General features: G+C 34.5%; 20 protein-coding genes and 4 long non-coding RNA genes across 29 annotated transcripts; 14 read left to right on the top strand and 10 right to left on the bottom strand.

Annotated features, from left to right (window-relative positions):
* The first annotated feature begins 795 nt into the window (after positions 1-795).
* Positions 796-2,442, top strand: LOC120333695 (actin, muscle). Its single transcript, XM_039401027.2, has 3 exons — positions 796-1,318; positions 1,548-1,901; positions 1,986-2,442. The coding sequence occupies exons 1-3, from the start codon at positions 862-864 to the stop codon at positions 2,309-2,311; spliced, it is 1,137 nt and encodes a 378-aa protein (XP_039256961.1). The 5' UTR covers positions 796-861; the 3' UTR covers positions 2,312-2,442.
* A 682-nt stretch (positions 2,443-3,124) lies between these two features.
* LOC120333694 (beta-1,4-galactosyltransferase 2-like) lies at positions 3,125-10,688 on the bottom strand. Its single transcript, XM_039401025.2, has 6 exons — positions 8,803-10,688; positions 6,688-6,861; positions 6,260-6,383; positions 5,063-5,175; positions 4,596-4,679; positions 3,125-4,511 (listed from the first exon to the last, which is right to left on the bottom strand). The coding sequence occupies exons 1-6, from the start codon at positions 9,402-9,404 to the stop codon at positions 4,409-4,411; spliced, it is 1,200 nt and encodes a 399-aa protein (XP_039256959.2). The 5' UTR covers positions 9,405-10,688; the 3' UTR covers positions 3,125-4,408.
* Positions 10,689-23,194: 12,506 nt separating this feature from the next.
* On the top strand, positions 23,195-25,555 carry LOC120334667 (uncharacterized). Of its 2 annotated transcripts, none has more exons than XM_039402171.2 (3): positions 23,195-23,484; positions 24,197-24,342; positions 25,079-25,555. In XM_039402171.2, exons 1-3 carry the CDS (start codon positions 23,334-23,336, stop codon positions 25,295-25,297), a joined length of 516 nt encoding a protein of 171 aa, XP_039258105.2. In that variant the 5' UTR covers positions 23,195-23,333; the 3' UTR covers positions 25,298-25,555. The 2 variants fall into 2 exon arrangements, with proteins under 2 accessions (XP_039258105.2, XP_077965733.1); XM_078109607.1 differs by having other exon boundaries at positions 24,197-24,379; positions 25,079-25,209.
* Positions 25,556-28,813: 3,258 nt separating this feature from the next.
* Positions 28,814-34,324, top strand: LOC120334646 (uncharacterized). The gene is made up of 7 exons (XM_039402152.2): positions 28,814-28,957; positions 31,219-31,365; positions 31,771-31,886; positions 32,458-32,581; positions 32,997-33,140; positions 33,343-33,458; positions 33,531-34,324. Exons 1-7 carry the CDS (start codon positions 28,909-28,911, stop codon positions 34,104-34,106), a joined length of 1,272 nt encoding a protein of 423 aa, XP_039258086.2. The 5' UTR covers positions 28,814-28,908; the 3' UTR covers positions 34,107-34,324.
* Positions 34,325-36,202: 1,878 nt separating this feature from the next.
* On the top strand, positions 36,203-45,699 carry LOC120334153 (intraflagellar transport protein 52 homolog). Of its 2 annotated transcripts, XM_078120585.1 has the most exons (14): positions 36,203-36,352; positions 36,767-36,891; positions 37,239-37,326; positions 37,801-37,930; positions 38,349-38,505; positions 38,795-38,921; positions 39,367-39,450; positions 39,589-39,704; positions 39,987-40,094; positions 40,198-40,285; positions 40,468-40,576; positions 40,866-40,895; positions 43,633-43,778; positions 44,068-45,699. In XM_078120585.1, exons 1-14 carry the CDS (start codon positions 36,338-36,340, stop codon positions 44,101-44,103), a joined length of 1,359 nt encoding a protein of 452 aa, XP_077976711.1. In that variant the 5' UTR covers positions 36,203-36,337; the 3' UTR covers positions 44,104-45,699. The 2 variants fall into 2 exon arrangements, with proteins under 2 accessions (XP_077976711.1, XP_077976712.1); XM_078120586.1 differs by lacking the exon at positions 40,866-40,895 and having other exon boundaries at positions 44,068-45,695.
* A 1,761-nt stretch (positions 45,700-47,460) lies between these two features.
* LOC120334633 (uncharacterized) lies at positions 47,461-50,645 on the top strand. Of its 2 annotated transcripts, XR_005568520.2 has the most exons (7): positions 47,461-47,541; positions 47,963-48,033; positions 48,363-48,460; positions 48,540-49,372; positions 49,795-49,862; positions 50,106-50,206; positions 50,488-50,645. It is a non-coding gene; the product is annotated as an uncharacterized LOC120334633 (long non-coding RNA). The 2 variants fall into 2 exon arrangements; XR_005568422.2 differs by lacking the exons at positions 47,461-47,541; positions 47,963-48,033; positions 48,363-48,460 and having other exon boundaries at positions 49,281-49,372.
* A 3,755-nt stretch (positions 50,646-54,400) lies between these two features.
* LOC144411778 (uncharacterized) lies at positions 54,401-56,688 on the bottom strand. The gene is made up of 3 exons (XR_013468888.1): positions 55,747-56,688; positions 55,155-55,226; positions 54,401-55,066 (listed from the first exon to the last, which is right to left on the bottom strand). It is a non-coding gene; the product is annotated as an uncharacterized LOC144411778 (long non-coding RNA).
* A 2,259-nt stretch (positions 56,689-58,947) lies between these two features.
* Positions 58,948-101,134, top strand: LOC120334181 (homeobox protein cut-like 1). The gene is made up of 24 exons (XM_039401634.2): positions 58,948-59,160; positions 68,087-68,197; positions 68,697-68,823; positions 71,398-71,535; positions 71,989-72,112; positions 72,777-72,853; positions 73,456-73,522; positions 73,646-73,796; positions 74,300-74,365; positions 74,484-74,606; positions 77,471-77,696; positions 78,420-79,234; positions 79,311-79,536; positions 87,188-87,297; positions 89,007-90,113; positions 90,426-90,555; positions 90,953-91,092; positions 91,815-91,989; positions 92,277-92,435; positions 93,717-93,814; positions 95,147-95,525; positions 96,041-96,241; positions 96,582-96,792; positions 97,367-101,134. The coding sequence occupies exons 1-24, from the start codon at positions 59,098-59,100 to the stop codon at positions 98,652-98,654; spliced, it is 6,312 nt and encodes a 2,103-aa protein (XP_039257568.2). The 5' UTR covers positions 58,948-59,097; the 3' UTR covers positions 98,655-101,134.
* An 807-nt stretch (positions 101,135-101,941) lies between these two features.
* Positions 101,942-106,832, top strand: LOC120334510 (protein CASP-like). The gene is made up of 8 exons (XM_039402019.2): positions 101,942-102,008; positions 102,314-102,453; positions 103,184-103,250; positions 103,906-104,003; positions 104,910-105,029; positions 105,425-105,553; positions 106,096-106,256; positions 106,754-106,832. Exons 1-8 carry the CDS (start codon positions 101,942-101,944, stop codon positions 106,830-106,832), a joined length of 861 nt encoding a protein of 286 aa, XP_039257953.2.
* A 4,830-nt stretch (positions 106,833-111,662) lies between these two features.
* Positions 111,663-117,972, top strand: LOC120334082 (uncharacterized). Its single transcript, XM_039401534.2, has 7 exons — positions 111,663-112,796; positions 113,279-113,745; positions 113,904-114,440; positions 114,717-114,895; positions 115,398-115,690; positions 116,022-116,580; positions 116,840-117,972. Exons 1-7 carry the CDS (start codon positions 112,765-112,767, stop codon positions 117,317-117,319), a joined length of 2,547 nt encoding a protein of 848 aa, XP_039257468.2. The 5' UTR covers positions 111,663-112,764; the 3' UTR covers positions 117,320-117,972.
* A 2,066-nt stretch (positions 117,973-120,038) lies between these two features.
* Positions 120,039-124,037, top strand: LOC120334511 (uncharacterized). Its single transcript, XM_078120589.1, has 5 exons — positions 120,039-120,226; positions 121,243-121,398; positions 121,686-121,822; positions 122,575-122,723; positions 123,588-124,037. The coding sequence occupies exons 1-5, from the start codon at positions 120,045-120,047 to the stop codon at positions 123,684-123,686; spliced, it is 723 nt and encodes a 240-aa protein (XP_077976715.1). The 5' UTR covers positions 120,039-120,044; the 3' UTR covers positions 123,687-124,037.
* Positions 124,038-129,168: 5,131 nt separating this feature from the next.
* Positions 129,169-136,583, top strand: LOC120334118 (uncharacterized). The gene is made up of 12 exons (XM_039401572.2): positions 129,169-129,382; positions 129,960-130,134; positions 130,574-130,729; positions 130,986-131,122; positions 131,553-131,701; positions 132,217-132,405; positions 132,513-132,602; positions 133,133-133,222; positions 133,304-133,426; positions 135,096-135,230; positions 135,304-135,420; positions 135,626-136,583. Exons 1-12 carry the CDS (start codon positions 129,325-129,327, stop codon positions 135,734-135,736), a joined length of 1,530 nt encoding a protein of 509 aa, XP_039257506.2. The 5' UTR covers positions 129,169-129,324; the 3' UTR covers positions 135,737-136,583.
* Positions 136,584-144,929: 8,346 nt separating this feature from the next.
* LOC120334143 (glutathione S-transferase 1-like) lies at positions 144,930-147,207 on the top strand. Its single transcript, XM_039401598.2, has 4 exons — positions 144,930-145,452; positions 145,974-146,121; positions 146,393-146,531; positions 146,724-147,207. The coding sequence occupies exons 1-4, from the start codon at positions 145,253-145,255 to the stop codon at positions 146,939-146,941; spliced, it is 705 nt and encodes a 234-aa protein (XP_039257532.2). The 5' UTR covers positions 144,930-145,252; the 3' UTR covers positions 146,942-147,207.
* Positions 147,208-147,293: 86 nt separating this feature from the next.
* Positions 147,294-152,757, bottom strand: LOC120334145 (uncharacterized). The gene is made up of 5 exons (XM_039401599.2): positions 152,610-152,757; positions 151,614-151,744; positions 150,716-150,789; positions 148,835-148,909; positions 147,294-148,190 (listed from the first exon to the last, which is right to left on the bottom strand). The coding sequence occupies exons 1-5, from the start codon at positions 152,706-152,708 to the stop codon at positions 148,036-148,038; spliced, it is 534 nt and encodes a 177-aa protein (XP_039257533.2). The 5' UTR covers positions 152,709-152,757; the 3' UTR covers positions 147,294-148,035.
* Positions 152,758-155,162: 2,405 nt separating this feature from the next.
* Positions 155,163-157,730, bottom strand: LOC144411784 (uncharacterized). Its single transcript, XM_078109365.1, has 6 exons — positions 157,551-157,730; positions 157,254-157,387; positions 156,959-157,032; positions 156,809-156,877; positions 156,043-156,123; positions 155,163-155,896 (listed from the first exon to the last, which is right to left on the bottom strand). The coding sequence occupies exons 1-6, from the start codon at positions 157,719-157,721 to the stop codon at positions 155,763-155,765; spliced, it is 663 nt and encodes a 220-aa protein (XP_077965491.1). The 5' UTR covers positions 157,722-157,730; the 3' UTR covers positions 155,163-155,762.
* Positions 157,731-159,036: 1,306 nt separating this feature from the next.
* Positions 159,037-199,987, top strand: LOC144411888 (uncharacterized). Of its 2 annotated transcripts, XR_013468984.1 has the most exons (3): positions 159,037-159,269; positions 192,153-192,259; positions 198,708-199,987. It is a non-coding gene; the product is annotated as an uncharacterized LOC144411888 (long non-coding RNA). The 2 variants fall into 2 exon arrangements; XR_013468985.1 differs by lacking the exons at positions 159,037-159,269; positions 198,708-199,987 and adding an exon at positions 173,826-173,997 and having other exon boundaries at positions 192,153-192,458.
* On the bottom strand, positions 162,294-167,453 carry LOC120334513 (uncharacterized). Its single transcript, XM_039402022.2, has 6 exons — positions 167,232-167,453; positions 164,355-164,488; positions 164,051-164,124; positions 163,904-163,972; positions 163,136-163,216; positions 162,294-162,989 (listed from the first exon to the last, which is right to left on the bottom strand). The coding sequence occupies exons 1-6, from the start codon at positions 167,421-167,423 to the stop codon at positions 162,856-162,858; spliced, it is 684 nt and encodes a 227-aa protein (XP_039257956.2). The 5' UTR covers positions 167,424-167,453; the 3' UTR covers positions 162,294-162,855.
* LOC120334444 (uncharacterized) lies at positions 169,688-172,351 on the bottom strand. The gene is made up of 6 exons (XM_039401954.2): positions 172,115-172,351; positions 171,818-171,951; positions 171,518-171,591; positions 171,353-171,421; positions 170,597-170,677; positions 169,688-170,483 (listed from the first exon to the last, which is right to left on the bottom strand). The coding sequence occupies exons 1-6, from the start codon at positions 172,286-172,288 to the stop codon at positions 170,350-170,352; spliced, it is 666 nt and encodes a 221-aa protein (XP_039257888.1). The 5' UTR covers positions 172,289-172,351; the 3' UTR covers positions 169,688-170,349.
* LOC120334347 (uncharacterized) lies at positions 177,685-179,106 on the bottom strand. Its single transcript, XM_039401836.2, has 5 exons — positions 178,899-179,106; positions 178,503-178,633; positions 178,337-178,410; positions 178,177-178,248; positions 177,685-178,094 (listed from the first exon to the last, which is right to left on the bottom strand). The coding sequence occupies exons 1-5, from the start codon at positions 179,004-179,006 to the stop codon at positions 177,943-177,945; spliced, it is 537 nt and encodes a 178-aa protein (XP_039257770.2). The 5' UTR covers positions 179,007-179,106; the 3' UTR covers positions 177,685-177,942.
* LOC120334346 (uncharacterized) lies at positions 185,946-187,536 on the bottom strand. Its single transcript, XM_039401835.2, has 5 exons — positions 187,333-187,536; positions 186,758-186,888; positions 186,599-186,672; positions 186,423-186,494; positions 185,946-186,339 (listed from the first exon to the last, which is right to left on the bottom strand). The coding sequence occupies exons 1-5, from the start codon at positions 187,444-187,446 to the stop codon at positions 186,185-186,187; spliced, it is 546 nt and encodes a 181-aa protein (XP_039257769.1). The 5' UTR covers positions 187,447-187,536; the 3' UTR covers positions 185,946-186,184.
* A 19-nt stretch (positions 199,988-200,006) lies between the features above and the next one.
* Positions 200,007-203,020, top strand: LOC120334345 (uncharacterized). The gene is made up of 5 exons (XM_039401834.2): positions 200,007-201,641; positions 201,992-202,122; positions 202,200-202,273; positions 202,381-202,452; positions 202,611-203,020. The coding sequence occupies exons 1-5, from the start codon at positions 201,528-201,530 to the stop codon at positions 202,763-202,765; spliced, it is 546 nt and encodes a 181-aa protein (XP_039257768.1). The 5' UTR covers positions 200,007-201,527; the 3' UTR covers positions 202,766-203,020.
* An 8,801-nt stretch (positions 203,021-211,821) lies between these two features.
* LOC120334191 (uncharacterized) lies at positions 211,822-213,608 on the bottom strand. 2 transcript variants are annotated; one of them, XM_078120590.1, is made up of 4 exons: positions 213,322-213,608; positions 212,861-212,991; positions 212,620-212,777; positions 211,822-212,359 (listed from the first exon to the last, which is right to left on the bottom strand). In XM_078120590.1, the coding sequence occupies exons 1-4, from the start codon at positions 213,421-213,423 to the stop codon at positions 212,208-212,210; spliced, it is 543 nt and encodes a 180-aa protein (XP_077976716.1). In that variant the 5' UTR covers positions 213,424-213,608; the 3' UTR covers positions 211,822-212,207. The 2 variants fall into 2 exon arrangements, with proteins under 2 accessions (XP_077976716.1, XP_039257586.1); XM_039401652.2 differs by having other exon boundaries at positions 211,827-212,359; positions 212,626-212,777; positions 213,322-213,502.
* A 3,804-nt stretch (positions 213,609-217,412) lies between these two features.
* LOC120334198 (uncharacterized) lies at positions 217,413-219,212 on the bottom strand. Its single transcript, XM_039401662.2, has 5 exons — positions 219,052-219,212; positions 218,669-218,799; positions 218,341-218,435; positions 217,947-218,021; positions 217,413-217,762 (listed from the first exon to the last, which is right to left on the bottom strand). The coding sequence occupies exons 1-5, from the start codon at positions 219,151-219,153 to the stop codon at positions 217,605-217,607; spliced, it is 561 nt and encodes a 186-aa protein (XP_039257596.2). The 5' UTR covers positions 219,154-219,212; the 3' UTR covers positions 217,413-217,604.
* A 5,172-nt stretch (positions 219,213-224,384) lies between these two features.
* LOC144432450 (uncharacterized) lies at positions 224,385-228,194 on the top strand. The gene is made up of 5 exons (XR_013480687.1): positions 224,385-224,538; positions 224,611-224,722; positions 224,803-224,910; positions 225,006-225,093; positions 227,504-228,194. It is a non-coding gene; the product is annotated as an uncharacterized LOC144432450 (long non-coding RNA).
* Positions 228,195-241,070: the final 12,876 nt, after the last annotated feature.

The raw sequence follows: 241,070 nt of genomic DNA, 5'->3' as shown, positions 1-241,070 counted from the left end.
TCGTTTTAAATCTTGGTGTTGCAGATTCGTGATGACCGGTTCTGATCATTCGTGACTTCCTGAATTTTGGTATTCTAATTTATAATAATTTGTGTGAAATGTTTGTGATTGCTTGCACGATGAAATAAAATTATTGTCTATTGTCATGTCATGTCAAAAACTTTCCTCACGGTTCTTGATTGTTTAAATCACTCTTGTTATAAATATTGAGTTGGCTCTAAAAAAGTCTCCTCCGTCGATCCATTTCTATCACTAAAAAGCCACTGATGTGTAAGGGGCATGTTTAATTTTTAGAAAAACAAAAAACCTTACAACGGCTAGAAGTCCCATAACATGATCATTTTTTGACTATAAATATAAACTATTTTCAACCTTGTTTACGCGTGCTTACGAAGTGTCTCACATAAATGCGATCCAACTTTCGCTTTAAGCTTATTTTTTTTAAATCCAGTTACGAGCGGAAGTTTAACTAATAATCTTCGTTAAAATTCCATGTGATTTTTTCGACGGAATTCCTAAAATAACCTCAGTTTAATAAAAAAAAGAATGTGGATGTTTGAAATGTATTTTTGAAGATATGAAGCATACACTACGTCTAGTAATGTACTTTCGAATTAGGATTTTATTGAAACATATGTATCGAATAATACTTTAAAGATGACAGCATGTGGTAACACGTTCGAACTGCGAAATGTCGCGGGGCGAATTTTTACACGACGGAGCTCACATCTGCTATTTCAACTCACTCCCTCATTTAGAAATGCAATATAAAAGAGTCGACATGTATCGTTGTTTCATTCAGAGTTCAATTGCCCTCGCCTGCTTTAGTATTAAAAAACTACACTATATATAAAGAGAAACATGTCTGACGGAGAAGAAGATCAAACCGCCATCGTCTGCGACAACGGATCTGGATTGGTTAAATCCGGTTTTGCTGGTGATGACGCCCCAAGAGCGGTATTCCCTTCTATTGTCGGGAGACCGAGACATCAAGGTGTAATGGTAGGAATGGGACAAAAAGACAGTTACGTCGGAGATGAAGCACAAAGCAAGAGAGGTATCCTGACTCTCAAGTACCCGATTGAACACGGAATTATCACTAACTGGGATGACATGGAAAAGATCTGGCATCACACGATGTACAATGAACTTCGCGTCGCTCCTGAAGAGCATCCAACTCTTCTCACGGAAGCTCCACTCAATCCCAAAGCCAACAGAGAAAAGATGACACAAATTATGTTCGAAACTTTCAATGTACCAGCAATGTACGTTGCAATCCAAGCTGTACTGTCACTCTATGCATCCGGCAGAACCACTGGTAAGTTCAATTTCACTTAGTAATTTCGATTAGATATGCTATGCGATATATATATAAATATACAATAATGACTACTTTTGAGACACAAACTATTTTATAATTAATCTTATCCGTTTCTCAGTCGCATTTGAGATTGGCAAGTAGGATTTTACCGACATATAATAGCCATGAAATTTGAATATTGGCTTCTTATATCATACACTAATGCTAATGAATTTTCTTTTTGCAGGTATTGTTATGGACGCTGGGGATGGTGTCTCTCACAATGTACCAATCTACGAGGGATACGCTCTCCCACACGCAATTGCCAGGTTGGATTTGGCAGGTCGCGACCTCACCGACTACTTGATGAAGATTTTAACCGAGAGAGGATACTCCTTCGTTACAACCGCCGAACGTGAAATTGTTCGAGATATCAAAGAAAAGCTATGCTACGTTGCTCTCGACTTTGAACAAGAAATGGCCACCGCAGCCTCATCTACATCTCTCGAGAAGAGCTACGAGCTTCCAGACGGACAAGTTATTACCATAGGAAATGAGAGATTCCGTTGCCCTGAAACTCTTTTCCAACCTTCATTTATCGGTGAGTAATAAACACCATTTATAATAAGGTATCGTATACAGTACTAGATCGTTCTTGAAATCATTTATCATATTTTTTCTTCAGGAATGGAATCCGCTGGTATTCACGAAACAACCTATAACTCTATTATGAAGTGTGATATCGATATTCGTAAGGACTTATACGCCAATAACGTTCTCTCCGGAGGAACCACAATGTACCCCGGTATTGCGGATCGTATGCAAAAAGAAATAACCGCACTTGCACCAAGCACAATGAAAATCAAGATCATCGCTCCTCCAGAAAGAAAATATTCTGTATGGATCGGAGGATCAATTCTAGCATCACTCTCAACCTTCCAGCAAATGTGGATTTCGAAACAGGAATACGACGAAGCTGGCCCTTCAATCGTCCACAGAAAATGCTTCTAATTCAACAATATTTATATCAAATCAAACTTTACCAGAATTAGAAACAAACAAATAATTTGAAAATAAATTCATGAGAACTAGTTCAATAACATTGAAATTCATTCGTTGACAATATATATTTCCAACATCAAGTTTTTTAATCATTTCATTTGACTTCACATGTGAGCCATACGTGGTCGCTTGTGTGGGTTGGTTTTGTAGGAAAGCCTTCTCCTAACTGACCTTAACAGGTAACTAACTGAACGATACGCTGCGGTTCGCAATTATGATTAAAAGCAATCTGCCATTTCCTCCCAGCTGAAAAATAGAAAAATCTTGCCTCGTTACAAAACGGCGCCAGTAATAAAGCCCGGTCAGACTCTAAATAAGAAACGGATATTTCGCGAGTGTAGACTCCAGTGTAACATCTTTTGTATACATTCTGACAGACATCGGAATCGCATGAATATCCCTAAACATTAGAAAACTGTAGGAAAACTATTAATCCACTATGCCATGAAATGCATCCATCTATAAGTTAGATTACTAGCCACAAAATAGCCAGAGGTGTGAGTCATTGTTCAAAATGTTGGACATACCTCAAAAATGGGTTAAATAAATAAACAAAGAGTAAGACGAAGACGGAAGCAAGTTTAAACTTGTTGTAACGAGAGTCGACAACAGGAAAACATCCGGTTTTTTAAAAATTTCCATTCGGTTATCGATTCGGGGAAATCCTCCTAAATATGACCACTCCCGTACAGCCAGCAGCCGCGTGTGAAACTTACCGTGTCCACCGACCCAGGTTTGGTGCGCCCATGAAAACTCGACCAGTGCTTGCAAGATTGTATTAGTTATACGGTTATACCGGTACAGAATACACACATTCAGAGAAATATTACGAATGTTTTTGTATTTCTACAATCTATTGAATGCAATCAGTGGATAAGAATATTCCAAGAAATATGCAAAAGATGAGTACATGGAACTCTATGACGTAGAGTCTACGTTATACATGCTGAATAGTGGACTTTGCTTTTTAACATACATCCACAATAATGGTGCAGTTTGTGGTCGTGTTTAAATAAAACTGAAGATTTTTTAGATTCGTTGCAGATTGAATAAATAATATTGCATAGTAAAACAGAAACGTTGAAAAGCCTAAATTTTTGCCAGTGAGTGCTCAGTGAACAGAGCACGTCGGTTCACCGCACAAAGTTCGTCAGCAGTTCACATCTACATGTATACATAGGAACATTGCTCTTTTGTTGGATTTAATATTAACAATAAAAGCGGGCTGATAGAGCAGCAGTGGATGGTGTTAAATGATTGGGAACAATTTAGCAAACAAGAAATGATTTCACCAGCGCACAGACAAGAAAACTGTTAAAGCAATTCAATTCGGAATAAAAAAAAATGAAGCTTAAATACCATAATCAAAACACTGTGGAAGCAAACATTTACAAAGACATCCGCTATGGTATCCTTGATCGTCTAGGACCAAATAGTAAAATCTTTGCGTGAGTCATTAGTAACTTTTCTAAAAAAAGTGCATATTATCTAGCTAACTCTTGGCTGTATGAGAAAATAGTATTTTCTCCTAGTATCGATTTTCATGTTTATGTTCGTAGCAATGACCAATCAGCAATAAATGATAGGTGATATTCGTGCATGCTGGTACCTCAATTTTGCGTATTATTCGTCAGCTTTTAGTTGTGAGTTAAAAAATTAGTTGTAAATCAAAAATTTCATTGTCATTATGCCGAAGAGCTTTAGTTTAGCTGCAACAATCAAAACTTCGTCCCGAAAAGCTGCGAAAGACAAGACTTAAATTAGCTATCAGTACCTTGTAAGCGGCACGTGGTCAAACATTTTCATAACAATGGTGGTTTTGCACATGTAAGCGCCAACTCCCCAAAACACCCTCAAAAAAGTATCGAATAATTTCTAATAGCAAAGTATAGGAAAAAATTTTCTGCGATCGGGCAGACATCCATAGTCTGCTTAAACACATGATCACAGAGGTAGTTCATTAGTTTGTCATCATTTCGCTTCCAGAGGCTTGCTGTCCTACCGGCTACTCAATATGCGATTCAGTCATTTTTAAAGCCGAAACTATCAAGACTGATTCCCAACATCAATATTCAAGTTAATGAATAACGGATAACGATGTATTGACGTAATTTTTGTATCGAGACTCGATAATCCGTCCTTTGTCAACCTGCAATAATCATATGTTTCGTTATTTGTGTTATCAATACTAAATAGAGATAAAATCTTATTCTCATTTCTAATAATTTCATACCTTTCGTTTGAATTTTGCAAGAGTTTCATTCTCATCTCATTGTTAGGATTACCACCGTCACGTTTATGTTTTACCATTGTGTACCTGATGAAATTTTATAAAAATGGAAATGTGAGTAACTGTCCCGTTGATTGATTGAAAATGATAAGTAAAAATTGTGGAATGAAAGGAAATTGAACATTCACGAAATCGGTTGTTTTATTCTGTTTGAATGAATTTGATACGGAGTTTTAGCAACTATAGTTAGACGAAAAGAACGAAACATGGCCATTATGACAAATTTTTTAACTCAAAGTGACCAAGGGGAGAATTGTGAGAAAAGCTTGATCGATAACTCTTAATTTAAGCTGGATTCAGCTGGCTAAATAAACCTAGAGCAGAATGTAAAGCCATGGGCAAAAAGTATCGGCACTTATCGCAAAAAATGTGGTAAGAATCTTTTTTTTATTACAAAGGAAAACTCTTACCTCCCTTTTGTAGAATCTGGTCTTGCTATATTCAAATTTCTGTTTGATATTCTGTTTGCCATGTCGTCATCTTCGCCTCCCCAACCCCAGAATTCATTTGAATAACCATTTACCTTAAAAACAAGTAGTCAATATATATATTGGAACCATTTTAATAAACATACGAACAAGGGAGCGATGCTCAAACATATGGACATAAGAGCAAAAACGAAGTATGCAATTTGTCACAGTGGACTACCGTTACAGCACTGTTCACGACCAATGCGATCGCGGAACCGCCACAGGGTGCGCAATTTTTTATGACGTCATCGCACACAAAAAACGAATCCCATTGAGCTCACATACATATTTGGAATAAATGAAATTAATAGCCATCTAGTGGAAAATACCAATCTTCAATCACTAAAGCAATTTGTCCAGTAGTTAATGAGAAAAGCGATTTTTCATAATGGTAAGGAGAAAAATACTAACAAGAACAACATAATAACATAACTGTGTCCATATGTGGACTTCGTGTACAACAAGAGCCCAATTCAATTTATTACTTAGTTACACACAAAACAATAAATAATTTGGTAACTTAAGCGACAACAAATATAGTTACAGAAAATTATGAGTCACTATTAATAGTCTCAGATGAATACATAATTTAATTAAGTTTCTACTGATGTGATATTATATTTTAGGCTCTGTGATACAGTACATTGCGCATGAATTCGCATAACTTCGAAGAATGCCTAATAATGGCCAGCATGCCTGTTCCGATTATGCAGTCTAGTAGAAATTATTATTCACATGTGGACTACAATCGAGATGTCATCAGTCAATAGAATATTGAATTATGGTTGAGAGAACTCAGCGTCAAGTTTTGGAATAAAAACAAAAGAGTAATGCTCATATATATATGGACACGAAAGCCAACCTAAGTAGTCTTCTGCAGTACAGGTAGTCTGACCACTAAATCACCAAGATGTGATCGCGGGACCACGGCCGAATTCCAAAGCCATAGGGCACACAGATGTTTTGAAATAAATAAGAGTAATAGCCTACAACACCAAGCGACAACACCCAGCTTTAACCACTGAAAATTTCAAAGCAATTCGCCAAGTAGTTGAAAAGGCGATTTTTTTCCACAATAAAGACACAATAACAAAACGATCCATAGGTCCATTACGTGTACAAGAAATAGTAAATTACTTTTTTATATTGTTTCTGTGTGAACGCAAGCACTCCACCGACAGTCATTCCACAGCATCTTTCTTTGTATCCAAACTTATCAATAGCAGTCGAAAAATGATTTACAGCATCTCCACCGGTGCACCTAAGTATAAAATCCATCTTATTTCCACGAATGGGAATTTTCACACACGTGACAAATGTTCGCAAATTTCACACATAAATGCAATGCGTTTAGGATGCCGTACGCATAGCACAAAACCTAGGATAACATGACTGAAAGCTCTTTGGATCAGCAAAATCCATGGCGGTTAGATATTTGATAACTGTTCTAGAATGTAAGAAAATGTGAACGCCTATTGCGGTACCAAAGAAACAATCGATTTTTGAGAAAAAAGTATTTAAAGTCCGCCTTATGGTATGTAAAATACGGTATTGAAATTGAATACCTGTAAAACAAAGTATCGTATTCTGCTAACAGATCCACATCATGGAATACAAAGCAATCAAAAGGGCGACCTTCTGTATTTCCTGCTTCTATAGCATATTGAAATGCAGTATTCATTATTCTTCCTTTGTTAAATGTTCCGTTACCTTGTTGCGTGGCAACAAAAACACCGAATCTGTGCAAAACAAAAGTTCAAGGTTTATTTTTCATTACTTCCGAAGTATGTGAACCAAGATGGCGGACACCGGAACGTAGATGTCCACCAGGTTAGGGTTAGGCTATAATTTCATGTACAAATACTACGTAAGTCACTTGGCTCGTCCCCGAACTCGTAATAGAAGTATAATTGGAAAAAAATTATGACCTAACCCCAACCCGGTACACATACTACGTTCCAGTGTCCGCCATCTTCACATACTTCTGGAGTACCTAATTTTCAATATCGGTGTTGAATGAATCTTCTAGTTATTTCTGTCCCATGGCTTTTTTGATAGGCGATTTGCCAAGCCTTTATAAAAAACATTCACGCCCAACGCCGTAGGCTTGATTTCATTTGAAATATTCATAAAAATTATTTTTTACTAATTTGTCAAGTATGAGACATATTTGATAGACGAATCGAATTTCTCCTGCGTATTGTCCAGAAACAGTTTGTTTTGGCTACAAATTACGCCGAGTATTATAGGACCATTTCACCTTTTGTAATGAAGCCAATCGTTCATTACAATTTGGTGAGGTGGGGCCATTTCACCTTTTGTAATGAAGTCAATCGTTTAGTACAATTTATTGAGGTGGGGAGAGACGTGGCCAAGTTGCGATGAATAGCGATGGAAATGACGCTGCAACGACAAATCACCAGTCGGGCATCGAAAATCAAATTTGCTATTTTAAAAAACATTCGCATCGTTGCGATTTTTGTTCAGCGTATAAGAACTAATTATTCCATCTATAGAAATATGAAACATTGTATCGAGGAATTAAACGTCATTGCGGTCGACGACCAGCCAGCTATGGAAAAGCAAATTTGCGTTTCTTATTTTCCAACAATGTCGACTCTAATAATCAAATATTCAAAAACATTCCAATCGTTTTAACTTTGGTTCGAGATGTAAATATCAATTCTTTTGATCGCTAAAAAGAAGTTGCGTACAAGCGAGGTATCAAACAAATTCATACAGGAAATTGCCGATATTCGTACGCGGCCTTGTTCCAGCCAAGTAAGATACAAACATCCATGTATTTTTCTTCATCAAAACACTCTCAGTTGACGACCGTTTCCGGCAATAAGAAATGCTTAAACCGGCATCGTTTGCGGACTACATTATTTGATTACAATGTATGTCGGATATGGGCTGTAGTCAGTGGTGGGATTCAAATCTTTTGTTAGCCGGTTCCATCACAAAAGTCATATTTTACAGAAGGTTCTCTTACACAAAGTCATGTTTTTGTTTAGTGCTAACCGGTTCGCTGATCTCATAAATTTCCGTGAGACGGTTCTATAGAACCAGTGCAAACCGGCTGAATCCCACCACTGGTTATAGCACTTCCATACGTTATTGCTGAACAGACAGGATATACAAAACTATTTTCCATTCAGAGTTCCCACTCATTTCCCAAATAGATTATGAGCCTAACCTCGCGTCTGGAACGTTAAATAGAGGAAGTCTCACCACAAAACGTATGGCATTGTTACCTCTGATCACTCGCGAAAACATTGATTTTCAGTGAATACAATTAAATTCACATACATTTATTTACTGCGCTACCGAGACACTCGGTTGCAGCGAGTTATTCTTCGAGGTTACACTCACAGGAAGGCTGCTGGACACTCGGTTGCTGCGAGTTATTGTTCGAGGTTACACTCGCAGGAAAGCTAACCAACTTTTGAGTGAACAAGCTCACTATTGTTGCCGCGTTGAGTGCGGTAAGGTATTTGTTAAGGTAAGGTGAAAGAAAAATAAGTCATTACATAGCACATCGAATTGATTACAGTTCCGAATCCGCGCGTGCTATTTTTCCATGTAGACGAACGGCCGAGTCACTTCCTAAAAGCGTGGTTACATCCTGCTGCTGATTTCCATCAAATCGGGTAATTGTAATCATTTTTGACACCTACCTGAGCAATTGTCTTTGTAGTACTGGCATAAGATGTCCCAATAAAATACGTAAATGTTCTTCTCGATTGCGAAACGGAATTATTATAGCCACTGAATGCACTGCATTACATGCCCCTGGCTCGAATACCACCGAAATTCGTTTGTTTTCGTCACTTTCTTCTAAAAATTGTCCCAAATATTTTTCATCATTTGTTAGAGCTGTGTTGTTTTGCGATATATTCAACATCGTAAGAAAATAGTCTTTGGATGCTTTAAAATCGATGGCCATTTTTCCAACAAGCAATTTATCCTCTTCTGGGGGACAATCCGGAATATATCGCGGATAGTAAAAATTCTTCAATTTTAAATCCGGCAATGGAGTTGTCGTGTGTTCGGGGATCGTGGTATCTAATTCTACCGTCACTGAACCGGTTGTCGCAACTTCTTTATCCTTCCCGATATCAGTCGCAATTTTAGTTTGCCGGAACACGGTTATAACACGTTCACGATTACCAGAATAAAGCCGCAGTACCGCAAGTACCATGCAAACATTCAAGGTTAGCAAAACAACAATCGAATTTCGTCTAGTACATCCAAACAGAAGGCGTCTATTGATAGCCATTGTTATATAAGATATGAATTCTAGTGAAAAAAATGTATAATCGAAGCGAGTATACCTGTTTATTACGCCTTACCTAGACCTTCGGAACACGAATTTAAAACCTCCCAGTCGTTATCTCACTCTATGGAAATTTTTTATTCATACAAACACAAGCTGGCTAAGTTCAATAATCTGTCTACCAAAGACCTCGCAAAAACAACACGAATTAGTTAGTCATCAATACTATGTACGATCATCGATGGACGTCTTATAGTATTACCATACTCTCAATGCTTTGTTAATATAGATTAATATAATCCACATAAAAACACAGTAAGGCCAACCATCTGACTTGCTGACTTTTTCCAATCTTTTTGAAATTTTAAATCCCAATTTCATTAAATTAAGTAATAATACAAATCTCTTACATTACAAAACGAAAAGTTCGAACAGAGTTTAAATAAGAAATCGTGAAATTTCAAATCTACATTGATCAAAGGTAAGGCATTCATAAGCGAAGACCCGCAAATGACCTAATATTTGGAAATTCCTAATAAACGCGTCAACAATCTGGCCCATTTCGACTGTCTTTCAGAAACATTTTTGACAACGACTCAATATATTTTTCCACTCATTTCTTCTAAACCTCTCTCGTATACAAAGGGCGCGGCCGTCCACAGCTTTCGAAATCGTTTGAGCGAACCTTCGCGTTTTTAGGGGGCTCGTGTGAGACACGAAACTAGATTTTCGAAACGCTTTGTTTAAATTGGCTAACAAAATACGGAAAATTACGCTCTCGTAGTAGACACGCAGATACAGTTTAATACTCATTTACTATAGTTACACCCGAGCACTCGTTGCATAATTATACTGACGCTTGTGATCATGAAATACAATACTGACTAATCGGACAAAATGAACACCGGCTCAAAACAAAAAATAGCTCAAAAATGTGATGCCCACCCACGATTGTCGGTGTACTACGTGCCTGATGCAGACTTATAATAAGACGTCATATGAAATAGCGTGAAAATGCAGACGGAAATAATGGCTACAATTCAGCTTTCAATTCTTACGTTGTGACGCAAGATAACAATATATATTATGTCATCCGAATGAATAAAAATCTCTTTTTAAAATCGTGCAAAAGGGTACTCTCGAAGTATGTGAACCAAGATGGTGGACACCGGAACGTAGTATGTGTACCAGGTTAGGGTTAGGTCAGGTACATAATTTCAGGTACAAATACTACGGGAGTTACTTGGCTCGTGCCCGGACTCGTAATAGAACTAAAATAAGGAAAATTGGAATAAAATTATGGCCTAACCCTAACCTGGTACACATACTACGTTCCCGTGTCCGCCATCTTAGTTCACATACTTGGGGAGTACCCCAAAAAGCGCTAACACGAACCAGTATGCCTCCCAGCTATTCAGTTTAGATGGGGGTCTAAATTGAGAGGGGGGTGGATACATTACGATTAGCGATAAAACTATTGTAAATTATATAAATGTTTTACGTGTTTGACTTGGCCCTCTGTGGAGGTGTACATACGCCACTTTCTGGATATTCAAGTACAATTACATTTCAGTTTGAAATTTTAGGGAAATCACTAGCCCTTTTTTTTACTCTCTAATAAAATTGACCCTATCCATATAGGCGGATTAGTACAATACTTCTTATGAGTTATGAAGACATGGAGGCAAGTGAAATTGGAAAAATGAGACGTTTTACATATATTTCCAGAGATTGCGTCAATAAGAATATACAAGACTGAGAAAACTGCGCGAATTGGATGTAAATTGTAAAGAAACTACCACACACTCATTCACTATTGTTCGCTATTGCAAATATCAAATTCAGAAATAATTGGCTAAAACAAAACAATAGGAGCGTTGGTGAATACTTCTTTCTCATAGAAACAATAAACGACATATAAAATATTCTTCCTGTATTTTCGATACATGAAGATTAAAGTGACTATTCACGATAAAATATATTATTGATAAACCGCCATCCGCCATGTTCTGTTATGTTTTTAGAAAAATCGAAATCAAATTTAGCTAAAGTGTGGACATTTGACAGTTGTTTTTGACTAATGCAGGAACACGGAATTCCGGAGAAAAGTTATATCTGTCGTTCTGTATGTCCGAAGTGCGTATGTCCGCACGTTCAGTAAATATTTTCGAGTTTTCATCCAAAACCAATAATGTTTGACATTATTTTTTTTTTCAGTTTGCAGGAGATAAATAAATTATGATTTATTTCCGATTATCATTGGAGTTTAAAAAAAAAACTACGATCATGAAAATATAATCGGACAGGAAGGAAGGAAAAGAAAATTCATATTTGAATAAGTCACTCTGTCACAGGCAAACATTATTCACAATATTCAAACATTCAATTTGGCTGATAATAGAGGGTTACCCAATTAAGTACAACACAACACAGATTCAAAAGCAATTATATACCTTGGGCATTATCATACATTGTATTTCCAAGATACTTCTATTAACTTTAATTAAAAATATATATATCTTATAGTCAACATACCCTGTTAATAAGCTTCTTATCAGAAATTCAATATTTATTTATCAAGAAATAATAAAAAAAGGATTAAAATTGCTTCTGGACAAAGAGTATAGGTCACATGTAAATACTGAACGTTCAGATTTGGCAAAATAAAAGAAATATTTGATTCATATTTTTATTTGTTATTTCATAATAAATTTCTCGTTTCTGCAATAGAATTTGTGATTTTATTTTGAATTTCAACTTTTCTATTTCATTTCCTTGTGTAAAGTTTTTGTTTGTAGTTAAGGAAGCAAGACGATTGCTTAAAATAATTTGTGAATATTATTCTTTCTTTTTTCTTAGTTAAAAATTCAAACAGGATCACCACAGAGAATATAAGCTTTAAAACATCAGTTATAATGTGTAATATTATTGTCATATAGGATAAACACTCAAAGTGGCCAAATTTATTAACCCAAACTCAAATCACGCGGACTTATGGACAGGGGCGCAGCTAAGAAAGGGCGGGATATTTTTAGACCCGCATGACTTACACCAGACCCCCCCCCCCCCCCCTTGAAAATTCTGGCTAGAACCCCGCGGGGGCCGCAAAAGTTGCAGTGAACTTAGGCCGACCCTGTAAATAAGTATCCCCAGTTACAGCATCCTCTCGATACAGATTGTTTGATTTTGACTTTTCCGTTATTCTTTTCCGATGAGTAATCACTAAGGTTGGTAAACATAATTCACAAATCTGCTGTTGAGTGATGGATAAACGACAATTCTGGAAATAACCACAGTTGAGAAATTGCTACCAAGCTGGTAGTTAATATTTAACAAAAAAAAAATTGTAACGATAAAATATTTGCGCTATTATATTACAACAAAGTAATTCTCCGAATTGGTTTTAATTTCAACGCATTATCAATCCGTAAATACGAAAATGAATATTTTAAAAGGTTTATGATGTAAAGTTTTATATCTTGTACTTGCGCCACATCATAAGCGTGATAAATCTTTTAAAATTACATCGAAAGTCAAGGCCAAATACAGGCTGGAAATATATTATATATTGAAAGCTATAAATTCAACACAATGATTTCGGTATTTCATCATCGAGTGCGCATAGCGGCATGATTAATACAATTGTATTCTTGCACCTGATAAAATTTTACGCAACTTGAAGTTCAATGACGCCCTCGCTACGAACAATTATTTACATTGTAGCAATATACATTTGTTTTTACTTGGTAAGTGGATAACCGTGCTATAGATATTGCTTCACACTCATATCGTATCATGAAACGGTTAACCCGGAAGTCACAAACGTTAACGTTATAAAATGTGCCTTTAAAGTAGCTTTACGAGGAAGTAAAGGTGACGTCCAGTTTCTAAGTTAATCAGCAGAGTTATTTTTCACATATGCACAAGCGTAATTCTACCATATTTTGTCCTACCGATTCCTTTTAGTTTCCAAAAACTCAATCGTAGTCACAAACACTGTAAATACAAAGAGGATGGTTGACTTTCCATTTTTTGATTTGTATTATTAAAACGCTCTCTGGTGGAAAACATCTGTTTAATGCCCTCTCCGCGTTGTTCGAAACACATTACAGCCAGTGAAATACCAAACTAGCGGCATACCAATTGGTTTCAATTGGGTTTCCGAGGAACTCGGGGTTCTTTCAGCATAGACCAGAGATTCCACAAGTGACCATTCAAATCAGTGCGTCTATTTTATTATTTTTGCAATTTAATCGAATATTTATTAGGTCACTATTATTAAACTATTTACACTTTTAAAGATACTTTTGTTTTGCCAGTAATAGTTTTTTTTCAAATACATATTTATAGTGTGGACAATTCACCAAATACAATGGAACAGTGGCCCAGGGGTGCTCCGAGCCTCTGAAATGTTTATTAGGATAATACTCCACCAAAAAGATGTTGGGGCTTTTACAAATTCTTATTTACGGCTGAGACAAGTGTAGGTCCATCGGCCGCGAACAATTTTCAATCAAAATTATATTATTCATCCATTTCACAAAGAAAATTCTCAGTATTCTACAGAAATATTGCAACAAAACATGGACGAAAGGAAAATTTTACACCACATGGTTTTTATTGCTTACGACTAATTTTAGGGTTATTTTGTAATTTATAATTAAATTTTAACCGTAATATTCAGACACAATTAGGAACAAAATGGCATAAATGAAATTGTACAGTTCTTTTCAAAACGGACTGTAACGATGTGTCACGTGTGAGTCGCGGATTTTTTGGTAGCAAGTTCAGCATTTTGTTAGCATATGGTAAAATTGTCACAAATACCGCTCGTCGAATATCATAATATAATGATATTTATTTAATTTACCTACTTGTGCTGATTCAAGTACTGTATTAGAAAAATAAGTTGTGAACTTGTGAATCAAAACTATTAATCTCAATCAAATCTTTAAAAATAAGCAACTCTCTGTTCAGGCGCTTACTTTTGTAATCAGAATTAGAGGTAAGATCGGGCCCGAAAATTCCAGCGCTGCCCCACCCGGGCCCGTGTGTATTAAACCCGACCAGACCCGAGTCCGACTAATTAACTGATTAACTAATTAATTAACTAACTAATTAATTCGGCCCGAGCCCGAAGCAAACCCGGAATTTCATATTTTATTTAGGAGTTCTTTGAACTCCACGCATAGTTTTAGTATATATTTCTTATAAACATATATTTATTAAAAAAAGAGCAGCGATAGAGAAGCCCGACCCGACCGTAATGATTGACATTTTAGGCCCGACTTGGCCCGAATTTCGCGTCGGGTCGGGCTTCATATCAGATCAGAATACCACACGCTACAATTCAGTTTTAGCACCAAACTTTAATCCACTACTACTATTACAAATTGATCACTATTCTTCTGATAATGTCCTCAATAAGATAAAACAAAAAGAATCAACTATTTCACATTAAAGTGGGCACATCTCACATAAATGCTCAAAAATTATGAAAAATAACCAACTATTCCACAATATGCGCACAACTGACATTCCGAGCCGAATCTATCGAATCCACGTGTTTTTGTGGTTCCAGGAGCACAGTCGGGATATTTATATACTAGTTGGTTCATTCAAAGGAGTACTGTTTGCTCATACTCTGCGGCCCATTCAGTCATTTTCGTAATTAAATTGGAGAAGTCATTTCGTTATAAATACAACTTTGGCGAGATACGTTATCTTTCGTTTCACCACAACGACCCAAACTAGACGATACAAGTAGATTTCTGAAAATTTAAGGTAAACTGTAAAGGTACTGTAAACCAAAATTTGATTTTATTGCATACTCTTCAACATCTCATAATATACATTCCAACCCTAAATTACAAAACATAATATAGCGTACTTTCTCGCGACTTGTGCTTGTCTGAATCACAAAATAAACGAAGCTAAAATGCATTGAGACTCCTATTTAATTAAAATAACAATACGACTAATCATTGCATTACATTCCCTCGAAACGCCGCAGCAACTGTGTTACACTATAAGGCGATACATACACTGTCAACAACGCCTGTCCTGAATGTTAAAAACCTAAAATACGATCACCATTCCAATAAGCCACCAGAACCGCGCAATTTTCGGTGATCTCCAATTTCATCAATTGTTTCCGGAACCTTATTCTCGTTGTGATAAAGCAAAGCCCTACAAAATCCTATTATCCATGCCTAACGCGCTGAAAACGAGCTCGCAGTAGCAAGGATACCAGCGCACCGAAAACAACGATCACATTTGCTTCCGCGCGAATTTGGAATCATGCTCAGGCGATAATTACTTTGTTGACAAGTTTGATCAAATCAACTTGTGTAGAATGATTCCTTTAATTTGACACTGCGGCTGGCATGGAACGAGTTTCATTCGCCTCCATTAAAAATGGCATGCACAGCAAAAATCGCCTTTTTCACCGGCGCTAAATTAATTTGAATATATGGATACAACATACGAGTTAGCTGAAAATACTGCATTTTCATACGCATTTGAAGGTATGATACAATGATATCAGGACCATTCCCACCACGTTTAATGTTTAGCTAGTTATCAGTTGATCGACACGTGTCTAAGAAAGTATGCTTTTATTACGGCGTGAACTCACATGGGCAATGGTTGGCCCATCTTAGAATTACACTTTGTGCATGCTTCTGTTTGAGACTCTCTTACCGTAAATATAGCGATTGCCAAATTCCGCCGGGATTTTCCTTATTACAACACACTTAAGAATGCCTGTCTGGCTTTCTTCAAAAGCGAGGTATTAATCTTTGGAAGGACCGAATTTGTAGTCTTATGTAAAGACCTCTGGGCACACATGAATAAAAACAATGGAAACCTGTGAACCCAGAAACGAACTAATAAAATCAGAAGCACAAGGTATTTGCCTACACGCAATCACGCAACCAATTGGGTAGGTAGATCTGTCAGGTTCTGTTTTGTTTTCTGATGCCGGTGACAAATATCTCGGCGATTACCAATCATTTCCTATCGAAATTTATATGACAATTACAGTTTAGTAAAGATCGCATGTTTACTTTTGTATTGGTATTTTCAACGTGGTATATTTCGAAGTACTTTAACTCAACGTATAGGACGAAATAGCGTAACGTTCCTCTTTACGAGCGATGCAAATCAATGACACAAAACCTTGCCATTTTAGTCACACGCGCAGGAAGCTGGCTATGCAAATTTGAATATCGTATTTAACTTAATTCTGGCGTGGGTATTGTTCCAAATAGTGTGTCTAAAAATGAAAATTTTAACTATAATTCACCATTTGTTATATGCTAGTTTCCCACATTAGTGTGTTTACAAATCATTCATAATGCGATATTAACAGAGGCGATCTGTGCTGTCATTGTACTTTATTAGACCACCTGCGACTGTTTTACAAAATCTATAACATGTCTAATAAAAAGCTCATTACAAAATTTTATTAGACTCACTGACTTTACTTTTTCAAATCACGAAAAGTCGGTATCATTATGCTAGCAATGAATCAACCGTATGATTTGAATACCTAACGTGTTATTATAACTCAAATTAATAACAGTGTAGTGGTGCAACAATGAAAAACCGAGAGTAATATTACGTATTTGACAACATAATATTATATTATTTTATTCGAGTAATCTCAATTCCTGGATTACATTGTTATTTCTAATAGAGTTGATTATACTAACTGTAGAAATTTTGGTACTCCTGGAGTATGCGAACCAAGATGGCGGACACCGGAACGTAGTATTTGTACCAGTTCGGGTTAGGCCATAATTTTATTCCATTTTTCCCTTTTTTAGTTCTATTACGAGTTCGGGGACTAGCCAAGCGACTCCCGTATTATTTGTACATGAAATTATGGCCTACCCCTAACCTAGTACACATACAACGTTACGGTGTCCGCCATCTTGGTTCACATACTACACAAGTACCGAAATTTTATATAATGGCGTAATGTCTTACTGTTAGAAATTGTTAAATTAATTTTAGAAAATATAAAAGTGAGCAATGCTCAAATATATGGACACGAAAGCCAAAAATAAATAGCCTCAAATCTTCCACAGTAGGCTACCGGTAGTCTGACCAACAGATCGATAAAATGTGATCAGGGAACCACGCCACGAAACGTAATTTTCAATTTTGATGACGTCATCACACAAAACTTCGAAGTGAAAAACAAATCCATAGGGCCGAAAGACATTTTTGAATCGCCTGCTAGTGAAAACAACAAACTTGTGAGCTCAAATCATGATTAAATCCCTAGTTTTGATTTGTTGGAGCCTATCCAAAAAACAACGTGTTTGATCGTCTCCGCTACGCTTGTCCGCCAGTCATCCAGTAAGGCAAACTCGGTACTCCAATAAGTCATTACCGTTACCGATGCTTTGCGACGTTATGGCACGTATGTGAATCAATGCGCCGTTGCGACTTGATTTACATATGGATATAAAGCTCTCGAATTATCAAATACCGAATTATCAATATAATTCGTATAAGTACTGCAGTTAGTCATTGGTTCGTTGTGTTAATATAACTGAGAATTGCTCTCTTGTAATTATGTTTTAACATATAATCGGTTATATACTGATCATATAGAATAGATTATCGGTATACAAAAATAGGAATGGAAATTTTTCTCTATACAATGTAAATTTTGAGAAATACTTCCGAATAAAACGAATGATGAAGCATTATATTCTGGTGTTACAATTACTTAATGAAGAGCTAATGATATAGCAATTATGTCTTTTTTTATAACACTACGCCATTTTTATACAAACCCGAAGCTTTGAAAGTTGGTATGTGAAAATGCTATTGGCTAGGATCATTAAACATTGGTTATTTACAGTATTATTATTAGTTTTCAATATTTTCACAAGCTGCTATCATGTATAGTTTCCTGGGTACTCCCGTAGTATATATATGTAGGCTACCAGGGCAAACACGGATTAGGGTTAGGCCATAATTTTATTCCGGTTTTCCTCAAGCTTTCCGGTTGAACTAAGAATATTTTAGTTCTATTATGAGTTCGTGGACTAGTGTTAGCCAAGTGAATTTACCCAGTGGGGAGATTCAAATTTTTTGTGAGCCGGTTCCATCACAAAAGTCATATTTTTTCAGCCGGTTCTGTTACAAAAAGTCATGTTTTTTTAGTAATGTAACCGGTTCGCTGATTTCGTAAAATTCCGTGAGACGGTTCTATAGAACCGGTGCGAACCGGCTGAATCCTGCCACTGAATATACCCCCTGCTCATAGGTTTCAGCCCCTTTAAACAACTTGATGTAAAGTAGGCGAACAAAATCAGTTACCTCCATATTGGTACATATTCTTATTGAGCGCCATATTCTGTACTTGGCAGAGAAAATGGGTGTCGCACTGTTTTTTTAATCAAATTTTGCCAGTGCTTGTTTTTACGTGGCTCACTACCACCTGTTGGTTTGGCGCATTTTCACAAAATTGACATAAGTTGCAATATTTTGAGGCTGTCCTGCATACTATTTAAAATATTAAACATTTTGGCATATAACCGAGATATTGAGAATTAAAAATTGATTTATTTTTTCTCGAAATGTCTCGTATATCATGACTTTTCCTCTATAAGAGCGCTTTGTGCTTTCACATTTTGAAGAAAAGGTTCCAAGGTGGGACAAAAACTTGTGTGTCCCGTCTACTTAGCTGAAACGGGCAGAGCTGCCTGCAACGGCGAATTGGTTCGTCACACTTGATATTTATTAAACTACCCAATAGTTCTATCCTGCGTTAGATATATATGCCTTTTACATTCTCTTCAGAAACTTAGTCTTGAGAATTATATGTTTGGTCTTGATGCTTTCAAAAAGATATTTTTTTTATCTAGTTTATATCTTAACAGAAATTACAGATAAAACAAATTCACAAACTGCGATAAAACTCTCTCATCAATGTATAATACTGCCCGATACTCCCGTAGTGTGTGTACCAGGTTAGGCCATAATTTTATCCCGATTCTCCTTATTTTAGTTCTATTACGAGTTCGGGGACTGTCTATGTTAGCCAAGTGAATATACCTCCTGCCCGTAGGTTTCAGTCCCTTTACACTTGATGAAAGAAGGCGAACAAAATTAGTTACCTCCATATTGGTACACACACTTCCGGAGTGCTTCCAACTAACCATGGCATTACTGCATTGTATATCGATCAGCCAAATCACAAGTACACAGTGGATACGTAGGATATGCAAATTCTTTCCGGCTTTTGATTATCTAATTACAATTTTTAAACAAAGTACTCCCACAACTGTTATGTTACGTACAACGTCGTTCGTGTGTATGAACATACTGTTAGTTTTTCGATCATCAAATTACAAAAGAATTTAACACCTATATGTGAAATTTACCGTCAGCTTGTACTTTCTTTTCTTTTCAGAAATAAATAAAGGTTGTAGGACTCAAGATATATATATATATCGATATATTTCCATCAATACTGAACCATAATCCATGCAATACAATACTGCAATAAAACTCAAACTTAAAGTAGTGTAATACAATACTGCCTGATATCTCTGGAATGAGGTATTCCAGCCGACAACACGAACTTTCTCAAAAATCTGACACTCAGCAAACACTTTACGTTATCAAAATTCAATTAGTTCCCATTGTCTTGTTAATTATACCACACCACATATCTCTTTATTATATATACACATATATACACATAGAGAGGGGTTACACATTTGCGATGATCAACGAAGTAATTTCAAAATGAACATTCTCGTTTGTATCTTTGTAAACCATGCTCAAGTTTGTCAGTGGCTGTGTTTAATCTAAATAAATATTTAAGATATATAAGTATTATCAGACAATTTACATGAAACCAGAGAATGATGCTCAAATATTTGGGCACGAACTTCAAAACGAAATTGCACGGATATTTAATCTGCGGCACTAGACTACCGGGATTGCAGTCTTCACGAATACGCGGGGCCACCACAATTCACGCGAACGCGGAACTACTACAAGGTGCGCAATTTAAATTTTAACGTCATCTCACAGTAATTTTGAAAAAATGAAATCACTAGCCTTCTAGCGAAAAATACAATCTCCAACCACTTAAAATTTCAAAACAATTGGTTAATGAGAAAGGCGATTTTTTCACAACAACAACAAGATGATCAACAACGGATGACAAAAGGTTCCATATGTACGTTTCGTATCCCATAAGATATTGATTCTGAGTGATGCTATTAGTCCATGACTTGTGTCGATGGTTTTCATATCAACTGGGACAGATACAATAAGCCTTGTTCTGTGTTATATATCAGTATTGAGTATTGAACAAGACATTTTTACAAAAATTGTCAACTACACAATATCCATCGCTTTGGACACAAAATGAACCTATGAATCGTTTTGTCATTGTGTTTTTGTTCTTGTTGGTATTTTTCCGTCTTGTTGTTACCACCGTATCAAAAAATCGCCTTCCTCATTATATACTGGATCAATTGCTTTAACATTTTCAGTGGTTATAGATTGTATTTTTCGCAAGAAGGATGGTATTTTACTTGTTTCAAAACTTTCTGTGGGCTCTTGATTCGTTGTGCACTTCGAAATTTTGTGTTATCACCTCTTGAAGATAAATACAAATTATTTGTAGCGGTACTTCGGCCTCTCTCGTGTTACTCTTCCGCTAGGCTAAAGTCGTAAGTATATCGACGGTTCCTGTTGTATTCTTAAATCCCTTTATATTTGCAAGAAATATACACGTTGTATTGACTTCCTTTATTGACCAACTCAAACCAACGACTTGCCAGCTCCAAAACTCCGGCCAAGGACAAAACGTGTTAAGTAGTCATACGATTTATGACGTAATAAATACATCACAGTACCGGTAGTGTAAAAGGTAAGGTAGAGTGTACCCTACTGATTCACTTTGGTCTTCGTGTCCTTATATTTGAGCATCGCCTTTTTGTACATTATTATTCATTTGGGAGCAACTGAACCAGTGGAAGTCTAAAATAAGTGGAAATAATTGGAATGTTTTCTAGGCGACTTTCGAAATATCTTTAGTCAGACGAACAATTGTATTTTGCTTGCTGGTCGCTATTATTTATATAAATGTAAAATAGGTGAAAGAAAGACGGTGCCTAAATGCTTCTCAAAGATTAGTAGCATTGTTAAAGGGAATGGATGTTATATTATAGATTTAATGATATGTGAAGTCTGTCAAACTGAACTAACGTCCGCCCAGCCTTTGCTCAGACTGTACCCGAAATCAGAGAAAATGAATCTTTTACCATTATTTTTTTTATATCAAATCAATGGACGACAATCTAGAGAGGTATGAAAATAAAGAATATTTTTTTGGCTGTGGCAGACATACAAATGAAGGTCGCAGGAGATCAACATTATAACCACAATTCAGAACCCAAAATAAAAACTGCGTCTCAAAATAGACGCATTTAACATAGACAAATACCCGGTTCAAATGTGGACCGTGCTCAATTATACAGTTTATCCAAATATCATATTTGGTAAGGCAAAATAACATGGCAGTATAATTTTACAATTTCGTCTCGGGTCGCAGCTTATTTGTAAATGTAACACATGTACTTCTTTCATACTGATACGATACATTTCCAAAACACAATTCGAGTCAAAGGATAGTATTTTTGTTCGTAAAAAATTCTTTTTGTAAGGGTATTGGATACTGTTTATGACGGAGTCATGTTACACATAAGTCAGTTTACTGACTAGTGTTTGGAATCGGCTACAGAATCTTTAGACTAATGAGAGAACGCTTTTATCAGTGCTTTTACCATGTTTAGTTCAGGGCTCTGAACCTTGCTTTGATTAAAATTGTATAGTATCAGAGAAACAGAAAAGTCGTATGCTTTACCGTCAGCCCAAAAATCTAACATTCAGTAACTCCGTCTGAGAGTTTCGAAGTTAAACCTTTTAATTATTCAAAAATATTTGAGGTGGTGTTTTCATTGCAGTAAGTAACGTTGTATTGTAGTGCAGAAGAACATAAGGATTTTGCTCTTTGAAGTTAGAGTGGAATCAGGTGGAGGTGCACGGTAAACATTGACGTGAAGAATAATTTCTTGATCGTTTTTCAAAAATTTTCACTGACAAATTTATTGATTTGTTGTCGTTTTGTAAATACTGGGATGTGCACCATAATGAACAGAAGCATTTTGCTTTCCTCGAATATAATTAAAAATATTATTCCGCTATGTCGTTCCAATTTATTTCGAAAGTCAAGTAAACTATATAGTACACAAGAAAAGAGAGTTAAATTAATCTTATGTAAAGCATTGGTAACAAGTTCATTTTGTTCTCAGTGGGAGATTTTGTTACAAATCTACAATAAGTACTATATGTATATATATAATTCGATATGCACGTAATTAGATGTTTTAGGTAAAGTTATATTAAAAGAAAAGCAGTAGAATAGTTTTCACCGTCTTATTAATCGCACATCCATTACCAAACGTTGTATAATGTATGTTGATAAAAAAATTAGAGCGGCATCATATGAACATTGGTTGTTAATCTTAGTCGTGCTAGCTAAAAAAACAATCTCTGCCTTGAAATAAAAGAAAAACTAAAAAGCTTATAGTACTCGGTATTTTACTAGTAGGCCTGCTCTACTTTTAAGTTTTGTTTGTAAGGCTTTACTTGCATTGTGCTTATTTTTCATAAAACATTAAATTAAATATTCATTTATTTGTTTGGTTTCATTAAATTATTAATACTGTAATATGTCGTATTTTAGACCCCAGGGGACTTGCAATTTACCAAATTGTGGAAAGCAAAGCTCAAAAAATCTTCAAATCAAAGTATATATTCAAATATTAAACGTAATAAACATAGACAAAACTAAGGGGAAAAATTCCCTAAACTTTTTATGAAGGCTATATGACAAAGATGCAGAGTCAAAATAGAGCACATAAACTGAACTTGGGAATCTTACAAGCCCATGAAGGTAATTTGATTCAAATAGATAAAGATAGAAGGAAACGACTGCAGAGTGTCGACCAAGAGCTGCTGGAAGCATATAAGTTTTTAGGTAGGTAAACTAAATCATGTTATTACAATTAAACTGCAGCTTAAATTAAAAGTGCGCATAAATAGTTTTCCGGTATGTTATGGAACAAATTTTTTTTCCTCAATAACAACCCTTATTATGTGAGTATATTCACTAATTATATCATTATTTATTTGGGATGTAACTATGTTACCGAGGCTATTTTTTCTGCGCGATTTTCTCGTGCTAGTTTGTGGTGTGGGGTTGAATTTACACCCGACTCCAAACTCAGATCCATTTTATAAACGACACTGGTTCCCAACACCGGCTTGACAAAAATTTTACTGCGACTTCAGCTCCGGACTTAGGTTGAAGAAAATTTTGTCAAACGTTTTTCGAGGTAATTTTGACCTCGACTATTAAATTTTGAAATTGCGACTGAGAATTCAAAATTTGACTCCGTTCCGACTCCAGAGATTTCAAAAGTACGACCACGGCTCCGACCCCTATACCAATGAAAGCATGCCAAATTCCTACGTCAGCTATACAGTTCTATGCCAGAATGTGACGCGTAAGATAAACTTATTTTCCAAAACAAAATATTAGTTATTTAAAGAAGATAAGTCATAACTTCATAATAAGACAAATTAAAAAAAGGAATTTAGATTGGATTATGATTGGGCAAAAATCCTTAATGAAATGAATAAAAAAACTTTCTTGTAATTCTATTCAAAATAAACTTTTCAAATTTTAGAACAAGTGCAACAAACTACTGGTAACGCAGTAAAATATGAAGAAGCGTATGGAGATGAAATAAAAAAAGAAATTAGAAAATTCAGTTTAATGGAACAAAAATCAGAAACCCATAAACCTAGTAAATCTGCTTTGATGAGAATGGAGGTATCTGTCTTGTTAGACACATTTGTATCGGGTAGAGGTAGAAATCGTTTTGTTTGCTTGATTTATAGATATACTTGAAAAAGCTATTTCTCTCATTTGAAATCGGAATTAGGATTCCTAAATATTAATTCTGCTGAACTGGATTTCCTTGTCCATAAGTTTTTATTACAACAAGCACTCTTCCAAATGGGAATCGGTTTTGTTTAAGTTAGACAATGTCATTCTTGAATGTTTCCGGTAATTCATAAAAGGGTCTTTATACGTGGCAGTGAAACGGGTTACATTCACAAAATATATGCCATACTCAAGTTAGTTTATCGTGCACGAAGTGTACTTATGGATTGTTTTTATCAGTTGTTTTTGTTGTGGTCCTAATGAAAGTGTCGTCTTTTTACGTAACCAATGGACCATCGACTTCAAATATTCACTACTTGAAGGTGAAATAGAAGGCCAATACTTTCATTATCTACTCACCCTGATACTTTTTCAGCTGAAAATTGCACGTAAATTTCGATTCGTTGCTACAGCAACGATGTAAAAATGTGGCAAGATAGCTGCAGGGTGGGTGCATAAATCACACGTGGAACGAATTCAGTAGCGTCATTATGTAATGTAAAGGATTATTCAAAATAATGTGTTATTGAGTCCGACTTCCACCGACCTAATATATTCCGCGGTAGTTATGACTTTTTGTCTCCCCTATATAAATTTGAGCATTATTCTTGTTTTAATTTAGGTTGATTTACGGAAAGCTTTGTCCGAAACAAATTTTAAAGTTAAGAGCCGTTTATTTTTGGAAAAATGGAACAATGTATTTAAAATGAATCTTGGTCTCGATTCTTGGGGAGAAGAAAGTGACACGGATGATACGAAAACAGCAGACTGGATGCAATTGCCCACTACAGTATCTAAAGGATTTATCGCTAATTCGTATGATAAATTGAAAGCGGAATAAACAAAATTGTGCGGAAGATCATCAAATTATAATTCAATTGCGTTGAAGAAATAATCCACAAATATGATCTCTTTCTGAACAACAAAGTCAAGGTTGTTATTGTTCGAGATAGTTTCTCTAAGGATATAGAAATTTTACTTAATTGAGTAAACTAAGCGGTAATTACTTACAATATTGTTACATTCATGCGAAAGGTTATTTATGCTTTAATGTAAATATTTTAATATTACTTAGAATCTTAGATTAATAAATAAGATTTTGTATGAACGATAATTTATATACGATAATAAATATAAGACTAATTATCGTTGTTCTGTGCTTTGTAATTGATGCAATGACAGGGACCATGAATAATAACCGATGTGACCAATTTTTCACAAATTCTACGATATTCGTGTTGATTAATTCTTTTCGAAAGTTCTTTCCTACTTGAAACGACAAACTGCTAACTAACTTCAATGTATTCTGTTATCAATTATCGTCCCTTGCAACATTTGGTAACCCGTCGGAGGACAACAAGAATCTCCAATCTAAAGCATAGAACTTGATGCGCCTCATAAAAAATAAGTGATAAGTAAATAAGTAAGAAGTACTTCGCCAGCAACAGTGCAGTTAGGACAAACTATTAACTATACTTAGCCAATACGCTTGTGCCAGAATAATTATTATGGCGTTAGTAGATCGATTTTTAGGTACTCCCGTAGTGTGTGTACGAGGTTAAGGTTAGGCCATAATTCCATTCTGATTTTCCTTATTTTAGTTCTATTACGGGTTCGGGGACTGTCTATGTAAGCCAAATGAATACCCCCTGCCCATAGGTTTCAGTTCCTTTACACAACTTGATGTAAAATAGGCAAACAAAATTAGTTACGTCCACATTGGAAGACACACTTGTGTTGCGCCGATTTTTATATAGTCTACATTCTCAATTGTCCGAATAGCAGATTCTATATGAATTTTAAAATACTGAAAAACTATTGATAAAAAGAATATCATGTTACTTGGAAAGGGAACTTTCAAATATTAAATAGGGAAATGTGGAACATTACGAGGTGATTTTGTGTTGAATACAATTATGTGTTACGAAACAAAAATATTGACTTTATGAGAACATATACAACATGTAAAATCATGCATTGGAATCCCAGAGTACTACCAACAAGCCACATTTATCGTCGAATTTGTCGAAATGGAACAATCATTTAATTTTGCTGCCGTTATAGAATTGGTTTAAATTAGCAAGTTAAGTAAAAGATCGTTTTTCTGAAGATTTTTCAGTAAACAAATTCAGGTTCAAGCTGGTCCGTAGTGCGACAAAGGTTGTCGACTCCTGTTTAGAAAAACATCATAAACGACTATAAAACCGTTGTAACTATGTTCCTAACCCTAACCCTAACCCTACACAATAATTGTAGAAATCAATCCACTTCAATCATTTTTTTGTGGTTCTTTTGCGCGGTATAGTGGTAAAAATCTCGATCAGTAAGTATCAACATTCATTAGAAGACTATAGACAAATACATTTATATCATTTAGATTATCTTTGCATTTATACAATACTTGACAGACTTTGAATTTGACATGACCCAAATGCACGTTATTACCGCCGTTGTACCATACGTGTATTATTACTGCAAGAAGTTGTAGATATAATTTTTTAGGGGTTAATAAATTAATATATATAAAGGAATGTTTTAAATAATGTAACTGCTATCATACATTCATTGCCCACATCAAAAGATTTATAGCCAGGCTGTCAAATAGCCATAATTAGTGACAAAATGTCATGAATGACAAAGGTCGGGTGACACCCGAAACATTCATTTTATTATACATAAAATAGATTTATTATGATAATAACTATTCTTTTATCGCACGAACGTGGAGCAGTTTTCAAAGTTCAAGGAAACAAAATTTTTATTTCAGTTTACATGATATACCCGAATCCATCTTGTATATATATGCCTTATTCAATTCGTTCAAAAAGGGTGCAAAACATACGATTACATTTTCGAATCATTCTGTTACAAATTAAGCATTTCAACGCTGACAAGACAAACAATCAGACTTGGGGGACAGACATATAACTCGCAAGTAACATATCAATCTACTTTAGGCGGCAGCCTAATCTGTCATTGCCCTTCCCATCATTTTTTTACCTGTTTCCTCTAATCCTGTTTATTTTGGGTTAGAGAAAGTTATAAGTCGCGGGTTAAGTTGTGGGTTAATAACATCTTCCATTCTATATATTTCATGTTGACATCACCGGGTCGCTTGTTCATGGTAGACTATAGTTATCTTCGATAGCGCTTTTATCTTTGCCGTATTAGTTAGCATAGAAGGTGGGGCTTATCCAAATCAAATCAAAAACACATATAAGAGTTGAATTGCCACAATAGCATATCGTCGAACAGGTACTTGTGATATGTAAACAAAATGGCGAAATCCGGGTATTGTATTTGTATTGGCCTGATAGTGGATTTGATAATTTCGTTTGAGCGCCAATATTTGATGATTGTCGAGGTTTTATATGACAATACATCAAGCAGACAGCGAATTAAATTAATGTATTTTGATTGATTAAATTGAACATTTTTAATCCATTCACGGTATAATATAACAGGTAAATGAGTCCCTCTTTGAGGATAATTTTGGTAAATAGTGATAATACATCAGCATATCGGAGCCGCATGTAAAATGATTATCAAATATCGCCAAAAATCTTAATTAATTTTTAGAGAATAAAGGGATGTTATACTGATACATGAATTGTTATACAACAGGATCAAATCAAAACATTTGCTTAGTTCTTGAAGAATAATAAATTGCAGTCACATGCTTCAATAATGCCACCCGGGATTAGTTGAAATATGTAATTCTATCGAAGTCAATTTGACAGCTAGATAAAATCTCAAGAGCGACACATGACGATTCTCTCGAATAGAATCATGAACGGGTGATTTATGGTGTCGATGATTTACCATTGAATTTTTGATTTCAGTTTTATTGTACGTGAAAATAAAGAAAAAAATGAACTTGTGGCAAAGAGAGGATCAAATTGTTTTCCTACATATATAAAGACGAATGAGAACTTTCGCCCACATGCCGAGAGTGAGTCCTATTGAACCATAGACGAGGGATTGTTCTATGCAGAGAATAATTATGTGCCAAAAAATAGGATTTCGAGGGGAATATTGTGAGTAATTTCACAATTTTATCTATTTGCGATGTAGTCTCTGATTCGATGAATCAAATTTGTCAAAATTTATTTCAGTATGTTTACGCAGTATGCTACACAATAGGGCAATGATGAATTCAACCACTCGTGGTATTATAGGTTTCAAGCATTGTTTCGGCAAACAGCTAAACAATACGAAAACTACTCGGTATAACCATATTTCCTAGATGTGGTATTGACGAATCGATAGTCTGCGATAGACGATTCTTCATCTTCAAGATATATGTTGATTAAGTGCAAATTTTGGCGGAAATTTTACGTTCTCTTCCGAGCGTAGTTTTATAGCATAGGATATAATCATTTTTTTGGTTTACATTGAAATTTCAGTGTTTTTAAGATACATTTTATGTCAGAGTACAGGTAGATATAAAATATGTATACCAGACTTGGAATATTCCTAATCGGACTGATGATTAATATTGGTAAGTATATTTTATTTTCAATCAACATTAGTAAAATAAGAAAGAACAATACCTAAATGTATGGACACGAAAATCAAATGACTACCGCGATGGGAGCCAGGTGTCATAAAAGGAAGTGTAACAAATGTCATAAAACTGAATAAATTATTTCAAATAAAAATGCATAAAAAATATTGTGTGAAATATCTGTTGGGATTCCGCAATCTTTGTGAGATCCCGGAAAAAATAAAAGTAAAGAGTTCAAGTACTTGGAATTTTTAAAACACAAATTTTTGGGGAAAAATGATTTTTCCCGATTGACTAGAACGGTCCTTGTGTCACTTAGTATACAACAATTGCGGACGCATGGATAATTTCAGATGTTAGAATATCTAGAGAAGACCATCTTTTATCAAAAAGTATATCTTGATTCGACAACATTCAATTGCTTGATATCTGTTGTAGAAATCCCCTCCGCCACCAACCCACAAATGCGAGATTTGAGAAAAAAATCCCCGCCACGTTTTAGTACTGCAGAATGCGCTCGCCATGTTTTACATGAGTTTTAGGAGTTAGATCGCTGAATTCCATCAATGCATACAAATTCATGACTGAATAATTACTAAATTTTGATTTTGAGCGGTGGCGGGGCTTTCTGCAAAAGATCCTAGAATTGTATATAAATCTGATTTTATTTCACTGTACAAAACACATGATAAACCAAATGGCTTCAAAATCAAACAGTATATTTAGCGGGGTGTCCCGAAAGTATAACCTAGATCAATTGGAACATGTTCTAGAGAGAAATAAATTTTTGTGCAAAGCGTCCAAGATTACTGAAACACTGCGTACAATCATACACAAACAAAAGTTCAAGGGTTAAATAAATTTTTTTCATTTGCGTAGAAGTAACGTGCGTCACGTGTTCTGTTTTTTGTGGGAATCGTCTTGTTTTTGTGTAATGTACAGTACTTTACTTACTTTCATGAAAATCATTGAGAGTGACTGGTTTTCTAAGACCTACCTTTACAATCTTGTAAAAATGTATATGAACTATTGTTCGGAGGTTCATTTTATGTATATGCAATTTGTGTATATATCTATGTTAATACAAAATTTTAGAAATCTAGAGTTTTAATACTAGTCCATCATATCGCATAGAATTGAAAAGAAATGACTTAAGTTACTGCGCATAAAATTTCGTTGGGAGAAAACGGACAAAATATTTCATAAAATTTTTATAATTAATTTTTGGTGACGTGTACATGTACTGAAACGAAAATCTACATATGAGAAGCAAATCGTGCCTTCTTTGGTAGAACGAAATAGAACGATCAAAGTAATGTTGTCAAAATACAAGAATTAAAATGTATTGAAATGGTAGCTAAGTAAGCACCGCCCTTTCAAACAAAACTCGCAATACCCGGATTTTCAAATATTTGCGCTTAACTAATGTTCTTCATTGAAGAATTCCTGACGAGAGAAACGCACACGTATTGTTGGCGACATTGTATTATACTGATAACATCTTGACTCCCGGGGGCTTATCAAAGTTAAGGGCGTTGACACAGATTTTATTTATAAATGCAAACAAGCTTCTATGTTCAGGGCAACGTCAATAGAGCTTTAGAAGTAAGTGGGAAACTGGGTGGAAAAAAAAAACTTTCTGTTCAACTTGACACGAATCACGATGACGCTTATTGTAGTCGATTCCTTCATACTTTGCGTAAGGAATTTACTGCAGTAACATAGTATTGAACACGTAAAATCCCACTTGCAACACCTTCTGTAAAAAAATGTATTAAAAATAGTTAATATTATTCCCTTCTGTATAAGTTAGTATCCTTAACAGTCGATTTCCTAATTTTGCAATGCTGAGAATACGATACAATTTCGATCATGCTTGAATTTGAAATCCCGCCCAGTTCCAATGCGGATTTGTATGCCGCCTTTCGGATGTGCTTGATATTTTATTCAGTTTTGAACAAATGAATTCAAATAGTTTTACATTCAATTTTGTAGAATAGATAGATCATCATGATAATATACTTCTTTACACGGAGCTACTATTGTCGACTCCGGTTGGGATATAGTGCTCGTGCCCACTCAGAACTTTTCCTAATGGGGGACATGTGTTTACAGTTATGCTATCATCTGTTCAATCATGCTGTTCAATTTAATCAATAACATATTCAAGTTTATACTACATATTTTAGCAAAAAATTTTAATAATCTGAACTTGAAAACAATATCTTATATATATTTATACTTCTCATATTCAGAATTCGTAGCAGGAATTGATTGTTTTCACTGTGCGTATATAGCAGCGATGAATTCAACTTCTCCGGAATGTATCAGTCACAATACTACAGCTATAAGTGCATGTTCTGATTCAATGGGATGTATTCAGCTTTCATATCAATATCCAGGTAAAACGACAGCAAGACACAATAAAGTGTCATATACATGAATTTACAATGTATACAATCATAAATTACCAAGACTGTTTTATTATAAATACTACTAAAAAAATGTTAATATATATATATATATATATATATATATATATATATATATAACTAGACTCGAGAAAAGCTGTCTTCTCAAATTGTTCACATTATGAAGTGGTAATCACATTACTCCGGGTATCAGTGTCGGATCATGGCATTTAGAGGCTCTAAGCGAACTCTAATTATTTCATTAAGCACTGAAGATTTCTGTATTGCCATAAGCTCATGCCTATTCTGCTTAATGATTAATCCAGCCCTCCCTGGTATCATCTGGGAGCAAACAACGAAAAATAATTTGATTAATTAAAACATTTTACCTTGCAGAAACGAATGAATACGCATCCTATTTTCTTGGATGTGGAACAACCGAATGCAATGAAACCAACTCAGATGGAGTAGAAACTGTTCAGTACAACTTAACCGACCAGAACTACACTTTGGTATGATCAAGACACAAATAGATGAAGATAGCCGTTTCATTTTAAATGATTCATTTTTATGAGTGTCCGCACACCGAATTGGCCGCCATGGTTTTGCGTTTGTTTGTATATTAAACCACTTATCACCTTTTCCGCAATGCCCAATCTAGCAATCAGTGTAGTTTTTCATGGCTTGGTTTTTCTTAAAGCTTTCATGGCTTCATGAGTATGACTATCGTCGCAAATTTATTACATTCCACTCCCCACATTATCTTTGCATGAGGTTGTAGGTATTGGTCATTATCAACGTAATTGTTGAAAGAGAGTACAACAGCCCGAAAGTTTATTACTATCGTGTATTTTGTTTTTTAAGTTTGGCCCAAGCCTCATTTAATTGGGCTTGTGTTTTTGTGTGCGTGCTGGTGGGCAGGCACATGAGATACTTCATGTTTTAAACTTTTTTGTAGGTTTTGCTTGCCCTCCAGAATTCTCCATTTTAAATTTAGGTTTGTTATGGAGTTTTCGAAATAAACTATCTATCTATCTATCTATCTATGTTTTATTTATTTTTTTCACTTTTTTCCTTTTCAAGAGAAAAACATGCTGTAAAGGTGATTACTGCAATTGCAATTCAGCGACTTGCAACATGTCGGCTGAAGCTCATAAAATTGCTTTGGAGAACGAAGAAACAACTCCATCCTATGACTATGTTACAGGTATTTGAAAACTTGTCAATAAAAATTTATCCTGTGCAAAAATATTAGCTTGACGAAAATTGCATGATGAACTAGATAGAAGTTGATAAAACATTCAGAATCGCACCGCTTGTTAGCTTGCGTGGGTCCGAATCTCATATGTAATAACTATGCGCAAAAGCTATTCTCATTAATTAATGACTGCGTAGGTAATTTCAGCCTCCTATGATCTGTGGCTGTAACGATCAACTATCAAGTTACAAATTGTGGATAGTCTGCATTTCAAGGTATAACTAGACAGTTTTACCGGCTTCACTCTCAAACAGAATTATGCAAATCTTGTTCCATCAAGTTTGCCACTCGTATCCCCAAACACAATAGAGTTAAATTCGATAAATAACGCATTACATTAGTGTTAAAATATGACTTTTTGTAGATTCTGAAATGGTGGACTGTTTCCATTGTGTACACAACTCACTAGCAAACGTTACTAACTCAAACTGCACTGAAGATAAAACAACTTCCCGACTGCAATGTCCTGGAAATTTGTGCATGAAATACACGCTTCAGTATAACAATGGTAAATATGGTGATATTTCAAGCTTACAGTGATTAAACATAAATGATTACATTGGTTATAAAGTGGCTTTCTTTTTTAAAGCCAATGATAGAAAAGAGACTAAACGATTCCAGAAAAAAGTTTGACTCTACGGTGGCTTTTATTGCATGTTTCCACAACGAAATGCACGTACTTATTAACTCATATTTGCGTATTGCATCAGGTTCGACGGACTATATCCTGTATACTTTGGATTGTGCCTCAAATAGGTTGTGCAATCAGTCGGTAGCTGATGGTGTTGAAAGAAGTAACGTTAGTCCCGGATCGAACATTTTGGAGGTAATAAACGTATCCTGGCGTAGTCTGATGTCATGCGACTAAGCATAATTTAACAAAATCTATTTTTCGCAGAAAGTGACATGTTGCGAGGGTGACCACTGCAATTGTAATTCTCCAACTTGTCTAGAAGCGGGTGGAATTACGACTACTACCGGTAGTGATGTAATTACGTCAACAATTGATACAACATATGAATATGAAACAACGGTTACCCCGGAACCTATGTTTACTACTGTATCTACATTCAGTACGAGCAATGGTTTGTCTAGATCGACTTCAATGGGAAACCCTTCTACTTCATTCAGATCTACTTCGACAGAGGCAACCACCGCCGCAATCTCTCCGCAGCCAGTTTCTGAATCGGTGTCAGGTGCACCTCTTAACAGTAACAATACAGCTGCAATATCGGCAACAGTAAAATCGGATTCAGAGGAATCCACTTCTGTGGAAGCAACTGTTACCTCCACTGCCCCTGTACAACCAGATTCAACATCGGCCCCACCAACAGCGGTTTCCAGTATATCCGCAATAGCTCCAACTACCACAATTAGCACAACAACGACGAGTTTTGGATTTAGTATACACAGCGGCATAATGCTTAAAATCTATTTATCAATTTTCTGTGCATTTATTCTTTTGCAAAAATAACTACACAACACGATCGATGTCTTATAACACCATTCCATCGAATTCATCGTTTTTAGTAGTGAGCCTCGCAAAAAGGTCGATTTTTGCTGAAACTCTGTAAATTAGTAGATTATGTTTTTATAACAACTGTTGGATTACAGAATAATACGTCTTACAATACTATCATTTACTGTTTGCTTCTATTACAAATCGCAATATATAACATCGTACCAATGCAATTCATTTTACAATGTTCATTATTTGAGAGATTTTGGTTTCATATGTGAAGAGATATTTTCAGTATACTGTATTTGAGTGTTGGTTAAAATGTTAGCTCAATGTTATTCCATGTACACGGTGAGATATTCGATGATAGAAAGAAAAATTTGGTACGCCTGAAGTATGCGCACCAAGATGTCGCATAACCTGAACCCAACCTGGTACACAACCTGAGTTCAGGTTGTGCGCCATCTTGGTGCGCATACTTCAGGAGGTCCCAAAATTTGTTATCTGACAAATCTCACGCATTTTCTGATTTTACAATTTTTTAAAGATTTAAATCTACCAGAAAATCATAAAAGTACTGCTATGCTTAAGTATACTTGACAATTAATACCAGAAAAATCAATCGTTTTGGGGCCGTAATCAAATCTATCAAAATACACCATCCTAATAGTTGCATATGCCAGCTCTGTTGGCATGTGAGTGAAATTGAAATAACATCTAAGAAAGAAATATCTGAACGTAACAGGGAGTAACAATGATAAGTCAGGTTAATTACACCCGTTTATTTATTGTAACAAAATGAATAAACAGCGTTGGATGAGAGCGGTATCTCGTCCGGTTAACATTCCATGTCGGGTGTGAGATTAGTTAGCCAGTTATGTGTTTCAGACTTGATGGCGGAGAAATCCATAACCTACCATGAAAAGTTCAGGTCAAGATAGGACCACACAGGATAGGACCGGTTGTGGACGGGTATCTTTTTTTTCAAAATTAGTAACTAGTCCTGTAGCAACTTGCTAAGTATTAATCACCCTATCGGTGCATCAGTAACATCATGGTTCCTATTTTCCTAATTATAGGGGACCCAAGATTTCGACTGAAACGTTGCTGTTTGCTTCGAACAAAAAATTACAACACCCCACGAAACATTTCAAACAAACACCCAACGATCGTTTAAGCTGGCAAAAAACAGCAACACTTCTCGCAGACCGGAATTGCATTGGTCAATTATTTTTAATCCTCATCTGATCTTGGTCAATAAGAGTATAGCTATTGTCATGTGACAGCACAATAAGAATATATGCTCATTGGACAGCAATAAACTATGCAAGAAAGTATAATCGACTTATAATATTCAACCGTAGTACTAGTAGTATATATTTACGATTCAACTAACCGTTCCTTACTAATGTTCCGGTTTCAACAAAAATTATATGAGATGCTAGGAGTCTGAGGCCGACTGAAATGTATTTTAATTAATTGAGCTAGTTTAATGATGAACACGAAAAATAATATTTGTAAATCCTATTTGTTTTTTATTTTTAAATATAAAATATGAGTATGGCCTACAAAGTGGCAAAAGTTGTCCGTTAAGAATAATATTTTCATCTCCGACCACAACCGCATTCTATGGAATGATATGTTGTTTATGATTGTCGTTATGCTTGTAAAGCTATATCGACTTCAGGAATAGATCGTTTGCTATGGCTATATTTTAGTATATTTCACAGTCCGGTACTGATATGGAGTGTTTACTGGTGATGGAGAATGTGTGGTCGGATAAACGAAAATTAAAAAATTGAATAATTAAAAATGAAGTCTCAAATTGACAAGGAAATACCGTAAAAACTGTAAAATACTGAATTATAGGCCCCAACTGGCATTTTTGAAAATAACTTAAAGCGGTAAAATATATTCAGATATTTTCAAAGATTGGTACTGGTATACAGGTATAGTTTAACATTGGCGCTTCTTGAACTTCACCCTTACTTACCAACCTTATTTCATGTTCTGTTTATATTACAGTATTATGGTATCCTTCTCTTGCCTCTAAATTAGAGTCTAATAAATATCTGTATAGGCGAGATAAAATTTTACTCACATGTCAGCATGTACATTATATTTTTTGATAGATGATAAATTGATTTTAAGCAGATAAGTTTAAAATATACAACTCCATTATACAGTTATAGCTTTGCCTCAGTTTACGCCAAATAATTTGGCTCATCATCTGAACAACTATTGAAATGCCACCACATACAGTAAGTTTTTATTCTATCTGTAATATTTGAAAGCAAAGATTACGGTATCGTCAGTATTTCTACTTGACTCAATTTACAGATTTAGCAATGGTCTGCCCATTGTGATAAGAATTATCAACCTATTCAGCTCATCACTTCATTACTGCATTATGTATTAAATTAGGAGGGAAATTGCAGAATAATTATCATGTTTAAAGTCCAGCAGTTCTAGGGTCCAGATTTTACAAGATTTCAGTGGTATTGAAGCCTACATATACGTTTTTGCTCTCAAAATTACCCTCCAATTACTCAGAGTAAAAATTTGTCAAAAGTCAAAATTTGAGCCTGAGCAGGAGTCATTTTTTAAAGCTTGTAGTCAAGTCAGGAAATTATTTCAAATTACCATCTCTGAATTATGCCTCATTCTTGTTATAGGATATGGCTGAAAAAGTTAGTGGAAACACTATATTATTCAATCAAACTAAAAGGGAATTATTTTCATTGGGAAATGGATTCAAAGTTTGGAACAGAAGGCTGAGGAATAATTGGAAAGTTGCTCCGTAAGTGGAATTATGTTCTAATATACTTTTTGTCAGCTTTATCTTTTCACTCCTACTACTACCGTACTACTAAACTTTCCATCTTTTTAAACAGCAGCAGTAACATGACTGAATACCTTCATACTTTGAAGATAGATGTTAATATTAAAATCCAATATTAAAGATAATCATGTAATCTGTAAAGATGCAGAGAAATTTAGGATATAACCTACAAATTTGGATTATTCAAAATTTGAAAAAACTTATTTTGAAGAGGCTTTGAGTTCTGATTATCATGTATATTCGAACAACGAGTTGTGACCTTTTATTTTATTGATCAAATATAATTTTTTTTTCTGTTATTTAAGCCTCAAAGATGAAATATCAAGCGATAGCCTCAATGGTGCAAGACTTTATATAATGCCAGGTTGTCGAGAAAAATTCACAGTTACAGAGGTACAATATTAATTTGAATTTTAATAATAATGCTATTCTGAATGTTATGTTATATTGAAGAGAAAACTTGAATTTGCAGTAGGCGACTTTGGGCAAAAAAGGCAGCAAAAAAATTTGGTCTCCTAACTAGCTCATATTTTCCATTGTTCATTGAATATGATTAAGAAAACTATTTATCATGCCTATTGATATTTCAAATTATAATTTATAATTAGAATTTACTTTGTGTAATTTTATTTTTTCAGGTTTTTCTAACTAATGGGTGCTCATTTATTTTATTCGCTTTTGAAATAGATTTCAATAGGGAATTCTCGAGTATTTATCCATTCGGTTATGAAAATTTATATAGGGCCTATATAGGTAAGATATATGCATAGAGATAGTCAAAGGAGGCGACGACCGTAATCCTGACCCCCAAGCCGACGATACTCGTATATTTTATTCTTACTATGCATTTTTCTTTTAAATTTACAGTTCGATCAAATTAAGCAATACATATCAGATGGAGGAAGTGTTCTTGTTATGCTTGGAGAAGGCGGTGAAACTCATTTCAATACAAATCTAAATTATTTATTGGAAGACTTTGGTATCATGGTTAATAGTGGTATGTTCCTGTTTTTTTTATACTATTGTGCTTTAGGGTTATAGTTTTATATATATTTTTTTTTCAAGACTGTTTGAAGATATGTCCTCCCATTTTAGTTGACTCTTTTAGTGGTTATCCCTCTATGCTGTAGTAACATAATTACTATATTTTTTAATGAAAACTGTAGTGTTGCTGAACGCTCTACAGTTCAATGATGTGCGAAAAATTGTTTTCTACCTAGGCGGTTGACGTATTCAAGGTGGTTGTGTTGATACCAAACTGAAGGAAATGATTAATCTGTTTTATCGATTTTATTCTCTCACAGTATATGTCATTTCATATTTCTGTGTCTCCTAAATTACCAAAGCGAAAATTTTATTAAAAAAGGTTTCTTTGAATTGTGAATAAATGTGTTTTGTTGATTCTTCCATCACAGATGCAGTTGTAAGGAGTGAATATTTCAAATATTTTCATCCAAAAGAAGCACTTGTAAGCAACGGTGTTCTCAATCGGGCTATCAGTCATGCGGCAGGAAAATACATTCCCGGACTTGACGATTCAAGTGAAAAAGATGAAATTAATTCAGTATCACAGTGAGTGTTTTGGCACATTTCATGCTTTTAGGATTTTAATATAATTCCCTTTTACAGATGATAATTTTTGTTCTAAAGTGCATGGCAACATTTTGATCACCTATAGGTGTGATACAACATACGTCTTTTAAAAAACTTTGTGAAAATAAATATCTGTTCGACAAATTTTCTGTTTTTCCTCTGACCACCCTGTATATAGGATTTTCATATTTATCCCAGGGGCAAGGAAGGACTTATTTTTTCATTAATACTAACTGAATTGAAATAAGAAAATTCTTTTTCTATTCAGAACTTTACAATTTGTATATCCATACGGAGCGACTTTAAATGTTGCCAAACCAGCAACATCAGTACTTTCAACAGGATCGGCATGCATTCCAGTCAACAGACCGATTCTTGCTATGCATCAGTCTAAGGTAGGTGCTTTGTAGCAAAGTTGTATGTTCTTGTTCACAATTACCAATGATGGTCATTGGTCACTAACCTATATTATGTTGTTGTTGTTGTTCTTGGGGTGTTGTTATTGTTGTTTGCTAAATTGTTGTTGTTGTGTGTTTTTCTCCACAAATTATGGACCAACTGATTTCAAATTTTTAATACTTGAATGATAGGATAATTCTCGAGAAGGCTATTTTTTATATCATTCGGTAATTTTTTTAGTTATTTTTTAATGGGAATATTGCTATGACATCTGGTGCTATTCGTTTACAGTTTTGCTGAAATTTTGAATTTGTGATTCATTTTACTGTTGTGTCCAAATCTTTATTAGTAAGCATTTCCCCTTTGTGAGTTTCAGCCTTTTTTTCCATGAAAAGGTAGAAATGAAAATTTTAAATATTATTCTGTACATTTATGTTTCAGGGTGGAGGAAAATTAGCTGTTCTGGGTTCAGTTCACATTTTTTCTGATCAATATCTCGACAAAGAAGAAAACAGCCGAGTCATGGTAATATTACTCATCATTATTTTTTTCATTTTAGCATATATTGGATCATGTTTGGTCAAGTTCATGAATCTAATCTTGCTGTGCCTGATTATATACAGCCCAAGCCTAATCTAAGCTTAATTAATTTTTTTTTTTCAGGAAGTATTGGTGCAATGGCTAACAACTGATGAAATACAACTCAATGCTATTGACGCAGAAGATCCAGAAATATCAGATTATAATATGTTGCCACATACCCAGATATTGGCAGAAAGGTACTTTTGTTGATAATTTGAGACATTGTCTTAGAATTTACCAGCATATTGACAGTGATGTCCAAAACAATATTATGGTTAATGTGCTTTATCATTTCAATTTTTATATTCTCTTTTGTTTAAAATAAATTTTACATTTCATATGTACATTTAACACATTGACATGGATAAGATAATAAAAATGAAATAGCAAAATTGATATTATATAAATATTATTCACTTTTAATGGAGGAGATATTATTTGTCAATTTAAAGTAAAATTTGATTCAATTGTTTTCTCAGATTGAAGGCTTGCTTGCAAGAAGGCGAAGAAGTTCCGAGTGACTTCACACAACTGTTTGATAGAAAGTTATACAAAATGGACAATTCTATTTTACCGAAAGTATTATCGTAAGTTTGTTTGCAACAAGCTCAATTCATTGGAAGGTTGTAAACACGATATTATCCATATGCATTGTTAATGAGAAATCTATATATTTAACCTATTTTTCAGAGCGTTTGATGACCTCAAGATAAAACATGAACCCCTGACGTTAATTGCACCAAATTTTGACACCCCGTTGCCGCCATTACAACCAGCGGTGAGCAATTACTTTAAAATTTTATGTTAAATTTGCATCATTTTAAATCTCTTTTCATATAGTTATTGTATTTAGAATGACATAGTAATATCTTCAAATTTTTTGTTAAAAGGGAACACAACATTTTTGTGTATGGGAAGTTTAATATGTTGTTCTGCTCTGATAATTCTTTTCAAATTCAGGTTTTCCCACCGGAATTTAATGATCTTCCTCCACCATCTCTTGATTTATTCGATTTGGATGAGTGTTATTCATCTGAGAAAGTGAGACTCGCACAAATCACGAACAAGTGTAAGTATTAGGATTTGACATTAGCAATCGATTTATAAGTAATAACAGAATATTGGAAAATGATTTTTAAACGTTTTACGACTCTGGAGGTCAGCTGAAGTTTCACTTACTGTATATTAGACCCGTAGACCAATACTTATGGATATAAGATTTGAGGCAATTACAGTCTGCCCAAGTATGATCTATCTTAATGTAATAAAGGAGTGTCGCAATGAACTAGTCAACATGTAACGCCCACGGTCATTCTTGGGCTTCTGGGCAGTTTCAATATTATTTTATAAAACTTTAGACATAGCTGAAGTGGGAACTCCAAGAAAAGGTATACTGCATCGTGCAATCATGTTGAAAAATACATAAAATAAAATTATTTCATAGTTAATTTTTTCACCAAATTTGATTCACTCCATGTAAATAATAACTAGCAATTTTTCTATTGTGCACTTTCATCCATTTGATCTTTCGAGGAATTCTAATATAATATTTTCGCAACTATTCTTCGTGTGGATAAATAATTAGTTTAACGTTGCACTGTGTGATGTAGAAATGTATGATATTATATCATTCATTGACTCTAATCATTTAGATCTGGGGTTCAAGGTAAAATTGCGAGGCCTGCGGAGATGTGCCAATTTTGAATGGTTGGGCCACAAAACGAGTTTATAATGTAGTTTAATCCAGTGTGAGCGAGTAACTCAATCCATTTGCATTGAAATCCTATACCTGAGCTTGTGCGAAGCGAACAACGCATGTCATAACATCAATAACCAAAATTTTCAAGCCTGCATTTAGTAGAAAGTTTATGTTAAATAAAGGTGCGTCCCTTGGTTCCACTGAGTTATTTGTATCGGCATATGCAATGTCATGACTCATCTCTGACTCTAATATCAATAAAAACATGCTCCGACACTGTTCCTTTTTTAGTATGGATCACTTCATAAATACATAGTTCAAATATATTGCCAAGACCATGTTGAGTTACATTAACTAAGTAGGTATATTGACATTTTAAAGACAGTATCACATTGGTTACAATCAAAATATCTACAAGTATAATACTCTACTCGGTAGGACGTTAATTTCTTCATGGTCTGTTGTTAACCCTTTCCATGCGATTATTTTTTTTTTATCAAATAATCGTATTTGCTACGCCGATTTTATGCATTTGTACCCCCACAACTAATCGATTGACTAACGAAAAACTAATGATCCTCTGCTGCCCACTGACGGCTCGTTGGAAAGCTTATTTAAAGAGCTTGCAATTGGCGATTGAAAAAAGGTTTTTTAAAAGTGGTGGTCTGAGTCACAAACCGGATAGAAAAAAAGGCATTTTTTTTTTTGGGAGGAAACTTCAAACCCTGATAAAAAATAGAAATATTCGCTAAATCCTTTACTGTTACAGCTTCGTGGTTGGCAAACTATAGCATAATATTGCTGTAGCAATTTCGTGATCTAACTCAAAATACTTTGGTAGATGGAAGGGATAATATGTCTTCTATTACCACCCGAAAAACACCGAAATTTGCATAAATTTCAGAAACACTCCCTCGTTCCGCCGCAAATAAATTTCCCGTTGTAAATAAAAGCGATATTCACCGTCGCTTATGTTAATCTAGAATAAGACTTCTTATCAATAAACTAAAACCCGGCAAAACTAAACCAACAGTTTGCGACCGATTGCTAAATGAAACAGTGGAGTACATCAACGTACCCGCCGCAATCTAGCGACTTTTGTCGTTGGTACGTATACGTGCCCACCGCACGGAAAGGGTTAAAACTATTGTTATGTAATAATTCAATGCTAATTTCCTATTTTCAGCAATCTCAATTTTTGCCTGCAACTCTTGCAATGACTTATCTGCTTCGATTTGAGCATGGATAAATTTACATTGGCACTTCTTTTTTGTAAATGCATTTTTCAAAATCTAAAACTCTCTTTCTTTTCAACTCTGCTACGTTTTTTTGGTTGCTTTTGACACTGTTAATGCAATTGCAAATTAATGCAAAGTAATCGCATTTTACCTTTAATACGACATCTTGCTTAGATTCGGGTTTTTGTTTATACATAAGGCTGTAAGACGCAATCTGAACTGGTACTGGTTTTGAGTGTAGGAAATAAAGCATAACTGGCTTTTTAGGCACAAAATCTATTTCTGAGAAAAAAGATTTTGAAGTGCGCCTTATGGTCTTTGAATTGATGTATGTGGAAGCTTATACAATGCCTTGTTCCTAGTGAAAAGCACCGTATGTTAAAAAATAGCGTCATGTAGCAACTTGGTTCTTTATACAATCTTAAAATGTCTACTTCACACATACTCCGGAATTGCATATTTAAAATAATTTAAATTTTTACATACATAATTACTGCCAGTAATTTTACTCTAAATTTTCCAAATCTCGAATCTACAGCAAAAAATGACAAGTTTTGCATAAAAAGGCAATCATTTCAGTATATAAATTCTTAAAATAAACTTTATTTATACAATTACTTTTACATTTTATTTTACTTCATTGTATTATCAATCATGAAGGCCACGTTTTCAACTTTTAATATAACAATGGTTAATCATAACTAGCAGAAAACCACTGCCTGAGCTGAGGTATCTATTTTCCTGTCTGAGAAGAAAGAAGCTTTAACTCATTCTTGCTTGATTCAAATCTCTTTAGCAATTATTGGTTGATTTCAGCCCTGAATATTGCAAGGATAAACCTTTGTATAACTATTTTTTGCATGTCATTAGTCGATTGTAACTCTTGTATCACCACACTTTCTGTTGAGGCCTTAAATGAACAAGTGGAGTAATACAAAATACCACTATCGAGACAACGATATAAGCAAGACCTGATGTACCTTCTAACTCTGACTAGTTTATATATCCCAAATATATGGGACTTGAGTATTATAGAGTATGTCCTTGCCTTAGTCTCTATTTCAAACAAAAAAAAATAGGAATGTACACACTCACTGCAGCTCTATCTGTAAGTCTTCATCATAGATGTATGGAAAGTCCTTTACATTTTACCCAAAATGTCATTCAATTTACTTTTCTTTTTTGCAGGCAATGAGGATGATCTTGAGTATTATGTTCGTGAATGTGGAGAAATACTCGGTGTCACGTCTAAACTACCAAAAGGGGCACAGAGTGCGAAACATGTTCTTGAATATATTTTCAACGAAGTTGTCGAGTACAAGAAACTAAATCGAGTGAGTAGGAGACATGAATATTTGAGCATTATATTCACATGAAAAGATATAGAGCATAGTTTTTTTCAGCTACTCGAAAAAAAATTCTTTGACTTCAAAATTTTCAACCCGTCTTGTTGAAATATTAATGTTGGCAAATTGAAATAGAATGATAAGGAGTTTATCATATGACCTACGGTAAATATTGTATTACCGGGTTGTGGCCGCCTGTTGCACCATCTTGATTTAAACCTACCATTTTTAGAAATTCATTTTCTCCACATATATCTCATATTTTTTATATTTTCAGGAAAGAGAGTACGAAACACCCGACGGTATTGAGTAAGATGGTTTAGTACTGCTGATATTGCTATCTTTTTGACTCGTCCGGTTATAGTTGCAAATCATTTTTTGCCAGACAACACACATTATGAAGTGTAAAACTCAATAATACATTTTCCCTCACGCTGCTTCTACATGTAATTCTCTCTCTGTATTATCAAACTGTGATGAAAAATGTCTCAAAATTGTTTGTACTTTTTTGTTGATATATTGCGATGTAATTCATATACATATTCCTGAAGATTGAGAAATTGCATGATATCCAAACAAAAAGATTTTAAATGAATTTCTTGAGTGGCATATAGGTTTTGCATAACACATTCACAAATTTTATTTTGCGGCGTTTCGTCTGACTCAAGTTTGACTTCCCCCAACAAGCATTTCACAACAGTAATTTTATTTAAATTGCTAGAATCGTCAGACAAAAACATACCACTCCACGCAAACAAACATATATTATTTCGTTTAAGTAGTGACATTAATAAACGCCAGATATGAATTTCATGATATACATATATAATATTAACCTAATTTTCATCATCAAAATTTACTCAATATACTGGGAAAGTCTCTAAATCCCAACAATTTCAGACTTCTGCTTATCAGATCTCGTATTTCCCGGCAAATAAGCACAGGTGTACAGTAAACACTGGTTGTGCTTTTTTTATCTTCGACATGAATATATCTGGTGGCAATAATGACGATCACAGTGTTGAAATTCCAGATTCACAGCGCAGAACAGAACGCAGATTTATTTGATTTTGGGGATGCTATCGCCCAAGGTATTTTAGGGTCGGAATTGAATAATAAGCTGACCCGAAAATATTAGGCCAAAAATTTGGGTCTAGAAAAGCGACTTATTCGCCAGGAAATACGGTAATTCTGTTATTGAATTTTCTGAATTGATCCATTTTGAAGCCAAAATGAAGCAGCAAAATTTCTAGAGAAAAATTTGAATGTATTCGATCCATCTGCACTTTCTAATAATACCTCTTTGAATCGATTATTACTTATCGATCTTAAGATCGGTAAGTATGTTGATAGGTATTTGTCTGTTAGATACACATGATATCTCACGAAAGCGAGGTTGAATCTGCTCCAAATTTTGCATATGCATTCATCATAACTCGGAACAGAAGCCTATTGATTTTCGATGAATTATATTGTATAATTAGCGAGTTATTAATTAATTAGTGATGGGACACACAGTGTCACAGTATGGAGTAAGAGCGCTGTTCTGGGGGATCCCCTAACCTCCGATCGATAGGTCTTCGGTCTCCGACCAATATTCTCGTTCTCATATTATTAAGAAGTCCCAGCAACGGCTTTCTTGGGTTTTGACTATTTGATATTCAATTTATCAATTTAGGGCTATTATAATGCATTTCTTTTCTTGTAATGGAATTTCCAAATGAATACAGCTGTACAGTCATTCAAGTGATTCTGCATTTTTAGAAATACTCCATGTATATTTTTTATAGCAGGCATTTTCTGTATAAAAGCACACATTTGTATGTAATTAGGATTTAATTTGTAGCCTTTCTTAAAATTTTGTCAATGACTGTATATTTTTTTGTTTATTTGTAATGGTAGTTCATAGTATTCTTAGATAATAAAAGTTATTTTTGTATATTTGTTGTGTGTTTGATTCCGGGTATTGCTGGTTCCCTACCTTTTTCAAGCGACCCAAATTGTTTGAAAAATAAATTTTCTAAAATCTCACAACCCAAGGATATGCTCAAATACTAAACGGCGTATAGTGCTTCTATAACCTCGAAATTGAATTACCAATAACAAAAACCAATTTTTTACATATTATTTATTTCCTTATTATTTACTCCGCTGTGGGTCACTAGCCATAAGTTGGAAAACACTGACCTTGGGCACTTTCCTCATGACCGAAATAGCAACGCCCAAACCTGGAAATGTAGTGACTTTGGACGAGACTCTCAACTTAGCTGTTAGTGACGTGTACCCAACAGTGAAGTTTGCCGATATTAGTTACTGTGTTCACAAATGGATTAATTGACATAAATATAAATCAAACTCTGAACAAATACCATCCAATTTCGAACTGCTCTGGGCCTCCATTATCCATGAAAAATTGTTTGGTCCGAGGATTTTAGCATTGTCTGCCAGTGCCACCTTTGCAAGTTTGATTTGAGTTTAGGAAGTTCAAGACAAAACATTTGAAGAGAAAATCGGACAAACTTTGTAGAAAGAAAATATTTTAGACGCAAACACGCAGAAAACAACACATGACGTAAATTAAAAATAACCCTCAAATTGTGTCCTCGTTCGATGACATGACGCACGCTTCCGTCGTGTTACCGACTGGTACATTATTCTTGCTCTGGTAACCCTACGTGCAACCTTTTTAAACAATGGGTGCCTTGGAATGGATAATTAAAAATTTGGTGTGTTTATGACTAAGTCATCGTCTTGTGACCACTCACCATTGTTTGACTAAACTAAAGCTTCTTTGCACCTATTGTTCTATAATATTGCCTATTGTGGCGTTTGCAAAATTACAATAACCGGATGTTTGACGGGTTCTAACGGTACAACACATTGAACATATGTTTATACATGGAATGCCGAGGCAAGACATTGGAAGGATTCGCGCTCATACAAAGAGAGTACTTATACAAAGAGCCTCAAGTGTATACAATATTTAGAGTGAATCTGCAAAGACTACAAAAGAAAAAATAACCAAACATAACATATGGACACTAAAAATGTGAAAAAAAGCAAGTATATACGTGTTAAGTGAAAGCGTTAATGTTGATCGCACCGAACTACCGTGTTTTCCCGAAAATAAGACCTAACCTGAAAATAAGACCTAGCTTGAATTTTAAAAATGATTTTGATATAAGCCCTCCTCTTGACCTAGTCAATAACGCGAGATTTTTTTATCCCTCATACACGTTTTAAATGATTGATAATCTATGTTTTGCAGTTGTTTTAAATAAGAACGTGTTATTTATAAGTAAATGGCTATCGGTTTTCATAGTTTGTATATTTGAAAATCTCGTAATTCTTTACTTTTGTTTTCAATAAATAAAAATATAAGACATCCCCCGCAAATAAGCCCTAGTGTTATTTTTCGAAAGAAAATTGAAATAAGACCCAGTCTTATTTTCGGGGAAACACTGTAGTACGTTTTCAATACACGGTTGTCGTGATTCTTGTTCTCGATTGTTTCTCTCGCTCATCCTGGTGTTCCATTGTTACTCTCATTTATCCCGATGTTTCATTGTTTCTTTCACTTATCCTGGTGTTCCATTGTCTATGCAAGTTGTCCCAAAATTGTTTCTGGAAGTGATTCAGACTTAATGATTGTATTTTCTTCCCGTGGTTTATTCTTGAATATATAACGAGCATACTCAAAGCTCTTCCCTGTTAATTAGAGGCCAGCGTTAAACTTATCGGACTAATCAAGGTGAGGCATAAACACATAAATCTAATAGGGCACATGTGCATAGATACTTGTTATTACCTAAATATTTCTACCTACCTTTTCCGGGTGAGATGAGTAATGTAAGTGAATATGTTTGGCGTTTTGTCCTCAAAGTAAAACAGTCAAGCATTAGTATGTCCATATTTTAGTTAATACATGTCCGAGCATTGGGTATTTTTACTCATTTTTCAATACAAGAGGCGATACATTCGCAGGCATAGCTAAGACAAATCACCACAAACTTTCTCTCTTTCAAAATGAATATGAAAATGAGAATAATTCGTGAGAATTGTCACTTAATGCCTGTCATAATATTGACTGAGTAAGGTTGGGCCAAATGCTGCTTACTTCACTAAATACGAAATCTCTCAATGTTTAATATTGCGATTGCATTTTGTTTCAGATGAAACAATCAATGATCGTCCTGCTCGTGATTGGACTCTCTTTGTTTGCCCTCACCGACATCTTCATAACGTAACTCAAGTTTTTATTGTGGTCGATGGTACTTATAATATTTGAAAATAATTATATGGATAAATAATGAAATAGAAAATATGCATTATATCACTTAATTCGCTAGTAGAAGTTTGCTCAATTAGGATTCTAGTCATTTCCCGTGGAACATAGAAGCGATTATATCAAATTGAAAATACAGTTTATGCATTTTACTTGGTTTTCCTGTTTAACTTTCATTTTAAATTGGGTGAAAAATACTTTGAATCTCAATAAAATATCATCATCAATTTCAATTATCATGCATTTTCGCGGTGAGAAAGAAAATATAAGAATTAATTGTTTTTCAGTCCAACAATGTCAACTGCACATGATGAACGGTATCGCCGAAGACTCGCATATGATGAAGTAGACGTAGAACAGAAACAAGCAGATGATACGGCCCCGGGTACGACATATAGAGTGTGATAAGTTATTTACTTCATGTGATAAATATTATTTACACAATATTTATTGCTATTTTACAGATTACGTCTTGGAAATGGAGTCATTATTCGACGAATAGCTGTATACGGTATAAATGAAAAGAAGAATATTATTCAAGACTAAATTCGAATTTTTAGTTAATATATATATATATATATATATATATATATATTGACGAGAATAAATGTAAATGGACAAAAACATGGAACTATTCGTGTATGAACACATATGAAATTTTTTAAATTGTTGTAAATTGCAAGCGTGCAACACAAAATAGTCGAAAAACATTGAATATATATATATTTATATCATCAGTGGCAATATACTTGGTAAAAATAACAAAGTTCTTGTCTATATTGAAACACATAGGGCAGAGTGGTGCTGGTATGGAAGGCATATTAGGAATCGGATCTTTTGTAAAACGCCACCGCCACTAATGCAAAAATGTGAGATTTGAAAAAAATCTCCTCGTCTCGTTAATAATTGAAATAACAAATTTGTAATTATCCAGTTCGAGTTCAGGTTAGGAATGATCGTAAGAATAAGAAAACTGATATGAACACTATGAGATCATTTCTCTATGTAATGATTGTCGAACATTATTATTCTTTGACAATGAAATCTTCAACGTAAAATCTTATTTATATCGGCAAAAGGTACAAAAATCACCAAATATGAAAAAATAAATAAGAAAACTAGAGTACCTCTCCCATATGGTTGCAGCTTTTGCACCGCATCTCTGCGAGGAACATACACATATCACGATAATGCTTTCCTTCCGCTCCGTTCTACAGAATATTCTTAGGTTAAAAGCAAGTCTCGCACTGTTTCTAGTACGATATCTTGAGAGAACGCTAACAGCAATCAATTCAAGGTGGGTCATTACTTAAAAGAAATTTTGCCCGTAGTTTGGAGTAATGAAAGGAAGGGTAGTTTAACTGGCAATCTGCTCGAACTCGAATTTTTAAAGATGCTGTTCTAGAAACCTATTTTCCTGTAGACAATATAATTATAGTTTATATATATATACAAAAAGAAATTTCGAAATGTATTTTGTACATCTTCAAAACTTCCGACGGCGGCAAAAGTAGGTCGTGATTATCGTATACACGTATTATTGTATTCTCACCCAGAATATAAGTCTTTTATACTGAGTTGATAGGTGTGTTATATACTTAGTTTTTGTTTTATTTTGAATTCACCCCATTGGCATTACAGACGAGCCTCATTCCTCTAATTTTCCGTATTTTTATTCATAAGATACCTATGACCTATTACATTATGTCTCTTTTTTAGATGCAGAAAGCAGTTTTACTCCTGTTGATTATTGGATTTGCTCTCATGACCACTGATGCTGTGGTCAGGTAGTACCTACTACTTTTGTTATATTTTAATAACAAATTCTGTATAATATATATATATATATTACGTATTAAAGAACTCTTTAGCGTTCATGTTTCTTAATTCTTCTATCCTCTATACAAACAAATTCAAGCTATTTCACAACAAGTAGGCCTACCCTTTTCATTCAGTTTGAAATTATAGAATACCTGAATATATTTATTTCTGGCCTTGTTTAATATACTTTTTATCGTTTTATATTGCAGACCTCGAGGGGGGTACTATCGCAATGGGTGGATTTGGGGAAAATACAGGAAACATCGCGTAATTGTAAACGTTCGGGGTGAGGAACAAGTAGAAACTCCGGGTGAGTAAAGTTCAAATGAAAAATAGATTGCTAACACTGCCAGTGCTAATAACGAGCCATTATGACACATTTCATACGCATAGGCAATATATGACAGATATTGATCGTCCTTGACCTAACTGTCGCTAAGTGTCACTTGTTGCAGATAGCCTATATTTAAAAAGTTTTTCTACAAATTTTTGACTATTGTAGAGAAACATAAACTTCAATGATATTTTTTTTAAATTGTGTCATCTTGTTTAAATACTCTGCCACTCTATAATTACCTATTCTTTTATTAGATGAAAGCGAAAAAGCAGACCAGGATGAAAACTTGATGTTTAATTACTGAAAAGGGAATCTATCGGAATTCAACCAAAAATATACACAAGAATACATTTTACACGCTTTTGGGTTGGGTTTAACTGCATAGTGTCAAATATACATGGCTGCGTAAAAATTGTGTAATTTATATATTAGGCTACTGCAGAGGGCCCCAACCTTTTTTTCGGGCAACCCAATTTTTTTCAAAAAGTAAACTCAAGGATATGCCCACATACTAAAAGGCATTTAGTGATTTTATGGCCGCAAAATTAAATGACTAATATAATATATATAAAACAATAAATTTCATGTGACATTTGTTTCCCAGAAACTACCGCAATGTGAGCATGCTGCGCATGTTTGCAATCAGAGAGTTTTCGAAATCGTGGCGTGGGTTCGCTTGAGCAAAATAGATGCTGTCAAGTTTTTATGCTATGATTCTCACCACATATACAATCTAATATTAAGCAACACTTCAATACCAAATATAAAATAAAATATACTAGCAAATAAAATCGGCAACTTTTGAGTTTTTGTTGAAAACACAAGCGACCGAAGATGATCTTCAGGCGTCCCAGTTTTGGGTTGCGACCCATAGGTTCGGAAAAACTAGTATAAAGCATCCTAAAAAGCAATTATGGTGTGCATTGGAATGAAGGGAATTAGAATTATTGAATTTGTCGCATTAGCTTCAGCACATATTATAGATTGAAGATATATATAGATATTGCCTATACCTAGATGCTTATAAGCCCAGTTGCAATTAGTCTAGAAATATTATATTTGTATACGGGTATGTACCGTACCTATCCCTGTGGTGCTGCTTTTCCCATCCATGTTCGTCAAGTTGTGTGCTCGCTGTGTACTGTTCTTGTTTTAATATTTTCCGCCCAACCTATATGCCACGAATACTGCAGAACCCATAATTATTCTGCACTACTCTAATAGCCACTAACAATCGCTTTCAACATAAAAATCCGTTAAATACGGTATTGATTCTCGCAGCCAGAAGCCCGTTGCTGGGCACGCCATATTGGTTTACTGTGTATGCTTAGTCAGCATTATTTCGCAATTCTTTGTTGTCATTGAGGCATATCCTTCTTACAGATGTCGCTGTTAAGTCATATAATACGATGTGATCATTGTAGTATCTCGGTGTTTATTTCGATTTTATTTTGTTCTTACTCTGTATGATCGAGTTTAATTAGGTAAATATCTAATACTCCATAGTTATTATGACATCCTGTATTTTATTTTTCAAACTTTGTTGTTCCTTTTTGTGATTGAGGCTAATTAAGTGAATGTTTAGGTAACTCTTCGTGGTCATTGTGGCATTCTTTTTGTTGTCCCTTTTATATATATGATTGTGTCGAATTTAGTGACTATTTAATATTGAGTTGTTCGGTTGCTATATTTGCTGCTTCAATGCAGCTACAAGGTGTCGCTGACTGGATGACTCTTTGAGTCTTTCGCGATCCCTCGTCTATTGCAACAAGCCGATATCTGTCTTCGTAATTTGTTATATGTCTTTTTTTATTTTTTCATATCGTATATTGGTTTTGCATGACGAAAATAAAATCTGAATCTGAATTGCTCACAGGGTAGGTTGGGGTTGGTACGAGTGTTTCAATAGGGTGGTTCACGTAATCGCTGGTCGGTTACGGCTTCCTACATCACCAAGTCCATGCTTCCGAAAAGAAAAAACTGGCTAACTAAACCCATACCCGGCCCGAACTGGTAACCGGACGAGCGGCCGTGGTTCGCCATGTGATTAAGTCGTCCTATTGGTTTTACTCTCCCCCGGAATAAATATGTGAATCCTATCCTATCATAACAGAACCTGGTGTTTCAGTTGGTATTGGTGACTTTGCTCTGAAGTGAGTTTTCTCCGTGAGTAAGCCCTTGCTTTGAGCTGAACCTCATAGCAACAACAATCTTCAAGACCTTAACCACTGCAAATGTCAAAGCAATTGGTACAGCGTTTTCCACAATGACAACAAGAAGAAAAATAACAACCAGGACAAAAACAAAATTATATATAACAACAATGACAAAACAACTCATAGTTCAAATTAGTGGAAACAATTTATACATAAAACACTTCTGGTCATGTACGATAATAATGATGGGTAGTACTAATGACATTAAACAACATGATAGGCAACTCTGACGTCACTCCATAAGGCTACGAGCGAAAGATTGTATTTCATGATACGCTCCAATGCACATATTTCTCGTCGCCTTTCGCGACCGTTTTCCGCTCGCTTTTGATACTCGGCGTCTTCTTTACGTGTAGTACCTGCCTTTTTGCACCTGTAACGAAAGAAAATAATCCCTATATCTAAAAAGTTTTGCTAGCTTGGAAAGCTGGAATGGCGGACAAGCTGTAAAGAGCAATTTTGGACACCATAGACGTTTTTTTTTTATCAGAGAAGATTACAAACGCGATAGCGGAAGGATTTGTGTGGAACATTTTGCAGATAATGACAAAGTTCAAAATTAGTAATTTTGATGTTTGCGCTTAAACATTGAAATTTCATTTAAAGAGGGTGTCATACAAAACAGCAAAACTGTTCGTCCTCCCCCTAACGGTGCTGTGATACAATTCCATAACACAAAGTTTGCACCTATCGAACTTGCTTTAATAGGTGAATTTATTAGACATATTACATATTCAGGTAATCGTAGGTCACATCGATGGAACATAATGCTTCGTAGATAGGTTTGTTTAAATTTAGGAATTTAGCTCATAGCCCACTAATTAATATTATCTTCTATGCAATAGTTTAACAGGGCTGAATTCAACTTGCAGCCTTACCGATCACCTGAAGATGCTCATTTAGTTTGGCTCGAGTAAGTCTTCTTGAAAGACTTGTGTGGATGGAAACTACCTATATATGTTTTGCCTTCCTCCGATTTAAGAAGACAAATTTATTCTGGGGGATTTTGCATATAATTCTCATTGATTGTTGGCTGTTTATAATTCCTATTAATTGTGAATTTTGATTATAACAAAGAGTTAAGAAAAATTTTACGTAATTTACTGGCACCTTTTTCTTGTCAATACTCCAAGCTGAGGTAATAAACAAGACAATACATTTATGTCATCTGGAAGCAAAAAGTGCACACTAATTGATAGTTTGACACATTGAGATAAAACATCATGACAGAAAATACAAGTTAAAGATATGTATGACCATCACATGGTAATTAAAATTAAAAAAAACTAAGAGGGGCTGTGGAGTATGAAAAGTTCAAAACAAAGAAAAGAACAAAAGTTCATAGCTCATGAACTCTCAATTTTGCCTCCATTGCTTTGTGAAGGCCAATATATTCCAGTGGCTGAATTGGTTTACCTTTATGAGAGCAACGATTTTGTATTTAATACAGTGAGATTTTTTTCAATTTAATTGAAGTGATATTATTCCCCAAAGCAATGCTTGAATCGTCTGAAATAGATCAGTGGTGTCAAACTCATGGGTTTTTGAGAGCCGGATTGCATTTTGGAAATTGTAAAAAGGGCCTCAAACAGTTTTTGATAATGTATATTTGAAAGATATTTTTAAGATAGTTTTATTGTGATGACACTAAACAGTTGGATTAAGTTTTATTATTTTCTTTAATTTCAAATGCAATTACATATTAATATTTGCATTCCACTGTTATTGCAAGTTACTGTATTTATTATAAAAAATCATAAAATTCTATGTACAACGCTCGAAATCATTTTTGAACAAGCTTTGGATAAGAAAAGAATAATACATACACTAAAAATGACTTACGGTAATCTAAATATATTGACCTAACAATGTGCTTGAGAATTTTGTAAAATGCAGAAATATTGCAACTCCCATTTTCTTCGAAAATGCCACCTTCTTCATGTACTTTGCGTTTAATTTAATCACTCAAGTATTCTTTTGCTAGCTTGATGTGTATTCTTAATTGGGCCAAAATGTGAACAAAAAATAAATTAATTTTCCAAAACGACTTTCAGTAAATTGTTTTCTGTGTGAATAATCAATTTCACTTTGAAAGGTTTAAAAAATCTAATACATTTAGATAAAAAAAAAACTTCCAAAATACTATTACAGTTATTGTTAAGCGTTCGAGGGCCGCAGTGGAAGTTCTCTGGGGCCGCGAGTTTGACATCCCTGGTCTAGATTGAAGTTGTCTAAAATATATATAACAGTATTTTATCATGAATCACGATTATACCCTTTCCTGAATTTCTTCCATAGTACTACCAAAAGTTGATGAACCAAAGAACCATTTTCCAAAGCTGTTTTAAATATGTCTGGCGTGTTTTGTGTCTTTTTACAAATAAGATCGCTTATGCAATCTTACGCTTTGGAATTTTTAGTTATTTTCTTCAAGCCCTTCAGGATGTGGGGGCCATACACAACTCTACCGGAGGGTCAAATGTCTTTGCATGCCTCCATAGGTTGTTCTTCTATCTATTGCAAACATTTATTGAGCACTCTAATTATATTTCTTGGAATCACACTGTCACTGATATGTCGCCAGACTTCTGATATCTCCCATTCTGCTATAGTTGTCCTGTGAATAAATAATAGGAAATTGAGATTAGACGAATAGTTGAAAGTTTTACTTTATGTCGGCTTAATTTCTTGATTGATATACTTACTACTTTTGCTATTGCCTCTTGTGCTGCAGGAGTCTCACAATGCTTAGACAGGTTCGTCCACAACTTTCACATCTGAAGAAAGATAGGAGATTTATTAATTTTCGTTAAGAATAAATAAAGCAGTCTATATGATTTAGAATGGGAAAGCTAATAAATCCAATATCTCATGATGCATGTAAAAAATGTTTTACTGAATTTGGTATATAAACCAACTAATAAAGGGGTTTAGTCAGAAACTTACAAGCCTTCGTGGCTCCAAGTACTTGAGAGATCAGATAATACAATATAAACCGGTATGAGTGTAATGTTAGGTGAACTTCTTAACCTTTTGATTCAATACGCAAATAAAAGTTAATGCGTAATAGTATGTTAGACCAATGAGTATATATCCTGACTGATTAAAAAATCTAAATGGAGGTGCATGAACTATTTGGAACCATAAGGGGTAAGTAACTATGCAATTCCGGCAGATGGCCAACTACGTACCGTACTGAATTAATAACTTCGTAGTTGTTGACAAAAGCTGGCTTTCCCACATGTACTTAACAGTGCTATGCCCGTGTGTGACATACAACAATAGTATTTACCTTACCTTTTTCCGATTTCTTTTTACCTCAACTTTCCAAAATTTCATTAAAATCGACAACAACTGTCAAAGCTGGCACGAAAACCATCCGTGCTATGCTCGAAAGCAGCACATATCCGCTCGTTTTCGTCTCGTCAAGTATGTGCATTGGAGCGTGCTATCGGATACGATCTTCGGCCAAAAATGCCGTAGTTGCGCATCATGTTGTTTAATGTCATTGGGTAGTACACAACGACTAACATACCAAAGCGGCACACAGTGCGAAAATGTTAACTTCAACGTGGACTGAATATTACATTTTGATATTGGCGCCAAACCTTCCCCGATCATCGATTTCCTTGTTTATTGGACACGTAGTGGACATAACGATCGTTTCAATATTATGTTGTTGTTGTTGTTCTTGTTCTTTGACACGTTTTTAAAAAGTCGCTTTTCTCTTCGAATACTGGACCAATTGCTTTGAAATTTTCAGTGGTTAAAGATAAAAATTTTCTCCAGAAGGCTATTACTTTTTTTTTCGCTATGACGTCATCAAAATTATGTGACTCTACGTGTCCATATATTTGAGCATAGCTCTCTTGTTTACGTAACGACGACCAACCAGCAAGGCGGTCTACATGACGTAACAATTGCATATTGCGCAGTCGCTCAGGCACTTATTCCAACATGGTTGCAAACATTGCCTCGTTTGCCAGTTTTGCGTGTTATTGGACACGTAGTGGACATAACGATCGTTTCAATATTATGTTGTTGTTGTTGTTGTTCTTTGACACGTTTTTAAAAAGTCGCTTTTCTCTTCGAATACTGGACCAATTGCTTTGAAATTTTCAGTGGTTAAAGATAAAAATTTTCTCCAGATGGGTATTACTTTTTTTTTCGCTATGACGTCATCAAAATTATGTGACTCTACGTGTCCATATATTTGAGCATAGCTCTCTTGTCTGTTGTGTTCTTAAAAATTAGTTGTTAATCAACTAATTTATTTAATTATTCTACTATGCCGTCCGAGGAGCTTTAGCTTAATCAATGAGCATATATTGGTCATTGGTTTAATCCGTAGTAGTATATATTTACGGTTTATTTGCAATGATCAAAAATTAGTTATCGGTACCTGTAAGCAGCACGTGGTTGAATAAAACTGATGGTTTTGAACATGTGAAGTAAGCCATTCTGTACGACTACGACCCAACTGTCCAAAACACCCCCAAAATAAGTATCAAAAGTTAAAGTAAGGGGAATTTTTCTGGGGTCTAGTGTCTGGGAAACATCCATCAGCTTTCTTTTTGGATTTCTCTCTATTCATTGTTGTAATGTAAATATCATTGCATTTGGAATAGAATGCATTAATGCAAAACTGTATAAAGGAATTATATAATAACCTCGCTAGCATTTTTCTCAATTTTCACTTTTATTTGGATGAAAGTAAGGCGATCGCACAAGACAAAGAAATGATTTTCGACTGCTGGAAGTTTGTCGGAAATCAACTCAACCGTTTTGCGTATGTGTGCTGCATTGCTGGTGCGCATGATATTTCTCACGATTCAAAACTCTCACGGAATTCTTCATTTCATTACGGTATTATCGCGATTTAGGATAGGATAGGATAGGATTTACATATTTATCCCGGGGGAGAGGAAAGCCGATAAGACGGCTTATCCATATGGCGAACCACGGCCTCTCGTCCGGTTACCATTCCAAGTCGGGTATGGGATTAGTTTTTACTGTATTGTTTGTTTTCGGAAGCATGGACTTGGTGGTGGAGGAAGCCGTAACCGACCAGTGGTTACGTGAACCACCCAACGACGGCGAGGAGTCCAGCAATCCTCTCGCACATAACCATCCCTGCATGGGATTCGAACCTGCGAACCCATGCAGAGTGACTAGAGGTGCGGTGGCGAGCGTATTCCTAACGCTTAGCCCGTTGAGCCACACCGCCGCGCCAAAAAATATTATCTACTGACCTGTCTCTCCTATCCCTGGGATACGGCACTTCAGTACTTTGCGATAATAGGCGCTGGGTGTCGACTTGAAGCTCTGGAATACCGGTATTATACTATTCTTGAAAGTTTTCTGGTTAACAAAAAATATTCATAATCTTTTATTTGGATAGTAATATCATAGCCATTATATAACGGCTCTGGTAATACTAACAAGAGAGCTACGTACAAATATATGGACACGTTAGACCAGAGCGAATCAGTCTTTACCGGTACCGGTACCTTTGACGCTACCGGTACCGGTACCCTCAAAAAAGTTCTGAATTTCCAGTAGCAAGAATTTCGCAGAATCAAAACGTACAGCCAGTCATGACACTGACTAAAATCCGTGTTCCCATGGATAAAAAATAATACAGCAAAATTTTAGACGAAATATCAAATTTCATAGAATTCACGCAAAATTTTGAAATAAATAAAAGTAATAGCCTTTTAGCGAAGAAATTAATCTTTAACCACTGAAAATTTCAAAGCAATTGGTCCAGTATTCGAAGAGAAAAGCGACTTTTTAAAAACGTGTCAAAGAACAAGAACAACAACAACATAATATTGAAACGATCGTTATGGCCACTAAACGTGTCCAATAAAGAAAAGCATACAGAACGGAAAAAGCACGAACTGACGAATGCTGATTTTCATGTTTCTGAATCTTGCGAGATTCGACGGCGATAAACAGATAAAGCAATAACACCCGTCGCAAACGCGCGACAGTTTTGCCATTCCTGCCATTAGGATTTTTACTGTTTAAGGTAGCCTAGTTCAGCAAAAAAGCAAGAAAGCGAAAAATCAGGAAGACGTTGAAAGATTTTTTAATCCTGTAATCATAGCTGCAGCCTGCATGTGACATTACTGCATTACCGGTACCTTGTCCAGTTGTCCCCGTGTCCTGTTACCGGTACCGGTATCAAAGATTTACGAATAGAATACTTTAGTAGCTATAACCAAATACTGAAACAGTCTCCTAGGTCAGTAGGTACCTACTGTATCGATCAGGATCAGCCGATACTGCGAATCGGCGATAGCAGGATAGGCTAGTTGTTTCTAATGCATGTACTCAAAAGGATCGAGTCTGGAGAGATGGCGGAATGCATTGCAGCATTGCTAGGCTGATATTACAGTATGTCTGTATGTGAACAAGCTTATTCTCCTTGCTATTTTTTAATCTTTTTTACAATTATACATATAAGAACGACATTCGACAACATCTCTGACATCAAAACATTTTGTTTTGCAGCCAAATATTATGTTCTGTTAGTTTCAAAATGCTGTATAATTCTCCACTGATTAAATAAACAATATGCTGTATTCTTATTGTGGATTTAAAGTCTAAAAGTGCAGCGTTTTTACAGCAGTAGCAAACAAAATGTCATCAAATATTTCATCTATGCTGCAGTTTTGGAAAAATTTTAATCTCATTCAACTTCAGGTAGGATTTATATTCTTTTTGCATTGATATGCAGACAGCAACAGCATTTTTGTCTTCAAGATTCATCTATTTTTTTTATCAGTTGAATTGTGAAATGAAATATTTTGTTTGTGTATCTATTTTTCTGTAAAAATGCAATCAAACTGATCTTTTTGAAATTCTCTTTTTTGAATTTCTTTATATTGATGGTGTCTGTTTGTGTCAACCACATTTTACTTACATTTTACTCTGTCACGGAAACATATTAACATTCAGCTCTTAGCATGTGACTTGTCGTTGGTCATTTTGTGTCAGTGCCGATTCCACAATTAGTTGGGGCTCTGACCTATCTTTTGTACGAAAAACTTGGGATCGCGAGTACTCTCTCACAGTGGAGCACTCAAAATAGTTTGGTTGCAATTGACATACCAGGAGGTAACAGATAATTTAGGTATGTCTGTATGTGGGGATCGCCACAATTGCCATATGCATTAAACATTGTTAGACCAAAGTATTTAGTATTTTAGGTATTTAATAATGCCAAAATTCACTGTTATACAACGCTTACATATATTTTGGTACTAAATACGATCCAAATCCAAATCCTATCTGATGAAGTTTTCCAGAATTATAACATTGCTTGCATAAATGTTAACTTGAAAATATTTTATTAATCTTTTTAGTAATAATGATGCATTGCTGATAAAGTGTGCGTATCATACCTTGAAGAATAGTGCGTCTTCCATCTATGTTATTTAGACAGGTTATGCATGTCTTGCCAGGGATGTAATTTCAGGGTTATTGGACACAAAGTGTTGTTCTTATGTTGTTGTTGTTGAAATTGATGTTAGTATTTTTTTTTCTTATTGTGAAAAAATCACCTTTCTCTTTAAATTCTAGAGTTAGACAATTGTATTTAAATTTTCAGTAGTTGAAGATTGTTGTTAACCTGGAAAGCCATAACTTTGTCCATATATTTGAGCATTGCTCTCTTAGTCTTTACCAAGCTAAAGATGTGAAAAGGTCTTGCATATATCTCTATAATCTTTTTAAGAAGCGTCCCATGTGAAGTATTTTATTTCAGGAAAAATCCTATCTGGTAAATCTTAGGTGATCATGAATAAAAATGCAATTGTCAAAATATATACGGTAGTTATTGTGTATATTATTGCATTCGATATGTTGTTGTTCCCTTTTTTTTATGATGGTGCTATAGTCAGATCCTACATACTGTTTGAGATATATAATAATATAAAGATGATCTTCCTCCTCTAAACCTATTGTGGAGAGGATCTTCATATGCTTCAATCTGAACGGAGGATATGACCTGACCGATGAACAAAGCTAATGTCAGTATGACCACATCTTCATATGAACTAACTTCATCCAAGCGTGATCGGAGGTTGAATTTTCAGTTGTATACTTTGGGGAGGGGGGGGTCTTCATATGATCCTAGATGTGTCATAATTTGATTTTCTTGCATTGTACGAAATGAATGAGTCTTTAGATTTGTCCTTAATTATTGACATGCATAATGCATATAAATTCCAATGTTAATGGTACCGTACTACCGGTCATGATGGCTAAATTGGATACTGTTATTTTTTGTAGGGGTTTATATATGAGATGTTTCAAATATTTGCTCATTCCTGGAGTTTTTCAAACAAACTAATTTCCTGAAAATTTTTCCACTTCACTTTAATTAACATTTTGTAGATTTGAATCTGAAATTGCAGGGAAAAGTTTAAAACTGTTTCGAACAATGATGTATTTGGAGAAACTCCATTTTATTATTTTCCTTAATTTTGGTTTGGTTCAATGATGGCCTTGTCTAAAGCATGCATAGCTCATTATTATTATGTGGTTTATGTTTTTATAATTATTTTCAATGATTTTTCTGGGGTTTAGGGATTGATATAACATGGCCACACTCTAACAGTAATTATTTTTGTAAATTGGCAATATCTTGTTACATTGTTGTTACATTGAATATTCTTATTCTTACATCAGTATATGTTGATATAGGGTCTATGAAGTAAAACAAAATTTATTGACACCATGATTGAAGGCTTGGAATGAAGGTGAATATGCTGGGGTGGAATGATATTTTTGAAATCTTCCAATCCATTAGCCAACAATGTCCGATCTTGTCATGATATTTCCCCTGTGTCCCCAGGTTGTTAGACCTTGACCACCTACTTAATGCTCACAGATGCATTCCAGACATCAATAGATGGATCAATTTAGAATGTTAGAAATGAACGAGTGAAATGAGTATAGTTGCTTGATACAACTGAGCCGGTTCCATTACATTTGAACCCACGTACATTTGAACCCATGACAATTGCACCTGTATGCTATTGCACCTATGGAATTTTTTTTGTTTCACGGATAGTTAAACGTAAACCCATACTAACCCTAACTCATGGGTTTTAGCGCCCGAATATAGATTGAACCCGTGGATATACGCATGGGTTCAAATGTACGTGGGTTCAAATGTACGGTCACCAACTGAGCCATATAAATCAGTTAATTTGACTTCCTGTGCCTGCATTCCTAAATTTAGTACTATTTGGGTTTAATATTGAGTTTTTGTATGTAAAAGCTTTTTTGTGGCTTTATTTTTGCAAATTATTCAACTCAGTATGTCATGGAAGATATCTTTATATTTCAATTAGAAACTACAGATGACATGTTATCAATTTTTAATCAATATTTATTCTAAAAAGGGAGCGAAGTCCGTTTGTTTTTCTTGGCAGATAGAAATGTATTGATTTTTGTCATTGTTTAGTTCCCTGTGGACATTAGAATTCAAAATTTATATATTACACATTGCCAGTATTGCAGATCAATAATAATTCAAATAATTTACTTTATATTATATAATCATTGTTACATGTTATATGTGGTTATAATATAACTGAAATTTGACATCGACTATGTAATGTATAATTAATTATTCTTACCAGAATTACTTTTTTTCGGTTCCTTTGTCTATTACCCCTGCCACTGATGCAAAAATATGAGGTTCGATAAAAACACCGACATCACGTTTTAACATAAAAAAGTAGTAATTAATTATCCAGTTATGGTTATAGTTAGGAATGATTTGACAATTTGAATTTTCTGTGCAATATGCATTCCTAACCCTGATACATAAACTGTCTGATTAGGATTCTATGCTTAATAATTTAACTAAGTTATTAATTTAGTTATTGGCCAATAAGTGATTTTATTACCGGTAATAGAATTAACCAACGCATGGCAAAAAATCACTTTTTGTGTGGTGAAGATCACACCGAAAAGTAAAACGTTCTTTAAAAAGTATTTCACGCTGAAATCGTCTTTTAAAATATGGTATTGCAACTAATTCCCATATTAAATATCAATGTCTTTGCAATTGCAGCATGTCACAGTCCCAGTTCGGCGTAATACACGTGGATAGCAACACCGTCGTGACATAGTTACGTAATATAACGTGATATAAAAAAATCCAATAAATAAATACCTTGATCGCCAGCGATCACATATTTTAAAGTCTTAAAGAACATGTTCCATTCTAATGAACCAAAGAGCAGAGGTGTATAAAAATATTACCTCGCGTCAGTATGCATTCCCAGCCGATTTATTTCAGTAAATTTGCTTTATCCCGAATTACTAGATAAGACTTCACGATATTTGTAGGCCATGCCGAATCTCATTCTAAGAAAGTACCACATACTATCGTCAATAGAATATGTCTTATATGGTTCAGTTAGATCTTCAATAATCTGTATTGCGTATTTATAATAAAAAAATTCACAGGCATATAAAATTTTGTTTTTATGATTAAACTAATTCTAAGTGATTCAGAAGACTACATACAAACACTATTATATTATCGTGACGTTTCGTCTGACGAAAGTTGGACTTTCGCAGAGAATAATCATTTTTAGAATAGTTACTCTTGCGACAACAACCTTGCATTATATGTGTATGGACCAACCAACGCATAATGATAGAAGTATAAGTAGTTGATCCCGCAGAAATTCAATCAATATCAATTGGAATTTTTTTATGAAATACATCGTTATATAAGCACCACAATTATCCCGTAAATTCTACAAATTACAATTTGATTTAAAAATATTTCGTAATCCCGGAATATTAAGTTATTCCACTTCGGTTATTAATATTTCTTGAATATACTATATTTATTTTGTCAGTTATAACTGGGTCTAAGCCTGCTGCATACGAAAGTTATCTGACGACCGAATTAAATTTGATAATTTAATGTTACTGAATAATAGTTGACGAATGTAGTTATCCAATCCAGTTAGGGTGAAGGCTAGGAATGCAGAATGCGTTGGAATTTCAAATTTTCAAACCATCCCTAAATTCTTTATAACTTGTTATTTGCGCCGAACGAAGCTTTCCGTGGTATATTTCCATTCCGTCGTTTTATTCCATGTTCCCATAGAAAATTATGCATTGATCCGAAAACACATTACTTACATTTAATATCAAAATAAATCGATATATTCACGTTAGTGATCACTGCTTTTTTAGCGAACGACATGGATCGATATAACGGTCGGGAGAAATATTTGTGCATAAAGGAAAACCAAAATAAAATAGTAATAGACCATTTCGCGATGGTTTATCGATTTCTAGCATGCTTCGAACCTCCCTTTTTATCCTAAATTCCAACTCTTTCTAATCGATCGTCCAAGTGATTGATAGGCCTGCGATCAGCATATCTTTTTCTGGCGTTACGTACGTTTCTCGAATGATCGATGATTTGAAATCGGCCATACTTTAGAAAAATATATCCATCGTCGTCCACGCTTGTACATTATTAACTCATTCGTTGGTTTTTAATGGAAATAGCCTATTTAATTGTGTACTGTATTGATCATATTACGAATTCCTCTTCCTATAAAAAAAAAAAATAAGGCCAAGTTAACCGAGGAATCTTATATAAAATACAAAACGTTTTACGACTTTGTCGATAACCATATCGAATTTGTAAAATTATTGGATAATTTCAATTGGTCCGACGAATGTTATTTTCTAAGCAACTCCGCCAATATTTCTTGTATAGCCTACCTTACCATTGCAGAATAATTTTACGATATTAATTTGTTATTAGGTTATTTACTAGATCCACATTTTGCTGACGTTTCAATTTAAAATTTTTGCGTTGCAGTTTAGGATTGATCGCGAATAAACTTCTTCAATCGCCAGTTGCGAGCGCACTTGACAAGTTTCGTCTGTAAGAAGAACGATTTCTCGTGTCGCTTATTTACGAAATTGAATGTTTTTAATTATTTGTTAGTATGATGTGGGATGTGTCTATTATTGTCGCTGTATGTAACTGTCGATGATGTTTTAGTTTATTAGGTAGTTAGGCATTCATTTTCGAAAATGTTCATCATTAAACATGGAAGCGCTTGCATTTATTTATTAAAAAGGATATATTATAGTACACATAACGTCGCTATATGATGAAAAGGCGATGTGGCGTTGAAACAATTATGCACAGAATGTTCAATTATGTAAAATGATGCGACTTTTATTCTGCCGCAGAGCAACGGTCTCTGACAGGGACAGAGACCAATTTATATCATTTGCACTCACCAATAATTTCGAAATGTTTCTTATATTTGTGTAAACAAGGCTTCTATTATTTACTGGATTCGAACTAGAATCATTCCTGTATGGCATGAGATGATTTGTGCAAAGAGCAGGGTTTCGAATTGAGTTTTTAATCTGCAATTTTACTGAGTTGTAATTCGAGCACACATTGATAAATACTGTTTTTGTTAATTAACAGTTTATATGATACTTAGACTGCTTAGGTTATAGCAGTGTTTCCCAAACTATGGGTCGCGACCAGGGTGCGTTGCCAGGAATTTTCAAAAGGGGGGATGGGATTTCCAATTACCAAGATAGACCGTAACAGTTAGCGGCCGGAATTTTCAAAAGTCTTGAGGGTCTAAAAAGCTTTTCAAGCTACAAGAAATTACTATGTATGAATGATACGAAAAAAATTATCTTATATTTGAAAAGGGAGTGCCGACCTTCAAACCCTGCCTGTCTATGCCCCTGATGGTGACTCAAAACTGGATCACTTGAAAATCCTTTTGGGCCGCTTGCATTTTCAACAAAAACATATTTCAACCTAACTGATTTTCTTTTCTATTAAATTAGATTGTTTATTTTAAATTTGGTGTTGAAGTGTTGATCAATAATAATTGTATTTGTGGGAAGCATCACTTTATAAAATTATAAAAACTTGTAGGCATCTATTGTGTTTAAGTTAAGCCACGAATTCAAATCGCGGATGTCAAGAAAATAATAATGTTAAAATAATGAAATAAATAATAACGGATTAAATGTCATGTAAAAATGATTGTTTTTAATGTTATCAGTAATTTAATTTTGAGGCCACAGAACGTTAGGGTAAAAACGATCATGAAATGTAGCAAGAGCAAGATAATAAGCAAACATTCTGAAAAAGCTGAATCATCCTGTGAAATGACACTATGGTGTTACTGTTATAGTTGTTTTGGTACTCCCGAAGTATGTGAACCAAGATAGCGGACACAGGAACGTAGTATGTTCACCAGATTAGGGTTAGGTCATAATTTCAGGTACAAATACTATGGGAGTCATTGGGCTAGTCCCCGAACTCGTAATAGAACAAAATAAGAAAAATTGAAATAATATTATGGGCTAACCCTAACCTGGTACACATACTACATTCTGGTGTTCGCCATCTTGGTTCACATACATTGGGAGCACTGTTTTTTAATGGATTGAATATTCTCTAGGCATAAACACTATCTTTATGATCAACTTTGCGAACTTTATAATGACGATCTGCTCCATTGTGTGTAAATGGTATGCTGTACTTTTAACGTAAAAATTGCCATGATTATAAACCTGTTACTATAGATGAGGGGAAGGGGTTATGATTATTTAGCAGAAAAAATTATCCAGAAGCATGATAATTTTAATAGCAATGATGAATAGCGAACAATTTTTTCGTTAATTAACTTCTTGATGGAACAATGTTCTAGCTCCCAGACATCCTGTGGAACAACTCTTGATCAAATCAATCGTTGCAATATCCTGCTGAAATCAGATCTCGCAGACGATATATCCTGAGAACAAATTTTCAGTCTCGATATTGAACGTTTACAATTGATCATCTTCATCTTTTGGTTATCACTATACTATTATGCATAAAATATAATTGAATTATTCTTTAAACTGTCATTCCCCTGCCTAAAAAGTCGTTAATATTGATAAGATAAGAAGAAAATCAAACATTAAAAAAAAGCTAAATCATTCTGTTAAATAACACTATGGTGTTAGAGTTGTTTTAATGGAATGGATTGAATATTCTCTTAGACATGAACACTATCTTTTTAGAGTTTGACCAATATATCGGCCCGATATTGCGTGTTTGCCTATATATCATCCGTATCAAATCGACATTAGTGGGGCAAGCGTCAGGCTGCGTGCTTGAACGATTCTCACTTCTGCATAACTGGTTTCCCAATATTTCTCTCGCCTTCATTTTGCGTTAAAAGGTGTCTTTCCCAATGCCCGGTGTCATATGATAAGCCGTTTCATGCATGGTCATAACTGGAAAGTTATTCGATTATTTAGCAGAAAAATTTCAATGGCATATTGAAAACATATAAGAGTCACAGTGATGAATAGCAAATGATTGTGTACTTGATTACTTTTTTAATGGAACGCTGTTAAAGCTTCCAGACATCCTGTGAAACGGCTCCGATCAAATCAATCGTTGCAATATCCTGCTGAAATCAGATCTCTCCAGATGGTATATCCTGAGAACAAAGTTTCAGCCCCGATATGGAACGTTTACAATTGATCATCTTCATCTTTTGGTTATCACTATTATACATAAAATAATTGAATTATTCTTTATACTGTCATTCTGTCATTCCCTTGCGTAAAAAGTCTGAAATTTTTTTAAAAGTCCCTTACTTTTAAAACACATAATGAATTTTATTTTTCTATTACAAGTCATAAAGCTTTATTAGTCAGATGTAACTTACTAACGCATAATATCTGGCCTTAATTTTCTATAGTTCCAGACCAGTAGCTGTTGGTACTTTAATTGTCACCTATGGTCCACTCAGAGTTCAATCTCTACTACTTATGAGTATATACATATACGGTGTATGTGACCTTATCCGAAATAAGTTTTCTCTGTAAAAAATGGAAAGAAAATTTCACAAATTATGACAATGAAAAGTTTGATATTGTATGCAGTCAATGTGACACATGAGATTGTTTTGTTCACATAAACGATCATAATGTGACGGATGTCTGTTATAGCCTGTCATACTTTACTGCCAAATGGAAAGTGAGTTATGGAATATATTGGACACGAAGAGTACATATGGATTGTTTTGTTATTATGTTGTTGTTCTAGTTGGTATTTTTCTTTTTGTTGTTATCGTTACAAAGTTGTATTTTTTGCTAGAATGCTATTACTTTCATTCATTTTGAAAATTTCTGTGGGTTCTATGTGATTCGTTTTTGATTCGAAATTCTGTGTGGTGACCTTTTGAAAATTAATACAAATTATTTGACCTCTCTCTTGCTACGTAAAAGTCTGAAACTCTGAAGTTTTTTTTGGCGGCATTGGGACTGTAAAATGTAAGGTGGACTACTGCTTCGTTTTGGTCTTTGTGTCCATATATTTGAGCATCGCTCTCTCGTTTTATGAATTTGTTTCAAATGTGTTGTCCTTAATTTCAGATTCCTTTTTTAAAAATATTTAATTTTATTAATAACATTTTTTTTTCATGTTATACTTCAGAATACATGTTTATGATCATTCAAAAAGAGAAAAAAAAAATGATCAGTATTTACATTTTGTTTTCTGTGTTAGTAAATAGTCGTATCCTCATTGTATTTACAGAGAGATTTGGATGTGAATGCAACAGAACTTGCCAACAGACAAGATGCAAGTGATGCATCAAGACGACGACTAGTAGAACAAAGCAAAGAATTTAAAAGAGAAACACCTGAGGTATATCCTCTCATTGTTATTACTATTACTTATATGTATTGGGTCTTATACTCCTTTATTGCTAATTGTACAATATAAAATAACTTGATACAAGCTTCAATGCACTATTCTGCACACATTCTAAAATATTATTTTCCAATATGGAATATCATGTTGAATAATGTTTATTGAAAAACACATTGAAGATAATGTTTCTTTTAGAATTACAGGAAAAATACAGATAAACAGTGATTTTTTTAATTGGTTTTCTAATTATACAGTTTTCAGAAATCAAATTTGCCTATTTCTTACTGTTAGATGTTCGTCACTCAAAATAATTATAACAAACTAGTCGAAATTAATACTAAAATTCAAAATATTGAATATAATTAATTTCAGAAAGGTTTGAATGTGGACGCCCTTGCTTAATTAATATTAATTTTATATATAAATCGCTTTTTTATTGTTTTTACCCATTTATGATCTGGTATTTCAGTATTTCTTGTTCTTTTTTTATCAGGATATACGCAAGTTGGTTTCTCCTTTACTAAGGAGCTTCCAGGGGGAGATCGATGCTTTATCAAAACGCAGTAAAGCTTGTGAAGCCGATTTCCTCAATTTATACAAGAGGTTGATAGAATTACCAGGTTTGTATTGTAGGTTTGGCGTAGTCTGCACTAATGCTTGTTTTATTGACAATGGGACCAGTGGCGCAACCAGGCCGTTTTCAACGGGGGGGGGTCCGTCCGGAATTTACACAGTGCAACCACGACGTAAGTCGCAACGCCACTAGGTGTCGCCCCGCTGAAACACGATAAATTGCTCGTGGTTAAAAGGGAAACGCCATCGATTAAATCCCAGCCTTTCGCTTACCTTGCACTCGTTCATTAACGGCGCTTCGCTATGTCTTGCACATCGTGGGTAGCAAAACGCCGCTCATTACATTCCAGCGAATGAATTGCTAACGAAAAGCTGTTAATTATTTTCAACGTTTCCCTCGCTTTGCGCCTCGTGGATAGTGAAACACGGCTTGAATAAATTCCAGCGTTTCCCTCGTGCCGCGCCTTGCTCGTTGGGTGAATTCGTCAAGACTAAAAACAAAATGCACTTCTTGCGAATGGACCTTTTCCCGACTCTAACCCCAGAAAAATTCTAAACTAAACTGAAGCTCACCGGAAGACATAATGACAATTAAAATAATTGATTTACAACTAATTTTTGGAAACACAACTAAAAACTGACTAATTTAATGCAGGGATGTCCAAATCGAATTTAAATTCAAATATCGCAAACTTCAAATACTCTTTTTTTGTGTTTATAATAATCCCGAATATGGCGCACATATCCTAGCGTCGTCGTCCATGTGTGGTTCGGCAATATATTACAGCAGACATGAAAGAATTTCGATAAACGCCGATTTGAAGAACATACGACTTCGAGGACGTTTTGATTGAAAATATTATCTTATCGTGTATTTTAACTTAGTCGAGATGGTTTAGGCGTCCTCGGCAAATTGTGTCTTAATTAGTTGTTTTTATCCTCAGTTTCGATAGTGACCGAACATAACAGGAAATTTTTTCATTACTTGTAATTTAGCGCGTATAAAATAGCTCTAAATAGTATTTAATATCTATCGCGGATTTCGTCGGCATCCGGCGTTGATGACAACATCGTTCAGTTTAAGTTAGCGGTATTCATTTACAAACAAAAATACATAACAGCCGACATGAAATATTCAAATCAGCGCAGAGTTCAAAAATAAAACAAGTTTCATGGTCTTAATATGCACATGGAAAGAAGAAAGGACAGAGAAATAACGACTAAAAACTAAGAACGGTATGGTATGTTTGTGTACTTTTGTTTACCATCGTCATCATAATCAAATTAGTTAAACCCGATTCCCAAGTTTCCGTCCGCCAATAATGGTAGAATAAAGATGGAAAAACGTGTTTTACTTTTCGAGTCGGCGTTGATTTAAATTTTTCATGTTATGTGTTATAATTTTTTGATTATAAACCAATACCTCCAACCTAAAATGAACGATATTGTTATCAACGACGTCGGTAGAACGATAAAATCTCCGATAGAAACCAAATAATATTTAGAAGCTATTTTATAGATTGCGGAAATTAAAAAATTTCTCGTTAAGTTCGATAACTAGAACTTAACAACTTTCGTAACTGAGGATGAAAACAATTAATTAGGGCAGGATATGCTTTTAGGTTTATTGCCGAGGCGCACAAAATATCTTAACTAAATTGAAATATACGATAACAAATGTAAAAAAATTTCAACCAAAAACGTCCTCGACGTCTTATCAGCACTTCAAGTCGGAGTTTATTGAAAACTTTTCACGACGACTCTTAGTTACTGCTGTGCCACATTGCCACACACCGTGTTTTTAATTCAGAACGTGGACGGGGGCGGTAGGATGTGTACGGCGTTTTCGGTTTTTGGCCTTTCATATGTAGAAAATCTTAGGTTAATCGAAGCAATATTTTTCCGAAAATAATTTTCGTATCCAGATTTTCAGAGTTTCTAGTGCATTATTATAACATGAAGAAGGGCGGCGTTACATTGCGTCAAGATGATGAAGCACGAGAGTATTCGTCACAAGAGAGAGAGAGATAGCATTATGCTATTGTCGCTTTCAATTCGCATCGACAGCGCGCGATTTCTACTTTTTTGAGGTAACATATCACATTTTCGAATACAAACATATACGCGGGGATAGCGATTATTACGTAACTAACAGCAAAAAGGTATGATTGAAGTCGGGCGGTGTTAAATTACGTCGAGGTGATAAAGCGCTGGAAAAAAGTAGTTTTCACCGGATTGTTATGACGGTAGAACGACGTTGTTTGAACGTAGGACAGTAATAAAAAAAAATGAATTTCCAACGGGGGGACACGACCCCCGTAACCCCCCCCCCCCCCCCCCCCCGCTGGTTGCGCCACTGAATGGGACTGCTAAGACCAGGAGTGTGCAACAATTTTCATCGGTGGGGCATATAACCAACTTCAGATATCTAGCTGAGTCGCATAAAAAATTTATTTTTTCCATGTACATAAAAAAATATCACCCCCACGCAACTGGCAAAATTCAATCATTGCTATATTTTTGAAGCTAGTTCTTGCTGTGAGGTTGATGGTTATACTTATACATTTATTTGTGTTTTTTATATTATGACGGTACAGTAAACAACTTTTTATTCAATTCAGACCCGGTTTTAGCTCTTGAACAAGCGGAGTCATACCAGCGTAAAGCACAAAGACTAAATGATGTCGAAACTGAAAATCAGAAACTGAGAGAAACTCTAGCGGAATATAACAAAGAATTTGCTGAAGTCAAAAATCAAGGTATGAAAGCACTTCAGAATACTGTCAAATGATAAAATCAGGGATTCCCGGAACTGAATACATTCTAAATTAATTTTTTGTGAATATCTAATATTGAGTATATTCTGAAATACATTTTGTTGACATATAAATCAATGTACCTTCAATGAGTTGAAACTTGGTAATGCAGGTAAGTTAATTTGAAGATTGATTTGCCTAGTTTTTTATTTTTAAATAGTAATAATATAAATTCAGGCCCTTCCAAAAGTATAGCTTTTTATGTATCAGTGACCACTCATTCGCGGCCTTGTTCTGAGCATAAGACATGGAAAAGTATTGTTTAAAATATAAAAATTTTTAAATCAATTCGAATGTTTGATTTATTTTAAACATGCCTTGATAGGATTTTCATAAATTACGGTAACACTCTATCTTATAGTTTACATTATATCTTCCTATTTCTTTCTGATTCAGAGGTTACGATAAAAACTCTTCGCGAGAGAGTGAGGGATTTTGAGAAAGGAACGGAGACACGTGCGAAACAACTCACTCTAGAGAAAAATGAAGAATTGCAGAAACAATTTGAAGAGAAAGAAAAGTAAGAAATCTGAGAAATAATAATTTTAAAAGTGACATCGACTTTCTGTATATAGTAACATTATTATTGAGTATAATATAACAGTATAAGTATCTTCGGAGATATGAAATTCATTTGACAGAAAGAACCTTATTTCACTTCATCAAACACTTACATTCATATATCAATATCGATATAGCATACGGTATTCTATAAGAATCATCCTCAAACCATGGGTGACAATGGCCTTCCTTGGCATATGCCCTGATTGAACTTTTCTCTTGATGACATCTGCTGAGGCTATGTTTAGTTTTCTCGTTTATTATGTGTTGCTCTTCATATAAGAGAGACTAGGACCCATTTTTCTTCTAGCGAAAGTTAAACTCTGGTTAAACTGGTCTGACGCCTCCATTTAGGCCCTGGTGTATAATGAATTGTGTGAGCATTGAGCAATGCAGAAGCTGAAAAGTTGTGGTCCTTTGAGTCTAACTAACCAAGCCCTAATCTGAAATATTCCCTCAAATCACTCCTCAGCCTATAATTTGAAGATTGCTTCATTTTACTGAAATTGTGGAAAATGAGTACAAAATCCATTTGCTTATAAGTACGGTATATCTTGTATTAAAATGTGTTCTTAATTCCTAGTTCTGACAAATTTTATATTTAATTTATTTTTCATTTTTAGAAAACTACAAGAGACTCAGCTGCTGATAGCCACGAAACTGGGTGAAGCAGAGCAAATGGCATCTACGTTCAAAGCAGGTATGTGAGTTGGCTAAGATACATCTTATGGTGAAAGCTGAGACATACGAATTCATTCCAATTTTAATTCTAAAACAATGTTCTCTATCGAGATGATATAGTTAATCTTTTTGTAAAAGTTTGTATAAATTTATTAAACATATAATATATAAGTTAATATTATATTTGATATTGGACATGAAGTGGACCTATAGATTGTTTTGGTAGGATGTCGTTGTTGTTGGAATTCTTTTTCTTATCGAAAAAATCGCCTTTCCATTTTAATTATCGGACCAATTGCTTTGAAATTTTTAGTGGTTAAAGATAAGGATTGTTATCGTCTCTGAAAGGCTATTACTTTCATTTATTGAAAAAAATTCTGTGGGCTTTATGGGATTTATTTTTTGTATGGGATGACGTCATCAAAATAAAAAATTGCATACATTATGCCGGTTCCCGCACTCATTGTGATCTGGTGGTCAGTTGATGTCTCGAAAGCTACGTGTCCATACGGGTACTGTGAAAAATTAGATACCTATACTACTACCTCGTTGTGGCTTTTGTTTCCATATATTTGACCATTGCTCTCTTGTTAAATTAATATTCTGTTGATAATATTTTAGCTCTTGATGCTTCTCAAGCAGAATTATTTGATCTCAAGTCAAAGTATGATGAAGAAACTGCAGCGAAGTATGTATGATATAAACATTTCTCCTTCAGATGAAAATCAGATTCATTTTTGTTAGAAATGTTACATATTGTGTCCATGTATTTCAGCATTGCTTTTTTGTATTCAAATCATTTTATTTTCAGACAAGCAGAGTTGGACCTTGTGCTCGGAGATTTGGACAGATCATCTCAAAGAAATGCAATCGCTGAAAAAGAAATTGAAAATTTAAGAGAACAATTGCTAGACGGTGGCAATAGATCCCACGAGCATGAGAAACCTTCAACAACCGCAATGGTAGGGTGCTGTGGTTTATGTATCTTCAACTTCCAGATTAGCTTATTTATGAAATATTAAACTAGCATCTTTGTATAGAATACTCCTTCACTAGATGTGTACTTGTGAAAAGCATGGACTCTTTAAAGTTTTATCCCGTGATAGAATTAAACCGCTGTAAAACTGATAAATTTTTTCATATAATCTCAAATATAATAATAACAATATTGGATTCTGACAATTCTTCCATATTGATTTATCGGATAAGGCCTGAGACTGAGAGGGAGCGATCAAAGACCTCTAGTGACTTGGTCAATTAGACTCGGGGTAAACTGATTATTTTTGTCTCAACGACAAGAATTTAGCAACTTTATTATAGGTTCACTCAATGTCCACTAACAATGTTATTGTAAAAAGTATTTGAAAGTAAAATTTGTGTGAAAACTCTTTTTTGTTCTAATACCAGTAATGTCTTGAGTAACAAAGTATCTTCAGATAATTTTTCTATTATTTTCAATATACAGGAGGAAGCTTTTGAAGTTCTTTCAAGGTCAAGTTTGGAGTCTGAACTTGCCAACAAAGAAAAAGAGGTGGGTTAAAATTCTGTTAAAGTTTTACAGTCGAGAATTTTTTTTTTATGTTCTGCAGTTCTACAGTAATTCATTCATGTGACAACTAACAGATATACGAATGAAATGTCCTATTCAGATAAGTCAGTTAGTGGAAGATGTCCAACATCTTCAAGGATCAATGGGAAAATTGCGAGACACATCTGCTTCTGCTATTGCCAAGTTGGAAGAAGAATTAAGCAATAAGAACTCCATTGTACAGGTTGGACTTTTTATCAGTCTTGTTTTTGAATGGCCCATGTCCTGAACAAGTCCTTAAACTAACAACAATTGAAATATAAGGAACAATTACATTCTTTGCTGCTGCATCAGCAAACAAGGATAGGATTTCAGATTTATCCTACCTTTCGCGAAAGCTCATAATACACTTTATTGAATAACGAACAATGATCTCTGAATAGTTACTGGTGCAGTTAGATATGGGTTTAGTGGGTTAACCAATCAGCTATGCGGTGATTAATCGGTAGTTTTAATTTTGGCCCCGGTATTTCATTGCCAGAGTATTTGGCATTGGCAACAACTTTTTCATGTCTATTAAACTATTTTTTTTTATATGTATCTATCTATCCGATTCTTAAGCTAAAATTTCTTTTTACGGTTTCATGTTTATCTGCTTTTAATTATTAATACCGTGGTGGTGCCCCAGCTGCCAACTGGCATCAAAACAACTGCATCAAACCAGTAATGCACCAATAATGGAATTGATTAGAATAGTCATCTTCAGTCATTCTGTAGCAAGCATTCTTGCATACATACATACCACTACATAGGGATGGGCAATATAGAATACCGAATCCGGAGGATTCGAATTCAACGGGATCCGATAACAGGATTCTGTTCCCGCCTCTCCGGCGCCGTATTTCGGGTTTCTAATTTATCAATTATAGACGAGCGTTTTTCTCGCGTGGAAATCTCTCTCGTTTAATTAAACTTGCGTCTGCTCGCAAAGAACCCGTAAATCGGTAAACATCAAACACTGTAATTTCAATCGGCATATTCAGGACAAGAAGTCGGTAATATAACCTCACGGCGAGGACTCGTTATTGCACCATTTTTGCGTTTTCCTTCTTTGCTATCTAGCTAGCGTTATTTGTGCCGACTTACTGGTGATATTCCGATAATCTGAATGCAACAATCTTTAATTGTCTACAGACGTGCCTTGCCTCATTTTAAATTAAATGATTTTTCGCGACCTACGAGTTTTCCCAAAAAAATGATGCACGTAAACCAAAAGCCAGACGTTAAATGTTATAACATTAATTTAGATCAAATATTATTTACGAATAATTTTATTATACCATTTTCCGAAACACAAAGTTATATCGCAAAACGCGAACAACTGTCACATTTAAATTTCACTCTCAAAAGATTTCATATTTTTCGGTCCGTTTCTATCGTTCAAGATAGACGCACGTTTGATCGAGTGTCTATAGTATTTTAGTCGCCGATAAATTTTGAAAAAAGTTGCCGCATCTGGCGAAGATAGTGACGTATTGAATTTGAGTAGGGCTAAGTCTGGGTAGATAATGATTAATGATAACATTTCTATCGTTCAAGATAGACGCACGTTTGATCGAAAGTCTGTAGTATTTTAGTCGCCGATGAATATTGAAAAAAGTTGCCGCATCTGGCGAAGATAGTGACGTATTGAATTTGAGTAGGGCTAAGTCTGGGTAGATAATGATTAATGATAACATTTCTATCGTTCAAGATAGACGCACGTTTGATCGAAAGTCTGTAGTATTTTAGTCGCCGATGAATTTTGAAAAAAGTTGCCGCATCTGGCGAAGATAGTGACGTATTGAATTTGAGTAGGGCCAAGTCAGGGTAGATAATGATATGTAACGATAATCATAGAAAATGAGTGAATGAATGTTATTTCCTAATAACTAAGTACAAAATCGCGTTTACGGGAACTTGGTTTTACGTGTCTCACAGAATAGAAGGTTGATTTTAATTAATAGTGGTTAAATTTAATATTTTACAACGGCGCATAGGTTGCAGTGGCCACATGCTGGTTCAGCATCTAATTAATTCTCAGCGGGTATGTTTTAGTATACTCGGCAGACTTACATTAATAATGATTTAACGCCGTTTCATGTATATTTTGTATTTAACCGCTTACTATTGAAGTGTGTAAAGCGTGTCTTAATTTAGCATATCAGTATTTAGGGATCACATACATTTGGAACAATTGAAGGCAAAAAATATTGTAATATTCCTAAATTCTATTGTCCTGGGAACTGCCTGTTTAGTACCAAATGAATTCAAATGTTCAGGACATTTCCAAATAGATAATACATTTATAGTAAGTAATACATTTGCAATTTTTTACCATCTAAATCCAGCAATGTAGAAATTCCCACTATTTGAATAAGTATGAAAATAGAATAGGATTCGGTATTCTGGATTCGATTTAACTATTCTAGAATATTCTAGAATAGTAAATTATTCTACATTGCCCATCCCTACCACTACACCAGCGCAAAATTCATAGAATTAGATGAAGTAGTCAGTCCCACAAAAACCAATTCAATAGCACTAAAGCACTTAGCAAACAAAATATTGTATTGGAATAGTTTTCCACAATGGTACATACGAGACGACACCTCCTGGAACTAAAATTCCAATGGAGGCATTAATGGTAGGAAAAGAGTTGTTAGTAATATATGCATCTTCTTGCTTTTAGTTTCTTGGGTTCATTGAAACCAGATTTTTGGCAAACTTTGATCTTTTCCTCTTGATCTACCTTACATGTGTGACTGTGGTGGGAGCTGAGCTGTTTAGTCGTATGGTTTCTTCCTATTCTAATGGAAAATTTTCTTTGCTTTATTTTTAAAGTTTTTTTGGCGCTGCAAGTATGTGTACCAATATACCGAGTAACTAATTTTGTTTGCCTACTTCACTTCCATTTGTGTAAAGTGACTGGAACCTATGGGCAGGGGGTATATTCACTTGACTAAAACAGACAGTCCGAAATAAAATTATGGCCTAACCCTAATCTGGTGCAGTTACTACGAGAGAATCATTTTTTCGACATAATAGTAAATCTCTCTGATGTTTTAGGAGCTCCAGAGGCAACTTGAAGAAAGAGAAGACTACAATGAAATCAAGCGTGAATTACAAATCATAAAATCAACTGAATTCTCTACTCTGGATTCTACACCGAGCGGCGATCAATTTCATTCGAGTTCGTCAAAATCTAAAAGTCTTGAAATGTTACTGCTTGAAAAGAACAGAGCGCAACAGTCTGAAAATACTGCTTTGCGTGCCGCTAACGCTCAACTGACTGGTGAGTAGCAGATTTTCTTGTGTGCATGTTGTCTGTCCAAAAAACTCCTTGTATAAATGAGAATTATGACAGTTCAGTGTGTCTACTACTCAAAACGCAGAGTATATATATATATACGCCAGGTTGAAAGACGTAAAAAGCTCATACAGACAGAGTTAGAGCAGGATTCGAGGTATTGAAGACTTCAGAAATATCGACACCATTTTATTTATGTGTTGTATATGAACCAGTGTATTAATCGTAGTCTGACTTCATGAAACAAGAAACATAGTCTGTGATGCGGAGCGGTAGATTCAGTTTGAAAGGCTTTTTAGAAATAGGTAAAGAAAGCCTTTCAAAGATACCTGACCTGTATCCATCAGGTCCGATATTTGTGCATGGAATTGTCTGTTTTCTGTTGTTTTGCACCTATTCTCGAATCACAGGGATGATTTTCTCTTGTTTTTTTGTAAAATAAAATGACAAGTTTGCAATTTCTCTGAAAAAAAAAATGTTACAAATTTTTTCTATATAGAATTTGTGCTTTTTACGGGTGGTATTGATGTTGATTAGAGGTTATACAAGAGGATAAGCATCACTGTGATTAGCCTTATCTTTCATTTCTTGATGTTTTCTTTATATGTTTGTGTTATCTGCTATCAGTAATCATCATAAAAGATAACAAAATATCACTTGGCTTATACAGTGATGCGGCATCCCAGCTTGTTAACCTCTTTTCAACAGGTAGTCACCGAGGAAGCAACGCCGTACCGATCACTCCACCGCATTCGTCACCGGAAAGAGTTCGACGCGGAAGAGAAAGAAGCACATCATCACGCTATAGAAATTTTTCTACAAATTCTCATCCCTCGCAAACAATAAATTCCTTTAGCCCATCTCAAGAATATTCACAACTTTTTGAACCAACTGATGCCTTGTCACAGTTGCAGTTACAAAACCAACAACTAAACGCTTTATTGAATTTGAAAATTTTAGCGAATATTAAAGCTGCTGTTGCGGCTCAAAATATCAACACTTCTCCACTTTCCGCTCTTGGAGGTTGTTTAAACATGGCAAATCAATCTAGAAGTTCATTTCGAACCCCGGGTCGGGAAACATTCAGCCCCCACAATAGGCCTGGAACGAGTCGTAGCAACAATACGATTCCAAAAAACTTCGAATCGCATTTACTTGCCAAATATTTGTCGCAGTTACAGAAGCTTGGTGTTTCAAGTTCTTCAAGTTTGCCTGGATTGTCACCTAAGTTATCTAGCAATTCCAGAACGAATTACCACAATACCCAAGAATTTTCCGATAGTTCAGACAATGAAAATTATGATGAAGCATTTTCGCAGAATTCAACCCATCATCGTGCATGGGGTGGCAGTAATAATATTAACTCTCGACATGTGAGTGACCCAAGTACATTGCGCACTTCGGCTGTTACTTCTCATAATGACTCCGACACATCTTTTCTATCACAAATTCGAAGGCATAGCCTTGGAGGAGATCAAATAGCACATCTTGAAGAAGTAGACACTGAAGAACTAACTTGCCAGGTAGTTAACATGAATATGGTTTTTCATTTTAATGTGTGATTCGTTTGTCTCACTGTTTAATAATTCTTATAATCAGGTTAGAGAATTGCTTCAAGCTAATAATATCGGACAGAGGGCTTTTGGCCAATACGTTTTAGGATTGAGCCAAGGATCAGTCAGTGAGATATTATCCAAGCCAAAACCGTGGTCCAAGTTGACTTACAAGGGCAAGGAGCCCTTTTTCAAGATGTTGGATTTCGTCTCATCCAGCAGTAACGTAGATGCATTGAAATCATTGCAAAGGAAAGACCGAGAAGACAGAGGTAGGATGCTTCGATTTTTTTTCTCCTCTAGATGTCGTAAGTAATCAAAAAATTAAGCAGAACTTGCGAACTGATACCAGGAAATGTGTAATTAATTATTTGCTTATTTATCTGGTTATTGTGTCTATGTGGAGGGATGTATCATTTGTTATAACATAGTACAAACTTGATACATTGGTAATTTCCGCCATTTCCCCCACAATATATTTCGTTGTGTAATTCACATTTTTTGAGTTGAAAAACATCCGTTGAAATATCATTCTTTAGATACCGTGTCCCGTGATAATCTCTCTGACAATTTGTGTGACGTACCTAGTCAAATTTGCGCAATTGTTAGTCTAATGTCAGATGAACTATCACTAAATGTTTCAGTAAATTATGATGCTTTGCACAATAGTTATGTTTTCTCTCGTTCCTGTTATTTTGAGTCCTCCTATACCACATGAGCTACAATTAAGAATCGATCAGAATGATGGTAGAATCGTGTTTCTAATGTTCAGAAATGACAAAACGGGCAAAATGCTTCAAATCATTTTATCGCGTGATACTATCATAATCATTAGATAGACGCTTTAAAATAATACATGTTCCCCAGACCAATAAACATCTCATTCACGAAAGTCTGCTATTTTGTTTGTTTTGCCCAAAACTAATTAATCAAACACTTGGCTTGTGATAAATATACCTACGCCGAAAATCGCCTTAATTATTTTATATTTTATATCATCACATCACAAAATGAGTTTTTACCGTTTTGTGTAGTGACGAACGAAATTAAAAACAAAAATTTGCACAGCGAAAATTCGGAAGCTTTTTGGGGTACGGTTGACTACAAGTACTGTAAACTATTCAATAAATTAGTTGTAACTTAGATTATTTGGTAGGAACCATGAATCATCGTCACAGGACCAGGGAAAGCTCTACCAGGTCGGGTACCGGTACCGGCGAGTTACCTCACCTATTCCATAGTTAAAAACGGCATCGAGGGAACAAAGTTCAAACGATGTCAAGCGTGCCGTCCAGTGACGCAGTCGCGTCCAGGAAAATACTGTTTGTCGGCGTATCGTTGAACGTCTCCGGCTATTCGTTTGCCAAAACCTGTCAAATTATTTGCCTCAATGATCTTGTTTCATTCAAACAACTTAAAGCTCTTTCATGCGCAAATTAGCAATTGTCGTTAACATGAGTGAAAATCTACATTTCAGATTCAATGCTTATGAAACAAATAACTGGTTCACTGTTCCCATACTCGATATGGACTGGTAATTGTGGACGATAGTAGGTGAATCACCATACGATTAATCCGTTTCGGGGCAGGATAGGAATTCCATCTTTACTTGCGTGGAGAGGAAATCCGATGAAACGGTGTAATCGGCGAACCACGACCTCTCGTCAGGTTAACAGTCCATGTCGGGTATTGGATAGTCATCCAGTTGTTTGTTTCATATCCATGGACTTGGTTTTAAAGGCTTTTCTTCTCCCCTGGGATAAATTTGAAATTCTCATCTTTATCCTTTTTCTGTATATTGGTGCGGCATTACCAGCAAAATTGTCCCATGCCATGCATATTGTGAAAACTCGTGGTTGCGCTGCTTTCCAAATGAAGTTCGATAATTTCATGGAAACGAAGCCCTTGGCATTGTTGTTCACATGCCTTTAAATTAACACCATGGGAGTTCAATTCTAGTTCTTTTACGCAAACGAGAATATTGTTGCCGTCTATCGTTCACGCGGTGCTGCGTCAATTGTTTCCCGATTGGACTCAATTTACATTAGCGCTTTCCGTTAGCGAAATTAACGACTTTTGCGCGACTCTCAAACGGTTGTGAATGAAGGAACATGCAGAGACTGCTTGTATGCTAAGACAGACTTTACGCGCCGTAAGTCATGTTATAGTTCGAAGTAACGTCGTTTTTATTAGTCAGAAATATTTGAGGTATAGCAAGTGTGTGAACTATATGAAGTGTATCGGAACAGAATTGTCGTCTTGTTCATAATAAATAGTCGCAAATATAAGTTGGAATTTTAAAAGTTTTCAATCATTAATGCATAATCCATAACTAGATTTTATTGCAGGGAGTTTTAGTTTTGTGGAAACATATAAAAACGATAAATTCGCTTTGTCAGTTCCTAAACATTGGAATTCGCTTTGGATTGGCTCATTTGGTTATTTCGTCTCAGATGGATAAAGTAGTTAGTTTGAGATGAATAGGACATCGGAGCGGTATTATTCAGTCACAGTGCAGTTTTAGTTGTTTGTTTCCTAGTTCCTGATTGCATTGAGAAACTTGTATCAAAGTATTAATTAGCGATGGCTGTTTAATACACATACAATATACATAAAGCGATTGGAAACAATTACATAATAAAAAATCTATTTTTTACTCGTTTTTATACTCCCGCTTTGCAGGTGCATAGGGCTCTCATACTTTTAGATATATGGAAAGAATATCAATATTTTCCCTGGATATATTACACTTATTCACCTCGCTATCACTATATGCGAGATTATCCAACTGCCTTTCCACCCATGGCTTTTCTGCTGGCGGATTCGTATGCGTATAATGTAGAATGAATAAATATGACTCTCATTCGTCGGTTTAAAATTTAAAAATCTCTGCTATTTGTTTGAGACAAGAGTGATAGGTTACAATGTCCCCTGAACGTCGCCAATTTATCCCGCCCCATTTATCACCCACTCATATACAAAGTATAATCAGTTAAAATCCGATTAATTCGACCGATTATCCGTCGCCGTTATTTTGACGCCCGCGTCTAATGTTTTTATTGGTCAAAGTTGATTATCACAGCAGGCCTTTTGTTATCATGTAATTCATAGTAGAGCGCATTACTAGCTCAAGGTACGTTAAATTACAGATAGTTAAATGTATGGAACAGGTAAGGTGGTTTGGCTACTTCTTGTCGTTTGTTATTACCAGATATGCCTGTTTATGAATTAGTTCGGTAGCAAAGTCACACATTTAAAATCGGTATATTCTGAGCCCAAAGTGCAATTTTAACACAAAAATAGAGTTTGAAGAATTGAATTTCCGTATTTTTTTGTTTCAGAGTACTAGTCTAGAAAAGTACAACAATATTTTTAATGTTCCATATGCAGATGCAGTGTAGAAGTAGGAATGGATACTTGTTTTAGTACTCCCGTAGTGTGTGTACCAGGTTAGGGTTGGGCCATAATTTTATTCCATTTTTCCATATTTTAGTTCTATTACGAGTTCTGGGACTAGCCAAGTGACTCCCGTAGTATTTGTACCAGAAACTAACCTGGTACACATACCACGTTCCGGTGTCCGCCATATTGGTTCACGAACAATGGGAGACCCAATGATATTTTTAAAAGCGTACGAATTACCGAAAGTGCATAAAATTTATTATTACTCGCAACAAATACGAGGTTATTGTATTGCTAATAACGAACTATGGTTGTTGGTTATTTCACTGGCCATTATTGCGCATCATCTCCTCGTCTATGATATAGCGGTGGCAAAATTGCACATTTCGGGGAAGGTTGTTGCTGTAGTTCTTCGATTGCGAGGATTCTAATAGTTGTTTATTCTTATTCGGTTTACATTACTGCTTACGGAGATAGCATGTCGCTTTAACGACATGGGAAATCGTACATTGTGGTTAATATGTTACCCCGACCGAAAGCACCCCATTTTCATACAGATTTTACTTCAAAAATAAACGTAGGAATAAGCTTTTTTGTGTGTAATTGCGATTGTATGCGCACAGTATACCACGTTAACTGCCTATGAATGAGATTAAAGAGCGCTGTCTCTGATCATAATTTAACTGTAATGCTTGTCTAGCAATCTAGCAATATTTTTATGAAATGAATTAACATGAAATGCTAGTTAAACTGATATTTTTTAAATGTATACAGTACACAGAAAGCCGTTTTACGCAGCTTTGTAAATTAAGGACACAATATACTAAATATTTTTTTTTATACGTTTTTTCACTTTTCAACCAGTGCGTTACCTTAATTGGTCCAAAACTGCATTAAAGCAGCGCGATGTCGCTTTCTAATGTATTTGGCCAACGAAGTCGCGTCGTCAAAATTCAAGGTTTCATATATACTTTAGAATTCATACGCAAGAGTAGCGGACGTAGTTTCCTAATTACACTCATTTGGTGCCGTGCTTATGAAAAATTGAAGTGCCTGGGTCGCTCGCTAATCACAAAATTGCATGCCTTTCACCTAATTGCTAATAAGTGGATTGCCACTCTTTTTCTGAGTCGGGTATTACAGAATATGCAATTGAGATTTAAACCCTTTACTGGTTTTGCTTTTGATTCGCTGACGTGTGTGTTTTACGATAAGTGCAGAAAGGGTTAAAATCGGATTTCGTCACAAGTATAGGGGGGGCTTGAAACGATTTCTAGCAATTACACAATTAGTATCGAAATTAACCCTTACGTGTGTACAAATTTGTTGTTTTTATAAGATGATGTTTTTCTACGATACTTCTTATTCTTCTGTATTATTTTTTCTCCAGTTATTTAGTGAGCCTCTTCGACTTTTATTGATTTTGTAGTTCGTTTTTAGTCTATGCGATTCAAGAGACTCGCTGCACACTGCTGTTAGTAAATAGTCATTATTATTCTTGCGTTGTACTTATGCATATTCACGAAGGCGATGGCACATAAGAAGGGTAGCTGGTAGGGCGCGCGTAACTGATAGTTTTGTTTCAGTAGTTCAGTTTTCAGCTAGCTTGACTGTATCAATGTTCAGAGCAGGCCGAAGTGAAATCATTTATGATAGCGACTTAAAATACAATTCACAACGAAAAAGACATTTGCTTGGCTCACTTAATCAACTGATGGCTCTAAATCAGCATATTGCATACTGTGCAAATCCACTATTGCGCCAATATTTCCAAATCTGACAAATCATGGGGCTTTCGTACTTTGTAAAAAATTTCTTGGCTTTTTGTGGTGTTTTTGTATCCTGACCTGGCATTTTTCATCACTGAGATCTGGCAACCCTGGTTCAGAGAATGGAGCAGTGTGATAAAAAATATAATTTAGTGGAACATAAGATCTCTTGACCAACGATGTTTCCGAAAATTTGAAAAAAAAAACGATTTATTTTTCATTATTATTCCTGAATATGCAATACTTTTATGGCTAGGCTTAGTGCACAGCTCTGATATGCCGCTCGGCTATTTTTTACTCTTGTCTCGGATTTCGTGCGTTAATTATTTTCCGAACGATTGCCGCCATTGTTTTATTTATAATCGTGCAGCGCCGTATTAATAATCCCAATTGACAAATGACGCGAAATGCATTCTATTGTTTGAAATTACGCGTGACAGCTTGCGACATAGTACACCCCGTACTACTCTGAGATAATATCACGGTTTGAAATTAACTTTTGATCAAGTTCACATCCAAAAAGCAAATCCTAAATTGATGTAAAAATTCGTTTAATTTGGCGATCTTCATATTCGGGATATTCTGGTGTACGAAGCCCTGGCCAATGAAAAATAAAAAAAAACTTTTTCTCAAATCGCGAGGGCTCCCGTACAAAATATCCCATCCTCGAATAGTTTTTTTTTCATTCTACAATTCAATCTTGCGATTAATGCAATACCATTTCATGAAAATCATGACGTATTCCAAATTTCTATTTAAATCATATTTTCACTGACGTAAATATTACACTTGAAGGAGAATATTTCGTTTAATTCGATAGTTGGTTAGAAATGTCAAAAAATGCATTTCTGTTCGACTAATTGCATGTAAATACCGAAAATTAATAATTCAGGTAATATAACACGCTTCCGTAGGATTATCTCGATCAAATAAAACAAATTCCCGTTTTTTTTTCTTCGCGCGTTTGTATTACTTTACAAAGGGAAATACAATAATGGATATTGGAGCGATTTCCGGTGTGTATTTATGAATTGTAGTTTTTGCGCATAACACCTTTGAGTCGACCAGCTAACTTTCGTAACTAATCGGATTGTTTCGCGGATGCACCTGTCGGTATCACGTACGCCTATAGCGAAATGAGTTCCCATTCCCTTTAGTTCAGATTTGATTTCGTCATTCGTGGGGTTCTCTACACGCAGATCTATGTTGTAAAAATGTTGGCCCGTAAGATCAGGGCGGAGAGGTAGTACTCAAATGTGAAAGCCCGTTTTTGAGGAATATTATCTCTGTAGTTTTGGGATCCCTGCAACCGTCTATAGTTCTTTTGAAGATTATTTTTAATAAGTTTTAGATTCAGGATAGATAAACGCGTTAGACTAGTTCTGTATATTTTTTTATCCTACCCTTGAGGTCGCTTAAAATTTTCAAAAAAAAAAAAAACGAATCAGAGCGGCAAATTTGAATTGCCCTTATTTTTCAGTAATATTTTAGTGATTGTTCAAACTAATCATAACGAAAAATAAAAGATAATAAAATGAAAAATAAATTATTTGTGCAGTTACTGGATGTTGCAAAATAGAACAAAGTACTTTTGTTATTTCGTAATTGGACTGCTTTATCGCATCTGATTTGTTAGCTTGGATTTAATGATTTACATCATTATTTTAACGGTATATAAGAATCCGGTCTAAATACGTTGGAGCAATTCAAAACATGATGCGTACCGTGAGATTTTTTAACGTCGGGTTATTTTAAGTAACAAAATCATTTAAATGTAAATTTTCAATTGCGAAATCGAATTTTGGATATGGGGATTTGAACGTCACCATGGTTGTCCTGTCCTACGTAATCGCCGAAATTGTATAAGTTAATTATTATAATACAAATGGTTGAACAGTTGACAAGGTATTATGACTTCATTTGCCGTACGGACAGCGACGCCGTCGTCGTAAAATACCAAATCTCGGCTCGTCTTTGCTAATCTGCTTCGTCGGTGCAGGCTCGCCATATGGCGCTCATATCTACTCACTTTCGTATTCTCGCTGACGCCCGTCGTCTTTCGCTACCCCGCGGTGCATAGCGAGGTAGAGGAAATTCACTCGTTCTCGTCGGCTGCTCGGTTTTCGAGTTTCATCTCGTTTTATTATTCGCTCCAGCAATGAATTATTCAGCTGGAAGTAGAGTTTCATCTGCCGTAGATCCTAATTCCCATTCCCATGCGAGTAATGTACATGTTCGTTGAGTATGCACTTCCCGATTGCTTTCGCTTTGGTCGAGGATTATTTTTCTATCAAAAATGTAAAATAAAATTTTGTTCGACGGAATTTTTACGTTATTTAACAATGCGTTTTATTCTGCAAATCATACCTACAATTTCTTTGCTATCACTGTTGCCAGTTTTTTCGCAAACATAACTGTAAATTGCTTCTGTGCTTGCGTGTATGTTATCTTCGTTATTTGATTAAAAGCGTACTTAACTCCCTAAAATTGTTCAATTTGCTGTCGGTATTAGCCAGCGTGCGCGATTCTCGTTAGGAAGGGAAGTAACGTATTTGTCGAGTAAATGGAAAAGATGTCTACGAATTATTATTGTTAATTTTTGGTATTTTAATATGAGCATTTATTTAAATTTTTAACAGATTATTTACTATATAATTGCATTTTAAGTTTATAAAGTTTTTTCGGTTTGTTCTGCTTGATTTTCTTCGATGTAAGCAGACTCCTTACCTAGTTTTCATACTTACTCACACAGTATTATGCGGTGGTAGAACACAGTCGTCTTTGAGGCAAGCCGATCCAGATTCGGAACAGGCTATTGCCAACATATTGGCCGCTGCTCGTGAGGAAATGAGAGTTGAGCAGGTGAGAAGAAATGTCATTTTTAATTGATTGATTTTGTTCGTTTCAACAGCTTATTTCCTGAACTATACATCTGTATTATACACTTTTTCAAGAATAAGAAATATGCAAGTATTGTATTATATATATCCAGTACTAACATGTTATTTCTCCGGATATATATTATGTTATATATGGATAAATTAGAAAGTGTGGCAATAACCCAACTCAGTCTAATCCAATTCATCCTTAACCTAAGTTATTATGAACATAATAAAAAAGGAGCATATCAGTAAAATAGTGACTGGTCACTTTGCATGTATGGCCCAATGTATACATTTTTTTAATAATTAGCAAGCTGTGTTTGGTTTTTACTATTCTATCTTATTCTTAAAGTGTTAGATATTATCTAGGCTGTTTGTTTGTTTATTTATTTGTTTATTTATGTAATACTCAAGCAATTTCACTTACACAGCAGTTAGTATCCAGCTGTGTAATAAGCACCACATTTGACCAAATGCAAACTGTTTGTTTCTCTCTCTCTCTCTCTGTAATACAGAGGCCATTGTTTCTTTGGGATTAGATGTGATGTTACTTCTCATCTTTGGTGGGATATATGTACCTTGGCTTTGGTGAAAATTGGGTCTTTAAAGTTTATAAATTTGGTTTATGTTATGCATTGACCAATATTGTTTCAGTGTAGTCTATAATTTTGGGATTGGAATCTTGAATTAACTCAGCCTTTACTCTTAAATTAACTATTTTGGGTTGAAAGCAGCCTATTGGCTAATATTTAAGTGTATTTTTTACTGATTTTTTTTGTAAAATGGTTTAATATTTCAGAAATAAAAAGTCTGAATAATTTGTATATATTGTTATTTGTTTTTCTACGAAGAATAATTTGGCAATCATCAAAATACACTTTTTATTTATTTGTATCTCTGTGACATAGTGTGGCCAATGATAATTCTTGTTATTAATGCCATGATTTACCCAATTCCAATGCTTGAACATACTTATTGTCAAGGTTTTAGACATGGATACCAGCAAGGGCTCTTCCTCAACGATGCGTCACTGTTTGCATCTTTACCATAAATTATTTATGGATTCTGCGCATTCACTGCGATTCGTAACAGACTTGCACTTGTCGTTTAGCGTGACTTTTCATCTGGGAACGAAATATCCCTTTTTATGATGCTGGTATTGTTGTACTGCTAGCTTGCCTAGAGATTCGGAAGCTTGAGATATTTAAATTCATACATTTTATAACACTGTCTAGTGTTCAAATCGGCCAAAATTAGCTGTTAGTACTCCGATTGATAGCAAGGGTCTATAGTATATAGAGTTCATACTTAAATAGTTGAGTATTACTTGGAATATTAATAGATGTTGCAGTAAAATCATGATATAGACAACAAATTATTAAATGAAAACTAACAAAATTAGGACCTTCGGAAATTTGCACAACCTGAACTCAGATTGTGTACCAGGTTAGGGTTCAGGTTATGCGACATCTTGGTGCACATACTTCAGGAGCACCCAAAATTATTTTTTTATTTAAACAGGAATTCTGAATACCTGTTTTTTTCAAATCCCAGGTTAAATTAAATACCTACAATACCATGTTCAATGGTCATTATCTTGTTTTTAGATTCGGGTTATCAAAATTACAGAACAATAGTTTATTTATTTATATCTTTCAAGTAATGCAGTTTTTTTTTTCTTTTTTGTAGGAAAAAATCAAACGATCTCAAGACTTTTATACTTATCAACGAGAAAGTGATACAACCAATATCAGAAACTCTCTTTTAAATCCTGATCGTGATACGTCACCAGACAAAAGTTTCTCGAAAGTTTCAAGTTCAACAGGAACTATGACGACCGTTGCCGCAGCTGGTCGTTGTTCTTATTCAGACAATGCTGTTTCAAGATTTACTGAAAAAGTGAAAACTGTTGCCACAAGTGTCGCTGTAGAGCAAACGCTTGAAACAGGCATGCCATCATTAATCAAAAGACAACGCTGTACAACAGGAAATGAAAGCGGCAGGGTGCTACAGAAGACGCACAAAGATAAGCACATTCGTTCTGAGTCTCAGTCAGAACAGAATGAATCTTTTGTGACAACAGCTAGTGGCAATAGTCATTCCAGCCACAACAGGTCAAAGGTTACGTCAAGTTCAAGTTATATTGATAAGGAAAGTGTTGATCATAGTGGAAACAAAGAAGATCATTTAGTGAAATCTGAGCCTCGAGATAGCGGAGAAGTTTCAGATTACTTTGGTCAAGACAAAGTATCAAAAAGTGGCTTCACAGCTACAAAAGAAGAATTATTATCTGCTAATCAGCGTTTAATTAGTTCTCAACCTGATTCTGATAGCCTGCAACGTCTTTTTGTGACGACAACATACAACGACCCATTTATTCCGCCACCTTTGTCTCCCACTGCGGAAGAGTCTCGTAATTCAAGAGGAAGTGGGGCTGGAACCCCAACTAGTGATAACGAGGATAGGCAACACTGTTACAGTTCCCCCTTTATGGGTGCTGAGTCTCATTACATGAACGATAACGGGAAAAGATCTCCGACTACGAAATCTGACACAGAATTGGAAAAAATTCAGCCGCTGAGAAAGAGAGTTAATTCACTCTCGCCACCATCGAGGCATTCTTCAAACTTACTCCAAGACCCACCGGTACTTTTTCGGGAGTTGTCTTGTCCAGCATTCGACGAAGGTGATCGCGACGCTACTACTGTTTCCAGTACTACTCCGACTACGTTTTCTAACATGTTATCATCAAATATGTCGTCACTTCAAACATCTTCTTCACTGTTTGATTCTCATGTAAGTAATCGTATTGGCATTTTATTTTCTTCATTTAAAAATGCTTTGTTATATGTTTTAAAATTTGAAAATTATAAAAATTTATCTTTTATTCAAAATCTTTATATTTTTGTGAACAATCACATAACATCTGAAGTAATGTTATTGAGTAACAATAAAAAATAGATTTCCTTAGAAAAGTTTAAATGATGATATCACACAATTTTTCACATTCAAAGTTTCATTATACCTTTCATATATTTCATTAACAGTGATTTGTAGTTTTATGCATTGACTTTCTTTATTGAATAAAAGTAAAACTGATTTTTTTAGGCAAGCTACACTGAACTAAGTCCGGTGACAACAGGAACTTTATATAATCCACATAGAGATGATCACACTCAGCATGGTTTTTCTCAAGTCTCTCAAAGTTCTTTCACAACTGTGGAAGGCGCACCAAATGGTAAATACGTACTTCGTACTTAAGAGAATGCAATATTTGTGAAATGTTTTAGCCCTTTCGTAAACTCTTCCGCTTTTAATATTTTAATAATAAATTTGGTGGCATGCAATACATATACTGGGGAATTAATATTATATAAGGGAAAAATAAAAGTGCATCCATGAAACTTCCTTGTCTAACATATCTTTGTGTTAAAAGATAGCCATAAATACGTGGTTTTCCATAAATGAATTAAGTATGTTAGCCTGTTCTAGTACTGCACATCAAGATATGTATAATGAGGCATCAATCAGTAAAAATATAAGCGCACCTATTGGACCTCCTTGTATAACATGTCTTTGTGTGAAATGATAGCCATATCTATAAGATTTTTTATAGATTCAATATTACTTTCCAGGTATTTCCAGCATGTTGCCACCTTTGACATTAAAATCTCATCCTCACCATGGATCAAGCCCGGTCCCAACTTATTCAGCTTTGACGAATACAATATCGAGCTCGAAATATGCAAACTACCCGCAAGAACAACACCACACGGTAAATAAATTGGACTTATTTTGTGAAGTTTCACTGAAGTTTTGACAAATATTCTGTTTTTCTGCTAAACGATGTATAAGAAAATATGGCAAACAAAATAAAAAAGTGTAAAGTATTTGACCGTTTCCGATTGTTCCGTGATATATTTTTTTAAACTCAATAAAAACAATATTCATAGTATATTTATTGATCTTTATTGTCCACTACCAAATATTGATCCATCTTTTCTAAAATATGACGAAACTACCGGTTATCAATAATTTGATTCAAAAAATGAGATCAGCTGTTTGATATATTGATAAAATCTATTTCTATTGCAATGTAAAACTTCCTCATTAAGCATAATGTACAGAGGTCATGTACATTGAAAATTAGGTGTGTTTTGTTCTGTTTTTGCTGTCAATATTTGCGGACTTTGACGTAATATTCATTTTTATATTTGAGTTAAGATTTCTATCACTACTATGATAACTACTATGATTTGATTAAATTGAATTTAAAAATGGCAACTTAGATAAAAACTAATATTTTAAATTTTTATATTCCAAATTTGACTGAGACGGTTACAAGATAAACCCTCTACGTTCTCATTTTTATTTAATCTTACTGATTTCGGGCAAAGCGACAAATGGTTAATGCACAAATGTACATTTTATCACTAACATTTATACATTCTATGATAAAAAGATAAAATTTTTACATATTTTTCTTTTTATTTATAGCAAGCTGAAGCTGATTACAACGATGATCAACAGTTTATCGAAACGTCAGATTTGATGCCGCCTATCCCACCTGAAGCATTACACAGATTATCAATGTCACAGGTCGACACTATTTCTGTGACGAAACAAGTCCGAGATCGTTTGGCGAAGCACGCTATATGTCAAAGGATATTTGGTAATTCAAATTGTAGTTTTTATTAATAATCTTACTTTTTATTTGTGTAAGTATTTTGACTTCTGTAACGATGATGTCGTTCCGATTTTGTCTGTCCTGTTTTTAATAAAGATTGTGATGCATGAAAGCCTTATATAAAATGATAATGGCGCTAATAATTCTTTTATGCAAATTCTGTAATGATACGAATCATAGATTTCAGTCTTTGGGTTGTTTTTTAAACTGAGAGAACTTAAACAAATACTATAATTTAACTTTTAAAATAACATTTTTTATGTTATTTTCAGGCGAAAAAATCTTAGGGCTCTCACAAGGTACAGTCAGTGATATTTTATCCCATCCGAAACCATGGGGGAAACTAACACACAAAGGTAGAGAACCTTTCGCTCGAATGATAATGTGGCTCACAGATGCAACTGCTGGGGGATTGCTGCCGACACATGCAGGTTTGTCATGATTTGGTTTCATAAAAACAGGATGTTTTTGTTTCGTAAATGTGTATTTTTCTTACATCTCAGTTTAATACTTTTGTTTTGTTATGGCAATTTCATCTTTTTGATCTTTGATAATAGGACATATTATGTTGCTTTTCATCTACCAAATATGTTAATTTTATGTGTTGCATATATGTGTGTTTGTATGTGAATTTACTAATTTGTGAAAAATAGTTCAACTGTATTTTTTTATTTTCACGCAAGATATAGTCACACATAAGTGACTTGTGTGTGTGTTTTTCCAAACATTTGAAGAACTTTAGAAACGGATATGTGGTAGAGAATTTGAAATTTTCAAATTTTTGTTATATACAGTTTGAATGAAATAATTGAAATTTTGTAAATGAAATGTAGTTTTTATTCAATATAGAAGATAACTGTAAAATTATGAATGTATAAAATAATTTTTTTTTTTGGATATGATATTATAAATAGGGTAGAGAATAGATTTATGTCACATAGATAAGAAATTCATGCAATTGCATATAGCAATACATTATACAACATATTCTCAATCGCTAATTATAATTCCGGTTTCTGCTTGTGGCCTGTATAGTCGTCTTTAGCTGAAACTTTGTGCGTGATAAAATGTACATTTGTGCATTAACCTTTTGTCGCTTTACACAAAATACTTAATCAATAAGATTATATGTTTTAAATAAAATTGAGAACGCAGAGGGTTAATCTTGCGAGGCAGGCACAGGAAATAGAAAGATCGTGCGTTAAAAGCCATCCATCACACGCCGCAGTTAGCACGCCCGTCTCTCCGAACAGCCAAAACCTACAAAGCTGTGTGAGGCTGTATGCGACTTCCGGCAAGCACAACACACACAGCGAACGTACACTTTGAAATTGTCTCTTTTTAATCACGGGTATTGCCCGAACTTCTCGCCTTTTGCTATGCATTAAATGTACATGTCTAATTATGAAATTCTTGGTAGACTGTAACATGAAAGTTGATATTTAAATCCATAATATACCATTATGACAACGTGCGCAGCATAGATAGAAATGTCATATTATCAGTATTGCTTTTAATGCTCTTTGTGTTTGTAAAATTTATTAATTTTTATTAATATGGAATATTTAACCATATTTTTTAAATATGAAGCAGTATTTTTTTTTGCATCACATATTTAAAATTTATATCGAATTTTCTATTATCATATTCATAGAAAATTAAAAATCTAATCATGTAGTATTTATTTATTTCTTTATTTTTTGTTTTGTTAGGTTCACAACTGACTAGTGATCCATCTGCAGTTGAAAATGCGGCGAGAAGTCCGACTGACTCTAGCAATGGAGATCCAATCAATTTAACTAGAGATCAGGTAGATAAGATTTCATTTTGGATTTACTATTTTAAAACTTTTAATATCTTGAATACATGGTACTTTAATATTTATATCTCATATTTTCACCACTAGCAAAGCATCAGAAAAGCAAGCACTGTCTCAGTGTTGTCAGACATTATTTTTTTCAAATTCGCTTGGGTTGTTTCCAAAACTGTTGAATGTTTTGAAAATTGAAACAATAAGATTATTTTATTTTCTACATAATGTGGCTGTATCAAATTGATTGTTTGTAATTCTGAAATTTTTTATATTCATAATCTAAAATATGTTACTTTATGATATTGAACAAATTTCAAAAAATAAAATACATATATCCATCCTGACTTATTTGGAATGAAGCCGTATGCTTTGGAAATACATAGGTAACCCAATTCTAACACTGTGTGGAGATTGTTTTGCTAAGTGTGATTCCAGTGACGTTAGGCCTGTTCAGCAATCACAGATTATCACATAAACAAGCAGGACATTTCTAATATAATTAAACATTTTTAGGACTGATTTAGATTAATGGATTTCTTAGTAAAACGTTGTTTGACATTTTATATGCAAGTCTAAATGCTTATTTCATTTTTATGTCGAACCCTTTTTTTTTTTAAATAATATAAAAAACATTTGATATATTTGTAATCTGATTCAACATTAAATTTGATTTTCATATGCGTGCATTCTCGCAGTTTTTACAATACGATGAAATTCTCGATTGCCTTTCGCATCAGGCCATCTATTATTAATCACGTTGTCGACGTCACACAAACGTATTTGTTTACAGCAAGCAGTTCTCATAATAATGTAAATTTTGAAGATATAATATTTGGAATTAGTTCCAGTTGCAATTTGAAATATCTTACTTTGTTTAGGTCTAGTAATCTGTGGGTTTTGTTAGATACATTTTTATCAATGGAGGAGTCCAGATATATGATTTAAATAGAATTAAAAATTATCCATATCCATGTATGACTATCCCACTTTGTGATAACTTGTACATATAGACACATTAGGAACAAACTAAATTTTATACCATTTCATTTTTCCCTTTTTTGTGATTATTGATATTTGATAAAATTCAACATATGGTAGTATTGATGTCAATTCAAATAAAGATCTGTAATGCTTCGCGATTCCTTGTTACTGTCCAACTATGCCACATGATATAGCCATTATCCCAAGGTCAGGTATTTCAATTCAAGGTCATACTGAAGACCTATTAACACTAAACTTCAAATCATATCTGAAGTTCTCCATTTTCAATATCTCCATCTAACCTGGTCTATTAAGGTTTTTATAGTAATTTCTTGTTTTTGTTTTCAGGCAAAACTCAGCAGGGAACCTTCACCGAGTTCAAATGGAACGTTAGATTCAAATGCTCAATATGTGACAATGTCGCCACCATCTGCTACCCCACCCGATTCCGCTCACACAAGTTTGGATCGAACTTCACCCCATGATTTGCACCCCCATACAACCCCCGTTTCAAGCAGTTCCTCCCCGCCTGAAGAAGCATTCAATCAACTGGAGAGGCATTTTAGGACGTCAGCCCCTGTTGCTATGGAACAATCAAACAATGGATCCCCTATTACCCCGCTACAACAAATGCTCAATATTCAAGAGTTAGCAGCGAGTTGTCCGAAACTAGACACATTTGCACTCACAAGAAAAGTGAAGGATCTTCTCACAGAACATAATATAGGTAAGTTTTTTTTATAAAAAAATGCTCTCAGAGTAACATCACCCTCATTCACATAGAAGTAAAGGAGATTGAGCTCTGAGTGAAGTTATTGAGTAGCAAGTGTTACTAGCGTTACACTATGCATTAGTAAGTACGAGATGTGAGACTTGATAATGTCTGAAAAATCAGATTGTTCAGATATTGTGATAAGGTCTCTTTAGCCTAGCTTATTGTGGGGAAATTTTCACAACTTTTCTGTTATCCATTCTCAAGAAATCTTCCACTGATGTGTACTACTTTTTAAAGGAAATGGTGCATAGCCTACCAAGTATAATTGAATTTTCGATAAAAGTAATACAAAACGGCAAAAATATGTAAACAGTAATATCAAAAATGTGACGTAATTTGAAAAAGGCGGTTGAAATAACTCTCCTCCACTATAGGAAATATATTTCCAATACGCTTGTTGATGATCTGTAAAATCCATCATATTAACTAGAATTTTAAAGTAACTAATTTGAAATACTTCATTTCAGGGCAAAGAATATTTGGGCAGGCTGTTTTGGGACTGACACAGGGCTCTGTCAGTGATTTGCTGTCTCGACCAAAGCTATGGCGATCACTCAGCCTGAAAGGCCGTGAACCCTTCGTCCGAATGCAATTGTGGCTGTCCGACCCAAATAATATAGAACAACTTAAAAATTTGAAATTGGAAAGATGGATGGAAAAAAAATGGGGTACGTATCATTTTTATTTATTATGTTATATTATTTTTTCAAAATTTAAATATTACGGAACAGAATAACATTTCTGTACAGAATAACATTTCTGTACTGCTCTGAAATAATATTTTTGAATAGGCTATTGAATTTATTTTAAATTGTGCCTTCCCAATGAAGAAATACAAACAGTTGATTATAAATGTATGAAAATCGAATTCGCTAATACGGACGCAAGATTTTGATAAAGTTTGGCTAGTTACAGTGTCAGAATTTTAGTACAGTGTTAGTAATTTTTGATAAATATCTTCAAATTTATTTTTTGAAATGTATAAAATAACTTAACAATAATCTTTAGGCGGCAAGCGACAACGAAGCAATGACAACCAAATGCAACATAACTTATCTCCTGTGAAAAAACAACGAATCGTGTTATCAACAGAAGAGAAAGAAGTGCTTCGGCGGACCTACGGTATCGAACCATATCCATCCCAAGAAACCGTAGATTTACTAGCTGGGAAATTAGGTCGAAAATCAAGCACAATTGTCAATTGGTTTCATAATTATAGGTAAGAAGATTCAGATTAGATGAAGTATTGAAATTTTTCAAATTTTCGAGAGAGTTTGTCGATACTGTATAAGTTATTGGCACCACCAGCTGTATTAAATGAAGTATAAAACTGAAATAAACACTAATTGAAATATGACTTTTCACAGCAATATTGGAATTGTATTGAGACTTTTTGAACACCATGTAGAATATTTTATATGTTTTGGTAAAATTGGTTTTATGTAATCGCTTACATATGTAGACAACATCGGCAACATATTTTTATATATTGTAACAATATTACAGTTATGTTTTTTGAAACGTCAGTTTTTCGTAAAGTAGTACTCGATTGAAAGGTATTTGTGACTGTCACTCTTTTCGCGGTTCGACTCTCCATAAAGTGTTTAAATTGCCTCTAAAGTTGACTGGCTATTTGCCTAAAAATATTCACAAATTATGATGTTTGATTACCATCATTTGTGTAATTACGAGCTTAATTACTCATTCTACTGTAATTTTGGATTTTTTAAAACGAAAATTCATTTTATATCAGTTATTACGATTTAAAATAGCAACAACTTTTTCTGTTCTAGATCCAGAGTAAAAAGAGGTTTCTTTCCTGGTGACGAAATTCAAGATGGTTCTGGAAAAAAGTCAGGCCTCGGAAAAATGACAGTTAAACAACTATTAGACAGCATTACTTTATCAAAACAGCCATGCACCAACGTAAATCAAGGACGGGGAAACAGTTTCGAATCGCAGCGAAGTTTTGCATCGAAAAATAGCCACCGTGTCACGACGCATCATGGATCAACAAGAAGACAAAACAGCAATATGTCTGACCATCAGATGCAGCAACAGACATGGGTTCCGACGTCCCACATACCGTCACCAACGGGCTTCGATCGATACGTGACCATGGACCAGATGAAGACAGAAACCATGGATCAGCATTTTCAAGGACTACACAGGGTGACACCTAGTGACATATACTCAAATCAATCCATGCATATCAAAGAGGAAACCAAAATGATGGAATTGCAATCGGAAAACGACGCTATGTTCAGCTCAGCGTATTCATATCCGACATCCAACACCGTTTCAGATATCTTTAAATCAGCAGAAATGGCACTCAGCGATCCGGTATCATTAGCGGCCGCTTCCAGTTTTATTCAACCTAAACCAATGCATCACCATCAACATCACCAACACACACATTTCCCCGGCGACGGAAATATGTACACAAACTTAGACGAACCACACCAAGATAACTATGCAGTATCTATTACAAACGATTCCTATTCTAATAAAGTCCCTGTGTCACCACCTAGTGATCACGGAAACAGTATCCTACCACCCGTACATACCCTCACCCCGAAAAAATCTTTTGGGTCCCCTACCTTATCCAGCTCCAGCTTAGTTTTACCGTCTGCCTCATCTCTTCTCAATCAGCCTCAACTTCCAAGTTTGACCCCTGACCTCAGAATGGACCCCCATATGAGTTACGGAAATTCACGACCCCACTTACCCAGGCTTGTCGATTTATCTAGACCTCAATATGACGCAATCATTGCAAATAATAACATGAATAATAACTCTCGTTCAAACTTGGCCAAGCATGTTTCTTTACCGGGCGGAGTGTCGCTCAGTGTGACATCCACAAACGGGTCACCGACGCAAGGAGTTAGTTGTAATGACACGATCACAGCTACAGTTTGGGTGTCGTCTCCGAGTGAAAGTTCGGGGAGTAAAGAAGAAAATACAATCATCTCGAAACCGAATGTAGTCACATCAGAAAGCAATCAACCGAGGTTTACTATGGCTGATACGATTGCAAATGACAAGGAAAACACAGATGACAGTTATGCCTGGGTTTTTTGAGCTATCATATCCTTCATTTTTTTCAATTTATTTTCTTCTTAAAAACACAAATAGCTATGGCGAAAAGTTGTTGCTTGTATTAGACTAAACTACCCCTCAACTTAGACCCGATTTTTGACTGCAACAAGCATGATTTTAGATGAAACAAATGAGTAATGTGAAACTATTTTTTGTCAATGAAAATCTAAGATTAATTTTGCGCAAAATATTTTTCATTGCTCGAAGCTACTTTCTTCAGCCAGCTATTTCGTTATTCGCTATTATAGTTAATATTTACACTCAATTTTTATTTTCGCATTCCCATTAGAGCAACAACATCGTTTCACTTTAAGGCGCTAACTTTAACATGTACATTTAATAAATTCATTGTTCACCACAATCTTGCGAAGGTACAACCATTCTTTCTACTTTTACTAATGTTACAAACTGCCAGCATGTTTGCGATTTTTTTTTTATTTTTTTTTTTCAAGTTAGCAATCCCGAATTAATTTTTATTACTAGTCTAAGATTTTTTCTTCAATAATACAATCATTTAGTACTTTCTCAGCATAGTTTCAGACTTCTGAACTGCCTTCATAATCTGATTACACTAATTGCCAGCAATTCATAAAACTTTTCTATAAACCAGGGATGGCGAACCACTGACCCGCGGGTCACAAAGTGACCCACCGCGTTTTATTTGTGACCCGCCAAGCGAAGGCACGAATAAAATAAAATGCTAATATATCAGGGATAAAAATTGATAAAACCGGCCATAAATTAATCTAACAATAACTAAACTAATATGATGTATCGTCAGTTGGACAGTCAGGGAGGGCTGCGATCGCTCATATTCAAAATGTTGATTTTCAAGCCGGTAGGGTAATTTTGAAAACCCCTAATTTTGTACGCATGTATGCACCGCTGTGTACCGTTATTCAGCTATTGGGCCTGACATCGTTTATGACTAAACAATGCAATTGATCTGTTCATTTCTCGCAACGCCTGTCTTTTTTGGAAGTGCATCTGCAGACTGTTTTAGGGGTTATACGAGAACTAGATGCTACTTTGCATTTAATTAGTTTCTCGCCTACAATGCCGTTGTGAAAACAAAATCTTTCAGACTTGAAATAAAAATCTAGAAATCTGATATTACAATGGGGCAGTGTAAAAGTGCCTCAATGTGGTTGGAAGCTGATCCAAAATTTTAACACTATCAAAGCGGAATTACCTCCAAACACTAGAACCGTAAAATAATTTAACGCATCATCCTAAACGATTTTGGTAATTCATATGCGTTTTTTTCGTACTCTAATATCATAAAACCGAGTGCCATAAAAAGTCCCTGATAGAAGTGCTGCATAGGTAAAACCCAAAACTACACCAACACCAGCTTATAAGATTTGTTTCAGAAGTTTCTTATAGATACAAACGTGAAATGAATATCTGTGACCCACTCTCTTCTGTTCCGCGATAAAATTATAATTTTTGACCCATTCATTGAAAAAGGTTCACCATCCCTGCTATAAACCAATGTCAGAAAAAAAAAGAATTCAATGAACTGATCCTAATTTTGCCTTGAGCGAATATTTATATATAAAATATTCTATCGTCTCGAAAACTATGAGATCTTCGACAAATTTCATTTTTCCAACGCAATACCGTTCTTTGAATGACACTGGTTTCATTTTTTTTTAAGTAAATGATTTTCCTATTTATCTAATTTTTGGTGTTCTTTCTTATCAAAATCTTGCTTTGGTACATTTACTATTACCTATACAAAGGTGAAGTAGCAATTTCTCATTTTGAATCATGCTATTGTTGCCAGGTTTTTACTTACACAATCTGTGTTTCCAATTTTCTTTAGCAAATCAGTATAATAATGAGTCAATTTTCTGGCAACAAAGGCACTTCATTTAAAAAAATTCAAACTGGACTGGATCGGTGAAAGACATCTTGCTTCATACCTCATTTATTATATACACAATGGCTGTGTGTGTGTTTCTCAGCATCCTAGACTCGAAATAACTTGAATTTATTTTTAATTTGAATTGGACTAAGGCATACTTTTACAGCATAAAAACAGTAGTACAGCAGCATTGGCGACAGTTGGTACAAAGTGCAATACAGTACAATAATAAAAAAACTTGCAATTTTTTCTCAACTTTTTTACTTTGTTATATTATTGTCCCTTATCGACTCCACAGTGTGGACTCGTACGAGAATAAGAAAACTTTAGTGCTTATTTGTATGATAATAGCAATTATTTCTCTCTTTTTTTGAACTTCTGAAATGAGTGTTTTGTGTATACTATAATATTATCATCGACTTTCAATTGTTTTATCTATATTTTATTTATATATGACCTATTTTTTTGTATTCATAACGGATAAAAGACTGCCCTTTGTTGAAGGCTGTGAATATGATTATTGATTAATAATAATGAAATGTCATGTTTAAAGTGTTCCTAATTGTTCGCTCTAATAAAATTAAAAAATTCATTTGTGTCTTTTTGCAAAGATTAAGAGATGAGGAAAGTTAAAAAAAACTTCGAGTTAGTCGAAACCACGAAGTATGAGGTATAGTCTAGGAAGGTTTTATAAAGTCTTAGCAGAAAACTGTGAGGAACAGTTGATGAAGGTATGTTAATAATTTAAGGATAAAGTGATGCGTTACCTTTTTATCTAACTTTATGTGGCATTTGGTTTCCCTACACTTTTGTCACCATAATCATTGTTCACTTCTTTTTTTTCTGTATTTTTACAGAAAAACTTTACACATGTCATAATGCATTTCATATCATTTTTATTTAGGCTAGTGACGATTGATTTATTCAATAAAGTACATGTCTTTACGTGTAATACTGCACTCACTTTGTAGCGGCGTATTGGGTAGCTGATCTAAAAATCAAGCCTGCTCTATATGATCTACAAAACCATATTTCGGTCTTTTCATTTCACAATAAATGTTGTTGATGTGTGCAACACAAATTTTTATTTATTTTTTGATTTGTTGTAGTTTGATTCAACAGCATACACTTGTAGTAATACTTTGAAATGTTACAAAAGTCCCCAAGAAAATGATGAATTTGAGACTATTTTTCTGTAAAAACTAGCTAAAATTGATACAATTTTTGATTTGCTTGCATACTTTGTGACGCCTTCGGAGAAGTTCCATAGGTGTTGCTGAAGTGATAAAACTACTCTGAAATGTCGTACAATTTACTTAACTGGGTACTGCTAGAATAAAATGATCGTACATCTTAAAATACATCATAAAAAATTATAATAAACCACCAAGATATCATTATGTACAGTTTGAGAACAACTGAATTATTGAATACCAGTAGTGCTACTATGCTCAGAGTGTTCAATAGTAAAGCAGAAAAACTTGATTGAATTTGTTTGCAGTAGTTATCTTGGACTCTGCTTTCATATATTATCAGAAGTTGTTATAGAAATATCTCAGTGGGTATTCACAGCTATTTTCATGTTTTCTTCGGTGAAGCTAGATTTAATTTGTATACTATTAATTTGTAAGCCTCAATTTTTTGAGTGAGAGTTCTGTATTTGAGTGCTAGGGGGAAGGAGATAAACTGCTTTTTTGTATTTGATAATACAGTTGAATAATACCCAATTAAGCAGATAGTCCTTGTAACTTCTTTTATTTTACATCTACAGAGAGATGTGAAATTGCGGAAAAAGACAAAATGGAATCTGCTCAAAAATTGGAACAACAACAACAATTAATCAGACAACTTGAACAAGACCTTATTGTAATGCAAGGATCATCATCGACAACTTATCGACCGGGACCTGATGTTAGTTTTTTGTCCTATTAAACAGAAACCTGCTGATATTAGTATTTGATAGTTGATTTGATTTGACTTCTTTTTCATTTTAATTATCTTTCGAAAAATGAGTTATCCTGTGATAAAGTTCAGTTGTGTCATTGCTATATATGGAAATCAATGGAGTACATTTTGCTAAGGTTGGGAACCAGGTGTCTGCAATTCTTTGTAGATATAAGTTGAATAAAGTTTCATGGGTGGATCGAAAAATTGTGCGTGAAATTATCTCTCGCGGATTATTGGAAAAATGATGTGTGAAGTTGAATAGCACCGAATAGACAAATGTTATTTTATACCAGTCTTTTGCTAGATTTTAGTGTAAATTTGTCAGGTATATTCCATTCATCAGATGAGACTAAAAACAACTTGATTTGTGTTTTGAAGTAAAAGTTTCTGCGCCATGGCAACAGACTCTGATGACCCTAAAAGTTGTTGTATCTTTGCCGACCAGTCATAAACCAAAAATATCTGTTTATTTATTATCCATATATGTAAGTAGATATATTGTATTCCATGGTTTGACAAATGAAATTAACTCAAAAGTAACTTCAAAAGCATTCAAAATAATGATTGAAAATCAATTTCAAATTATTCTGAATTCTATATCTTACGGAAAAATGTGGTGAAATTATTGCTTCAATGATTCAATCATTTAGAGTTTATCTCATTGACGGAAAATTTTTTTTTTCTGTATTTTCAGGGAGCTCCCAATACTGTTTCTGACATGTCTTCTGAATTAGTAGCCGGAGCTGTCAAACAATCAACTGGTAAGTGCAGAAAGGTAGCTAGGAAAATGTTTTTGTTCCCCCAAAACAACCATTTTACAATTTATCATTATTTATTCACTTAATTTTATTTACTCTTTTTTCTGAACGAGGCCTGTAAAAGCATTCACCATTTTTGAAGTCATTCAAGTTATTCAGCTCAAAATTTTTTCATCTAATTTAACCCTAAGTAAATGGTGAAACATTAGGGAATACTATGTCCATTTGGAATGTTGGCTTCTTATTATATGTAATTTTTAGAGAGTAATGTTGGTCGTTTTATTCGTCAAAGGTATAAAAGCTATAATCACGAATAATCATCATGTCATCAATCATATATTAGAATGTTGGGTGTTGGTGCTCGATAACCAGATTGGCATCCCTGCTTCTTTTTGTGTGATTATGTTTTTTCTTGCAATTTGTTCATTTCAATTTAAGATATTTATTGGTTAGAAAATAAATTTCACTAGGCTGACCAATGATAAGATTGATCGTAACTCAAGTAATAGATATGTACCCTGCAATAACAACATCCATACACTGAACAATATTATGTAGAATAAATTGTGTAATAATGCAGAAAACCTTGTTCAGTAATTCGTTGTGGGGTCATTAAGTGGCATTCTTCTACAGGTAAATATGAAAATTTCTTCTCTAGGTGTCGTAGCTGATACTTCATCTGGTACTGATTCACTTCTCGCAATTGTAACAAGTCAAAGAGAGAGATTCAGGGTTCGAAACCAAGAACTAGAGGCAGTAAGTTGAATTTGTTTGTATTGATAAATCTTTTTTTAACATGTGTACCAATTATTATTGCCATACGGGTGGGTATTTTTTACCACAGTGGTTCTCAAACCTCAAAAAAAACTAGCAACAATAAGCTACGAATAAAAGATAGTAGGGCGAAAGTATGTTTTATTCGAAAAACATGTTGAAAATATGTGGATGGAACGAAATAATGAAATGTTTTGAAATGTAAATATTCAAATTTGGGCGAATCAAATATTTGAATCTGGCAAATATTTTTATTTAGCGTCTCGTCCCATCAAAAAATTGTCAGATCCCCCCTTGTGGGGCGCGCCCCACCGTTCGAGAACCGCTGTTGTATCGTATCATTTCAATACCATCATATTGAACTAGTTATGTTTTGACATCGTCTGATTTTTACTACCATGGCAAATGTTTTTCATCTGCCATTGTGAATGAATTTAAACAAATGCTGACAACGACTGATTATAATGGCGCTATGCTAGGATCAAATGACAATTTTTTGCATATGATCTAAACATCCTAGGTATTTTTGAGTATCTGAATTTTTTAAGGCAGGGGTGTGCAACCTACGACCGGCGGGCCAAATGTGGCTCACAAAGAAAAATTATGCTGCTTCTGGAAAAGCGCCAATTTCAAATAGCGCACAAGTTTTTAATTAGTTTAATCTGGCACGTGCAAGTAATTCCAATCCCTTTGCGTTGCAAAGCCTATGCCTAAGTCTTATTTACGATTTACTATATCAATTCATATTTGCTCTTGACAGGCCTATTCATGTTGAAACAAATTTATTGACTCATGTTGAAACAAATTGAAAGCCCCTTTTGTCAGTTATCAAATGTTATTTCTATTTCTAGTGGCGTTCCTAAAGAATGCTGTTATTCATAATTTTAGGAAAATTACATGCTGCAACAAAATTACAATCGACAACAGAATGAATTGGATGGGATGAGAACAGACAATGTTAAGTTATATGAGAAGATCAAGTTTTTACAGAGTTATCCGTCTACTAAGGTATGAATAATCTCAGGTAGTTCTAATACACCGGCTCTCAACCAGTGGCCCATTGCTGAACCATAGAAACTGTGCAGCAATTTTTTTTTTCATTTCTAAAGTAGGTGTCTATTTTTTGAGATTTGAATTGAAAGCTTTCGTGTAAAAAATAACGATAAATAATAAATTGATGGTTTGTTAAAAGTACATCATGACTTTTGATAAACTGCCCATTGTCTTTTTTACACTTCAAGCACAGTTCAGCATAAAGAATTTTTTATATGCAAGTCGATAACCAGAAAAATCATATGAATAACTGAAATTGGTTAAAGTTGATACCGATGTGTCCAGGTTAACAGATCACTTTTGATGGCTTGAGCAGGATTCCATAAAGCTATCCTTCATTGGTATTTCAGGTTCAAGTGCAAGATGATGTTACTTCGAAAAGATATTCCACTCAATACGAAGAACATTTGGATCCATTTACAAGCTTTAATAAACGAGAGAAACAGAGGAAATACATGAATTTGGGTCCACACGATAAGGTCTTATTATGATATTTTTATGTTAAATTTTTGGAACATGCTCGTTGCACGCACGCTGTGGTTATCCTATGTGGGTCCACGTGTTCGAATTTATTTGCTTTAATAATTTACCAGAACATGGATTTCTAATCTGTAGTTCCGCCAACATAGTCCAGGTGGCTTAATTGTATGGCAAACTGTGGCTACTCATCCGATTACCAGTCCATGTTGTGTATGGGATTAGTTAGCCAGTTATTTGTTTGCCATGCATGGACTTGATGGGTAATTTGAGGTGAGGTGGCGAGTGTATTCCAAACGCTTGGAGCATTATGCGTCACATCACCAAGCCGAGATGAGATGAGTGAATACAGTAATTGAAATTAATTTAGTTGCTAGATTTAGCTCAATGAATACGAAGTTAAAAAATGTATAATTTTCTTATCGGTCAAAATACATGTGTGCAAAATTATATGCTAGGTATGCTGTTTTTTGTTCCATTTGAAGAAAGTGAAAACATCTTTAGTTTCTTTGTAAGTATAAAAACAATCAATTTTCTTTTACAGCTCACTCTCAATCTTGGGAAATTTATTTTGTCGAGTAAAATGGCCCGGACTGTATTTTTCTTCTATATGTTGATTGTACATACCCTGCTATACATTATACTTTATAAATACGCCTACACTGAAGACTGCATGAGACATATCGCGGAATTGTGCTATGAAAAGTAAGTTTTTTTTGCGCAAGGTTGAGTAGCATTTGCATAGTTGAGACACTGCACCCTCGAGTACAAGTCGAGTTGCTGCTATTTCAAGTCGATATCGACTGAAGTCACTAACTCGAGGTGACCCTACATAGATTAGACCCATGTCTCCACCCCCAATACACTCGCCCGATTTTTGTTGAATCGTTTGTTAATAATGAAGTTATATAAATATGTATTATTGCAAACGTTAGTATTCTAAGGCTATCTAGTATTATGCAATTGCTGAATATTACTCTTGTAGAAGTCATTGTGTTAAAACAATCTCAAATCAAATAACTAAATGATATATAATTTAGGCATAAATTCTGATTACTTTGTATAATATGGTAATAATCTCAGTCACATAATTTTATTCTCATATTCATCAAGCATACCAAGTTGTTTTAAAATTTGGGTATTGAGTACATTTCAGCTTCCACTGACATTCTTTTGGAAGCGCTAACCATTTTATATTTCAGGTTCGGACAGCCTATGGTACCAAACCATCTTGCTGATAGAGTAGTAGATGCAGGAGGTCAAGCTTTGAAACCAGCTTAGCAGATATTGAACCCGGGAAAGTGATAATATTCTGTCTTGCACATCACGATATATATTGTGGTGTAATGTGTATAAATCTTGTATCCTGTGCTTATTTCTGGTGCATTATTAATATGTTGTATATTATTATTATAATAAAAAATGCTTTGCTGGAATCATTCATGAAGCTAGTTATTGTTGTGTTCTTAAGTCCCTTTTATTTGTCAGTAATACACGAGTATAGACGTTGTAGTAACACCCTTCATTGACCAACTCAAAACCCTCGTATTCGGTGTAGTACACCTGGCAATTTGTCTTTTTTTTAAGAGTTCACAACCCAAATATTGATTACTTATATCTATTTAAAGTATCATCATAATAGGAGATTTATTAGAAATAAATTTGCTGTGAAAAAATTAACTTGTATTGTTTTACCAGGTTCATTTAAAAGCTGTCACAATAGGTATATCAGTAGTAATGTTCAAAATTTTAAAATTAATTGTATAAATATAGTAAATAGCTGGTTGTCTTAGTGTATTGTACCTTGTTTCTAGCTGAGGGAATCTTCTCTTTTATGTGTCTTGAGTTTTCTTGAAACATGTATTGCTTATGTACACATTTTGTATTTTGATTTCACATAGGATAATGGCGTTTAGACAGTGTGAGAAATCATATATTCTGTGAGCAATCATGTCTCCTGTATTATAATGAACTATAATCTATGTATAATTTTGAGGCACAGTTATTATATATAACAAACATTATTCCAATCGTCATTTCATTGCAAATAAGAAGTTTTTGACTTCTTATCACACATAACAAATTGAAAAAGGCGTGTATTCATATATCTCTATATATGTATTGTCATTGAAACCCCAAACGATATCTCTGACAATCGCCGACGCTTGATATATTTACTGAACATGTTAGGCACGTTACTCATCAGCGAAAAACTTCGATTTGTTCATTTTATTGATCGTTTTGCGGAACTTTGCCCTTGATGTATTGTATCAGCGAAACCACAAAACCCAACAGCTTGTTTGGGGGTGCCAACAACCCTCTCACATCAAGCTGTATATTCCTCATCCATCAGTGTGGTTTAGTATTGAAAGCGTCTAGGAGGTTAGTAGTTCGGACTTCCGTCTACCCAACTACGGAAAAAGACTAGAGTTTGCTATAGTTGAAATCGAGAATTTTGTAGATTAGCGTTGAACGAATTGTCTTCAAATCGCAGATAGTCTTCAGCCGATGTTGCCGTCAAATCGTGTATTTCATTGTATCCGCTTTCTTCCCTGTGGCTTGATACGTGAAGTTCATATATACAGTCGTATTTGTAAACGTTAGATTCACATTTGGGAAAAATACTTGAGCATTGCAGTGAAAGTGTGTAATCTATACTTGGTATTCGGTGTCGGCATATGAACGCAGGTACTAACGAGTGATTGTAGTTGATAAAAGAGGCAATCGGGACTTGGAACCGGTTAATATAATGCTTGCGCCCCTGCTTGAAAACAATTTCTTTTTAAGCGAAGCTCGGTGGACATCTCACCACATTGGAGTAAATATATACACGTACAATATATAATTTGACCCAGTGGCCATAGTGTTCTTTTAGATGAGGGGTTCTCTAATTGCGGGCCGCGTAATGATTTGGAATGGCTTTCCGAACTTGAGTGAAATAGTTAACGGTTAAACTTTAACCGTAAATATATACGTTCAATGTGTTTACCTTTTTGCGTTTGAGATACCGACAATTGTTACATCATTATTACTGTTTAAACACGTATATATTCGTAACAATTTGATTATACCGGTATCTTATTTTACGTACCGGTATTTTAGGTATCAGCCCTATATAAAGAAAGCTTAAAGATGTTAAAAAACGAAAACTAGACACTGAAAACAGACGTTTTTAGATAAATGGCAGCGTTCTTATTTCTTTATTAAAAAGAATCAAACTTCAGCGATTTGTCTTCCTTACCAACAAAATATTCCTGTCATGTAGTAATACAACTTTAGGTGACATTCTTCAAATTATGATCAGTTCACGCGCATACTTCAAAATTTAATTCATTGCTAAATTCATACAAAAGCCAAACAAATATGTTAAATAAAAGTGAATTCATGATATTGGCCAGTTATATTGTAGCCCACAACATCGCTAAATAGAATCGCCCGTATATTGAAGAGCAATTTTTCCGCGAATGTATGCTGCAGTTTTGGAAGTAATTTCTACTTATATAAAAAGTGAATTTTCCAGCTTCAATCTTTCTAGCAACACAATTAACGCCTTAACAAATCAAAACTTCGGTCCAGACTGACAGATAATCAATTGGAAGCGTTATTGCGAATACAATGTATTGAATTGGAGCCACATTCTGAACGTCTTATTTCGAGCCAACCCTAATTACATGTATATATATATATACAAAAATACACAACTAAATTATGTTGGCATTTCGTTTTTTTATATTTATATACATTTGGATGTTTTTTGTGTGACAAAACAAGCCATAAGTAGCCATTTAAACGAGGCCGTATGCCATATGAGCAAGTAACTTCATTAGTCACTCACTATCAGTTGCAACTTCTTGTTGAAAGTCGCGGTTGTTATTCCAAGTTTTCTGGCCCGGGAATATCCTTCTGCTTCGAATTTTGGCCCGCGGCCAATCAACTTTGGGAAAGCCTGTTTTGGGTAATTATCAAGCACAAGCTTTGTTAGCCGATTGGAACAATGTTTAGGTATTCAAGCTTTCATTAAAAACGAAGAAAATAAATAAAAAATGGAAATGTATTCACTGTAATGCTCAATACGTTTGTAGTTATCTTGATTTATTAGGATAGATTTCTGCTACAAATCTTTTTTTGTTTGATTTGGCTTTTCCTCTTTCCTGAAGACGCACTATCTGGTGGTCTTGGTACCTAATGCTAGGGTGAAAGATAAACAGTCCCGGCAATTGCAGTCTCCAGTAGTAAAATTAAGGAGGAATATTCATGATTTCAATTTAACCGCCCGACGTATTGAATTTAACATTTCGAATGGCAGCTGATCCGCCAGATGCTCAGCAACCAAATATGTTGGTAATTAATTCAGGAAGGCCAATTAAACCGCTCCTACGCTGACACAAACGCGTGAGGAATACATATTTCAGAGGCAATAATTCGTGATGTCAATTACTTTTGTTTACTTTCTTGATATAAATCATGGCGCGGCCTGAAGTTGTCTAAACGCGGTTTTATATGTTTTATATTTGTGTGTGAATATGGTTGATCTCAGACTATTTTAGATCGTTTGTCTGTTAGAAAGTTGATAACGTGTACAGCATTTTAGGAATGAAACATCAATTAAGCTTGAAAATTGCTTGAAACACCTGGCTACGGTTATCGAGGTGGTGTGATATTTTAAATAGTTCATTGGTAATGGGGTGGAATATTAGTTTCAATATAGAAATACCTTTGTATTATAGCCTATTTTACATATTTACAGTTTTTCTAGTATATAGAAAGTACACAATTGAATGAGAGTCGTAGAAAAGGTATGGTAAGCATTTATTGGCACAAATTTAATCCTAAATAGCTAAATTTCAGAAGCCTATTTTATAAAGTTAAATAGAGAAGCTCCAATTCCATATACCGGTATAAATATATTCATAATTTTGTTTGTATATTATCCTTAGTCATTGCCGCAAAGTCACTTATAAACAAAAATACAATATATATCATATATATATAGATAGATATTTGTATTCAACGTAAAATTTGTCTATTATAAGAGCTTTTGTTGGAGGCGAATATTTGTGAGTACATCCGTCCCGGATTCACAGTTTATATTTTACCACCAATTGCTTGGTAATGACCCAATTCAAATATGTATTCAAAGTATTCCTTTGTGCCATGTGTTGAATTGGTAGGTCAAAAACGAATGATCGACGGGACAGGGGATGTGACCCTAGACTTGAATACTTGGACAATAGTAAATTCTGACAGCAGAATTTATCATCTGCCACATGTGGATTGAGGACAAACAAGAAGCAAAATCATCGACGAGAATATTCACTTCCAGAGGATCTATCGTATTGTTAGGGTATTGCATAGCCATTTAAGTTTGACCCAGAAATAAGTAGCATTACGGGTAATTTGTGTTGTTACAAACATATTTCCTACCTTTCAAGAGCTAGTCAGTAAAAATATTTTAGTTTTCTTTATTAAAGGAAATTATCAATGTTAATACGTTTCTACTGATTGGAAACGTCTATCGTATTGTTAGGGTCTTGCATGACTCAGAAATAAGTACTATTACGAGAAAAGTGCAATTCAATTTGTGTTGTTGTTACAACCATACAGCCCACCTTTCAAGAGATATTCAGGAAAAATATTGTAGCGTTTTTGAAGAAAATTATCAATTTCAATACGTTTCCACTGATTGGTTATAAATCACATGTTGGATTAAATGTCTGGACGTCGACCAAGTGCCCAGTAATATAAGTGGCGTGTTTCTGAACTACGATCTCAAGGGCGTCTCAAAAATTAGCCTGGGTATTATACCTCAAAACCTCCGTATTACGAGAAGGCCCTTGACACGATAAAACAAGAAAATGTATGTTTGTCAATTGTTCTCAAAGTTTACCCAATGACACTTGAGATAACGATTTGATTGTTTTGAGCAGCTAGAAAATCAGAAACGCAAACTCAGAACCCGTGCGAGCAACGGTAGAATAATTCTTATTATTGTTTTGTAATCAAACTACTGGACAACTGAGAAAACACAGTTGGTCTCGATTGAGGATTATCTTCAATATAAGGGTAAGTTTATTTTTCGTATTTCAACGTTCTATGATATATTAATATTTGATAACTAGATATTATATTCACTTGTTGAGGGGTGTTTGACTAGTCAGGAATCCATTAGGTTTTTAATAAATTTGCCTGGAAAGTAAGTAACGATAATGACTATTTCAGTCCATGTTGATTAGCAACTTGACTATAACGTTGAATATAAACAAGTGTAGAATAGTGGACGATTGCTGGTAAAAAATTTTTCTGTCATTTTGGGCCATGAGTTCGAAAAAAAGGGCCGCAAATTGCGCAAAAAAAACATCGCCACAAATAATCAAGACACGGGACACAATCAGGATACTAATAGATGGCTCTTTTAGGGAGATACCCTCTTTATTAGCTATATCAGGGCATCGACAGCAATATATAATTTCGTGATTTAATAACCGTTTTGGAATTCAAATTTTTAATATAAAACCTGCCAAACTCCAACCTGCATTGCTGCACTGTAAGCCGATTAGGTAATAACGCTACTGGAGTGGTTGTATTTCAGTGTGTCATGTACGAACAGTGACTGTTTCGGTTTATAAAGTTGTGTATATAATATATATTAAGACATTACATCAGTTCGGGTGTGTCGTGGCTCAGATTTTTAGTTTAGGCTAACTACGCCAATCATGAAAGTTTCGCTCACTTGTCTGAATTCTGTCTCTGACAAAAATAGCAGTCAACACACGAACATATTCGAATACGTTCGCGCTAATGTTTACTTTTTAAGCATCAATTTAGAAAGCCTTCTTAAAACTAAAAAACAAGTGAAGATGTATACACATGGGGCTCAAGTAACTAATTATAGGAAAGCTTAAGAAAAATAATAACACGTTTGGATCATGCATTTTTCCTCAATTTTTCAAAGCTGTTGTATAATCTGGTAGAGAACAAGGGGTTAATTAGTATCTTATTACGGCACTGATTTGTTGGGAGTGTTGTTCCTATTGTACAACATACCTTTAAACATAGATAAAGGAGGAGTTGTCATGTTACTGAGTATAACATTACATCCCATTTGCGTTGTCTTTTGGGTTGCACTGAGTCGGCTAACAGAGGCACAAGTAGCTTTGTAATTTTTTGGAACTTTCGAGTTTCCCTGGGAAAGAAGGTTTAGTTATCGTATAAAATGAATGTGATACCAAAGAATTATGACACAAGGTGGGAATGTGTGTTACTTTTGCAGTTATCTAGTATTCCATAGCGTCGTTCCGAAATCGTCTAGATTTGTCGGTAAGCTGTCTGCTTCGATTTTTCTGAGTTATTTTTGATAGTTTTTATTCTAACATGCAGGATATATATATTTTGTTGGGCTGCTTAAGAGACGTTTGACAAAATACTGAATACGAAATTCATTTTGATTACGTTTAGGCACATTTCTTTTAACAAAGATGCTGTACGTCCACTTATACATAGGGAGCGACATTTTTGAAAAGTTTGAAATCTTACCTGTCCGACTGCTCCTACCCAGTACAGTAGGGCTAATTGCAGCCAACCGGATAACGACAGCACAATATATTTAAGATGAAGTGCTTGACACTGGGTCAAGTTTTTCCAAATATTAAGAAGAAGTTGCAACGTAGTCTATTAACTGAAGTGTATTGTATTGAAATAATTAAACTTGTGAGCATGTATCATTTCAGCTCATTTGACGGGAAGTCAAAGACAGTTGTTCTGCCTGCCGGAGTGCCAAGTTTACCTCGAAAACAGGAAGAGACTCCCACTGAACCAGCGCTTCCAAAACTGGAGCCATCTGCCGCACAAAGAGCTCTTATCGAACTTCGTTCACTCCATGGTCACAGACACGCTTTAAAACTGTATGATTTGAAGCGTGTTGCGACTGGTGGCGATAGCAACGTCACAGACGGGAATAAGCATTCCACGAGAGGGCGCCGAACGTATAAACCAGGTTCAAACCCTTCTTTGATGAAAGAAATCACAAATTCTAGGAATTTATATCACAATGATACCGTTAAACATCTTATGCACCAACTTTCGGAATTGAACAATATAACGTATGGTAGAATAGAAAAGGGAAACCTTGAAAACGAATCCTTCTGTTCTGAAATGACATTGCAAACAAGAAGTGAAAACAATTTATCTGAAAAAGGTAACTCGTTTAATTTTACCTGTCAATACTGCATAACATTTGATTGTATTGGCTGTATATTTATGATATAAAAATATTTTTTGATTTTGTAATTTTCGGCGGTCGGTATTCCAAACTGCGCAGTTCCAATCACCAAATCTTGTTTTTTTATTCCGCAGAATCCTTAGCGCAACAAAGCATGACAAACTCGAAATCACGTGGTGGTGCCGGCAGTCAAAAATCACACAACGTAATGAAATTAATTGAGAGACAAATATTGCGTGATTTGACGCACCATATTTCACGTTCTGCTACCAAGCCCGACAAAAACAAGCAAACTGACGGGCAGCCCAACACGAAAACACATTCGGACGAACTTCCTGGCGGAATGAAAGTTGTCATCAAAAAGACAACAAGAAGTAATGAGCAAAAGGTTAACCGTAAACAAGAAATAACTTTGCCGTCTCTCACAAAATCAGATCCCCAAAATTCGCACAAAAGAAAAACAGAAAAATTTGAATGGTCTCTAGATATGTCAAGGGTACCAAATAAACCATTACCCGAATTGAGTGGGGTGTCAATAAGAGGACGAACAGCCCCGGAAGTTCTGGAGGCGACCAAGTCTGCTCCGACTGAAACTCCGAGTAGGCGGAAGAAAGCACACAATACACAATATGGAGATAGGACGCAATCAAGTTTGCCGAAAATACAAGAGGGTATGACCAATTACCCAGCATTTCAGTTCTAGAACGATAGTTGTATCAGGATATATACCACTAATACTAAATCATCACGAATATTCAACACAATTTTTAATCTACAATTCTCCAGATAACCTAATATTTAGGTTCCATTACATTTGAACCCACGACAATTGCACCTATGATTTTTTTTGTTGTTTTACGGATATATATTTGAACCCATACTAATACCACTGTCACCAAATATTCATATTTATCCCCTTTTCAACCTTATGTAATATGACATTCCAGAGCCTGATGTACAATTAAAAGATCGAGACGAGGATCCTCCTACAACTCGTGATGTTGGCACCAACTGTTCTCCACCGGTTGGCAAAGAACCTACTCCGACTTACGAATCTCCTGACAATAAGGTCAAGCTACCAATTCTTGGGAAAAGTATTGGGCAACATAGAGAACTCAACTATGAGGTAAAAATTGCTATGGCCGCTGATGAAACTTTATTTAATAAAATGATATAATTCAAGAAGACAAAAATGGGTTTTTTAAACCTATCGTGTCACTAAACACGTAATGTGTAGCAAGAGAATACAGATAAGCAAACGTTCAGTGTATTAATTTATAATATTTAATTTGGGGTTGCTGTGCAGTGTACAATTCAAGTGGGCCACATCAAATTAAGTCTTAGGACTTTTTGAATATCTAATGATTCCAGAATTGAATCGAATATCTCTTTTTTTCGAATCAAATCACAAATACTTGGAAATTCTTGTCTGAACTGATTCGAATAAATTACTTTTCAATTCGAAATGTCCAGCCCTACTTAGAGCGCACGGAACTCATTTGTCAAATACCCACAGTAGAGAAGACATATACATTATCAGATTTTTAATGTTATAGCGCAATGCTTACATTTTCTGTACAATTTTCGGAAACAGCAATCGTTCTTAAAAAGATTATATCATTTTTCAGGGAGGGTCTAAATTTTCAAAACCGTCACTGCATGAAATCAAGCGGATAATTCACGGCTTGTATGGAGATTATTTTGACTCGACATTAGAGCGATATTACACTTACGAAAAACAGCTTAACGAAACTCGAGTGCCTACCAATGAAGCGGACGTTCATTATCTCACACCGGCCTGGGATGATTCTAACGAGCCAGCCGCCTCGCATACCCTCCAACTATTCAAGTCAGCAAGCAAGCGTTCAGAAGATGCACAATATAAACATCTCAATCAAACGATGTCCGTTCCAATAATCAGGTTACGATATATAGTATTTATTATTATCTTGGGGTGGTTGTGTTGAAATTTGTGTACTCCCGTAGTATGTGTACCAGGTTAGGCCATAATTTTATTTTAATTACCCCTATTTTAGTTCTATTATGGGTTTGGGGACTGTCTGTGTTAACAAAATGAACATCCTCTTGCCCATAGGTTCCAGTCTCTTTACACAACCTAGATGTTAAGTAGGCGAACAAAATTAGTTACCTCTATATTGTTACACATACTTCTGGAGCGCTGAATTTTGCATTAGTGTTTCCTATATATATTCTAAAATTCCCATTTATAATCTAATTCCAACCCTGCCTAGGTCGAAGTATGGAAAAGCAATCGCATCTTCAAATAAGGGCGTCAATAAACAACAGGAAAGACGCAACCGAATGGTGCAAGCATCAGAAAGAGTTAGCTATTCACAGCCGGTTATCTCAAGCGAAGCATCCCGTCACCGAGAAGTAGAATCTGGGGCTTATACAGCTTTTGTAAAAGATCGCCTGACACAACACAGCGTCACGCCGAATACTCCAAATGAGAAAGTTTTGCGTAATTACATTGCCCATCAGGTGGCGCTATATCATGAACAAGTTGCCAGAGAAAATCAAAGTTTAAACGAAAACTTTGACGCTCACAACAAGAATAACAATGACGCACGATACGTAACGGAAGATCGTAAAACGTCATCTTTGACGCAATTTACGGAAGATATTGATCGATACGCACAATATTTAGAAGCATACTTGGAAGCAAAAAGAAAGCATTCACAAGAAAGAAAGGCTAAACTTCAAGAATTAAAAGAACGTCAACGTGAAAAGAAACATCAAAAGAATAAACATCTTGAAGTTGTCGAACAAAGGGATGCTTTCCTTGCACAGGTAAAGTTTTTTTCGAAACTGAAAGACCAATCAATTTTAAATTTTTAGTACTTGAAAGTGGATAAATAGCTATGATTTTTATTTTTGCTTAATTATTTATTGTGAGTTTCACACGAATATTTTGCCGTTTTCATAATTCACGTTATTCACACAAATGACACAATAAAAACTCCTGTCATATGACATTTATCACAATTTCACCCTCGCCGTTATGAGCATTGGTCTTTTGTTTTCTTTGAAAGTCTATTTATTCATTCAGGTTGCATTGGAAAACCTTCCTCGTGTACCTAAACCTTCTGCAAACGCCGACAGAGAGTCTTTGAATAATGTCAGTTTTTCATACGCACATGAAGACCACCGGTACAATCAAACCCCTGTTGTTGAAATGAATAGCGGTATCAACAACGAAAAAATATTGGATGCAAAAGGCGATAAACAAGCTATGGGAACGAAAATTTATCGTATTTTTGGCGAAAGGAAGAATTCAGCTTCAACTATTCACCGATGGGTGGCACAGGCGCCAGTTCCATATACATCACGAGCGATCAGGCGTCAGGTGCCACGAAGTTCCAAAGACGCCACAAAATCTTTGAATCTGCCTCAACATGTACCACGACACATGCACCAGAGAAATCCAAGGCCTAAACTCATGACAGACTTGGTGTCAAGATTTCAGGTTGCCACAAGATATAAGCTGGATCGAGACTATGTCGCATCATTGGCTTCTGGAACCACATAATCCTCTTTGACATAATTTGGTGGAATATACATTTTTACTATGGTTTTATCTCAATATCGTATTTATTAGACTTGGTTAATTGGGAATTTTTGAAGGAAGGGTAACACCAACCTTGATTTGACCCTGAAAAAATACGTTCATATACAGAACACCGGAAAATACCGGTTTATTCCAGATTGAAGCAGTTCTTGTCGAGTCGGCGACAAAAATTTTTGAGAATTTATGTCCACCGATTTCCGTTTACCGTACCTGCCATTCACTGTGCCAAGTGCCTAACACTGTTATTATTGCCACATCCTTTCACCTGTATCTTCTTTGGACTATGTATGAATAACCATGATCCAAGATAGATTCATAAGACTAAAGATTTTAATTTTTTGTGATATATTAATCTTCAAGCCATGACTTACTTTTTTGTAAAATATATTAAAACGAGGTTAGTATTAATTTGTTATTCACGTTTAACAACATGATTAAGTATAATTGGAGGAAATAATGAGTGATTGGAGTCTCGCTAAATGGAAGAATTTTATATAAAATATTTATCGAATTTTTCCAACTTTATTAGGCCGAATTTGAAGCCTCGAAGGGCATTTAAAATTTGATTGGTTGCTATGTGAAACGATTGGAATCTTTTGTACAACGCTCCCAAAAAACAAATAACCCCACCCAACGCCCAAAGTAAGAAAATTAGGGTTCGGGTAAAGAATGCAGATTGCGCTGAAAATTCAAATTTTTAAATCATTCCTAACCCCAACTCTAACCCTAACTGTGTAATCCCTAATTTGTTATTAGTGGCGTTTTTCCCTCAAATCTCCCATTTTTGCATTAGTGGCGGGGCTTTGTACAAAAGATCCAACGATTTTTCAGTGTTTCGGCCACGGAAATTGTTTTACCCCCAAAAATTGTTTTATCCCCCCCCCCCCCCCCCCCGATAACTTTTTAGAAAACAAGACAGTTAATGTAAATTACCAGTACCGGTACTAGACCCGAGCTGTCCCAGGCCCTGTGGCGATGATGATAACCACTACACGTCATTTTTAATTCTGATGCACACTAAACACACCGTCGTCACACTAAACTTCTGGGTGAAAAACGAATCCCATAGAGCCCAGATAAATTTTTGAAATAAATAAAAGTAATAGATTCTGGAGACAACAACAATCTTTAACCAATGACAGTTTCGAAGCAATTGATCTAGTAGTTAAAAAGAAGGCGAGGAGAGACAATAAAAAAGATACCAACAACAACATTATGACAATAACAAAACGATCCATAGCTCCATTTCGTATCCAGCAATTGCAAGAAAGATCACATCTCCGAAATACTAATTGTGCGAAAACGTCATAATATGTAATAAAAAAGAATATGTTTGTAATTTCATTAACTCGTTTTAACCTTTACTCGGGAATCTGAACTGAAGGTCATCGAATTATCTTGAATGTCCCATTATGCACAAATACTAATTTCCGATTACAATGTTATTAGTATTGCGATGGTCGACATTCAGGCCAATTCATAAGATAGTCGTATATTCTTACACGAATGAGTCGTCCGCAATCGGTAGATCTTGACTAGTAAACATCAATTTGTTTTATGAAAAGAAAACCTGTAGCTTTGGCAGTCAGTTCCGATAGAAGAAAGCAGCGTGATTGCAATAAAATATGAGTATTTTCCTTGTTGTTTCGGCAAAGATGATATAAATGCCGAGTTCAATAGACTGAAAAACAAACGGGAATTTGCGGCTGGCGTGGAACAAATTTTCTGCAGTTTGCACACAAGACTGATCAAATGGCAGCGTCTCGGTGAAGTCTATTTTTGGTGATTGACTGAGCTATATATATTATATCAAAACGTTACACAAATTAATGTCACATTTAAGTATTCGTTCTCGGCCAATAGCATCATTTATAATATATATATATATATAATAATATAAAACAGCTGTTGTGTTTATATACACTTTTTTCGAATTTGCCTCGAGTCCTAGCCACACTTTTTCACCCCCTTGTGTTTCCGTCACGATTTTCCTTCGAACTTTCTACAAAGTCGGTGCTCAGCGCAGCACAGACTTACTATACCGGTTTTGACAGTCGACTTTTGTGTATGCCATGTATTTGAGGATTGATCTCTGGTCATATTATGCGTGCAGGATGTGGCCATGGCAACTAAAGAGCAGTTAAATCAATTTCGCACGTTCTGTATTGGTGAAAAAATAAATTACTGATTATTGTATAAATGTCAAAATTCAGTACATTATAACTTTATTCATATCAAATAGCAAGGATTATGTATATTGCGCAGCAGAAAGGCTCATTTGCTTATCATAGGCAACGTAGACAACAACGTAGCCTTCCATTATTTGACCCAAGTCAGCTAAATCATCCATTACACAGAGGCTATGAGGAAGTTTTGTACAATCGAGTGGATTTTCAGTCTTCCTGAACTCTGTTGAATTTGCAAATATTTGCTATACATAAACGATGTTACGAGTACAACAACGGTAGAAACACTGACAATATATATTTAAAACTTACATCTACGTCAATTAACGTTGAAACGTCAACTTTAATGAATATTGTTAATTTTTATAATAATAAAAAAACCGTGTACTTTTGGTGATGTATATCTTACATGATTTCCATGTTTTCTATTAGTTATAAATTTGCTCACATATTTTTTTCTTGTAACAAAAGAATATAAATATATACTTAAAAAATACGATATGTCACAGTGTCGCCACAAAATGAATACATATTGGGAAAAACATTCTCAAAATGGCGATGTCACTGAGATGCTGTTAGATTCAAAAGGTGCTGAAATAAGTGATATTGAGATAAAAGAAATTATGAATTATTTGCCTGATTATAAGGAAAAAGATGTTCTTGAACTTGGAGCTGGAATCGGGTAAGACATTATTTTCATGATTATTACGCACGGAGCGAAAAGGGTAAAAAACCGTTTAAATATACGAAAAAAAACAGTGACCCTCGCTCAATATCCACATTAATTTGCATAACACAAAACTATATAACAATTGAGGAAAAACCCATAGGCCTGTGGTAGTACGAACCGCCATTCGTAAACAAAAAGTGCATCCTCAACTTGCACACAATTATCACTGTCAGAATTTAAACCTACGAACAGCGTTCATGATTGAGAACTGGGGAGAGAGTGTTGACGCTGTTTGTCTAATCCCCTATTTTTACTTTTGTCATTTTTATTTGTAGAAAATTGTGTAATGAACTTTTTATCAGAAGCGGTGCCCGGAATAACCTGGTCAGTAAACAAGGCCTTCGAGTTTTAGGCCCCAGATGATGACACAACCTTATTTTTAAGCAATTTGTCTTTGCTTCTAAAGGCAAGATTTTAAGAAGATCACCTGCTAGACTTCTGCTAAATGATAGTATATATTAGTAGTATAGTATGCCGTGTTTATAGTGTTTTTACGGCTCTCATGGCGGACCATTGGGATTGATATCTCCCAGTTAAACGATGGGCGTGTTTCCCCGAAAATAAGACTGGGTCTTATTTCAATTTTCTTCCGAAAAATAACACTAGGGCTAATATTCGGGGGGATGTTTTATATTTTCATTTATTAAATATAAAATTACGAAGTAAAGAATTTCGATATTTTCAAATGTACGAAATATGAAAACCGATATCCATTTACTTATAAATAACACGTTTTTATTCAAAATAACTGCAAAACATAGATTATTTATCAATCATTTAAAACGTCCAGGAAAGATTTCTTGCTATCGACTAGGTCAAAAAAAAATTAGCGTTATTGACTAGGTCATATTTTAAGGTGTGGGCTTATATTGAAATAATTTTCAAATTTTAGACTATGTCTTAGGGGTGGGTTTCGTGGAAACACGGTATGAATAAATTGTGATAGATACACGTGATTAATTTTACAGGCGATACACGACAAAATTGGCAGAAAAAGCAAAATCTGTCATTGCTGTCGACTTCATGAGGAATTTTATCGACAAAAATAAGGAAACAAACGGTCATAACAAGAATATTCAATTTGTGTGCAAAAATGTTCTTGAGCTAGAGTTAGAAACTAACAGGTAATCTGTGAGTTGCAAAAATGGGCTTTTGATGGCCAAAAATTTTTCGGTGTAAAGTAACGTTCTTCTTCTAACGAAAATTGATTTTTGGTGCTATTTTTCTGTGAAGAATGTAGTGAATTAGAAAGAATGCTCAGTTCAAAAAAAGCAAAATTATAATGCGAATACTGATCGTGATCGTATCAATTAAATGACATTCTACTTCGTCTTGGCCTTCGTTGTTAACAAATTCCTAATGTTATATTATCCAATTCAGCCATTTAATTATTAAATTAATATTTTTTCAGCTTGGATTTGATATTTTCCAACTGGTTATTGATGTATCTTGATGACCATGAAGTCAGCATACTTTTCCATAATATGTTAAAATGGCTGAGGCCTACTGGACGTTTATTTTACCGTGAATCTTGCTATAAACAGTCAGGTCAGTTTGAAATATATTTTATGAATAAGGACCCATGTCCTGTTTGAAAATTTAACTATACCATATCATTCATTCTTCGTTGTCATTGAGGCATATCCTGTTTACAGATGTCGCTGTTGAGCCATCTAATACGTCATAATCACTGTGGCATCTCGTGGTTTATTTCGAATTTGATGTTGAGCTTACTTTGTATGATTGACTTCAATAAGTAAATGTCCTATATTCCATAGTTATCATGGCATCCTGTATTTTATTTTGAAACTTTGTTGTTCTTTTTCGTATGATTGAGTCTAATGAAGTGAATGTTTAGGTAATATTTCATAGTCATTGTGGCATTTGCAGTTTATTGGACACGTTTAGTGGACGTAACGATCGTTTCAATATTATGTTGTTATTGTTATTATTTGCCTCCATCATTTAAAATATTCATTTTAAATATTTCTGTTAGCTCTGTGAGATTTGTTTTTGTTTGCTATGACGTCATTAAACGTTCTGCGGACCTCGGACGCCATTTTGTGTCCTGCTGTACTGCTTCGCTTGGTGTGAATATATTTGTAGACTGTGATCTGACGGTACGGTAAACCGTACTGTACTGCGAACAGACGTGTCCATATATTTGGGCGTAGCTCTCTTGTTTCTTGTGCGATAGTCTTCGTTCATCAACAATCTAATATTTATCATTGTCAGCAATGTGTTCCTTTTGTATGTAAGTTCCATCGTGTATTTTTGGCAGAAAGAACTTTTATATTCAGGTAACCTACTTCGGCAATTTAATCCTACAATATACCGTACACCCGACGAATATGCAAAAATTACTAGTGAAATCGTTCATACAAATAAGGATGGAAGACAAATCAGTTTTGAATTGGTCGTGACAGGTTCAATCAAAACGTACATTCAGGTGATAGCAAATAATATTATATGACAAACGTTTTTCTTAATTTTTGTTGAGAAGTCTGTAAGACTTATAGGCCGCCACAAAAGGTGGGTAACACTTTATCTTGTATATATACTTGCTGGTGAACAGGATTCTAAAACCAAACTCATTCGAGTTTAGTAAACACTACTTTTAAGTTTACACAACCCCGCGTTGAGCCTAGAGAGCTAAATTAATATCCGATATCCTAAACATTCAATTGTAACGTGGTTAGACCGACCCACCACAATGTTCAAAGTAAGACAATATAGCATGTTATGCTTCAGTTTGTACTGATTGCAAAATTCAAAAATGTTACTGTTGCCTCGCTGTACCAGCCAGCATTACGGCGGAAAAATTAATTAATTAATAAAAATTAATTATGACATTGGTGATAATTTAATTACGTACTTCAAACAAATATTCATTTCTATTACCTTTAATATACAGGATAGTTAACCAAAAATGACCAAAAAGTTAATTAATGCTTTATTGGACACGAAATGGACCTATAAATCGTTTGTTATATATAATGTTGTTGTGAAATAATCGCCTTACTCTTTAACTACACGAATAATTGATTTGAAATTTTCAGTGGTTAAAGCTTGTTGTTGTTTGTTGATGGCTATTATTATTTATTTTAAAAATTTCTGTGGGCTCCCTAGGACTCGTTTTTCAATTCGAAGTGTGTGTGATGACGTCATCAAAATTAAGAATTGCTCACCGTCCCGAGCTTTCGTGATCACATTTCAGCGATCTGGTGGTCAGATTACCGACACTGTGAAAGATTTGATACTACTGCGTACTGGCTTTCGTGTCCGTATATTTGAGCATTGTTCTCTTGTTTAGATGAAGAATAATTCAAACCAAATATTTTGGTTGTTGAAGTCGACTGAACGCGACAATGGAGCTCCAGCAGATCACGGAATAAAAGTAGAAAACGAATGAAATGCTTTTGTTGTTTTATTGCCAATTCTTCAGTTTATTTTTTCCTACTATCAAAGTGTTTCCCAATCGCATTTTAATTTCTAATCTAGGTCAGGATTTCCCGAATTTCATGTTTATTGGTATCGCTTAGACAACTTTCAGTTGCTGGTGTATAACCTCAAGAATTGCTCATGATTTCGACTGCTAAGTTCAACTTTTTTTCTATTGCTAGGCAACCTATCATTTCTACATTTCTTAAGAACTTTAAAAATAATTATTTTGATTCAATATGAAAATCTGCGTGATTCGTAATAATCAAAGCACACAAAGTTATTGATATGAATGCAATCCACGCTTATACAAAAGCGACAGCCAATCATATGTAATAATCATATGTTTTTATCATATGTAATAATCATATGTTTTTTAGCAACAAGCCAACAAATATCATGTTTAGGTGGTATCAGCTATTATCTGTGTATTGGCGGTATTTGCTTCCGAGATTTCGTAACTTCGAGCGATCAATCAGCTGTTTTGTTTTGCGTTCTGTGATTGGACTAAATAAGTCACGTGAACTGCGAAAGTAGATTTGGTAGTTACTGTAGTTGTAGCAAAAGCTGAGGTGAAAATATCTTTCCAAGGAGTTCCTAAACTCAAGTATTCATATTATTAACATTAGGGGCTGCAAATATTTTAAGGTAGATTGTAAATTATGGAACAAATATCCCTAAAGTTGATGTAAAGTACTCCTTGAAAAGTCGGAATGCAACACTGGGGGTACGTGTGCCCCAGTTTGAGAACCCCTGAGGTTCACACCAGAAATGTGTTTTGTTCTGACAAGATACGGTTATTAAGTTAATTATCTAGCCCACTAGTATGAGATCTAATTATCTTATAAATTTTTTGCATATTGTCTTTTTTATTTTATTTACCTCATTCTGTAGAGCCATTTTTGTAAATATGACGAAATGAAAATGCAAAAATTAAACATTAAATTTGATATTGTTTTATCATAAATGAATATTGAAGATCCGCCAAACAGCCAGAATTTTCATATGATGTTATGATAACATTCTAGCAAGGGTGGGCAAGGTTTTCGGTTCGAGGGCCAAAATTTATGCCCGCCTAAACTGACGGGCCATGTAGGTGTGACATAAAAAATTACATTTTATGAACAATATTTACAGTGTTACAAAAGCAAAAATGGAAAACAATATGCCTCGTGTCAAAACCAAATTTAATCGCAATCCCAACAAACTCCTTGAGCTATTCTTATCTAAAACATCCAAATTTGGTTTTAGTTTGGTTGTGGTAGCATCAGGCGGACCAGATTGAATTACCCAACGGGCTGAATTTGGCCCGCGGGCCGTAGTTTGCCCATACCAGGCACTCTAGCTTATTAGATTGGCATTGCATATATTACATGGACGTACACTTATATGAACGTATAGCATTTAGCAACGATGATATCGTGCATTCTATGTTTCTAATTTATCATTTTACTGAAAACACGTTGGCAAAGAATAAAGTGATGACTAAAGTCCGCTGATAACAATTATGCAATATAGTAGAAAATATTACAACACCAATGCAAGTTGTGTAATAGGTAGTTGTATTATAGAACGTGGAAAATTACTGGTAGGGACACGAGGTGAACGCGTGATATATGGTATAATATTCCGTAAACACAGCAACGGTTCACGAAAAGACAAGAAAGTAATAATTGATATCTACCCAGAATATTTATTGCGCCTCAGTCAAAACAAACAGAGACATCCAATGAAAGGTCTAACGAATACTTATCTGTATTATTACTACGAAATTGTGTGATGAAGTTGTACAGCTCCACTCTGCAAAATCACCATAAATATGCAATGCATCAGCAATTGTGGCGAATGTATCTTTCATTTGCTTTTGGAGTTTCTATTCATTTTCAGTCAGTATGGCTAATTTGGATGACAGCTTATTAAGATGCGAAAAATACAATTGTCCTAAAATCTGATTGTCCTGACTGTATTAAGAATACACGAGTATTTTTGTTGTTCTGTCAACAAATTTATGCTGTTTTTCAAACTTCAAACAAATTTTTCATGTCCAATAGTGGTGACCGATCACAAGATTTCAATCGATAATATGTCGCAAACAACATTGCATGACATCATGAAATTTCTTTTTTAATTTTACTCAAGAGTAAAAGTATTTGAGAAAGTGTGGTAATATCGGTTCTAGTTTTTTCCATTTTGATGGTAAACTGCGAATAACTATCCATTAAATATATACTTGGAAAGTTTGTCGTGAAAAGCCATCCAATACTAAACATTGCAATTACTACAAGACTTGAAATCAAATTATCTAGTTAGAAATAGCTTTCCAAGCTAGGCATGGACTAACAATACTTTGATGTGTGTTTTAATAGACGACTCATATTCGATATTGTAATTTATGGCCGTGTCATAAAAAATATATATAATATTTTTATGAAATGTGTCTAGGAATTCAAAAATATTTTATAGTATAACAAAATAAGCAATTACCTTACCGTCAGGAACAACCAATAATGATCCAGATACAAAAAGCGTATTTGCTATATTAGATTCAGTTTCGTCTAAAATATGGTAATTATTTTGAAATCCACAACAAAGCCAATAAATACATTTATAGTGCTCCTTTCCTTCCATCTAAGGTTTAAGTGCAAATATTGGAACCAATTAATTGATCATTGTATTGTGATATTTCAAAAGATATATTCGTCATTGCCAATGCAAAAGTCCATAACTCGATAATTTTTTATGCTATGGCATAATTAGTGTAGTCTATAATCAATTAATGCTTGTGTCACAAAGTGACACTTTGCTCTTTAGTAAACTATATGCTGAGTGACGTCAAATCACTTGCCTCGGAGTGGCGTGACTTTTGATGTTGCATCAACTTTCCATTGCCACGTGGCATTGGAAGGGCGCCAAAACTAACTAAAGTTGCAATCAACACAATAATTTCGTGTTGCATTTTTAGTAGCATACATAGCTACTGTACGAAATGTAGCATTCGAGATGAAAAACAATTTTGAATGAATATTTTATCAAGGTGTAAACTAGAGATGTACCGATATCATACCGATACCGACGAAAAGGAGCTAATACCGATATTTAAATTGCTTATATTCCGATAGTATGCAATTTAATCAATGTATGTACCATGTTCTGAATGTACCGAGCAGTCGGAATAAAATATTTGTCTGCAAACAGTACGCAACGCGAGCATTTTTTCAACTAGGAAAACATATATCTCAGAGCAAGCGGACGCGCGAAACTTCAAATCCGTATTTGTGACTCAACTGCGCGAATGGTGTGTCGCTAGACTCCCTACGAAGTGTTCATTAAAATACTACTCGAATTAATTGCATAGTATATATTTTGAATTTGCATTAATTCGGAAATATCGGTCTATTTTATCAGATACCGATACCCATACAATTATAGATGCCGACAAAGTGACCAATACCGATACCGATACCGATAATACCAGTATTCAGTGTTATACGTGTCCGAACGTATCGACCTGATTCTCCTAAGTATTTTATGAGGTATTTAACGAATTACGTGTTCGTAAAAATTCTGCGGTGGTCGTCCACGCATTACAAAGGCTCTCTCGTTTTGTGCAGTAATGTCGTGGCATGGAAAAGTACCAGAATGATTTGAGATCGAGAGCTATCTACATTTTGGAACCTCGTTTGAGATGAGTAGGTAGGTACTCATTTCAAGGAGAGCAAATATATGTTGAGCAAGATATGTTTAGATACTGCATAGTTGATAAAGTATGACAACACGTTAGAAGGATGACTCACGTTTTTTTTCTACTCGTCTTGAGTATATAAGGACCGTTGGTAATCAAACAAAGTTAGTGATGAGAGACTATCCTTAAACCAATTGGCAGAGTCATGTCTGGTACGACTCGAATTTCCGTGTAAATTACTCACGACATAGAGCTAATTTTTCACTAATATATTGCTTTTATAAAGAAATGTGAGTACAGTAAGCCAGAACATCACACTATACAACTCATTTTCATTTGTCCGAAGAGAATAACATAACCCGGAAGCGTCAAAGCGGAAATAATAAATGATTCATTTCATCACACTATCGTTCTGAGCATACTGCGTGAGCGCATTGATGCATAGCAACAATAGTAGAATTTGCATTTTTAATCACCTGTACATTTGTATTGTTGTGGTGTACTGTAGCCGCGTACGAATACACTTTAAAGTCTCTGAAGCAGAGTGTCACTTTAAAGCTATAACCCTATGGGCGCGAACGCTGGCTTTGTTATTAAATTTTCATAGCGTCACGACTAATGACTCAGCTAAAACCGAAACGCCTCATGGGGATGACTAAAGTTCTGGGATTTTCTACGTCGCAGACGAAAGGAATAGGCACAATAACACATTTATCATGTTTCACTTTTATACTTAGAATAATTATTGTTTGAAGGTAAAATAGCTAGAGGTGTTAGAATCACGATGAATTTCTGTAATTACAATGATGCAATATTACACGAGTTAAGTACCGCCTTCAACTTAAACGTACAAGACCAATTGGATTCAGTTTTAGATATGTCATTATGAGTACAGTGTGTAACGATATATTACATACAGCGTAGAAACAGACTTCATGTATACATAGCGCACATAGGAAATAATTTAAAAAAAAACTTAATTTATCGGATAAAATTTTGTTCCAATTACATACCAGCAATGTGTCAAATTTCCGCAGATTCTAAAAGATTGAAAACAAGTCTGTCGCGTTAAAGAGGTTTTGTTATTGTCCAATAGTCGTCTAGATTTTAGAAAATGAATAACAGCATCAGTAAGTAAGCAGTTATCTTCCCACAAACAGAAATTACGGTATATTTGTTAGCCTCCAACGTAGAAAACTGTCAGAATACGATACGCAAATGTTAAATTTTACACATCAACGTCATTGTTAGTATGCAGAACCCCAGTGTTTGACAATGACATAGCGCAGTCCTGCAGTGTCTCATAGTAGAGAGAAATCGATTTATTACGCTCAACAATCGCTGTGTATTATTCGAGTGTCGATAGATTGATTCCAGGTTAACAATATCAGATCAACAGGACAAAGGCAAATGGAAGTTGCCAGTTACAGAAGAAATTGTGACAGTTTCCAAAAAATATCGATAGAGAATGTGGCATGTACTTTTATCAACATTGACATGCCATAGGGCACAGTAAAGACATTTTTAAACGAAGTTTGTATATGTAGCCCGCTATTAACACTCGACCCCACGAAATAAATGGATCATAATTATGATAACCTTATAAACAGCGAAGCTTGTCGTGCTTGGTATTATTCCCTCAAGGTATAAACACTTTTAATCAAGCTAGCGCAATTAAATAATCCATTTCCATAGCGGCGCATTTCAATTTTTTGATGTCGAAGTCTAACTTTCTAACGTTGTATAATATATTCCTTTTTTCTACATTTAGACTGCATCCCTTTCTTTTTTGTTTTGGAGTGGTAGTGTGGCACATGCTCCCAAAGAGCAAACGAAAGAAGTGCCAAAGTCGTAGCTTTACTCGTACTCGAGAAGCATTTTATAACGTGTAGCTATTCTTGGAAAAATTCCGTGGAAAATTATTAGCATGGCAACTACTCAAGTAACAACAACAACAAATGGAGTGCATTCTGAAACAAACGGAGGTGAGATGAAATTTGCTGGAGTCACCTAAATTTTAAACGTCTTTTGTGAACGTTGAAATCTTTATTGGTTTTTGCTTTTGAGACACAAAGCAGTCTTTAGCGTCTGATAGGCATATAGTTTTGTTTTTGCAGAAAATACTTCAAAATTACGCTAAAATGTGCATTTTTGGTACGTTGTATTGGTTTTTGAATGATAGTCATTGTCAAATGTAGTTCGATAAATATTGATTGGTTTGTACTGGTATTCAAGAAATTCAATGAACCGTTTAGGTTATTGATTGCTGTATTACCTTATCTGAAGATATTTTTCCAGGTAAAATTGTAAAATAAATGAATGTTCGTCGGTGCCGAAAAAATATCTGCGTAACTGCGAATTATGACGATTCCACTATAGCACAATTCCAATCTTTCGGAAATGTAGATTGGAAAATTCATTTTCACATTCGTTTCTCCACCAGTTTATTCGTCAGAGTTCTTTAATATTCCAGCGAGACATAATGTGTATTTGCATCAGTAATACATTCGATACAAGTATATTAAACTTTTTTATCTTATATTTCATTCTCTTTCCGTATAGAAACGCGGACGCAGATGACAAAATTCTGGAAACAACATTCACAAAATGGTGACGTCACAGAGATGATGTTAGACACGCAAGCAGCAGAAATAAGTGATATTGAAATCGATGAAATAATCAAGTATTTACCGGATTACGAAGGGAAAGATGTACTAGAACTCGGAGCCGGAATTGGGTATGATTATAGTTTGTGGGGTGATTAATACTTTTTTTCGCTTAGAGTGGGTTCTGACAGTCAGAGAAACTTAAGTAACTGGCTAAGTAATCCCATACCCGACATGAACTGGTAACCGGACGAGAGGCCGTAGTTCGCCATATGATTGAGCCGTCTTGGCGGCCTTCCTCTCCCCCGGATAAATATGTAAATCCTATTCCCCTTTTTGCGGACTATAATGCGCACTTTGAATCTCTTTTCTCCTCAAAAATTGATCCTGAGCCTTATAAGCTGGTGCCCTCAAATTAAGGATCAGATACTTCTTTATTGACCACACTCACAACCGGTACCGGCTTTAAATCCGTTTCGTCTTATAGCCCGATGTGTCGTATGTATGGATAAAGAGGTTGCAGGAGGTTATATTTTTGATTTGACAAGGTTAATACGAATTTCATTGCAGACGATTTACATCAATATTGTCGAAAAAAGTCAAATCAGTAGTCGCCGTTGATTTCATGGATAACTTTGTTAAGAAGAATCAAGAAGTGAACGGCCACAACAAAAACGTTACATTTTTGTGCAAAAATGTTTTAGAACTTGAATTTGAAGAAAACAGGTATGGTATTGAAGACGTTTGCTATATACAAAACATGTTTGAACATATGTGTAACTTGTTCAGATGCCATATAACGGGACCTTATGTAGATGCAACACAGAGCACTCGGGGCATCGTCTTTCGAACACCAAATTAAAGCCTTCAAATTTTCGGGACCTTTCATAAGTAGAATTCGCTTGAGGGATAACGCAACGTAATATCTAAAATAGTTTAAACAAATGAATCCTATTTCAGATTTAATATTTATTCTTTACAGCTTGGATTTGATATTTTCGAACTGGTTGTTGATGTATCTCGGTGACAATGACATCAGAATACTTATTGATAAAATGTTAAAATGGTTGAAACCTACTGGACGACTATTTTTCCGTGAATCTTGTTACCAACAATCAGGTTGGCACATGCAATTTATTTTTTTGGCAGACACTTAATTTATCAAGAAAAATAACGAATGAGTTGCTGATTTGAGGCTAATCAATGAGAACAGGGTCGGAAACAGTCCGATTCGCCAGCTTTCAAATTGGTCTGAATCTTGCATTAAACAAGGAGAACTAGAATTTGTAATATTACAGTAAAGTACTACGAAAATCCTTTCGCTTGGGTGCGTTCAAATATGATTCCAATGATTCCGCTTACATCCTAAGTCCTGAACTGAAATTACAACAAACTTTACCATACGTGAATTCCGTAGATACAATACAAATACTAATTTTTTTACCAGCGATTCGTCTCATATCCGATCTAGAAAATCATCATGCAACTCATTTCGGAATGTCCACTGACGGTTGTTGTATCTTATCTACTGACCATTATACACTCACAGGTAACAAAGAACGGTCATTCAATCCTACGATCTACCGCAGTCCAAATGAATACACCAATCTCGTCAGTTCCGTAACGAATAAGAGCAAAAATGGAAAAGCTTACGGATTTGATCTGGTTACGTCAAAATCGGTTGAGACTTATATCATGGTACTTTTTTTTTTTTTTTTTTTATATCTGGCAGGTTTATAAGCAAATTACATGATACCGAAGCAAAATATTTTGATGAATACCTTGTACCACGCTTGAGCGATTTACCTTGCTTTTATTTGTACATTTTGGGCTCTGCTTTTTTAGTATATTGAAAGAAAACAATGGTAACTTTTGTGCTCACCGTTTAGCAACCCTTTTCGAATATGGCTTGTAGTCGTACCTAGAATTACAGTATGAAAGTAAGACTTCAGCATACGGTTCCATTACATTTGAACCCACGCACATTTGAACCCATGACAATTGCACCTGTATGCTATTGCACCTATGGAATTTTTTTTGTTTCACGGATAGTTAAACCCATACTAACCCTAACCCATGGGTTTTAGCACCCGCATATAGATTGAACCCGTGGATATACGCATGGGTTTAAATGTACATGGGTTCAAATGTACGGTCACCTCAGCATACTGGTAGAACATTAGGCTAGAAATGTACTTTTTAATTACTATTAGATGAAAAATAACCACAACCAAATCTGCTGGCTGATGGAACCGGCCGAACGGGACTCAGCGGAATATCATGGATATGAAACGTTCCAAATATTCCTTGATCAGAAGCAATACAGTTTGAATGGAATTTTGCGTTATGAAGAAATATTTGGACGAGACTATATCAGTACAGGAGGACACTCGACTACCCAGGTTTGTGTAAATATCATTTTAGGGAATCGTTTCGTGAGTCTGCTGGGATTAATAAACTTCGCACGAGGAAGACTAGATGATTAATTAAAATACTGTTGTTCATACAGGAATTCTGTGGCTCATTGGGACTGACGAAAGGCCAGAAGGTGTTGGATGTGGGATGCGGAATCGGAGGGAGTGCTTTCCACATGGGCAGGGTAAAATTGTTTACTCAGATGCTTTATTTACAGAAATTATTACCTCGCTCCAAAGAGGCTTTTCTAGCCATCGGTAGGTGACGTATATTTGTGTTGGAATTTACTACCAGCGAGTCGCTCTCTGTTCGCGTCCTTTCGCTTTCTGTTCGTGTAAACCTGGATCAAGTTTCATATCACATAGGTGCCGACACGATTTCTTGAAAGTCCTTGTGACTCCTGGCGTGTGTGTACCAGGTTGGGGTTAGGGCATAATTTTATTCCGATTTTCATCATTCCAGTTCTATTACGATTTACGAGTTTGGGCACTGTATGTGCTAGTCAAGTGAATATACCCCCTGACCATCGGGTTTCTTCCCTTCACACAACTTGATGTAAAGTAGGCGAACAAAATCAATTACCTCCATATTGGTACACACACTTCTGGAGCGCCCAAAAGTTTGCTGTTACAGTTTATTCAAAGACAATTAAGCATTTATAGCAAAAACACGAGTATTGTGCTATCAACTAAAAGCTTACATATTTTCTTACAGGAATTTGGGGCTGAAGTCATTGGCATCGATTTATCATCGAACATGATCGGAATCGCGATTGAACGTCAGAGGGAATATCAAATTCCAAAAGTATGTGTAATGGTGTTTTCTGTTACAAATATTTTATATTTTATTCTTGAATAATGTAATAATCATTGTATTATTATTAAGGTATACTTCGAAGTGGCAGATGCGACTAAGATACAATATCCTGAAGACGCATTCGATGTGATATACAGTCGCGATACAATTCTGCATATCAAGCACAAAGATCAACTGTTCGCGAATTTTTATGTAAGTACATTTTTTTCTACGGAGTTTAACCAAGCTTCTCGCTCCGAACAGGACCCTGTCCAAGCGATACAATATATATATATATAAGTAATAAGCTACTATTTTGTAAGGGCTGAAATCTTGCCGGTCCGGCATTGCCTACCGAATTTATTACACTTAGTGCATTAAGTACTATTAGGTCCCGATAACGAGAGGGCCTCTATTATAATTTATTTATAAAAGTATCTATGCCAAAATGGCGTGGTTGGTAGCGCTTATGTACAAGCTACCCATCCTTCCTGCCCCATATTTTTATTGTACCAACGTCGTCGGATGTGTATTTTGCGGTAAAACAGCTGGAGATAACAATATAGGCCGTATAAACAATTACGCAATGTTTGCTTTTCCTGTAATATGGAGCGGCGTTGTTAAATGTTATGTAACATCTGTAAACAGAATATACAAAAAGATTACGAGGCTAATTTGTCACCAGCTTGATACAAACCGCATTGTTAGTATTGTACTTCACAATTATCGACGATTGTGGCAAGGCGGCCATTTTACGTTTAGATATTATGATCGACAAATATCGCATGCTCGCCCATTCGCCGCTATCTCACATTTTTGGATGAACGAAATTTGGTAAAATTGATTCAATAGGCGCCATTTAATCTTTCCTATTTGTTTGCACTAGTCTTCAAAATTGGTTCAGTAGTTATTTGGTGTCCTATTTTCTTGTTTTGCCACGTGTACGACGTACGTTGTCAAAGATTATCAGTTTTTATCTATAATTAAATATGTGCGGTTACTGACTAAATGTCGTTGCAGAATTGTTCGCGTTACGGCTTCGTCGGTCATTTAATTCTAGCGATTATGAGTGACCATCATTCTTGTTGGCTATTTTGAGGCCAATTCTTGCTATCAAATTAGACTGTCTCATTAGCTTCCTATCTTCTATAATCTATAGGATTGAACTGAATACTATTTATCTCGTTATAAATTCAAATTAACAATTTTTCAGCCCACCTAAAATGGTATACGGTTTCTCTAATGCTTTAAAATCTATCTCAATTTTTCGTATGCAAAATTCTTGTATTCTGTGGGACGAACTGTCAGGTTCGAGTCCTGGATCCACACGTTAAAATTATATAAAATGATGGGTGAACTTATCGTTTGTTTGATTACAAATGAGTCTGCGCATTTTTAAATACCTGATGATTTCAGAATCGGATCGAATATTTTTTCAAAATGAATCTTGATATTAATTGTATGTGAATATTTATTGTGATGGGTTCTCCAGGCACATGAATTCCTAAAAATATGGAATCCATCACTAAGGTAGTTGGCTGAGCGTTTACACACAATGAAAACACGGTTCACCAATAACTCAACTATGGAAGAAAAGAGTCATATGTCAGAATTGCATTTTAAAAATATGGCGTCAAGAAAAAAATTTGAGGGATTCATTCGACCTCCGGCGGACGAATACAAAAACAAAATGGCGTCTGTTCTAATAATTTACTATTCGATTTGGTTCGAAATGCCCAGCCTCATTTAAGTATCTGAGTGTTTTAATACGCCTTATTCCAAGCGAGGGTGTGGACTATAGACACCTCTTATAATTGCGCCATCTCCATGCTTTAGACCTGTACATGAATTGTAATTTACAATTCAATCATGTCTTTCACAGAAATGGTTGAAACCAGGAGGCAAAGTATTGATAACTGATTATGTATGTGGCCCGCATGATAAACATTCTCAAGAATTCAAAGATTACGTTGCACAGCGAGGATATTTCTTACTGACGGTCGATCAATACGGCCAGGTACGTATGTCATGAACTTCTTCATTTTAATTGTCGTTTACATATTACTACTCAAAATATTTGATTTTTATAGGAACTTCAAAACGCTGGCTTCACGAATGTCAAAGCGGTTGATAAGACTGATATGTTTGTGTCCATTCTACAAAAAGAGTTGCAACTTTTCGACAGGAAAAAAGGCGATTTTGCAAAGGTAACATATTTATTCAATTTTAAATATCCAATCGTGAAAGAATAGTCTAAATAAGATTCAGCTTATATAATCCAATATTCCATAAATGTATCGTTATACCTGCATGTTCTACTATGATCAGTAGAGTAATGCTCTATATTTTGTGTTCGATGAGTAGTCACCATTAACCTATAAACTTTTCCACACACGTAAATTGTATTTTTAGAAATTTTCCGTTGAAGATTTTGACTCGATTAAAACTGGTTGGAACGATAAATTACGACGATGTGGTAAAGGAGATCAAAAGTGGGGGTTTTTCTACGCTGAAAAGGCATAACAAAAGGAAATTCTCCAATCAATCCAGCATTAATTCATATTTGGTGTTTAATTAGTTGCAATATCTTTATTTTATCATCTTTATTGTATAATTCATAACATAGCTAAATAGTAGGAAATATTTTGAGTATTTTTTTTAATTTGTAAATTTGTAAATAGCGTCTTGTTATAAATACCTTGCTAACTCATATTGAAATTATTTTTGGATTCCTAACTAGGCATATTTTAGACAAAATATGATGAATAATTTCACTTTTCAATTTCTCTCAAGACTTCAGTAATTGCCATCATACTTATTCAATAATTATTTATTTTCTTGTTTTCACTAACAAATCAAAATAGTAATGTGAGTTTTAATTTAAAAACACTTTTTTGCCAACCATACGTACTATATCATATTGTATATATGTGATTGTGAAAAAACTAATTACGCATACGGGAATTGCATGTTTAGAAGTTCTGGATTCATCTCTATACTTTGGTTAAGAGTGATTTCTCGCACACTGGCCTATATAATTAAAAACAAATTGGATACATATCGTTTTACAAGCTTGCTTAAAAATTTTATTTTGAAAACGGTCGGATTTTTCATTAATTCGACTTGTTGGATTAAATGGCATGAAAATACTATAACACTGACATTCTGTTAGGAAATTCGAGAAACTGAACCCTAATTTAACCAAACGGCTGACTTAACCTGAATACGCTCTATTCGGATGGGGTACAACCGACAAAGATGCATTGCAACGTGGTAGACTTTTCGTTTTCTTTGCGTCATAAATTTGTTGAATCTTACCGAATACTGGAGTTTTATTTAACAAATAAAATTTACTATAATTTTCTCTACATACTGTATGTAGTTTTTCTATATACGGGTTTATAGAAACGAAGACTTTTGATCATGTTATTTGGTAGAACACAGCATCATCAGAGAAAGCGATATGTTGTCGTCCAGACTAAAGTTTGTTCGGATGCTGTGGCGACGCGGAAAATTTACAATAGAGTTCCCGAGTTCTGGTTGAAAAAACGTTGGTTAGACACCTGGTTGTAAAAATATTTCCAGCTCCATATGAATCAAATTTCATTAAGAAATACCTGGGGCATACAAGCTTTCCTTTATAGATCATTCAGAACCCTTGGTGAAAGTTAAAATTTTAAAACTCCGATTCCGAAGAATTCGGAATTTTGACTTTTCCGAGAGTACTCCAGTGAAAATTTGTCTGACTTCCGATTCGACAGTCTTGGTCTAATCTACAGTTTTTGGCAATTTTGTTTTATTAGAATCAAATTCAAATAATGCTTGCCTGCGCCCAACACCACATAAAGTTTAACACTGAAGTATTTTGAATAAGTAAAACAAAGCTTTCAATTTTTTTTCAAAGACGATTTCTAGAAATTATTTCAAACTTACATATGCATTCTACTATACCAGGGGTCGGCAACCCATGGCACGCGTGCCAATTGTGGCACGCGAGAGAATTTCTCATGGCATGACAAGCGATTTGAGCCATATTCAGATATTTATTTTCGTAGTGCGACAAACATTCTACAATTGAATAAAAAATAACAAATGAACAAATCCATTGAAAAAACATGCAATATTCAACTGCAATCGACGAGAGGCTGAAATCTGTACCCAAAATCGGCGTAGATAAGTGTGTGCAGTCGATCATCCCCCTCCTTTCAAATTTTTGGAAAACTGAAAAAGTCGCAAATACCGCGTGCGATTGCTTTTTGCTAAAATTCCTGATTGTTTTTATCAGCGTGACGTGTTATTAAGGCCGTAAACACTTTTAGTTGGTGTTCATTCTCCCTGAATCACAACAATTATTTCACGACAACGATAATAATTACTTCATTTTTGCCCAGAATTGAAATTCGCTAAGAGTTTGTTACATTTGTTGTTACATTAACCAACGCAAAACTTAAATCGGTTTCGAAATCACGTGACCAGGTTTTGGGATTTGTATATGCACGCACTCAAGGGCGCGTAATTTATTGCGTTTTCAATTGTTATGTTTTCAATTCAAATATTGTTTTGGGAATATTTCATTACAACTCGTTTTATTCAACCTATTGATTGCTTATTGGTATTTAATCATTTCTCCTTTTGAAATTTAAAAACGTTTTTATAGTCCAATTGTGTTAGTATTCTCTCAATGATTAGATGAACAAAGTAACTTTTCGCTGTTGTTTTAACTTTTATCATACATTTTTTTTTGCTGTATATTTTGACGTGGTAGTCCGAACTCTAGTGCTATTGACAAAAAAATCAAACAAAACAAACGCACTCTTTTCTTTGATTAAAAAACAACTAAACGTAGTTTCCACTAAAAAGTTCGAAACATTTTTTCGGCTCATATTTACTTCATATTCTTCATATTTTTATTTACTTCTTTCTGGATTTTCAAACTACGATAACTAAACAGTATATATGCACAAAAAACAGTATCAAAACTTTGGAAAAACGAAAAATGGGATGCGAAACTATTATCCTAAATGGTTGGGTTTTTCAAAGAATATGGTACAGTGATTCAATTGCTGATATACGATTACCCACATATAGATAGCAGTTCCTTGATTGAAGCACAATTGCGGAAAAATTTGCGACTGACGATTGCGGTCAGCCGTCTGTTGTGTATTGACTTTTTATATATTTTATGTTTCCACTAGCTGGCGTTAAGTGTTTACTATTGCATCATTCTTGTAGAACCTCATGTGACATTAGTGATTCGGTACGCTGTTATAAGTTTGCTTGCTAAGCGTTGTTATTGTTTGTTTTCATTAAACTGATGTTTCTATCAAGTTGGATTCTTGTATAGTTCATTAGTCAGTGTCAGGGACACAACAGATTGGCGACGAGGATTGGTGATTTTAAAAAGAGTCGTTGAAAATACGAAATAGTGAAAACAGGCAAATTACGGTAGTAGACTACTGGTGACGTCATATTTCGGAAGAGAAGAAAAGTGTGATAAATGGCTGAATTACATTTACCACCACCGCAATGTTTCTTGCAAAGTCCAGGTGAACCACAAGTACCTTGGAAACGTTGGTACAATAGCTTTGAAACGTATATGAAAGCCACTGGACTTGATCAGGAAAATGTATCTGCTGATAAAAAACGTGCAATTCTACTGCATTGTTTAGGCATTGAAGGCCAAAGAATATTTGTTTCGTTATCAGACACAGATACTTATGAACAAGCAGTTGCTGCTTTAGAAAAGCAGTTTGGTAAAAAAGACAGTGTAAAAATGCAAAGACATCTATTTTGGAATAGAAAACAGCATGATGGTGAGTCAATAATAGAATATGTCGCTGCACTAAGAGAAATAGTGTCAGAGTGTAATTTTGCGGATATGTCAGATGATATGATCTGTGGTCAAATAATCGAACACACCATCTCACCAAGAATTAGAGAAAGGTTGCTCATGGAACCTGATACACTGACTTTGGATCAAGCAGTAAAACTGGCTTGTCAAATTGAAACTGCTCATGAAGAATCACATCGTATTCAGAAAGAAACCAATTTCAATGGAAAACCAAAGTTCAAAAAAGAAGAAAATCCTATTGTTCAAGGAATTCAAAGGCAAAGATATCACAATCAATGGAAAAATCAAAAAGCAAATTCATCATATGCTAAACAACATTGTACTTGTTGTGGATCAAATTCTCATGCTTCATATAGTAGGAATTGTCCTGCTAAAAATCGTATTTGTCATGCATGTGGCAAAAGAAATCATTTCATGAAAATGTGTAGGTCTTTGAAACAAAAGACTACAAGACAAGTGTTGCCATCACAAAAACAAAGTGATGATGTGCAAAATGTATTTTCTGTTAAAAATAACAGTGATTCTGTTAATGGTATTTTTAAACATTGTTCTTTAATGATTGATGGTATAGAAACCAAGCTTTTAATTGATTTGGGTGCCAAAATCTCAATAATGAATGAAACCATGTATAGAAAATTGTTTTCAAAGTATAAGCTTAAGCCCACAACCCAGAAATTGTGTGGATATGGAGGGTCATCTATTGAAAGTATTGGGGTTATTGATTTACCTAATATTCAGTATGGAAATGAGACCATTGATGTATTTTCATTTTTTGTAACTAAAAAGGGAGTTAGTCTTATGGGAGTTGATTTGTTTGATCGTTTGAATTTTAAAGTTACATGTAATGGTGCTACTGTGAATTCTATTGATTTTCGTGCTAAGTATGCTAAAGTATTTACTGGCTTAGGTAAAGTGTCAAAATTCCAACATGATCCCATGGTTGATCATACAGTCAAGCCAATATCTCAAAAACTGAGAAGGTTACCACTTTCAGTTCGTGCTAGTGTGTCTGCAGAATTGAAAAGGCTTGAAGATAATGATGTTATTGAAAAAATTGAAACTTCACCATGGATTTCTAATATTGTCATTGTTCCTAAGAAAAGTAATGAGATTCGTTTATGTGTGGATCTCAGACAAGTAAATATGGCAATAATACCTGATAAATATCCATTACCTACAATGACAGAGCTCACATCAAAATTTCATAGCTCTACAGTGTTTTCGAAACTTGACTTGCGTCGAAGTTATGAACAAGTGCCATTAGCTAAAGATAAAAGGTATCTTACTGCTTTTATAACACATGATTCTATATATCAGTATAAAAGAATACCTTATGGTTTATGTTCAGCGCCCTCTTGTTTTCAAAAAATTCTGTCCATGATTTTGAAAGATTGTGAAAACACAGTCAATAATATTGATGATGTTATTGTGCATGGTATAAATCAAGCAGACCATGATGAAAAGCTTGATAAAGTTCTCAGAAAACTTGCTGAGTATAATTTAACATTGAATGTGGATAAGTGTCAATTTTCTAAAAATTGTATTAATTTTATTGGTTACAAAATTTCTGGTTCTGGTGTATTACCCCTTGAGTCAAATGTTGAATCTATTTTGAATATTCCCATGCCTAAAAATAAGAAAGAGTTACAATCTTTTCTTGCAACTACTAACTTTTATTTGAAATTTGTGCAAAATTATGCAAATGTTGCTGAACCATTGAGGAAACTTTTAAGAAAAGATATTCCTTGGGAATGGACTGACTTACAGTCAAATGCTGTCAATAAGCTAAAAGAAAGCATAGCATCACCACCTATACTTGCTCATTTCAATCCAAATGCTCAAACTATTGTAACTACAGATGCTTCTGGTTATGCTGTTGGTGCTGTATTGTCACAAATTGACAGACAAGGTAATGAAAAACCTGTTGCATTTGCATCAAAAACTTTGAGTAACACAGAGAGAAAATACTCAACTTGTGAAAGAGAAGCACTTGCATCAATTTATGCATGTGAACACTGGCATATTTATCTGTATGGAAGAAACTTTATACTTCGTACTGATCATGAAGCTTTGAAATCATTGTTATCTACAAGTGGATCTGGTCACAGACCATTGAGAATCTACCGATGGACCGATAGATTACTCCAGTACAATTTCAAAGTAGAACATGTAAGTGGATCGAAAAATGAAGTAGCTGATATGCTAAGTAGACTTGTGCCAGATGATGTAAAGGAATCTGAAAATAAAGATGATTCAGATATTTTTGAAATTAACCTAGATGGTTTGGTTACCAAAGAAGACCTGGAAGAAGAGTCTAAAATTGACCCAGTGTTTCAAGAAGTTGTAAAATGTTTACAAAATGGGTGGACTTTTCCAATTTCACCAGATGTTGCTGTATTTTATAAATTGAGACATGAATTAAGTGTCTGGAATGATGTTTGCCTTGCAAGAGGATCTCGTGCTATAATTCCAAGTCAATTGAGAAAACGAGTCCTAGAAATGGCACACAGTGGACATCCTGGTATGGTCAGGATGAAGCAAAGGTGCAGAGAGAATGTATGGTGGCCGAGATTGAATGCACAAATCGAAGATTTTGTTCGCAATTGTCAACCTTGTGCAATGAGTGGGAAATCAATCAAACCTGCCGAACCACCACTTCAATCAATACCATGGCCTAGTGAGCCTTGGAAAGATATTTCAATTGATGTATTTGGAGAAATGCAAATTGCACCTGTGAAAGATAGATTTGCTGTTGTTATAAATGATCTACATTCCAAATGGCCTGAAGTTGCTTTGACATCTAATGTAACATCCACATATTTAATAAACATATTAGAAGGATTATTTGCAAGATGGGGAATTCCTGAATCTATAACCTCTGATAATGGTTCTGTTTTTGTATCCTATGAGTTTAAACATTTTCTTGCAAAACATGGCATAAAACAGAAATTATGTGCTTTGTACAATCCTACTTCAAACTCTATCACAGAGAGATTTAACAGAGTTCTAAAGGAAGGACTAAAAACTCATTTGAGAGAAGGGAAGACAGTTGGTAAAGCTATTCAAATAATTCTACAAAACTACAGAGCTACTCCTCATGCTTTAACAGGAAAATCTCCAGCAGAACTGATGACTGGAAGGAAAATGAGATTGTCATTAGAATGTCTTAAACCTTCGAATACTGAAACAAATATTAATATTCCGAAAATGCAAAAAGAAATTGCAATTCGTCAACAAAAGTCAAAATTGTACACTGATGATAAAAGACATGCAAAAGTACCTATATTTGAAGTCGGAGATTGGGTTCGAATAAAAAGACCAATTCGAGGTCACAAGTTCAAATCAAGTTTGTCGAATCCTCACAAAATTACAAGGAAAGTTGGACCTGCAACTTATAAATTAGAAGACGGTTCAATATGGAATGCAAGAAGACTTGTACGTTCCTATCAACATAGTTTTCAAAACGAAAATGATTTTCATGTGGAGACTTTTGGATTTAATAATGAAGATATTGCTAATTTGAGACAAAGTCCAAGAAATGCACGACGAAATCCTTCTAGAAACCGAAGACTTCCATCGTATCTACAAGACTATGAGTTAGGTTGAAAAAATAAATTTTTTCTTTTCAGGAAGGAGGGAAGATGTTGTGTATTGACTTTTTATATATTTTATGTTTCCACTAGCTGGCGTTAAGTGTTTACTATTGCATCATTCTTGTAGAACCTCATGTGACATTAGTGATTCGGTACGCTGTTATAAGTTTGCTTGCTAAGCGTTGTTATTGTTTGTTTTCATTAAACTGATGTTTCTATCAAGTTGGATTCTTGTATAGTTCATTAGTCAGTGTCAGGGACACAACACCGTCGTGAGGACACAATCATTAGGTTCGTGACCTTCTTGAAACCTATTACAGCGTTTACAAAGGATATCAAATTTTAGACGTGTAATACACATTTGTAAAAAATACTCAAATGCATTGCATGAATGTCTTTTTGTTTATTGATCAGTCAAGGTCAAGATAGTGAGTCAATCGTTCATTTTTTACTGTAAAAACAAGTATATAGAAAACAACTACGGAAAATAAATAAACTTATTATGGTATACTATTTACCCAGAAATGTCTTCAAGCAGCGACAATTGCAACGCTGATACAAGATTAGTGTAAAAAGTAACGGAATGATGAACTACCGGCGTAAAAGAGACAAATGATACGACCACGTTTATATCAATGTTTCATTTATGTAGGAGTCATATTCATCGTACCACTGGAGGTGCTGTTAAGCAACCCATTTTTTCGCTGGTTTTGTCAGACTGCCGGCAGTGTCTGGGTGTGGAATGTCCTTGTGTGTCAAGTTATTATTTTTATTATAGTGTTCTATTGCTGTAAACCTGGGTAATTTTAGTTGTAAAATAATAATTGTAGTACAGGTTAACTGTTTTCGAGCTTGCCATAGTTTATTTGACCAATAATCTAGTTATTGAGGTTTCTGTAACTAGTCTACGCTGGCAGTTCATTGCCTGTATGACTTCGATTCCCGTATTTCTATGCGTATTTATGCGCGTTGCAATTGTCAAACATATTGGATGTTTGTTAACGAGATTCTATTTGTATTGTATTTTTTCATGGTTTATTGTATCATTGAAGTATTCGGTTGTTTTATGCTCTTACAGGTGTCTAATTAATATAGGCTAACATAGTTGCTCTGTTGCAGTTGGAACCGCAAGAAAAGTATTTGTGTGTGTGTACCAAGTTAGGGTTAGGCCAGAATTTCATTCCGATTTTTCTTTTTTAGCTCTATTACGCGTTCGGGGACTGTCTGTGTTAGCCAAGTAATATACCATAGGTTTCAGTCCCTCTACACAACTTGATGTAAAGTAGGCGAACAATATTAGTTACCTCCATATTGATACACACACATTCCTGGAGCGCCAAAAATATTGCGTACAGCATTTGCTCAAATCAGAACCCTCGCCTTAACGGGAAAGGATAATATCAGAGAGCAAACACGGATGAGTTAAATGATTTTCTCAGTAGGAATAGCTTCCACCCTCGGAAAAAGTTAAACAAGAGGACCTGTAGCTTTGCGTGAATAAATGACTTCTCTATTTTATAACGCAAATATTGAAAAAAGGTATATTTTCTAGAAAGATTGTTATGCATAAATTTGCCATTCAACGGGTCTGAAAAAAGTTAATCGCAAAGCAAACAAAGATGATTTCTCCAAATCAAAATAACAAAGACACCTGGCAAAACGGCAAAAATTTTAACGCAGTGACAAGAGCGAAAATCATTAGGTATTTTCACCTAAGTGACCGCCTTTTGAACATAAAATGTCGGATTAGGATTTTATGCTTGATGGGAAAAAATCTGGGAGTGTGGACAAGGGCCATACTTAATGGCTTGGTGGGCTGGGTTGTGGCCCGCGGGTAAGGTAACTCAATACAGTACAACATTATAAACTGGTTCCGATTCTTCCGAATATAAAGTTAATATTCGACCAGGTCCAGTATTTTTAAAAGAAGGTAACAACCAGACGCTCTAAATTATATTGAGGTTGCAGGTTTTATTTTTGTAATGATTAATTGTTAAATATTACTATCTACTTTATAATGGTCACAATTTGGAAAAATTGCGGTACGGTGTTAGTAGATGATAAATACGAATGCTGTCAAAAACATCTTTGATATAAAAATTTTACCCTTGCACTTTTAGATGCTACTTTTAGGCTTCAAACATAACTGGATACATGGTACCAGTCGGGCTAGGTAAAAGTCACACACTTACACAAAATTGCACATGCAATGGAAGCAAGATTGCAACTCGTGAAGTAAAAATAAATTCCTGAAAAAATGCGCTATCGGAATAAAGCGTTATACAATAAGGTAGACGTAAACAGACGTGACATAAAGAACTTCGCACATACGAGTGGCGTGATACAGCAATTTCGACGAATATGGCACAAAATTACTCCGTCATGCATGTCAAACTTCGTGCCAATCTAAATTTTTGCTTCGACACGCGTTCAATATGACGTATGACTATTAATGATGTAACTATTAACTTGTGAGCGTGCAACACAAGGACACGTCAACATTTTTTACCAAATCTTATAAAAGCAGCTTTCAAATTGCTTATATATACAAATTTTGCTTTCGATTTGGGTTCAAGATTGGGTATCGACTGTAAAATGACTTTAGAATTCTATTATCACCCGCAAAGTCCGTTTTCACAATCGGTGTGGATGATTTTAAATGAGTTGAATATTGATTACAAGAGGACTTTGATTGACCTCTTTCGTGAAGAACAAAAATCTGAATCTTATAGAGATATTAACCCGTTAAAAAAAGTTCCAGCCATCGTGGACGGAAACTTGAAGTTGGCAGAAAGGTATTTTTAATCAAAAAATAAACTGAGAGAGCTTGTAATAAAGATAGTTACCTATACAAGCAATCTATTCCTGCGTTAAATAATAAAACGATAAATTATATCAATAAATTTAATATCAATAGTGATAACATTACTAGTATTATTAGAAGTAAAAATGTTTAATATCCCTTTTCTTTTTGAACCAATAACTTATGTATAGTAAGTACTACAGTTGAAGCCATAAAACTAATTTCCAATTGCATCTTCCAATAATCAATTATTGTTATAATTTTGCCTAAGCATTTCAGTTTTTTTTAAAATACTGTACCTATTCGGTACATTTAATACTGATTTTTTGTTTATAAAGCTTTCAAATATGGTGTCCTATATATGGGAATTTTTGAGCAATCAAAAATTTTGAAATTGTGTCCAATATATCGCATTTGTATTATCGATGTTTGATGTTTCTCTTAAACGAAAAGGCGTTTGCCGCGTAGCACTTGATATCCATTATAAATTAATGACAATTTTTATTTTTCTAGTCGTGCTATCGCACTGTATCTCTGCAGTAAATATGAGCCTGTTACCAAAAAGAACAAACTGTATCCCATAGATGAGGAAAGTGTAGCAAAGATGAATATGGCAATTTTTCGAAATTGTGACAATGTTAACACCGTTTTGAAGTACATGGTAATTTTTAACAATTTATCTTTTCAAGACAAAAGCTCGATATCCGCAACCGTACTATAATTCAAAATTTCTGACTGTTTCTACACTTCAGATACTTCCGATCTCGAACTAATATACAGCGTTGTACTGTATTAAGAATTATAAAATAAAATCCGAATCGTATATTTTGCAGTTAACTTTCTACAGAGCCGATGAAAATTAATTTGATGCATGCATAATAATTGCTATAGCGAAGTGTTTTTCTATAAAATCATTCTTTTACATTATATAGAATGGGGAAGCGGTGTATTTGGGCAAAGCTGCTGGTCCTCTTGCCGAACTTTTTCCGAGGGTGAAAGCTATTCTGACTGAGATGAACGAATCTCTTTCGACGTCGGAATACTTCTGGGGAGAGCATTTAACTCTTCTGGGTTTGTTACAGCTTTAATACATAACTAATGATAATAGTTTAGAATTGAATGTTACGACTTCTTTCTAAATTAAAAATTATCAACCAGTAAAAATATTGCATCGAAAATTGCGACTCTTATCACTCTTTCCTAGTAAGACGAAGGGTATGGTTCAAGTAAACATACACATTTTTCACTTTCATGCCATCGCAGATTTTTTTGCTCTCAACGCTACATGTATATTGTCGATGGCTGGTTTTGAGGATTGGCACAATTACCCAAATTTGGAAAGGTGGATGGATACAATGGAAAAACTGTCTTATTATGAAGAATGTTACGCAAAACCACTTGAGCTAAATGTTCAGATGTTTCGAGGATTTTGTCAAAAAGCTTCCGCGGCCCTGTCAGAACAAAATAATAAAGAGGATTGAATTATGTTCAATTTTTAAATGCCAGTTCATTTATAGTTTTTTTATGGCTCCTTTGGTTCGAAATTTGTTTCTTTTATTTTTGTGTAGACTACATTCCTTTAGTATCATATGAGTCCCAACATATGTGTAGGCCTACGGCATTTGGGCTTTGATCGAATAATAAATAATTGTACATTATGATATTGGATTCTCGTATTTTTGCTACCCGCAATGACCTTCTATTGAACTTCTCACCTAACTTTCTAAATAAACCTCATATACACATACACTGGACATTATGAAACTTTAATTTTTAATTTTCTGTGGGGTTTTTATTAACATACATTTTTATTGAAGCATATCGATGAGGCGATATTTAGGCGAAAAAGCAGAAAATTTTTGTTTGTGTTTTATGTTTACGAAAAAACAAATATGACTAAAACGATGACATGCAAATGATATACACCTAAGCTACTACAATATGTCAGAGATCAATGTATTTGATTTTAATATACAAATTTCCATAGAATAGATTTATAAAGTTACAACACACACTAGAAATAATGACGGGACATAAGTTCTAGGAGTGACTTTTCGGCATTTTTTTGTATTGATTTGATCAGAAATGTATTTTTTCAACGAATATGGAAGGTATTCAACGTAAAGCTAATCATAAAACATTTTGACAACAATTTATGCTCTTAACTACGAAGAAAATAATCGTTTGAAGATACATTTTTGAAAATTTGCAACTTTCTAATTGATATTACCAATACTCAATGAGAATCAACTTAAATGAGTACTGTTTGTCTATTTAATACTGACAAACGTGTAAATAGATATTTACGGAGTTCTAGTTGCATTCAGAATTAAAAAAAACAATGATTTTTTGAAAACAGCTGTCAAATTTTATTATTTTTCCTAAATCTACTTAATAACCTTCTGTTTTGAAGATGCACGCTAGAAGACTGGTAATTACACTGATTAGGTATTATTACGCAAAGAGAAATAATTAGGTATGCAAAGGCTAAAATTTGCATTATATTTGTTCATAATTTCGTCGTACATACAAAAATTTGATAACAGGGTAGTCATGGACGGATTTGAGAAAGAATTTATCTTTTTGGACTTGGACAATTTCCTCGGTTTCTTTCAGCCAGACTCCAATAGTCCACGCCAATCTTTTTGACAATCTGGTCCACTTCATTTATCTTTTCTACAGATAGAGCGTCTACACCTTTTTTGAGTTCAAGATCAATGACAGCCTGATCTGAATAACATGACTAAAGTTAATCCTGTGCTACTTTGGTACGCAATCTCTGGGATTTTAGTTAAGAATTGAATTCGTGAGAATTTTTGCATCAGACCAAACGATTGAGATCACGTTAAGCAAGTGAGATCGCAACCAAAGTGGTATCGTTATTTCTGATTCGATTTCACAATAAAGAGAGCAAAAGGTCAATGCTCATATATATAGTACGAAGTTAAAATGACTATGCGATCTACATATAAATTTGTTATCTGGTATTTCAAATGATTTAAATCAGGTTCAAATACCGCAGCAATTCGCATCGATACCGGTAAGACCTCAGCTGAGCACAGGGCTTATCTGAAAGATATCTAATCTTACGGAATAACAAGTGGCGGAGCAATAAACTCCTAAAATAGCAAAATTTAGGATGAAATATTGAGTCTTATAGAACTGGGAGAATTCGGATAAATTAGATTAAAAGTTATAATATTTTGGTAACTTTTACATCTTCAAGTACTGAACGTTTAAAATCGATCGCCCATTATTTAAATACGAAGACGATTTTTTTTAACAACAACAATTTTACAAAACATTTCGTAGATTTACTTTGTGAACAAAAACTACCTTGACAAATACTAGTTTAATATACAAATTGTACTAACTCTTCTCATCGCATTGGTAAATAATTAAATAGTTGTCGTAATCGGTGGCAAGACGTCCTTCGATATTCACTTCACCTGAAAAAGAGAACAGAAATCAATAAACTTCCTCATCCTCTCCGATAAAAATTAATTTTATGTTCTCCATATTGAGTGCTTTCAAAATTGTTTTTTCTGAAACAGAGTTATTGGCGGGCGTGCTTTGTTAACGCAAACCATACCCGAACAAAAATAAGTTCTAACAACTTTAAGTTATTAGTTCGAACGATCTTCTTTTGTATTTGGGGTTGTGAAGTAGGATTTAAACCTATACAACTCCATCATAAAATTAGCTTCGTCATTTCAAATGTCTGGTAACATTGTGCTATACGAGAATGAAAAATAAAAAAGTGTCAGAAAATATGGAAATTTATGTAAGAATCTATAGCAAGCGTGAATAAGAAATATTAAGAATAATTATAAAATATCTGATTGATAAGGGCTACAGCAGTATTTGAAATATTTTAGTTTGGCACAGATTACCTATTTTTTAATATGTCCATAAACAACGGCATTTTCAATTCACATGTCGCGTCAATGCCAGCTGTGTCGGTACAAGTAAGCGATGATAGATTAGTCAGCACCCAGAAATGACCACCGTCAAATGTCATAACAAGGTCTTATTTGATCGAAATCGTGTTACTATAAAGAGTATATGGTCTATGAATGTGAGTTTCAACCCTTCAAACCTTTTTTGTATCGATCTGTACGATAAATAAACCTAGATATGTGCATAAGGTTGCCGATGAACACGAAGTTCAACACGATTGACATTTTCATTTCAATAATTGAAGTAGATGACAAGTCATAGTGAAATTTTATCTAAACAAAAAATAACATTACCATTTCAGAACATAGATTCGCGTTATCGATAAAACAGTTGACGCAAAATCGTGTAAGTGCCCATATCTTGATGGTTTAATCAAATTGGCAACGGACTTGGAAGACGATCGTGCTGCCCGGGGCCATTAATTTGATTTTAGGTTTACTTTTATATTTTTACAAAATAATATCCATAGCAGTTCGTTTCAAGGAATCACAATATAAATCATTAAAAGCCCATATCTTGATGGTTTAATCAAATTGGCAAAGGACTTGGAAGACGGTCGTGTTGCCCGGGGCCATTAATTTGATTTTAGGTTTACATTTATATTTTTACTAAATAATATCCATAGCAGTTCGTTTCAAGGAATCACGATATAAATCATTAAAATCCCAAGACCATTTGATCATAAACGTTCTAAGACGCACGATTGGTAGAATCACGAACAGGTCACCCGTCTGTATTTTTTGGCAGAAACAATTTATCATTGGGCTCTCTTTATGGTGATTTATTGGCATACGTAGCTCTTCTTTGCTATGATTTTTACGATATTAAAATAGAATGTTTTGAGTATTTATATCTTTATATCTAGAATGTGTGTATTTTGTTTTGTTAAATTTCTAAACTGATATATTTTGAAGAAGTGCGAAAGAAATTAGAGCAGGAAAGATTTTCTATGATTTTCAACTTTCAAATCGTTTATTCGCATAGAACCATAATAAATTGGATATTATTTGACCACTCAGATTTGTCAAATATCCAAAAAAAATTATTATACAAATATTGGCCGTGCTAAAACGCTGCCAGGTATTTTAAACTCCGAGTAATCGATTCTAATCCGGAAGCAAAAAATGTTCGATTTCGCCAATTTTTATTTGGTTCACGTCATTTTATATTTATTTACTGTCAACACTGAAGACCAACGAACCGCATTTGCTTCTTATTATGTTGTGACATTACTACTATATATTTTGATTTATTGAAATATTTCAATATTCAGTGTCATAAACAACTATACTCACGTTCTGACACACATGATCCCCAGCACATCGTACTCATTAATAACAGTTGAACAGTTCCAATTCTGGGCCTTGTTCTGAAATATGAAGGTCATTAACGTCACTTGCTTTCCGCAGTATAGTATTTATAAATTTATTAATTACAAATTGCATCGAGTTCTTTAGACTTACTTAGGAATTGAAAGGTCGTGATATATAATTTTGCATTTTAGATGCATATTTTGAAATTGAAAAATAATTATCTCTCAGAAAAATACAAATGCGGCATTTGATTTGGCGATATTTTTTTCTTTTAGTTGATTTGATGTCTTAAATTATTATAACCCCTCGTGAACTATAAATTCTTATATATTAAATTAGATCAATATAGTGGCACTACATTTTTGCAAACTTTGGTGGAATATTATTAAATAAAATTTATGTAGAACTGCAAAATACATTAATTTGACTTTCTGTTAAAATTATAATCTTTAACAAATTCGTGATATATTAAACACATATAAAACGAAATCAGGAAACTGGCAAACTAATCCCATATCCGACATAGACTGGTAACCGGACGAGAGGCCGTGGTATGTCATATGATTGAGCTCTCTTATCAGCTTTCTTCTCCTCCGGGATAAATATGTAAATTTCTTTCCTATCCTAAACACACTTGTTTTGTGGTTTTGTTTGAGAGTCCCCATTTCCTCTTCATCAATTTAAAGTAAACTGTCTTGAATTTTGAAATCGAATATGATATATGTTATAAAAATATCTCAAGCACAGATTGAAGCAAAACTTTGTGCGCTATTAATTCGTGAGCAGTCTGCAAATGGTGATCACCAATATTGTTTCGTCACAATAAAACTATTTGGACAATTGATTAACAGAATGAATTGTATTCTAGATTTGTTCTTACTCTGAAGCAACTTCTTGCATGTAAAATAATTTATGCTCCGTGTTGACTCCAAAAATTCTTGTATCGAAGCAACTGAATTCGCTATAACGAGATTCATGACTGTGACGAGCCTGCCACCATTCACCTTTGACCTAAATGTAAATTTTTTCTAAATAATTTCGATTTTAACAATTAACTAAAGTCCTAGCTGATGTAATTTATATTTCATTGTCTGATTATTCTTATTCTTGTACGAATCCCCTGAATACGCGCCCTCTTTTTAGAATTTGTCAAGTCTCGCACCCCACCTCAAAAATAACTAGCTAACAATAAGCTACAAATCACGTAAAATCACGTTAAAATACGTGAATGGAACGTACGTAATGGAATAAATGCAAAGTTAAACAAATAGGGCGGGAAAGATCGAATCCAACAAATATTTTTAATCAGTTTCACGTCCCCTCAAAAAATTATCTACGCCCTCTTTGGGGTACACACCCCATCGTTTGAGAACAACTGAGTTATAGAATACTCAATATTTCTACAGGATTTTATAGAAATATATAGTAAATTGTATGATATCTATTTTGGTTTTTGAAATTTAGTTTAAAATAATTCAATACCAAATTATCAAATATAAAAAATTATAATAAATATAAAGATAGTTAAGATAGATATTGGATTCACCACCCCGCAACGTTTTGGCATAAGAAATTAGTAATTATCCAGTTGGGGTTAGGGCTAGCATTAGGAATGAGTTGAAAATTTGAAGCGTTGGCGGCGGCTTTGTACAAAAGATTCTAGAAACTTTCACATATGCTGCAATTCTTATTATTGGATTAAAATTGGGAAAATTCTATCAATTTCAGCCCAATCAATTTTAGTTGGAATTTGCTTGATGTCCCATCAGTCTTTAAAAAATATATAATTTCAAAATACAATTTAATTTTAATAATTTCGGCTGTGCTTCTACGCATGTTGTTTCACAAAATTTATCTGGAAACAGTAAGATCTTACCTTAGTATAATCTACGTCAGATTGAAGATTTACATCTTTGCATGGAATTGCAGTTACTGCACTCATGAAACACAGGATGAAAATAGACGTACTCAACATCTTCAACACGTAAGGTTTTAAAGTTGAACTTGATAGCTTGATGCTAGTAATTAAACCCAAATTTAAAAATAAAATATTTCAATATTAGAATTTTATAGACTATGGTTATATGAAGTATACTAAATGTAATTAATTGATAGATCAAAACCCTACAATAATCGTTGAACGCTTCTTATCGTAGTTTTTTAGTAGAGTTTGCATTCAACTCGGTCTACTTTCATAAAAATAACTAAAGAGGTAACTAAATAAATTTCAGTCATCCGAGTTTTCAGTAATTTTATGAACTGGCAATTGAACAAAATACGTTGTATACGCCATCCAAATATCCCAACTCTTACCAATTGAAATGCTATGAACTGAAGGCACTATTGAACCGTGTATACCGGATATATATAACATTTTTAACATAGTAATATTGGGAATTCCAGTAAGTTTTCAATGATTTCCGCTTTTACAATATTAGTTTACCGCGTTCTATTGAAATTGCTACTCGTGGTACTGTCAAATACGGTTCCATTACATTTGAACCCACGTACATTTGAACCCGTAATTTGAACTCACGATAATTGCACCTGCATACTATTGCACCTATTGAATTTATATATATATTTGAAACCAGACTAACCCTAACCCATGGATTTTAGCACCCGCATATAGATTGAACCCGCGGATATACGGGTGCAAATGTATGAGTTCAAATGTATGTGGGTTCAAATGTACGGTCACCGTCAAATACAACTGTTGAACCTCATGTTTATTAACATCGTTGCCGTGTGTGCATCACTTCATATGTCAGCTATGCTCAACTTCCTTTTACCTTCTAGTGAATCTAGTAACTCATTTTCTGTAATACCTAAACAAGCCTGTGAAAATTCTATTAAAAAGCTTTGCGGCTCGGCGGTAGCACGCAGTTATTTCATAGTTTAAACACGTGGCTTTGTCATAAACAAAGTGTCACAAATAACTTGCAAAACTAAAAGTCATTTGAGTTTTTTTTATTTTTGATCCCTCTATTTATAAGAAAAATAATTTATATTCTATATTCTCTAGTTTAAATTGAACAGTGCATACTATTTTATGTATTGCGTTCAGGAGCTTTTGTATGTCTCAACTTTTCTCTCAGCTTATGTAGGCTATATAGACTAATATTCTATTTTTACTTTTCTTTTCTTATTAATATTATTTTCTTGTTATATCTAATCGATTTGATAGTCTGATAAATATTTTTTGTAAGTATATATTTATCGCAGTATAAGTATACATGAAAGAATTTATATATTTATATCAAAATGATGTTATAAAATATATTTCCACAGAAAGTTTTTCAATTTAATTAAAAAATAATATTTACTAATTTACATACTATGTAAGGTTCGGACCTCTTTGTCGTTTGTCTTTCCGCGGAAAATAAAATATTCAAGATGTCTAGACTAGACCAAATCAGAATAGGTCAATTGCACTTTGGTTCGTTATGATAATAAATTGAAAAGAGCAATTAGATTTGGTTAATATATGCTGAAAATACAAAAACACCTTGTGCGTCCGATTAAATATTCCAATATATGATAAAAAATTTAAATTGACATTGTTTTCTATTTATTCTAATATTACACTTCGAATTTTCACCTCTTCTCCAACTTTAATACCAATATTTGCTACTTCCACATCGTTACTACGAATTCAAAAATTTCTTCCAGAACAGATGGTGAAGAAATTGTTTTTGTCGAGTTTTTAATATATAAAAGCACTCTCTATCTTTCATACGCAAACATTGAATATAAACTAATTGTTCTGTATCATGTGATCTTATGTCATGTCTAGGAAGGGCGGTAATATCCTCATAATAAAAATAAACCCTTTGGGCGAATATTGACATAGGTTTTTAAGTACAGTTGACGTAGACAGTGATAAGAATCCATTGACTTGGAAAAGGTTTTTCAATTATTTATTTTACGTGGGGTCAAAGTTTATTTCACTGTCTTTTTATTTCTAATTTAAAGTTGTGTGTGAAGTATACCCACAAATTGCGTTTTGTGTTAGATCGTGAGGAATCACCTGTATTTCAGTTATACCGTCTTTAAAGCAATGCTCTATTCTATATAACAATGAACGTGCGAAGATTCGTACGTCAAAAACACTTTCTGTATTAAAACTTGCTATTAGAATTATAAGTCTCTTCTCATGCTGCCCAAAATAATGAGAGGTATTATCTGTTTGATAAAATTAAACACTATGAAAAAATATGCTTTCGTGATATGACGCTTGCAGCTTTCAACTTCTCCTGCGACAAAGCGTGTTCGGGTTCCTTTCCAAATTAATTGAAGGAAATACTCTCAACCTAATGTTTTTCGAATTAGCCATAAAAGAGTTGAATCTAAAGCTAATTATCTGGCTACATCTGCAGCTACGCTTGATTCAGGAAAAAGTTCTAAAACAGGTATTTAGGCTGTTTAATTAGGAAGACTTTATTACTTTTTTATTATGGAATATATTACTGAATAATATTACAATATATGGCGCATGTTCACTAAACGGCGTAAAAACTTCTCTTCGGCGTGTCACAATCATTTTTGCATATGTTATTCCTAACCCCCACCTTGCTCCGTCATCCGAAGATTACGTCACTACGAACTCACAATCACGTCGAAAAGATTGCCAAAGTATAGCTACAATCGCCCGAAGTGGCATTTTTGCCAACGATAACGAACTCAATAACGCCAGCGATCTTTCTCATATCGAGATCGTTACGACGAGAAAACGAGAGAAATGGCTTGCTCAATTTTGGATGATCGTCTGCGCGTCTTGGATGACAGTTAGTATAGTTTGGAGGGCCTTATTACGTTACTGTGTCGTAATTTTTTGATGACGTGGTCAGTTGGGAATAACATATGCAAAAATAGTTTTGCCACACCGACTAAGAAGTACCTGCGTTGTGTTGTGAAAATGGCCACAATACACAAATGCTGAATTAGATCTAGAATATGGAGAAATCAATATTGTGTAGTAATTGTGTTATTTGTTCGTAGTTTTTGACAAGATCGTTTTTAAAACGTGTTATTTCCAATCGATGTTCTTGCAGGGATACAATTTGACTGCGATTCGGTAATCAATCAAAGTATTCCACATTTTACTGACTTGACGAACATCGGGATTTGGTGTTGGAAAATGAGCCCAAACAATCCATTCACCTGAAACATAAGACAAAAAAATATATATTCCACTATATTGTGAGTGATAAAAATACTGATACACAGCCATAAATATATAGTATTTCGTACTGAATTTATTGTGACAATTTATTTAAGATTGAGTCGAAACATAAAAATGTGCTCACCTGTTAAACTGCAAAAAGCTGTGATAAAGTAGTTTTTATAATCGCTCAGTTGAAGAAGTTCTCTACTGAGAAGCGCATCATCTTTACAGCATTCAAATTCGTTTGATTCAATTCAATTAGAAAAAAAAAAAAATAATTCGCGTCAAATTGCACACAAAACAAAATGTCACAGATACCGTGTCATTTTGCCTTGACTTCGTTCAGCACACACTAGATACAACTTACGTAATTCAAATGCTTCAAAATACTTGGGATGAATATCTCTACACCTATTAAACATATCTAGGCTTGTCCATGGGACATATTTTTTTGTCGCATCCCATAGCAATTTATGCCTGTCCTTCCCCATTCCAAAGGATTCCAATTGGAATACAATTCAATAAAAATTGTTAAATTTAGGTTTAGCGTCTAATAAATAGGACTAATGTACGATGAGACATGCAAAATAACAAAAAACGCTTAATTTGTGAACTTTAGATTCATAACTATTATGCATGTGTCCATCAGCCTCTTCAAAAAGTATATTGTTAATGCTGAATATATATTTTGCTCTTTATAACTAACAAGAGAGCTATGCTCAAATATATGAACTAAAAGTCCATAACGAAATATTTTACCAACATTTCCCCCAAAACCATGTGGTATTTCGTGTCCCATGGGAAATACAAATATGTGCTGTCCCATCCCATCCATGGAACGATTCCCATTCCCACGGACAAGCTTGAAAATATCTCTTTCTACTTTAAATCGTATGCTAAAATGTTACCTATTGCTGCAGCGGCTTCATTAAATCCTCCATCGGAACTTAAAGTTTGAGAAGTGAATATTCCAAGATCTATATAAACAATACACGATGATGATTGATATGGTCATTACCCTAATCAAACTACAGGGGCCTATATTTCTCTAATCTTACCATATTTTCTGTCGAAGGTGTAAACTCCTTTGCGCTGTCTTATGTTTCGTGCTGGAAAAACATGAGGCGGAGAACTAGAATTGGAAAGATTGGAATTGTTATTTCTCTTTTTTGATACATGAACCTGAAAAAAATTTTCATATTACTTGTGTGCAATTTTGAATTGAAAATTAATTTCTTGGAACTACGGGAGACAGTTTTAAACAATCTATCAAAAATGCCCAGAATCGTTGAACTTTTTTTAAGATATTGATGAACATAATGAGAATGCAAAATAATATATATATATATATACTTCTTATGATATTCCGTTATCATCGTTTTCCATCCTTCTTTCGTCTTGGTGAAGTTCTGTAATTTCGAACATAGGACATCTTCAGACATTACTGGATCGTTTGTATGAAGACCTTGGTACCACGTTTTTGGAAACTGAAATTAGGATGGTGACCAATTATTTTTTTCAATGTCGTTCGTCACCGGTGATTCGACTTTTAGACTTCTTTATTGGGCTTTTGGCCTTATTGTAAATTCGCGAGTGTACACTCATGTTCATTACTACTTCATATTATAAAAACAGTCATATATATATTACCTCATCAACATCTATATCTTCTATTGGTGTGGGAATTTGGCATTGCTCAGCTTTTACCAGGGTTGCCAGATATACTATGCCAATGGCAATATGAATTCCATTTGTTCGGTTCATTTTCTTATTCTTTCGCCTTACAATATATATTATTTCTAGTTTGAATTCTCTTCGCATGCATCTGCACTTTAAGCCTAATGCATTTGCTACAACGTTATATCAATATATTTTGTCTCTCGTACTCTCTGTTGGAAACATTACGTGGGTAAACAGTACACACAAAGCTATGATGAAATAGTCTGGTACGTGACATGTTTTGTTTAGACCGAGAATGGAAAATTTTCGAATGAAATATTGCGAGTACAACCGCTTAGATATAATAGATAGAATATAGTTATAGCATTCGAATATTTCAGCAAGCTTGTACACAAGATTGCAAGTAAACGGGAATAATGAATGTTTGAAGTTTGTTGTCAAACGTCTCTCACGGTTCAGGCTTACTCAAAATTGGATGAGGTTATTGGACACAAAATGTACACATATGGACCGTTTTGTTATTATGTTGTTGTAGTTATTGCTAGAATTTTCTTCATTTCCCCGCTGTTTAGAAAATTAAAATCTGGACCAATTACTTCAAGATTGCCAAGGTTTGAAGACTGTATTTTTCACAAGAAAGGCATTCCTTTTTTCATTTCAGAAATGTTTGTGGGCTCTATGAGATTCGTTTTTTGGATGCGATGCCGTCATCAAAATTAAAAATTGCGCACCTTGTGGCGGTTCCGTGTTCACGATCAAGTGGTAAGGGGAATTGGGGAGTCGTCAAGACTGCGGTACCGATAGTCTACAGCAGTGGTTTCCAAACCTCGGACCAAATACGGCCCGCGTAACAATTTAATATGATCCACCGAACTCAAGTGAAATAGTTTAACCATTTGTTTTTATTTTTTGCGTTCTAGATACCGTCAATTGTTACGTCATTAACACAGTTTAAGCACGTGTATATTCGTAACACTTCAATTATACCTGTTTCTTAATTATACGTACCGTTGTTAGGATTGCATGCGGCCCGTGAATATCCATCCTTCCACTTCTAATTTTGGCCCCGGTCATTCAACTTTGGGAGCCCCTGCCTACAGTGACATGTTGTATACCCGTACAACTTTGTTTCAGCTTTCGTGTCCATATATTTGAGCATTGCTCCCTTGTTTACTCATGCCACAAATATTGACGTACCTCCATTTTATTTACAATACATGGCAACATATCTTTTTTATAATGTTCGCTATTGATGCTTCCATCCTTTCGTTTTCGTAAAATTTTGTTATTTTGAGCGTCAAATTTTTTGAGACATTACTGTACCGTTGGTGTGTCAGTACCGTATTTCAATAAACTATAAATGGTTTTTGTCTAGTGTTTATTATCATTGAACACGAATTGTACATATGAATCAATTATGTTGGTGGCGGCGTGATTGTCGCTGTCGGAAAAAATCGCGTTTGAACCAAGTGCTGATCCAATCAATCAAGTTTTCAGATAGAAGGCAGTTGGGGCCACCAGAAGACTAGACTTTTAGATAATATGAGGAAGATGAGTTTCAAAAAAGATTGTATTGGAATCCCAATGGATGACTGAAATTGCTTGGATATAAACGGATTATAGATTACTTTGCAGTAGTTTCTAGTCAGAATGGAAGAAGGCAAACGACTACGCTCAGTGATTGCTGAGGTGAGTGGAGAAATAGACATAACATTTTTATTAATATCCTAACAAACTAGGCGACAAAAAACTACATCAGGCATCTAACCGCTATGTATAAAACGAGGCTTGAGTTTGTTCATTACCCTTTCGACAACTAGACCAAAACAACCCTAATATGTCTAAATGAGATGACATATTGAGGGAAACCCCAATGTTTTGACGGCAGACGTAAACATACAATTCCAGTGTCGCCCACGCTCGTAATCAATATAGGAATCCATGATGTGACGAGACGTCAACCAGTACTCTACTCGCTATTTAAGGCCAGTTGCGACAACGTACGAAACGTAAATAAACCTTACCACCGAGAAACGGCGTTGTATAACGCGACATAGCGGTATGGTTTTCCGACTTCGACCATACCCATTTTATCCCTATCTTGAAAACAATCTCTATCCCATAGTAGCAGCCATGTGATCGACGATGAAAGTAAAGATACCAAAAACGTGTCACCTAGCCCTAACATCAGCGGAAAGTCCTTTATGTTAATCCAACCTATCATAGAACCACGTAGGTCGAGATTTAAAATAACATCCACTATAGGTAGCACGCTTTCCAACCACCCTACGTCTCCCCTAATGTCGGAGGCCGTTATGCATAAATAAATAAAGTAAAACATGATTCCCAGGGCGTGGCTTACCATTCTGCGTTCTCGATTACTTCACAAATTTTCTAAACCCCAGGTTGTCTGGGCAAAAAACACGCAAAGACCACCATCGATTCCGAGAAATCTTAGCCTTTTTACCTGACATGTGCAAGTTAGCCACACTACGTTAGTAAGAATAGAAACCCATTACGATTTATTGTCTGTACGACAGATGTCGCCGGTGATCAGTAAAGCACGCAAAAAGTGAGGTAGTTTGTTCCATCAATGCAACTTGCGGCAAATCATAAGACAAGACGATAATTTTACATCTTACATAATCACACAGACAAACGATCAGGAAAAAGAGTAATATCACTTTGTTATGGTAGCTACAATGAAAGTGATATAATGAAAGGGATATTGATATATTTATGAATTTCATTTTTTTCACCTAACCAAATCAAGGCTAAGTTAATCTAGTTGTAAACTAATAAAATATATATAAAGAAAATTTTTATGCTCAAAATCAGATAATATTATTGAACACAAAATGTATTCAATGAATGAATGTTCACATACACATTCTAAAGGTGGAGGAATTTTGCATTGGTCAGCATTTAACGGGGTTGCCAGATATACTATGCCGAATGCAATATAAATTATTATTGTTAGGTTCCTTTTCTCATGGATGTTTCCCCCAGCATCGATTTCCTTTTTATATCTGTAACAATTACAAATCAGCATTAGGTTAACAATGATGCAACAATTAGAATCGTGTTGCAAAATTGATTGCGCGTCACGTAATGATTCTAATATAGAGCGATTGTGCTCAATTAAAACAACCACCAATCTCTCATTGTTATATGAACATAAAACAAAGTTACAACTTGTATTTTTCGTTTGTTGTGGTGTGCAGTCAAATTTGGCAAGTTTTATCAGTGTGCAGCAAGTTAAAAAAGGTTGCGGAGCACTGCACTAGCCTAAAATTAGCATTAAGTACCTACGAACTCATAATTGAACATCCACTTTTTACTGCTGAAATTCTTTACTTACATTTCCCCTCGCTGGTAGCGTAGCGACCTCCCCTGGGTTTATTGCTTTGGATAAAAATGATAGTTTTGATAGGCTTACCATACGTCCCGCTTTAGGCGGGACAGTCCCGCTTTTCAACGTCTTGTCCCGGTGTCCCGACAGGTCAGCCAAATGTCCCACTTTGGCGTTCAACCAGTCAGCACAATACACGAACAATACCTATTAGAATGTTCTTGATACTGTTGTTGCTGTGTAGCGTACCGTTAGCCTTCTTACTGAAGGTGGGTGCGTGGTCTTGTTTGTTTCGTTGTTTTGTTAACGGCTAATTGATATACATTTTGTTACGCGTAAGCCCCGTACGCCAAAAGGGTGCTTAACGTTAACCTAAATTTATTTCTATTTTTCGAACTGAAACCGGTATTTAGACAGACAGCGCATGAACTTTCGATTACAATATGGCCAATGATGACGGTCGGGATGGTTTTAAATGTAGGACCCCAATATTAAATTCAAAGGTGCAAAAATCACAGCTATGGTCTTTGGAGGCGTCCCGCTCTGAGATCCCAAAAATATGGGAATCCTAAGTTTTGAACATGTGGGCCATATATAGAAGTTATACCGTCTTTAAAGCAATGCTTCATTCTATATAACAATAAACTGCGCTATGTTTTGATTGGTAAAGACTGGTACGTCAAAAAACACTTTCTGTATCAAAACTTGCTATCAGAATTATAAGTCTCTTCTCATGCTGCTCAAAATAGTGAGAGGTATTATCTGTTTGATAAAATTAAACACTTTGGAAAAATATGAATCCGTTGTATGGCGCTTGTTGCTTTCAACTTCTTATGCGGCAAAGCGTGATCGGGTTCCTTTCCAAATTAATTGAAGGAAATACTCTCAACCTAATGTTTTTTGAATTAGCCATAAAAGAGTTGAATCTAAAGCTGATCATGACATTATCTTAAGTTTATAAAACAATTTTAATTATCTCATTCCATCTTTCGTCGACCGCGCAAAGTTGTGCCAAGTTCTTGCTGGAGTGTTGCATACAACGCACACCGCTTAACACGACTTTAATTGGACAAAATTGTAATTCGCAATAAAGTCGCAAAACGATTTTAGAAACTTGCTGGAATTTTGAAGACCTTAAATTAATACCTCTCTGTTATTGATGCGATCAGAAAATGCGATCAAAAACATCGAGAGGATTTGTCGAACACATCGTATTTCGTTCCTTCAAGGTACTTCATAGTAATTATCTGGCTACATCTGCAGCTACGCTTGATTAAGGAAAAAGGTCTAAAGCAGGTATTTAAGCTGTTTAATTAGGAAGACTTTATTACTTTTTTATTATGGAATATATTACTGAATAATATTACAATATATGGCGCATGTTCACTAAACGGCGTAAAAACTTCTCTTCGGCGTGTCACAATCATTTTTGCATATATATGTTATTCCTAACCCCCACCTTGCTCCGTCATCCGAAGATTACGTCACTACGAACTCACAATCACGTCGAAGAGATTGCCAAAGTATAGCTACAATCGCCCGAAGTGGTATTTTTGCCAACGATGACGAACTCACCAACGCCAGCGATCTCTCTCATATCGAGATCGTTACGACGAGAAAACGAGAGAAATGGCTTGCTCAATTTCGGATGATCGTCTGCGCGTCTTGGGTGACAGTTAGTATAGTTTGGAGGGCCTTATTACGTTACTGTGTCGTAATTTTTTGATGACGTAGTCAGTTGGGGTTAGGAATAACATATGCAAAAATAGCTTTGCCACACCGACTAAGAAGTACTTGCGTTGTGTTGTGAAAATGGCCACAATACACAAATGCTGAATTAGATCTAGAATATGGAGAAATCACTATTGTGTAGTAATTGTGTTATTTGTTCGTAGTTTTTGACAAGATCGTTTTTAAAACGTGTTATTTCCAATCGATGTTCTTGCAGGGATACAATTTGACTGCGATTCGGTAATCAATCAAAGTATTCCACATTTTACTGACTTGACGAACATCGGGATTTGGTGTTGGAAAATGAGCCCAAACAATCCATTCACCTGAAACATAAGACAAAAAAATATATATTCCACTATATTGTGAGTGATAAAAATACTGATACACAGCCATAAATATATAGTATTTCGTACTGAATTTATTGTGACAATTTATTTAAGATTGAGTTGAAACATAAAAATTTGCTCACCTGTTAAACTGCAAAAAGCTGTGATAAAGTAGTTTTTATAATCGCTCAGTTGAAGAAGTTCTCTACTGAGAAGCGCATCATCTTTACAGCATTCAAATTCGTTTGATTCAATTCAATCAGAAAAAAAAAAATAATAATTAGCGTCAAATTGCACACAGAACAAAATATCACAGATACCGTGTCATTTTGCCTTGACTTCGTTCAGCACACACTAGATACAACTTACGTAATTCAAATGCTTCAAAATACTTGGGATGAAAATCTCTACACCTATTAAACATATCTAGGCTTGTCCATGGGACATATTTTTTTGTCCCATCCCATAGTAATTTATGCCTGTCCCTCCCCATTCCAAAGGATTCCAATTGGAATACAATTCAATAAAAATTGTTAAATTTAGGTTTAGCGTCTAATAAATAGGACTAATGTACGATGGGACATGCAAAATAACAAAAAACGCTTAATTTGTGAACTTTAGATTCATAACTATTATGCATGTGTCCATCAGCCTCTTCAAAAAGTATATTGTTATTGCTGAATATATATTTTGTTCTTTATAACTAACAAGAGAGCTATGCTCAAATATATGAACTGAAAGTCCATAACGAAATATTTTACCAACATTTCCCCCAAAACCATATGGTAGTTCGTTTCCAATAGGAAATACAAATATGTGCTGTCCCATCCCATCCCATGAAACGATTCCCATTCCCACGGACAAGCTTGAAAATATCCCTTTCTACTTTGAATCGTATGCTAAAATGTTACCTATTGCTGCAGCGGCTTCATTAAATCCTCCATCGGCACTTAAAGTTTGAGAATTGATGAGTCCAAGATCTATATAAACAATGCACAATGATGATTGATATGAACATTACAATTCAAACAACTGAGCTTATATTTCTCAGATCTTACCATCTTTTTTGTTTATGGTGTAAACTCCTTTGCGCTGTTTTATGTTTCGTTCTGGAAAAACACCAGGCGGAGAACTGGAATAGAAAAGATAAATATTAGTATTTATCTTTCTTTGATACATAAACCTGAAGAAATTGTCGTTTGTGTATAAATCACAACTTTAAATTTAATATCTTGCAACTACGTAAGACAGTTTTAAACATAATATCAAAAATTCTTTTAATCGTTAAACTTTTGACGATAATTATAGGGATAGTAGATTGTGGCATTGATGAACATAATAATAATGCAAGACAATATGTACTTTTTATGGTATTCCGTTACCACCATTTTCCAACCTTCCTTCGTTTTTGTAAAGTTTTGTAATTTTGAACATAGTACATCTTCAGACATTACTGGATCGTTTGTACGAAGACCTTGGTACCATGTTCCTGGAAACTGAAATTAGATTGATACACATTTAATGCTATTTATTATATATAATTTGTTTACCTGCGATCGTAGCAGTAGTTAGCCGTAGTAACAAAAATTTTATAATATGAAATTCTGTGAGCCATACGGGTGATTATACGTTCGGCTCTATATTAGCTTGCTATCGGTTTGCGGAGTCGTGAGGTCATGTTCGCGTGAATTACGACTGCCTTGACGGGATTTAGAAACCTCGATGACGATGACGGCTTACGAGTCTGTAAGTTACATCTTGTCTTCAACCTTTTGATTTTCTTGTTTTAGCTTTTCAAACCAAGCATACTTGAGCAACGATTCAACAAATAAAGTAATTTCTATGCACGGTGAGGGACAAAAGCTCTCAAAATAGGCGGAGAGAGAAAAATAACGACGATTTTGAAAACCACTGCTCTAGAGTTTGGATGACACTCTAACCCCGATTGGACGTGTCACTTGGTAATAGAAAAACAGTGTTTCCCTTATTTTAGAAAAGGTTCGTCTAGAGCAGTGGTTCTTAAACTTTTGGAGCTGCGCCCCCTTTGAAAATCTTTCAAACTTCGCGCCCCCCTTTTTGTTCTGAAAAAAAAAAATGCCAACTGTTTTTGTAATGGGCTTTGATTTGAGATGGCGCTGAAAACGTTTCAATGTATTTTTTGCCAAAACGTTTACATAACACACGTAAAACTTCAATCAACTGTTTATATCATCGCTATTCAGCTATGCAAAAAAACATGTGTTGAAAATACACAACGATCACAGATTTCTTGGCTTGCCTAACGTCTTGAAGAATAACTAACAATACCTCCTGACGTGCTTACAATCTTGTAAGCACCAGGTTGAAAATACTGTTTATAAAGTGGTGCAAATGAATGTATGTACATTTTCAGCAAAGAGAAAAGAATTTCAATTTTTAACAGTTATTATGCATGTGAACGCAGGGATGGCCAATTCGAATTTAATATTCTAATATCGCGAACTTCGAATATCGTTTTTCGCGTTCACAAGAATACCCAATATCGCCCAGACATTCTAGCGCCGCCGCCAACGTTTTGATTTAAAACATTTTACAATTAGTTTTTATTGTAATCGAAGACAGACTTATGTGCGAGGCAATAAATCACAGTCGACATGAAAGAATTCCAATTAGCTCCGACAAGAAGTGCTTATATCACGTCGAGGATGTTTTTAATTGAAAATGTTTTACAATTATTATCTTATATTTCAACTCAGTTGAGATGGTTTGAGCGCCACGGCAATAAATCTAAAAGCAAATTGTGTCAATTAATTGTTTTCATTCTTAGTTTCGATAGTGACCGACATAATTGGGAAATTTCTGCATTTCTTGCAATTTACAGCGTATGAAATAGCTCTGTTAAAATAATGTTTTTTTAGTCAAGCAGTTCGTTATGAGTTGTGACAATCCTTGTGTGGAAACACAACTGAAAACTGACAATTACCACTCAAAATAAAATAATAAAACGAGCTAATGTTTACATTACAGCCATGCTCGAATATTAATCTGAACGATCGCACTGATTGATCGCCACTGTTGATTATTGCTTATTGGCCTTTGTTACGGCATAAACAAGGAAATCAAAGCTTGGGAAAACATCCATAACGCATAGAATTTCAAATGGGCATCTTGTGACCTTTCGACCCCCCCCCCCCTCTTGAGATCTTCTCACGCCCACCTTGGGAAGCGCGCCCCCCCAGTTTAAAAACCACTGGTCTAGAGATTCTAGACCAAGGTCGTCCAACCCGTGGCCCGCCGAAGTTTCTGAGTGGCCCGCGCGGTTTTATTCGAATCACAATGCCTTTCACAAATATGGGCCATTATTGAAACCTCTAATGAGAAAATTATTTCTTGTCATTAAAACACTCGAGAAGTACCACCCAGCTCTCGAAAGCTTATTTCTTATTTATGTCCCTTTGTGAGCGTTATTGCTGGAGAGAGATGTTTGAAGTTTTTTTATCGTCTGCCTTGTATTTCAATCTGTTTTTTTTTTTTTTTTTTTCTGTGATGCTAGATGACGCAGTTTTTAAGACCTTAATATTTGACAGCAGTTATTTGTACGAGCAAGTTTTTTTGCGGACGAACCAAGTCAAATCACCCGCAAGATCACTAATTTCTGATAGTCATATGAAAAATTAGGTATGCATGGTTGCATCGTCCATCGCACCAAATATTGACAAACTTACTGGATAAAAGCGGTGTCATACTTGGCATTAAAATATCTATGTGTGGTAAAAACTTTTGACCTAACTGTATCTTCGTATTTTCATTGTTTTCATAATTTTGGTGCGATGGTTTTGTTTGTTTTTTCATTAATAATCAGTAGTCGGTGTAGTAAAAGCTAGAACATAACAACCATGTCAAGTGGCCCGCGCAATCATTCGTAAACTAAATGTGGCCCTTTGGCCAAAAAGGCTGGACAACCCTGTTCTAGACCAATCGAAAAGCGTTTAATAGAAAACGAAATTTAACGAGTTACTAGTGTTTATTGGACGTAACACGACTTGTGCGGCTGCCATGAAATTGTGTTCTACATGGCGTTACTCACTACATTTAAATGACTCTTGCATACTCTGCGGACATGCAACTTATATCCCCATATTCGTCCAGTCATATGTAAATTAGATTAAGTTCTTAGTGGTAATCCGTTTGCTCAAACTTTGCGAATATACTGCATCTCTACGCATAATATAAAAACAGCAACACACAAATATATATTACCTTATCAACATCTATATCTTCTACGGCTGGTGAAGGAATTTTGCATTGCTCAGTCTTTACCAGGGTTGCCAGATATACCATGCCAATGGCAATATGAATTCCGTTTGTTCGGTTCATTTTTTTATTCTTTCGCCTTATAATAAATATTCTTTCTTCCAGTTTGAATTTTCTTCGCATTAGGCAGAAATGCATTTGCTACACCGTTATATCAATATATTTTGTCTCCCGTACTCTCAGTTGGAAACCTTACAACACAAAGCAACGGTGGAATAGTCTGGTACGTGACAAGTTTTGTTTTGGCCCGGATGGCAAAACCTTCAATTGAAATATTGCAAGTATAACTGCTTTCTTCACTCACACTAAAATTGGGTGAGATAGTAATTGGGTTTAGCACTGCAATATAGTGCATTAGAATGTTTTCAGGACGATGATACACAATTTTGCCAGTTAACGGGTAATGCCCCCGATGAAGTTAGTTGTCAAACGTTCCGCACGATTCAGGCTTACTCAAAATCAGATAATATTATTGAACACAAAATGTACATACACATTCTAAAGGTGAAGGAATTTTGCATGGCTTAGCCTTTACCGGGGTTGCCAGATATACTATGCCGAATGCAATATAAATTATTATTGTCAGGTTCCTTTTCTCATGGATGTTTCCCCTAGCATCGATTTCTTTTTTATATCCGTAACAATTTCAAATCAGCATTAGGTTAACAATGATGCAACAATTAGAATTTATGGCGTCGCACAGTCACTTCTTTTGCTCAGACAGTTATTTGAGCATGGTTATAAAAATTCCCTTTTTTTGATAGTTTTGCGTGTTAATCGTCAGTTTCTAGATGTGTTTCTAAAAATAGTTGTAAATCAAATAACTTAATTGTCATTATTTTCCGGGGATCTTCAGTCTAGTTACAATAATCAAAAATGGATACCGCAAACGATGCGATAGACTAGCCCAGTGCGCCGCAACCTGTGCGACGCGAGACGATGCCAGGTGTGCCGCACAGGAATTGCAACTATTCTCTTCTTTTTACAAATTATTTTTTTTATCTTTTGTTTTGCGTTAGTCCACCACTCTACTCTATTAACGTAAAGTGAACCTGCTTTTACTTTAATGTTAGCTTGAGCGACACCAATCCAAATTCCTAACCCCCCCCCCCCCCTGTGCATTTGTGACGTAACAAGGAGTAGGCCTATATGACAAGCATGTATATTGTAAAGCCTATTGTCGAGGCTAAAACATAGCACGTGTAGTAATCGAATATAAATAAAGTGTGAGTTTGCAGAATCTGTGCCCAGTGGTCTTTGATTAAAAAAGCCAAGGAACGCTAAAGTTTAGCAAAATGGATAAATTTTTAAAAAGAACAGCTGATACTGAGCAACATTTGTCACGCTAATAACCGAATTGCGTAAGTCATTTTTAGCAGTTTTGAGAAAAACGTAAAAAACTTCCTAACGATGTTGTTATGCCATTGAGTGTCAATAATTTGCCATGGTTCAATTTTTTGATCGTAGCCGGATTTAAGTTAATTTGTATGACGCAGTTAAGTGACGTCATAATGGCGCCCTGTGACTTAGGCAGAAATGTGTCTATGACTTGGGGACATACGCAATTTTGCAACTTTACTATATGCACCAGTCCTGAAAACTAAACATTCCAAAAACGAATGTAATTCTCAGTATCTACAATGTCTAATCCCCAAAATAGCTAATCAGTCTCAATGACATTATTTTTTTATGTTTAAAAATATATAATTCATCAATATAACACGTTCTGCATACCCACCTAAATAAGACTAAGATTAAATATAAAGAATAAACAGCCATGCATCCAATATAAAAGCTAACCAAGGTGAATTGGACTCGGACGGTGAATATCACAAGTGCACGCCTTCCTATACTGTAGTATAAATTCAAATTAATACGCACTAAGCTAGAATCCGAGATGCAAAAACTCGAAAATACGTCGCCGAGGTTATTTTGCCTTTGTGACATCACAATAGTCCTGGCGGTAACAATGATAATTCATTATGACGAAACAATTGCACAAATGTGCATGTCATACTAAATCTCAATTTTTATGGGTTTCGGAATTCTTAAAATAAAATCTGAGTTAACAGACAGGTGCGCAGCATTACATAAATACCTATTTTATGAAAAAAACTCAAAATCGCCAAAAATGACGTTGTGTTACGTTCTAGCCCTAGTGTTGCAATCAACGCACCGCACCGTCTATCCGCTTAAAACGACTCTAATTGGACAAATTTGTAATTCGCAATACAGTCGCAAAACGATTTTAGAAACTTGCTGGAATTTTGAAGACCTTAAATTAATAACGCTCTGTTATTGATGCGATCAGCAAATGGCAAAAACATCGAGAGAATTTGTCGAACACATCGTATTTCGTTCCTTCAATGTACTTTATAGTAATTATCTGGCCATATCTGCAGCTACGCTTCATTCGGGAAAAAGTTTTCAAACATGTATTTAATTAAGCTGTTTAATTAGGAAGACTTTATTACTGTTTTATTATGGAATATATTACTGAATAATATTACAATATATGGCGCATGTTCACTAAACGGCGTAAATACCTCTCTTCGCCGTGTCACAATCATTTTTGCATATGTTATTCCTAACCCCCACCTTGCTCCGTCATCCGATTACGTCACTACGAACTCACAATCACGTCGAAGAGCTTGCCAAAGTATAGCTACAATCGCCCGAAGTGGCATTTTCGCCAACGATAACGAACTCACTAACGCCAGCGATCTCTCTCATATCGAGATCGTCACGACGAGAAAACGAGAGAAATGGCTTGCTCAATTTCGGGTGATCGTCTGCGCGTCTTGGATGACAGTTAATCTAGTTTGGAGGGCCTTATTACGTTACTGTGTCGTCATAGGGACGTTATTTTTTGATCACGTGGTCAGTTGGGGTTAGGAATAACATATGCAAAAATGGCTTTGCCACACCGACTAAGAGGTACTTGCGTTGTGTTGTGAAAATGGCCACAATACACAAATGCTGAATTAGCTCTAGAATATGGAGAAATCAATATTGAGTAGCATTATTTGTTCGTAGTTTTTGGCAAGATCGTTTTTAAAACGTGTTATTTCCAATTGATTTTCTTGCAGGGATACAATTTGACTGCGATTCGGTAATCAATCAGAGTATTCCACATTTTACTGACTTGACGAACATCGGGATTTGGTGTTGGAAAATGAGCCCAAACAATCCATTCACCTGAAACATGAGACGAAAAAATATATATTCCACTATATTGTGAGTGAAAAAATACTGATACACAGCCATAAATATATAGCATTTCTTGAGTTGAAACATAAAAATTTGCTCACCTGTTAAACTGCAAAAAGCTGTGATAAAGTAGTTTTTATAATCGCTCAGTTCAAGAAGTTCTCTACTGAGAAGCGCATCATCTTTACAGCAATCAAATTCGTTTCATTCAATTCAATCAGAAAAAAAAGAAAAAACAAAAAATAATTAGCGTCAAATTGCACACAAAACAAAATATCACAGATACCGTCATTTTGCCTTGACTTCGTTCAGCACACACTAGATACAACTTACGTAATTCAAATGCTTCAAAATACTTGGGATGAAAATCTCTAAACCTATTAAACATATCTAGGCTTGTCCACGGGACATATTTTTCTGTCCCATCCCATAGCAATTTATGCCTGTCCCATCCCATTCCAAAGAATTCCGGTTGGAATACAACAATTGAAATTGTTAAATTTAGGTTTAGCGTCTACTAAATAGGACTAATGTACGATGAGACATGCAAAATAACAAAAATAGCTGAATTTGTTAACTTTAGATTTATAAGTATTATACATGTGTCCATCAGCCCCTTCAAAAAGTATATTGTCAATGCTGAATATATATTTTGCTTTTTATAATGCTCAAATATATGGCCTAACAGTCCATAATGGAATATTTTACCATCATTTTCCCCAAAACCATGTGGTATGTCGTGTCCCATGGGAAATACAAATATGTGCTGTCCCATCCCATCCATGGAACGATTCCCATTCCCACGGACAAGCCTAAAAATATCTCTTTCTACTTTAAATCGTATGCTAAAATGTTACCTATTGCTGCAGCGGCTTCATTAAATCCTCCATCGGAACTTAAAGTTTGAGAAGTGATTGTTCCAAGATCTATATAAACAATACACGATGATGTTTGATATGGACATTACCCTAATCAAACCACAAACTACACCTAATAAACTACCTATATTTATCTAATCTTACCATCTTTTTTGTCTATAGTGTAAACTCCTTTGCGCTGTCTTATGTGTCGTGATGGAAAAACACGAGGCGGAGAACTAGAATTGAAAATATTGATATTGTTATTTCTCTTTTTTGATACATGAACCTGAAAATTTTTTTCATGTTTCTTGTGTGCAATTTTGAATTGAAAATTAATTTCTTGGACTACGTGAGACAGTTTTGAACATTATATCAAAAATGTCTAGAATCGTTGAACTTTTTTTATGATATTGATGAACATAATGAAAATGCAAAATAATATATATATATATATATATATACTTCTTATGGTATTCCGTTATCACCATTTTCCAACCTTCTTTCGTCTTGGTGAAGTTTTGTAATTTCGAACATAGGACATCTTCAGACATTACTGGATCGTTTGTATGAAGACCTTGGTACCACGTTTTTGGAAACTGAAATTAGGATGGTGACCAATTATTTTTTTCAATGTCGTTCGTCACCAGTGATTCAACTTTTTGCCTTCTTTATTGGGCTTTTGACCTTATGGTAAATTCGCGAGTGTACACTCATGTTCATTACTACTTCATATTATAAAAACAGTCATATATATATTACCTTATCAACATCTATATCTTCTATTGGTGTGGGAATTTGGCATTGCTCAGCTATTACCAGGGTTGCCAGATATACTATGCCAAAAGCAATATGAATTCCATTTGTTCGGTTCATTTTCTTATTCTTTCGCCTTACAATATATATTCTTCCTTCTAGTTTGAATTCTCTTCGCATGCATCTGCACTTTAAGCCTAAATGCTTTTGCTACAACGTTATATCAATATATTTTGTCTCTCGTACTCTCTGTTGGAAAACATTACGTGGGTAAACACAAAGCAATGATGGAATAGTCTGGTGCGTGACAAGTTTTGTTTTGGCTGGAAGGGCAAAATCTTCAAATGAAATATTCCGAGTACAACCGCTCAGATACAATAGATAGAATATAGGGTGACCGTACATTTGAACCCACGTACATTTGAACCCATGCGTATATCCGCGGGTTCAATCTATATGCGGGTGCTAAAACCCATGGGTTAGGGTGAGTATGGGTTCAAATATCCGTAAAACAAAAAAAATTCATAAGTGCGATAGTATGCAGGTGCAATTGTCATGGGTTCAAATGTACGTTGGTTCAAATGTAATGGAACCAGATTATAGATACAACCTAGCATTAGAATATTTTCAGCAAGCTAGTACACAAAATTGCAAGTATGCGGGTAAAGCAACTAATAAAGTTTGTTGTCAAACGTCCCTCACGGTTCAGGCTTACTCAAAATTAGATGATATTATTGGACACAAAATGTACATATGGACCGTTTTGTTATTATGTTGTTATGTTCATTTCCCCGCTGTTTTGAAAATTAAATTCTGGACCAATTACTTCAAGATTGCCAAGGTTTGAAGATTGTATTTTTCGCAAGAAAGGCATTACTTTTTCCATTTCAGAAATGTTTGTGGGCTCTATGAGATTCGTTTTCAGAGTGCGATGACGTCATCAAAATTAAAAATTGCGCATCTTGTGGCGGTTCCGTGTTCACGATCAAGTGGTAAGGGGAGTCGTCAACACTGCGGTACCGATAGTCTACAGCAGTGGTTTCCAAACCTCGGACCAAATACGGCCCGCGTAACAATTTAATATGATCCACCGAACTCAAGTGAAATAGTTTAACGTAGTAGTATATATTTACGGTTTAACCATTTGTTTTTATTTTTTGCGGTCTAGATACCGTCAATTGTTACGTCATTAACACAGTTTAAGCACGTGTATATTCGTAACACTTCAATTATACCTGTTTCTTAATTATACGTACCGTTGTTAGGATTGCATACGGCCCGTGAATATCCTTCCACTTCTAATTTTGGCCCCGGTCATTCAACTTTGGGAGCCCCTGCCTACAGTGACTTATTGTATACCCGTACTACTTTGTTTCAGCTTTCGTGTCCATATATTTGAGCATTGCTCCCTTGTTTACTCATGCCCCAAATATTGACGTACCTCCTCACAATACATGGCAACACATATTTTTTATAATGTTCTCTATTGATGCTTCCATCCTTTCGTTTCTGTGAAATTTTGTTATTTTGAACGTCAAATTTCTTGAGACATTACTGTAACGTTGGTGTGTCAGTACCGTATATCAAGAAACTATAACTGGTTTTTGTCTAGTGTTTATTATTATTAACATGAAATGTTATGTTGATGCTGGCGTGATTGTCGCTGTCGAAAAAATCGCTTATCAAGTTTTCAGATAGAAGGCAGTTGGGGCCACTAGAAGGTTAGACCTTTAGATAATATGAGTGAGAGTAGAACTTCAAAAAGGATTGTATTGGAATACCAATGGATAACTGAAATTGCTTGGATGTAAACGGATTATAGATTATTCTGCAGCAGTGTTTGGCCGGAATAGAAGCAAGGCAAACGACCACGTCAGGTCGTTGATGAGGTAAGTAAAGAAATAGACATAACATTTTTAATATTATCAAACTAGTCGACAAGAAACTACATTAGGCATCTAACCGCTATGTATAAAACGAGTCATGAGTTTGGTCATTATTTCGACAACTAGACCAAAACAACCCTAACATGTCTAAATGAGATGAATTATTGAAGGAAACCCGAATGTTTTGACGGCAGACGTAAACATACAATCCCAGTGTCGCCCACGCTCGTAATCAATATAGGAATCCATGATGTGACGAGACGTCAACCAGTACTCTACTCGCTATTTAAGGCCAATTGCGACAACGTACGAAACGTAAATAAACCTTACCACCGAGGAACGGTGTTGTATAACGCGACATAGCGGTATGGTTTTCCGACTTCGACCATACCCATTTTATCTCTATTTTAGAAAATCTTGAAAAAATCTCTATCCCATAGTAGCAGCCATGTGATCGACGATGAAAGTAAAGATACCAAAAACGTGTCACCTGGCCCCAACATCAGCGGAGAGTCCTTTATGTTAATCCAACCTATCATAGAACCACGTAGGTCGAGATTTAAAATAACATCCACCATAGGTAGCACGCTTTCCAACCACCCTACGTCTCCCCTAATGTCGGAGGCCGTTATGCACAAATAAATAAACCAAAACTTGATTCCCAGGGCGTGGCTTACCATTCTGCTTTCTCGATTACTTCACAAATTTTCTAAACCCCAGGTTGTCTGGGCAAAAAGCACGCAAAGACCACCACCGATTCCGAGAAATCTTAGCTTATTTACCTGACATGTGCAAGTTAGCCACACTACGTTAGTAAGAATAGAAACCCATTACGATTTATTGTCTGTACGACAGATGTCGCCGGTGATCAGTAAAGCACGCAAAAAGTGAGGTAGTTTGTTCCATGAATGCAACTTGCGGCAAATCATAAGACGAGACGATAATTTTACATCTTACATAATCACACAGACAAACGATCAGGAAAAAGAGTAATATCACTTTGTTATGATAGCTACAATGTGAGTGATATAATGAAAGGGATATTGATATATTTATGAATTTCATTTTTTTTACCTAACCAAATCAAGTCTAGGTTAATCTAGTTGTAAACTAATAAAATATAAAGAAAAATTTTAAGCACCAAGAATGCGACTCATACTACCTTGAAAAGTCGGATTTTATTTTTCTGACCCGTCCCAATTGAGTATTCTATGATATCTAAGTAACTGAATTATGAAAATAAATAGTTTCAACTTCATCACGCGTCATTTTTCAAACCAGTGTGTGCTGTTTAGAAAAATGTTACATCAATCTTTTTTTTTACCGTTATGGGGAGTTAATGCTATTACATGTTATTCCAAGTATTGTTGTAGTCGACTCATAAATCTTCTATTTCGCCACGAAAATCCAAGAAAGTAAAAAAATACTTTTGCTTTGAAGCAAATATGATTCGGACCATGACACTCTTTATAAGTAGAGACTCAAGAGTTTTGAAAACAGGACAATTTGTAACAAAAATGATGCGGTGCATGACGTAAAACTAATTCTTGGATAATTCCTATATTGTTAACAAGCAATTTATTTAATTTACTTTATTACCAGGAACGAAACCTAATTCCACGATGTGCGTTGTTTCATCCATTTGCACTCTTCCATCTATGGTAAACTCTTTTGGCCGCAACATACTATTTATAGACCAACCTATTGTCCACAAATGATCCCCACTGCTTTTTAAAAAACAAACATAAAGGTGTACTAACTGTATTTGATCATGGGTGTTTTGCACATAATTTTTATACTTATCTTTGTTTTTTGCCTGTTCGAAGACATAATTGAAAAATTGTATGTGACTCATAAGTTTTATTATTTATCAAATCCTTGCGTTTGGGGTAATTTAGGAGAAAGTGTCCACGAACACACGTCAAAATAATTATGAATATTTCAAGAAATGACAAATATCTCTGTTGGATTTTTTGTCAACAAATTCATTTTTGTCATATTCTATATAACTTTTTCCGCCCTGTCTGTTTGATTTAAATAAATGTGTTAAATTTCATGACGAACTCGTTGGAAATCACCTAATACAATAACCACGAAAATTTAAAAAATGAGTAGATCCCTTGGTCACTAAATTGATGTAAATATCTCGCCTTTGATAGATAATGACCTCATTTTCAGTAATTTTGATGACGTCACACAATGACGTTAAACATGTTGTTTGCCTAAATAATTTCTGTATTTTTTAAACAAACATTGAAGATGGCTGTAAAGTTTTGATAAAGCTTTTATTTATTGGTTAAACTAACATTCAATATGTCAGAAGAATATTGAAAAGAAAACCCATTTCATTCCAAACATTTTCTACTGTTTTATTCTTGATTTGAACGAATTTATGGCCATCATTTCCAGAGAAATATCGAAGTAGAAAAAAGTCCATAAATTGGAAATTTCTAAAATACGTTGTCTGGTGAAATGTCATTCATGCAACATTTATGAAAAGTGAACTTCAACTAAATGGATGAAATATAACAATGTTTATTAATTTTTCAAATACGTCATTTCCGGAATAAACATCCGGTAAACTTTCAGGACATTCTTTTCCTCTCAGACTAACAATGACGTATTCATTGATTTTTAAATATTGGAACATTTGCCTGCTGCAAGAACAAAAATCGCTTCAAATGCATGCTGAGTTTTTTCAGTTCATTTTTCAAAAATATGACAGTGCTAAATGGATTTTTCTTTTTGGCGTTATAATATAACACACATGATCGTGGATTAAACTTTTTGTAATTTTTTGTACTAATTTCTTACGCGTATCAAGTTTATTTATCTTCCAAATACCTATTCATGTTAAAATATGTGCTTTTCGTAGATCGCGATTGAGATAAACTCGATTTCTATATACTAAAAGATGAGATTTGAATGTATTAACAGATTTTGATCTTTTGTCTTCAAAAATATTGCCCTTGGCGCTTCTATTTTTACGCTAAATGCATTATATCGGCACATTGAGGTTCAGATTGCATAAATTTACGCACCACAAATATTTTTTTCAAAATTGTTTGGGGATTTTGAAACGCCGTAGTGTGTTCGGTATGGGTTCAGGGTTATCTTAGACTATGAAAACATACCAAATCAATATAGCTCTAATATCTATGTTTTTTTACAAACTGATAGTCACACTCTATCACAGATTATTAACGTTATCAAGTAGTTCGAATAAGTGGCCTTTTATCTTTCTTCAAAATTTTGAAATAAAAAAATAATTTGTTCTGATTTACAAGTTTTGAAATTATGACTACATTCATTCATTATCACAATTACAAATTGTTACCCGATATTTCTAGGTATTAATTAGAGCGGCGTTAAAACTAGGATACACAAATGGAAGGAGTGCGTCATAAAAGGTTATATTTCAGGTCAAGCACAGTTTGAACTTGTGAGCAACAATGACTCCCCGGTCACAACTTTTATAATTATTTTTCCTACCATCTAGTCTACAATGTAACAGTCAGTTTCGTGTTCATAAGCCCTTTTATTGACTTTTCTCGGGGACGAAATTTACGTGACTGTGCATACACGCACAGGCTTGTGAACGACACCAGGAGTTCGACTTTCTGAAATCTCGTAACTGCATATCATACCATTGCTATACCATGAGTCTAAACTGCATTGAATTACAGCAAAAGAATTTGCAAAATTTTACTATAATTTTTTATATTCGTCTTTTCATAAATTGCATAAATAATGAAATAACAAATAATTGTACGTCACAATTGTGAAACATAGCATAGTATTGCAAATGCTTTAAATAAATATATTTTCACATTATAAATATAAGTTGAATATGAAATTGGGAAATAAGAATACCACAGTGTAAATAGGTATTGAATCCCTGAACTGCAATACCAGATATAAATGCAGGAATAAATAGCTAATAAAATATTATTTAGGAGATGGGCAAGTGGTTCTGTCTCTCTCTTGAAGAGAAAAGAAATTGACTCCGATTTTCTCTAAGATTTTTGCGATTTCCTGAATCTTTCTGCAGGGAAGTTTCTTGATTCTTTTTCTCAATTGTATGTCGATAATAGGACGACCTGAAAAATAGGAAGAAAATGAGTCATCTTCTAACAGTACAATAAAACCTATTAAATAATAAAAGTTAAAAACATTATTTACCTTCAACACAAGTATGGATGATCATATAGTTACGATAGTCTGTTGCAATGTGTCCATTGATATTAATTTCACCTGAAAATATTTAATGAAAGAATTAATCTCTTTGGCTTTGGATATTCACGCATAGATACGTCTTTAAGAATGATCTAAATCAACTTACGATCCGACACACAATTTTCCCAGCACATCGTGTTGAGCAATATTTGTTGAATTGTTCCCATTTTCGGTCTTGTTCTAAATTTATAAAAAATATTAAATATAAACGAAATGTACTTTTTTCTGATATTTTAACAATACAACATTGATAAATTTTATTCAATACTCACTCTTGTATTATTTCTTGAACGTAGAATTGTTTATAACGTCTGTTGAGACCAATTATTCTCATATCATAGCAATCAAATTGAGAGTAACGAGAGTCACGGGTATAATATGCTTGCCACCATTCTCCACGGAGCTGTGATGAAAATATTTGATAAACTAAACATTTGCCGCAATCAAATTCAATTCTGTCAATTGTCAAGTCTATACTTAAAATGATTAAGATGGCGCACAACCTGAGCATAGTATGTGTACCAGGTTAGGGTTGTTCAGGTTGTGCGTCATCATGGTACGAATACTTCCGGAGGGTCAAAATTGTACCTTCCTAGCATATAAGCGATCAAAATTTGTATAGTTACACTGAGATTTATTTGGAGCAAAGCTTTGAAAAATTTTCTTACCCGACTATAATCCACGTCTTTCTGTAAAATCTGACCATTGCACGTGTGAGCTGATGCTTCGTTATAACAAACAGCAACAAGAACAGCAAAAATCAAAAAAATCTTCATCTTAGTTTTCAGTGTGCGGTTAGTATATTAACCAACTATTAAGTTTTATCTCACTCTTCTCGGTAGTAGTTTCAAGTAACTTGTGAATGTCCTCAACGAACTGCTGACACTTATATACTCCTTGCGGCCTAAAATGACGCATAGTCATCATATGATTTTACTCATTCTAAACTGAATCTGTTAAAGTTATAAATAGAATCAAGTCACTAAATATATTCTGTCTGTCAATTTCGATTCTAAAATTTTCTCAGGAACGAAAATGTACAATTTGTATTCGAAATTGATCTACGGATGATCAATAATGTCTTATAAACTGCACTTGATATTTGTGAACAGAGGTAATGTATGAAACAAGTTAGGTTTTAACCTACTTGCAACCAAAAGTTTTAACGTGTATGGAGAATTACATTTATTACAGAATTGGATTTATAAAACCAATTCTTGACTTTTCCTATTTTCGTATGCATTCAACGAATCAAAAAATAAACCAGTTGAAAAAGTCTCCATCGCAGAATAAAAAATAGTTTTGATGCGTTTTTCCAGTGAATGATGATCTCGAAGTATTTAACATTTTGCTTTATTATAAAAACGTATGCTTTATAGCTGACTAAAATGCATTATTCAAATTAGGTATTTATATCACACTCATAGAAACTATTCTTAAAAGCTGAGCTAACCTTTAAAGTAAATTAATTAGGTTTTAAATTTAAAATATACATTTTCATGCTATTGTTTTGATGTAAGGCATAGATGAGAAAATTACGGCCCGCGGGCCGGATCCAGCTCACCAAAGTGTTTCGTCCGACACACTTGTGTATGCTGAAATTACAACTATAATTTTATGGGCGCTCCCGAAGTATGTGCACCAAGATGAACAACCTGAACCCTAACCTGGTAAACATACTATATTCAGGTTGTGCGCCATCTTGGTGCACATACTTCTACAGGTCCGTTTTATGGACATAAATTTCCTTTGAAAATATGATAATCATGTCATAACGACCCCGATTATTACATTTGTGCTTCTTGTTGTTATATAAACGTTAGCCTAGCTGTTGTGAATAAAACGTTCGTAGTTTTTAATATTGAATTTTGAGCTTCCGGCACAGTAACCAAGTCTATTATCTATACCTGGCCCACTCAGAAAAGTAATTGCCCATCCCTGGTATAAGAGAAGCCTAAATTATACCAAAAACTGACCATATTTGGAAGAAAGAAAAGTGCACTATTCGTCGAAATAATCGAAATTGAAAAAGATCATATTCAACATATTCATAAGTAAGCAAAGCTATATGCACTACAAACGCGTGAATGTCACTATAATAATTAGATACAAATTTAGCCAAACGCAGATCATAATTAGAAATTTAATAGGTGTGCGTAAATATTACGCTATTGAGAATTTTCACTCTGAGTCAACCTCTGTTTTAACATCTTTAAACTCTAATAATTTTTAACGAATACCGCGACTCAATAATTATTATTTAAGTAAGGAGAAAAGTTAAGTTACATATGTCATAAACGTATCATAAAACTCAATAATGAAACATATTTTTAACACAAACTAACTGTAAAACTACTTTGTTGTTTTAGTTCGTTTGCAATAAGTTTCAATGACCATTTTATTCAGGGTGCAAAGTATATTTGTTGTTATGAATTTCAATATTATCACTTCTAACAACTTATATAGCCTGCAATTCCGTGAAATTCTTTGCTAATACTTATATAAAGTATAGCCAAATGTACTATATAGGTAAAATGTGTCCGCCTGATGAAGAAGTGACGATCGAATTTGTGTAATCAGTTTTATCGATAGAAGCTGAATTTCAAGATTTGAATTTAAAGCAAACAATATTTTTATGTTTTTCGTTCATTAATTGAGATGCCCGATTTGAAATTTTTCTAAATAAAACGACATCGATTAAGGTGTACTGCTACTACGCCCTCGGTATTTTACACATTCATAACCATTGCCTTGAAAAAGACGAACCTTCCCCGTATTGGAAACATGTGGGCGGTTTTATCATCATGATTGTATATAAATTCATCAACAAAAACACTCTGTGGAGAAAATTCAACAGGAGTGTCCTATTTTGTCGATGCTGAAAACGGCTACTGCGTGAATAAGCCTCAACCCTGCAGACTGCTTAACAGATAAACAATAACAATATCAGACGATAATCACGCCTTTGACTTTTTTTTTTGGTCAGTTTACGATTTATGATTGAATAAGAATTGGACATATAAGGTTGGATTAAATTTACATACCGACTTTGTGGAATTTATTTCCTACTTCATTCCAGTGAATGATTTACTGTTTGATTTATGATTATACTCTTTGCACCGTCGTTTCTTACGGTTTCCGCATATCCGATCTCATTTTTAATGATGCAAATTACTACAACCCTTGGGGCTTATTGTTGGTGAGTAAAATCAGTCTTTTAATGGCATCACAGTAGACAGCTCATAGTGTTGACGTATTTACTAATATTCCATAATATTTCTGTTTGCGCGTAACAGAAATTGGTCACTTTTGAATATCATTTTCAAAAATAAGGAATTCGAAATCATAAATGGAGAAATTGTCATATAGCCTACGTATTCGAATCTGTATGTTTCGAGCGATTATAATTTTTTTAACAGAAAACGAGACAATTATTTATTCGATATGGGATATTTTCAATGAAAATTATATGCAAAAATTAAAATATGATTTTTCAATGTCGTTTTTAACATATGAGGAATTGCCACATCGTGATTTAATTTTTGTTCAAACTTAGAACAGGAAATAATTGTGTTTAAAAAGTAATTTTTGTCGATTGATGGATATTAAATCGACAAATATAAGGAGATTAGCAATATTGATTGCGTTGTAGTGGTTTCAGTTTTCTTGAAATGCTAATGCTTAAATGGCAAATATACCATTAATAAGATAAATTAAAACTTATATAAAACATCCTATTTTGGTAGCTTCAGTTTCACACAAAAATAAAAAGATTCAAGCCAAAATAGCAATATTCAGAAATAGTATAAACGTCATTACCATGCATTTTTATGTATTTATAAAGTGCTTTAATACGGTATAATTGATTCCATTCGGTGTACATTTAGTTTTCTTGGAGTAAAGACAACGCCATGATTTCAAAAAGTCGCTGGTGGAAAACATACGCAGCTTTTTTCACTTTAAGGTAATTTCTAGAGAAATAAATATTATGAACAATGAATAAATGATTAATCATTTAATTTTGCAGCCATAAAAGTGCTACAAACCATTTAGTATTTGAGCGTATTCAGGGGTCGTGAGATTTAAAAAAAAATTATTTTTATAAACGAGATCGATTGAAAAACGGGTTCTAAAAAGATCTAACTTTAGACGTCCCCTTTTTCTACCCCTTCTGCTCCGCAAGAGTGGGGTTCGGTGAAGAAAGAGCGGTGGGGGAAAGAGTGACGGGAGGAGCTTAGAATAGATGTGGGAAGGAGAGAGTGTTGGATGAGCGAGTGACGGGAGGAGGTAATAATGGAGGGGAAGATTGGAGTGGTGGAAGAATAGAGGGGGAATAGGTGGGGCGAAAGAGTGCGGGGGAATTTCAGACGTTTGGATCTTAAAAGCTACTTTTTTTTCAATTTCAAGCTAAAAACCTATATTAACAAAGAACTCAAGAATGAACAGAAAGTCTTGGTCAGGAAGCTGCTTTCAGGAAAAAACAATCACATTTAATACGACGGCAGCCTTTGTTTTTTTGGCAACCAGATCTTCAATGTCTGGTGAAATAACAAAGAGCTCAAAAGTGGTGGTTTTCAATTTTGGTTGAAATATAGGTCTACTGATAACAAGACAGCTATGCTCAAATATATGGCCACGGAGAGACAAACGAAATATTTTATCATCAACCTGCTTATCCAGTAGGAATGTTACAACCCGCATCTGCAAGGTCGCAATATCTACATCACACGAAATACAGGACTATAATCTCGTTATTGAATTTTTTACGGCGCAAATATTTCCTACAGTGCGGAGCTTTTAAAAAAAACTTTCAACTCAAACGTGTTACGAATTGATGGTCCCTTCTAATGACACCTATCAAATCTCTATTGTCATACGTGTTTTTTTCCTAACTTGAAACTTACCAAATTTTATGAAGCTTGTTTAATTAGAACTTCGTTAATTTTTACGTGGAACGAATCACTGTCGAGCTAACATTTCTCGCTCCAACGCTGAATTTGCGACAATCCGCAGGCGGCCTCGATAATCGTTGCCAGAATCACTTTCTGCAAAACGAGCGATATTATGACGCAATAATAGGCTAATACACATCAGCCTATCCAATAATAGGTTAATGGACCATTCCCCGACCTTTGACCCCCGAAAAATTCCTCCTATACTTTACCATTGCAAAATTTTCGGGGCTAGTTTAAGAGTGCGTTTGCGGGTTGGCGCTTGTAAAATGGGGTATGTGTTTCAAACCATCATTATGATTCATCGCATACAACAATCTGTTTTTTAAAAGTACCGGTAAAGAATTTTAGCCTAGTCTATCACAGCCATTTCTACACTAATTTTTTGTTACTGCAGTTAAATTAAAACTCCTAGGAAGACAGAGTGATCATTGAATTATCTGATTTATATTTAAGTTTCCGAAACACAAAGGAAAACTAACGAATAGAGTTCAAAAACGCGGAAACGAGGTAATGTTTACGACCACACATGAAAATCTGTCTGAGTGAGAAAAGGGTCTGAGCGGATGCGAAAAGGGAGCATTGTTACGTCACTTTTTGCATCTTGCTGATTGGCCAATGTCATGAAGTAGACACGGAAGTCGATGCTCGGGGAAAGGTCCATACAGTAGTTCCCAAACTTTTTAGAGTTGGAATCCACTATTCATTACTACAGCTTATGGCGACCCACTTAACTTTAATTTAATTTTCTTTTGTTTTTAGGGCATAACACAGAACACAGCAATGGCTAATCATCGCAAAACTACCGTGTTTCCTCGAAAATAAGACCTGGCCTGAAAATAGGTTAATAATTTGAATTTTGAAAATGATTTTAATTAAACCCTACCCTCAAAAGACCTCTTCCAAAAAAAAAACATAGCGTTATTCTTCAAAAGAAAATAAATCTGAATCCTGTCTAAATTTCGGGGAAACACGGTAAGAAGTGCTGTACAGTGTACAAAACTGCTATGCGTAAAAAAGCCACATGGTCATTTATTGTGTAGCAAATTTTTGTTCCTTTGAGTAGATCGTGAAAAGGAAACTTACACAGATTAGAATTTAAATTCAATTTAATTTCTTTTGTTTTTTTGAAGATTCACGTATTCGAGTCGCCACCGATCCTAATAACTAGTATAATTAACCAAAGCTTTCTACATCTTTTCACGACCCACTAAGATTTCTTTTGCGACCCACCAGTGGGTCGCGACCCATAGTTTGGGAACCGCTGGGTTAATACATATTTCTGGCAAGTTAGCCTACCAATAACACAGCGTTCCTCGTAACAAAACGAGCAAATAGATGCGGTTTTTGTTTATTCTGAACCTTTTCCCACAATAACGACCCCTAAGAATGACAAAATTTGCCCCAGGGGTTAAGAACTGCTGATATAGATTATAAATAGACTGATGGACACATTTTTTATGATTTTAATTTCTACAAATACATCAAATAGATCATTCATTCAAGTCGATTTTGGGATTCAATTGGAAGCGACTGTCTAATTCAACTAGTGAAATACGCGAGAACGCAGTTTTGCGGTAAATAAATGTTAAATTAGATATCCACTAATCTGACCAATGAGTTTTTTCTCTTTGAAAATATTTACAAATAAGAGTCATTTTTTTTTCTATAAAACTTTTGTGTTTTCTTTTCTTTTGTCAAGTTGAGAATGGGTGTAAAATAATTCGTACCAGTGCCAAAGCGAGATTTGAATTATTACTTGCTGAATTATTCTACCACAAAAATCCTATCACAAGCGACTTAAACTCATAATCACAAAATCCCAATTACTTTAGACACTGCTAAGATAGTTTTAAAGATGACGTTACAGAAAATTTGATTCAAAATCGAATTCGAATCACTAAAATTGCAATAAAAGGTTCTACTTCACTGCGAATAGCTTATGTGTATATGGAACGGCACGGTATTAGGAATTTTTTTGAAATATACCAAAGACTGGACTATATTACGATTCTTCCCAAAAAATTGAAATCAAAATGGTTCTCGTGAAATCTATCCCCCGAAGGCATATACCTCACATGTACAAATCCCTTATACGCAACTTCATGTGTTTTTTTTTTGTGCGGCATTAATTCAAGTAAAACTGGACAGAGTGTTTTTGATCAGATAAAAGAGTGTAAATGGTTAGTTCAAAATTGGCATCACTCGTACAAAGTTATCATGAATCGATGTTACAATAACCTTTGCCAGACGATCAATTTCTGAACTCGACAGAGATAAATAGTTGTGTGTGGTACGACATTTTCTATAAATCAATACTATAGATTTCCTATTCGAAAACGTTGTCTAACGCGTTTTATACCACAGAATTATTTTTCTTAAAACGCAGATTTAGAATATAGATATCGGAATATAGCGTCTGATGATATTTGCTGAAAACTCTGCAACAACAGTAAACTTATCCGCGGCGCTGCAGATGTATTGCTAAATCTATGAGTGACATGAGTGAGAGATTTAAAATTCCCGACTTTCAATTATGAATTGAAATATTCCACAAGTATTTGTTCTTTTCAAATATATTTATTATTTTAAGAGGTATATGACAATTGTGTAGCTTAGTATAGTTTAAATAAAACATCATCACTTTAAATAAGCGTTGCGGCGCTGCAGATGGATTGCTAAATCTATGAGTGACACTGCTTGCAAGATATTTAAAATTCCCGATTTTAAATTATGAATTGAAATATTCCACAAGTATTTGTTCTTTTCAAATATATTTATTATTTTAAGAGGTATATGACAATTGTGTAGCATAGTATAGTTTAAATAAAACATCATCAGTTTAAATAAGCGTTAGTTCAATAAAATAATATATGTGAAACACAACGACGAAAATATGTAATATCATATCTTTAGAGTCACAGTGGAAATTGTCCCCGATAAATTGTAAAGATTCAGCACAAAGAGATAACATATAGACTCTAAGGAAATAAACGTCCAATTTATCGTTTTGGGGTGGGGCACACGCTTCTGTCTCTTTCTTGAAGAGAGAAAAAATTGACTCCAATCTTTTCCAAAAGTTGCGAGACTTCCCGAACCTTTTCCGGTGGTAGTTGATTCATTTCTTTTCTGACTTCAACATCAATAACTGGATGACCTGATAAATAGTAAATGATTTCGTTAGTTTATAACGAAGCAACAAAATAAATCATTTACTAAATAATAAAAATCAGTTCTTACCTTTTACACAAGTATGGATGATCATATATGTGTCATAGTCTGTTGCGATATGTCCATTGACATGAATTTCACCTGGAATATAAAAAAGAAATAATTTATCATTGCTTGTTAAGACGGGTTGAATTCATTAATAATGTACTTATCACTTTATGATAAAAAAATTAAATGTAACTTACGTTCTGACACGCAGTTTTCCCAGCACATTGTACTGAACAATATTTGTTGAATTGTTCCCATTTTCGGTCTCGACCTAGCATTATAAAAATATAAATTTTACTTCACGTGTTTTTTTTACTGAAATATATCAATAATTATATAGTTTGCTCGATACTCACTCTTGAATAGTTTCTTGCACGTAGAATAGTTTATGAAGTTTGCTGACACCAAATATTCTCATATCAAAGCACTCAAATTGAGAGTAATGGGAGTCACGGGTATGATATGCTTGCCACCATTCTCCACGGAGCTGTAATTTTGAAAAGATAAGATCAGAAATGATTTAAAATTGTGCCGCTGGCAGAATTAATTTTTAATGAGAGCAAGACAAATATTGCGAAATATGTCCGGCATATTCATAAATATCTAGTTATGAACTATTCAAAATCATTAATCAAAAGAAAATGATTATTAAAATAAAAATAAAATAACTTATACTAGGTTGAAACCGTGCAAGGAAATCATTATAAAACCTGTACATAGAAGCGGATGCTGTTTTAGCTTTTTATCATACAAAGCGCTATCAAATGTCGGTTTTGAAACAAAAATTTTAATGATACATCTAAATATATAAATTCTAAACTCAAAAGGTTAATCGAATTTCGAACGTTTAAAATATTGCTAATTTTGCGTTCATAATACTTTTTTTTCGAACAAATTTGAAAATAAAAACTTTAAAATAAATTTCACTTACCCGACTATAATCAACATCTTCCTGTAAAATAACATCGTTGCATGTGTGGGCCAAAGTTTCGTCGATGCAAACAACAATAAGTGCAAAGAAAGCAGAAAGTATAAAAGTCTTCATCGTAGCTTGAATCTATATTCAATAATAACCAACTCAATAATTTTTTTTATACTGTGTTCAGGTACGCTTGCAGAATAGTTTGTGGATATTTGACAAGCGCTCGCGGCTTATATACTATTGCTGGACTGAATGACGCATAGTCACCATATGGTTTTTACGTATCTTGAACCGAATCCTATGAAGTTTATAAATAGTAAACAAACCACCAAGTATTTTCTGTCTAGCGAGTTCGGTTCAATTAATTTCTATATCTCAAAAGAAAGAAGCGGGAACGTGAATCAGGCATCCGAAACTAACTTTATTTTTAAAATTAGTAATGTATTACTGAATATATCTAATTATTTTGAATCGATCTGCGTAGAAAAAGTAATAAGCACGAACTCAATGCATGGAGAAAAGTTGCTCAGTTGTGCGCGTAAGTTTTTTTTACTATAAACTGATATTTTATGTTGCGTATGTTGTTTTTTTGTGGTTGCATTTGGGCTAACTTAAAATTTGGCAAATAATTTAGTATTCGTTTTTCACCAAAGATCAAGCTTTGTGAAACCATTGGCCTCATTTCCACAAAAAGGCATTTCAAGGAATATCAATAAACTAGAATTTAATTCTGAATTGTTGTTATTTCACATTCAAAAATTTCATTTACGAAATAAAGAAGTGTTTTAGTTTCAATTTAATTTATTACATATTAAATATAGAAGTGCTAAATAAAATTTGAGCGCTTTGAATAATATAAAAAAATTCACGTCCAAATGCTGCTATGCAGACGCGCGGGGCGTCATCGTTTTTGTTTATAAACATTTTCACAAGGTGTTTCAATGTGGAGAAAATTTGAAGGAGTTCCCAAATTTTACACTATTGAGAAAGTTAACTGTGAAAATGCTTCTCCCTCATTCGTACCCTATTCGTCAATGATGTTATAGGATTACCACACCTATATTTTATCGCGATTTATATGGTAACGAAATAAGTTATATAAACGCAAGCATCTAATTTTAATTAATAATTTTTCATAATCTAATTTTTTCCAGTCAAAATTCATTGTATATGTGATATGCGACCAAATCAATAACTTAAAAAACGGATATTGTATAATGAATATACACTGATGTAATTTCTACTGCCATCGGGCCATTGCGTTACAAAAGAGCAGCATCAATCAAATTTGTTGTTCATTTTTCTATTCGTGATAAAATCAAAACAAATTTTGGATATTAATTTCATTAAACCAAACGCTAAACCTGATATTATAATATCTTTTCTGAAATTGGTATTCGATGGAGTAAATACAATCTCATATTTCGTCTCAGGTGATTTGATTTGTTTTCTTTACCGTCAATATCTTTTTATGAGATCTCATTGCAATTTGATACTTTAAGAGTTTAAATTATTGGGCATATTGCGGTTGAACTAGTTTTCGATTTTGATTTATTTCTGCAAAAAAACTTTCAAATACAGAAAAAAATGTACTAGAACATATGCGGCTTTTGCAATATTCAATTTTATATACGACTATATGACTGATGTCCGTAATGACATCACAAAGCCGCACCCACTAACGAAATTTAACTATTTTACTTGAGGGCAAAATGTGGAGATATCATGTTTGAAAGTGTGGTTATGTATTTGGGGTCGAAATTGATCATCGAGAAAGCTTATTGGTTTGCAATTTGAAAGCAACATCGAGTTTCTTTTTTATTTTTAATAAATGGCTCGTTAAGGTAGTAGTGTAAAACTACATAACTCTATGCGACGGGGATGGATTATTTGTATTCATATTCACGTCTTGAAAATTGTAGTTATTAGTTCGCGCTAAAAATTCGTACGGTTTCCGCATGTTATGCCTGCAATCAACCGATGTTTCGATATTGCAGGCGTCATTTTTGATGATGCAAATCATCAAAACCCCTACGGCCAAAGGCATAAGCACTAACCTGTGTTTCCAGTAGCTTAAAAATAAACAGCTCATAACATTTGACGCATATATGAAGCTACGTAAAAATTTCGTCCAATTGACCGATACGAAAATTGGTCAGTTGTACAGCATTTGAAAACGGGTATAGAGAATTTGACCATAAACGTATTCTAATTTGTGATTTCCCTTTGACTATTGTATTGTTTACGGTAAACAAAGAAATTAATATTTCATATGTGTCATCTTTGTCATAAAAAGTATCGATGATGACCAAGTTCCAAAACCATTTCTCAATTATCTCAGGGCTGATAAGAATTTACCCAGTAGGTCTTGATCGACTAAAGAGCCAAAAGAACTACATTAGAAATGTTTGATCATACTTGATATCAATGTTTTCTGTGACTAAACAATACTTCATATTAATCACATTTCAAACATATTTTACATGAGTATTAAGTCAGTTTAACTTTAATTCAATTGATTCGTACTCGGGCCGCCTGGATCAGCAGTTTGCTTACTGATATGTTTTAGTTTCGATTTTAAATGACAAAAATTAAATATGAGTGAATTCCTGGAAGTTGCGCAAAAATAGACGTAAAGCCGAATGGTTTCCGTAAGTCAAATTCGTGAAAGGAATTTAAAAACAGTTCTTAGAATTAGAGTCCGAATTACATGAATAAAAATTCCAGAGCTTGCGTAAGAATATAAATATAATAAATAAAAACTTACGAAACACAAACGGAATAACATTGAATTGCTATAACTGTCTTTCAATCTCGTTTAAAATCTTGTTAACAACTCATCCAATCCCCAAACGCATGAAATAAAGATTCCAATTTAGCGATAAATCAACGTTGTTCTGGAAGTCAAGTTGGGATTTTGATGTTGTATTGACAACATTTATGTGACCATCAACGAGACTTATTTTGAGTTATTGCTGCAACAAGTTAATAGATGTTTGTGATTTTTTATCAATATACGTGAAATAATCATTTTCTTGAATTTTTGTTGCTATTCATAGGGCTTCAAGCAAGATTCTCGATTAATCTGGCATTGGAAATTATAATCCAGTTTCATTGTTTTATTTATGTTCTAAATTCTGGACTTTCCGTGGGAACTTGGGACGAAATTCTATTTGAACAAAATAGTAATTTTCACATATCATTACCGGCATTAAAAATTATAATCCTGTTTTATTTATTTATTTATTTTCTAAATTCTGGACTTTCCGCAGAGTCAGAATTCCACCTAAACAAATATAAAACATTCCAGAAATAATAATTCTTATGAATAAAGTTGAAAATAGCAATAGATTGGAAATATTAATTATTAATGTTTACATTCATTTTTAGAAAATCAGGCAATAGCAGATTTGTATCAGCGCAGAAAATTGTAATATTGTTAATAGGTTATTTGCATTTTTTATTTAGGGGATTCCCAAATTTAGGGGTAGATATTCTATTATTAGTGATAAAACTATTTGTAACTTATAAAAAATGTGGTATGTATTGACTGATCATCTTGACCGGCATCCGACTAAATAAAGCATTAAAACTTTAAATATGTCAAATGCCTTTACGATGTATAAGTCTTCATTGTAAAGAAATGGGTGTTCAAACTGTTTTATTTGAAATATTTGTATTATTGGACTTCATTGTTGTTTGAAATTTTGATTATGATTTCTGGGTTGAGTACTACCTTTTTTAGAGTCGTATTTTTGAATACGTGACAAAAGTAATAGTTGGGGGGGGGGGGGGGCGGATTTAATTTAAGAAAACAGAAGAAACTTCAGATAGGAAATGTCGTTGGTATTTTTAACCAAACTTTTCACATGCTATTTAGCATTACCATTGTGAGAAATTTTGTAGAAATTTATAGCTGTAAACTTTTAAATATGAAAACAAATAATATATACCAAGTTTTGTTTAGATTTGATGATAACACAAGCGTTTCGAAAGAGCCAAGAAAGCGGGAAAAAACTTTTTTTTTTACTAAAGATTAAATGAAAATTAGCTTACTAAAGAGATAATTTCTTGGAAATTGATATAAATAGGTATATCCCGATTGCAAAAAAGGATATTCTAATTCCGAGGAAACACATTGTTTGTTTATGTTTTAGAAAGTTCATATTATTTCAAATTTGGGAATTTCCATCGAGTAACAACGACAATTTTATTCAAAAATTTGAAGTTTGAATGATACAATGCTTTTTTCTCATAACGATAATCATAATTGTAGAACAAGAAAATTGGAAAACACCGTAGACGAGAATATAATTAACGCCTTTCAAAATAAATAGCGTGGAAGTCTCAATTGCCGACAATGTGGTCTTTTCAGACCGCTGGAAATCGTATAATTGTCATTATGTAGGGCGTGGGCTTTAAAAATATTTATTGAAATACCCAAAACTGATGTTGTAATATTTGTCTGGAAAGATAATAGCCTGTTTTTGTTATAATTATTCTATATTCAAGTGTGACTTTCTCAAATCGTCGTTAAGAATTTATGTAAATTTTAATTGGATAGTTTTTACAAATACTTTATACATCTTTCTAAATTGTAGATGTCGTTTTTCATGGTATGATATATATTTTAGTTCAAGCATATCCAATCGATACTTCAAAGTGAATCATTTTAGACAGGAAAATGTATGTCACAAACGTATATATGACGTATTTGATCGTTTAAATCATTGTTTTGAACGGACATTGATGTTCGAAAAATTTCATCACAGGTACATTCAAGATCGCAGATTTTTGCTTTGTAATACGCTTCTTTCTCCTTTGATTAGGTATTGATCCGTTGGAGTATCGAAAGGGCAGACATGTATTACAAATATGGCGATACCAACAATATACAATTGCTTCATCGGAGTATTGAGAAAAGTTCGTCTCAAAAGTAGGTTGAAATTCTATTTGGTTAGACATTATCAATCATTTGAACGGAACATATTATGGACCATAGACTTTCATTTGTTAAAAATACATCTGAACCTAAGAAGGGAAATTCAAAAAGCGTTCAATTTATTAGCTGTATGAACTCCCAACCACGATCTTGCATACTGAAATACTTGAAAGCTGTATTCACTCCAATATTTCATACTATTACACAAGTATTTACACAAGATTTTCGCATAAAAAAATTTTTTGGCGCTCCCGTAGTATGTGCAACAAAATGGCGGACACCTGAACATAGTATGTGTACCAGGTTAGGGTTAGGTCATAATTTTATTCCAATTTTCCTTATTTTAGTTTTATTACGAGTTTGGAGACTAGCCGAGTGACTCCCGTAGTATTTGTACCTGAAATTGTGGCCTAACCCTAACCTGATACACATTCTACGTTCCGGTGTCCGCCATCTTGTTGCACATATATACTACGGAAGCACCTTTTTTCATAAAAAGATTTGAGTGAATTGCCGTATAAAGAGTGTTTGTTTTTAGAGTTTGTTTTTCGACACTATATTTGTTATATCTCACCTTTAGTAAAATTGTGTTTAAATTATTAGAATGGAATTTTTTAAGTATTTCAATTCCATCAGATTACGATGGCGGACCTGTTTGGTTTATAGTATAGAAAGGGCAATCCTCATTAGAGTCTGAGGTAAAATTATAGGTATTATTTAACACGTCTAAAATCTCAATTACTGGAAATATTTCACAATCCATTTTATATTACGTCAATTATTCGAAAAAAAAACTCATTACACAACTATAGTTATTTTAAATACCGGTAATTCCGATTAGTCATATTAAGTTCCCCTGTTCCCATACCATGATAAATATTCGGGAATCAGCGTTTTCAAACCCAACATGAAAAAAAACCTTAGGTGTTATTATGTCTCTAAATTGTCTGGTCAGCAGAATATGGCAACATAATTTTGAGAATATTGAGAACGCAAAGAAACGTAAGAATATTGAAAAAGCGTTGAATTTAAATCTGGCAACATTGGTTAAATGAGTCGTTGAACAATCATTTTTTTTTCTGAGTTGCCGCATACATTTTAACAACGTGATTTTGGAATTTTTCTTGAAATTTGATAAAACAGTGTTGAAGACATCACAAAAAGAATATACGCTGACAATTTCAATATTACAGAATGCATCATGTGATTTATCTGAATTTTTTTAACATTCGTTCATAAAAAGGTTCCGAAAACTTCAGAACTTTTACACTACTTCAGTGAATATAATCTGAAAGACTTTTTTTATAGCGTTTGCTGTTTGATATTTTGGATTTAAAATGAAAATCGATATAATAAAAGTACAAATACCCTATTTAGAGTTAATTCATTCAAAAATAACCATAAGATACGGAAAAGAACGCTTTTAAGCTGACTGTTTTATTTTCATCAGAATGCCTATATCGATCTGACATTTGAATGTATTTATAGTGTGTTTAATACATAAAATATTATATAAAAAGAGAATGAAATAATTTTAAAGTATTCCTATTATTAATAGATTCAGTACTATATCATTCTAGAAAATATTGTTTAATAATAGACATAAATTATTGTGTTTAAACAAATAACATCTAGTTTTGTTTATAATTGCATAATCTCGTTGCGTAATGGTCAAGAGAACGTGCAAAAAATAAATTTGAGTCTAAAAATTCCAGGAATAATACGACGAAAATTCCCACGCATTTATTCCTGTTTTATTCGTTTAAAAATAGTTATAATCTCTAGACTGAAGTGATTCTGCAGTGCTGACCCGATCGGTACTTTTTAGCGGAATGCTGAAAACGAATCAGAATCTGTCTTGATCTGTCGTTTTAATTATCGGTATTAGGTATTTTAAATGTGTTCAAAGCGTAAAATGATATTAGTAAAATGAGATTTATTCGTAATGTGGCAAACTATTTTAATATAATCCTGATTTTAATAGATTCAATTAAATTTGAGATAAAACCTAATTGCTATGTTAACATATTTAAAAACGATGAAGCAATCGATGTTGTGAAATGAATGCATTGATTGCCTGGTAGGAGAAGTCTATAATGTAGCCACAAAATTGGGTACTCTCGGTGGTGTGTATACCAGGTTAGGGTTAGGGCATGATTTTACACAAGATGTAAAGTAGGCGAACAAAATTAGTTACCTCCATATTGGTACACACCCTTCTTGTGCGTCAAATATTGCACCTTAGGCATTATCTGTTGCTAATAGGGCCCTTGAATGGGGTACCAACACATAAAGGCTCTTGTAATTGGAAAATCCATATCAGCACACCGGTTCGGCTAAGATTGTAATTCACGATTAGTTGAGTAAGATATAAAACATACTGGAATTCGGAATCTCTTTTCTTACAGAGCTATCGTGATTTATTACCAAAAATAGTCTTGAACTTTGGACAAGTCACTTGATAATATTTAAGGTCGCGAACGCAATTCCACGTAAGCCTGATGAGCGGGAGGGAAGTAAGATGATTGCTTTTTTTGCGAATATTACACAGTATGACGTCATCATTGCAAATAAAATAGTATACAATATTATAGAATATAGATGATTGAAAATTTTCTATGCACTTTGAACTTTCCCAACCGATACCATCAATGTGGCTAATTTTAAGCAACTGTGGAACTGTGTTTACACATTCAGAAATAGAAACTAAATATGATAGAAATCGAAATATCTTCTCCTTAGACCATCGGGGTAATCTGAAGCTTTGATGTTTTTGACAAACACTGACGTCATTTCGACGTCATCACACACAACAGGGTATGAAGACATGACGATGCACTGATTACGCTATTAATAAATTGAATGAATAAATAAATACTGATAAATTCAGCATTGCAACATTTTTGAGTTTCAAGCGCGAAGATGGGCTGATTCATGTAAGATTCGCTATATGTATCTATACACTTTAGCCCTTGTTTCCAACTTATGAATTTCGTTTACGGTACAATACCGTTGTTGTACAGCTAATTTCAAATATTAAATAATTTTTTTTTCCTTATTCACATTTATTTATTCATTTACGCAAAATGGCAGAAAGTATTTCCTGTATCGAATCAACTATAAATTTTCAGTGTTTTTTTTTTCCGTAATGTTTTCAAGATGTCAGTTTGAGATATTGAATGTGAGTTAAACTGATGACGTTTCATTATGATGTTGAGTGACGTTTGTTTAAATAATCTAAAATATATGTTCATCGATTCCTTGTTGACTAAAGGTATAATTTTACTTCGTAATGCTTTGACGTAATATGAGTCTTTTCTCATAGGCCACATTACATTTTTGACGTAACAGTTTTATCAGTACCCATCAACATCAATATTATTTTAGTGACACTCCATGATTCAGCTATACTCTCCCAATTCCATACAGTCATAATGGCTATCACAAAAAACATGCGCAAATTGGCACTTTTTATATTACTTTTTTTTAACAGTTTTTTTTTTTAATTTTCAAAATAAAGTAAATTTAACTCAACAAAAAATAAAAGGAAAGTGATTGAATCGCAATCGTTTTCTATGTACTACATGTAAGATTATCCTTGGGGCAAAACTATTTGATAAGAAGATAGACGCGAAACGTAATATAATTATTTCCAATATTTCAATGAAACAGAAGAAGGGAAAGGATAACCAAAAATATTATGGACGAGTGAAATCCCATTCAATCGCTAATAAAGCAGATCGACCGTAACTGTTATTAAATGTGTGAAATGTTAAATGTGTGAAAAAGAATAACTCACATAATGAATGTGGTTTCTAAATTGTTCGGTAATATGAAATTTTATGACAATTTGTTGAAGGTTTCACCCACTCTTCAAATCAAAAATACAAAATGTGCAAATTTTTCTATTGCAAATATATATGTAGGTCATTTACGGTATAGTTGTATGATTTTAAAACTATCCGCCTTTGTGTAACATTCTATACCCTCAGTATTCAGCAAGCAAATCAAGGAGTTATAAATCGTATCATCCTTTTTTTGGACACAAAATGGACATACAGATCGTTCTGTTATTATGTTGCTGTTCTTAGAATTCTTTTTCTTGTTGTTATGAAATAAATCGCTTTTTTCATTAACTACCGGAACAGTTGCTTTGAAATTTCCAGTCGGTGAAGATTGTATTTTTCGCTAGGCGGCTATTACTCTTTCAAAAATTTTTGTGGGCTCTTTTTGTATTTATCTTTTGTGTGCGATGACGTCATTAGTTGAAAGTTGCGCACCTTGTGGCGGTTCCGCGTTTGCTGCTATCTGATGGTCAGGCGATGTCGCGTATACTTCGGTACCGGTAGGCTACTGAAAGATTGCATTACTACTTCGTTCTGGCTTTCGTATATTTGAGCATATATTTTCCATATATTTGAGCATTGCTGTCTTGTTGAAAAATAGGATGTAATTGAATTTATTCCAGTTTACAATGACTATGAAATAAAGGAGGCATTTTTCAGATCGAGCGAATATCAGATTGTATGTGAGCATTGGGTCTTTTGATTTGTATACTTAATATTAGGCTTTCAAAATTTCAACATATTTATTTCTTAGCATTTTTAAATATATATAAACGAGTCTCTACATCGTATTATGTGCACTCACGGTAATACTTAAGTTGTTGTGATGACATCAGTCTTCCAAAAGATATCTTCAGCTTATTTCAAGTCCAATGTATGACATACAGCACGTCTTGAAATCCCAAGACTATAATTAAATCGAATTTTCAATTTCATTAGATCATTCTGACTGAAAATACGTGCATAACATCACACAGCGTTATGCATTAATATGGTAGACCAGTGTTTCCAACCTTTTCCGTAAAGTTGCTCCTTTCGCATGTTATGTAACTTTTCATTTCTTCCCCACTATTAGTAAAAAATTTCTTTATTCATTCAAGCTTAATTGATCGTTATCTAGTTAGAGGTATGTCGCACTCTCGCTTTTATACAGTTAAGTAATTTATAAAATGTGTGCAAGCCGTGCATAAATAAGTATCCAAATTCAAAACAAAATTAGGTACTCCCGTAGTATGTGAACCAAGATGGCGGACACCGGAACGTAGTATGTGTACCAGGTCAGAGTTAGGCCATAATTTACAAATACTACAGGAGTCACTTGGCTATACCCCGAACTCGTAATATAACTAAAATAGGGAAAATAAAATTATGGCCTAACCCTAACCTGGTACACATACTATGTTCAGGTGTCCGCCATCTTGGTTCACATACTACGGGAGCGCCCAAAATTCCTCCCTAAGAATGACAAATTCTTCTCTGGGGGTCGAATTTTTCGCCGATTGGGAAACGTGGTGGTAGACTGATTATGGTGTCCTATACTATAACTAGTCAATATGCATGATTATCTAGTAGTTTAGCATAACATCAGTCTAATGCTGTAATAGTACTCAAACTCTTGCGTGATAGTTGCATTGAACCAAATCATATTCAAAGCCTTGGAACTATTTTATTTTGCAACTGGAAGTCTAATTGAGTCAGCACAAAACTCAAAATGAATATTTATTAATTTTAGTCATTGGAGTAAAAAAATTCCCTTTTTAATATTACAATATTCAAGTTTCGATGCGCATAAAAAAGTATGAGAAATATTCGAAAAACTTTCCAAAATTTTCATCTTCTAAAAATATTTCAGTACCGTACTGAAAATGTCTTGAATACAAGTGCGAGCATGATCCTTCAAATGTTGACATGTATTGATCGAAACTGTTTGACAGCTGGCAATTATTTTCCCGCCATCATTTGTCAGCAAAGTCACTTTGACACCAAAAATTACCTTCTCTAATATATCTACCATGAAACGTTTTTTCGGAAGCTTGGAATTGGAGTTAAATATGTTGTAGATTGACGTCACGTCTGAAAATAAGGATGGAACAATTTCGCAATGACAGAATTTTTCATGTACCGCATCATTTAGATTTTAGTATTTCTTGAAGAATTTGTATACGTGAAAAGTATTGGTTTTTCCTAATATAGCAATCTATGGTGTTGCGTGTTGGTCACCTTAAGTCGCATTGCATATATCGTAACGGAGTTGACTCAACTAACTTACAGCTTTTTCTCAATTTCGAGTGATTCTGTTAAAAATTTTATCACTTTTGCATCATCAAGAGACGTGTCATTTTTGAACAAGGTCGCAACTCTTTAAATTGAATTAAAATTTCACAAATAATCATTCACCTCATTAACATTCTTTATGTTGAAGTGAATACCAATGGTAAAAAGCGTCAACATTCTTGTAAATAACGTTTTTTTTTTAGCTAGGACTCCAGTCATGGAATTTACGATACAGTGGAAAGATTTTTTTCAATCTGTAGAAAAATGTTAAATAAAATTAAAGGTATCGGTTGCTAGTTAAAATATTTTTCTGTGATATTCAGGATTTTTAAAACCCTTATAGCGACATTTTATGACTGGTACTCTACTTCAATCTGCGGCAAGTTTCGCACTTAACCAACGGAAGATGCTGCCAGATGCCTGGGTCTTTTATCCAACTTCAAGTTGAGTTGGTTTATCGTTTTTTTTCTCTCCGTTCATTATCTCCGATTTTATTGTCATTTGACTGTTTTCAGGGGCTTCACAGAGCAATTTTGAGGAAGCTTAGTGCTAAGAGTGTAGCATCGTGCCCTACTACATCGTTTCCTTCATAAGTCGCAAGCATTATGAAGATAACTTTCATGAGAACCGTTAGTGTTCCGCTATGTGTCTCGAAATTTGGAACAAATAACTATTATCAATCACACAGGTTATTGTAGAATGGAGTGAGCTTCTGAAAAAACCTGACATAATATTTCAACTTCCTAAAGTATGGGATAGTATGACTATGATGCGGACGAACAAAAGACTGATCAGACATCATATTATGTGTATCAAACCTGATTCACCTCAGAAGAAACATCGTTGCCCGTTTTAATTGATACCACGCCCTTATATGCCCTTAGGCGCAATACTTTGCCGGGGAACATAACGCTATTCGCCTCGCAGGACGCCGAGCTGCCCAACTGAACTTTTTATGCCAGCAGGCCAATGAAGAATCACTTTTACAATTAGCCACTCATACAGTATAGAAGAGAGAGTATATGGAGTTCATTGTTGCTAAAAAGATTTATGATAAATACAGATGTTATTTCGATTAAGAAGAAATATAGATTAAATGTAGTCCGGTAACAGAAACTAAGTGGAAACACAAGATCCACACAATTGATTTTAGCTATTTATACCTCGAGATATTTTTATCCAAACCTTACAATTTAGGTTGTTGTCATTAAAAATATTTTTTTTTCATCTTGGATGAATCCAAACATGTTTATTGGCACGACAGAAAATGATAGCGGTAAGCTCAGAGCATAACTATGAATACTTCGAGAAGCGTTCTTTGTCGGACCTCAGATTTACGGCTTTCTGGATTTAACATAGAACTGTAGCAGTGGTATCGTTATAGATGCTCGCGTTTGTATCTTGCTGTTGCAGCAAATAGGGCGGCTTCTTCCATTGCGAGCTTTTTGCCTTTGGCTACTTGGGATCTGCCTGCTTATTCATGAAGAACTATAACAATGGACTAATTGCGTTGGCGGGTACGAAGTGATGATGGTGCTGTCTTTGCACAAGGCTTTGCTGGTGCTCAGGTGTTTTCCGTTCGCCATCGCAGTTGACTTTTTTACCCCCCCAAGTTCTAAACTTAACTCAAATCAAAGATCAGACCTGGCTTACTTCTGTGAGAGTAAACATATGCAGTCGGATTTGATACAACCATGGAATGCGGATTTTGCCAAAGATGTGGTCTTTGCCCAAAGACGTGGTCTATGCCCAAAGATGTGGTCTATGCCTGAAGAGCTAAAACGATGACTCATTCATTCCCAATTTCTAGTTATAGGCCGGGTTTGTTTATATTTAACGTAAATAATGTCATCGCTGCACCACCCAAAATCTTGAAAATTTCTCATCAGTTCTGTATACGAGAACTAATCAACTTGTTTATAGAATTCAAACCAGATGGGCGTGACAGGTGAAATAATCTATCACCTTCAACGAAAACGTAAAATAAGTGGATACATTAATAAGTATACATATATATTTGTCATTTTTATTATAGTCCCGTTTGCCCAAATTTATTGAAAATTACACAAAATTACTATGAATTTAAACTATTCATTTTACTGTTTAATTGATCGAAAGATATTAGAAATATTTAACATTTTGAAACTTTTCTCGATTGTCTGGCTTACTTACTTACCAACAATAAATCCTAATGTTTTCATGGAATAAATAAATTTGGACGTACATACCATACGTAATGATACGAACTAACGTATATTTTCAATATTACTATGATTTTTTGCGTATATAGTATCACGAGTATACCATGACTTGTGGGATTGACGTGAAAAGGTTGCACGACTTCATAGTCAATATTATTTTAGTGACGGCCGCGTTGTATTCTGACACGCGTATATTTTGACGCTGGTGCCATTTGATTTTGATGCCTATGCCATCCACAATGATGCGACTTGACGTACTTTCATCCTATTCCTTAAAACTACATTTTTATTTAATAAAAAGTAACTTTATGTAAAGTGTTTTCATAGATGTTTTAGTATAAAATGTATGTCGGAAATATATTACTATCAAATTAAACGTGTGGCCTTAACAATATTAGCATTCTCAGTAGTAGTAAACCCTCATTAAAATACCATCCACGTTGATTTTAAATGCAGGTTGACTGTGTATGGCTTAGTATATAATAAAAAATAAGTCTTGCATTATTCGGCACTTACTTTGAAATAAATTGACGATGAAAGCGCGTTAATAAATTCAAGTTTGCTCTTCATACTTTTGTTCGTAGGTTGTGGTGAATGACAAGCGATAATCATGTCATGGTTAATGACGATTACCGAATACGGATTTTTTTTTCATGTTCAAGAAACTCGTATTACTTTTAACACAGTTTCAAGTTCAGCTTATACGTCTGCGCTCTTTTCTGACGCATTAAGCGAAAACGAGATAACTTGCTATAGAAAAAGTTTAGTGGTTTATTAAAAATCATGTATTTTCACAGGTGGTGTAAACTTGTACGTGAGTCGAGATATTATAAAGTATATAAATGAAAAGCGTTGTTGTATAGTTTAGTATAGTTTATCAGCAAGGAAACAAGACTAGCAGGTAATTCAGAAAAGTTATTTTAAACTTCGTCCGCGCTTACGATGGAAATCTTCAAATTCTGTATGTTTTCTACTGTTCTTCTTGTTTGTATGGACAAATCTTTGGCACATACGTGTAACGATGTCGTTTTACAGAGTGATGTTGACCATAGTCGGGTAAGGGTATATATTATACTTAGGCTACTTAAGTTATGTATATTCGTAAAACATCACATTTGTTAAGTGTAGTGAAAATTCATTTACAGACTACTTTTTCTGATTTTTGGTCAAACCATTAATGTTGATATTTTTTGTAAAAAATGCATCGGGTTTTAACAGTTGAGTTTTATTTTTTATTTTTTTGCTGATTTTCATTGGCCGACTTTGATTTTTATTATGCAAAACTGCAGTTAGAAAAATGTAAATCACATTTTATTTAGTTTCAGAGTTCAATATATATATATAAATGTCATTCTGTCAAAAAATAATTTCTAATTTTGATACAAAAAATCTTCTTGCTTTTACAGCTCAATGGAGAATGGCGACAGGCGTATCATTCCCGCGATTCTCGATACGATAACTTTGAGTGCTTTAATATGAGAATATTCGGCATCAGTAAAATTCATAAGCTTTTTTACGCTCAAGAAACTATACATGAGTAAGTGTCTAAGAACTTAAAATACATTTATTTAATTCAAATAGTAAAATTTGCTAATTGTTTATTATTATTTATAGGACAAGACCCAAAATCGGCTCAATCGAAAGAATAGTTTTTTCTACAATGTGCTGGGAAAATTGTGTTTCAGAAAGTAAGTTATTTTGTTAAAACCATTTTTGATTAAACAGTGATTTGATTATTTGGTTGTTAAAATTAGTTTTGGACAAAGAATTCATTCAAGTTTGAACTTCTTTTCAGGAGAAATCCACGTTGATGGACATATTGCAACTGACTATGATACTTATATGATTATTCATACATGCCTTGAAGGTAAATATAATTAATATACACACATGTGAAACGATGTTTTTTACTGATAATAACCTAATAATATTAAAATGGATTTGAGGAGACTTCATTATTCAGTATTTTATTTATTCATTTACTGTAGTTCAAATCTTAATTCAAAATCGTTTATCAATTTTCAGATCACCCCATCATTGATATTGAAATACGTAAAGGCATTGATGACCTATCATTAGAGAAAGTCCGCGAAATTTCAGGAATTCTTGACAAAATCCAAGTTAATTTTTTCGCCTTGCAAGAAAGAGACAGGAGCACATGTCCACCGCCAAGACGATAATGCAAACATTGTCAATCACATAATGTATTAAACTGTGGATTCTTTTTTAAAATTGATTTAAAACACGAGTAAGATTATATTGCCTCTGTCAAATTTTATATGTGTTATACTCTGTAAGTTAATGTTGAAACTCTTCTGAATGAGAGATGAATTTGTCTTAATAAAAGCGTCTGAAGAACGTGTGACAAATATGTATACTAACTCAAAAATATACTAAGATATTTTAAGAAAAAATATAAAGCAAAATGTGCGCTACAATTTGCTTAATTAAATATATTTATTATGCTCTATTCAAATCGCATTCTTTTATATCATTCTGGTTACAACCGACGCTACTCGTTTCCGTACCAAATTGACAGGATTTCAGTAGGTCTTTTGAATCGTTTGTTCAAACTGGATTCTGTCATGTAGCGCAGCGTCGTTTCTTGGATACAAAATGGAACTATAGGGCGTTATTGTTGTAAATCTTGCAGTTATTGAGGTTATTGTTATTGGAAAAAATCGCCTTTCTCCACATTCATCACATTATAGATTTATTTGGGTAAAGTATCGCTCAAACTACAATAGGGGGTACTGTTCCACAACTAGGTACAACATAATAAACTTCATGCTTTAATTAAGCAATATATGGAAGCGCACTCAAATTGTAGTTCGATTGAATATATAACATTTAGTTGTCACGAATGTTGTATTACCAGGAAAATTACCGATAAAGTCGTGCAGAATAAATTAATCTATTTCCGGTTTTCAGTGTATTTCCTGGTTGATTGATGGAGTTCAAATATTACTTCCGTTTTTCACCGGAAGTAGACTGCAATTAGTGACCACTCTGCTAAAATTAAGCTATAAGTACCCACCACACAGATAATCCAATGGTTGAATATAACATAACGATTCAGCTTCACAGTTTCGCATGTGCTTATACTTATAAAAATGTGTATAATCAATCTTTCTTTTTTAAATGTCAATTCCAATGACGTCAATAGAGAACCGAAGTGTGAAATTTATTAGCAATGAAGTTTCTATTTCAATCTGTAATAAGATTTTCTTTTTCGGAGTGTATTAAATATATGGTATTTTGCATTCAAACCGAAAATTGTGGTTTCATTTTGGATGAATTCGTAGACTTGTTGATATCAGTAGAACGCTAGTCAAGTTTTATTTACTTTTTAAAGTATAGTCACAAAATTGCTTGTTTTTCTTGTTTTTACTTGTTTATATGAAATAAAAATAATTTTATAATCGTTAATCCGGAATACTTGCGCTTGATTTTTAGATAATCCGGGATTATATTTTTGAGATGGGTATTAGAAACTACTTACAGCCATTTTCAATGCCATCACTGATAGTTCTATTACGAGTTCGGGGACTAGCTAAGTGACTCCCGTAGTATTTGTACCTGAAATTATAGCCTAACCCTAACCTGGTACACATACTCCGGTATCCGCCATCTTGGTACACATAATTCCGGAGTACCGAATATTGTGGGGCGTGGTTAATTTCATGAACTATGAGTTTAGTACAACCATAAATGAATGTAAAAGATTTTCACACAAGGGTTTGAAAAACTAAAAACTAAAATGTTTTGACAAACTTTGATATTTGACAATTTTTTATTTTTTTTCTACAACTTTTGATCTAGTGTTGCAGATTGAAAAATATGAATACCGCTAAGTTTGCATTTGATTACGAAGTTGTGTGTCATACATTTTCAAATATGTGAATATCTAATTTGGATATAAACTCTTGCTGTCCAAATTGTGTTCATTCAAAAAATAATATTTTATCTTCAGACCTTTTGTACATAAATTTCAAAAAAATATTGCAATTAGGAAACTAAATGAACAACAAGTTTGTGGGTTGAGTCATTGCTTTCAGTGACTAGATTGACTGATTTTCTTGATTAAAACATGCTGATGCAACATCATTATTCTTCTGACTAATGTGAAATTTTCATTTTGATCAAATCAGTTTATGTGGGTTCGAGTTAGTCACTATATTTTGGTATAAACAAAACTAATATTATCCGTGTCTCTCACATATCACAATATTCAATTATCGAAAATACATCGAAATGTTAGCTATCTACATACTCGATCACAAATGAAAAATCCCAATCTTACAAATGAACAACCACTAAACAAAAAAAGAAAATGTAAAACGTTGAATGCTATATACATTTTTATTGCAATAACAAATTCTTTTCTCATGTGCAATCTATAATAGTCTTACACTGTCAAACGCGCCTGAAGCCAGATTCTTTGATGGTGCAACAATTGCTATTAAGTAAAAAAACAATAGATTCGAAAATAATGACTCCGAGATTTCTTTTCATGTAGTTTCTGTTACTTTAGAAACGTCACTAAATTCTTAATTTTTCGTTCACGAAAACTGACAAATTTTAAAATTCCATTGCAATAATGTAATCACATGCGCTTTGAGAAATGAAGTTGAAGTTTTAAGTTGCGATTGAAAAGAAGAAATAAGGAAAAAACTGTTGTATCTGCAGCACACAATGTCGTACTTTTTTACCAAACGTGGGAAAATGAATGAAAAAATTTTTTTTTTACAATCAAGATGTGAAATATGTTTCATATTTAACCAACAACCTATATTGTTCCATATGTTGCTTTTTATGCCTTCAAATGCAAGGGACATTTGGGGTGGGCCTTCATAGTTTTGAAACCAGCGGTTATTAAAAATCATAATTGCTACACACTAGCAAGATTCAGTGAAAATATTTGTCACGTGAAATATAAGTCACGTAAAAGTATGCCTTACAGGTTGTTCAGTACTTTTAAACATACTTGATCGGTCGCATTACATTTTGTGACCACACAAAAATGAGAACGAAACCAATGAAACTTGATAAAACCTTATTATGAGTCATAACATGTCAAGTTGAACAGTAATTGTTTTCTTTTTGCCAAGAGAAATTCATTTGATTTGAACATGTTCTTGGTAATGTAACCACACAACCGTTAATCAATTGTCATTTCAGATAAAATAAAACCGAAAATAGGTAGAGTCACGCCACCGAGTGGCTGCTATACGACTTAGAAAGCTTAAAAAGTTGCCTCACATTAGTGATTTATCGTAATCAGTATAAAATTTTTTTTTTAATCCGATTGCAATAACTCGATCTTTAAATGCTTATGATAGATCAATAGGACCCATGGAACACAAAGCTTCGATCTACGCACACTTTTCTTGATTGACGTAAATACGAATGTAAATAGCTTAAAAGCTTTGCTACTGATCGTAATCAAAAGAATGTCACAATGTCAATTTATTGAGCGGGCGATGGCATTTCGAAGCTTCGAGATATCTGATTGAAACAAAACTTTGACGCCAGTAAAATATGCTGCTCATTTCATTGGTATTTTCACGGAATAATATAAATTTCATAACTCTGTTATGTCATAATTCACGATACAATGTAATGGTAACTTATTTAATAAATAAATTTTGACAGTTTTCTATTTTTATTTACTAAGGCAATAGGTATTACCTCAGGTTGTAGTGTATGACGTTGAAGCACACTTGCATATTTTTATTCAAAAATCGGTAGGAAACCTTAATATATTATAATAAAAAATGAAAAAAAAAATTTTTCCCACTTCCGTTGAAATGCAATGGTGTTTTCGAGAGAATTAGATTTATACACTAATATGATTCATTCATCGTAGTCATTTGAAAGTGTTTGTGACATTTTTCTTTTGTACGCATAAGAATAATTACTTTGTGAAAGACGATGATATAAAAACAAGACTACAATGAAATGAAATCATGATAACCTATTAATCCATTGGTCGTGTTTGTTTGTATGTCAACGATCTGAAACGTAAATCCACGATTGCCTTATTCTGTCTTCGACCTCTGACGTTCCTGAATACGTCTTGAACTCAAAAACATACCTATTGTCGTATGTTTGGTCTTTGCAAAAGCATCTTTTGCAAAAACAGCGAACACCGTATCTTGGCAACGTTTTAACAGGTCGACGTTTTAATAATAAATCAACAATTCAGTGTTCAAATATATAATATGAAAACTGCGTTGAAATGTGATTCTATTTTGTCATTGTCATTGCGTGGGTCAGAAGTTGTTTTGAAAAATTTTGTAAATATTAGATTTAATGGCAAGACATAGGCGTCAACTGACTAATGACGCCCACTCAGCGTTCCACCGTTGGAGATTAAAGCTCCGTTACTGAAGGCTTAGTTCACAAGAGTGCGTCATATTTTAGCGCAATCGCGTACTGTTCATTATCTCGGCTTTGATCGTCCGAATCAAAAAACTATTTGTGATATGTTTGGATGAATTTACCAACGATTTCTTTGAGAGTTAAGAATTTTCAAAATTGAGTCAATCATAATTTGTGAAAGAAACGAAATAAAGGGTGAGGGATATGGTTAGATTAGGTCGAATTTAAAAATTTACTCTCTAATTAATGTTGTAAACAGTTTTGGTCGCTTCAGAAGTGTACGTGCCGATGTGAAGGTAACTTCGTTCGCCTACTTTACATCAAGTTGTTTAAAGAGACTGAAACCTATGGGCAGGGGTATATTCACACGTCTAACACAGACAGTCCCCAAACTTGTAAAAGAAAAAAAATAAGGAAGATTGGAATAAATTATGGCCTAACCCTAACCTGGTACATACACTACTGGAGTTCCCAATTTTGTACCCTATTTTTTTCTATGCTATTGAAAAGTCTTCTACATATTAAAAATGACTTCGTTTTTAATATTCTGCAACATCCAAGCCAAGGTATGTTTCGTAAACAGTAATGGACGCGCACGGGGTTTGTCCGAACCCTTTCTTGGAATATCGCGATAATCAGCGAACCCGTTCTTTTTGTTTTTGTTTCAGACGTGAGACGACCCCAGCAAATGGGTAACGTACACCTCAGCTGACTACTAGCGTTATATTTGGTGTTTCAAAAGTTATGTATCAGATTTATCATAAGCGTTTAAGCAGTTCAGTGCCACACGAGTCTTGTGATCGAATTAGATGAGTAGGTATTTTCAAAATGGCTTCAAATAGCCTCCAATGTACTGTTAAGTGTTAATGTGTAGCTCACGTAATGACATAACTTATTAAATATGACGATTGCTGTTATTGAGTTCGCTACAAACGAAAACATGTTTTCAAAACTGAAACCCATTACTTTTCAGAAAGTAGCGTTATTGCAATATATTTATCAACAGAATCTTAAAACAAAATTTGTTTTCATCTAATCTGTCAATTCAAGAATGTCGAGATCAAAATAATGGCGCAATGAGTAGAACAAAATCTCTCACATCGAATAGTCCGAATTGATCACTCTTTACTGACATCTTGTGTTTCTCTCATATGACCCCTGACCTAACACACCTCCACAACACCAAACCCATGGGTTCACGTTGATTAGCAATTCCGTGCCAAACTAACGCATTAAACCTTGTTTACGCACGTTAATGCCAACGCAACTCCATTGCTAAGATGTCATTCAAGGGCGTATTTTACATGTTTTCTCCTGAGCAGAAATTTGTTTTTCATTGTGTGAAAAATGTCATGTGTTTGCTGAAACGTTAAGGTATTTATTTTGTTTGTAAACGAGCCTGACTTACGTAGGTTCCCTGTTAGACTCATAACATGGATATGGAACACACATTAGATCTTTACGATTGCCAAGCACGAAATGGTCAGTTACTTAAAATTAAAATCATAAATTTGGCTGTTAAGTTGATAGAAACGTATGCTACTACAATTCGAAACAATAATATATTTATTTTTTTTAAATAAGTTTTTTGTTGCTCTATAAATTTTATATCATCCTCAAATGTCGTGTTTTTGCACTGATTTAAACGATAAGACGTTTATTTATTTTTTTCAAATAAAGTATTGTATCTGTATATTGCTCAAGAAAGTTATTATAACAGTAAAATGTCGCTTCTTACATTTGTATATAGTTAACAACCTTTTCCTAAACGACTTCTTATTCTCATTTTCTCCTCAATTTCCGTAATATATTTTGTCAGCTGGTGACGAACTATTCAACTATGGCCAGGCCTGTTCATGGGAAACGTCCCCTTGGATGGGAAGGGAAGGCTGACTCCTTATGGTCGTATCGCTCCCCCCAGTCTATACCGAATTAACTTTGTGTATATTGTATATATTATTTTGTATACCATTGTTCGTTTACGGTTGACAAAACAATAAATCTCTCTCTCTCTCTCTCTCTCATAACGTTATGGGGTGAAAAGGAACAGAAAAATATGTCCCTTGAACAATCGTGTTTATTGCTCCAAATATGAAATATTTTGGACCTGCAGTTTGCGTCATATTTTGAAAATATCTAAATTTTCGTCAAAACTGGCAAAATAAATATAGTAAATAAAGGGTGTCTATTATTAAGTATAAGCTAAAATATCTATAACTTTTATTTGTTTTGATAATAAACTTCATAATTTTCCCAAAGCGGGTTGCCTCCGACATTGTTTTCTATTTTCTATGATATTCAAGCTTTAGTTTTCTCAAGCATTCTGAATATTTCAACTTGAATTTTTTGTCAGATTTTATTACCAGCTTGACAGTGTATACAAACTATCACACGTTCGATAACTTTATGCAATATTTAATGATCTTTTATGATTGCTTTTTCTTACGAATTATTATTTTCAGCAATGTGAAGTATTCTTTTTTTTTTTGGCGAAAAACGATCCGATAAAAATGGGAAGGAATATAACATGACTAATATTGTTGAACATTTGAGACCAGAAATTTTTAAATTGGTTTGGTGCCATTTCTGGCACATCTTATTAAAATATCGATACGCCTTGGTATTATCATGTTCATCGTAATATGTTCAATTTCTCTCTTCGCGGCAACAATTATAGGTTTAGGTTGAAAAACGCTAGATGTCAGCATTGGACATGCAGGTAAGCCGATGTGCTCGGTAGGCACGAAGTTCGACATTTTTCAATTATTATTTACGCCATAAAATTTTAGTCAATCGATGCTTGTAAAAGTTACAAAGGCCAAAGACGGCATCTTTCGTGATTTTGTCTATTGTAATCATTTGGTTATAGTGAATGCACTTTTTCAGTTAGTCCTCTCCATTCAGAAATGTTTCACCATGTATTCCTTACATGCTCTACTAATATTTGTGGAAGGTATTTTTAAACGCTCATTCGACCGAGATGTAGCAGAAACATTTGTAATCGAGTACCGGTAAGTTTGTAACCGTCAGTCTTTTTTATTGAGTTTGTATTTTATTTCGAAGTTGCTATGAGAAAACCTATGCTATAGATCAGCAAAGAAAAAAGATGAAAGGTATAACCAGTTACGTCATCGTTACAAGAGTTAATATAATTTTATAGTATTCTAAATTTCACATCATGTTAAATAATTGCTTTGTTGCTCCCACTATTTCTTTATTTAAACTTACTTAAAAATTTGCAAAAAGGAAAAAGAAATACATATACACTATGTACCAAAATAAATGAAACCCATTAATCCGATTATCATTTATTACTAAAACGAAAGACGTTAAAAATGTTAACATTTCCTGCGAGCTCATATAATAATAATTGAGTAATGAAATTTTGCGTCTTTAGCTAGATTTTGATGACTGTAGCTGTAACATAAAATACTTGCTGGAAAAACACTTACAGGTTTATTAAACACTGTGATTATTTGTAGTGACACTTTCCATGAGCAACAGTCTGATTTATTTTTTTCGAGGATTCTGCATATTTTGATTTGTTTTTCTATCAAATTTTTAATTCTATTGGACAGCGTATACAAACTATTTTAAATATTTCATTTTGATTAATCTCTACTGTAAACTAATTTTCCTCCAAACTATTTGCTCCAACAATGTGAAAAAGTCGATTGTTTTTTTCCACCGACTTTAAAGTATTTCAAACATTTAAACAAACTGACTTAATTGAATTGAAATTTCTGTTCACGCATCGTGGGATAGAACAAGACGCTAAGATTAAAATTTTAGATGGAGGTAGGAATGTAAATATTATGCTCAATTCCTTAGATTTATTATTTTCCAAATATCATGACATTATAAAGAATTTCCAAGTTACTTAAACAAAACTGCATTATGTAGGGTAATTTCGTAAAACGATGGGCTATCCTATTCGTGCCGTATTTTTATCTTTCCCGTCTGTTAATATGTCTTTCAACAATCCGAGCATCAGTATATTGCAAACTCGATGCAGCTCTGAAAATATAATTTTTTCCCAATGTAAAACACACATCTCTCTCTCTCACTCTCTCTGGTGAATCTTTTTATCACATCCATCACCCGTTGGGACGTTCCTATCGCTGCCCTTGAATCAAACCTCACCGTATCACATGTTGAAGCTCTTGTATTTTCAAAATGCAATTCCTAATTCTGTATAAGACTATTTTCTCCGAGGAAACATACTTTATACTTTGCTTAACAATAAAGCGAACTGACTGAATGATGATTCTATGTTTCAGTGATGTGTGTGTCTGCGGGACACATTACAATAAAAACAATTACGTGAAATTACGTCAATATCTTCCAGATAATCGAGATTTAATTAATTAAATTCGACAAAATATTTGATTCGATTCTGAAATTATAAGGTATTCTTAAATTTCCCTCCTTATCCATAATTTTACAATTATTCTGCTTCTCAAATTAAACAAAATGTAACGTGTGTAATGGTGATTAGCTATAAACTTGGTTTGATTGTTTTTTCGCAAGTTTAATACAAACGGCCAAACAATAGATTGATTAAGATAGAATTTATTCATGAATTGATTTAAACGGCCTAGTTATATATACAATCGACTAGCTGTGTATGTACTTGAGTGGCTGTATATACATATTGAATTGTCTGTATATGGATATGAGTTAGCTGCATGAGCATATTTTGGCTGTATATGTATATCATGTAACCGACCCTATTAGGCTAATCTAAAGATTGATTAAAACGCTACCTTGCTTTAAAGGACTTGTCTACCGAATTAGATAGCAATGCTTGCTACGTAGAATGTTAACAAAAATAGTTCGGTTTTTTAATAATATCACAGGGAATTTTTAAATGAAACTTTTTTATTCAATAAAAATGTGAACTTGAAACTCAACACCTGTTGCAAATGTAACGTAAAATGAAATAAAACTGAATAAACAGTACAGAGAAAACCAAAAACACAAATGGAACTGGTTCATATGTTTTTTCCTATGTTAAAAGTCATGATGAAACCCAAATTCAGTAGCATAACGTATAGTACAAAGCCATACACCTAAAATTTGAAGACACATTTATAAGAAAATTGTAGAGTTCCTCGAATTACCTAATTTAATAAATTGTGTTCATATTGTTATGATTTCCCATTTTCTCTAACATGAAGACAATGAATCAATCTACAAAATGAAAACGAGGAAAGTAAAATTTTTTTGTTATCAAAATTATTTTGTGTAAGGACAGGAAGACCTGTCGCGTTTAACGAGAGAGGAAAAGTCGACATGAACCCTTTCTAAAATATCGGATACTTCAACAATCTTCTTTCTTGTCAGCCTTGTGATGCCGTTCTTCAATTCAAGATCGATAATTGCTTTACCTGCAAAATGATGAATAATGTTTTGCAAAAATATCTTGAAGTGAATAAAAGTTGCTTTTTAATATCAAACACTGACACATGTGTATGTATTTTTAAATATTTTATATATATATTTTATATAAAATATAAATATTTTTAAATATTGTTCATTTAATTTTTTTTAGTTTTTTGTGTATTTCTTCATTTGAAAAATAGGGATAAATTTTATACATGTAAGTGAGTGACGACAATCTTTGGAAAATGTTAAAACATGTATCTACCCTTACCGTTTGAACATTTGTAGAATAGCAAGTAAGTAGAATAGTCAGTTGCAACGTGATTTTTGATATGAGTCTCTCCAGCTAACATTTGTCTATCTCCCCAGTATGCGGTGCTGAGTACGGTACCAGTTTCTGATCTGCCCGTGTAGGGATTCACTCTAAAATAGATATGAAAATATTTGAAATCATAGGAAGTTGTTGAGCTTCTCTTTGTAAAATTTTGTCATATTTTATTACTTACATCGCAGCGTTCGTTTCCATGTAAAAAAGTTTCTGTTTTTTGTTGATTCCGAAAACTCGGGTGTCTAGGCAAGATGCTTCGCCATACATCGAACCTGCTGAGTAATATGCTTGCCACCAGTCTCCGCCAATCTAAAAATCAAATTAGTAATGGTAATATCAGCGAAGTACAATAAACTAGTTTCATGGGTATTTTATAGCGGAACGCACCATAAAAAATGCAATACCTTAATTTTGCACAATTTTAATCGAAATTATGTCAGATCCTGTAGCCATTCCTATTAATTTTGTTCATATTAAATATTTAATTTTCTGTTATGCTGATTACGGATTCGAAATAAACTTATAATTATTTGAATTTGATAAATTTTATAGCTCGATTTGTCGTATATTCTGAAGTAAAATGTTAGTTCTCCTCAAAAGTTACGACACGATGACATAAATGAAAGTAATTTCACTTACCCTTTGGAAGTCTAGGTTGTCTTGTAAATGTACTTCGCGACATACACCAGCAAAAGTTGCTCCGATTGTGCACATAAGAACTACAAAAACAGCCAATGCCATTTTGATTTGTAGTGTCGATTTTTGGAACGATTGAAGACTGGAACTCTTGTTGCAGATTTCGAGAATATGTGTCTCTCAGTTAGTGCTAGTCGACTTATATACTGTGTAACCAGGAAATGTTGGCGTCTGTGATGACGTCGATCCGGAAAGTGACTGGTTTCTACGGTAACTGGCACTTAGCGAGCTTTTGCAATTCCATCGATCGAGGTTATTTTTGTAAAAGTGAAATTCCTTCACATCCGTTCAACAATGATATTTTTAATAAACGAAAAGATTGAAATTGATCTGTAATCTCATTAATCTCTTATATAATGTTAGCATTTATTTTCAAGTAACATATCAGATTAAAAAAAGTCTAGATTGCAATATATTTTGGTTCGTTATACTCAATTTGACATTGAAATATTGATGAAACAAAATACAAACAAGACCCCCAAAGAGATGCGCTCAAGTATTTATAAGAACAATTTAAAACATTATAATATTTGTGAATTAAGTGCTTAATTTTTTGGTAAAATTTTTTTTGGGGGGGGGGGGGGGTTGTCTTAAGGAGTGTAGATTTGCCATTATTTTGATATGAATAGACTGATTCCCAATGTTAACGAATTTGGCCTCTTGGCCTTGGACGATGTGATTGACAGTATTAGTGGAGTCAAGTAATCTCGGTTTGAATATTATTCTACCCATAAAATTTTATTTGCATAAAATACTTTAATAAACCGAACGCCATTGTTGTCAAAACGACAACATTCCATTGGGTGAGATTAGGTAAGTTTTGACGTAAAAACATACGCAGATAGACTCATGATATTTTAACAATAAACATTTTTGACATTTATAGATAGAAATAAAAAGTTGGTAAATGAAATGGAAATGAGAAAAGAATATTGTTTTGTCACGTTGTCATTTTTAAGTAATAATTAGTTCCCAGACGTCAATCAGTGGGATTACAAAGTCATTTAGTTTTCCTTATTCACAGACTCAATTAATGGTCGTAATATCCATTTATCCGCAACCTACGTGCACGTTATATTCTTTCGCCAAAATGTCAAATATTTAGAATATTTATGGTGTCTGACTGCTTAATGGTTCTTCCTGACCTGAACAATGATTAATCTAATAAAAAAAATCTATTTTTTATATTTTTGTTTTTCAAAATTGTCGATGATAAAATTCCTCAATTGATGAATTGTTATTAATACCGTATTTGGTTTACTTCCGCTCACTAAAATAACTAATTCTAACGATTGTGTTTAAATTTGATCTTTGAAACGTATACGCCTCCCGGCTACGTTAAACGTCTCGAATTAGATTTAATTAACGTGACCGGTGACGCAAAATGCGTAAAGACGTGAAACGTGAGAAAAGTACATCGCACTGCTGGCTCCGGATAGAACGCAGCTAACGCACTACTTTGTTGCGCACGAAGTAGACCTAAATCGTTTTGGTATCATGTTATGTTATTGTTAGAATTCTTGTTCCTGTTGTTGTGAACAAATCTCTTTACTCTTTGATTACTAGACCAATTGTTTTAAAATTTTCAGTTTTGGCTTTCGTTTTCAGAAATTTGAGCATTTATTTCTTGTTTATTAAGATTGTTGGTTTACATTATTGAAACGTCAAAACTCCAAAATGTACGTGAATTTGTTTTCGCGAAAGATCGTTAATATATATTTATATATAAAGGTCGCGCCAGTGCACCGGGATATCAAGATTTGTGATTCACGCGAAGCTTTTTAACACACTTCAATAATTATTCAAATTTCATACATGTTTAATGTTTTGTGGCGCTAAACCGGACGCAGTATACGTCACTGATTAATATCAATCCTTAGAAATAAGGTAGTCTTTGTTGTCAAGAAGACGTTGTTATTTACAAACAGTACGCCACAGGTTTGTCGCTCGTAAAATCGACGGAGAAACAACGACCGACAGAATTTTACCGACCATGTACGTTTACATTGATTATGTGCGTTTCCCATTAAAACAATATCATTGTAAACGGTAACTCGGTAAACGTTAAAAGGTAACGAACGTGAATATAGTTATAATGTATTGTTTTATAGCAAGTTCAACATTTTGATAAGATGTCATTTGTTTGACATTGAACGTCTATAGCCTCTTAAGAGTAACTTAGTAAAAATAGTTAAAAAGGGTCAGCCGGGTAAATGGTTCACTCCAATTTTAATGACAATTTAGCAGGGGTGAACAAAGCAAACGGGTTGAATAGGGAGGGGGTGGAATAAAAATTTTGCAAATAGTTTTTTAACTCGCAAGTTTTACATTGATTTTGTCGTAACGTCTGAGATCTGTTTTGGTCATGAGCTTCGTTTAAAAGAATTGAATCGTTGACGTAATAATGTTCGTTCATGAGCACAATCCAAATCATTTGATCAATATTGCCTTTTCCGAAGTCCCTGGTAACACTTTATATTGGATTTTTTAAATTTTTGTTAATTATAGGTGTATTTAGGTGTATTTATAGGTGTATTATAGGTGTATATTAAATTTAGGTGTATGGTAATCCAGATTTTACCTTTTCGTAACTATTACTTGCATTCAAAATAAAACTTTTGAAAATTACTATGTAGATAATCAACTTACTTGTGGACGATCATCCGCAGTAAGGCAATTTTGAGAGGAAACAACCACACGTTTACGTCGCGATTTTAATATTATTTGGAAACAGTTCTTAGTTATGGAGTTCATTGTGTTAATTTGCTTCCATCCCCAATATATAAATAAAGCAGGTACCCCCAAAGTATGTGAACTAAGATGGCGGACACCGGAACGTAGTGTGTACCCGATTAGGGATAGTCCATAATTATATTTCAATTTTCTTATTTTAGTTCTACTACGAGTTCGGGGACTAGCCAAGTGGCTCCCGTAGTATTTGTACCTGAAATTATGGCCTAACCCTAACCTGGTACACACACTACGTTTAGGTGTCCGCCATCTTGGTTCACATACTTTGGGAGTACCAAAATACCATCACTGCCTTGCAACAACATAGATACCAGAATAAAGGGTTTTCAAGCTCAGTTATGCTAAAAACTCAAGATCTATATACATAGAAATTTGTGCGCTTGTTGAAGAGCGGTAGGAATTAAATAAACATAATAAATGAAATGAAACTCTCAGTTTTGCAATATTTAATATGTTTAAGAAAATAAATACTTAAACGTTCCCGTTAAAATGGTTAGTATATTTTAAATAATAGTGATGCTTATTTTCAGACGTTCATTTAAACTTCTCTAAACGTGTTCTGTTATATTTTGACAATGATAAATATCGAACTTGAATAAAAACATAAAATGACGGAGGAAATTGTTTTAAAATTTAATTGTGAAACCACTAAAGGCACTGTATCGTAACTCAGAAGTGAAAGGACTGTCGGATAGGCGAACCAGCGAGTCCGCGGTTTTGTACAATTTATTGCGGTAGGGCGAGCGAACGTCTGTTTCTAAAAGCTCGATAAACCGAAACCACTTCGACTGTAAATATACATGGACATAGTTCTCTTCTTCAACTCTATATTTGCATGTCCTATCAATACGGTGAGGATATAAGACAGCGGTTCCCAACCGGCGGACCGTGCCCCCCATAGGAGACCACAGAAAAGTGGGACGGGGCCCAAAATGGCAAGCGCAAAACTGATTTTACTTTTTTCTTTACGAGAAAACTACCCCTTTTTTCAGTTTTATGCTTGGTAAGAATATTCCGAGGGCTGTTTTCACTTTCTTGTTCATACCAGTCAAAACAACACTATAAATACCACTGAAATGATAAGCAGAGGGCCATGAGTACTCAAAGGCCTCCGTAAAGACAGCCCACGAGCCATAAGACGATTAAGAACCACTGATGTTAGAACTTTATGATCAGTCGACAAAAAATTCCACGCGGTATGTAAAAATATAACTTAATTTACATCTATCCTGTCTAAAATTGGACTTTTCCCTTTCCCACACAAAATATTGAATAACATCAGATTCTTTTACACAGTTATGGTATATTTTTTTGACAACAATTTTTGTTTTCAAATTTTACAACAACATTAAAATATTATCAGCATTGTTGAACTATAAACATTTTGGACATGAAAACTGTTTCAAATATGAACCAATCAATGAAATTCAATAACAGCACTACGTTTCATCGTGAAAAACTTTTTCAATTGAATCTTATTCTCCGCTTGGGTATGGACAAGTTGACTGGTTTACTACGGTCAGATCAAAATAGTCGACACCGAAATCATTAAGTACAGTTTGCACTTCTTCGATAACTGCTGCAGATAGGCTTGTTAAGCCTTGGCGGATTTCAATGTCGACTGTTGCCTTACCTGCGAAAAAAAGATAAAAATGGATTTTTATGATCAATAATTATGAAGTTACAGAGGATTGATCTCGTATTCAAGTAAAAATATAATTCATAACCTTGCTTAATCAAGCAAAATAAATCATAAGAATTAAGGCATATTTATCATGTAATCAAAAGAATATAAAAATTTCAACTTTATTACAAACCTGATTTTTCACAATTGTAGAAGAGGATATAATTTGTGTAGTCAGTAGCAACATGGTCGCCGATGAAGGGTTTACCTAAAAACGAGACAGCGTTTATAAGTGATGTAATGCGGTAACGCTTCAACAGGCAATACATTTGTTTCAAACTAAGCTATTTTATAAATTGAATTGAGTAACATAACAGCTTCAACGCCACTCTCAATACTATTATTATTGGACACGAAGTTGACCTATGGATCATTTTGGTAATTTGTTGTTGTTGTGGGTGTCTTTCCTTATTGTTGTTGTGGATTTTTTCAGTAATTTCAACACACCAGAAAATTAGGTTTTGACCACTTCACTGAATATAATAGGGTTTAGGCATAGGAAAATGCTTAACAAAAACCTTTCTTACCTTCTACACGTTCACCGAAGTTGGCATTGACGTCGAACTCGATAAAGTCAGAGAAGGCTTTATGTGATAGATTTTTCTTGATCGATTTTTTTGCTCTGTCAGAATGAAAACACACAAATAATAAAGTGTGCACCTAATATATATTTGACTTTAATATCAAAACGAGTAAAAACAGATTTTTTGTTGATTTCAAAAACTACCTTTGGACATATAGATGAAATATTTTATACACGAATCTGTTATTGAACTACTAACAATATAGTAAAATCAAGCGCATACTAAACTAATACCTTCAATCTAGAGATGTAAAAAATTCCATTGTACTTACACTCGAAACAATGACTTCATAACAAAAGTCTTAGTTTGTTTGTTGATGTCTGTAATTTCAATAGTGTAGCAGTTCATGTCTTCATAATGTGTGTCAGGGGTGTATCTATATTGATGCCACACGCCTCCGAGCTGCAAATATAGAATGTAATTCCGAATAAACAGAAGCCAACAGCTACATTTGACTTTTATTCAAGTGCAGAAAGTTTCACGAAAAAATGGGAATCGGGAAATATCGGGAAATACCTACGATAGCAATTTGAACGCAATGTCTGTGATCCACCCTTGCTTGGCAGTTTCACACGTTTGTTATATTATAACCATTATTTCTTGTTTTCTTTTTGGAATAAAAAAAAAGTTCCTGCAAGTTACAATTTTGCTTACCCTAGTGAAATCAATTCCAGGTTGAATTGCTTTGTCCACACACTCAGCATTTCCATAAGCAGCCAAGGCAGCAAGAACTAGAACGGATACAAGACAGTTCATTTTGGATGTAGTTGTCTTACAAGGTTAGATTGTAAATGTGATGTCTAGCAATCATAACCGAGCCTTTTTATGTTGAAAATACTAAAAACAAGTGACGTGTGTTTAGGAAATTACAAAACTGAACGAGCATGACGACATATTGTGTATATTCAGTCCCAAAACGGTTTTGTTTACATTATCAAAAAGAAAAAAACAAGACTTCGTTCTGTACAGCATTGCAACACGTGATACAACTTGCGTAATGTCAACTTTAAACTGTTCATCATCTTGTTAAAAGGACGTTAATCACCTTACTTAATGAAGATTCATTAATTGACAATCTTCAATTGATTAAACGATTTATGCTAAATATAAACATGATGCTTCTGATCATGTTACGCAGCTGGGTAAATCATAGAGATACACATTTAATTTTGTAAAGCCACACTATTCTAATATATTGACCCAAGAAATTTTGTTTTTCCATCACATTTGAGTGACATATTTTCTAAAGCTTAGCACGAAATGCTATTTTGCAAAAGGCTTTGTATTTCGAATAATAACAACAACAAAAATGACTCGACAAAGATAAAGGATGAACATCAAATAAACTCAATACTAAAATTCCAAAATATAAATAATCAAAACTATGAGTACAAGAAAATGATTATTTTGAAACTAGTGCAAAAGTGGTGAAACTTGTTTTTAAATTGAGAAAGTTGAAAGATCTTCTCTTTTAGGTTTTAGCAAACAATTCGTAATTATGCATTATGAACTATTTGAACTACTTGAAATCCATACATTTTCTTTTTAACATAAATATTAATCCAAGAACGATCAATCAAAAAATAATCATGTAATAATAACACTCCGCCATTTTTATTTTCGAATAATTTGCATTTCAAAATACAGTATCTACTTTAAGTAAACATAAAATTACATGGCTTCAGTGAATCCTAAAGCGTTACGTTGTTAGTTGTGAACGAAATACAACATGATTCATTTCCGAGTCAAGCCTAAACCAAACAGGAAGACACCTGAGCATGGTGACTCGGAAAAGCCCATTTGTTTGTAACTTGTTTGTTTATTTTAAGTGTTTGAAATCCTTTGTTCGTGATTATGTTGCGTAAGAAGCAATTGATAAGTTTGTTCACAAAACAGCAAATATATTGCGAAAAAAGCTTAGCCAATTGAATCTTCAGTTTAGTTTTGTTTTACAAGCAAATTTTTGTTCGATTGTTAAGGAATCTTGTTATAACCTCGTTTGAACCGAGCAAGAATAAAGAAAAATTTACATATTTATTTTTACGCTCGAAAAAAAAAATGTTTTTCATAGCTAAGACATGTTGCTTCATTTTTTTCATGATATCTTGTTTATTTTCTAGTGTATATTTACACATATAAATGTGATCATGACCATTTAAAACGTATAAGTTGCTCATTTTAAAAAGTGCACATAAAAAATAAACATACATAATGATTGTGTCACGTAACAGCTTCCGTTGTGTGGATGCGTAAAATCATTACGTGCCTAATCGACGTACGGTTTCAGTTTGATGCAGATAAACCGACTCCCATTACTTTGCTTGGACTGATGGACCCTAGTCCGACATTAATCACAAAAAAGCCCAAACGAGATAAATTAAACACCTATCGTAAATATCGGGAAATATCGTTTGATATAGCACAAATTTTGGCGCTCCAGAAGTGTGTGTACCAATATGGAGGTAACTAATTTTGTTCGCCTACTTTAAATCAAGTTGTGGCTTGACTAACGCAAACAACAGTTCCCGAAGTCCTAATAGAACTTAAACAAGAAAAATCGGAATAAAATTATGGCCTAACCCTAACCTGGTACACATACTACGGGAGTACCCAACTTTTTCAGCGCTTTGCTAAGCCTGAAAAATACTGTAGCTTAGTAAAATAAATGTGGATTCAGGACGCTATAGTTCAGGTAACGCTTGGGGCTCGTACGTTAAAATTTCCAAATTAGAAAACATATTTTTATTTCACTGAAGTCGACCGACTATCGTTTAGATCAGGGGTCGACAACCTTAGGCTGGTCGCGGGTTAAAAGTCGAATCTGAAACTTTTTGGGGCCGCAATTATTTTCCTCTGAGAAACCTTTCCCCTTGGTGTTGATAGAACGCCACAACTAGTCACATCGTCTTGAATATGCCTTCAACCTACGAAGAAAATACTCAAGGGTGAACCAAATTGAATTATTATTATTATTATCCAATATTTCGAATATTTTTAACGAATACGGAATACTTCCAATCTACAATCGAGTTGATACCGGGGCGCTGCGGGTAGATGCTCGATTCGGAAATTAAATTACAACTCAATTGAGAGTAATTTCTAGTATATTGCGAGATATCAGTGACCGATTGCATGGGGCTTTGTTCGAAGAGACAAGTGTGAATAGGCATTGTAAAAAAATTACAATGAGACCGAAAAAGTCGGCGGATTTTGTTATTATCGCTGAATGTTCGACTTGAATGTTCGAATGATCGACAAGATAACGTCGGTAAACTGTCTTTCTGCCAATTCTTCTTTTCCACAATAATGTCGCATATCAGATATTGTCTAGAATCTAGATTCTAGATTATTATAAGGGCTATAGTGGTAAAAAGTTAATTTGACAAAAGGCATGTTCTATTACTTTTCTATTGTTTTGTCTTTTTCTGGCGTCACCTGGTCATGTGATTTCTAATAACCAATGAAAGGTAGCGGACAGTTCACAATGTGTTGTACATTTTAGGAATTTGCAAAATTTTATTATATTTGTAGTCATGCAAAAATGGGGAGTTTGAAATCACAACGAGTGATAGATATTTTGATTAGGCCTGAGATATCAACAAGGTACTCGGTTCTCAGTTCCTCTAACTCAGTGGTATTCTGGATAGATCGCGAGTTAAGTTACTTGCAAAATCGGGTTGTGCCACATTTTCAGTGAGCACTACAAAAATCGGGTTGCGCAGAATGCAGTAATGTGGCATATTAAATGTTGGTTACTCCTGAAGTATGCGCAACAAGATGTCTCACAACCTGAACCCTAACCTGGTACACCAACTTGAGTTCAGGTTGTGCGCCATCTTGGTGCGCATACTCCAGGGAGGTCCAAATATTGTCCAGAGCAGTAATTCTCAAACTTTTTAAGTCGCGCCCCATTTTTAGAATTTGTCAAGTCTCGCGAAATTCCAAATAACGCGGTCAGGATCAAATCTAACAATTGTTTTTAATTAGGCTTCACGCCCCCTCAAAAATTGTCTACGCCCCCACTTGTGGGACGCGCCCACCGTTTTAGAACCACTGGTCTATACTATATAAGAACATATAGGTGGTGGAAAGTTTATGCACAAAACGCATGTTTCATCGTTTTTCTCGCGTCTCGTTTTTTTCTGACGTCACATGGTCATGTGGTTCCTGATAACCAATGAAAAAGCATCTTCATTTTGCAGTCTCCTCCGCCGTATTTGTTTCTTTATCACACCCGACCTTTCTTTTTCGCCACGTCAAAAATTGTCTGCGCTGAGGCGGTCTTTTCAAATTTGACGCCGTCAGGTGAGCACTTGTTTTATTTTTGTAAATTTAATGGTTTATATGCGTCCTTGTGTCGCTAATTGTCTTACAATCAAACGCTTGTATTTTCAGTCCATTTCTTAGATTTTTTATAGCTATACTAATGCAGTTAAACTAAACTTAAACCTAAAATTATTGATTCAAATGTCTACAAAATGGAATTGAAATCACAAGTTCTGCTGAAATTGGTGAGATGAATCTAACCCGGAAGCTTCAATGATTATTAGAGATAATGTTATTTTTTTCAGTTAGGCCATAGACTAGTACTAAGTGATTCATGGTGTGTGAATGATGAATTAAAGACGAAGACGAAAACAAATGGAAGCGATCGAGAACAAGAAAATGTTCAAGTTAGAACAAGTAAGAAACTTAGTAATTAAATTTACATTGGGAAAATTGATGTATACGAATTACCCTATTTCTGTTCTAGATTGTGTTAGCTTTTTCAGCCTATATATTGCATCTTAGCTACATGTTATATATTCAAGATCGTGTTTATGCAAATTGATGGGATGTAAACAAGCTGCGAGTGTTGACATCGGGAACTGCTGGGGCGGAAAAAACACGCTAAATCACTAGATTGATATTCAGAGTGTATATGTGTTAATTGAAGATGTTTGGACCATACCGAGTTCCGCATCGTTGATGAATTAAAAACTGAACAAAGATTTGATTGTGTGGAGATGTTCCGGACATAGTACAGGTGACATTATTTGCTAGATTTTTTTTGTCATTTCAGTGGTTTTTAATTTGTTATTCATGTGTCATGTTAGTCCATTTATATAATTCGTCATCTTTCTTCTAAAACCGTCTTTCTAGTTTTTAAAGCTATACTAAATCAGTTAGGCCTAGGTTTAAGCTTACAATTGTTGATTCAATGTGTCTGCTAAGTGGAATCAGAATCACGAGAGTGTAGTAGAAGGAAGCGATCAAGGAACAACAAGGGAACTGTAAATTCATTTACGGCCTGAAGTGCTCAGGCGCAGAGCGGGGTAGGATGCAATCTAGGCCAAAACAAGTATTATAATCATTTCTTTGTATGTAATTCAAATATATCCCCCAAACTCGTAATTACTACTGGGTGCATACGATCAGCAGCGTATAATTGCTGTTAGTGCTTTAAAACTTACATTCTGTGTAGACTTCCAAGTATGCGATTTTATACATACGAACGTTTGTTTCGGCTATTTCACAAATAATATTTATTCGGTCGTAACAAATGATCCGACTTCCTTTGCAGTCTTCTTGTTTCCTTCCAGGCAATTTATACATTTTTACAGTTAATATATTTACTTATGCAGTTACACTAATATTAGGTTTAAAAATATTGGTTCGAGGTGGAATTAAAACACGAAATTTTGAAATATTGGAATAGGAATCTGCTGGAGGATATGCGGTTGGATGAACATTCATTCAGATAAGTATTAGATTGGTAATTGATGACTGTGCATCTGTAGTCTGTTTAAGTTATTTCATTTTTCGCAACTTTAGTATTTTGTAAAACCAATAAATACCCTTGTAATTTTCCCATCGACCACTGAGATTATTTTAGTTGTGAGATTAAAAAAAACTTTATTCACTCTCCGTAAGAAGTGGTCCAGGCCTTCTGTCTTACGGCATCCACATCTAAATTACCCTTCTATTTTTTGTTGCAGTAATATGCACGTGCAGACAGAAGGGGACAGGAGGCAAAACATTTTCAGCTCTAACATTCATAACAATGTAACTGGAAGCGAGATTTTATCAACATAATCATTGAATACAAGACTTGCAACGACTGATGGAGACGGGGCGCAGGTCGTTTGTTCCAATATTATGGTAAGGAAATTTCCTATACTGCTGTTCTGTTTCTACTAGTGTTCTATAACAATCTTTTTATTTGTGTTTTAGATATTTAAAATCGGTGCTTAAATTCATTGAGTGGAAAAGGAAAACCTATTTCATTTGAAAATTATGTGAAGATGAGCGTCTTTCCGGTGTGTCTCAAATATAGGAAAAGCATGTAAGTAACAAAATTTATTTCTTTTTTATATAATATCTAACTGACAAGATCAGAATCCGATATTTTCGTTCGTGTTACAGAAATTGTCGAAGTGAATTTGGTTTTTAATTGTACTCATTGGAAGCTGAAATCTGTTTGTGGAATAAAAGCAGGACTCTACTAGAACTCTGCTTCCGAGACAAAAACAAGTAAGTTATTTTGAACAAAAAAAAAATTGAAATTTTCTGAAAAAAATAATCACAGTACAGTTTTCCTACAACGCGATGTTTTTGTTTTGCTTCAGAAATTGTCAATCCGTGCTTGAAAGCATTCAATGCAAGCGAACATTTGAAGCGGGTAAAGCCTTTTCTGTGCGTCTTAAAGTATATAAGGCAAGTTAACTTTTTATTATAGCCGATTTTAAATTTTTTTCTCTAAAATAACATTTCCCAAACAGGAAGGATAAAATTTTGCTTGGTATATCCTGTAATACAACTACTACAAATTTTCTTCATCATTATTATTATAATGGGAATTTATACACGCATAAACGACTTGAATTGTACCACCAAAGCACTAAAGCGTGAGTGAGCATGATCCATTCATTAAGTACAAATAAAGTACTTACAATGCATAGGGAAGGAGGAATAAAAAGTTCCAAAATAGGCGAAAGGAGAAATTTAACGAAAAAGGTTGGGAACCACTGCTCTAAAATTACTCTTGTTGGTGGGAATCGTCCGTGTTTTTATAAGTTGAATTCAATTCCAGATAAAATAATTGCTATCATTTATTTAAAGCCGAAACATCCTTGTTGGTGGGAATCGTCCGTGTTTTTACAAGTTGAATTCAATTCCAGATAAAATAATTGCTATCATTTATTTAGAGCCGAAACATACTATATGTACCGGCATAGGTATATATGTGTTGAAGTGAAATAACAATTAATTCAATCAACATTGGCGGGGGTTACGTCTCTGCTCAGGCTGAAATCATGCGTTTTTATTTGGAGTGAAATATTTCGGGTTCGACAATTTCTTAACTTGTATTTTATCATGCAGGTTATCTCCTGATTGCGAGCATAAACGAATGAGGCAAGAGCGAATCTCACGAATCAAGAGTTTGTTTAAGTTAGGCCTCTCGTCCTCTCAACAGTCCATGTCGGGTATGGGAATAATTAGCCAGTTATCATTAGTTTTGGATGTATGAATTCGATGGCGGGGGTAGCTTATCAGCGGTTACATAAACCAACTTGGAGTCCAAGCAATCTTCTGCACATAATTTACCTCTCGTCTCACCTGTCACCAGTCCATGACTGGTATGGGAATAATTAGCCAGTTATCATTAGTTTTGAATGTATGAATTCGATGGCGGGGGTAGCTTATCAGCGGTTACATGAACCAACTTCTGCACATAATTTACCCATCCAGAGTATTTGAAGATGCCATGACTTACTCGTCATCATGTTGTCGAAACCCTTTGAGACGCACGCGTGCTTCAGCGCGATGTCCTAAAAACTTTCTTCCCTTTACCTTAGTCTCCGTAAACAACTCGGTTTCACTTTTCTTTAGGAAGTTTACGGTTTGAGTAGTTGTGTGCATGAATATCACAGGTACTATCCACCCAGCCGTTTGGCCGAGACAGTCCCGATTTTAGCAAGTTGTCCTGCCGGTTGGCATAAGTGTCCAGGTTTTTCAGTATGACAACAAAAGGATTTACAGATAATTTTGATGCCCGTAATCCACCGTGTACTGTCCAGGTTTTTGCCTCGGATATATGATAAGCCTATTTAGAGGGGAATAACGTATGCAACGTGACGATTTTACAGTAAGTAGTTTTTATAATCGTAACCAACAAACAAGCCTTGTTACGAAATCTCTGTTTAATGAGAGCGTTATAACTCTTTATTACACAGATCCTAAAGCTCAAATGCCCGCGGCCCGCGATGACGGATTTACCACCAAATAATGATATCGTGTATTAAAACTCAAGTACGATTTGGGATCTGTCACCATAGAAAGTTTCAGAAGATGCTAAAATATATAAAATGATTTCTCGCACCTCGCTTTGGTTTTACTTTTAAATTCAAAGTATATTTCAGACTAAAATTTCTTGCTCGGCAGTTTATCCTCCAGGTAGGCTAAATTCACTTTGGCGGTCAAGTTCAATCACTCAAAGCCAGTTATATTCGTTAGAAGTTTTGATAAATTCGATTGCGAACTCTACACGAGCAGCTACTATTCCTATTAAAGACCGGTATTGGCTTCGGTTTAATTGGATTAGTCGGTCAATGACTAGATGCAGTGATATTGCAGAGCTAATATCCCAGTTGTATATTCTATAACCACGAAAATGCTAGCACACTTGAGCGACTACTCCAGTATAGTCGTATAGCGTGTAGTCTGAAATTGGCTGTAGTCTGAAATCGTTGAGTACAAAGTGGACATACAGCTAGTTTTGTTATTTTGGTGTTAAAATTATTTTATTGTTCCTGTTATGAAAAAATTGCTTTTCTCCGTTTAGATTAGATCAATCCAAATCAAAAATCGCGCACCTTGATTCCACTAAGCATTAGCGATCTGGTGGTCAGGAGTTACCGCTAATCTACTGACGAATGGCATACCCGTACTACTTTGTTTTGGCCTTCCTGTCCACCAGAACAAGTTGAAGATTTTCGAATTTCATAGATAAGGTTGAGATATTAAAAGTCAAACCTTCGAACAATCTAAATCCGTGTGAGATGTGTTAAATGTAATTATTATATCGTCCCACCCGCTCTACGTTCAATCTATTTTTATATTTCAGTTGAGTTGGGGATTGAAAGAACAAAGAAGAGCTAACGACCAGACATGTCGACAAAGAAATGAATGGTCGTCGCATCTTGATAATCTTAATCGTGTATTTTGATTTTTCTATAATCATCAAAGTTTGCCCCCAACAATGACTTATCTGCTTGAAATGGCGCCTATGAAAAATGCGCCCCCTTGATCGTTGACTGACGTTCTTTTTACATGACTAAGTAAAATTACACGAGCTCCGATCGTTTCCCGATTTAGGGGTTATTGTATATTAAGAAGGTTTCGTCAGCGGCACGGGTACGGACAATAGATCTCGTGCTGTAGATATGCCACTGCGGCCCAGGATACACCCAAGAAATCCACAAATCTTTAGCTAATTCTCCATTGGCTGGTCGATGTCATGACAGACGAGGCGACGAACCCTGACGTCAATATTGCTTGCTTTGAAACCTCTACATTCAGATTAATAAATAGCTCAAAACCTGCTCAACCTCTAATATTATATACTTCTTCGTAGACTATATGTGTTCCAGAGTTTTTTTTTTGGTGGTAAGTTGTACAAATTAAGTTTTTATGGTCTGGCTTTCAAGAGCATCTTTTTAAAAATGTGATTTGTTTAAAAAGCTGGGGAACTAGTCTCTCTCAATATATTTTCGCCATGCCTACTATTCTTTATGCTCGTGCTTAATAAATAATAGAATGAAGCAATATCCTTTTCTAGATGCTTGGGTGAAGTGGGTTGTCAGAATTGAGGTACTGTTGTAGGTGAATAAGAGTTGTGCAGAGTGCATTTCCATGGCGGGCCGCATATATCAGTGCGTGCAAGTTATGACGTCACCAGGTCATGACGTCACATTGTCGGGCCGCGATTTTTTGGGGCCGGCCGGCGTGGGATTCGGGCCGAAACGACGTCAAACTTATTATCTCTGGCCAACCATTAGCCATAGATAAATCGAGGATAAATAGTGAAATTTATCTGCGATCATGCTTGATCATGCATGATCTGAATGAAAATTTCACAATTCTGTGTTTTCCAAGGTCTGACCCTTCGAATTTTCCCTTTTCTGGGGTTTCAGTTAGTCTCACAGGCTACAGTTTTCTTCGTAATCTGGAACTTTGCGACATCCTTTTTCAGTGACGACACATTTAAATACGTGGATGTTACATTCGTGGGATTCAAACTTTGGTCACCATAAACAAATTGATGGTTTACCTAGCGCCTTTACCGATTAGGCCAATTCAGAACTTAGAAACAAAGATCTAAGTTCTAATATTTATCTATCATCTCAAACCACTTGAAAAAAAAATTAATTCAAGATGATTGATGAATATTAGAACTTAGATCTTTGCCTGTGCATTCCTCCATAGCCTAGTTGGTAAAGGCGGTGGATATACCTTCGATTTGTTCACGGTGACCAAAGTTTGAATCCCTTGAACTAAATTAAGATCTTTGCCTGTGCATTCCTCCATAGCCTAGTTGGTAAAGACGGTGGATATACCTTCGATTTGTTCATGGTGACTAAAGTTTGAATCCCGTGAACTAAATCAAATTCGCGTAGTCAATAATTGGATGACGCAGAAATCTAAAATACAAAAAACTCCGACCTGTTGAGGGGATAGAGGTCCCAAAACAGGCGAAAATCAAGAAAATCGAAGGGTCAGACCTTAAAAAAAAGTAGAATTTTGAAATTTATATTCGAATCATGTATGATCAAGCTTGATACCATCCACTCATTACACTCGATTCATCTATGGTCAACGGTTGGCCGAAAATAAAATAAAATTTGACGTCGTTTCGGCCCGGATCCATCGCCGGCCTGCCCCTAAAAATCGCTGCTCCCGTGACGTCACAATTTAGTTACGGGCACGGCATGTCGTACAGTTCCCCTCTACACACCGCTAAGCTTATTCTAAACAATAACTATTCAAAACCTGACAAATCAATCCCCAGACTCTCGAGCCAGCACGTAATTTCTCATAATTTTCATTTATTAAATAAACATGAATGAACACAAATTTTCAAATTATGTCATGTCAAAATAAGCACACAAATGCAAAATTGCGAAAGTCTTCACAGCAACTTCAGTGAGACTATGACAACAAATCTATTGAAATAATATATAGACATTGTGTAGCCAAAGCACATATAAACATTTAAGAAATACTTGATCGGATTGTATGGCTGCAAATATAATGCAAAAAAATATTAAATGCAAATAAAACTGCTGTAAACCTTATACGAAGCTGGAAATTTTAATGAATAAGCAAGCAAATTTAAATTTCAGATTAACAGCATCCAACCCCACGTAAAAAGCCCATATCAATCCCACAGCAATTTTAAAAACAGAATAGACGAGAATTCAGACTGTACTTGCATTCTGCTTAGAAATAAAACAGGCAGATTCAAAATATTCTCGAATTAAAATTTACATAACATTGAAAATATGAAAAGGTATTTGGCCTTAGCTGATAATAGCATGTTTAAGCATTCCATAAACGTTCACACAGTTTAGCATCTTACCACAATCTAAAACGTGTGGGAAATTTTATTACAAATCAATTTTTAATTAGCTGTTGATAGTTCACAAATGCATTTGAGTTCAGAGTTGAAAGCTTTTGAAAGCCTGATCCAAGAGTCCTATAATCGATCGGAAACGGCACTGATTACACTTTTCAGAGTTTTATAGTGTACGAGTTGAGACTGATTTGAGACTGATGAGTGTTTCAAGTCTATAGTTCCTCGAGTTGAGTTCACTTAAGATCGGAATTGGATGCCGTAGTGAAAACCGCATTTAGATTGTGACGGTCACTTCGATTCTTGCAAAACGTTCGATCTGTTAAAAGAATAACATAAATACATAAATTTCATGAAATTAGATAATATATATATACATAATACAACAGAGTGTTAAGTGCCTAATGTTCTTTCCCCGAGTATGTGAAAATATTTTGGACAAATGCCAACAGGCAATTTTCATAGCTTTGTGTTCTAAGCTAGACAAAAGAGACAAACAAGATTTAAACTATTTACCTGCTGCGGTCTTTGCCAGTGTCACTCCCAGTTTCACACACTTCTGGCTTCCTTCTAAAGTCGAATAAGCAAAATTCAGTTTTTCCAAAGTTTGTACAGTTACTAAAGTACTCTAATCGATATATTATTTTAGGACTTTAAGAAACTATGATTTAAAATAACGGATTGTGCCTTGATTATTCTGGTTGTAAAGCATTAAAAATGCTTACCAAAGTATTTCATTCATGCAGTAGCATGCCTTTTAATCAAGAATTATATTATAATCGAAATAACTTCTCTTGAATTTATCTACAGACACTACAACGTGTCAAAGTTACCTATTTATCAAATTACCTTTTTAAATACTCGATGTAATCGACATTCACTAGTTTAAGTGCTAATTGTGATCCATCAACAATTTCTTCGTCTCTAGTTTGTCGGCGTCAAGTCTCAACACGAAAAAAGAAGGCCAGCAATGATGCTAGTGTTCGTCAACAATTCCATTACTTCCATTGTAAATAAATCAACGGTTTCATCCACGATTTGTCCATAGTTATCAAAGCGAATACTCGGAGAAAAGTTTTTTGACCTAAATCTGATTCGAAAATCAAGTACCAACATAAGTTTTATAGGACGAACTGTGGTGCCACCTGTGCTTCATCAACAATTCAACGATTATTCCATAGATATATCAACGGTTTCATATTACATGCCAATTCAACTCGAAAAGAAATGCAGCCTGCAAAACCAAGAATGGTTAGATCCTGCAAAACCAAAAATGGTTATCCTGCAAAACCAAAAATGGTTAGATCCTGCAAAACCAAAAATGGTTAGATCCTTCAAAAACTCAACGATTCTTTCATAGATATATCAACGGTTTTATATTACATGCCAATTTAACTTGTAAAGAAATGCAGCCTGCAAAACAAAAATGGTTAGGGCCTGCAAAACCAAAAATGGTTAGGGCCTGCAAAACCAAAAATGGTTAGGGCCTGCAAAACCAAAAATGGTTAGGGCCTGCAAAACCAAAAATGATTAGAACCTGCAAAACCAAAATGGTTAGGGCCTGCAAAACCAAAAATGATTAGAACCTGCAAAACCAAAAATAGAGCCTGCAAAACCAAAAATAGAGCCTGCAAAACCAAAAATAGAGCCTGCAAAACCAAAAATATAGAGCCTGCAAAACCAAAAATGGTTAGAGCCTGCAAAACCAAAAATGGTTAGAGCCTGCAAAACCAAAAATGGTTAGAGCCTGCAAAATCAAAAATAGTTAGAGCCTGCAAAACCAAAAATAGTTAAGAGCCTGCAAAACTAAAAATAGTTAAGAGCCTGCAAAACCAAAAATAGTTAAGAGCCTGCAAAAACAAAAATGGTTGGAGTCTGCAAAACCAAAAGTGGTTAGACGCAGACTTCAAAACGAAAAGATCATCAAATATACAAGAAAATAATTGAAATTTGGTAATAAACATGGTTTAACATATAAATATTGGCACAATATAAGCGTCAAAATGACGTTTCGTATGTTTCCGTTGGCTAATAAAAATCCATCATTCCGAAGTCGTGCCACCAAAGTTTTAACACATTACATCTGATCCACCAACAAAAAATATCAACGCAAACTTATAATCTGTAAATAAATCTGTTAAGTAGTAGTTTATTGAAGCATAATTGGAGATTAATTGTCAACAAATCATTCCAAGCATTTCAGAGAGTCCTACAACCGTAATGTTCAGTTTCAACTTGCGATATCATTTTCATCTCTTCCATCCACCTCTCCACATAAGCACATTATAGAATAGCACCTGGAATATATAAATTTCGCTTCAATGTAGAAATGAATGCTTACACCATTGCGTTTATTCGTCATCCAGATGATACGAGTTCTCCACCGTCACTAACACATCATACAACTTGTATTATAATTTCAACAGTTTTTCATTCGGCATCTTGTTTCCGCCAGCGCTTGTTCAACTTTTATGATAGCTTTCGTCGAGCAAGACTAGTGCAATGTCGTTCCTTTGAAATATAAGAAATATAGTAAAAAAAAATGGCTAAAAAATTATAAACGTACACAATAGAAATGCACAAATCTCAGATAATTGATCACGGAAATCTCGTATCCTCTCTCATCTGCTTCTTCCCTCCATTTGAGAGATTTGTATTAAGCATGCAAACGTGTATATCGAAATAACGTGCAGCAAACCAAACAAACTACCATGCAAGAAAATATTTCTGTATATTACCAGTGTATTTCCACACCCTCGCTCAGATCCAATGTTAATAATTGAAACATTGCAAGTCTCAGCACCTCGCCGTACATTCATTCAAAGTCCCCTCTGCATGAAATAAAACTTCTAACATGCTAGGTAATAATTAACTACCATGCAATATTCTAACTTTCAAGTTGGGAGAAAAGCAAGATTGCCAATGCTCATTCCCGTAGGAATAAGTGCAAGATCACAAACAAAAACTTCCAGTAAACATATGTTGACACCGCCAGACTATTTTCTCAAATGTCAGTTATCCGCAGCTTCTTCACATTGAATCTGTCTATATAGAAAGCAATTAAAACCAAACAAAGACTTTAAAACTAAAACACATTTTACCACAAAGAATTTTTAGTGCCACAAATGTGACATTCTAGGAACTCAAGATGCATCCAGTAGGATTGCCAAAATAATTTCAAAAATTAAGCTATTTATATTTGAATTTCATAGCTTCAACTTAAATCGTAAATACCACAATTACTCTCAAGTATCCACAAGCAACTAAATCTAAATCTGATTAGATCTAAAATTTGCAGTTTTGCCTTGTTAAAATCTTATCAGGTAGAAAATAATTTTGTAGGATTGTACTTTTCAAAGTATTTTCAAAATTCATAAGATCAAACAATACGTCAAAAGTATACCCAGGGGAGAGTAATATCATTTTCAATTGTAGCCTACTTCCTATTCCGAAACTTAGTTTATATAAGACATCTTACTGTCTATTCTCTATTGGGGTAATTAAATAAAGCTAATACCTCCATTTCTGTGTATTCTGATCTTTACTTTGTATTCAGTGCAACTCTTCGTTTGAATCATCCGTACATTAAACGTATCTGCAATAAAATATCACATGTATGAATAGTTGATCAATGGAACGTTGCTTATTATTTTTGAAGTGGTAACTTGTGTAAAGAAAATTGGGATTGCTGAAATGTGATTCGCGCTATTTCAATTAGTTCCAGAGTTATATTCCAATATACTACTAACTCTCTAATTTTAATGCAGGTTAAAATTGATTCTATAAAAATTAGGAACATCCATTTTTCTCTGCCAAAGGACAAATTCTATATTTTAGAGCTCATAGCATGCAAATATTTGGTAATAACTTAAACAGGTTCTCAATTATTAGTTAAAATGTTCCAAAATCACCTTTTTACTGGTAATCGCATGCCAGTCTTCTTGGAGATGGACAAGTTGTGGTCTTCAACGACTGTACGGGATGAAGGTTGTTGCGAAGTCTGGGGGACAAATCTTTTCGCCAATGGTACAGTCGCTTTCAACTTTATTTTCAAATATCTGGCCGTTTCGCCCGTGGAATATCAGAAATTTTGTGTTTCGACACAGGATATTATTATAATGCATACGAAGAGTAAGTTTTTCAAGTTCAAACTTTATACGTAGGAATATCCAAACAAAGGACATAAGACATCTATGAACATGGTCGTTGCATTATATATATTATATAAGAGTATTTGTGTTCTCAGTAACATCTTTCGAACAAATTGCATTTCTTGATATTGCATTAACTCCTCTTTTTTGTAATGGCGCAAAAGAATCATTGAAGAATCATTCGATATGCGTCCTTTATAATCCTTTGAAAACATGGAGTCTCTGAGAAAAATTTTGTAAATTCAGGAGTGCACGGATTTAAAATTCTTGAAAATCCATTTGTTCCAAACACGTCAAACTAAGGATTTTTAAAAAAGTTGTTCGACGCCAAAAGGCAATTGGACCCATGTGTGCTGTATTATGTTGAGTGAACGGACATTCGTAACAATTATCAGTTAATCATTCAGTAACTAACATATCTCATTTCTTTTATAACACTATAACAAACTTATTTGAACCGTTATCTGCCTAAATTGTGCAAGGATCAAGCTTCTTTTTGTCTACAGAATATGTGTCTACAAGAAACTGAGGAACTGAGACATAAGAGTCTGCCTAAGATGAACTTTATCGTCCTCGGAGTTCTTTATCTAATTAATTGTAATTAACTGACTGTCGTGTTTGCTACAAAAATATTTACTGGGACATGTATTCAATAGCTGTAACTTCATATGACTCATTGTACAAGTTACAAAAAGTTAGCAAGCAACATGTAGTTATCGAGAATGGTAGTCTTGCAAGGATTTCGTGCTGTAAATATCAACGATTCCAATGTAAACTTGATTCTTCAAAAACAGTCATGGAGGTGGAATTGATAAACCTATCTTTCAGCACTTGGCCCAACGCCACATGAGACTCGTAAACTTATTCCTAATATCTGAACGTTGCATTTTCTCATCACAAAAATAATAATAAGTTATCATGAACAAACAACAACTGTTGAAGCGATTCCGCCATTCTCTCCTTTGGTGCTGGATTCGCAGTTCACGAAAATAGCCTTGTATGATTGGGATCTTAGGGCATGTCCAAAAACGGTTTTTATTTTTCGAATGTTCACATACAGCTTTGCAGTCATGCTTGACAAATCTGACTAAATTCTTCGAAATTATCTTGACGTCTCTCGGGCTTTCTGGCATATATTAGGTAGTTACTGTAATGTATTACTGTACATTTTTTCTGTACTGATAACTTACGTTGATAAATACCAGGCTTAACCGTTTCAATTGACTTTGGTCTTACATAACTTAGCTGTTTCACGCCTTTTATTCTACAAATTTATGAAATATTTCTCAATATGGCTTTTTACACTCTGAAATTGTTCTTTTCACATTTATCGGATTGCATCTCTTACAACTACATCTAGCCTTGTAACATAGGTAACTCTCATTGGGTGATCTCAACCACTCTGGCAATAAGATTCGGGCAAGTCAATTAGTGTTGGTCAATTCGTAAATTCATTTTAGTCTCCAATTTAAAACAAGTCATTTCAAAAAATTCGAAATTTTCTTATAAGCTAATGTCAATCTGAATTGTCATTTCAACAAATTTGGAACATCGGAAAATTTGTTAAGGCCAAGAATGTTGGATGGTGCAATTTATCGAATCAATCCACTTTTGGTTAGACCAATTAATGTTTAACGCCCAATTTATCAGTTAGGGTGATTCACGTAACAAATTAATGTTTTAACGCCCAATTTGTGAGTTAGGTGTTTTACATGACCGCTTATCCGCTAAAGCCTCCCTCAACTATTAAGTCCATGCATCGGAAACTAAGTCCATGCGTCGAAAACCAAGTCCATGCATCTGAAAATTTAACTGGATAAGCCGTCTTATCGATAGTCACTTCCTATTTTCATAAAACGTTTTCTTAAGACAACAGGCTGGCCCAAAATATTTATTTTTCCCAACTTTGTCATATAGCCTAATTTTGTATCGTAAGGCTAACTAACGATGATGGGCAGCCAATTTGTTTATGTTATACCCAATTAATAATGACCAATTTAGTAGAAGATCAATCTGGATTCATATTACTGGAAACACTGTATCTGTAGCAAATGTTGACTGGCCCAATTTTAATTATTGTTTAATTTAAACGCCGGCTGTTGGACATTACTGGAATGCTAAATACTGATGGCTGCGCTAATATATTTGCAGCTAAATTCAAATGAATTATCAAAATGTTTGATTGAGCCAAATATTGTTGTGTGTGCCGAGTTATTTTGAGTGCCAGTCATTTCACATTAATAGAAACCAATAATTTCCGCTGGATTGGTAATGTCAGTTTGTACCACAATTAATCCCAATTTCGGAAGTTCATTAGTCGAGTAGTTGTTAGTTGGCTCTAATTTGTTTTTGGCAAATCCGAACCATAGTCATTTCATATTATCGGAAACTTGTTCATTGGAGAAAATATGTTTGATCGAATTTATTTTCGGTGCTAATCAAAACCAGCCATTTCATATTATTGAAAAAAAAAATCAAAATTGATGTCAATTAATCTGCATTAAACGAATTAGGTGAAGCTTCGGAAAAATTAATGAAAATAACTAGTTTTCATCTTCTTTGGATGATATCTGAAAATATGAAAACAGTGTTAGTTGACGAAATGATGGTTTATACAGAAGCAAATTATCAGGGAAAGGGTGACACTGATAAGTAAATAGCTGAACAAATAAAAAAGTGTGGTGTATACTAAATAAAAAGTGCCGTACAGTTGTTTGCACGGCACTGCATATAGATGCCTTGCATTCGATTGCACGGCAATATGGTTTGTCTCAAGCACAATAAACCACAAAAAAACAAAAAGTAATGTCTTGCATTTGATTGCACGACAGTAGAACAAATAAAAAAGTGTGATGTAAACTAAATAAAAAGTGCCGTGCAGTTGTTTGCACGGCACTGCATATAGATGCCTTGCATTCGATAGCACGGCTATATAGTTTGTCTTAAACACAATACCAACGAAAATCAAAAGTAACGTCTTGCATTTTATTGCACGACAGTAGGGTGTATATGAATATGAGAAAAACCAAGTCGATAGATGATAATTGTCTTGCATTTGATTGCACGACATTGCTGTGTATGGAAACACGATGGAAAAGAAGTCGAATATGATAAATGCCTTGTACTCTATTACACGAAATCAAAGTGTATGAACATGGTTTTGTCGCTAAGACAATTAACCATGTAAAATTACCTACGCACAAGTGTAAAAATATAGCCTAGAAGTATATTGAAAGAGAAAGAGTTAATCCCCAGACAAGATGTCTGGGAACCTTTACATCATTCATTCTCCTAATGCGTCCCTATCACCGTGAAAAAGTTAATTATCAAACCCAGCTTGAAGTCACAAGAGAGGACAACAGTGCGAGTGATAATAACTCTTCACCCTTATACCTATCTATCCCTAACTAAAAAAACTAACTATCCGGCCGTCCCAACCACCCATCTCAACATCCAAGCGAACGATTTTTGACCCTAGTTTGACGAAGTCTATTTACGCCGACCTGATCTAATATTGCAGTGAACGGAGCGTTCCCTACATATTCTAACCTGCCTAAGGTCAGCTTTTATTAACCAAACCTGGATTTATCATGTGCGCGGGCGATTTCACTCTGCTACGTTGGAGTGAATCCTAGCTAAATGGTGCAAGCACCTGGGGTTTAGGCTGTCTAGATCGAAGCGCGGGCGTCAGCTCCCCCTGCAATCATAAACACGAACCCAAATATTGCAATTTATGAGTTTGTTTATGACTGCCGTACTAATCTCTTGATATATAAACTGAAAGCTGACCGGCCTAACAAATCCTAAGTTGCCTGCGAACTAAGGCAACATCTAAGAGGCATAGCAGATGACTTTGCCTTGGCGCACAGTTGGCCGAATCGTAATAATAACTTTAAACTTCAGTTTTACACAGTCGTTTTTGCGTGGTTTATGGTAAGTGCATGATACAATTGTGTGCGCCACAATGCTAAAGTCATCAACTACTATTTGCCCTAGTCTAACTACCTTACCAGAAGCTTTGTGCGACTGGGCTTGGTAATATTGAATCTGGGTAAGAAAACCCGTTCAATATTAATCCAAGACTTCACCTCTTCAAGTGCAATAGTGGCCAATGGTTTTCAAATAAATCTGAATACTGAAAAAACTAAATATGATTCAGAATATTTTTTCAAACAATTTCTGTAGTCAAGTTTAACATTTATGACCATTTATTGCACCAAAGAGGAATTGTGGTACTTTTCGATGTCTTTCGTCTGCTTCGTCCCACAATTTGCGGGCACCCTGTACTATGGCCTAACAAGGAAAAAAGCTCCAAGTCTCATTCAAATATGTGCTTCATGTGACCGATTTAATTTAGGAGACTCTGAAGCTCAATCCAAGAAATAAAGAACAAAAACCTAACGCCCTATCTAACTAATAATACATAATTCAGTGCAGTGTTAAGCCTAACCGAAACCCTTCTTTATTAAATTTGGTCGGTCAAATTTTAAGGAGCAATAATAACAAAGATATCGCATGCTAATTATAACCATAGAAAGGTTTCGGCATTATTGAAAGAAAAAACATGGTTAGTTTTCCTATTTCAAATATTAGACGTATCAAATCGACCACGAAATATTACTATGTGGATCGATACATAAGAGATGACAAATAAATGCCCATTACCAAGAAATTTATACTGATTAATTTATGTATAATGTACACGCCCATAAAGCGCCAGATTATAGTTATGAAAAAATTTAGTTTTAAATTTTAAATGCCCGACGGACTGAATTCTTTGCTAAAAAGCTAATAACAGCCATCTAACCACCTAGACTAAATTCGTCTGTCGAACCCTATCTAGTCATTCCTTGCTGACTAACTAATAAATCGACAGACGAAATTTGTAGTACCACACAAGTGAAGAATCCTCTAGCGAAGCGTAGAGTCCTATCTTCCATCTTCGCGCCCTTTGCTTTTCGCCCGATGGCTCTGATTCTACATCAAGAAGTGTTCGTTTAACGAACATAAACGACAAACGAAATTATACGTTCAGAACTACGCTGAACTTCGGATAGCCTGGGATAAAAATAAAATCACATTTGAGTATGATATTCGGAAATTTAGATCTGCTTTTCATTGTAATAATCCAGGATATTATTCCTAACCCAAACCCGAACTGGGTAATTACGAATTGTTGTATCTTACCTTGGTTGGTTGATGTCGAGGCTGGTCTTCTCTTAACACTCTAATGTTATGAAATTTTCTTTAACCTGTAAATGACAATAAAACAATCATTTTATGATTTTATTTGATTGCGGTGCATTTGTAAAAATGTTATTTATCCCGACTGTTGGTACAATTTATTAATTTATTTATTTCGGCCAAACAAGCAATTAAGTAAATTGATCTATACAAGTACCTTTTCCAAGTCGATCCTTGGAGCATTCAGTCTGTCTATGATATGGTTAACGTGCATGACAGGAATTGCAAGTCATCTCGCCGCAGTAAACTGAATCTTTTGGTATTCTGTTAAAAATTTGAATTAATTAGGTTTTTACTGTAACTTTTAATCATGAAATGCTGCAATTGACTATTGTTAATTATCGTGCAAGACGAGATGCTAAGTTAAACCTTTTTTTCTGATTCGAACGCAACGTAAGATTCAAACTATTGAGTTCAGGCTAAATTATCAGAAAGAGCTGATATGTATTCTTAACGCATAGCAAGATGTGCATACATACCACAGGGCAAAATAAACTAATCGAAGATATAATGTACTAACCTGAAAGTTCTGATACGAATAAGAGTGCCTTGAAAACGCCATATAAACAAAACACAAACGCAGCTTCTTGGCATCTTGACGCGTGCGGCAAGCATACTGACACAACTCCTGTCGAGTCGGCGTAGATTACCCTGATAATTATTATCCCGCGCAATTTCTAGAATGTTCGGTCCTACCAATCAACTCAAAATTTGTCTCAGAACCAGGACAGTAACAAATCTGTTATTGAGAATGGGCGAATCATCTTCACAAGAAAAATAAACGTTTCCAAAAAGTACGATCAGAAATATGTGGGTCACTGAGGACATATGAAGTCAAAGCATCACCTGGCATTAGTTCATACTAAATCTGATAACACATATGGATCAAACGGCACAAGATGGGCATTGGAATTCATGGTATTCTCTATTTATTCGACAAACAAGTCCTATAAAAACGCCCTAACTCAAGGGATATATCTTTTAATATACTTAGATTTGCCAAGGGTCTACACTTCAACAATGAAAAGACATTTAGCCATAACTGGCCAATCCCTGATTGCGACAAGTTTACTTCACTCATTTTAGCTCACATTCAATGGACGGCGCTACATAAGTTTCTCACTACGTGAATTAAAATATATAGTATACTAAACAGTGTTCGTTCGGAGTTGCTAAATCCAGGTTCGAAAGTCAAGTCGACGCAAGGGTGATGAGGCTCGAGTAAAGTCGAGTGCCATGAGCCGTCCTGATTTAACAAATGGACGAATAAAATCCTATGCTACGTTACTACTAAATTGGTAATATTTTATTTAAATATACAAGCGCTGCTAGAATGTTACACATGCTAAATCAATGCAAGCATATTTAATATAAGCTGCTTCGATCAATGGTCATAGTTATTTTAACCATTAAGCATGGATCATGTGGAAGAATAGCAGCCGGCAAGGTGGAGCCAGATTTGGAAAATTTGAGGGAAAGAAGTGTGTGTGCTTGCCCTAACAGACAGCATGAATCCGAATACGTAGGGGATAAAAATTGAATTTGCTTCGGGGGTTGAAGTATGGGTGGCGAGTGGGATTGGACATGAAGATATTTGGGAAATTGTGTGTTATTCTATTATGCCACAACTTGACCTTAAATATCTACAAGTTTCAAAATCCTCA

This window comes from Styela clava, chromosome 15 (genome assembly GCF_964204865.1).
Source record: "Styela clava chromosome 15, kaStyClav1.hap1.2, whole genome shotgun sequence".
NCBI classification, from domain to species: domain Eukaryota; kingdom Metazoa; phylum Chordata; class Ascidiacea; order Stolidobranchia; family Styelidae; genus Styela; species Styela clava.
Note: the sequence above shows the minus strand (reverse complement) of the source record. Positions and strands in the feature narration are given on the sequence as shown.

Excerpts from the sequence above, each read along its gene's own strand:
- LOC120334513 (XM_039402022.2), bottom strand. The coding sequence starts at position 167,423 with ATGCATTTCTGCCTAATGCGAAGAAAATTCAAACTGGAAGAAAGAATA. Across the intron at positions 163,217-163,903 it reads TGAAGCCGCTGCAGCAATAG|ATGATGCGCTTCTCAGTAGA; the intron begins GTAACATTTTAG and ends AATGCTGTAAAG. Across the intron at positions 162,990-163,135 it reads AGCTTTTTGCAGTTTAACAG|GTGAATGGATTGTTTGGGCT; the intron begins GTGAGCAAATTT and ends CTTATGTTTCAG.
- LOC120334667 (XM_039402171.2), top strand. The coding sequence starts at position 23,334 with ATGACAAAGATGCAGAGTCAAAATAGAGCACATAAACTGAACTTGGGA. Across the intron at positions 23,485-24,196 it reads GGAAGCATATAAGTTTTTAG|AACAAGTGCAACAAACTACT; the intron begins GTAGGTAAACTA and ends TTCAAATTTTAG. Across the intron at positions 24,343-25,078 it reads CTGCTTTGATGAGAATGGAG|GTTGATTTACGGAAAGCTTT; the intron begins GTATCTGTCTTG and ends GTTTTAATTTAG.
- LOC120333695 (XM_039401027.2), top strand. The coding sequence starts at position 862 with ATGTCTGACGGAGAAGAAGATCAAACCGCCATCGTCTGCGACAACGGA. Across the intron at positions 1,319-1,547 it reads TGCATCCGGCAGAACCACTG|GTATTGTTATGGACGCTGGG; the intron begins GTAAGTTCAATT and ends TTCTTTTTGCAG. Across the intron at positions 1,902-1,985 it reads TTTCCAACCTTCATTTATCG|GAATGGAATCCGCTGGTATT; the intron begins GTGAGTAATAAA and ends TTTTTTCTTCAG.
- LOC120334345 (XM_039401834.2), top strand. The coding sequence starts at position 201,528 with ATGGAAATCTTCAAATTCTGTATGTTTTCTACTGTTCTTCTTGTTTGT. Across the intron at positions 202,123-202,199 it reads GCTCAAGAAACTATACATGA|GACAAGACCCAAAATCGGCT; the intron begins GTAAGTGTCTAA and ends TATTATTTATAG. Across the intron at positions 202,453-202,610 it reads TATTCATACATGCCTTGAAG|ATCACCCCATCATTGATATT; the intron begins GTAAATATAATT and ends ATCAATTTTCAG.
- LOC120334444 (XM_039401954.2), bottom strand. The coding sequence starts at position 172,288 with ATGCGAAGAGAATTCAAACTAGAAGGAAGAATATATATTGTAAGGCGA. Across the intron at positions 171,592-171,817 it reads ATAACGGAATACCATAAGAA|TTCTCCGCCTCGTGTTTTTC; the intron begins GTATATATATAT and ends TTTCAATTCTAG. Across the intron at positions 170,678-171,352 it reads TGAAGCCGCTGCAGCAATAG|ATGATGCGCTTCTCAGTAGA; the intron begins GTAACATTTTAG and ends ATTGCTGTAAAG.
- LOC120334646 (XM_039402152.2), top strand. The coding sequence starts at position 28,909 with ATGTATACCAGACTTGGAATATTCCTAATCGGACTGATGATTAATATT. Across the intron at positions 32,582-32,996 it reads ATCCTATGACTATGTTACAG|ATTCTGAAATGGTGGACTGT; the intron begins GTATTTGAAAAC and ends GACTTTTTGTAG. Across the intron at positions 33,459-33,530 it reads CCGGATCGAACATTTTGGAG|AAAGTGACATGTTGCGAGGG; the intron begins GTAATAAACGTA and ends TATTTTTCGCAG.
- LOC120334198 (XM_039401662.2), bottom strand. The coding sequence starts at position 219,153 with ATGAACTGTCTTGTATCCGTTCTAGTTCTTGCTGCCTTGGCTGCTTAT. Across the intron at positions 218,800-219,051 it reads CTGGAATTGATTTCACTAGG|CTCGGAGGCGTGTGGCATCA; the intron begins GTAAGCAAAATT and ends CTATATTTGCAG. Across the intron at positions 217,763-217,946 it reads CTACAATTGTGAAAAATCAG|GTAAGGCAACAGTCGACATT; the intron begins GTTTGTAATAAA and ends TTTTTTTCGCAG.
- LOC120334153 (XM_078120585.1), top strand. Across the intron at positions 38,922-39,366 it reads TTGCTATGCATCAGTCTAAG|GGTGGAGGAAAATTAGCTGT; the intron begins GTAGGTGCTTTG and ends TTTATGTTTCAG. Across the intron at positions 40,896-43,632 it reads AGTGGGAACTCCAAGAAAAG|GCAATGAGGATGATCTTGAG; the intron begins GTATACTGCATC and ends TCTTTTTTGCAG.
- LOC120334510 (XM_039402019.2), top strand. The coding sequence starts at position 101,942 with ATGTACAGTTTGAGAACAACTGAATTATTGAATACCAGTAGTGCTACT. Across the intron at positions 102,009-102,313 it reads TATGCTCAGAGTGTTCAATA|AGAGATGTGAAATTGCGGAA; the intron begins GTAAAGCAGAAA and ends TTACATCTACAG. Across the intron at positions 103,251-103,905 it reads AGCTGTCAAACAATCAACTG|GTGTCGTAGCTGATACTTCA; the intron begins GTAAGTGCAGAA and ends TTTCTTCTCTAG.
- LOC120334347 (XM_039401836.2), bottom strand. The coding sequence starts at position 179,006 with ATGAAGATTTTTTTGATTTTTGCTGTTCTTGTTGCTGTTTGTTATAAC. Across the intron at positions 178,634-178,898 it reads AAGACGTGGATTATAGTCGG|CTCCGTGGAGAATGGTGGCA; the intron begins GTAAGAAAATTT and ends TTTTCATCACAG. Across the intron at positions 178,411-178,502 it reads GTTCAAGAAATAATACAAGA|AACAAGACCGAAAATGGGAA; the intron begins GTGAGTATTGAA and ends TTATAAATTTAG.
- LOC120333694 (XM_039401025.2), bottom strand. The coding sequence starts at position 9,404 with ATGGCTATCAATAGACGCCTTCTGTTTGGATGTACTAGACGAAATTCG. Across the intron at positions 6,384-6,687 it reads TACGATACTTTGTTTTACAG|GTGCACCGGTGGAGATGCTG; the intron begins GTATTCAATTTC and ends TTTTATACTTAG. Across the intron at positions 5,176-6,259 it reads CACAGAAACAATATAAAAAA|GTAAATGGTTATTCAAATGA; the intron begins GTAATTTACTAT and ends CTTGTTTTTAAG.
- LOC120334082 (XM_039401534.2), top strand. The coding sequence starts at position 112,765 with ATGAATGTGATACCAAAGAATTATGACACAAG. Across the intron at positions 112,797-113,278 it reads CCAAAGAATTATGACACAAG|CTCATTTGACGGGAAGTCAA; the intron begins GTGGGAATGTGT and ends GTATCATTTCAG. Across the intron at positions 113,746-113,903 it reads AAACAATTTATCTGAAAAAG|AATCCTTAGCGCAACAAAGC; the intron begins GTAACTCGTTTA and ends TTTATTCCGCAG.
- LOC144411784 (XM_078109365.1), bottom strand. The coding sequence starts at position 157,721 with ATGCGAAGAGAATTCAAACTAGAAATAATATATATTGTAAGGCGAAAG. Across the intron at positions 157,033-157,253 it reads ATAACGGAATATCATAAGAA|TTCTCCGCCTCATGTTTTTC; the intron begins GTATATATATAT and ends TTCCAATTCTAG. Across the intron at positions 155,897-156,042 it reads AGCTTTTTGCAGTTTAACAG|GTGAATGGATTGTTTGGGCT; the intron begins GTGAGCACATTT and ends CTTATGTTTCAG.
- LOC120334346 (XM_039401835.2), bottom strand. The coding sequence starts at position 187,446 with ATGAAGACTTTTATACTTTCTGCTTTCTTTGCACTTATTGTTGTTTGC. Across the intron at positions 186,673-186,757 it reads GTGCAAGAAACTATTCAAGA|GTCGAGACCGAAAATGGGAA; the intron begins GTGAGTATCGAG and ends TTATAATGCTAG. Across the intron at positions 186,340-186,422 it reads CATCCATACTTGTGTAAAAG|GTCATCCAGTTATTGATGTT; the intron begins GTAAGAACTGAT and ends ACTATTTATCAG.
- LOC120334191 (XM_078120590.1), bottom strand. The coding sequence starts at position 213,423 with ATGGCATTGGCTGTTTTTGTAGTTCTTATGTGCACAATCGGAGCAACT. Across the intron at positions 212,992-213,321 it reads ACAACCTAGACTTCCAAAGG|ATTGGCGGAGACTGGTGGCA; the intron begins GTAAGTGAAATT and ends TTTGATTTTTAG. Across the intron at positions 212,778-212,860 it reads ATGGAAACGAACGCTGCGAT|AGTGAATCCCTACACGGGCA; the intron begins GTAAGTAATAAA and ends TATCTATTTTAG.
- LOC120334143 (XM_039401598.2), top strand. The coding sequence starts at position 145,253 with ATGACTTTAGAATTCTATTATCACCCGCAAAGTCCGTTTTCACAATCG. Across the intron at positions 145,453-145,973 it reads AACTTGAAGTTGGCAGAAAG|TCGTGCTATCGCACTGTATC; the intron begins GTATTTTTAATC and ends TTATTTTTCTAG. Across the intron at positions 146,532-146,723 it reads AGAGCATTTAACTCTTCTGG|ATTTTTTTGCTCTCAACGCT; the intron begins GTTTGTTACAGC and ends ATGCCATCGCAG.
- LOC120334181 (XM_039401634.2), top strand. The coding sequence starts at position 59,098 with ATGTCATCAAATATTTCATCTATGCTGCAGTTTTGGAAAAATTTTAAT. Across the intron at positions 68,824-71,397 it reads GAGGTTGATAGAATTACCAG|ACCCGGTTTTAGCTCTTGAA; the intron begins GTTTGTATTGTA and ends TATTCAATTCAG. Across the intron at positions 91,990-92,276 it reads TATATGTCAAAGGATATTTG|GCGAAAAAATCTTAGGGCTC; the intron begins GTAATTCAAATT and ends TGTTATTTTCAG.
- LOC120334118 (XM_039401572.2), top strand. The coding sequence starts at position 129,325 with ATGGCAACTACTCAAGTAACAACAACAACAAATGGAGTGCATTCTGAA. Across the intron at positions 130,730-130,985 it reads CTTGAATTTGAAGAAAACAG|CTTGGATTTGATATTTTCGA; the intron begins GTATGGTATTGA and ends TATTCTTTACAG. Across the intron at positions 132,406-132,512 it reads GAGGACACTCGACTACCCAG|GAATTCTGTGGCTCATTGGG; the intron begins GTTTGTGTAAAT and ends TTGTTCATACAG.
- LOC120334145 (XM_039401599.2), bottom strand. The coding sequence starts at position 152,708 with ATGTTGAGTACGTCTATTTTCATCCTGTGTTTCATGAGTGCAGTAACT. Across the intron at positions 151,745-152,609 it reads CTGACGTAGATTATACTAAG|GTCAAAGGTGAATGGTGGCA; the intron begins GTAAGATCTTAC and ends ATTTACATTTAG. Across the intron at positions 148,191-148,834 it reads TTACCAATGCGATGAGAAGA|ATCAGGCTGTCATTGATCTT; the intron begins GTTAGTACAATT and ends CATGTTATTCAG.
- LOC120334511 (XM_078120589.1), top strand. The coding sequence starts at position 120,045 with ATGTCACAGTGTCGCCACAAAATGAATACATATTGGGAAAAACATTCT. Across the intron at positions 120,227-121,242 it reads GAACTTGGAGCTGGAATCGG|GCGATACACGACAAAATTGG; the intron begins GTAAGACATTAT and ends TTAATTTTACAG. Across the intron at positions 121,399-121,685 it reads CTAGAGTTAGAAACTAACAG|CTTGGATTTGATATTTTCCA; the intron begins GTAATCTGTGAG and ends ATATTTTTTCAG.